This window comes from Plecotus auritus (assembly GCF_963455305.1).
Source record: "Plecotus auritus genome assembly, chromosome: X".
Lineage (NCBI taxonomy): Eukaryota > Metazoa > Chordata > Mammalia > Chiroptera > Vespertilionidae > Plecotus > Plecotus auritus.
This window is the reverse complement of record NC_137784.1, coordinates 97,105,502-97,380,807: the sequence shown is the minus strand read 5'-3', so window position 1 is coordinate 97,380,807 and position 275,306 is coordinate 97,105,502. Positions and strand designations below refer to the sequence as shown.

At 41.0% G+C, this 275,306-nt stretch overlaps 1 protein-coding gene, 1 long non-coding RNA gene and 3 pseudogenes across 5 annotated transcripts; 1 reads left to right on the top strand and 4 right to left on the bottom strand.

Moving 5' to 3' along the window:
• Positions 1-9,322: 9,322 nt before the first annotated feature.
• LOC308239983 (large ribosomal subunit protein uL5-like) lies at positions 9,323-9,858 on the bottom strand (annotated as a pseudogene). Its single transcript has one exon. The product of its transcript is annotated as a large ribosomal subunit protein uL5-like (transcript).
• A 23,970-nt stretch (positions 9,859-33,828) lies between these two features.
• Positions 33,829-137,986, bottom strand: WDR44 (WD repeat domain 44). The gene is made up of 20 exons (XM_080651920.1): positions 137,493-137,986; positions 103,923-103,956; positions 93,652-93,717; positions 79,856-80,489; positions 79,163-79,290; positions 77,990-78,085; positions 76,356-76,492; positions 75,282-75,365; positions 69,818-69,924; positions 69,135-69,286; positions 65,249-65,387; positions 63,911-63,975; positions 51,883-51,996; positions 48,393-48,515; positions 42,342-42,533; positions 41,672-41,773; positions 41,351-41,466; positions 38,944-39,071; positions 38,419-38,541; positions 33,829-34,880 (listed from the first exon to the last, which is right to left on the bottom strand). The coding sequence occupies exons 1-20, from the start codon at positions 137,567-137,569 to the stop codon at positions 34,786-34,788; spliced, it is 2,712 nt and encodes a 903-aa protein (XP_080508046.1). The 5' UTR covers positions 137,570-137,986; the 3' UTR covers positions 33,829-34,785.
• LOC308239227 (large ribosomal subunit protein uL30-like) lies at positions 111,757-112,507 on the bottom strand (annotated as a pseudogene). Its single transcript has one exon. The product of its transcript is annotated as a large ribosomal subunit protein uL30-like (transcript).
• Positions 137,987-138,138: 152 nt separating the features above from the next.
• Positions 138,139-204,457, top strand: LOC308240473. Its single transcript, XR_013959803.1, has 4 exons — positions 138,139-138,235; positions 139,613-139,753; positions 201,627-201,858; positions 203,833-204,457. It is a non-coding gene; the product is annotated as an uncharacterized lncRNA (long non-coding RNA).
• Positions 204,458-245,357: 40,900 nt separating this feature from the next.
• LOC308239304 (pre-B-cell leukemia transcription factor 2-like) lies at positions 245,358-246,620 on the bottom strand (annotated as a pseudogene). The gene has a single exon. The product of its transcript is annotated as a pre-B-cell leukemia transcription factor 2-like (transcript).
• Between the last annotated feature and the right edge of the window lie 28,686 nt (positions 246,621-275,306).

Below are 275,306 nucleotides of genomic sequence, written 5' to 3'. Positions count from 1 at the left end.
TAATGTTTTGAATTTATGAAATATTTCAAACACATAGGAAGCAGCAGAGAATAAATTCCTGCTTAACTACCATTTAGACATGACAAATCTTAGTATGTTGTCATATAGGCTTCAGAGTTGTTTTTTTAATGTCCTACTTTTATTGAGATATAATTAACATAAATCAATTATAAGTTTAAGGTATACCGCATAATGACTTCACATACACATATTGCAAAATGATTACTATAATACGTTTATTAACATCCATCTCCTGTGTAGTTACAAAAGATTTTCAGGAGCCCTAGCTGGTTTGGTTCAGTGGACAGAGCATAGGCCTGAGGATTTAAGGGTCCAGGTTAGATTCTGGTCAAGGGCACATGCAGGCTCCATCCCCAGTAGGGGGCGTGTAGGAGGCAGCTGATCAATGATTCTCATCATTGATGTTTCTCTCTCACCCTCACCCTTCCTCTCTGAAATATTTTTTTAAATAAGGAAAGGATGAATAAAATTACGTTAAAAAAGATTTTAATACATTTGAAATCTCTACCCCTCAATCCCATTCCCTACTCCCTTAGAGGTAAACCACTATCTAAATTCTGTGTATAACTTCCCATGCAAGGTTTTATATTTTTTCTACAAATCCAATTATCCATAAACAATATACTGTATAGTATTGTTTTGTGTATTTTAAATTTTTACATAAATGGTATATTGTACAATCCTCCTACAACTCGTTTTTGTAATTCAATGTAATGATTTTGAGTCTTATCTATATTAATACATTCTGGTTCATTCCTTTGAATTGCTATATACTATTCCATTATATGAATATACTACAGTTTATTTCCCCATTCTCTTATTCACTTGTAGGTTATTTCCCATTTCTCACCATCACAAATGATATTGTAATGAATATTCTTTTTGTTGTTGTTAATACTCACCCGAGGATATTTTTCCATTGATTTTTAGAGAGAGTGGAAGGGAGGGGAGAGACACAGAGAGAGAAACATTGATGTGAGAGATACACATTGATTGGTTGCCTCCTACACGAGTCTCAAACAGGGCCAGGAATTGAGCCCTCAACAAAGTACATGTCCTTGACCAGAATCAAACCCGGGACCCTTCGGTCCATGGGCCAACGCTCTGTCCACTGAGCCAAGCCGGCTAGGGCAGAAAGAATATTCTTGTGTATGCTTCCTTGTGCACCTATGTAAGAGTTTTGCTGGAGTTTGTATAGGCAAGCCTACCCTCACCTTTCCCATAAACTAGCAAATTGTTCTTCAAAGTGGTGGGACAGTGTTGAACAACAATTTATGAAAATTCCCTTTTCTCCTCATCCTCATGATTGTTTGCTGTTATCAAACTTTCTTCTAAAACCATTGACATTGTTTTCATATTTAAGTATTTAATGTTGGATTCGTTTTTGTGCATGGTGTGTGGTAGTGATCTAATATTATCAATCTCTTTCAATTTGAACAACCTGTTTTCTAACACCATTTATAAATAGCCCATCCTCTCTCCTCTTATTTGTAAAGTCATCTCTATCATATTCCATGTTTCCATATGTGGATGAGTCTGTTCTGGCTTCTCTGTTGCATTCCACTGAACCTCTTTTCTATCCCTGTGCCACAGGGTCTGCATTGCTAAGATATTTCTAATGAGTCATCATATTTGGTAAGGAAAATCCTTTCGTATTGTTCTTCATCAAAATGTGTCTGTTATTGATACGTTTCCACACGAATTGAAGAATCATCTTATCAAATTTGACCAAAAAAACTATAGAGATTTTTATTGGAATTGTATTGAATTTATGAATCAACTGGGGGAGAATTGATCTCTTTATGATATTAAGTTTTGCCATTACTGAACATGGTGTACCCTCTCTTTAGTAATGTCATATTATAATTTTCACCAGAAATGTTTTACATACCTTCTGTTAAATTTACTTAACAGAAAGCTGATTGTTTAATAGCTTCAGTCCTGTTTCGAGTATGATCTTTTTTTCTCTTATTTTTTGATTAGTCATTCTTATTATATAGAACCTATTTTAACATTGCTCTTGTATCAGCAATCTTGCTGAATTCTCTTATGTGTTCTCATAGTTTGTGGATTATCTTGGATTTTCTAAATAGACAATCATATAATCTACAAGTAACAACAACGTTGTTTCTTCCTTTCCAATTCTTACACTTTTATTTCTCTCTTATTGCATTGGCTAGACACACAAGTGCAATGTTGAATAGAAGGCACAATTTCTATATTAATGAGAATGCTTTTAAAGTACTGGTAACATCGAGGATGATTCTGCTATAAGGTTTTTGGTAGATGACTCTTTATCAACCCAAGGATGTTCCCTTCTATTCCAAACTTGCCACAGTTTTATCATGAATGAGTGGTGAATTTTATCACACACTTTCCCCCCGGGATATATTGATATGATCACATATTTTTCACCTTAATTAATTAGGTGGTGATTTACATTGAATGATTGTCTGATGTTGAACTATTCTTGTACCCCTGGAATAATTTGTTTCCTCTTATACAATATACGGTATCCATTCCTTTTTTCTCATTTCCATTGTCATCTTTCTGTTTTTTAGTCCTTGCTGACAATAAACTGCATATTGCCTTCAGTTAAATCTTCCAAAGGTTTTTATTTATCAGGTCCTTCTGCTTTAAAACCTCATAGGCTCCCCAGTATCTAGACAATAAAGTAAAAATGCCTTTATGTGACTCCCAAATAGCTTTCAAACCATTCACATTATTTTTTTTTAAATCCTCACCCATGGATATCTTTCCATTGATTTTTTTTTAGAGAGAGGGGAAGAGATAGGGAGAGACACAGAGAAACATCTCTGTAAGAAAGACACATCGATTGGTTGCCTCCCACAACTCCGGGGATCAAGCCTGCAACCAAGGTACATGCCCTTGATAGGAACTGAACCTGAGACCCTTCAGTCCACAGGCCGACTCTTTAACCACTGAGAAAACCTGGTCATGGTCATTCACATAATTTTCAAACTCCTTTCTAGCTGGGCTAATTTTACCCATTATTCCCCAAACATGCCTTTCCTATTTCCATATTCATGCCTTTCCTCACAGGAAGCATAACATTTTTTATCTAGAGGAAACATTGTAGATTTTTAAGTTCAACCCCTTCATTTTTCTAAAAACAATGAGAAACCATTGAAGAGTTTTAAGCCAAAGAGTAATATCATCCAACTTAATGTTTTTCTAAGTTTATTATCACTGCTTTGTGAAGAATAGATTGCAGGGGCCACAAATGGAAGCAAGAAGGCCAGTTAGAAGGGAATTATAGAAGCTCAGACTAGAGTGGTAGCAGTAAGGATGAAAATATACAGACAGTATATATATATACACTGAGTGGCCACATTATTATGACTACCTGACATTTGCAGGCAAATTAGCCGTACACTGCATCGTATGGGATATGGAAGCCGAAGGCCTGTTCAAACACCTTTGCTGTCTGCAGTTACCAAGATAAAACGTCTCCAATTCGCACAGGAACACAAGGATTGGACAGTCGAACATTGGAAAAAAGTCATGTGGTCCGATGAATCATGTTTCCAGTTGCATCATGCAGATGGCAGAGTGAGAATTTGGCAGAAACAGCATGAAACATGCACCCCACATGCATGAGTACAACCCTTCAAGCTGGTGTGGGCAGTGTTATGGTTTGGGGCAGCCGTGGGCAAACTACGGCCTGCGGGCCTGATCTGGCTGTTCTATCCGGTTCTCTTGCTCTCCCCTCTGCTCCTTTACTTTGAATTTATATTAGTTCACACAAACACTCCATCCATGCTTTTGTTCTGGCCCTCCGGTCCAGTTTAAGAACCCATTGTGGCCCTTGAGTCAAAAAGTTTGCCCACCCCTGGTTTGGGGCATGCTTTCCTGGCATGATTTGGGCGCTTTAATTCGTGTGGAAACAACGTCTGAACAGCACAACATACCTAAGTGTCGTTGCTGATCAAGTTCATCCTATCATGTGATGGCGTATCCCAATGGAGATGGCTTCTTCCAACAAGACAGTGCGCCATGCCACGGTGCTCATATTGTGCAGGAGTGGTTTCAAGAACATGAGAGAGACTATTTTGCTTAGGTGGCCCCCACAATCACCAGATCTCAATCCAATTGAGCATTTGTGGGACGAAGTTAAAAGAGCCATCAGGCATCTGGTTCCACAACCATCAAATCTCACAGAACTGGACAGTGTTATTCATCAGGCATGGTGTCAGGTTCCTTGCATCACCTTTCAACATCTTGTGGAGTCAATGCCAAGAAGAATCGCTGCAGTATTGAAGGCAAAAGGTGGCCCAATGAAGTACTGATGGGATGGTCATAATAATCTGGCCACTCAGAGTGTGTGTATATATATACACATAATAATCTGGCCACTCAGTGTGTGTGTATATATACACACACACACCTATACACTGAGTGGCCAGATTATTATGATCTCTGAACACATAATAATCTGGCCACGCAGTATATATATATTAGAGGCCCGGTGCATGAATTCGTGCATGGGCATTTGGCTGGCCTGCCTGCTGGTTGAACTCCTGGTCAAGGGGACAATTTGCATATTAGCCTTTTATTATATAGGATATACACTGAATGGCCATATTATTATGCATTCAGAGATCATAATAATCTGGCCACTCAGTATATATATAAATTTTTAGATATAGCACTTTACAGGACCTATTGAAGAATGGATGTCAGGACTAGATAGGAAGGAAGAACCAAGGATGACTCCCAGATTTGGGGCTTTACAAATTGGGTGGATGGTTGTGCCATTTATTTATATGGGAAAGCTTAGTGGGGATTGCAGAGGACTTTAGAGAAAGGATCAAGAGTTCAATTTTGGACATGTTGAGTTTGAGATGTTTGTGAGAAAGGCAAGTGAAATTCTCTAAGCCTGCCTGTGGAGTGTTTGTATTGGCCTTTCTCCATGGATGTACTGTAGAGTACCCAATGATGGAGAAAGGAAGCTTCTCTTCCCTTCTATTAGACATATAAATCTCAGTATTGGCCATGCCTATTATTCTCGTCTGTTTCCATAATTTCCTGCTGAAGCAAGTTGCCCTAGGCTGCTCCTTAACAGTTGCCAATGATTTGGACCACAGATGGACACTTATGATATCAATCCATAGACTGGCTGGCAACATCAGAGTTGGCCTGTTGCAATAGTCTATGTCCATTATGGGTATTTGTAATGAACTTGGTCAGAGTCTCTCCTTATGGAATCAAATACTTAGTGTCAGAAGAAAAAAGAAGACATAGAAAGAGGAGACACCCTCGGAGTCTTATTGACAGAGTGCTAAACTGCAGATCCATAATTCTTTTAGCTGAAAGAGTAACAACAGTCCCCAAATCTTCCATCAGGAAAGAAAAGAACATAGGACAGAAACTACCTTATGGTAAGAAAATATTTTTAAGGCTGCTATAAATATTTAAGCAGTAGCTACAAATGTGTTTGGAAAAAAATTATTTGATTTTTAAAAATCAAGATCACATATATTAATTTTGCAAAAAGCACCTTTGTTTAAGAATTTAAACATTGTTGCTTCACAAGAACTTGTATACAAACTAGAGGCCTGGTGCACAGATTTGTGCACCAGTGGAGTCCCTCAGGGATCGGGCCTAAACAGGCAGTTCGAGGGGTCCCGGAGTGTGAGAGGGCACTCTGCAAAGTTGCTGTCACTTGGCAGCTCCTGTGTTGAGCATCTGCTCCCTGGTGGCCAGTGCACATCATAGCTACCAGTTGGATGGTCAGATGGTTGGCTAGTTGCTTGGCTTTTAAATATATACTAGAGGCCTGGTGCATGAAATTTGTGCACGAAGGGGGGTTCCTCAGCCTGGCCTGCACCCTTTCCAATCTGGGGCCTAAACCAGCAGTCAGACATCCCTCTCACAATCTGGGACAACTGGCTCCTAACCACTCACCTGCCTGCCTGATCGCCCCTAACCCCTCTGCTTGCCTGCCTGATCTCCCCTAACCCCTCTGCCTGCCAGCCTGATCGCCCCTACCTTGGCCCCCTGCCGGCCTGATCGCCCCTATCTTGCCCCCCTGCTGGCCTGATCGCCACTAATCTCTCTGCCTGCCTGCCTGATCGCCCCTAACTGCCTCTGCCTGCCTGCCTGATTGCCCCTAACTGCCCTCCCCTGCTGGCCTGATCTTGCCCCTAACTGCTATCCCCTGCTGGCCTGATCACCCCTAACTGCCTCTGCCTGCCTGATCACCCCTAACTGCCCTCCCCTGCTGGCCTGGTCTTGCCCCCAACTGCCCTCCCCTGCTGGCCTGATCTCACCCCTAACTGCCCTCCCCTGCTGGCCTGGTCTTGCCCCCAACTGCCCTCCCCTGCTGGCCTGATCTCACCCCTAACTGCCCTCCCCTGCTGGCCTGATTGCCCCTAACTATCTCTGCATGCCTGATCGCCCCTAACTGCCCTCCCCTGCTGGCCTGATCTTGCCCCTAACTGCTATCCCCTGCTGGCCTGATCACCCCTAACTGCCTCTGCCTGCCTGATCACCCCTAACTTCCCTCCCCTGCTGGCCTGGTCTTGCCCCCAACTGCCCTCCCCTGCTGGCCTGATCTCACCCCTAACTGCCCTCCCCTGCTGGCCTGGTCTTGCCCCCAACTGCCCTCCCCTGCCGGCCTGATCTTGCCCCCAACTGCCCTCCCCTGCCAGCCTAATTGCCCCTAACTGCCTCTGCCTTGGCCTCCACCACCATGGCTTTGTCCGGAAGGAAGTTGGACATCTGGAAGATGGCTGGTCGACCCAGTCTAATTAGCATATTACTCTTTTATTAGTATAGATAGATTATATAGGATAGGATTCCTTAAATGTGTGTTGGGGGGAGCCTTTTTCAGCAGGAGGAGATGCTCTTGGCAGACTAAAACACATAATCCCTATATCTGGACTGATAGCCAGCCATATGCACTATATTGCCAAACTGGTCATTAAAAAATTGAATCACTTTCTTACACCTTACACCAAACAGCTGTTGCCCATAAAACCCCTCCTCAGCCCCCACCTTAGGTTCTGCCTTCACAGTTCACCCAGAATAGGTTCTGATTGGTCAGTTTCTATGCCAATCAGTGTCAAAAGCTCCGCCTCCTAGGCAGCCATTGGCTCCTCGCACTTCACCCAGAATAGGTTCTGATTGGTCGGTTTCTATGCCAGTCAGTATCTCCGAGCCTATCTCTGGGCCTGATCATAGAGGCAGGACTGATCAGCAGCCACCCCAGGCTGCTGATGAGTGGACTGAACTGCTGACCTCTGGGAGAGAGAGAGGCTTGGCTGCTGGCGAGGCCCAGAGAGAGAAGGAGGGTCTGATCAACCTGCTTCTCTCTCTGGGCCTCGCCAGTAGCCACTGTCACTGCTGATCAGCCCCACCTCTCTCTCTCTCTCTCTGAGAGGTCAGCATTTCAGCCCGCTCACCTACTGCACCCACAGCCTGGCATTCGGTCAAGCCTTCAGTCATTTTGGATGTTACTACCCTGGCTCTTTATATATATAGACTAGAGGCCCAGTGCATGAAAATTTGTGCACTCAGGGTGGGGGGGGGGGTCCCTCAGCCCGGCCTGCCCCATCTCACAGTCCAGGAGCCCTTGGGGGATGTCCGACTGATAGCTTAGGCCCACTCCCCAGAGGACATCCTTAGTGCTGCCTCGGAGGTGGGAGAGGCTCCTGCCACTGTGTTGAGCATCTGCCCCCTGGTGGTCAGTGAGTGTCATAGTGACCAGTGGTTCCACCGTTCAGTCAATTTGCATATTAGCCTTTTATTATATAGGATAGTTATCTCAATCACAACATTATTTTAAAAAATTGTAGAATAACATTATCCTGAAAAATTAGAAATAAACCTACATGTTCAATATAAGTATTAAATCCATTATAGTATATCCATTTAAAAATCATGTTTTCTTCAATTTTTTGAAAAATGCTAATATTAAATTTCTTAAAGTGAGATTTAAAAAAAAACTATATATACAGTATTACCCTAAGCTCTGCCCAGGTAACTCAATTGGTTAGAGCATTGTCCCATTATGCCAATGATGCGGGTTTGATCCCCAGTCAGGGCAGATGAAAGAATCAACCAATGAATATATAAATAAGTGGAGCAACCAACATATCGATGTTCTCTCTCTCTCTCTGTGTCTTTCTCTCTTCCCCTTCCTCTCTCTAAAATAATTCAATAAAAAATTATTATAGCCCTGGCTGGTTTGGCTTAGTTGGTTGGAGTATTGTCCAGTACACCAAAAAGTTGTGGGTCTGATTCCCAGTCAGGGCATGTACCCCGGTTGTTGGTTCAAAGCACTGTTCGGGGCACCTGTGGGAGGCAGCCAATTGATGTTTCTCACATCAATGTTCCCCTACTCTCTCTAAAAAATTTATATAAAAATATCACCCTAATTTTGTATGTGTGAGTATATACTTCCTTTGTCCACAGCCCCTAGAAGATGCTAGTAGAATATCAGGCTTTGTTGCTCTATCCTTCAGAGCATGTCTTCCCTGTTCTCTAAGCAAAAAGCTTTTTTTTTACTAGAACCTCTGAAAATGCAATACTTATTTCTACCTCATGGCTTTTCCACTGCTTCTTCTTGCTTCTGGGAGTGCTCTCTCATTTCTTTGACTTTTATTTTTAATTTACCTCTTTAAAAGTTAATTTATTTTTATTAATATGTAATTGACATTTTGTAAGGTTAAAGTGTATAATGCACTGATTTGATACATTGGCATATTGCAATATCATTACCACCTAGCAACACATCACATAATTATTATTTCTTTTTTGTGGTGAGAACAGTAAAGATCTAGTCTCTTAGCAACTTTTGAAGTTTATAATACAGTATTGTTGTCTATAATCACTAGGCTGCACATGAGATCTTCAGGGCTTATTTATCTAATAGTTGCAAGTTTGTACCCATAAACAACATCTTCTCAATTCCCCTAACCTCAGCCTCTGGTAACCACCATTCTACGCTCTGGTTTTACAAGTTAGGCTTTTAAATTTATTATTATTTTTCCTTTTTATTGAATTTACTGGGGATGACACTGGTTAACAAAATTACATACGGTTCAGGTGCACAATTTTACAACATATCATTTGTACACTGTATTGTGTGTTCACCACCCCAAGTCTCCATCCATCACCATTTATCCCCCTAAACCTTCCTTCATTTCCCTGCTCTCTGACCCACCACCCCAGCAATCACCACACTGTTGTCCGTGTCCATGAGTTCTTTCTTTCTTTTTTCTTTTCTTTTTTTCACTGAAAACATTTTATTGGCCTTTTGGATAGAAACAGGAATTTATTTGCCAGGAAGGATGATTCCATCATACTTCTGCTGGAACCAGCGCATGGCTTCCTCTTTGCTGATTCTGTGTTTGGCCCCAATTCAGCCTGTCCTGCGTTTCTTGTCTGCGATGCTGAAACCTGGCCTACCCAGCACCACATAGAAGTCCAGGCCGTAGATACCAATGCTTGGGTCATATTTGATCCCCAGATCAATGTGTTCCTGGATCCCAAAGCCAAAGTTTCCAGTATCTGAGAAGTTATTTTTCCGTAATTCGTACTCTTGCACTTTAGTCTTTTCTCCAAGATTTCTTCTGCTTTGGCCCCACGGACTATGCAGTGGACAGCAATCTTTTCATTTCTCCTGATGCCAAAGGATCTGACGGTGTATCTGGCTTTGGAGAAGACAGGGGTCTGGCCCGTGAGCTGCTCCAGGACCTTGGCTGCCCGCGTCAGTCTATCCCCGCTCTCCCCCACATAGATGTTGAGGCAGAGCTTGCGGATGCGCAGTTCCCTCATGGGGTTCTCCTTTTCCCCTTGATCCTGCACCATGATGAGAGACAGGAAGAGAACGAGTTCTTTCTTTTTTTAAAAGGGGGGGGGGTCAAGTTAGGCTTTTTTTGGTTCTACACCTATGTGATATCATAGTTTTTGTCTTTGACTCATCTCACTGAGCATAGTACGTACTATCCTCAAGGTCCATTTCGCAAGTAGCAGGAAGACCTTTTTTGTGGCTGAATAATATTACATTGTATATACATGTCACATGTTCTTTATTCATTTATCCATTGACAGACACTTAGGTTGTTTGCATATCTTGTTTATTGTGAATAATGCTAGAGTGAACATGGGGGTGCAATTACCTCTTCAATATCCTGTTTCCATTTTCTTTGGTTATATAACCAGAAGTAGGATTGCTGGATCATATGGCAGTTTTTTAATTTTTTGAGGAACCTCCATACTGTTTTCCATAGTGGCTGCACAGTTTGCATTCCTACCAACAGTGCACAAGAATTCCCTTTTCTTCACATCCTCCTAGCTTGCTATCTTTTACCTTTTTTATAATAGCTATTCTAACAGGTGTGAGATAATATCTCACTGTGGTTTTGATTTGCATTTCCCTGATGATTAGTGATGTTGAGCATCTTTTCATGTCTATTGGCCATCTGTATGTCTTCCATGGAGAAATGTCTATTTAGTTCCTCTACCTATTTTTTAATCAGATAATTTGTGGGTTTGTTTTTTTTTTGCTGTTGAGTTGTGTAAGTTCTTTATATATTTTAGTATTAATCCCTTATCAGATATGCGGTTTGCATATATTTTCTTCTATTCTGTAGGTTGCCTATGAATTTTGTTGGTTGTTCTTTTGCTGTGAAACAATAATTTAAGTATTTTCTGAGACTGGTAAAAAGTATTAGAGATGAGGTTCTTTGGTGAACAACACCCTAAGCATCGTGAGCAAAAAGAAGAGGAAAGATAAATGTTAATTTGTGCTTGATGATATTTAAGGTTTAATAAAGATGTTGAATTGTATTTGGTTGTTTTTTTTTTTTTAAATCTTGCTATAAATTGTATATTGCCTCTTTCTAAATAGAGATTAAATCAATATTAATTGTATTTATTGTAATAAAGAGATTATTTTAGAGAGAGATCAAAATTATGGCAGAAACCATTCATATTCTTTGACTCAGTTGTCTATATCAACATATAAACCAGCTATTTGTACCTCCAAGACATAACTCCATCATCATTTCAGAGAGAGAAAGGGAGAGGGAGAGAGAGAAATATCAATGTTGAGAGAGAATCATTGATTGGCAGCCTCCTGTATGATCCCACTGGGGATCAAGTCCAAAACTTGGGCTGTGACCTGACTGGGAATCTAACCCTGACCTCCTGGTTCATGAGTTGCTGCTCAACGACTGAGTCATACCAGCTGGGCAAAAATGTGCATATACTAGTACTTTAAGTCTCCATCCTGAGACACTTCCATAAGAATACAGACAAAAATTTGTGCACAAAGATATTCATCCAAGTGTTATTTAGAAAGCTGAAAAATTGGAAATAATCTAAACCTCTAACATTAAGAGAATAATTGAGTAAATTATGGCATACCTCGATACCAGGATAATGTACTATCGTTAGACAATATTATTAGAGGAATATTTAAGGACACGGGAAAATGTTAAAGAGATGAAGTCAAGATAAAAGTGTACCTATGTGGCATGATCTCTATTATGTTTTTTAAAAAGGCTGGAAGAGCCGAAACCGGTTTGGCTCAGTGGATAGAGCGTCAGCCCGCGGACTGAAGAGTCCCGGGTTCGATTCCGGTCAGGGGCATGTACCTTGGTTGCGGGCACATCCCCAGTGGGAGGTGTGCAGGAGGCAGCTGATTGATGTTTCTCTCTCATCGATGTTTCTAGCTCTCTATCCCTCTCCCTTCCTCTCTGTAAAAATATCAATAAAATATATTTAAAAAAAAAAGGCTGGAAGAAAAACTGAAAGAAAACATGCCAAAAGAGGCCTGGCCAGTGTGGCTCAGTAGTTGAGCGTCAACCCATGAACCAAGAGGTCACAGGTTTGATTCCAGGTTTCAGGTTTGATCCCCAGTAGGGGGCTTGCAGGAGGCAGCAGATCAATGTTTCTCTCTCTCCCTTTCTCTCTCTCTCAAATCAGTAAGAACATATTTTTTAAAAAATATGCTAAAATGGGGTTGCTCTGGGTCATCAGCTTATTTTTCCCCTGTTATTTTTTACCCTTTCTAGTTTGTTAAACAATGAATATGAATAACTCTTTTAATCACAAAAAGATACCTCTTCTCTAATATTGTGGATAGCCTATACCCCACCAGGCAGACACATTTCCATTGTGCAAACAGATTGGGTGATTTCTGTGGGGGTGGGGATTTGAGGCATGGAATTTTAGAGTGACATCCCAAATTAGGCCATGGGGGAAGAATAGCCAATCACTGCTTCATTTCATACCAGTCACAACAGAGATCCTGGAGAAATTCCCCCAAGACCCTTGAAGTAACATTTCCCTTTTGTTGATTCTGATGGTTTGGTTTTCACTTGCTTAGGAGACCCTCCACTTCCTTCTGGAATCCCTTTTAAGAATTCCCTCCTGTATGGGGTGGCAAAGTCTCATCAAGCAGATCTAAACATTATAATCTGGTTAACAGCTTTTAGCACAAGGATCAAAGGGCTTGTTTCTCAAAGATAAGTGAGCCTAGGGAAGAGTGGGGTAGGATGGATGGAGAAGGGGCCATATGTAAAGCAACATGAAGCATCTTCCTGGAGTGTCCATTTTACTAGATGATGTGCACTTTTAAATGGTATTTTTATATTACAACCATTTTGGACGTATTATGGAATAAAAAGCAACATTTGCATGGATTTTTAAAGTAAAATCTAAGGCTTCAGCCTCGCCGGTGTGGCTCAGGGCATGGCTCAGGGTTGGGCATAGACCTACAAACCTGAGGTCGAGATTTGATTCCCCATCAGGGCACATGGCCCCATTGCGGGCTCAATCCCCAGTGGGGGGCATTGATGTCTCTATCTCTCTCTCCCTCTCCCTTCATCTCTGAAATCAATAAAAATATATTTTTAAAAATCCAAGGCTTCAACTGAATGTTACGCTTATAGCATTCATTCGCCTCTGCTTTGGGATATTTCTGTGGGAAAATGTGCTAAGTATGGAAAGGTATATTTTTGCTCCTCTGTAAGGTAGGCAATTGATTTCTCCCTGTATCTGAACAATTAGGTTCTTCACAGAACATCTAAATCTGACTACACAGGAAGCCCTCAGGGGTCAAATGAGAATAAGAATAAAGCCCATTTTATTTAATAACTCAAGATTTATTGAACATGATTAAGTAAATGAGCAGTAATGATTTCTCTTTTCCCTTCAAATCTTGTGAAAAGAGTTTTTCTCATCTGCCTACTTGGTTTACACCCTGGAGATTTTGTTCAAGACTGGGTAATGTGTTATCTCTACACAGCTTTGCTAGATAAATGCCAGAAATCAAGTGTCATCAGAGAGCCCTCTCATCAAGGCTTTCCAGATGCATTCTGTAATTGCAGAGTCAGACTTAATTCCAGCTTGTAGATTCCTCTTCTAGAATCTCTTGAATAAACTTTGTCCTTTTGTAATATTTGTTTTTTACAAATACTAAAGTGACCTCTGTTCTCTGAAATGATTACAAGGCGACTTCTCTGACTTAACTGTGAAATACTCTGAGATTCTACAAAGAAAGGTGGGGCATGCACAAACTCTAAAGGAACATAGAGATTCTTATTTATTTATTTATTTATTTATTTATTTATTTATACATGGATTTTATTTGTTTTTTTAAAATCCTCACCCAAGGATATTTTTTCCATTGGTTTTTAGAGAGAGTGGAAGAGAGAGGGAAAGAGAGAGAGAAATATCGATGTGAGAGAAACACATCGATTAGTTGCTTCCTGCACGTGCCCCCACCAGGGCACAGGCCTGGGAAGAGCCTGCAACCGAAGTATGTGCCCTTGACTGGAATCGAACCCGGGACCCTTTGGTCCACAGGCCGACACTCTATCCACTGAGTCAAACCAGCTGGGGCCAGAGATGCTCATTTATTCATCCATTATTTCAGTGATATTTGTTAAGCAGCTACTACTGTTCTATACTCTGGGGGTTCAATGATGAGCCAAACCTGACACCATTCCAGTCCTCAAGGACTCTTACCCAGAGCAAGAGATATGTCTTAATTAAATAAGCCACAAATGCATGAATAATTATAATCAGAATAACATAAACAGGTCTTCTCAGCCACCTCTACTGTGCTCTGGTGTATGGACAAGAGTGTCTGTAATGTTGTATTATTATTCTCATCTCTACCTTCTCCGTACAATAGAATTATACATATGTATGCATGTGTTGCTGTGAAACTTTGTAGTTCATACATTTAGTAGAGGTGGAGTATATTTCCCGATTCTATCAACTTTGAGTTTGTTCATGTGAACTGTTTTGAGCAATGATTCCAGTTGGCTGATATTCATGAGCCCAAATGATAGTATATATTCTGAACAGAGGCTTTAAGAATTATCTTGTATTTTTTGCTTCCTTCTTATACTCATACCACCCACTAAAAGATGATATGGTACAAGTAGCTGCTTCTCTTTGGTGTGGTGCCTGAAGTGAGGAGCAGACCTGAACCCAAGCCTACTAGTAAGAAGCCGGGATCCCTGAGCCTTGTAGACCCAGAGCCAGCCCACAAAACCACAAGCAAGAGAGAAAGATTTGTTGTATCTGAGATTTGGGGGGTTGTTACTGCAACAAAAGTTGATAGTCCATCAGTTTATGAATACTTACTGAGTACCTACTATATGTTAGGCACTGGGTTAGGGGCTGGGATTAAGCAGTTAGCAAAAGCAGACACTGCTCTCATGAAAATCACAGACTACTGCTTACTTTTGTTTGGCTGGCATATGTTTTTCTCATTCTTTCTTTTTATTTCCTCCTTAAAGTGGGACCAGCATGATGTACTAAGAACATGCCTGAGATCTCAGTGTTGTTTGGTCTGGTCTTGAGTTTCCACCTCCCACCAATCCCTCAACATTTGTTAGACTCTTTGGGCCCCTAGAATGGAGAGATATTACTATCACATTTTCATTTTCTTTTTTTTTAATTTAATAAATCTTTACTGTTCAGATTATTACAATTGTTCCTCTTTTTCCCCCCCATAGCTCCCCTCCACCTGGTTCCCACCCCACCCTCGGCCCTTACCCCCCCACACTGTCCTCATCCATAGGTGTACGATTTTTGTCCAGTCTCTTCCCACACCCCCCACACACCTTTTCCCCTGAGAATTGTAAGTCCACTCCCTTTCTATGCCCCTGATTCTATTATATTCACCAGTTTATTCTGTTCATCAGATTTTTTATTCACTTGATTTTTAGATTCACTTGTTGATAGATATGTATTTGTTGTTCATAATTTTTATCTTTACCTTTTTATTCTTCTTCCTCTTCTTTAAGAATACCTTTCAGCATTTCATATAACACTGGTTTGGCGGTGATGAACTCCTTTAGCTTTTTTTTTTTTTAATCTGTGAAGCTCTTTATCTGCCCTTCAATTCTGAATGATAACTTTGCTGGGTAGAGTAATCTTGGTTGTAGGTTCTTGCCATTCATCACATTGAATATTTCTTGCCATTCCCATCTGGCCTGCATAGTTTCTGTTGAGAAATCAGCTGACAGTCGTATGGGTGCTCCCTTGTAGGTAACTAACTGTTTTTCTCTTGCTGCTTTTAATATTCTCTTTGTCTTTTGCTCTTGGCATTTTAATTATGATGTGTCTTGGTGTGGTCCTCTTTGGATTCCTTTTGTTTGGGGTTATCTGCGCTTCCTGGACTTGTAAGTCTATTTCTTTCATCAGGTGGGGGAAGTTTTCGGTCATTATTTCTTCAAATAGGTTTTCAGTATCTTGCTCTCTCTCTTCTTCTGGCATCATAATTCTGATGTTGGTACGCTTGAAGTTGTCCCAGAGGCTCCTTACACTATCTTCATATTTTTGGATTCTTTTTTTTTTTTTTTTCTTTTGGTTTTCCAGTTGAGTGTTTTTTACTTCTTTGTATTTCAAATCTTTGACTTGATTCTTGTGATCCTCTAGTCTGCTGTTGGATCTCTGCATAATATTTTTTTAATTTCAGTCAGTGTATGCTTAATTTCTAGTTGGTCCTTTTTCATATCCTCGAGGGTCTCGCTAAATTTATCGGCCTTTTCTAGAAAATTTTTGAAAAACCTTATAACCATGGTTTTGAACTCTATATCCAGTCATTTGCTTTCCTCCATTTCTTTCATTTGTGACCTGTTTCTTTGTCTCCGCATTTTGGCTGCTTCCCTGAGTTGATAGAGTGGCTTTGTGTGCTAGGTGTCCTCTAGGGCCCAGTGGCTCAGCCTCCCCAGTTACCTGAGGTGGACACTCTTAGTGCACCCCTTTGTGGGCTGTGTGCACAGTCTTGTTGTAGTTAAGCCTTGATTGTTGTTGGTATCCCTGGGATGAATTGACCTCCAGGCCAATTGGCTGCTGTGAGGATCAGCTGTGTCTACACTGGGAGAATTTCTGTGCTAGAGACACCCTTATGAGACAAGACTTACAAATGCCTCTGTGCTCAGCTTGGATGGGGTGGAGTCTCAGGGTGGAGCAGACAGCATTGGTTTCCCATCAGCCCTGCCCTAATAGGCCCCTGTGTCTCAATGTACCATGGTAATCACTGCAAGCACCTCTGAGAGTAAGCCGCCCTTGTTTTCCGCCCGCTGCCAGACAGTCCAGTTTCTCCCCGAATGAGTCTGGGTCCCCAGAGTCTAGCCTGGAACTGGAGTTCAGTGCAGTCAGGAGCTTTTGTCTTCCCCCCGCTGGAGAAAGCCAGCCGCACACTCAGTTGCCAGTCCTCTCCGCGCGTGCGTCTCAGTACCTCTGCCTCCTGCAGCTCCTCTGAGTCTCAGTGGGCTTTTCTCTTTCCTTCTAGTTGTAGAATTTCCACTCAGCCAGCCTCCCTGTGGTTCTGGATGATGTCCGTTTTGTCTTTTAGTTGTAGTTTTGAAATTATTGTGCGAGGCAGCAGTTTAGGTGTTTACCTATGCCGCCATCTTGGTTTCTCCCTCACATTTTCATTTTCAACGGCGTGGAAAATCTGTCTCCCTTGGGAAAAGAAGGGTTTCCTTGCCAGTGTCCAGAAGTTAAAAGAGGTTGGAAACTATCCATATTTTAAAATTGTATCTTGTTATGAAAATGTTCCCAGTAATTTTGTAGCTTTAAGGTATTTCATAGATGCAAGCAGAGTATGTCTTATGGCCTGGCTATCTTCTGATCACAAGCACACAAGGTAGAGGCCTCTCCACCTTTGTTATCTGAGGAGAAGAGATTCGTCACTCTCAAACCTTTGAGAGAATTGATAGGGACTCTGCTTAAAAGTTACAAAAAGGAGATATATTTACTACTATGTGTAATACTTTAAACAATAAAATAAAATAAAAGTTACAAACTTGTTCAAAATTCAAGGCAAAGGATATAAATGTGTTATTTATACATCATCTAGTTTAATCCTCCCAACATTTCTAAGGCGTTACTCTTCATTAAAAACATTATCCACCCTGGCCAGTGTGTGTCAGTAGTTAGAGCACTGGCCTGAGCACCGAAGGGTCTCAGGTTAAATTCCCAGTCAATGTCACCTACCTGGGTTGCAGGTTTGGTCCCTGGCCCAGGTCACGGCATGTGCAGGAGGCAATCAATTGATGTGTCTCTCTCACATCAAAGTCTCTCTCTTCCCCTCCCCCTCTATCCCTCCCTCCCTCTCTAAAAATCAATGGAAAAAAATATCCTCGGGTGAAGATTAACAAAAAAAACAAAGCAAAACAAAACACCCCCCCCAAACCCAACATTACTAAGTACCTACTAGGTGCCAGATATTATTCCAGATGCCTGGGAATCTATCATGAAACAAACTAGACAGCCCTAACCGGGTTGGATCAGTGGATAGAGCGTTGGCCTGCGGACTGAAGGGTCCCAGGTTCGATTCCAGTCAAGGGCATGTACCTTGGTTGCGGGCACATCCCCAATAGGAGGTGTTGCAGGAGGCAGCTGATCCATGTTTCCCTCTCATCGATGTTTCTAACTCTCTATCCCTCTTCCTTCCTCTCTGTAAAAAATCAATAAAATATATTTAAAAAAATAAACAAACTAGACAAAGACCTCTGCCCCTGTGGGCAGTGTGTGTGTGTGTGTGGGGGGAACAGAAATTATTAACAATATTAAATAAATTAGCTAAATAATATTTTAGAATATAATGATTGCTTTGTAAAAAGAGAAAAAGTATGATTATTATCTTCTTTGGAAACGGGGTATTAGTATCAGGCCTGGGTTCAAATTTCAACACTGCCACATAATAACTGGATGATCCTGGGCAAGTTACTGAACTTCTCTGAGCCTGTTTCATCTATACAACCAGGATAAAATCTCTCTTCAAGTATTGTATTGAAGACTGTGATAATGCAGTAAAATGCTTTCCACAGTGCCTGATCCATGGTAAGTGCTCAATGATTGGTAACTGCCTCTGTTGTGAAGTCATATATGGTGCCTGTGGTTGTAGAGATCTCAGGGGCCTGGTCAGGATTTGCAAGCACATATATTTTTAAAGCTTTTACATTTAGAAATAATTTTTAAAAAGTTGGAATAAGAATGGTAGAGACTACCTATTATTACCCTTATAACTCATTTGCCCATGTGTTCTCTCTCAGCATACAGATTCATATTTTTCTGAACCATTTGAGAATAAGTTACATAATTTATGACCCAATACTTCAGTGTATCTTACCTAATAAAAGAGAAACATGCAAATTAACCATCACTTCACTATGCCCACAGCCAATCAGAGTGAGTATGCAAATGAACCCAACAAAGATGGAGGTTAATTTGCATATGCAGGCGTGGAGTGGAGCAGAGTGAAGCCTGCTATGAGGGGAAGGGGGGCGGTGGAGGGAGCTACTGTAGTGGTACTTCAGACAGAAGCGAGGACTTGCGGCTCCAGGCAGCCCGGGAGCGAGGAGATGCCGGCTCCTGGGCGGCCACGGAGCCGGGACTTGCCAGCTGCTGGGCGAGCTGGGAGCGGGGACTTGCCGGCTCCCAGGCGGCTGGGAGTGAAGCCAGGGGAAGGAAGGCCTTTTCTTGCACGAATATCTGCAATGGGCCTCTAGTATTTCATAAGAATAGGGGTATTCCTTTACATGATTGCAGCACAGTTATCAACTTGAGTAAATTTAATGTTTACATAATTTTATGTAATCTACCATTGTATGCTAATTTTGTCAATAACCCAATGATGTCCTTTATCATATTATCCCCCTTCCTGTACAGGATCCAGTCTAGGATCAGGTATGCATTTAATTGTCATGTCTTTTTAATTTCCTTTAATCTGCAAACATTTCCACAGTTTTTCTTTGTCTTTTATGACACTGATATTTTTGAAGAATACAGTTCTCTCCCCCCTTTTTTTCCTTCAACAGATGGTGTCTTAGTTGGGGTTTGTTTGATGTTTCCTCATGATTAGATTCAAGTGATGCATTCTCAGCTGAAATATTACAAAGGTGATGCTGGGTTCTTAGGGTCTCACATTTAGAGATTCACTTTGTCTACCTGCATCTCACTGGTTATGTTAATTTGATCACTTCGTCAAGGTGTTGTCCAATTTTTTTTCACTGTACAGTTGTTTTACTATGCAATTAATAAGCAATACAAGACCATGCAAATACCTTACTCCTAATCAAAAGTCAATGATTCTTATCTGACCAATATTTAACATGACTGTTGCAAAATGCTGATTTTCCAACTCAAGCACTTCCTTCACCTTCAGCAGTTGCACTCTACTCTCTACTGTAAACAAGATCCCCTCCCGTCACGTCCTTTTTATTTAGTTAGTTATTTATCTGTTTATTATTGGTTTGGACTCATGGCTTTTGCTGTACTTCGGTTCTCAAATTGTCACTGATTTGGCCTACTGTCCTTTCAAGCTGGTTCCTGTCCTTGTGACATAACCCATCATCTACTTTGAGTACTGCCTTAATTTCTGGCATAATATGTTCTAGGCTCATGTTGTACCTACCTTGCCTAGCCCTGAAATCAGCCATTTCTCCAAAGAGTTCTGTGCAGTAGGATCTTTTGACTCCAGCTTGTGGCTCTTTCTAATAAACCACAGCTGGATCAGCCTGGCAAACACCAAGGCTATGTCTGTGGAATTTTTATGGAAAGGTGCATCTCTGGGGTACAGGATAATTCATGGGGAGTAATGGGAAACCAACTTGATTAGAAAGTTGTCCAGAGAGCGGGAATTTTTTCTAGTAAGTAAATGGAAATCAGTGAAGTCTCCTGATCAAAATTCTGGATACTATTAGAAATGCCAGTAAAAAGAATGGGAAAAGGGTGGGTTGAAGATTGATTTAGTAAAGATTAAATTTCTTAGCTGGGGATAGACAGTCTGTATATACTTGATCTCCTTATACTGAATAAAAAGAAAATTATGTAAAACACCCCATAATTTCTTTGTGTAATATAAAAGCACTATAGCTCAGACAAATTAAACTAACAGAAATCTAAATTTCATTTTTGCCATGTAATATCAATTCCTTCCACCAATTATTTTTTTGGCGGGGGGGGGGGGGGGGTCAGGACGGGCTACAAAGAATACAGCTACACAAGTAACTGTTTTGAGGCTCATCTCCTTTATCTGGCTACCCTCTAGTGGAGAGAACTGAAATTACTAGGTGTACCGGTTAATAATGCGTTTTTATTTCAATAGATGGAGTTACACATGTGTTGATATATATGAGATTTGATATGTGTGCTATTTTGTTGTATTGACAACAAGCTTCAAAACTTCATATGTCAAATTTGCTGAAGGTGTTAACATCATAGATATTTTTACGCTTAAAAATGTCGAATTTCGTGCCAAAAAAGGAGCATTTGCGGTAAGTTTTAATTCATTACTTTATTTTGAAGAAAAGTGTTGCTGAAAGTTATCGTATTATTCAGGAAGCTTATGGTGAATATGCTCCATCTCAAGATACTTGTGAACGCTGGTTTAAACACTTTAAAAGTGATGATTTCAATGTGGAAGACAAAGAACATACAGGTCAACCGAAAAAGTTTGAAGACTAAAAATTACAAGCATTATTGGATGAAGATGCGTGTCAAACTCAAAATCAACTTGCAGAAACATTAAACGTTACTCAGCAAACAATTTCTGATCATTTACAAGCAATGGGAAAGATTTTAAAGGAAGGAAAATGGGTGCCACATCAACTGAACAAAAGGCAAATGAAAAACCGAAAAGTCATCAGTAAAAGGTTGCTCCAAGGGCACGAAAGGAAGTCTTTTTTGAGTCAAATTGTGACAGGCGGTGAAAAGTGGATTTATTTTGAGAATCCCAAACGCACAAAATCATGGGTTGATCCAGGTCAACCATCAACATCAACTGCAAGGCAAAATCACTTTGGAAAGAAGACAATGCTCTGTGTTTGGTGGGATCAGGAAGGTGTGGTGTATTATGAGCTTCTAAAACCAGGTGAAACCATTAATACTGATCGCTACTGACAACGGATAATCAATTTGAACCACGCTTTGATTGTGAAATGACCAGAATGGGCCAGAAGACACGGCAAAGTAATTTTGATTCATGATAATGCACCATCACACACTTCAAAACCAGTTAAAGACACGTTAAAAGATCTTGCCTGGGAAGTATTAACCCAACCGCCATATTCACCAGATCTAGCTCCTTCAGATTACCACTTGTTCTGCACTTTCTGATCAGCATTTCAAAACGTACAAAGAAGTGGAAAATTGGGTCTCTGAATGGTTTGCCTCAAAACAAGAAAAGTTCTATTAGGACAGTATCCACAAATTACCTGAAAGATGGGGGAAATGTGTAGCTAGCGATGGACATTACTTTGAATAAAGCACTTTTGATGTTTCTCTTGAAATTATCGTGTTTTCTTTGGATTACAAAATCTGCATTATTAACCGGTTAATGATTAATCCACATTATTAACCAGTTAATAGGTAATCCGCATTGTTAACCAGGTAATAGTTAATCCACATTATTAACTGGCTAATTATTAATCTGCACTATTAACAGGTTAATGATTAACCTGCATTTTTAATGGGTTAATGATTAACCGTAATAATGCGGATTTTGTAATAAAAGAAAACATGGTAATTTCAAGAGAAACATCAAAAGTGCTTTATTCAGCCCTAACCAGTTTGGCTCAGCAGATAGAGCGTCGGCCTGCAGACTGAAGCGTCCCAGGTTCAATTCCGGTCAAGGGCATGTACCTTGGGTGCGGGCACATCCCCAACAGGGGGTGTGCAGGAAGCAGCTGATCAATGTTTCTCTCTCATTGATGTTTCTAACTCTCCATCCCTCTCCCTTCCTCTCTGTAAAAAAGTCAATAAAAAATATATTTTTAAAAAGTGCTTTATTCAAAGTAATGTCCATTGCTAGCTACACATTTCCCCCATCTTTCAGGTAATTTGTGGATACCGTCCCAATAGAACTTTTCTTGTTTTGAGGCAAACCATTCAGAGACCCAATTTTCCACTTCTTCGTACGTTTTGAAGTGCTGATGAGAAAGTGCTTGTGCCATCAATCGGAACAAGTGGTAATCTGAAGGAGCAATACAACAAAATAGCATACATGTCAAATCGCATATATATCAACATATGTGTAACTCCATCTATTGAAAAAAATCCGCATTATTAACCAGTACACCTAGTATACAATGGCCTAAAAACTGATTGCTGAAGGGAAAATAAAAACCAACTACGCTAATTAGGCAGTGAGATCACCAGTTAGAGCTGGAAGGACTTGAACTATTCTTGTGTCCAATCTCTTCTTTTGCGTATAGGGAAAAAGAAGTCTAGGAAGGGGAAAGCTACTTGCCCAAAGTTAGAAAGCTAATGGCAGAGCCAGAACACATGTTGTTCCCTGCATGCCCCATCATTTAAAAAAATTTTTTTTTATTGATTTCAGAGAGGAAGGGAGAGGGAGAGAGCAACAGAAACATCAATGATGAGAGAGAATCATTGATTGACTGCCTCCTGCACACCCCACACTGGGGATTGAGCCCGAAACCTGGGCATGTGCCCTGACTGGGAATCAAACCGTGATCTCCTGGTTCATAGGTCGATGCTCAACCACTGAGCCATGCTGGCAGGGCATGCCCCATCATTTTAAAGATATCCTTGAAAACTTGACTATTAAAAATAAATTTAGCCCATTTGCATGCAGAAGAATTGATTTAAATTTTGCAATACTTTGTTATCCAATATATATATATTTTCAGAACTTCACTTTTAGGAATGGGTGGGGGGCAGTCAGTAGTTATTCCAAAGACCATACATCCCACCCCATTCCCAATTTTATTTTTTAATAACAGCTTTATGAAGATATATTTCATATACCATAAGATTCATACCATAACTTGACAGCTACTATCATACCTTTTATTTATTTATTTTTAGTCTTCACCCAAGGACACATTTTTATTGATTTTACAGAGAGAGGAAGGGACAGGGAGAAAGAGAAACATTGATGTGAGAGAGAAATATCCATCAGTTGTCTCCTATATGTGCTCTGACGGGGAATCAAACCTGCAATCTTTTGGTGTATGGGATGATGCTGCAACCAACTGAGCCACCTAGCCAGGGAAAGTGTACTTATCTTTAACTACAGCTGCTCCAACCCAGGATTCTCAAATTTTAGTTCTTAGCAGAATTGCTTGATAAGTTTGTAAATATGCAAATTCCTGGGCCTGACTTCTGTGATTCTGATTCAGAAGGTCTGAGGTGAGGCCCAGGACTGCATTCTAAGCACACCTGCTTCCCTCATCCTACTTGATGCTAGAGTATAAGATGCAGAGGACAGTATAAGATGCAGAGGACACACATGCCCAACCACCTGTGGCCTTTTTTTCTTATGTCAGGGTGGAGGCAGGCCTCTAAATGAGGCTAAAGTAGCTGCCTAATAGGTTCTGGGTGGCCAAACAGATTGCTCATGTGTGAAGATTAGTCCACAGGCCAAAGGAGGGTTGTGTCTTTCAAGAATGGTTGCAGGCTGGGTGTGCCAGCTTATAACACCTGTGAGGGTCAATCATTAAATTAGCAAGCTATTTGTTAGTCATAATCCTATATAATAAAGAGATAATATGCAAATTGACCCTCACACCCTCGCACAAGATGGCCACCCCCATGTGGTCAAAGATGGCTGCCCCCATGTGGTCAAAGATGGCCGCCACAAGATGGCCGGAAGGGGAGGGTAGTTGTGGGTGATCAGGCCAGCAGGGGAGGGCAGTTGGGGGTGACCAGGCCAGCAGGGGAGGGCAGTTAGGGGTGACCAGGCCAGCAGGGGAGGGCAGTTAGGGGTGACCAGGCCAGCAGGGGAGGGCAGTTGGGGGCAACCAGGCCTACAGGGGAGGGCAGTTGGGGGTGACCAGGTCAGCAGGGGAGGGCAGTTGGGTGCCACTGGGCCTGCAGGAGAGGGAGGGCAGTTGGGGGCAACCAGGCCTACAGGGGAGGGCAGTTGGGGGCGACCAGGCCTGCAGGGGAGGGCACTTGGGGGCAACCAGGCCTGCAGGGGGGGCAGTTGGGGGTGACTGGGCCTGCAGGGGAGGAAAGCAGTTGGGGCGGTGACCAGGCCTGCACAGGGGGGCAATTGGGGGTGACCAGGTCTGCAGGGGAGGGCAGTTGCGGGGGACCAGGCCTTCAGGGGAGGGCAGTTGGAGGTGACCAGGCCTGCAGGGGAGGGCAGTTGGGGGTGACCAGGCCAGCAAGGGAGGGCATTTGGGGGCAACCAGGCCTACAGGGGAGGGCACTTGGGGGTGACCAGGCCGGCAGGGGAGGGCAGTTGGGGGGGGACCAGGCCTGCAGGGGAGGGCAGTTGAGGGTGACCAGGCCTGCAGGGGAGGGCAGTTGGGGGGTGACCAGGTCAGCAGGGGAGGGCAGTTGGGGGTGACCAGGCAAGCAAGGGAGGGCATTTGGGGGCAATCAGGCCTACAGGGGAGGGCAGTTGGGAGTGACCAGGCCAGCAGAGGAGGGCAGTTGGGGGGGACCAGGCCTGCAGGGGAGGGCATTTGGGTGTGACTGGGTCTGCAGGGGAGGGAGGGCAGTTGGGGGCGACCGGGCCAGCAGGGGAGGGCAGTTGGAAGCAACCAGGCCTGCAGGGGAGGGCAGTTGGGGGCAACCAGGCTGGCAGGGGAGGGCAGTTGGGGGGTGACCAGGTCAGCAGGGGAGGGCAGTTGGGTGCAACTGGCCCTGCAGGGGAGGGAGGGCAGTTGTGGGGGGGCAGGCCTGCAGGGGAGGGCAGTTGGGGGTGACCAGGCCTGCAGGGAGGGCAGTTGGGGGTGACCAGGCCTGCAGGGGAGGGCAGTTGGGGGAACCGGGCCTGCAGGGGAGGGCAGTTAGGGGGGACTGGGCCTTCAGGGGAGGGCATTTGGGGGTGGCTGGGCCGGCAGGGGAGGGCAGTTGGGGGCAATTGGGGTAGCAGGGGAGCAGTTAGGCATCAATCAGGGTGGCAGGGTAGTGGTTAGGGGGTGATCAGGTTGTCAGGCAGGCGAGCGGTTGGGAGCCAGCAGTCCCGAATTGTGAGAGGGATGTCTGACGTTGGCTTAGGCCTGATCCCTGTGGTATCGGGCCTAAATCAGCAGTTGGATATCCCCTGAGGGGTCCCAGATTGGAGAGGATGCAGGCTGGGCTGAGGGACACCCTCCCCCAGTGCACAAATTTTGTGCACCGGGCCTCTAGTTAAATTATAAATTATAATAAAGACAAAGATAAATTATAATAAGACAACACATCACTTCCTAATTATTTCTCTACATTTTACTATTATTTATGATCTTGAGATTATTTATGTCTGTTATGGTGGCAATGTTACATAACAGTGTACTACTATGCATCTCTTCTCAAGCCCATATAAGGTGATGTCATACTGGTAGTTTGAAATTGGCTATGGTGAGAGTATTTACAAGATGAAAATGGCAAATGCTAGAAACTGGGGCTCTCCCTTGGAGAGCTTACTGTTAAACATTTACCAGCACACCCATCTCTGGTTGCTGGGCTTCAGCAAATCCATGGCTTAACTTGTTTGCTTTTGCCCAAATGAGTTAGCTGCTTGAACTTCCATCCCTAGCTCAGGGATTTTAAAACTTTAGGATACTAAGCAATCTACTAGAAAGTTGTTAAAAATCTATTCTTGCCTCCCTCCCCCCTCCCAGAGATTCTTATTCAGTGGAACCCAGGCGTCTGCATGTTTAACAAGTTCCCAGGTGCTTCTGAGGAAGGTGGGACAATCAGACCACAAACAGAGAAGTGCTGTCCCATCAGACTGAAGGGAGAGGACCTTGAAAAGGGAGAAACAAAATGTCCTGTTCTTGATATTAATGCATGAGAGCAGAATGCTTTCATGTAATTGTTTACATTAATAAGCTTGAAATAAATATGTTCCCTAATGGAGATGCATGCAAACTTGGCTGACTGAACCCAGCCACTACATGGTTTATTCCTTTGATTTACTGAATGTCCATGTGAGAGTAAAAATTGAGCAAAGGAAGCCACACAATTTCCAATTTCTCTTCTATTGCTCTAGCCTTTTTTTTTCACATTGTACTGTACACTGCAGCAGACTCAATTCAGACTGAGCATTTGTTGAGCACCTCATACTAGTAATTGCAAGGCCCTGTGATCAGCTGTCATACACATTCTATGGGTCAATCCATAATAATCAACAATGAAGTGAAATGAATCTCTTCTGTCTTCTGTATCTATTTCACCTTCATTCTCTGGGCGGGGGGGGGGGGGGGGGTGGGTGGTGGTGTTTGAAGGCTTTCCACCACCTTCCACTCTTGCCACCTGTATCAATCCCAACTGCTACTGCCTCTGCAGTTTGTCAGTGCTCCTCCTTCCTTACACTTTAGGGTTTGCTCTTGCCACACACAGCTTCATTAAAAGCAAGTGTGCCTTTATTTTTTGCTTACCCCCAGACTCACCTTTTAGAAGACTCCTGATTATGGGCTCTGACTTACCAAAGCGAGATTCAATTTAAGTTCTCATTGGCAATTATTTTAATAGTTAAATTTTACTCATATTCAACATTTTTAGAAAATAATTTTGATTTGCACTGTTTTAGTAAACACTTGTTTTGTAAATAATTTAGGTTAGTTTCATGGCTCACTAAAATATGTGAAATTTGTTTGGGGGTTCAGCAGATTAATACAGTTCATTCTTGCTTTTTGGTTCCCTCTCTGGTGTGGTCCCAGGAGAAGCAAAGTACTACCATCTGCTGCAATATTCCTCCCTACTCCCCACAACTAGGGATGGTGAAAATCTAAGGTCTTTGTTCTCCTAGCAATTTTAAGTTAAGCTTTTTGTCTTCTTATCCAGGTAATGAATAATATGCACTGTAATGTTTTAAATGCTGAGTACCACCTAGAGGAGACAATATTTACTGATCCAGCTGATGAATGTATTTGGGGAAATGCTTCTCAATATTCTGATTTGGGGCAAGGTCAGTTGTAATTAGGAATTCTAAGGGTGGAACTCAGTCACTGAGTGTGCATTCTGATACCACAGGTCAGAAGTTATAATGTCAGCATGAACATAAAGATATTAACAGGACAGAGCCTGATCTGTCCTGGCAGTTGGGTGAGACAGGTGATAGGCCTGGCCCTATTGGGGTTTCTAGTTGCCATGGGCCCAATATAGTGTCAGGAGCAGGTGATGTTTCTGCAATGTAGTTTAGGGATGCTCTGACTTGGGACCACTAGTGCCTGCCTCTGGTAGTTTTGGTTATTGTTGGAGTTGGGCTGTGAGTTATCAGTTTATTATCATCAACCTTGAACATACTACAGGTAAGTAACCTTGGCATAGCCTTTAACAGTGATATAGCTAGGAATACCCTACACAAAAAAGTGAGGTCTGTGGAGATTGTTTGGGGTCTTCCTAGCTCCCATATCTGCTTCTCTTTCTTCCTTAATGGCACCTTCCAACATTTTCCATGCCCTATTTTTCTTTATACTCAACTATTAAAATACTAGAGGCCTGGTGTATGAATTAGTGCACGGGTGGGGTCTGGCCGGCCTGCCCTGATGGGGGCCGATTGGGGGCCGGGCTGGCTGGGGGAAGGGGCCATAGGAGGTTGGGGGGGCTGATCGGGGCCCTGATTGGGCCAGTTGGCCGCTGCAGTGCGTGTCATAGCAACTGGTCATTCCAGTCACTTGGCTTTTATATATATATAGATGCCAAGTGATAAAGAAAATGAACCAATACCAGTTAAACTAGTTATTTTTTCCCAAGGTGAAAAACTTTCAAGATTCAAACAAATGAAGCTATGAAAGTATAAAAAAGGAAGAGTTGATACATCTGGGTGTGGTGGTTAGCCTTATAGACATGTGGGGAAAGGTGAGTGAGCCAACTCTGTTACTCAAACCCTTTCTCCTGGGAGTCAATTCTATTGCCAGGAATCTCATCTCTGGAAGTGAGCTCCCAGGGTTGACTTCAACAGAGTTCACATGACTATGACTTTGCAGGGCACATAAACTACAAGTGTTTTGCAGATCACAAGTCCTCTATAATATCTGTTGAGTGAATAAATGAATAAGAAATTGAGTAAATCCTTAGCTACAATGCCTCTGAAGAAATGCTGACAAGCATATGGACCATTAGAATTAGAAGGAATCTTAAATCTAAATTAAACACTTGATGTTTGCGAAGTGAGTGAAACCTCAGTGCAGCAACAGGACAGAACTGTAAAACTGCTTCAGGATAGTGCTAAGCATCTGAAAGCAAGCCAGAAAGCTGCCTAGTGAAGAATGTCATTGCTTATTTACTAAATAAGTATGGCTATGTACATTATCAAATCCCAATAGATTTTATTAAAAGGGTAATTTAAGTGAATATAATATTAAAAAGGTAATGTGAGTGGGGGGAAAGGTGCTGATTTAAGTAATTATGGAAAAGTATTTTGACTGGAAACTATGACACCAAAGACAAAGAACATAAACACTGTACTCTTTGGCAAAGTTGTTTCTCAGTTAGGTACCAGTTCAATTCTGAAACTGCCGAATATGTTATGCTGGGATTGAACAAATAAGTAAATGGATTATAAATGGTGGGAGTCAGTTTTCTACTATTGGAGGTTACTGATAAGCAAGAAGAGGAAGCTAGAATGAACCATGTGTTAATGGCTAGAGTTAGTGACATTAGTACCTCCAATTTAATATATAGTTACATAGAAATATTTACAGGTATGTATATACAGAGATTAACATACAGCCCTGGCTGGTGTTTCTAAGTGGTTAGAGTGTCAGCCTGTGAACCAAAGGGTAGAGGGTTCGATTTCTGGTCAAGAGCACGTACCTGGGTTTTGGGTTTGCTTCCAGGCCCTGGTCAGGGCATGTGCAGGAAGCAACCAATCGAAGGATCTCTTACATCAATGTTTTTCTCACTCTCCTCCTCCCTCCCTTCCACTTTCTCCCAATGGAAAAAATATCCTTGGTGAGGATTAACAAAAACAAAACAAAACAAAATAGAGATTAACAAATACACATGGATTTTCTTGCTCTATCAGCTAAGAGAGCCAAAGAGAAATGACACCTCAGTAGCAACAAGTACACCTGGTTTCTAGTACCATTCTCCAATAAAGGAACCAGGGCTAAATGGCAGATTCTAGGGCTGGGGCAGGAAATATATGACCTGGAGTATGTTGAAATAACAGAATAAGTAAGTAAGTGCTAAAAAAAATGAGGGCATGCCAAAGGGATATAAAAGAACTCCCAATGGCTATGGCTGGAACAAGTTGAATAACAAAATAAATGCAGTTTTGGATTTATAACTCCAAGTATAAAATAAATACCCCTAAGTCCATGCTGACATAAATGGTTGAATTTATAAATAAATGAGGGAGAAGAGACTTGTCTTCTGTATAAAACAATCCCAAATAAGTTATATAGATACTTGCCCCTCAAGGAGGTGGGCCTTAACTCTTCCCCACTGCTTGAGTTTTAGTTAGTGATTCACTTCCAAAGAGATTTATGTAAAAGGATAAAAAAGTTATTTTATAGTGGAGAAACCTGACAAACACTACCTCAGCCAGGTGATGTCAAGTTGATTATGTATCTTTGACGTGATGGAATGAAAAGTGCAATTTGCCTCTGTGATCTTCCCCTCCAAAGTCCAGAATCCTGGTCCAATCATGAGAAAAACATCAGACAAACTCAAATTGAGGGACATTCAACAAAATACCTGACCAGTAATCCTTGAAACTGTCTAGGTCAGTGGTCGGCAAACTCATTAGTCAAAAGAGCCAAATATCAACAATACAATGATTGAAATTTCTTTTGAGAGCCGAAAACCGACTTCTGCGCATGGGCCACGAAGTTTCAATCGCACTGTACGTGTGCGCCCGCACGTGGTATTTTGTGGAAGAGCCACACTCAAGGGGCCAAAGAGCCGCATATGGCTCACGAGCTGCAGTTTGCTGACCACTGGTCTAGGTCATCAAAAGCATGGAAAGTCCGAGAAACCGTCATAGCTAAGAGGAGCCTAAGGAGACCTGATGAGTGCATGTAATGTCATATCCTGGATGGGATCCCAGAACAGAAAAGACATTAGGTACAAACTAGTGAAATCTGAATAAAGTACGGTATTAGGTAATAGTAATATACCAATGTTTGTTTCTTGATGTGAAAAAGGTACAATAATGTTACAATAGGGGGAAGTGGTGCTGGTGATGTGAACTCTTTAAAGATACATTAATAAAAAAAGAAAGCATAATGTGCTTAACTGGTGCAATCTGAATAAAGTCTGGAGTTTACTTAGTAGTAATGTACTAGTGTTGGTTTCTTAGTAGTAATGTACTAGTGTTAGTAATGTACTAGTGTACTAGTTTGACAAATGTACCATGGTAATGTAAGATATTAACATTAGTGAAAACTGGGTAAGGAGTATGTGGTAATTCTGTATTGTCTTTGCAATTTTTTCTGTAAATCTAGTTATTTCAAAATTAAGAAAAAATTAAAAAATTTATCTTTATTGTTTAAAGTATTACAAAGGCCTCCCTTTCCCCCCACTAACCCCTTATATCCCACCCCCACCACCCACCTGCCTTCCCTCTGAGATTCCTCAGTCTGTTCCATGTTTCTATGGATCTATTTTGTTCATCAGTTTATTTTGTTCTTTAGATTCCACATGACTGAGATCATGTGATACTTGTTTTTCTCTGACTGGCTTATTTCACTTAGCATAATGCTCTCCAGGTTTATTTTTAAACATGTAATGGAAGGTAGCTGGATGTACAAGCTGCTTGGACCACCTTAGATAACCTACATGATGGCATTTGATTTGTTTGGGACTCTGCAGTGGCTCTCTCCCCTCATCTTAATACAACCCCCCCCCCAGATCTGCTGTATTGATCTGAATGTATTTCATGTTCATGAATCTACACCAGAACGGTGGCTGTAGTTAACAGGGTTGTCTGGGTTCCCCAGGAGACTAGATTACTTAAATTTAGAGAACAAAACAAAATGAAATTTGTCAAGCTTCAGAAATGAAGGCAACAGGAGTGCAGTTGGGGAGAAAGTCTGTTAAACAAGAGCTCAAAACAGAAAACAGTTAAGATTTTGGAGGAAATAAGACAATGGTTTTAGGCTGGGAGGAGGGCAGGCATCATGGGGAAATGTTGAAAGGGTGGGTGCTCCATTTTCTCTGCCTTACTTATGGCTTACTCATAAACTTTTACCCATATTACCCTTGCTACTTGCAATATTAGATAAACAAAGATTGGCTTTAGAATCAAGTGGCTGCCATGAGTTACTAGGAAGGGTAGAGCAGATAGGGATTAGGGCAAGAAGGGGCATTTCTAAGGCAAAAGCCATAAGACAGTTCCAAGCCTCTGATTTCTGTGGCCATCTTCTCCACCAGACTGTAAGCTGCTTCTGGGATAGGGATGTGGCCTTATTCTTCTCTAGTTCCAGCAGTGCTCTGTACATAGTAGGTGTTCAATAAACATCTGCTTAATAAATAAGGCAGGATGCTAGAAACCAGTGAAGTTGGAAATGTTTTTCTTTTGAAAACTTACAGGGAAATAGTACTAGTAAATCCCCAAAATGTCTTTAACTTGAATCCCAACTATAATGAAGGAACTTAAAAATGTTCTGATAATTTGATTTTTTCACATCAGTGGTAGAGATCTGGCCTCTGACTCTCAAATACGGAATTTTGGGGGTGGATATATTTATGTTTAACATATATTTCAAAGAATAAGAAAGTTACTGCCCAGCTGTATAATTTGAGGACCAGAGAAAATGGTATGCTAAATTATGCTGAGTCATTCATATTTCATTTCTAATTGAGGTAAATAAGACAAGAAAAAAAAAACACACACTATGATTCTTCAAAGAAATTTTAATGAAATGTGGTTTTAAACTTTTTCATTTAGCACAGTGGTTCTCAGCCTTCCACACCAAGTCAATGATAAAATTTTAACCAAAGGAGAAATTGGAAAATAAATATGGTTATTTTTTTCAAAACCTAGGTTTATTCACTTTAATAAACGATTTCTTGCTCTAAGATGGTAAAATTGTGCTTGACTTTCTTTTTAGTACTCAAATGTTCTCTCCTTTATGAAGAAGTGAAAGCAGATGGTGGCAGTTTAAAATTGTTGAGTTGGCAAAAAATTGTCAGTGCCCTGTGTCAATCCCTAAAATGCTATTTGTTCATGAAATCCCAATGTCTAGAAAGTGCTTAAACACACACACACACACACCATCTAGTAGGGCACTCAAGGATTCAGAAGAGGCAGTTAAAAATGTATGTTTGTTGAGTACAGCCATTGTATGGGCACTAAACTTTATACATATACAATTTCTCAGTACATCTTTACAATTTCAGTTAGGTATTTTCATATTACAGTTAATAAAAATTAATATAGGGTAAATAGCTTGCCCAAGGAATGTGCTAATAGAGGGAATCAAATCAAGTTTATCTGATTCTAGAATCTGTGCTCTTTTCTAGAATACCACATCATTTATTATAGTGAGCCTCTAATACTCATTTTTGGGAAGAATATTGTTCAGTTTTTCTTTGTATACAACTTGACGCTACCTTTCAACTTCACTGTCTGACTTGTAACTTTGTAGTGTATTTATACAGTGATGACAAATACTTTAAGACTCAACTTAAAAATGTCAGTATTATTCTCCTAAGCTGGCATCCTAATTATTTTTTGCCTTTTTGTTCAAGAAACCACATAAAACCTATCTGGAAATAGTCATCTGGCAACATCCCAGTTATCTGCAGTTGAAATGACCAGCACCACAGCAGACTACAAGTCCTCCTCAGGAAGAAGTCAGGGAAAACTGAGCTACCTCAAAGACCTATGAACATCAAGTTCTTTGAAACACTAGATCAATCCAGACCGTGAGACCAAAAAAAGAAAAGAAAAAAAGGACTAGTTAGAAAGCCAATGGCATAACTACTCCATCTGTTGGATAAAGTACAAAAGAGCGAGAAGACAGAGATGGGAACAGGGGAGTGAGGAGAGCGGAGAGGAGGGGAAAAAGAGAGTATAACTGACAAGAGGAAGAAATCAGCACAGGGGTAAAACCTAGGCAAACAATATTCAATTAGTAACTAGAAAATCCAGACCACTCCAAGACCATGCTGATTAACAAGGATATGATCATGGCTCCCCAGCTTCTTGCTTACATACTGAAAACAAATGTAGTAAAAACATTTAAGCATATAGATAAACTCAGCAATGTTAATTTTAGAACCAGAATTAAATTTCCTTTTTTTCTCAGAGGTATGTAGCTAATGCACTATAATTTAGGGGTTTAAAATCTGGCCTTCTGCTTGCTAAAAATCTAATTACAAAACAAGACTTTGTCTTGCATTTCTCAAATTATCAATGTCATCTGAAAATAAAGTCACATTTTTAGCAAGTGTTGGCAACCAACTTTTAATAAACTATTTAATTTTCAGAAACATATGCTAACCATCAATGACATGATCAGGGTACCACTGCCCCAGATGTTATTTCATTGGTACATTATATCAATATTTACAAAGGCTTTCAAGTTCAATAACACAAAACAAAACAGCTTAGTTTTTAAAACTACAATGTTTTAAAAAAATGTAAACAGTTCAATTTTACATTATTGTAAAAAAGAAGACTCACTCCTTAATGCGGCTTACTTTTTTTTAAGTGAGCAAAGCCTGGTGCTCATGGATAAAGAATGAAAAAAATTCTTTACATAGAAACATTGTGCTCCAGTGTGGCAAAAAAATTATATATATACATACAAAGAAAAGAATCGTTAAGTCCACAATTTAGACCACAAACAAAATCTTGTCTCCAAATTGAGAAATTTATAAAAACCATTTACACATGGTTGTTGACCTACTGAAAACCTATATAACATTTTTAAAATAATAACTCAGTCAAAAGATACCACTTTTCTTAAAAATGAAACTTTGTGCAAAAGAAATTGTTTAAGCTAGAAATAAGACTCCTTCCCCAGTAAGAGGCCAAAAAAGCCATTGAAATAATTTAACTTTGTTAAGATTTAGTGCATGTAACCAAAAGGCACACACATGGGATTAATATATTAATATATTTTCATGCAAAAACCTGTGCATGTTCACAATTATATAACAAAAACACAAATATAACAAATGTAAAGCCTAATATTTGGCAATGTTATTCTAGCCACATTCCTTTCTAGTCTATCAGTCCAGGGTTTACTAGATCATTAACACTGCCTCTCAAAAAATATATTATATTTGAACATCTTCCAACAAAAATTAAAAAAAAGGATGTTAGCCTAAAACACTATAATTTTTTTCAATTCTGATACATATAGAAAGTTACTGATGGCATTATTAAATGGCATTTTCAAATTAAGATACATTTTTCTTTTTGTTAATAAATACTTTGATTGCTCCAGTGAAGTCAGCAGAGAGAAGAACTTCTGTATTATCTGTCTTCATAATACCTTAAAAACATAAAAAAATATTTTAATTGACTTAAAGGGATTATTAAGTCTGCTGTTAACAATTGTCACATGCCCATGACCTTTGGGGTAGAAGATCCTCTGTCTGTCTCTTCCATTTCTCTTTCCTGGTTCAACCCTGTAATCCTTTCTTCCTCCTGTACCTCTCCTCTCTGAGGTTCACTTCCACTTACCTGGTCTTTCCCTGACTTAGGTAGATTACAGTCCTTTGGGGCCTGGAGGCCTGTATTTACTCCTAGGTAGCCTAGGCATCTAACTTATCTAATGCATCATTTTGTGGCAGGAGACTAAAGTGCTGGCTGGGCAAGTCTATTGCTAACAGGGTTCTCTAATGAGGTTGATGGCAAGGTTTATTACACAGCAGAACACACTGCCATGACATGAAGTACATATGATCGATTTGTGAATGCTGACAGTACCTTTTCCCTTTACAGTCCATAATGAAGAGCTATGTAACTAGCGATGGTGAATGGGAAAAATGCTTACCTCTATTACCTGCTATATTTAACAAACAAAATTCAGTGTAAACTAATTCTATTATGCATAGACAACATTTGTGGATTTAAGGACTGAATAGTAAGGAAGAAAATAATACAAACTTTAACTGGAAAGCTGTGTACAGGATGAGTTAGACAAAATGGTTTCACTTAGATTTGCTAAGAACATATCCTAAGCTTTGAACATTCCTTCCTATCCTCGAGGCATATCTCAAAGTAGTGCTATGCAGCAGGAACAGCTGCAAAGGACTTAGGGATATGAGAAAGGCTAGAGAGAAAAATAATTCATTATCCTATCTAATAAAAGAGTAATATGCAAATCGACCGTACCTCCGCTACACCAACAAGCCACACCCACCAGCCAATCAGGAGGGAATATGCAAATAAATGCAACCAAGATGGCTGCAGCCACAGAGAGCAGGAGGGAGGCTTGGGTTTCCCTGGCAATGGAGGAAGCCAAGCTTTCCGCCTGCCCTTGCCGGCTCAGGCCTCCACTCAATGCTACAGTTTCAATTATAGAAGATAAATAAAGCCCAACAGAAATGGTGGCAGCCACGGAGCCGGAGAGAGCAGGAGGCTAGTGTTGCCCGCTGTGATGGAGGAAGCCAAGCTTCTGCAGCCCTGGCCTGCTTTGGCCTCCGCTTAAGGCTACAAAGTTTCAAGTATAGAAGATACATAAATCCCAACAGAAATGGCTGCCACCACGGAGTGAGCAGAAGGCTTGGCTCCACTCCAGGCTACGAAGTTTCAATTGTAGAAGATAAAAGAATCCCAGATCCCAGGGCCTCTGCTTGGGTCGCCAGGGGGCGTGGCCAGCCTGCAAACCACCACAGGCCCCTCGCCCAGGCCGCCCCATACCCCAAGGGAACCCCCACTCTGATCCAGGACACCCTTCAGGGCAAACCAGCTGCCCCCCACCCATGCACCAGGCCTCTATCCTATCTAATAAAGGAGTAATATGCAGATTGACCATCACTTCAACACACAAGATGGCTGCTCCCATGTGGTCAAAGATCCTGCCCCCATGTGGACACAAGATGGCCACCACAAGATGGCCAGCAGGGGAGGGCAGTTGGGAGGAACCAGGCCTACAAGGGAGGGCAGTTGGGGGCGATCAAGCCTGCTGGAGAGGGCAGTTAGGGTGACCCAGCCAGCAGAGGAGGGAAGTTGGGGGTGACTGGGTCTGCAGGGAAGGGCAGTTGGGGGGGACCAGGTCTGCTGGGGAGGGCAGTTAGGGGTGACCAGGCCTGCAGGGGAAGGCAGTTAGGAGCAAATAGGCTGGCAGGGGAGCAGTTAGGCATCAATCAGGCTGGCAGGCGAGTGGTTGGGGGGTGATCAGGCTGGCAGGCAGAAGCGGTTAGGGGCAATCAGGACGGCAAGCAGGTGAGCAGTTGGGAGCCAGCAGTCCTGGATTGTGAGAGGGATGTTTAAACGGGCAGTTGGACATCCCTCAAGAGGTCCCAGATTGGAGAGGGTGCAGGCTGGGCTGAGGGACCACCCCCACTGCACGAATTTCATGCACCAGGCCTCTAATATACAATAATAATGAAGATGATAATGGTAATGTTGACATGCCAGGCTTTTACTAGGTACTTTATATATGTTATTTTCAACTGTTATCACAACTTTGTGAACTGAGTATTTTCACCATTTTACACATGAGGAAAACTGAAGCTTACATTGCCAAATATATCGGGAATAAAGAGAGAGCAATCAGATATAATTTATCATATCATACCCTGGGTTTAAAAGAATTTATTCTTAGAATATACCTAGATAGGTACAAAACAACAAACACAAACCTAACCATGACCCATTAAAAGTTGTGTCTCTTTACAAAGAAGTTCAAAGAACAGTACTTTTCATTTTTCCTCAAATTGTTTTAAAAGCTAGAATTTTCTGGGAAATATGTAGGGGAAATGTATAGATTGTCAAAATATAACTGGGGAAAAAGAAAAGGAAAAAAAACACCCAAATGACTTGTTAGATTTAGAAAAAATAAAAAGAAATATTTCCAAACAGGCACTTAGTAAAGGTTTAATAATTCTGTGTCATTTTATTTTTAGATCCTGTAATTTAAAAAAGTGCTAGACTGGAGTTCAGCTTTGACATCACATTTTTTCTTAACAGACAGAAAAAATAGTATATTTAGTATAGTGTACAGGGCAAATAACACCATAGGGGAAATAACTTTTAAGCATTCCAATACTTTTAGAAGCACCTTTTGTACACTGTATTGCTGTGGCTTTACAACTTTCTAAAAGGCCTGGTTGTAGTCTCTAAAGTGAGAAAACACATTTACTGACCTCTTCTGCAAGTGATTTTAATAATAAAAACTTCTTTTCATTAACAACTGGTCCAAATTTACATAGTTTTATACTCTTAAGGACCACTTTTTACATAATTGGCACTCAATATTACATGATGGCTTCTTTTCACTTCCTAATCTGAGCGTTTTATATAGCTAGAATTAGTACTTGTTCTGAAAGCATAATCTACAAATGGCAAGAAATTACAGGCTTGTAAATAGCTACCTAAGAGAAACTACAAATTTGTGGCAAGTAGAAAAAAAAACCACTGCTTTCATTTTGGTTTAATTCATTTATTCAGCAAATGTTTATTAAGCAGCTACTATATACAGGCAAGCACTGTGCTAGGCACTGGCACTACAACAAATAAAACGTATAAAGTCTCTGTCCTCACAGAAATTAGTCTAGTAGAAGAAAACATAATACATTTTATACTTATGTTTTTGTTTACGTTTCTCCAAGGAGAATAGCTGCCCATAAAAGAAATTAAGAACTTTCAATTTTTTCATTTTTAATTCCCGGGTGAATTTAAAAGGAAGTAAAACTTGCAAGAACTCTTACTGAAATGTTCAGAAATAGGTATCTTACAATCATTATGTTGTAAACAAAAAATCTTCACAGTTATGAAAACTCCACAATACCCAATATTAGGTCAATTAGGATACAAAATGCTAACTAGATAAAAAGTAGGACAAATACAATATGAGTACCTACCAGAAGGTATGGTATCTAAAACTTCAGCATCTTCACTTTCTGACTTTTCAGATTGCACATCCAAAGACAACATCAAACTTGGGTTAGGGGCAAAGATGGCCGATGTAACAACTGCATTATGTGCTGGGGGAAAAAAAATTACTTCAGGATAACTAATAAATCCAATTCTAAACATCAAGACAGAGAATAAAATATGCAAAAATACAATACTGTATGTTACATGAAAATATCTTTTAAAACTAACATATAAGTAACTAAGAACTATTTAAAACCCAAATATATTTTCTAAAAGAAAATACCATATACAAGTTCTGAGATCCCATGACTTCTCAAATTTTACACATGTATAAGTTCTTCCTTGGCATGGAAATATCCAACAAAGCCAAATACAAAGCAAAAGCATGTATATCAGCCTCTTTGAAATAATGTCTACACAAATTTGCTTCTAGTACATCTGCACTTTAAATTTATTCACTTTAACTTTATTCACTTATAAAAGACACATAAAAGTAGGCATTTACTTACCTTTAATACCTTCCCAAAAGTCATTACGATCTCTCCTGACTGAAGTAAACTTGCTTAGGTCGTGGTAAGTACTCCAGATATAAACATACTTATCTTCTGAGCCACTAACGAGGTAACTAAAATCATGGCTAAATTTGGAGAAGAAAGAAAAACAAACACCTCAGTAATTTTGTTAGGCTTCCCCCTATCAGAACTTCCTACTTTAAAACACCTAAGAAAACACCCAGAAGAATTTTGTTGAACTATAGACTCCTATTCTCACTCTAGAGCAGTGGTTCTCATCCTTTCTAATGCCGCGACCCTTTAATACAGTTCCTCATGTTGTGGTGACCCCCAACCATAAAATTATTTTCGTTGCTATTTCATAACTGTAATTTTGCTACTGTTAATGAATCGTAATGTAAATAGCTGTGTTTTCCCATGGTCTTAGGCGACCCTGCTAGTGGTTCTCAACCTGTGGGTCGCGACCCACAGGTTGAGAACTGGTGCTGTAGAGCCTAAGACCGTTGGGAACCAGAGTATTTTACCAATGAACTTACTGGGTAATTACAATATTCCCCCTTTTCCACAGAGGATACATTCCAAGACCTTCTGTGATTGCCTGAAACCACACATAATACCAAACCCTATATATCCTTTATTTTTCCTATACATATGGTCATGCACCAAATAACAATGCTTTGGTCAATGATGGGCCTCATATACCACAGTGGTCTCATAGGTTATAATGGAGTGGAAGATTTCCTATCACCTAGTGACATCATAGCTATTGCAGTGTCTTAGTGCAATACATTACTCACGTGTTTGTGATGTTAGTATAAAGAAACCAACTGTCCTGCCAGTCATATAAAAGTATAGCACATACAACTATATACAGTTCCTAATACTTGATAGTGATGATAAACAACAATGTTACTGAATTATTATTTGCTATACTATACATTATAACATAATTTTAGAGTGTACTCTTTCTACTTATAAAAAAAGTTTGCTGTGAAACAGTATGCCATGTTACACTGGTAGCAGCTTCTTATATCTTGAGTTTATGGAGTTTTTTGGTTGCATCATTTTCTTGTGGACTTGATTTAGTATCATGTTTTATAAATTTAGTGTAGCCTAAGTGTGCATTTGTAAAGTCTACGGTAATGTCCTAGGCCTTCACATTCACTTACCACTTACTCATTGACTTACCCAGAGCAACTTTCAGTCCTGCAAGCTCCACTCATGGTAAGTGCCTATACAGGTATAGCATTTTTAAATCTTTTACACCATATTTTTACTGTACCATTTCTATGTTTAGATACACAAATACTTACCACTGTGTTCTAATTGCTTACAGTATCCAGTACAGTAACATGCTGTACAGGTTTGTGGCCCAGGGGCGATAGGTTATACTATATGGCCTAGTTGTGTACTGGCTATATCATCTAGGTTTGTGTAAGTGAACTCAACGATGTTCCACAACAAGAAAATTGCCTAACAACACATTTCTGAGAATGTATCCCCATTGTTAAGCAGTGCATGACTACAGATACCTATGATAAAGTTTAATTGATAAATTAGGCATAGTAAAAGATAAACAACAATAGTAAAATAGAACAATTATAACAACATACTGTAATAAGTTATGTGAATGTGATCTCTCTTGAAATGTTATGTATACACACAGCATGGATATGCTGAGCAAAGAAATGATTCATGTTTTTGGTGGGAAGGCACAAGATTTTATCATGTTACCCTGAATGGTTCACAATTTAAAACTTGTGAATTGTTTATTTCTGTAATTTTCTTTTTAATATTTTTGGACCATGGTTTACCATGGGTACCTGAAACTGTGGAAAGCAAAACCGTGGCTAAAGGGGGGACTACTGTACCTGGTAATTACAGAAGAAGAACTTCTAAGGAAAGGACTAAAAGAAAGAGGCAGGTAATTCAAGGGAGTCTCCAGAGCCCTAAGAGTTCAAATGATAGTGATATGTAAAGCTGTTAATATAGGACACTGTATTTCAGGCTGTTAAAAGTTTTATTAGCTTCTGTACCTAAAAGGATCAAGATCATGAGTGGAGTGGGTGGTAAACTACCTCTAAAAAAAAACCTCACATAAAATTACAAAAGCACAAATTCTAGAGCTGGGAGTCGTTTAATCCTGGCTCTGCACCGACTAGTGCCAACTTTCGGCAAATTACTTAATTTACTGGGTTTTGGTTTCTTCATCTGCAGAATAGGGGCAATTCTAACTCTAAACACCATACAGGTGGATTGTATGATGATAACATGAGATATCAGTTGTAAAAGTGCAAAGAAACTAAAAACATAATATACACATAAGGCCTAGTAGATCAATGGAAAACAGGAATGCAGGAGAAATGTTCTGATCTCTTTTGGGAATTTCTCATTGCCAATTTACCTGAAACTTGCTTTGATCTGGCTGCTGCTGTTGACATAACCCTTATACTTCATGGAAAGTGACAAATCTCTAAGATCATATAGTCTGATTCTGGAGTCATTTGAGGTTACCAGTATCTAAAAATAAATCAAGGGAAAAGTTAAATATATAATCTTTTAATCTAAGGTAAGCTATAATTTATGAAAAGGGTGTCTATACATACACAACTAGAAAAAGCAGTATCCCGTAAGAAAGGGAATATATTCTTAGCCAAGATATTAAGAACTAACTTTCAGGAACCTATACATAGTATGGGGAGAGATGGTTTTGAATACTTAGTACCTTATTTTCTCCTGGTAAAGGCTCAATGCCAGTAATTTTTCTTCCAACCTTGTTGCGTCCTCTGGTAGATCGGACATGTATTTGTGTGTGGTATTTCAAATGCTAAAAAGAAATCACATATTTAAAAGATCAGAAATAGAAGGAACCTTAAAGGTCATCTGAAAACTCACAGACATGGTAATATTTGCCCCAATCCTATATAATAAAACCCTAATATGCAAATTGACCAAATGGCAGAACGACCAGTCACTATGACATGCACTGACCACCAAGGGGCAGATGGTCAATGCAGGAGCTACCTCCTGGTGGTCAGTGCGCTCCCACAAGGGGAGCGCTACTCAGCCAGAAGCCAGGCTCATGGCTGGCGAGTGCAGCGGCTGGCAAGTGAAGTGGCGGTGGTGGGAGCCTTTCCTGTCTCCACGTCAGCGCTAAGGACCCCTTGGGGGATGTCTGCCTGCTGGCTTAGGCCTGTGGAGAGGTCCCGGACTGAGAGAGGGCGCAGGCTGGGTTGAGGGATAATCCCCCCCCAGTGCACAAATGTTGTGCACCAGGCCTCTAGTTTACAGATAAGGCAGTTAAAGTGCAGAGGGGATACAATAACTTATTCAAAACCACAAAAGTATTTTACTAAGTATTCAATTACATAATTTACATAAGATAGTCATTTTACCTCTGTATCATAGAAAATGCACCTGCCATCATATGTCCCAATCACTGCATATTTGCCATTCTGACAGAAATTTGCAGCTGTGATCAATTTTGTTTGACCATCTACTTCATTCCACAAAGCCACTTTTTTGTCAGGTATGTTCCAAAGGCGGAGTTTTCCATCCAATGACCCACTCAGAAAATACCTGTCATCCTAAAAATGTGACAAAATTTTAGAAAGCTTTCATTCTACCACATCAAGAAAACTCATTAAATCAATACATTAGCTCTATTAGAAATGTTTAAAATATGTAGATCTCATTTAAAAAGTATTATTCAAGTACGCATTACTTTATTCATTAAAATCACAATAATTAGGCCCGGCCGGCACGGCTCAGTGGTTGAGCATCAACTTATGGACCAGGAGGTTGTGGTTCAATTCCCGGATGGGGCACATGCCCAGGTTGTGGGCTCGACCCCCAGTGTGGGACATGCAGGAGGCAGTTAATCAATGATTCTCTCTCATCATTGATGTTTCTCTCTCTCTTCCTCTCCCTTCCTCTCTGAAATCAATAAAAATATATTAAAAAGTAACAACAATGAGAAAACACAGTATTGCCCTGGACAGTGTGGCTCAGTTGGTTGGAGCATCGTCCTGTACACCAAAAGGTTGCAGGTTTGGTTCCTTGTCGAGGTGTGTAGGGGAGGCAACCGATCAATGTTTCCCTCTCACATTGATGTTTCTCTCTCTCTCTAAAGAAAAAAAAAAAAAGAAAGAAAAAAAGAAAACACAGTATTTCATTTTAGAGAAATGACATTGTGATCACTTTATCATATCCTTAAACTGCTTTTCTCAAAGTATGGGTATTAATAGATAATATGTTAAAATGTATATTGTGTAGGAGAAGGGTTCTGTGATCAAATTTGAAAAATTCTGGGTTATAGAAAATTAAATAAGATTCTCAGTTCCAAAAGGGGGTAAAGTAGGTAGCATTTTCCAGCTTATTTAACCATGGACTTTTTGTGGAGAGTTGGTATAGGTCCAGGAACATTTAGCAGGGCTAGTACCTTCAAAAAACATGCTTTAGGAAAAACCATCCTATAATGATACATTTTCCCATAGCCTTCTCTGGAACACATGTTAACAATTGGACAAAAGAGTAATGCCAGTTAGCCCACAGAACCAGCCAATTTTTGGTACTCTGACACCATATCACCAGAGAATCACTTCACTAATAAAATTTTCAAATTCTCAGTTTTGAACCAGGGGTTCTCAATTGGGGGTACTATGGCCCCATAGGGAACATATAGCAGTGTCTTCAAACATTTTTATTTATTTATTTTTAATTTTTTTTTGCCTTCTGATAAATCTTTATTGTTCAGATTATTACAATTGTTCCTTTTTTCCCCCCATAGCTCCCCTCCACCTGGTTCCCACCCCACCCTCTGCCCTTACTGCCCCCGTCCTCATCCATAGGTGTACGATTTTTGTCCAGTCTCTTCCCGCACCCCCCACACACCTTTCCCCCCAAGAATTGTCAGTCCACTCCCTTTCTATGCCCTGATTCTATTATATTCACCAGTTTATTCTGTTCATCAGATTTTTTATTCACTTGATTTTTAGATTCACTTGTTGATAGATATGTATTTGTTGTTCATAATTTTTATCTTTACCTTTTTATTCTTCTTCCCCTTCTTAAATGCTGAATACCTTTCAGCATTTCATATAATACTGGTTTGGCGGTGATGAACTCCTTTAGCTTTTTCTTATCTGTGAAGCTCTTTATCTGACCTTCAATTCTGAATGATAGCTTTGCTGGTTAGAGTAATCTTGGTTGTAGGTTCTTGCTATTCATCACTTTGAATATTTCTTGCCATTCCCATCTGGCCTGCATAGTTTCTGTTGAGAAATCAGCTGACAGTCGTATGGGTGCTCCCTTATAGGTAATTAACTGTTTTTCTCTTGCTTTTAATATTCTCTCTTTGTCTTTTGCTCTTGGCATTTTAATTATGATGTGTCTTGGTGTGGTCCTCTTTGGATTCCTTTTGTTTGGGGTTCTCTGCGCTTCCTGGACTTGTAAGTATATTTCTTTCACCAGGTGGGGGAAGTTTTTTTGTCATTATTTCTTCAAATAAGTTTTCAGTATCTTGCTCTCTCTCTTCTTCTGGCACCCCCATAATTCGGATGTTGGTATGCTTGAAGTTGTACCAGAGGCTCCTTACACTATCTTCATATTTTTGGATTCTTTTTTCTTCTTGGTTTTCCAGTTGAGTGTTTTTTACTTCTTTGTATTTCAAATCTTTGACTTGATTCTTGCGATCCTCTAGTCTGCTGTTGGATCTCTGTATATTATTTTTTATTTCAGTCAGTGCATGCTTAACTTCTAGTTGGTCCTTTTTCATATCCTTGAGGGTCTCACTAAATTTATTGGCAGTTTCTAGAAGATTCTTGAAAAACCTTATAACCGTGATTTTGAACTCTATATCCAGTCATTTGCTTTCCTCCATTTCTTTCATTTGTGACCTGTTTCTTTGTCTCCGCATTTTGGCTGCTTCCCTGAGTTGATAGAGTGGCTTTGTGTGCTAGGTGTCCTATAGGGCCCAGTGGCTCAGCCTCCCCAGTTACCTGAGGTGGACATTTTTGGTACACCCCTTTGTGGGCTGTGTGCACAGTCTTGTTGTAGTTAAGCCTTGCTTGTTGTTGGTATCACTAGGAGGAATTGACCTCCAGGCCAATTGGCTGCTGTGAGGATCAGCTGTGTCTACGCTGGGAGAACTTCTGTGCTGGAGACACACTTATGAGATAAGACTTGCAAAAGCCTCTGTGCTCAGCTTGGATGGGGCGGAGTCTCAGGGTGGAGCAGACAGCAATGGCTTCCCGTCAGCCCTGCCCTAAGAGGCCCCTGGGTCTCAATGTCCTGTGGTAATCACTGCAAGCACCTCTGAGAGAAAGCCACCCTCGAGTTTTGCCCGCTGCCAGACAATCCAGTTTCTCCCCGAATGAGATTGGGTCCCCAGAGTCTCACCCGGAACTGGAGTTCAGAGACATCGGGAGCTTTTGTCTGCCTCCCGCTTGAGAAAGCCAGCCACGTACTCAGTTGCCAGCCCTTTCTGTGCACGCGCACCTAGGTACCTCTGCCTTCCGCAGTTCCTCTGAGTCTCAGTGTGCTTTTCTCTTTCCTGACAGTCCAGTTTCTCCCCGTATGAGTCTGGGTCCCCAGAGTCTCGCCCTGAACTGGAGTTCAGAGCCATTGGGAGCTTTTGTCTGTCTCCGGGTTGAGAAAGCCAGCCACGTACTCAGTTACCAGCCCTCTCCGTGCTCACGCCTCGGTACCTCTGCCTTCTGCAGCTCTTCTGAGTCTCAGTGTGCTTTTCTCTTTCCTTCTAGTTGTAGAATTTCCACTCAGCCAGACTTCCTGTGGTTCTGGATGATGTCCATTTTGTCTTTTAGTTGTAGTTTTGAAATTGTTGTGCGAGGCAGCAGTTTAGGTGTTTACCTATGCCGCCATCTTGGTTCCTCCCAAACATTTTTAAAAATATGTTTTTATTGATTCCAGAGAGAGAGGAAGGGAGAGGAAGAGGGGGAGGGACAGAGAGAAACATCAATCAGCACCTCCTTCACGCACCCTGATAGGGGATTGAGTCCACAAACGGGGCACTAACTGGGAATTGAACCAGTGACCCTTCAATGCATGGAACAACACTCAACCCACTGAGCCATACCGAGCAGGGCTGAAGCCACTTTTGATGGTCACAACTTGGGGGTGGGTAGGTGGGGTGCTACTGACATGTAGTTGGTAGAGGCCAGGAATGCTGCTAAACATCCTAGAATGCAAAAATATCCTTCCCTCCATCTAAAACAAAGAACTATCCAGCCCAAAATGTCAACAGTGCCAAAGCTGAAAAATCCTGCTCTAAAATAAAACCAGGCTCATTAAGATGACCTAATTTTTGGTAACATAAGAATTAAAGATAGCCCTAGCCTGTGTGGTTCAGTTGGTTGGAGGGTCATCCTGTACACCAAAAGGTGGCAGGTTCAGGTCCTGGTCAGGGCACCAAGTGGGAGGCAACCAATCAATCTTTCTCTCTCACATCCATGTCTGTCTGTCTCTCTGTCTGTCTCTCTGTCTGTCTGTCTATCTCTCTCTCTCTCTCTCTCTCCCTCCCTCCCTCTCTCCCTCTCTCCCTCTAAAACAATTGGGATGCCAAAACAAGAAATAGATTCTCTTCTCCCCTCAAGATTATTTCTTCTTACTCACCTCTGAAGCCTGTCAAGGATAATCTACACAGATTGGTTATTTTATGGCTATGGTATAGTAGGCTTGACTCAATGTCTACCAGTAGAAAAGCTTGGCCTTACAATTCAGAATTTTTTTTACATACATACATACGTGTATATGTGCATATGTACCTCCATTTTGCTATTTCTTTTACAACTTCACTATCTTCCTTCCAGATAACATTTAATAGAGTTATACTTCCTAAGAAAATGTCACTATCACCCCATTCTTCTCTAGAGCCTCATAGAAACTCTCGAGGTCAGTAGACTTTTTAGAAATAGGGCTTCTCAGTTTCTAAAATAAAAGAAATAAAAGTATAGAAAAATTGCTGACTAAACAGAAACCTTAGTAATAATGTACTACATAGATAACCTCTCTCTTTCCACTGATACATTATAGTTAAAGTAGAGGTACCGGAAAGGATTTTGCTCACAGTTGCTGAGAGGGGTAAATCCATCCTTTTATTCCAATATTGGGTGACAGGTGGGGGTGTTATTCGAAAGAAGCCTCAACATGCTTGATGGTTATAACTGATAAGGTATTTACATATATTTAACATTTTTAATTTCCAAAGTTCTTAACTAAGTCTTTTAAGGGTTCAGAATTATTACTGCCTATGTTATAAGCTTGCCCAGGGAGGGAAACTATATTGAGGGAAACAAAAATAGTCACTCTTCTCTCTTAATCTGGGGAAAAGGAGGAAGAAATGTGAATATAATTGAAACATTTCATTAAAAAGACAACAGTATGATCCTGGAAGGTGTGGCTCAGTTGGTTAGAGCATCATCCTGAGCACCAAAGGGTTGTGGGTTCAATTCTCAGTCAGGGCACATAAACGGGTTGTAGGTTTGATCCATGGTGGGGTGTGTATGAAATGCAACAGATTGATGTTTCTTTCTCTCCCTCTCCCTCTCCCTTCCTCTCTCTCTAGAATAAATGAAAAACATATCCTTAGGTGAAGATTAAGAAAAAAAAAAAAAGACAACAGAGTGGTGATGGCCAGAGGGAGGGAGGGCTGCTTGGGCAAAAGGTGGGGAATGAGGGACATCTGTAATAGTGTCAACAATAAAAATACAGTAAAAAACAACAGATGCTTAACATCCTATATAATAAAAGTCTAATATGCTAAGTGTCTGGTTGTCCGTTCAACCAATCAAAGTGTAATATGCTAATGATATGCTAAGGCTGCTCAACCACTTGCTATGATGTGCACTGACCACCAGGGGTGAAGATCAGTCACTATGACGTACACTGACCATCAGGGGGCAGACAGCCGACCGGTCGACCAGTTGCTATGATGTGCACTGACCACTATGGGGCAGACACTCCAACTGGTAGGTTAGCTTGCTGCTGGGGTCCGGCCGATTGGGACTGAGCAAGATGGGCCGGACACGCCCTGGAGCCCTCCCGTGGTCTCTCCCTGGCTGGTCAACCTCCTGCGTCCCTCCCTGGCCCTGATCATGCACTGGTGGGGTCCCTCGGCCTCGCCGGTGCCCTCTCGCAATCTGAGACTCCTTGGGGGATGTCGGAGAGCCGGTTTCAGCCCAATCCCGCAGGCCAGGTCGAGGGACCTCATTGGTGCATGAATTCGTGCACAGGTCCTCTAGTATAGAGATAAGGATGTGATTGGAAATTTAATCATACTTCAACAAAGGAGAGGGAAAGTAATTATACATCAACTAGGGTCAGCTTAAGTCCTCCATTTAATTCACCTAGCTAGTGAAGTAGAATCAACATGTGACTTTCCTCACCTTCATTATAGTATAACAAAAAATGTATAAACAATTACTTACTCTTGGATGAAAAGCTATGGCAGTAACAAAATCTATATGCTGAAAACAGCAAAGGCATTCTCTTCTGGAAATATGCCATAACCTGACTGTTTTATCCATCGAAGAAGAGAGCAGAAAGTAGTTCTATGGAAAAATTGCCATTGATTATTTTATCGCCATGAGAAAAACTACATATACAATAAAAATGAACTTTTAGTTTTTATGTGTCACAATAGTTTTGTTATTAGTATTGTTATACACAGCATCAGAAATAACAAAAGATTATCTAATTCATTTGGAAGATCCCATTTTTTTGAAATAGTTAAATATCATATTTCATACAGTCTAAGACTTTTTCACATTACCTATTCTGGAATTATATTGGAACTTAGCTATGACTATAAGGCATCTACTCATTTAATTGTCACTTCAGTTCAGTTACCTTCACATTGACAACACAGATGATTTTTAACTCACATGGATTCCCTGTCATTTAAAATGCCTTAAAAAATATTACCCTATAATGCAGCATGGAAATGAAAAGTTATTGTGTACCTGTCACACTGTAGGCAAGAAAATTAGAGAATAGAAACTGTCAAATCTTTTAGAATAGATCACAGAATTTTTAAACCTAGAAGAGGTTAACATAATTGATTTAGGCATTGTGAAGGCCCATCATCCAGGAACCAAACATCTGTCTGTCAAAGACTTCCAGCTACCAGAGCTCTTTAATTTCTAAACACACAATCTATTTAAGAGGAGAACAAGTTACACTGAATGTGAAAACCGCATTGAGATCCTAATATTCTTTGGTATGCATAAAAGTGCTAAACAAATTGAAGTAATGATGACAGTTAATGAGTACTTACAATGTGCTGAACATTGTTCTTAGCACTATAATGCAACCCTACAAAGTAGTTATATGATTATCCTCTTTTACAAAGGAGAACACTGAGGCAAAGAGGTTAAATAATTTGTATATACAGCTTGTCAGTGGCAGAGTAGGTAGTCTGGTTCTAACCACTACACTATGCTGTAGAGTGCTTGAGTAGAACACATGTTATGGAAAACAACCAAATGCTTTGTCACTTTTTTGAAAGCTTTATAATAACTTTAAAAATCTAATAACAGCCCCAGCTGGTGTGGTTCAGTTGGCTGGGCATTGTCCCGTGCACTGAAAGGTTGCTGGTACCATTCCTAGTCACGGCACATGCCTGGATTGTGGGCTCCATCCTTGGTAGAGGGGGCATGCAGGAGGCAATGGAATGATGTTTCACTCTCACATCTGTTTCTATCCTTTCTCTCTCTCTCTCTCTCTCTTTCTCTCAAAAATCAACTTAAAAAGTCTTAAAAAATCTAATAACAATTATTTTTAATTTCAAGATCTACTTAGTTCCAGGAAAGTTTTAAAGAGTATGTGCAGTTTACATTATATTTCCTATTAATAACAACTATATAAAAACTGAACTTATAAGCCCTAGCTGGTTGCTCAGTGGTTAGAGTGTCAGCCCGAGGACTGAAGGGTCTTGGTTCGATTCCGGTCAAGGGCACATACCTAGATTGCAGGCTTGATCCCCGGCTCTGTTTGGGGTGTGTGCAGGAGGCAACCCAATTGATGTCTCTCTCTCACATCGATGTTTCTCTGTCTCTCTCCTCCCTTCTACTCTCTCTAAAAGTCAATGGAAAAAATATCCCTGGGCGAGGATCAACAACAACAAAACAATAAAAGCAAAAACAAAAACAAAACAACAACAAAAAACTATGGTCTGTTGTTCACTAAAACTAACTTTATTCAATGCTTGCAATAGTCCATTGCTTGAGGTATATGAAAATATGAAGACAACCCTAGAAGTGAAGATGCTAAAGACATGTTAAGATTAGCTATAATATGCCAAGAGATTTTTGTTCAATACATACTTATTGAATAAGTAAAGTTAAATAATTTTATTAAACTAAAGATTCAAATCTAAGTTCTAACCACAACTAATTTTGTGATCTTGGATAGGCCAGAGGCCAAGTCTTCTAATCTACAAAATGAACTATTATCTACCTCATAGAGTTATCATTATAAGAACTAATAAGGTAATTCTTGTTACCTGGTACAAAATAAGTCTTCAACAAAAAGAAAACCCACTGTAAACACCAATTATGCTAGATACTGAAGAAAAACCAATAGTAAAATAAGATCTGGTTCCTATTCTTGAGGGGCTTAGAATCTAGTTAAGTAAAAAAGAAAGTTTACTCACCTTCCCCCACAACTGTGTGAACCAATTCCTTAAAATAAACCTCCTTATGTATGCACATGCTCTTGGTTGTATTACTCTGGAGAACCCTGACTGATACAGCGGTCAGTGCAGAACTAATATCTTCCAGTTAGTGTGACATTTCAGAAAAAAAAAATATTTGTTTGCTTTAAAGAAGTAAAATGAGTGCAAGGTTCCCGATTATGTGCTTTGTATTTTTTGCTCCAGATGAATATGATTATCAGATTAAGGACATTTTAGATTTCCATCTTCTGACAACTCGGCCAGATTTCACACAGGGTAGGGAAGAGGTACAAAGACACAATTAGGGCCTAGTTTAAAACCAGACGACAAGGTGAGGCCCAAGCTTGTTCCAGGAGGTTAGAGAAAGACATTACAACTGATGGGTTATGAAAAGCATCCAGACATCTAAACAAGTATGACAGGGCAGCAATTCACAAATGGTGTGCTTCGAAGCTGGAGCTCAGAGAAAGCCTGACTAGCCAATATATAAGCAATATCTTTGTGGGACATGAGGTTCTCTTGACATATTTAAAATATATGGGCATCACTTGTATCCCTCATAGCATTTTGTTAACTCAGTTGACTTTTCTTAATTTAAGGCTTTTAAATATCACACCCTTCTGAATTCTTAATATATTTTTGATTCTGATTACTGACAAATTTCAATACAGATAAAATCAAAGGTATCATTCAAAATTCAAAGACTGTTTCCTGCTTCAAAGAACTTAAATCAAATTTAAAATCTCTCTTTAAATGTTCACAAAACAACAAAAATATTGGTAAGTGGCAAAACAGAAGCTCTACTTCTGGAATAATTTTGTTCTAAGGGGGAAAATCACATAATTAAGATTTATCATTGATTCATAGAATTGTTAAAACTAAATTAATAATTTCACAAATGTGGTAGATTAGCCCCAAAGCAGGCTTGATTAGATAGATCAGACTTCACCTTTATAGTTGAAGTCATATCCATTTTGCTGAGGATACTTTGCAAAATTATAAGAGGAAAAAGATACAGTATATAAACAGATCCAAGTAAAAGTGTCAAGTAATAGAAACACTTTCTTATGAGCCTAATGTGACATCTTTTTTTAATTTCAATTAATTTGTACATAGAGCCCACACAATATATATGAATATTTAAATACTTGACAGTGTGACAATCATAGAAATAAAGCATTTGTTTTTATCCTATAGTCATAGTTACACAGAATTAATATACAATCCAAATAAAAATTTCCTACTTTAGACCATGAAAGATCAAGGAGATCAGCAGTATGTCCTTTATATTTGCAAAATGGCCGTTGTCGAAATGGTGCATTTTTATCATCAGGGTCTTCATCAGTTCCACTGCATACCTATTTAGACAAAGACAAATGTTAAAACTAGCAAAAGAAAAGCTTCCCACTCTATCTGTTCTCTCATCATTTTGTATGATGCTTAATTGAAATCTTGATCCACCAAAAGCAAACCACCATTTATGCTGAATCTGTTACTTATCACCTCTTTACCTCCTTGACCTAACAAATAACAAAGCAGGATCATTAACTTAAGAACGTCGTGCTATCATAATCTTTTCCCTCCCTAACAGTCTGTACTTTGTCCTTTTCTGAGCAGCTGTTACTTCATGGGAGGTAGGAGCCAGCACCAAAGGGTGATCATGATCAGGGTAATCAAGACAAACTCATCCCTTCCCAGTGATGACTGTTTTAGGAATGGGCACATGCTACAATTTTTATCCTTAGACATAAGGGAAAGTTTGTTGTGGGAAGGAGTAGTAGGAGGCTCTAAAATGATTTCCTCATTCTTAAAAAGGACATATTAAAAGACACCTTCCTTTTCCCTGCCTCCAAACATTGTTATTTGCATAGGACACCTGAGAGTGTAGTAACCATTGGGAGGACTATGAGGGAAACCAACCCGAGAGAACAGATAAAGAATAGCAAAGCAGGAAGATGGTAGGACCCTGTGATCCTGATGATACTACTGAGCTGCTCAATTAGCCACCCCTGGTACCGCCTTACCTCCAGACTTGCTTCCTCATAGTTTAAGCCATTTTCAGTTGGATTTCTGTTATTTGAAGTCAAAAGCATCCTGACAGAGGTAGGTGAATAATGATGCTATTCTTTTGTGCAGTGAATTTAGTTTACAACATGTTTTTGTATTCATTATCTGAATGAATCCTAACAACTCTAAGAGTTGGGTATTAACATTATGAAGATAGAGAAATTGAGATAAAAATCAAGGCTCAAAGAGGTTAAAATAACATATTAAAGGTAACATGGCCACCTGCAAACAGCAGAACCATAGCAGAAATGTAAGTGATTTAACATCAATTCAGAGGTTGTTCCTTAAATGTTTTAAAGTAGCGGTCGCCAACCGGTGGTCTGTGGACCACTGGTGATCCGTGAGGTCCAAAAGGTTGGCGACCACTGGTTTAAGGAAACCTTTGAAGCAGTCGTCGCCAACTGGTGGTGCGCGGGCCACTGGTGGTCCGTGAGGTCCGAAAGGTTGGCGACCACTGTTTTAGAGGATGTTAGCATGAGCAAAAATATGGAATGTTAGCTAAGCCTTGAATATTTAGGAAAGGATAGGTAGGATGATGAGGATGGAGGAAAAAAATGGAGATATAGTAGGGGATTAGGGTAGAAAGGTACTTGGAGACCAGATCATAAAGAGCCTTAAATTTGTGGCTTAGAAGGTTAGGCATTCTTTTTTTAATTTTTAAAAATTAATTTCAGGGGGGGAGGGAGGGAGGGAGGAAAGAGAGAGGGAGGGAGGGAGAGAGGGAGAGGGAGAGGGAGAGGGAGAGGGAGAGGGAGAGAGAGAGAGAGAGAGAGAGAGAGAGAGAGAGAGAGAGAGAGAGAGAGATATCTATTTGTTATTCCACCCATTCATACATTCATTGGTTGATTCTTGCATGTGTTCTGACCGGGGATTGAACCTACAACCTTGGCATATCAGGATGATACTCTAACCAACTGAGCTACCTGGCTAGGGTAAAAGTTCAGACATTCTAATGCAGTGGAGAAAAAACACAAGGTTCTGGAAATAAAAACTAACATGATCTGACTGGTGCTTTAGAAGGAGAATGCTATTATGTAAAAGATCATTTGAAGAAAGAGAACGGAGGCAAGAAGAACAGTCAGTAAGTTTAAGTAATAATAATGAGGTCTTGAACTAGGACAGTGGGCATGGGGATAGATTAAAAACTACCAATATTATTTGTCTAGAACTTTACAGTTAATAAAAAATCTTCACGTCCACTGTGGAGATAAACCAGCAACACAAATGCCTGACCTTTTGCCAAATACTACTAATCCTAGATGACTATAGCTACTTCCCCTAATTTTGCTGCTAGCCCAGGGAACACTGCTGGAAGACATAAAACTAAACAGGCTTGCCTAATTACATCAAATTCAGCCTTAACATATTTCCTCTAGCAGTGATTCCTTTATTTCCCCTCCTTAAATATCCATTTTCTTCTCCCTATACTCTACCTTTTTTTCAAATACTTAATGTTTTTCAGATTATAAAGTAATACATGCTCAGTGTAGACCAGTGGTCGGCAAACTCATTAGTCAACAGAGCCGCAGTTTGCCAACCACTGGTGTAGACAATTCAGAAAAAAGCCAGAAAGTAGGAAAATTAAAACTAAAACCACCTATGATCTGCTAACATTTTGATAATTTTCAATCTTCCTTTTATTATACCACTAGAGGGCCGATGCATGAAATTCATGCAAGAGTAGGCCTTCCTTCCCCTGGCTGCCGGCCCAGGCTTCCCTCCGGCACCCGGGACCCAGCCTTCTCCCCAGCTGCTGGCACCCGAGACCTGGGCTTCCTTCGCAGAGGGAGGCCCCACCCATCCACCGCAGCTATGCGGGTCAGTGGCCTGGGCCTTCCTCTTTGGGGCAATCATGGAGCCCCCTGATTGAGCCAGTGGTCTGGGCCTCCCTCTGTGGGGTGATCATGGGGTGATGGCTGGGCTCCCAACCAATTGCATAGCACCCGCCTTAGCTGGCCTGGCACCAGTTGGTGTCATAGCACGGTCCCGGATGGTCATCCGGATGGTTTGGATGGTCATTTCACTGTTTGACCATTTGGTCAATTTGCATATTATGCTTTTATTATATAGGATGAGTGTTTTTTGTATTCCACTCTTAGAAAACATGTATTAGCTGCATATGAATGCACCATAACTTAATCGTTCTCCAATATGTTGGTCATTCAGACATTTCCATTTTTTTTTTACTAATATAAACAGCAATTCATTGAACAATCTGGAACATGAATCTTTATCCTTCTTTGATTAAAAAAACAAAACACCCTAATATACATATCAAAAGGTTTAAACTGGAGACTTTTATTTATAGTATATTCTGTTTTAATAAAAGCAGGTAAGCTTATTTAAATATTTTTTAGAAATACAGAAGTATAAAGTATCAAATAAAAATGACTGAAAACCCTACCACCTAGAGATAACTGCGAGTAATAATTTAGTGAGTTTCCTTTAAGCTTTTTAATATATATTCCTAGATATTTTACCCAAAATTTGGATAATATTGTATCCAATTTTTCATTCTGCTTTTTTTCATTTTACATTTTAATTAGAATAGTTTTAATGTCACTACATAGTCTTTGAAAACAATTTAAGGACAGAATAATATTCTACTTGTGGGCTATCACATAGCTTTTATTTTCCAACTGTTAAAAATTTAGCTTGTTCATATTTTAGCTATTGTGAGAACACTAAGATGAAAATCTTTTTACTTACATCTTTGGACATATTTGATTCTTTCTTTTTTTAAAAAAAATATTTTTATTTATTTCAGAGAGGAAGGGAGAGGGAGAGAGAGATAGAAACATCAATGATCAGAGAGAATCATCGATCAGCTGCCTCCTGCATGCCCCACACTGGAGATCAAGCCTGCATCCCGGGCATGTGCCCTGACTGGGAATCGAACCGTGACCTCCTGGTTCATAGGTTGATGCTCAACCACTGAGCCATGCCTGCTGGGCTGATTATTTCTTTATAATAGATTTTTAAAGGTAAAATTATTAAAGATAGAATTACTAAATAAAATATATTTTATCTAATCTATATATCTCTCTAAATAGATATCTATATCTAGGAAGATATTTATATCTCTACATAAATATATATTTATGTATGTAAATGTCTGTAATAGACATTTCAAACTTACATAGAGTAGAGAGAGAATATAGTAAAAAGTATAATGAACCCCAAACATCTATGACCTACTTTAACAATTATCAACATTTTGTTTTTATCAATCTTCCCACCTTTATGTATTTGCTTACTTTTGCTGGAACATCTAAAGCAAGAGCTGAATACCATTTACCTGAATACAGTAATAAGTATCTCTAACTAATAATCCCTCTTTTATACATTAACTACAATGCTATTATCACATCTAAAAATACAATTTGTATCATCTAATATATTATCCATATTCAAATATACTGATTATCTAAAAATGTCATTTTAAAGTTGGACTGCTATGAAAACTTGTAAGCCTTTTGATATTTATTAGCGCCTACCAGATACTGTGTTACCTGAGATATCAAAATAAATGACATTTATCTTATAACCTATTTTCAGTATTTAAAATGTAGAATGAACCTTTTAACATGTCAGGTTATGTCATTCTCTGTTGAAAATCTCTCCATTAGCTTCTAACGTTCTCAACACAATAGCCAAAGTCCTTGCAATGGCCTGCATGCTATGATTGCCCCATCCACATCTCTGTGACTTCATTTTCTATGACTCTTCCCCTCACTCACTGACTCCAGCTATCTAAGCCTCAATACTGTTTCTTCAATACACCAGAACTCCTGCCTTATAGGAGTTTCACTTGCTGTTCACTACCTGGAATGCTCTTCTCCAATAGACAGCCATATGATTACTCCCTCACCTCCTTCAGATTTTGCTCAAATGACAACCTCTTGGTGAAACTTTGCTTGTCCACCTTCTTTACCCCCGTCTTCTGTACTTTATCTGCTTTATTTTCTCCATGAAACTTACCATCTCCAATATATTATAAAATTTGCTTATTTCTCTATCTGCCACCACTAGAATTTAAACTTCATATGAACAGCTATTTGTGTCATTTTTGTTCACTACTATATCCCTAATTCTGAGAGTAGTGATTAATAGATAGTATACATTCAATAAATATTTGTGGACTAAATGAAGACACAGTGTCAGACCTTAAAATGCCAATTAGTGCACCAGAATGGTTAAAAGCATACTAGTAAGCTCTAGAGACTGATCAGAGCTGGGTTCTAATTCCGATGCTATATCTATCAACTGTGTGAAATTGATGAGTTACTTAAAATCTCCTCAGCCTTCTTTTCTTCATCTACAAAACAAAGTTCTTAATATTATCTCACAACAGTATCAGGACTGTTGTGAGGTTACAAAAGATAAGACACAAAATGCACTTAGCAAAGTACATGGCACATAGTAAGGACACATAAAATGTTAGCTGTTGTTATATAAATTGATATAGTATTATAAGTGCCTTTACCAGAAATATGGGCAAAATATAATGGGAACAATGAGGGAGAATATGAGTAATTATGCATTAAGTGAAGAAAGGAACACTTCAGCAAGGAGACCTGAGTCTGAAATGAATTTACCAGGCAAAGGGGAATAGCATATGTAAATACATGGAATCCACAAAGGGTCTAACATTTTTGTTGGGGCAACAATGAACAACTGAGTAGCTCAGAACATAAGGTTTGTGAGAGGGAAGGATGGAAAATAACAATGAGAGCTGAAGTCAGGCTGATCTCTGAAAGGCTGAGTCAAGCTAAGGAATTTGGCCTTGATTCTGAATCTAGACAGAAAAAAAGAGCCAAAAAGAGTGCTCAAACAGGACAGTAACATGGTCAGATTTGTTTTACAGGAAAGTAATTTTGCTGGCATTATGGATGAAAGACTGGAATATGGGAAAAAGCTCTAATGGTCCAGGTAAGAGATAAAGCCTGGATTATAGCAGTGGAAATGAAAGCAATGGCCAGATTCCAAAGACATTTCTGAGATCAAGCAGGCAGGATGTTGTAAATGAGCAGACATTGAAGGGAGGGAAAAAGAGTAAAAAGTGATCACAGAGTCTAACTCAGGAGATGGTATGGGTATTAAACAATGAACTGGCATCAAGTACACTGTCAAAGGAGTGGTTTTCTTGGGAAAATGATACATAACTTAATTCTGATTTGGACTATTGTTAATGTCTGTCTTCCCCCATGTATATACACTGAGTGGCCAGATTATTATGATCTCTGAATGCATAATAATCTGGCCACTCAGTGTATATCCTATATAATAAAAGGCTAATATGCAAATTGTCCCCTCAACCAGGAGTTCGACCAGCAGGCAGTCCGGCCAACCGCCCATGTCCCCTCCCCCTGGCCAGGTTGGCCCGACCCCACCCATGCACGAATTCATGCACCAGGACTCATACACACACACACACACACACACACACACACACACACACACACACACACACAGTGTGGCCAGATTATTATGTTATGCGTTCAGAGATCATAATAATCTGGCCACTCAGTGTAGGTCCTTGGCATGGACTGTCCACTGCATCTTTATATTTTCAGTGCCTAACACATTGTCAACTAAACCAATGCATGTTTTAAATAAAATGCTGCATATGTAGAATTTCACAAAAATTATCTCTCATCCCTTTAAAGCTAACTCCGTTCTTCAAGTTTTTGATTCCATTGATGTTGAAGGGGATCAGAATATGTCACCCCTCAAAATACCCCTCTTTGCATAAGAATTACTTTGAGCAGAAGGCAACAAGACAGTCTCTACCCTTCCCTTTTCTACCTGAAAGCAGAGCATAAAATTCCCTTTATGAAGGTGTCTTGTTCTCACCTCTCATTTACCAGGAAGGGGAGAATGAATCTTATCTCTGGAAATAGCTTGAGTCTTCATAAACAGGACTTTACTAAATAACTCTTATCTTCAATTAGTTTCCTCTAATATATTAGCCTCCCACAATTTACCACCCCTAAAAGCCTAAACCCCTCTTTTCTTTGTCTATTCCTTCTTCACAGACTTTTATTGCCCTTTTAAAAATGAATGATATATAAGCCACTGGGTTTAACTGTTTTGGGGGGTCTGTCCTATTTTTCTATGAAGGCCACTATATGCATACCATTTATCCTGTTAATCTGTCCTTTGTCAGGATATTTTGTAGATCTCAGCTGCAGACCTAAGAGGGTAGAGGAATTTTTTTTCCTTCCCTACTACCTACTTTCAAAAATTCTAAGCAGAAGTTAAATGCTGTAACACCCACACTGATGTTCCACTAATCAAACCCATCAAACATAGATTTACCCAAGAAAAAGCATTAATTTTAGGTAAACAGCATACTTAACACTTCTATTGTCACGAAGAAATTTTAAGTCACTAGCATAATGGAGCAAATTTTGCATGCTACTCTTCCTTTCTGTCTTACTGATTTACTTTTGGAAATCAACTAAAATAGAGTGCCCTAGCCTGTTTGGCTCAGTGGATAGAGCAGCAGCCTGAGGACCAAAGGGTCCTGGGTTTGATTCTGGTCAAGGACACATACCTTGGTTGCAGGCTCCTTTCCAGCCTGGGCCCTGGTCATGGCTTGTGCAGGAGGCAACCAATCGATGTGTTTCTCTCACATTGATGTTTCTCTCTGTCTTTCCCTCTCTCTTCTACTCTCCTTAAAAATCAATTTAAAAATCCTTGGGTGAGGAGTAACCTAAAACAACAACAACAAAAAACAAAACAGAGAGCATAACAGCCAGAATCCTAGCCTTGACACGACCAATGAGGAGGTGAGTGATTTTGCGTGTCACTGTCACTGTTGGCTTAACTATACAATAGGTACTTTCAGGTATTCTATTTTACAGGGATTCTAAGAAGACAAAAGTGAGAATGTAGTTCAAAAGAGATATAACATATCACTATCACAAGAAAAGAGAAAAAAGAACACACACACATCAGGAAAATAAACTCAACTGTGCTTACTGTGCCTCACTGAAGCTAGCACTAGGTCAAAGATAACAAGTGATACCAAACTCCAAAGGTATATGAACTAGAATAGGTGCTTTTTAAAACTGTCCCGATAGAATGACAGAAGTGAAGAAACCCCAAACAATCTTTTCCTGAAAACAACAGACAGAAATGATACTCAACTATGCCAGGAAAAAATACCTTAGTACTCCAGGGGGTCATTATATTTTGTGTTAAAGAACTACTATGCTCCTCATTTAAAAGGCCTTATGTTTAAACAAAGTTGGGAGTTACATAGGATTTTGAGGGGGGAGGGCTGGATGGAAGAAGTTAAAAATCTGTAAGTAGGATTTTTGAAATAAGCCTAACACAAGATAGTACAAATAGTCCCTGTTTTTTAATAGTAACCAATGACTGGAAACTTTATGGCGAATTAAACTAATAAAAGCAAACCCTAGTTAAAAATTTCTCTACTACATTAGTCAGTAAAGGTTTTCTTGAGGAAGTAGGCCTTGAAGAATGAGCAAGCTTGGAATAGAAAGAAAAGAGATTGCAGGCATTCAAATAAGGGGAATAGGAATAAAGGCACAGAAGCAGGAATTCAATACTGATTCAGGCCTACCACAGGTAGGCATGGGGTTAGGGTCCAAGGATACTAAGATCTGTGAAGTACAGTTCTTTGCCTTAAATCAGCCCAGAGCCTAGCCAGTGATACAAATTGCCAAGAAAGACATGATGATATCAATGTCAAAGTACATATGATGTACTGTTAGAACACAAATGAGAAATGATTCTGCCTGCTTGATTCAGGGAAAACAAAAAGAGGTAATATATTTGAGCTGAATCTTGAAGGATGAGTAGAGCTTTGCCCTATGACTAAAGGGGACAGGAAGGGCATTCCCGGCAAATCAAACAACATGGACAAAGATATAAAAGTGAGTAGTTAAGGGACAGACTTAGATCCAGCAAGGCAAATAGGATACATAGGCACTAGGGAATTAGAACTGAGTTAAAAAGGTAAGATGAGGCAAAATCAGGAAGGACCTTACTCTGTAGGTTACAAGGAGCCATCAGAAGATTTTACACCACACAATAGCATAGTTAGATCTGTATTTTGAAAAAAACAAAAAACTCATGGCAGTGTAGAAAATGAATTGGGTAGAGACCAGAGGCTACACAACAAACATTTAAATGAGTATCATGAGTGTCAAGGGCCTTGATGATGTGAATGGCAATGGGAGATGAGGGGGCAGATTCCATGGGCATACGTAGATGGAGGGAGAGTGGATGGGAATTTGTAGCTACTTTGATATGTGTATATAGAGTGTTTCTGACTGAGTTAAAAAGATAACTTATGAATGTTGATGCCATTAAAGAAGGTTCAAAAGAGAGAAGCAGAGTTGTGTGTAGATAATCTCTCTACATAAAAGGCCAATATGCAAAGTGTCCCCTCGGGAGTTTGACCAGGAGTTCGATGGCTCACTATGACGTGCGCTGACCACTAGGGGGGCGGCATGGAATGAAGGAAGGCCCCGGCCAGCAGCTGGCAGCCGGGGAAGGAAGGCCCTGGCTGGCAGCTAGAAGGCCCCGATTGGCCCTGATCGCTGGCCAGGCCTAAAGGACCCTACCCACGCGCGAATTTTGTGCACCAGGCCTCTAGTTAAAATATATTGGCAAATGACCATTAACATCTATCCAGTTACACAAGCCTCACACCTAGGAATCATCCCAGGCTACTCACTTACTAGGTAGTTGTCACCACGTCCTAGAGATCCCACTTCTTTCACATCTCTTGAATTCAGCTCATCTTTATGGTTTCTAGGTCCACTGCTATCATAATCTATCATAATTGAAGTTCCCATTTCTCTCCTGGGTTAATAGGCTCTTAAATGGTGTCCCTGTCTCTATATTGCAGCTCCCATCTAATCTATCCTTTATAGTGCTACCACAATTTTCTTTCTAAAACAAAAATCTGAACATTTTAATTAAACTCCTAATTGAAACCCCTCAAAGTGTCTTTCTCCCCCAGTAGCTTGCAGGATACAGTTGAAATGTCTTGGTTTAACATAAAAGGCCATTTAAAATTGCAATTCTGCCTACTTCTCCTACAACTCTCAACATGTACCCTTTGCTTCTGCCACATGGAATTTCTTGAAGTATTTTTAACATGCCATGCTGTTTCAGCCTCCATGCCTTCGCACTTGCTATCTGCTCTGAAATGCTCCTTCCTTCCTTCACTCATATAGTTAACACCTAGTTCAAACATCAAAGCCTCCAGGAAGTTTGTCCTGACACCCTGATTCACAGGCTAAACTCCTATACTTGTGTGGTATCTTCTATAGCACATTACCATCCAATACTGTAACTGTGGATATATCTACTTCACTGATCAGCAAGGTCCCTGCGGCCACTGAATATGTCTCATTTGATTTTGCAGAATCTTTTTTCCACCGTTTGTTAATTCTCACCTGAGGATATTTTTTCATTGATTTCTAGAAAGAGTGTGAGGGAGGGGGAGAGACAGAGATAGAGAAACGCTGATGGGAGAGACACATCGATTGGTTGCCTCTCAGCATGTGCCCGACCAGGGCTGGGGATTGAGCTTGCAACCCAGTTATGTGCCCTTGACTGGAATCAACCCTGGGACTCTTCAGTCCACAGGATGACGTTCTATCCACTGAGCAAAACCTGCTGGGGTGATTTTTCAGAATCTACACTGAGTGGCCAGATTATTATGATCTCTGAACACATAATAATCTGGCCACTCAGTGTATATCCTATATAATAAAAGGCTAATATGCAAATTGTCCCCTCAACCAGGAATTCGGCCAGCAGGCAGGCAGGCCGGCCAATCGCCCATGTCCCCTCCCCCTGGTCAGGCTGGCTGGACCACACCCATGCACTCTCTAATATATATATACTGAGTGGCCAGATTATTATGTGTTCAGAGATCATAATAATCTGGCCACTCAGTGTATTAGTAGTGTCTGGCACAGGGACCAAGCACTCAGAAAACATCTGTTGAGGGAGTTGTTTTAGACCTATTAATTGATGTGCTTGAAGAACATATATATATATGTATATTGTTACGTGAAAAGGGTGGCATGCACAATAAGATCTAATTCTTTTTTTTGTTGCTGTTAATCCTCACCTGAGGATACTTTTCCATTGATTTTTAGAGAGAGTAGAAGGGAGGGGGAGAGACAGAGAGAGAGAGAGAAACATCGATGTGAGAGAGATACATTGATTGCCTCCCCAATGTGTCCCAATCAGGGCTGGGGACTAAGCCTGCAACCAAGGTATGTGCCCTTGACTGGAATCGAACCCAGGACCCTTAAGTCTGTAGGCTGACACTCTATCCAGTGAGCCAAACCTGCTAGGGCAAGATCTAATTCTTGTTTTAAAAACATAAAGCTATTGAAAGGAAATGAGAATTATGGAGCTAAAGCCAGTTCAGGATTGGAGGCAGTGAGTGAATAAGTCAATTGAGAATGGCCAAGGACAGAACCCTGAGAAACAGCAACATTTAAGGGGTTGAAGAGGAAGAGACAGCAGGGATATAGGAAGAGAACAAGGAAAAACAGAACCATTGAAAGCTGAGAACTGTATGCTTAAAGTAGGAAAAAATTCACGTCAAATACTACAGAGCCAGTGAAACCCCAGGAGAATATTGTTGAGCAGGTGAACATTTTAGGTTCTCTTTGTTTATATTACACTTGACTAGATCAATACACAAAAAGCACAGGGAACAGCTTAGAATAATATGTTATGTTTTAGGTTTAAAATTGGTTATATTTAATCTTCCAACTGAGACCAATAAAAATCTTTTAGATATTTGAAACTACCTAAAACTATGATAAAGCATTTATTAAACCAAGAGGAAAAATTAATTACCTCTTATTCAAGTATCCATTATTATTTCTTAAAACATCTAACATGGATTAGAGGGGATGGGATTTTGTTTTATTCAAGTTTACATTAGTAGTTTGGTAGCTTGAGTTAATATTCACTGTCTGACAATCTTTGAACATCACACTTTTTTATTTACCAATTCTAATAGAAGAAACTCTTCTAACATATCTTAATTTTAATTAAGTGCTTTCATGCAATTGTAATTTCTGATAAATAAGGTACTAAAAAACAAAAAAGGTGAAAGAAAACAATAAGGTACTTTATGGAAAACAAATCAAATAATAGTATTTAACAATAGGAACTATAAAATAACAAGCATACCCCTGTATCTGTATCAGATTTTGATGAATTTAGACTTTCCTGAGAAGGTGATGGGGACACACGTCCTGAAAAACAACATAATTGTAAAAAGGCATGTACATACAGACATACACATGCATGCGTGCGTGCGCGCGCACACACACACACACACACAATCAGAAATAATGACACAGGAACACCTAATTAATAGTCATAGAATGTAACATTCTAGAAAACTACATGCGAAGCATTAACTCTTTGGGCACCAAAATATTTGTTTTGATTATTTTTACATAAAATCTTTATGAAATAGTCAGCCAATTTAATAAAGTACTGTTAAATTCTCATTATTCATAATGAATACATTCTTGTCAATCATAACAAGCAATAAGATGAACAATTAAGGGGCAGAAAGGGTCTAGGCTGGGGTAAGTTTGAAGGGCCACTGAAAATAGTCATTTTGTTCCAGACAGGGCAATAAAAGAAATAAATAGTAAACATTATTTACTATATTGTCAACTCATTATCATCTTCAATTATATATTATGTATTATAACATAAATGCATAATTGAGAGAATAGAAAGGAGGGCATATACACAGGGCTCCTAAAGTATACAGGGCCTTGCTTGCCAGTTTAGTGGATCTTCCTAGATTTCTATGTTCTTCAAATTGCTGCTTCCACTATATTCTCCTTTCTCCCATCCCTTAACTTCTTGTTTTCCAGCTTTGGGATGGGAAGGTGGTGTAGGGAGGAAGGGGTTTGTGGAGAAAATTTATTGCAGTTAAATAATTATAAGAAAAGAAACCCCAAAACTCAAAGTTCCTATTTACATCAACTTCACATACTTTTCCTAATAACTTACCATGATACATAAATATTGTAATCATTGTGTACGTACCTCATGTTTTGAGGTTTCTTTTCCATTTTACTTTTTTTCACATACCCTTTGATGAACTGACAAATCACATTTACTTTCTATGATATGTTTCCTTAATAATTCTTTATTTACTGGTTGTATATATTATTCTAATTCTTCTAGATAACTCAGAATTTCACTTTAACCTTGGATAAAAATGAAAATTGCCAAGGGAAACCAAATGACTCAAAAGACTTTGTTCTCATTAGTTGATGAAGTTACACCTGAAAGTAAAAAGCTTCATGGTAGCTTTTTTCACTGAGTTTAGATTTTTTTTTTTTTTTTTTTTTTTGCTGTTGACTTCTGTTTTACTCTTAGGTTTGTGGCTGAAAGTAGTGGTTGCTGCAAATGATCGCCAGATAAAAAGGCATTATTAGGCTTAAAATGTGAAAATGCCAGGTGTCTTTGGATTTTTTAAAGCCCACAAAAAGTGAAAAATACCTTCAGTATTGTATTTCATTCGCATATTGTTGAAATAATCAAAAGCATTTTTTAAAGCCCATATTCTCACTACATTGTCTTGTCCAGCTGAGGCAAGTAATCGGCCACAGTGAGAGAATTTCATGGTCCAAACAGCTCCCTATGGAAACAATGGAAGGTTCAAAGTTATTTTAAAAATTGAAACGTTAAGAAATCATGCCAAGTTATATATAACTAGAGGCCCAGTGCACGAAATTTGTGCACGGGGGGCGGGTACCTCAGCCCAGCCTGCACCCTCTCCAATCTGGGACCCCTCGAGGGATGTCCGACTGCCCATTTAGGCGACCGGTGGGATCGGGCCTAAATGGGCAGTCGGACATCCCTCTCACAATCCAGGACTGCTGGCTCCCAACTACTCGCCTGCCTGCCTTCCTGATTGCCCCTAACCGCTTCTGCCTGCCAGCCTGATCACCCCCTAACCACTCCCCTGCCAGCCTGATTGATGCCTAACTGCTCTCCTGCCAGCCTGTTTTCCCCTAACTGCCCTCCCCTGCAGGCCTGGTCACCCCTAACTGCCCTCCCCTGCAGGCCTGGTCCCCCCCAACTGCCCTCCCCTGCAGGCCTGGTCGCCCCAACTTCCCTCCTCTGCCGGCTTGGTCACCCCTAACTGCCCTCCCCTGCTGGCCTAATCGCCCACAACTGCCCTCCCTTGGAGACCTGGTCCCTCCCAACTTCCCTCCCCTGCTGGCCATCTTGTGGTGGCCATCTTATGTCCAAATGGGGGCAGGTTCTTTGACCACATGGGGGCAGCCATCTTGTGTGTTGGAGTGATGGTCAATCTGCATATTACTCTTTTATTAGATAGGATAGAGGCCTGGTGCATGGGTTGGGGCCAGCTGGTTTGCCCTGAAGGGTGTCCCGGATCAGGGTGGGGGTTCCCTTGGGGCATGGGGCGGCCTGGGCGAGGGGCCTGTGGTGGTTTGCAGGCTGGCCACGCCCCCCGGTGACCCAAGCGGAGGCCCTGGTATCTGGGGTTTATTTATCTTCCACAATTGAAACTTTGTAGCCTGGAGGGGAGCCAAGCCTTCTGCTTGCTCTGTGGCGGCAGCCATTTCTGTTGGGATTTATGTATCTTCTATAATTGAAACTTTGTAGCCTTAAGGGAGGCCTGGGCCGGCCAGGGCTGCAGAAGCTTGGCTTCCTCCATCGCCGCGGGCAACCCTAGACTCCTGCTCTTTCCAGCTCCGTGGCTGTTGCAATTTCTGTTTGGTTTTATGTATCTTCTATCATTGAAACTTTGTAGCCTTGAGTGGAGGCCTAGGCCGGCAAGGGCAGGCGGAAAGCTTGGCTTCCTCCATTGCCGGGGAAACCCATGCCTCCCTCCTGCTCTCTGTGGCGGTAGCCATCTTGGTTAGGTTTATTTGCATATTCGCTCCTGATTGGCTTGTGGGCGTGGCTTGTGGGTGTAGCGGAGTGATGGTTAATTTGCATATTACTCTCTTATTAGATAGGATACTCACATTACTAACACCACTTAAAGCCAAGAGTCCAATGGTGCTATAATACCACAAAGAGGGACTTTTCGAAGAAAGGCAAGATAATATAGTTGTAGTTTGCCATAATGTAAACTAACAATTTCAAAATCCCAAACCATGTCTATATATTAATGGAAATGGGAGTTCTGAGGTGGCTGGAAATCTTCAATGTAAAGCATGAATCTTAGTTTTGGATCTCAGTTTCCTAGCTGACCATAAGGGGGAATAGGTTAGGAGGAGGCAGGGCCTTCAGCATAGCACTAACAACTAACTAGGGCTGAGGGAAGAATATGCCCACCTTAGCAGTGACCCTCATTTTATTGGGCATTTGAAGAAATGTTGGAATGGTGTGGTTTCCTCCTGTTTTTCTCCCAAGAAATAAGGTTTTGCAGTATATGGCTAGAATTCCCCGATAGTGAAAACAGTGGGGAAGTGAGTGTGTGTGTGTGTGTGTGTGTGTGCGCGCGCGTGTGTGTGCTGGGGGAGGTTAAAGAATGTAAGCCCTTAAATTGGAAAGGCTAAAACCTACTACAACAAATACTGTTATAACTACTATTACAACACACATATATATGCAGATCTAAAAGATTATCCAAGTTAGAGGCAACAGCTCATTTACTGGAATAGCATTCATTTCCACAAAATTCAAGTATGTTAATAAATTTGTTACTTGGAGCTTACACCTATGAGTTTTTACTTAAAACTATAAATAATGAGTCAATACAGTAGAAGGAAATTCATCAAATGCCTTAAGGAAGTTTCTATAATCAACTCAAATATTTTATATCTAGATTATAAACATCAAAGTTTAAATTCCAATTTGGCTGCCATCTGATATATGTTTGTGGTTGCTTCCTTCCAGTTAGGCCAAACTTTATATTTAAAATCTAAATAGATCTGGAGATTATTATGCTAAGTAAAATGAGCCAGTTGGTGAAAGACAAATATATGATCTCACTTATACGTGGAATCTAATGAACCAAATAAACTGATGAACAAAACAGAAACAGAGGGAGGCATGCATACATGGAATAGACTGATAGCTGTCAGAGGGGAGGGGGGAGGGGGCCTTGATGAAAGAAGGTGAAGGGATTAGTCAAAGAACATAAATGCATAACCCATTGACACAGACAACACTGTGGTGATAGTCAGAGGGAAGGGGGGCGTTAAAATGGGCAAAGGGGGGGGGAGAAATGGAGACATCTGTAATGGTATAAACAATAAAAATGAAGTAAAAAATCAAAATAGATATATGCATTCCCTGATCAAGGACCCACAGTATCATTTACCTAGTTTTGAGCTCATTACTTCCTTCTCCATATTCCTAGCATTTTCAGAGGCAATATAATTTGTGTACTTTATATCTACTTTGGTACATTTTAACTCTGATAGAGAACTTGTACCGCTACCTCTCTCTGGGTTTTAGCTGTCGCGCTACAAAATATATTGACATTTAGAAACAGTTGTGTAAATTATCTATATATATAAAAGGCTAAGCGACCATCACATCCAAAACAACTGAACGGGCGACCGAACAGGCTGTGTGGGGCGACCAGGCCAGCAGGGGGGTTAGTGAGGGATGACCAAATGACTGAGCAGCAGGCTGTGTGGGGCGACCAGGTCGGCAGGGGGGCAGTTGGGGGTGACCAGGCCAGCAGGGGGGGCAGTTAGGGGCAATCAGGCGGGCAGGCAGGTGAGCAGTTAGGAGCCAGTGATCCTGGATTGTGAGAGGAATGTCCGACTGCCGGTTTAGGCCCAATCCATAGGACATCCCCCGAGGGGTCCCGGATTGGGGAGGGTGCAGGCTGGGCTGAGGGGAAGTTTGGTACTTTTATATAGCTTTCTTAATAATATAGGACTTGTGTTTATTTAATTCAATAACGTACTTCTTGAAAAATAATTCAGAGATAGACTCTGTATTAAATTGTATTAATATCAATTCATTCTTCTTGAGTAAAGATAGCAAAATTACATACATAAGAATAGATCTGCTTTTTTTTTTTTTTGACTCCAGAGTGGACTTTTTATTTCAAGTTGACCATGTGTAAAGGATGAGGGAAAGAGACCCAAGTCTGTCTGTCTCCTTGGCTGAGGCCCACTTGGATTTCCATACATGTTTCACATAACCATAAGCCCCCACTGGCTATTGTCACAAGAGTTCTGAGTGTTGGGATATAAAGAAAGAATAACAGTGAAAAGGTCGTGGGGTCTGTTTTATAAGGAAGGAGAATAATATTTCCCTCTCCCAAGAACCCTGGGGGTAGCTGGGCTGGTCATCTGACATTTATTGGTATTATTTCAGATCTGCTTTATAAAAGCTAAAGTATTTCCATGAAAACAGATCAATAATGAAAAATAAAAAAGTTGCTTACCATATGTTCACCACTAAGATCTTGTACCACTTTTATCTGATCAAAATCATAAGGTCCTTTGAAACCATGCGCTGCTTTGAATTTGACTGGTCTTGTGTATGGCATTCCTTCATCATCACTTGATGAAGGATCATCTTGATCAGTATGAAACACTAAATAGAAAAGCAACAGAAACCATCACTAGCTATGTAGATATAACTATTATTATATTTCATATCCACTGCTTACCAAGAAAATTCATTAAATGGAGAAGCAAAATCTGTCTATTACTAAATAGCATATTGCCTAAGAGCATATATGGAGTCTAGTGCCAGATTGCCTGGGTCTAAATCCAACTCTGTAACTTATTATCTGTGTGACCTTAGGCAAGGTACACAACTTTTCTGTGCTTCAGTATTCTCATCTATAAAATGGGGATACTAGTGGTACTTACCTCAAAGGGTTTTGATGAGGATTAAATGTGCTAATACAGGTGAAAGTGCTTAGAACAGTGTCTGGCACAGAATAAGAGTGTTTATTATATAAAACAAATGAGTACAATTATGAGAAGGGCATAGGAAGTTAAGATCTGCACAAAATTAGAAAATTTACGTAAATTTGAAAATGTTTATAAAAACTAAATATCCTTACATAACAAATTTACATCGGATTCTTGAAATGTTGAAATGTTCTATTTCACTTACCTTCATCTCTAACACTTTTAACTTTATTTACAGCACGTTCACCATATTCCTCAGCAAGGTGCTTTGCTCTCTTCACTGATTTTCCTAGGAACTTCTTTAGTTGAGTCCTTACAAAACAAACAAACAAACAAAAAAACCTCACCAAAATTATATCTTATTAATTCAGCCAATTATAAAAGTTCAATAATCCAACTGATAATCTCATTAGCTATGACTAGTAAAGCATATTATTTTGAAGAAACTCTATTTTTTTTTACATAAATAGGTCTTTGAGTTCCTAAATCCCTTGTATAGAATACTGTGGAGAGTGGCTACAGTGTTTGGACAGGTTCAAGCCTTGGACTAATGAGGGCACAGTCCTCTCATGGCCACATGCAAGTCCCAGCTTGGAGGGCAGAGCCCTCCCAGCACAATTACAGCCAACAGCTATAGTTGTAAGCTTGAACCTATGGTCTGAACATGTGGCCCCACGTGCCTGAGTGATGTGGGCTTGATAGAGTTCAGGTGCATGTAATTGAGTAGGATCAAAACTCACGAGAATGTTGTAAACATCTTGACCACGCCCTTACTTTGCCTCGTGGCATCTGGCTATAAAATAAAGACACGGCTTGTAGTCCGTGGTGCTGTCGCTAGCTCTCCATCAGAGAGGCTCTCCATCAGAGAGGGAAGCATCCCACCGAGACCCAGCTTTCGTTCTCTTGTCCGTCTTGTCTCAATCCTTCACCGCCCCCACTCAGGTTCACCCTTGGCCATGCTGGCGTGGCACAGAATACAGGGTGGGGCAAAAGTAGGTTTAAAGTTGTTCTTATGGAAAACAATATAATAATAAATAAATAATAATACAAGAATAAACTTTGTGTTTCCTGTACTCACAAGTGTAAAACTACTTTTGGCCCACCCTGTTTATTCAAGTCAATATAGCTATAAAAGAAATATGGGTACTTCCTCCCAATATACAATAGTAGAGGCCCGGTGCACAAAATTTGTGCACAAGGTGGGGGTGCTCAGCCTGGCCTGCAACGATGCCAGCATCCCGCACCCCGGCCAGCCTCTGGCCAGAAGCCCGCCCTCCCTCCCTCCCTCTACAGGCCGGGGTGCACAGGATGCTGGGGCTTGTCACCGGGGCGATGCCACCAGCGTCCAGCACCCAGGCTGCTATGGGCGTCGCCATCTTTGTGACGGAGTGATGGTTAATTTGCATATTACCATTTTATTAGATAGGATTGTATACTCTAGACCGGGGGCAGGGGGGACTTTTTTTCTGCCAAGGGCCATTTGGATATTTATAACATCATTCAAGGGCCATACAAAATTATCAACTTAAAAATTAGCCTGCTATATTTAATCAAACATTTAATTAACTCACCCTTAATGCCTCAGCAGGGCCAGACCAAATGATTTTGTGGGCCTTGTATGGACCTTGGGCTGGGGTTCCCCACCCCTGCTCTAAAGCATAGGTCTTCAATGGTGAATTATAATAAGTTGGTGAATATGGGGGTGTTTAAAGCACAGACACTTGTTCCCCATCTCCAGATAATCTGATTTGGAGGGTACAGGATGAGGCCATAAATCTGCAGTGAGAATTGCTCTGAGAAGATTGCCTTAGAGAGCCATCCTGAAAAACACACTTTACCAGAAAAAGAAATTAAATATGTATTTACTTACAAAATAGAATGCTTTGGTAGTTTAAGATGGCCTCTTGTCCCTTCTCTTTCAGTTTGGGTATTTGCATACAATACAGTTAGACAGAGCTTTCCCAGTAAGGTATTCCCAAACAATGTAATGTAAGTATGTATTTCAAGCTTCCATAAATAGGACTTATTTTTTAATTAGCTACATCTCAAATTTCATATATCCTATCTAATAAAGAGGGAATATGCTAATTGACCATCATGCCCTCACAAGATGGTGGCACCCACAGCCAATAAAAAGGGAATATGCTAATTGACTGTCATGCCCTCACAAGATGGCGGCATCCACAGCCATAAGATGGCGGCGCCCAGTCCCTTCAGCCCTGCCTCATCCAGCTGGAGTCCCCCAGTCCCCGCAGCATCCAGCCTCAGTCCCCCAGTCCCCTCAGCCCTGCAGGGGAAGGCAGTTGGGGGAAGATCGGGCCAGCAGGGGAGGGCAGTTGGGGTCAATCAGGCCGGCAAGGGAGCAGTTAGGCATCAATCAGGCCGCCAGGGGAGCAGTTAGGGGGCTATCAGGCTGACAGGCAGGCGAGTGGTTAGGAGCCAGCAGTCCCGGATTGTGAGAGGGATGTCCGACTGCCAGTTTAGGAGAGGGTGCAGGCTGTCCTGAGGGACACCCCCCCATGCACGAATTTCATGCACCAGGCCTCTAGTTAAGATTATACAAAAACAAAGTAAATCATATATTTACAAACAAAACACAATTTATAAATTTGAGGTTAATTTTTACCAATTCATGGGAGCTCATGATATTAAGGATAGAATTTTAAAAACTTGCTAAGCTATATATATAAAGATGTTCACTGCAGCATTGTTTAGAATAGGTTAAAAAGTAGAGTTAAACTGAATTCTCAAACAGAGGAATGATTAAATAAGTGATTGTATATCCTTACAATGGAATGCAGTAAAATAAATGAGGCAATCCTCAGTTCTTTAAATGTACTGAGCTCTTGGTCACCTCAGAGCCTTTGCATGTGTGGTTATTTCTGCCCAGAACACTCCTCCCCTAGCTAATTTCTACTCTTCTTTAGGTCTCAGACTAAACAGATCTCTCTCAAAAAAGCTCTCTTTGACACTTTAGAACAGGCTTTCCTATTATATAGTCCCATAGTACCCCTTACATTTCTTTTATAGCAATTATTATAGATTTATCTGTGTAATTACATGTTCATTGTCTGTTTCTCCTATTGAACTGGTAGCCCTATGAGGGCAGAGATTAAGATTGTCTTCTTAACTATAGTATCTGTAGCACCAAACCCCCATATCTGGCTGATAGAAAGATTATAATATATGTACTATTGGTATTGATATGAAAAGATGTCCATTATATACTAGATTTTTAAAAAACAAAAAGCAAGTTCTTTTGACCCAGCAATCCCACTTCTGGGAATATATCCTAAGAATCCTGAAACACCAATAAAAAAGAGTATATGTGCCCCTATGTTCACAGCAGCATTATTTATAATAGCCAAGATGTGGAAATAGCCCAAGTGCCCATCAGTAGATGAGTGGATTAAAAAAGCTATGGTACATTTACACAATGGAATACTACCCAGCTGTAAAAAAAAAAAAAAAGGAACTTTTAACCTTTACAACATCATGAATGGACCTGGAGAGTATTATGCTAAGTGAAATAAACCAGTCAGAAAAAGACAAATACCATATGATCTCATTAATATGTAGAATTTAATGAACAAAATGGAAAAAAAGCAGGTTGACAAATAATAGGGACAGTATAATCCCACTTTTGTGAGAAAAATAATTCCATGGAGAATACACCTAATTATTAATATTGAGAATTTCTGGGGTGAGCATGAGATACTTTAATATTCTATATTACAGATTTTTATATTACTTTTGATAATCAGAAAACACGCATAATAAATATTTTTGTTGTTTTTAATCCTCATCCAAGGATATATTTCCTTTGACTTTTTTAGAGAAAGTAGAAGGAAGGGAGGGAAGGAGGGAGGGAGGAAGGGAAGAAGGGAGGGAAGGAAGGGGAGGGAGAGAGAAAGACACACACACACACACACACACACACACACACACACACACACACACACATCAATTGGTTGCCTCCTGTACATGCCTCAACTGGGGCAGGGATCAAACCTGCAACCCACGTATGTGCCCTGACAGGGAATTGAATCCAAGACCCTTTGGTGCCCAGACTGATGCTCTAACCACTGAGCAACACCGACCAAGATGATGATAAATCATTTTTAAAATCATTATAAGGTCTATGGTCCTATAATTCTGAAGTCATATTTTCTGCATAACTATAGGTTTATTACTACTTTAAGCAAGAAAACAGATAACTTAAACACTGTGGTGAGAACATCTCTAAAATATATATTTTTGAACCTTCTTCAATGGAATTTAATGTTCCATACGTTTCTTTCCTTAATAAATAGAGTCAGTTACCATCATTACTGTTCTTTAATATATTTAGGGCCTTTTAAATGGTTTGCAAGTGGGTCATAATATTAGTTTCAAACCTTGAAGACAACAGCGCAGAGCACAAGGAAGCCAGACTCTGGACCAATCTCTTCTGAACATCAGTTTACTCTAGCATTCAGTGCAAATATTCCATGTTGTATGAGTATCATAACATGAGAAAAAGTTGAAACACTGTCATACAAAATGTTTGTGCTATGTAAGAGTCCTTTTATTATTTTTCTGATTCCTCTCTTGTAATCAGAATATTATCAGACATTCTTATGTACTGAATTACAGGTTGTCCTAATTTGGTGCTTCTATTCTGTTGTAAACTCAGATACCAGATGACCAGATTTTTAGAAATTATGTAAGAAGTATAATGGCTTTAAAAAATGAGAGATTTTTCTTTTAGAAAAATGATGAGCTTTAATGCATGGAATAAAAAATACCTTTCCTAGATATTTATTTATCTCCTGAATAATTCCTAATTCTCTGGTTCCTGATAGTTGTCATTGCTAGATAGCCAAGGTCCAGATATCTGAAGGTGTTTTCATAGACCTGCGTTGTGGGTACAAACCTTTCCCAAAAATTCTCAAAGCTTTATTTGCTACACTTTCCACATTAAGAAAAGATGAGATTCGAGTGGAAAATTTGCTTTGGGACTGAATTATTTTATATTTACATTTATTTTATATTTTAGACTGAATTACTGCCAATTATGTGATTTGTGTATAATCAAGCACAATCTATATGCCCACCATTGTGTTAGGTTTCTGTAGGGCAAACATAAGAATGGCATGATCACAATCCTTTTGTAACATATGGTTTAGTTTTTAAATATCTATTTACCTTGTTGTTGTTTTTTAAATCAGAAAACAGTTTAAGGTAATATAAAATAAAGGGCAAACATAAGTTATAGAGACTAGAGTATCACTGAAATTGAGAAAAGGAAGGAATTTTCTACAAACTGAAGGAAGCTGGGAAGAATCTCATGTAGTTGGGTTTAGAAAGACAAAGGATTTGCACAGATAAAGAGAAAGGGAAAAGAAAACTTCAAGGACAATCAAGTTCTATTAACACTTCTGGTATCTACTGTGTGAAAAATTAATATAGGCATGATGCAAAATTTATTGATCATTTACTACATATTGGATACTCTATGACCAACACAGCCTCAAATACCTCATAATCCATTGGCTGGCATCAGGGAGTGGTGGTGGTAGATGGACTTATAAATTGGATAGAGCACAGATTTAAACTAGTATAATAGTTCTCATATTTTTTAAAAAACAAAAGCTTGAAATGAAGAAAAGGGATGTATTATAACTCACGTTTTCTGCTTTAACCTTCCACCATCAGTATCTGTTGGATGAGATTGTAATTTATCTTCATCGTCTGACTGTGCGGCATCATTACTACAAGAGGAAGAAGTAATTTTAAAAGAAGCCATTTCCCTAACATGTCTCAAAAATTTCTCTATATATACTTACTGTAGAATTAGCTAATCAGAGTAAAAAAAACTTTGTTAAAATGCTTTATATAAACTTAATTTAAATGATGACTGTGAGAATTTAAAGACTTGAAAGATCAAAGAAGACAATCTTTAAGCAAGGTGCAATGTACAAAATGCAAATGAATGCAATTTAGGAACTTAAGAAAAACCCAGGGCAAATAAGGCTTTCTGCTGGGCAAAACATGCTACCCAGAAATGACAAATTAACTTGTAAATATCTTCCTCCTCACTCACGAGGCACATCATGTATTGTACTTTAAAAGGCTTTGCTTTCACAGAAATGATTCTTCAGATCAGGAGTGGGGAACCTTTTTTTCTGCCAAGGGCCATTTGGATATTTATAACATCACTAGCGGGCCATATAAAATAATCCATTTAAAAATTAGCCTGCTATATTTGGTCAAACATTTAATTAACTCACCCTTCGCAGGCCAGATCAAATGATTTTGCAGGCCTTATATGGCCAGTGAACCGTAAGTTCCCAACCCCCACCTTAGATCTACATATAACCCACAGTAAAGTCAATTACCATACTCTAAAGCCATTTTCTGACCCTCTAAATTATATATAAAATCTCTGATCCTTAAGCAAGGTTTCAGAAGAACAGCATGACTGTTTAGCCTCAATATGTCTTAATACTATCTTTAGTATAATATAAATAATTTTAAAAGAAGAGAAACCAAATATTATGGGATTGAAGATATATATTCATTTCTCCTAATAATTGTGCAGTCCTAAGAGAGAACAAAATTTAAGAATATATACATTAACTATTTAATTCCAAATTAAAAAAAGGCTGAATAAAACCAAATTAGGGACTACCATAGTTCATAAACAGAGAAATCTTCACCGCTCTGAATGAAATACTACAAATAATAACATTAGATCATACCTTACATATTCCTTAGTCCTTCTCATGATGTGCAGAGTGAGAGGATTAATACCTGTTGGCAGTTTCTCTTCTGCAAGACTCAAAGGTATTTCTTCTCCAGTATCCAGGTTCTTAATCATTACACTGGCTAAAATTTCCTGAAGTATAACACCAAGAGAACTTACAATTTATGTATCCTTTTGAGTCTACAAAATCCTCAAAATTTTAAGCTAAGGACTTTCTAGATACATTCAGTACTGTGTACAATAATTTTTAACATTTTTAGTGAGATACAATTCATACACTGCAAAATGCACTCATTTAAAGCATACATAGTTAAATGATTTTGAGTATATTCACAGAGTTGTGCAACCATCACCATTATCTAAGTTCAGAACATTTCTACTACCCCCAAAAGAAATCCCATACCCATTTGCTTTCATATCTTATTCCCCCTCTCTTTCCAGTCCCTGGCAATCACTAATCTACTTTTTGTGTCTATGAATTTGTTTATGCTGGACTTTTCAAATAAATGTAATCATATAGTATGTGGTCTGTTGTGACTGGCTTCTTTCACTTAGCACTATGGTTTCAAGGTTCATCCATGTTGTAACCACGTATCAGAACATAATTCCTTTTAATTGCTGAAAAATAGTCCATGTGAATGGATATATCACATTTTATTTACCCATTTATCAGTGATGGGCGTTTGTGTTGTTTCCACACTTTGGCTATTATGAACACTTGTGTATTTACGCAGACATGTGTTTTCATTTCTCTTTGGTATATATATTGGAGTAGAATTTCTACATCATGGTAACTCGATGTTTAATTTTTTGAAAAACTGCCAAACTATTTTCCAAAGTACAATAATTTTTTTAAATGTTGTTTACAAGAAACAAAAAACTAAGATTTTGCTTTAAAACTTCATTCTGAATAAATTGGCCAATAGATATATACTAAATTTTAGTGGTAAGAAGTATTGACTACACTACATCATCTAACAAGCATGAAAACATATACATATCTATAATGTCAAGTTCTTTTTAAGCCCACTTTCTATAAAATATAGGCCTTGCTTTCAATATATTTATTCCACCATATAATTGTGTGAAAGGGCAAGTTTAAGTCAGAGTTGCAAACTTCAACATATTAAAAAAACAAAACCTAAGATGATCTTCACTTTCATTTTTTCTTCTACATTATGATTTTTTTGGCCTAATAACAATAAATAAAAAATTTTAATCATAGAAAATATACATGATATACAATTTATCATTTTAACAATTTTTAAAAAATATATTTTATTGATTTTTTACAGAGAGGAAGGGAGAGGGATAGAGAGTTAGAAACATCGATGAGAGAGAAACATCGATCAGCCGCCTCCTGCACACCCCCTACTGGGGATGTGCCTGCAACCAAGGTACATGCCCTTGACCGGAATCGAACCTGGGACCTTTCAGTCCGCAGGCTGACGCTCTATCCACTGAGCCAAACCGGTTTCGGCAACAATTTTTAATGGTATAGTTCAGCGGCATTAAGTATGTTCACATTGCTATGCAACTATCATCACCATCCATCTCCAGAACTTTTTCACCTTCCCATTATGGTTTTTGTATTTTATGTTTTTAAGAACAAAAAATATATAATTATACCTCATCAGTAAGCTCTCTTCCAGAGTTGGATCTAGGTCTCTGAGGGCCCATCACTTCACCTGCTATTGTCTGCCCATCAGGTGCTTTTCCATTTTCCTGAAATTATAATTTCATAAACAGAAAGTAGACTGAATCGATTTTTATAAATATTCAATTACTCATTACTACACACATTTCTAAAAAAATTCCATAATTCAGATAATGGAGCCTACTGAAAATGTAAATGGAATACTCCATTTCAGCCCTTTATTACTCTCAGAATTCTGAAAAACATTAGGTACCCAAACTATTGCCGTCCATGCAATGTCTTAGTCTTGAAGCAAAGAAATGTTCTATTTGAACCTGATCCCAAAGCAGTTCTTTACTAGTAGAGTGCTAGCACAAAGACTGCCATTGTTCAGGGCTAGATTTATAGATAACTCTTTCTGTAAAGAGCCAGTTAATAAATATTTTAGGTTTTTTGCTTCACACATAGTACCTGTCACATATTTTTTTTATAAACATCCTTGAAAAAGTAAAGACGATTCTTAACTTGGGGACCCTACAAAACAGGCTACTGCCAACCATTGCTCTACAGCTATGAAAGGCTATATATTGTCTTATCTCCCAGTTTGCTAACCTTCCCCAATCACAGCTACTACATAAGCAAGCCTTGAGTCCAAGAATTTGGCTGTGGTAAAATTCATGTTATCAAGTCCTTTCCATTGCTTCCTATGTAGATATATATAGCATAGTGTATGAAGTTTGTTTTCATTAGGAAGAAATTATAAAAAATAAAAGTCCTCAATTTTATCCACTACAGTTCAGGTAAATGAAGATTGTAGTTGGTGTTTATTAATATCAATATTACACACAGCAGCATCTGTCATTTTTTGAATGCCTGCTACATGGCCAGGTACTTGGTATACTTTATTCATTTCATCCTTGCAAGAAACCTTCAAGGAAGGTTTCCCTTCATTTTATCAATGGGGCATCTGAGACTCAGGTGTTAAATAGCTTCCTGGAGTTACCCAACTACTTAGTAGCAGAGTTGGACAAAGGATGTAAGGAGTCCAGGTTTTGGGGATAAGAAAATATCTGGCCTGGAGAAGAAAGAAAGTTTGATAATCAACAAACCAGCAAGTTGAGGAAATTTGACAAAGCCTATATAAAATATAACATGAATTCACCAACCTGGGCAGTAACTATTTTATCTCCACTGGTAGCACTTGCCAAATCAAGAGAAGGCTGAGAATCCTTGACTGTACTCTCTGAAGCCATGCTTGTAGTCAGAGTATCAGATGTAATATTGTCTCTGGGAACTGTAATAATAATAATAATAATAATAATAATAATAATAATAAAATATTTATATAGGACTTTATACATTACTTGAAAAGTGCTTTAACCTTTATTTGTCTGATTCTTATAACAATCCTGTGACAAAAGTGGTTTTATTACTCTCATTTTATATATGGGGAGACTAGGATTCAAACAAGTTATTTGAATTCCTCAAGGCTATACAACTTATACATTAAGAGATCCAGTGCTCAATAAATTTAATTTAGAAATTAAAAAGTAAAAAAAAAGAGCGATCTAGGACTTGAATTAAAATCTTAACTCTCAAATACCATATTCTTTTCACCACACCACACTGGCTCTCCAATGATAACAGATTTGAAAGTTTGAAGTCTGCTGAAATGTTCAATTATAATAATGTAACTAATCACCAATATAAATATTTTCACTTTTTATTACTAAAATAATTTTTACTACTTGGTCATCAATGTAGTTTACATAACATAAACTAAAACAAAGTAACAAATTTAAACAAGTTCAACTCAAAAATATCCTCACAAAAGTACTTATTTCTCAATTAATACTTGCCATCCAGATCGGGTGTTTTAAGAGCCTCAAACTCCAATTCACTTTTCTTTTTTCTTGGTGGTGGAGCAGGTCGAGATGGAGGTGGTGGTCTAGGGGGTGGGAAATTAGTTGGAGGGGGTGGGCGTGCTGGAACAGGCTTTTTTGTACTAGCCACTATATCAGGTTCTGGAGTAAGCTGTCTTGGGGGTTTGGCAGGAGCCAATTCTTCCACAGTAGCAAAATCTTTAGCAGATGAGGAGCTTGAAGATTCAGATTCTAGAACATCACTTCCTTTGATTTCCACGGCTTCCTTGTTCAGTACTTCTGTTTCAGTTTCAGGCACATTAAGCTGCTCAGTTGAACTTATTTCAGTTAACTTAGTGGTTTCATCTACTGGCTTCTCACAGGTGTCATTGGAAGGAAAACATTTTTTTGGTTCTAATTCAGTTTCTTCAGATGTATTCTGACTCTCTGCCCTTTTGGAATATTCCTGTAGGACTAGACCTGTGGCTAACAGTCCAGGTATATTAAGATCTGTTCCAGCCACGAGAGGACTGGCAGTAGCCTGATCAGACTGTCCTTTTCCTTTGGAATCCAAAGAGTCATCGTCAAGCTGAAGTACTTTCTGAGTCTCCTCAATAATACTTTCAATAATCTGATGAAAAGTTAAAAAGCAATTTTTAAAAATGAAGCCATTTACAAGAACATAGTAACAGCTACTCATTTATATAGTACTTACTATGTGTCAGATAATGCTATCATCATATACAAATGAGGGAGCTAAGGTAGAGAGGAACCAAATGTTTTGTACTAGGTCACAAAGCTTGTAAGTGACAAAGCTGGCACAAAACTAGGGAGTTTGGTTCAAGAATCTGCACTCTTAACCATTATAATAGGGCTAGTACATGTAATCACAAAAGCTTAGTCAACACTGTATAATAAAGTTCAAACATAAATTTACATTTAGACTCTTCATGTCATAGTTCATTTACATATTTATTCCAAGATAGTTGTAGTAACAGCCTGCTAATTTGAGCCTAGTTAACAAAATCATGAGAAGCAAAACCACCTAGTACAAGAATTCAAATTGTTTATCTCAAGCCTATGACAGGAAAAACCAGCAGATACAAGGATATTAATGTTCTTAAACAGAATATACATAATACCCAATATTCAGAGGGATGCCAGGACCATGAAATAAGTTCAAACAGCCTTGGCTGATATGGTTCAGTTGGCTTAGAGTCATCCCATGCATTGAGAGGTCACCGGTTCAATTCCCAGTCAAGTCACATAACCGGTAAGGGTGCATACAGGAGGCAACCAATTGATATTTTTCCCTCACATTGATGTCTCACTCTCTCCCTCTATCCCTCCCTCCTTCTCTCTAAAATCAATAAAAATATTTTAAAAAGAGTTCAAACAGCCAACTCACTATGTGTTTTCCCCACTTTATTTCTTTTTTTTAAAATATATTTTTATTGATTTCAGAGAGGAAGGGAGAGATGGAAACATCAATGACAAGAGAAAATCATTGATTGGTTGCTTACTGCATACCCCCTACTGGGGATTGAGCCCTGGCATGTGCCCTGACCAGGAATCAAACCATGACCTCCTGGTTCATAGGTCGACTCTCAACCACTGAGCAACACCAGCTGGGCATCCCCCTTTATTTCTTTTCTATATCTAAAAAGTACAGATAGTCTTTCTATGTATTCTATCAACATTTAGAAGAAAATATATTTTCTACCCAGTCCTGTCATTATTGACAATAAATCTCCCAGCCCACTTATCTTTCCACCATGCCCAATCATGGATGACTTCTGCTTTCTCAATTCCTCGGCTCCAGAAAGCTAAGAGAACATGGCACATGCTAACTTGAACTGCATGTTATTGCTAATGAATAAGAAGTGAAGACATAGAGACAGGCCAGCATAGTCTACAGTTTCAAAAACTTGTCTATAAATGGGAGAGGATGCAAGAAAGTGACCCAGCATTTTTATAAACTGAGGGGAAGGATCCAAGGGAAAGGATGGAAACAAAGTTCTGGAGAAGAAAAGAAAGAAGGTCTACTGTGCATTAGATCTAGCACACACATTCTCTATTTAATCATCAAATAAGCTTTGTGAGGTAGTTAGAGTAACTCCTTTCTACAAAACAGGTATCTGAGGTAAAGGCATTAAGAATTTTGCCCAAGGTTCTATAGCTAGTAAGCTACAAAGTCAAAACTGAAATCCAGGTTTTTCTCAAAAAGCCACACTACTATGGACAGGAAAATAAATTCTCAACAATGATATGAAAAAGAGATTAAAGATGAAAACAAGCTGACAGGTAAGGGAAGTATGAGATGATGAAAAGGAGTGAATTCAGGTTTCTTAGTCTCTAAAGTCTAGATGCAGTAAGAAACAAGGTCATCTGCTGAAAGTGAGTGGGATACTAGTGGGCACAGTAAGAATGAGGTGAATGTAAATGTTTGAAATAATCACTATGCATAATGGAAAGATCCATGCCATTAGAGGGGTCAAAATGAGGTTGAAAATCATAAGACATTCCTAATCCGTTATCTGAGAACAATCTCTCCCTTCTCTGAACCCCCAACATTTTTACTGTTTATTACAGTATGAGCTATAATATAAATACAAGGTAGTATATGGGCTAGCTCTGTACAAATACTTACTCCACACAGGATAATTAGTTTTTGGGAAGCAAGGCCCATGCTTTCTAACTCTTCATATGCTACCATAATACCTATTTACAGTGTCAACCCTTGTATTTTTCCTCTGTGTTTTAGGAGATAGCAAACAGGAAAAGAGCAAGAGAACAGTGAGAATAAAAACCAAGATGGAGATGATCATGCTAAAGCAACTGTTTGCTTCACATTACCTTTCTGCTTCAAAGAACTCATTGCTTTCCCAGTAATTATAAAATAAAACCCAGATGTTTCAGTATGACATAAGGCATTCCCATAATCTGGCCTTAACTGTGGTCTCTAGACTTGCCCTCAAACATTTTGCACATTAATCATCTTCGTGCCTTTCTTTGGTTGTTCCTTTCCTCTCCTATCTCTGCCTGCCCAAATCTTACCCATTCATCAACATATTTGCTAGTGTTATCTCCAATAAGGGTTTAATCTCCAACACTTACAGGGAACTCATACAACTTAACAAAAGGAAGATAAACAACCCAATAAAAAAATGGACAACTGACCTAAATAGATACTTTTTGAAAGAGGACATAAGGAAGGCCAAGAGACATAAGAAAACATGCTCAAAGTCACTAATCATCAGAGAGAAGCTAATCAAAACAACACCTGTCAGAATGGCTATCATCAACAAATCAACAAACGACAAGTGTTGGCGAGGATGCTGAGAAAAAGGAACCCTCTTGCACTGCTGGTGGGAATGCAGACTGGTGCAGCCACTGTGGAGAACCATATGGAATTTCCTCAAAAAAACTAAAAATGGAACTCCCATTTGACCCAGTAATCCCACTTCTAAGAATATATCACAAGAAACTAGAAACACCAATCAGAAAGGAAATATGCACTCCTATGTTCATAGCAGCACCATTTACAATAGCTAAGATTTGGAAACAGCCTAAGTGCCCATCAGCAGATGAGTGGATTAAAAAACTGTGGTACATCTACACAATGGAATACTATGCTGCAGTAAAAAAGGAGTTCCTACCATATGCAACAGCATGGATGGAGCTGGAGGAGCATTATGTTAAGTGAAATAAGTCAGTCAGAGAAAGATAAATATCACATGATCTCACTCATTTGTAGAATATAATGAACAACATAAACTGATTAAAAAAACAGATCCAGAGACAGAGAAGCATCAATCAGACCATCAAACCTCAGAGGGAAGGTAGGGGAGGGTGAGGGTAAGAAGGAGAGATCAACCAAAGGACTTGTATGCATGCATATAAGCATAACCCATGGACAGACACCAGGGGGGTGAGGGCATGAGTGGGGTGGGGCGGTATTACATATGTAATACCTTAATCAATAAAAAAAAGAAACCCAGCTCAGATGCTACTTCCTCCCTGAAGTCTTCCTCATTCCTAGCCCCAAGCGGTCTCCTTTTGTGTTCTTATAATAGTTTCTAAGTTTACTTGAACACTTATTATATTACATCCAGTTTCCTCCTCTACTAAAATGTATGCTACTGAGAGCATGGATTGTGTTCTGGTGCAGGGTATATCCCACAGCCTTTATTATTAATGTACGATACTTAATTCAATTGAAAACGCTGCAACTTAAAAGGTGATACCTAGAGTCTTAAGCCTCACTCTCTGTCCCATGGTGTTTACTCACTTTTTCCAGCTCCTAAAATCTACTTAAAAATCACTATTTTTCTTCTACTAACTATAGTTACCAATCTGTAATTTACCCTAAGAAAAAAGTCTCTTTTAAAGGTGATCTCCTGGCTTGTGCAGCGACAATCAACCACTGTGCAACACTGGCCAGGAAAGAAAAAAATTATTACAAGGGGGAAAAAAAGCTCTAGTGGAAAAAGTAGAAACATTTCAAGCTTTCAACAATAAAAACAGCTAGACACATGTGAGAGACATTTGCTTGATGGAAACTGATATGTCAAATGAAAACAGTATTGAAATATGATGAAAATCTAAAAATGGTAAAAGACAAAGGTAGAACACAAAATTCTATCTACACTACAATTAGGAAAAAGAATATGCAAATAGGTGAGAACCAGAAGGAAATGCTGAAAAATCAAGATTGCTGTTTGATTTTAATTGCAGGCAATTTCTGATTAAAAAAAAAAAAAAAAGGTACCACTCGAGGATATGTTATTATTGATTTGAGAGAGAGAGAGGAATGGAGAGAGAAACAACAACGTGAGAGAGAAACATCAACTGGTTGCCTCCTGTGTGTGCCCCAACTGGGAAGCGAACCCACAACCTAGGTACGTGTCCAAATTGAACCCGCAAACTTTTGGTGTACGGGTCGATGCTCTAACCAACTGAGCCACCTGGCCAGAGTGGCACCATTCATTTTTTTATGTTGATACATAGTACCACAATTTCTCCCCAAAAGAAAAAATGTCCTTTTAAAAGAAAAAGTATGATCAATATTGAAATATGCAGTCCATTAGATTTTTAAATTCCATAAAGGTAGAACAATGGATCTCCATTGGGGGTGAGTTGGCTCGACACTCTCCCTAGACATTTGGTGATGTCTGGAGATATTTTTGGTTGTCATGATGGGGTGGGGGAATCTATTGGTATCTAGTGGTGGGAGCCGGGGAGGCTGCTAAATATCCTACAATGCACAGAACAGTCTCCCCTTCCTTCCAAAAAAGAATTAGCCAGCCCCAAATGTCAATAATGTTATCGCTGAAAAACTCTAGGGTAGAGAATGTGTCATCTTGTTGATTTCTGGAAACCTAATGGCTAGAAAAGTGCCTAGGGCGCAGAAAACACTCAACATGAATGAACACACACCATCCTTTCTCCTTGGGGTTTATCCTGATACTGTGAACTAACCCATTGTCAAACTTTTTATCTTGTGCTCAGTCTCATCTAATAAACCAAATTCTAAAGCTTCATAGGATCAATTCTTTATAATGTATCAAAGGCACTATGAGTAATGACTTCTTATAACTTCCAACTTCTAAAGACATCAAAATTTGCTACACGGAGTTTCTAATACCTTTAACACTTGGTAGTAACCTGAAGAGTAGTTATAACTTATTTTAATACAAATACAAGCATAAAACTAAAGACACATTATAAAATATTTTTTCTAAGTACTGTTTCAAAACAGAGGGGAAGGAGGCTGGGGGGAGGTTGAAGAAGGTAAAGGGACTCAAATATATGGTGATGGAAGGAGACTAAACTTAGGGTGATGAACACATAAAGCAATATACAGATGATGTATTATAGAATTATACAATGGAAATTTATATATTTTATTAACAAATGTCATTCCAATAAATTTAATAATACAAATATGGTTTCAAGAATAAATTACCAATTATAAAATGACTTCTAAAAAGCCTGATGATCTTCAATGACAAATTCAACAGATTCAAGGAACATTTCTGAACATCCACCATGTACAGACCATTATACTATACTTAATATAGAAAATTTTCTACTTTAAATATACCATGTAAAAAATAAAAATAAAATAAATAGTATGGCTGGTGTGGCCCAGTGGTTGAGCATCGACCTATGAATCAGGAGGTTATGGTTGGATTCGTGGTCAGGGCAATGCCTGAGTTGTGGGCTCCATCCCCAGTAGGGGGTGTACAGGAGGCAGCAGATCAATTAGTCTCATCATTGATGCTTCTATCTCTCTTTCCCTCTCCCTTTATCTCTGAAATAAACAAAATGTTTTTAAAAAATAAAATCAATACGAACTGAGGGAAAAATGGCGGTGGAATAGACAGACGTGTTCCGAGCCTTGTCCCGGAGCAGAAAGAAAGAACAGCGGAGGGCTGCACGAGGAGTGTTTGTTGGCAAGTTGGGGGACAGCTGAACTCCAGAAGAAGGTGGGGGACTGCTAGACGGGGTTCCCCTGACCGGACAGCCCCCAGTAAGGCTGGGTCCCCTCCCGGAGCTGTGGGCTTGGATGCGGAGTCTGCGCCATCTTGAACTGGAAAGTGGAGCTTATCGGAAGCCTGAGAATCCACAACTGCGGCACCCAAGGAACAGCTGTGAGCCCCAGAACAACGCTCCCCAATTGGCGCAAACACACGGGTTCAGAGGAGCTCTACACTCCACCACGGAAAGGTCAGATTTCGCCTGGGATAAGGTGAGGTCTCTGGTCCCAGCGCGAGAGAGGAACGCGCGTTTTGCGGGAGCTGGAGGACCAGGGAAGTCTGTGCCTAGAAAAATCCGTGGCTGTTGGGGCTGGCGTGATCTGTGAATGTGGAAGGGGGTCCTCAGAGCTGATAACAGAAGGGCTGTATAAAAAGCAACCCATTTTGATCTGAAGTGCAGGGACACCCTAAGAATTTCAGGGGTGTGCCGGCTGCCTAGACTTACGCGCAGCCCCGGAGTTCGCACACTTGGGCTTTTTCCTCTTCAAATCCTTGCTGCTGATTACTAAGCCCAATACATAGGATCACCCAGTTGGGGACACCCTGAGAGACTGCAGGGGAAAGTTGTTTTTCTGGAACCTGGGGATCGGAGCGGGGAGTAACCATCGGAGAGCCAGCTCTGAGGCAGCCCACTCCCACAAACTGGTAGTGAGTGCCACAGGGAAAGAAGGCTTTAACACTGCCTAGAGAGGCCATAGATAGACCCGGAAGTCAATCCAGAAACACTGCCACCCAGGGGTTGAATCACAAATTGACTCTTGTGTAATCAAAAATAAAGGAATACGAGAAATTAAGACACACTGCCTGCTTAAAATCAGGACTGGCTTACAACACTGAAGAGCAGTGGAACGCAGGGAACTGCAATACTGTCCGGACTGAGAAACAGGCATGCCAAACAGAACAACAGAGGAAGTGAATGACCTTCACTACTCCACATTATATTTTTATTTTTTTTATTTTCATTTTTTGCATCTTTTACTCAAGAAACTAATTTTTTTTCTTTTTTCCTCACTTGATTTTACCTTTTTAATTATTACATTTTTATTTTCAAGCCGTATTATTACTACTGCTATTTTATCTTTTTTTTTTAAGTGTCATTTTATTTTCTCTTCATTTTATTTTGGGATTAGTGTTCTACATTCTATTTTTATCTTTCCTTTAGCATCGTTTTACTCTATTTCAACTCTACCTTTATGCCATCACTCTCTTCCTATCCTTCCCCTTTTCGGTGTCCTGTTTATCTTACCCCTTTCCTGCTTTAGATTTTCCCTATTCTTCCTGTTTACCCCTGGTTAAAATTCCACCCTACTTTCATATCTAATCTCCAATCCCCTGCTCCAAGTCCATACACACCTCTCTCTTCGCTGTCTTAACTATCCAAAAAATTGTTTTTCTCTCTGTCCTTTTGTTGTTGTTCGCTTGAATGTAGATTATATCAAATTTTTATGCTTTTTTGTGAGATTGTTTTTTTTTTAAAATATATTTTATTGATTTTTTACAGAGAGGAAGGAAGAGGGATAGAGAGTTAGAAACATCGATGAGAGAGAAACATCGATCAGCTGCCTCCTGCACACCTCCCACTGGGGATGTGCCCGCAACCAAGTTACGTGCCCTTGACCGGAATCGAACCTGGGACCTTTCAGTCCGCAGGCTGACGCTCTATCCACTGAGCCAAACCGGTTTTGGCATTTTGTGAGATTGTTTTGCTTATTCTTCTTTTGTTTATTTTTTTTTGTTTGTTTTGTGCTTCTGCTTTCCCTTGCCTCACTCAATATTAGTTGGTGTTATAGTTTGTATTAATACCCAGGTACTTGTTGCTGGCATTTGCTGGGATTAGTGATTGTTCTACTGGAGTTTTATCCCCAATATATATAGTCTGTTCCCCTTTCTCTCTGAGTCTCTTTCTTGTATCTCTTACTTTTTTTTTCTTTCCCTTTTCCCAATTTTATTTTGACGCTCCTTTTTTTTTTTCTTTTCTTCTTCCTTTCTTTTTCCTCTTCTTCTTTCTCTCCTATCCCCTAATTTGCCTTTCTCTGGTGGTCACCTTTATTGGAGGTTATTAATATCGTGAATACATTTCTGTTCAGTGCCTTGTGTGTTGTACCTGGTAGTGCTGTATTTTGTGCCTTTAAATCAACGCAGGAGAGACAGAACTACATAACCAGACACCCAGAGAAGAGAGACCATGGGGAGACAAAGAAACAGCCTGCATATGAAAGAAAAGCAGGCATCACCAGAAAAGGAAGTAAACGAAATGAGGGCAAGCAACCTTCCAGAAAAAGAATTCAGAGAAATGGTCATAAGGTGGCTGAAAAGAATGGAAGACCAATTCGACAATATGAGCAATAACCAAGAGGAAATGAAGAACCAAGAAGAAATGAAAAATGACATCGCTGCTGTAAAGAACTCAATAGAAAGCATCAAGAGTAGACTAGAAGAAGCAGAGGACCGCATCAGTGAGCTAGAAGACAAGATGGGAAAAAATACCCAAGTAGAGCAACTTCTAGAAAAAAAAATTAAAAGGCAGGAGGAGAGCCTAAGGGAACTTTGGGACAACAAGAAACAAAACAACATCCACATAATAGGGGTTCCAGAAGGAAAGGAAGCTGAGCAAGGAATAGAAAGCCTCTTTGAAGAAATAATGACAGAAAATTTCCCTGATATAGGGAAGAAAAAACCCACACAAATCCAAGAAGCTCACAGAGTCCCAAGCAAAATGAACCCCAAAAGACTGACACCAAGGCACATTATAATTAAACTGGCAAACACCAACGACAAAGTAAGAATCTTAAAAGCGGCAAGAGAGAGACAGAAAGTTACATACAAAAGAACCCCCATCAGACTAGCAACTGATTTCTCAACAGAAACTCATCAGGCCAGAAGGGAATGGAATGAAATATACAAAGTCATGCAAAGGAAGGGTCTGAATCCAAGAATACTGTACCCAGCAAGGCTGTCAATCAAAACTGAAGGTGAAAGGAGGAGCTTCACAGACAAAAAAGGACTAAGGGAATTTATTACCACCAAACCAGCAATGCAAGAAATGCTAAATGGTCTGATGTAAAAAAAAAAAAAAAAAAGAAAAGAAATAGGAAGCGAAGAAGGAACACAGGGGTAAAGAATAGGAATGGCGACAAATAAGTACCTATCAATAATAACTTTAAATGTAAATGGATTAAATGCCCCAATCAAAAGACATAGGGTAACAGATTGGATAAGAGAACACGACCCATATATCTGCTGTCTACAAGAAACCCACCTCAGAAAAAAAGACGCACACAGACAAAGGGTGAAGGGATGGAAAAAGGTTTTCCAGGCAAACGGAACTGAAAAAAAAGCTGGGGTAGCAATACTTATATCTGAAAAATTAGATCTCAAAGTGAAGGACATAACAAGAGATAAGGAAGGCCACTTCATAATACTAAAGGGAGCAATCCAACAAGAAGAAATAACTCTGGTAAACATATATGCACCCAATACAGGAGCACCCAAATACATAAAAAAACTCCTGGAGGATATCAAGGGAGAGATTGACAGCAATACAATCATAGTAGGAGACTTTAATACCACACTATCACCATTGGACAAATCCTCTAAACAAAAAATCAGCAAAGAAACATCAATCCTAAATGACTCACTAGACCAGATGGAATTAATTGACATCTTCAGAACATTTCACCCCAATGCCAAAGAATATACATTCTTCTCAAGTGCACATGGGTCATTTTCAAAGATAGACCATATGTTGGGACATAGGCAAAGTCTCTTCAAATTCAAGAAGATAGAACTCATATCAAGCATCTTCTCAGATCACAGTGGCATAAAACTGGAAATCAACTACAATAAAAAGAACCCAAAGAAATCAAACACATGCAGACTAAACACCATGCTATTAAACGATGACTGGGTTACCAGAGAGATCAAAGAAGAAAGAAAAAACATCATGGCAACAAACAACAATGAAAACACAACAATCCAAAATCTATGGGACACAGCGAAAGCAGTCTTGGGAGGGAAGTTCATAGCTCTACAAGCCTACTGCAAAAAACAAGAAACAGGGGTAATAAATTACCTAACCCAACAACTCAAAGAGTTAGAAAAAGAGCAACAAGAAAAGCCCAGTGTAAGCAGAAGGAAGGAAATCATAAAGAACAGAGCAGAGATAAACGACATAGAGACCAAAGAAACAATACAAAAGATCAACAAAACCAAGCACTGGTTCTTTGAAAGGATAAACAAGATTGATGAACCTCTAGCCAGGCTCACCAAGAAGCAAAGAGAGAGGACCCAAATAAACAAAATCAGAAATGAAAGAGGTGAAATAACAACAGATCCCGCCGAGATACAAAGGATTGTTAAAAAATACTACGAACAACTCTATTCCAACAAACTGGAGGAAATGGACATATTCCTAGAAAAATATAACCTTCCAAAACTCAATCAGGAAGAATCTAAACAGCTCAACATGCCAGTAACTATGGAAGAAATTGAAGCAGTCATCAAAGAGCTTCCGGCAAACAAAAGCCCGGGGCCAGACGGCTTCACAGGAGAGTTTTACCAAACATTCAAGGAAGAACTAAAACCTATCCTCCTCAGACTATTCCAAAAAATTCAAGAGGAAGGAACACTTCCAAGCTCCTTCTATGAAGCCAGCATCACCCTAATACCAAAACCAGATAAAGACAACACAAAGAAGTAGAATTATAGGCCAATATCCCTCATGAATGTAGATGCCAAAATCCTCAACAAAATTCTAGCAAATCGGATCCAGCAGTATATCAGAAAGATCATACACCATGACCAAGTAGGGTTTATCCCAGGAATGCAAGGATGGTACAATATCCGCAAATCAATAAATGTGATACATCACATAAACAAATTGAGAGATAAAAATCACATAGTCATATTAATTGATGCAGAAAAAGCATTTGACAAAATCCAACACCCTTTCTTGATAAAAACTCTCAACAAGGTGGGAATAGAAGGATCATACCTCAACATAATAAAAGCTATATATGATAAACCCACAGCTAACATCATACTCAATGGGCAAAAACTAAAACCATTTCCCCTAAGAACAGGAACAAGACAGGGATGCCCACTCTCACCACTCCTGTTTGACATAGTACTGGAAGTATTAGCCACTGCAATTAGACAAGAAGCAGAAATAAAAGGCATCCAAATTGGAAAAGAAGAAGTAAAGCTGTCCTTATTTGCAGATGACATTATATTGTACATAAAAAACCCGAAAGACTCCCATCAAAAAACTAACAAACTTAATAAATGAATTCGGCAATGTAGCAGGATACAAAATTAACACCAAGGAATCTATGGCATTTCTATACACCAACAGTGAACTTACAGAAAGAGAGACTAAAAAAGCAATCCCATTTTCCATCGCACCAAAAAAATTAAGATACTTAGGAATAAACATAACCAAGGAGGTAAAAGACCTATACGCGGATAACTACAGGACACTGAAAAAAGAGATAGAGGAAGATGTAAACAGTTGGAAGAACATACCATGTTCATGTTTTGGTAGAATCAACATCATTAAAATGTCCATACTACCCCAAGCAATCTATAGATTCAATGCACTCCCCATTAAAATACCAACGGCATATTTCACAGATCTAGAAAGAACTCTCCAAAAATTCATCTGGAATAAAAAAAGACCCCAAATAGCCACAGCAATCCTGAGAAAGAAGAATAAAGTAGGAGGGATCTCAATACCAGATTTCAAGCTGTATTACAAAGCCACTGTCCTCAAAACAGCCTGGTACTGGCACAAGAACAGACATATAGATCAATGGAATAGAATAGAGAATCCAGTTATTGACCCAAACCAATATGCGCAATTAATATTTGACAAAGGAGGCATGAGCATACAATGGAGTCAAGACAGTCTCTTCAATAAATGGTGTTGGGAAAATTGGACAGATACATGCAAAAAAATGAAACTAGATCACCAACTTACACCATACAGAAAAATAAACTCAAAATGGATACAGGACTTAAATATAAGACAGGAAACCATAAACATACTAGAGGAATCCACAGGCAGCAAAATCTCAGACATATGCCAAAAGAACTTTTTCACTGATACTGCCCCTAGGGTAATGGAAGCCAAAGAGAAAATAAACAAATGGGACTACATCAAAATAAAAAGCTTTTGCACAGCAAAAGAAACCATCAACAAAACAAGAAACCCCACTGTATGGGAGAACATATTTGCAAATGTTATCACTGATAAAGGTTTAATCTCCAACATCTACAGGCAGCTTATACAACTTAATAAAAGGAAGATAAATGATCCAATAAAAAAATGGGCAACGGACCTAAATAGAATCTTTTCGAAAGAAGACAGAAGGCCAAGAGACACATGAAAACATGCTCAAAGTCACTAATTATCCGAGAGATGCAAATCAGAACAATGGGATACCATCTCACACCTGTCAGAATGGCTATCATCAACAAATCAACAAACAACCAGTGTTGGCGAGGATGCGGAGAAAAAGGAACCCTCGTGCACTGCTGGTGGGAATTCAGACTGGTGCAGCCACTGTGGAGAACAGTATGGAGTTTCCTCAAAAAACTGAAAATGGAACTCCCATTTGACCCAGTAATCCCACTCGTAGGAATATATCCTAAGAAACTAGAAACACCAATCAGAAAGGATATATGCACCCCTATGTTCATAGCAGCACAATTTACAATAGCTAAGATTTGGAAACAGCCTAAGTGCCCGTCAGCAGATGACTGGATCAGAAAACTATGGTACATCTACACAATGGAATACTATGCTGCCATAAAAAAGAAGGAATTACTACCATTTGTAGACACCTGGATGGAATTAGAGAACATTATACTAAGTGAAATAAGCCAGTCATTGAAAGAAAAATACCACATGATCTCACTCATTTGGGGATAATGAAAAACAGTATAAACGGATGAACAAAAAGATAGATACAGAGGCAGTAAAGCATCAAACAGACTGTCAAATTACAGTGGTAAGGTTAGCGAAAGGTGGGGGAAATAAGAGATCAACTGAAGGACTTATATGCATGCATATAAGAGTAACCAACGGATGCAAAACATTGGGGGGTGAGGGTATGTATAGGAGTGGGGTAGGGGGGGGCAATGGTAAGATATGTACACATATAATACCTTAATAAAATAAATAAAATAAAATAAAATCAATAAATACACCATGTAAACAACTACTACACTTAAATTGACATAATATCTTACCACATCTTGTTTCAATTCTTGTACAGGGGACTCATTTCCAACTTTGTGTGCAGTGTTCTCTGTTTCCTATTTTAAAACAAGAGAAACAGAGACCAAATGATAACATCCTTTCTTTAAAACTGTTTAAAATGGGTACAAATTAGAATATACAGCATTAATAAATCAAACACCCAGCCCAGCTGGTGTGGCTTAGGGGATGAGCATCGACCTATGAATCAGGAGTTCAGGGTTCGATTCCTGGTCAGGGCACATGCCTGGGTTACGGACTGGATTCCCCAGTAGGAGGCATGCAGGAGGCAGCCGATCATTGATGTTTCTATCTCTTTCCTGCTCCCTCTCCCTTCTTCTCTAACATCAATAAAAGCATATTTAAAAAATAAATAAATCAAAGGCCCATAAAGGGCTCAAATATTTATATAATGATAGATGCCCAGAGGTTTTATGCCAACTGGGACAATTTGGTTTGTATAAGAAGGTTATCAGTCAGCAATTTTTAATTTTTCGACTGCAACAGAATATTTTCCTTTAAAAGTGACTTTTTAATCTTAATAAACTGTGCAGCAGGGATGGGAAACGTCTGGCCCGCAGGCCATATAAGGCCAGCAAAATCATTTGGTCTGGCCCTGCCAAGCCATTCGGGGTGAGTTAATTAAATGTCTGATCAAATATAGTAGGCTAACTTTTAAGGTGATGATTTTGTATGGCCTGCGAATGATGTTATAAATATCCAAATGGCCCTTGGCAGAAAATAGGTTCCCCATCCCTGCTATACAGGAAGATAAGAACTAATAAGTACCTTCATAGCCTAAAAAGATTAAGGATTTAAGCAAGAATAACAGAGTATTGCTGCATAAATATAAAAGTATATAATGCAGAAAACCACATTCAGACAATTGTTTTCTTAAAAACTCTATATTCTTTAGATAAAAGGAAGCAAGACTTAGCCAGAAATTAAATGAAGTCCCCAGAACAATGGATGAACAAAATTAAACCCACCGAAAATACATATATATCTACGTATACATTCATATACACATACGTACATATATATATATTTGGAAGGTTAGAGAAGGTAGAAGTGGATACTTTATTTTTGCTAGGAAAAATTTTGGGTGAAATAAGATAATCATACATTTGTAAATCATAACACCATATTTTTCTCCATCTTAAGTTGTCTTTACATTTATAGAATACAGCAATGTGAACACTACTCCTAATACCGAGAAATAAAACCCCTCTTCATAATTCTTGGTGTACACCACAGACTTGTTAAAGAAGGCCACTATAAGCATTTTTTTAAATTTTATTTCACTATAAGCATTTTTTGTCAGATAAGTGACCTAAGACACATAAGGATGTATGTAAGTATTAAGGTAGCACTTCTACAAAGTATCCAGATGTTATCACAATAGGCTCCATGATATAGTTACTCCAGAGATTATTATAATGCTAAAGATACAATGTGCTAGAGAAATTTCTGTATGACTTCTAATATCTTAAAACTGAAAAGCTGTTTCATTGAATTCCTTCTAGTATTTGGGGAACACTACCAATCTTATATAGATTCTACTAGAGAAAAACTGTTTCATGGAATTTTAAGTGTTAGATAAAATTCAAAGTCTACCACAGCCCAAGAGGGCCTAACATGATATTGCCCCTGCCTCCATCTTTGACATCTTCTACCTTTTAACTCTCCCTCTCCCACCAATACCCCACAATTACACTTGATGGCTCTCTACCATCCTTAGGGTCATAGCTCCAGTGTTATTACATCAGAACAGCCTTCCCTTACCACCCTAAAACAGCCTCACCCCCTCAACTTTCAATCACATTATCGTATTTTCTTTTTCTTCTTTGTACTATCATCATCTGAAACTACCTTGTTTACTTATTTTTTTCTCTTCCCTACCCCACTAGAATGTCAGCTCCTTGTTTGTTCTGTCTACCACTACTTATCCATCACCTAAAACAATGCCTGGCAAAAGTAATCTTACTTGTTGAATGAATGTTGAATAATGCATGTTCTGACTTTTCTTCAATTAATACACATATCTTAAGTTTATATATCCTTTAATCAAATACTGGCATTAAACTTATTATAAACACCTATAATCAAAAGCAATTAAAGGTGTGGAAAGAGTTAACTGGAAAAAGGTGGTCAAAAGGTATAAACTTCTAGTTAGAAGATAAATAGGTACTAGGAATGTAATGTACAACACAATGACTATAGCTAACACTACAGTTTAATACACAGAAAAGTTGTTGAGAGTAAAAAGAGTTCTCATTACAAGGAAAAATTTTTCCATTTTTTCTTTCTTTTTATTGTATCTATGTGAGAAGGTAGATGTTAGCTAAACCTATTGTAATAATCATTTCCTAATATATGTAAATCAAACCATCATGCTGTACTATTTAAACTTATACAGTGATGTATGTCAGTTATATCACAATAAAACTGGGAGAAAAGAAACAAAAGAACAGTTAATGTATGTTAGAGAAACACCTTCAACTGTATTACAAATTAAGTATAAGTATCTAATTATCCTCCAATAACTGTTCATTGGTCGGAAAATCAGAGGCATTGTACAACCTACTTACATGGATCTTTTCCCTAAATTAACCTAAGCAAAATTACACACTAAAAATTCTTGTACCTCATTTTAATTTGTTTGAATTAATTATAAAGATCACAGATTACTATTGTTACACTGACCAAAACTGCCAAGCAGTGATTAGACTTCTATTTTATTTGGCTTTAATAAAACTCTCTTAGACTTTGAACTTTTGAAAGCAATCAACTCATATAAGTTAAACTGATATTAAGTCATAAGTTTAAAGGAGTGATATGGCACCTACCAGAAGATACAATCTCTAGAGAAGTAAAATGGAAAGATTTCTTAGTAAAATCTCATTTAGTATATCTACATTTGGTATAGCTATCCTATATAATAAAAGGCTAATATGCAAATAGACTGAACAGCAGAATGACTGGTTGCTATGTGCACTGACCACCAGGGGGCAGACACTCAAGGCAGGAGCTGCCCCATGGTGGTCAGTGCACTCCTACAAGGGGAGCGCCGCTCAGCCAGAAGCAGGGCTCATGGCTGGTGAGCGCAGCAGTGGTGGTGGGAACCTCTCCCACCTCTGAGGCAGTGCTAAGGAGCAGGGAGCCTGGCTTCTGGCTGGTGAGCTCAGTGGCAGTGGCAGGAGCCTCTCCTGCCTCTGCAGCAGGGCTAAGGACCCCTTGGGGGATGTCCGACTGCCAGCTTAGGGGAGCAGGCCTAAGCCGGCAGTCGGACATCCCCCAAGGGGTTCCCCCAGACTGAGAGAGGGTTCAGGCCAGGCTGAGGGACACCCCCCCCCCCCAGTACATGAATGTCGTGCACCGGGCCTCTAGTATCTATATAGATATGCATAGATACATATATATCTACCTATATATATCTACCTATATATGTCATATATAATTCTCTACCAGTGCTAAGATCCAGGTCCTTTCCCTAGCACCTCAATCAGGCTTTGGGGATAAAGCAATAGAAGCCAACTATGTGCTTGCAGACAACTAATACCAACTTAGCTAGACTTGAGACAGTATTCATTTATTATCCCTTCTGGATTTGGACTGCCCCATTACTAAAGCACAGTACCTACTAAATCCCAGCTTCCCACCATCAAGCCATTTCTCTAACCTCTATCTATCACAACCTCAGAAACACACTTCCTTTAAAAAAGTGTGGCGGATCATTCAATTGCTAGCAATTCACACCACATCTACTTGTGTTGGATATCAGAGTGCTGCTTGTACGCTCCTTACATTATTGAGTTATAACGTTAGAGCTTTTAAATTTTAACAAGCATATCCAATAAAAGACTAACTCAGTTTCACAAATCATTTGTACAAAAGTGATCTACACTAAAAAACAAACAAACAAACAACAGGAAACAATTCTTAAATAGCTGTCATAGTCATCCATCCAATCCTATCAACACTATCTCTTTGTAGCTCTTATGTCTTGACATTCTAACTGCCTCTTAACAACTATCTCTCTGCACTTAGTCTCTTTTCTCCAAACATTCTCCCACCCTTCTACCATGTATCTTTTGTTAATTCCTCAGCAAAAAACCTTGGAGAGCCCTGGCTGGTGTGTTCAGTGGTTAGAGCATCTGCCCATGCACCGCAGGGTTGTGGGTTCGATTGTGAGTCAAAGGGACCTACCTGAGTTGCGGGTTCAACCCCCAGCCCTGGTCAGGGTGGGTGCAAGAGGCAACCAATCGATGGATCTCTCTCTCCTCCCTCCTTTGCTTCTAATCTCTAAAAATCAATAGAAAAATATCCTCCAGTGAGGATTAACAACAACAAAACAAACAAAATAATAAACAAGAAAACCTTGGAGAGCACAACTGTAAGACATGTAAAAATTGATGTTTTAAATGTCTTTTTTTAAATTTTAAAGCTCAGAATTTTAAGCTGACATTTAAGGCTCATTAAGTCTGGCCCCAATTTTCTTTTCCAGCATTCTATAACTGAAATATTTACATGGTCACACCAGTCTTTTAATGCTCCCAGCAAATTCTATCTTTGCATATTAATTAGTTCATACTATTGCCTAACATACAATGCTTTCTCAATTTTTCTCTATGACCTATGCAAATCTCTCTCAATTTTTAAAGCCTAGCCTACCTCCTTCCTAAAACTTTTCTCTGCTATTCCAGGTAACAGTGCTGTCACAGTCACTCTGTCTCTCCCTTCCTCCTCCAAACTCCATGTAGCACTTTGGGTCTATTCTATTCTACAAACATCAATACCTCACATGTCATCTCTTCACATACATGTTCTTCTGTAAGGTTATAAAATAATAAAATATTGATACTACATCAAATTTTTCTTGGTTTGCTTAAGCTATCAATCAATATGCTGTGTGTACATAATATGTACTCAATAGTCTTGAGTACATCCATGCCATAGAATACTACTTTACAGTGAAAAAGAACAAACCATTGATACATGCAACACCTTGGATGGATCTCAATCCTTTCAGCTAATCTCAAAAGGTCACACATGCCCTGCCGGTGTGGATCAGTCAGTGGTTGAGCATCAACCCAGGAATCAGGAGGTCACTGGTTTGATTCCCAGTCATGGTACATGTCTGGGTTGCAGGCTTAATCCTGTTTGGGGGTCAGGCAGGAGGCAGGTGATGTTTCTCTCTCATCAATGTTTCTCTCTATCCCCTCTTCCTTCCTCTCTCAAAAAAATCAATAAAAACATAGATATATATTTTAAAAGGTCACACACTACATGATTCCATTTACAGGACATTCTCAAATGACAAAATAATAGAGATGGAAAACAGATTAGTGGCTGCCTAGGGTCATGGATGATGTGGGGAAGGTGACAGGTGTGACTTTATAAAGGGATAGCACAGGGAGAGCTTTGTGGTGATGAAGCAGATCTACATCTGAAGTATGGTAGTGGTTACACAAATATACACATGTAATAAACTGACACAGAACTATATACTCACACTGTCAAATTCCTGGCTTTGATATTGAGCTATAAATAAAATATAAGCACTGGGGAAATGGGTTAAGGATACACAGGATTTTCTCTGTACTGTCTTTGCAACTTCCTGTGACTACAATTATTTCAAAATGAAAAGTAAAAAATAACAATATCCAACTTCATATTTAGCTACTAAATATGTTGTCTATCTAATTTTATTTAAGGACAATCCATAATTACTGAGATAAAGTAAATTCCCAAAACCTATTTCACCTAAAAATATCTCAGAGCTAAGTGAACCCTCACCCCATCTGAGGGAGGTCTCCTGCCCCCATGGCTGCTTTGCTTCCCATGCCCAGCTCAGATCAGGACACAGGTGACAGACAGTGACTTGGCCCAGCTCAGATTGGGACCCAGGTAACAGATAGAGACTTGGCCAACAGCAGCTGCCCTATATCTAGATCCAGCCTAGCACCAGGAATGCTCAGGGCCTACTCAAGAATGCAAATAATCCTTCCCACTAATATTTACAGGGTAAACTTGGTAGAGTATTAAATTGGACAGTAAAATAATAATCAAGTTTTCAGATTAATTTAAATAGGCTAATTGAAATAAGTGAATATTCAAGAAAATTTAATTGTACTGGACAAAAAGCTGTTCCTAAAGTGGTAACTAAAATTTCTAATGGTAGTTCATCTCATGGTAAAATTTCTGAACATGCAATGAAACTAAAGCAGTCATATTTTTGTGCAAAAAATTAAAATTTAAAGTTATCAAGACTGCATTATAAAATTTACAAAAGCCTCCATTAATAAAAAAAAAAAGGCGGGATAGTAGGGTAATATCATGTAAGGAAAAATGTCCTATAAGTAAATTACATCTAGAAAATTTTTACTTTAGAAAATTTTCATTTGTAATGCTAACAGCAAGACACCCATGAAAAACACACATGATGTCTAAATAAGACAAAGGAAAATCGTTTGGGCAAAAATAAAAAGGATCCCAAATCAATTATATAGAAAAGATTCCTTTATTAACTTTTGGTCGAGAATATGTTTGTATATTTTCAGAAAACATCTCCAAGACCATGTGGATTCCTGCAACAGAGAGGAATTGACAGGTCTGCTCCAACCTCGAAGACAAGAGGAGAAACAGTCCAGAGAGGGAAGACGCTGACGATGCCTTGCCACGCTAGCAGTCAGCAGCTGTGCGTCGCAGCAGGTTGCCTAGGACCAAACCAGAGAGGGTCGGACCTGCATTGCCACCATGTGCCCACCATCCAGATATCATTGCTGACATCTACACATAAGGAACTGTTTGACATTGAAACGGGGACTCAGAACTGTTGGACATTGAAATTGGGACTCAAACATTTTTTGTTACTATATGTTTATTTCTAGTCTGCAGAGGCAAGATTTTTTAAAGGAAAGAAATGGGGGAAAAATAGATACAGAGGCAAAGAAGCATTGAACAGACTGTCAAACTACAGTGGGAAGGCAGGGGAGGTTGCAGGGGTGGGGGGCTGTAAGAGATCAACCGAAGGACTTGTACGCATGCATATAAGCATAACCAATGGATACAAGACACTGGGGGAGGGGGCAGGTAAAGGCATGTACTGGGGGGTAGGGGAGGCCGGGGGGGAGGTCAATGGGGGAAAAAAAACAAAGGAGACATATGTACTACTATTTGTAATACTTCAAACAATAAAAAAAATAAAAACCATTGGCCTGCCGAGTAAAATCTAAATAAATAAGTAAATAAATAAATAAAACCTATCTACACTAATAAAAGAGAAACATGCAAATTGACCATACCTCCGCTACCCCTACCAGCCACGCCCACCAGCTAATCAGGAGCGAGTATGCAAATTAACCCCCCAAAAGATGGCCACAGCCATGGAGCTGGAGCGAGCAGGAGGCTTGGGTTACCCCGGCGGTGGAGGAAGCCAAGTTTCCCGCCTGCCCTGGCTGGCCCTGGCCTCCGCTCAAGGCTACAAAGTTTCAATTATAGAAGATAAATAAATCCCAGACACCTGCTTCCAGCTGGCCCTGGTGCTGAAAAAAGAAAAAAAAGAAAAAAAGGAGGGGCTGGGAGCCTGGATCACTGGGGGCGGGGGGGCTTGGCCAGCCTGAAAACAGCCCTCAGCTCCTCACCCAGGCTGACCACACTCCCATAGGGTGAGGGTCCCTGATAGGGGGCTTGGCCAGCCTGAAAACAGCCATTAGCCCTCACCCAGGCTGGCCAGGCACCCCAGTGGGGACCCCCACCCTGAAAGGGGCTTGGCCAGCCTGCAAACAGCCATCAGCCCTCACCCAGGCTGGCCAGGCACCCCAGTGGGGATCCCCACCCGGAAGGGAGCTTGGCCAGCCTGCAAACAGCCATCAGCCCCTCACCCAGGCTGGCCAGGCACCCCAGGGGGACCCCCACCCTGAAGGGGATGTGGCCATCTTGAAAAAAGCCCTTAGCCCCTCACCCAGGCTGGCTACACCCCCATGGGGTGAGGGTCCCCACTGGGGGGCTTGACCAGCCTGAAAATGGCCCTAAGCCCCTCACCCAGGCCGCCCCACGCCCCAAGGGAACCCCCACCCTGATCCAGGACACCCTTCAGGGCAAACCAGCCGGCCCCCACCCATGCACCAGACCTCTGTCTATACTAATAAAAGGGAAATATGCTAATTAGGCTGGGAGACCTTCCAGGAGACCTTCCAGACATTCTTCTGGACAAAGCCATGGTGGCGGGGCCGAGGTAGAGGCGGTTAGAGGCCAAGAGGGAAGGGCAGTTGTGGGTGATCAGGCTAGGATGGGACGGCAGTTGTGAGTGATCAGGCTGGTGGGGGATGGGGCCGTTGGGGGTAAGCAGACCAGCAGGGGGGCCAGTTGGGGACGAGCAGGACGTCAGTGGGGGTCAGGTGGAGGTGATCAGGATAGCGGGGGGCCAGTTTGGAGTGAGCAGGCCAGCAGGGGGGCAGTTCGGGGCGAGCAGGCCAGTGGGGAGGAAAGGTGGGGGTGAGCAGGCCAGCAGGGGGGGCAGTTGGGGGTGAGCAGGCTGGCAGAGGGGCAGTTGGGGGTGAGCACACTGGCACGGGGGGAAGTTGGGGGTGATCAGGCTGGTGAGGGGGCATTTGGGGGCGAGCAGGCTGGTGGTGGGGGGCAGTTGGGGGTGAGCAGGCCAGTATGCAGAGTGGTTAGGGGCAATCAGACAGGCAGGTGAGCGGTTAGGAGCCAGCAGTCCCAGATTGAGAGAGGGATGTCTGACTGCCGGTTGAGGCCCGATCCCTGTAAACCGGCAATAGGACATCCTTCGAGTGGTCCCAGATTGGGGAGGGTGCAGGCCGGGCTGAGGGAAACCCCCCCGCCCCGTGCACGAATTTCGTGCACCGGGCCACTAGCCTATAATAATAAAAGTGTAATGTGCTAATTAGACTGGACAGCCAAACGACCTTCCGGACGTCCTTCTGGACAAAGCTGGGGATGTGAGGGCCAAGCCCTTTGCATGAATTTTGTGCATCAGACCTCTAGTAAGCATAATAAAGAGCAATGATCTCTGGATATGGGGATTGAGAACATGAGGAATGGGAGGGGAGTTACATTTTTATTTATCTACTTTTGCACTGAGCAAATTTTAACCATGTCTGTATACTAAAAAAAAAAAAAAAGAATATAAAAGGATTTTTATAAAATATAAGGAATAAAGAATTATGATGTAACCTTTCTTAAGCACTCAATTTAAGAAAAAGAACATTGTTACTATTAGTTTTCAAGTCTCTTGCATATCCTTTTCCATTTCCATTACATTTGTTGCCTCTTAGAGATGACCGATATCCTAAACTTTGTGTTTATCATTCTCCTGCTATTCTTTATAGTTAGACTATGCTTGTAATTCTAAACAATATATTATTTAATTTTGCATCCTTTTGAACTGAATATAAATGGACTCTTACTGCATATATTTTTCTGTGAATTGTTTCCACCCCCACCCCCCATTTCACACTATGGTGCTGAAATTCGTCCATGTTATTGTATATAACTAATTCATTCATATCTATTGTTGTAGAATGTTCTATATAAATATACCACAATTTATCAAAGAGACCAATATCCAATGTGTATAAAAAGAAGAAAAGAAGGTAGGGACACTGGAAGTGGAAAAAATAAAGCATGTTTGAGATTATAGATACATATGTCTAGACATACACAACACACACAAACATATACAAACACACACATACAGTACATATCCCATTTGATATAAAATATCAAAATCAAAGACTATCTATTTGGTGATATTCCTGTACTTAAAAATGGCTCTCAGTGATATAATGTCTTTATACCAAACTTTTTGCTTAGATATAAGGCTGGGATTGATTTTTATGTATGGTAATGATGATAATATAGGTGCCCATAAGAAGTATACAAGTGTTTTGGTTACTCCCCATTTTTGCCATGCAAGTATTACTTTTGCAGTTAAAACACACACACACACACACACACACACACACACACACACACACACACACAAGTATTTTATAGTGTTTTATTCTAAAAAGTATAAACCAAATAAAATTAGAAATCTAAAAAATACTTATAGTCCTTCCATATAGCACAATATATAATTAGTTATTTTACTATCTAATCACAAAGACAATATTACTTAGCAAAAACTAATAAACAGAAAGCAAAAGCAAGAAAATGAAGAATTACATAAAGGAGAAAAATGAATGGAGAGTGTACATTATTTGTAGAAACATAACTTTCAGAAAGTACAACTTACCTCTAATGTTGAAATTCCAACCTTTTCTGAAGACCTGTTCAGAAATAAAAGCAAGGTGGCATTGAATAGTGCAGGTGAGAAAGAAAATACTTCTATATACTTATTAAAGACAAGTCCACATTTTTAAAAACATGTATATATTTTGTGATTGAAACAAGTCCCTGTGCATATAGAAAAATGTAGAAAACTCACAAAAAAAGAAGAAAATTAAACTGACCCATAATCTTACTGCATAGAGATTTTAGTATTTTTTGTCTTCCCAGATATATACAATTTATATATCTGGGTGGGAGCAAATGTAGGTTTACAGTTGTTCATATGAAAAATAATACAATAATTAATAAAATACTAATGCAAGAATAAACTTTCATGTACTCACAACTGTAAACCTACTTTTGCTCCACCATGTATCTATAATAATAAAAGGGTAATATGCTAATTAGACTGGACGTCATTCCGGAAGTCCTTCTGGACTAAGCCAGGGCTGGAGGGAAGCCCGAGTCCCGGATGCCAGAGGGAAGCTGGTGCCAGCAGCCGGGGGAAGGAAGGCCTACTCTTGCATGATTTTCGTGCATCGGGCCTCTAGTATGACAATAATAAGCATTTCTGTAAACAAAATTTTGTACTCTTCCATGATAAATTTCTTTAAGATAAATTTCACTCGAAGTAGAAATGCAGGCCAAATGTTCAGCATTTTGAGACTTTCAGATTGCCCTCCAGAACAGTTGTACCAATTTACACTCCTACTTTTCTGAGTGCATGTTTCTTAGTATCCCTGCTAAAAATGAGTTTTTTAAAATTTCACAAATTTGATAGACAAAAGTATATCTCATTGTTGTCTTAATTTGATTTGTAGTGTGTATGAAGTTTTTTAGGCATTAGACCTGTACAGTGCTTTTGAAGAGAGTAAACCAGTTTTGTTCCCAGCTCATTTTTCTACTGTAGCAATATTCTATTCTTAAACAGACTATTCCAGAAATAATAATTTTTAAAAGTAAATTTTCACCAATTATTTTCATACACCCCTGCCACATTTTCTTCAAATAGAAACAGTTTGATATCCACTACAAAGCATACCATTATAGCTGCTTAGTATATTTTAGGGTTATGCAGTAAGAAACACTTTTAAATGAGTAATATTACTATGCCATTCTTAATTTTTTAATTAAGGTATTATATGTGTACATATCTTACCATTGCCCCTCCCCACCCCACTCCCATACATGCCCTCACCGCCCCCCCCCCCAATGTTTTACATCCACTGGTTATTCTTATATGCATGCATATAAGTCCTTTGGTTGATCTCTTATTTCCCCCACCTCTCCCTAACCTTCCCACTGTAATTTGACAGTCTGTTTGGTGCTTTACTGCCTCTGTATCTATCTTTTTGTTCATCCGTTTATAATGTTTTTTATTATCCACAAATGAGATCATGTGGTATTTTTCTTTCATTGACTGGCTTATTTCACTTAGCATAATGTTCTCCAATTCCATCCAGGTTGCTACAAAGGGTAAGAATTCCTTCTTTTTTATGGCAGCATAGTATTCCATTGTGTAGATGTACCATAGTTTTCTGATCCAGTCATCTGCTGACGGGAACCTAGGCTGTTTCCAAATCTTAGCTATGGTGAATTGTGCTGCTATGAACATAGGGGTACATATATCCTTTCTGATTGGTGTTTCTAGTTTCTAGGAATATATTCCTAGAAGTGGGATTACTGGGTCAAATGGGAGTTTCATTTTCAGTTTTTTTGAGGAAACTCCATACTGTTCTCCACAGTTGCTAAAATGCAATGATCACAGATGATACAACTTTGTGTTGAATGGCACCTTCAAGATAATCTTACCATACAGCTTTTGTTTACAGTTAAAAACTAAGGTGCCAAGAGATTAAGTGACTATCCCCAAAGTCACATATTTAGGGGCAAAACAAAGAAAAGCATTGAGTCCTACTACCATGTTCTTCATATGCCACACTGAGTAATCTATGTTTAGCAGAGGAATCCTTGACCTTTAATCAAAACATAAGTGTGATAAAAATTACTTTTGCCATTTAACAGAAAATAAACCCCTATATTCAACAAACATTTATGGAATATCTACTATGTACCAGGGACTAGAGATATGAAAGTGAATAAAACATAATTCTAGTTTAGGGGGATTTAAGGCATGTTTTACAAAGGTAACTGTATAAAATGGTGCCTGCCCATTTATTTATTTATTTATTATTTTTTTTAAATATATTTTATTGATTTTTATACAGAGAGGAAGGGAGAGGGATAGAGAGTTAGAAACATCGATGAGAGAGAAACATCGATCAGCTGCCTCCTGCACGCCCCCTACTGGGGATGTGCCCGCAACCAAGGTACATGCCCTTGACCGGAATCGAACCCGGGACCCTTGAGTCCGCAGGCCGACGCTCTATCCACTGAGCCAAACCGGTTTCGGCGGTGCCTGCCCATTTAATTGTTGTGCCTACACAATAAAATTTCATATTAACAAAAAACAATTTCCAGAAATGATAATTTTTATATTCCTAATTATTTGGCTTCTCTGGAAAACCTATACTACTATGTAACAAAATCATGTTTATCCAGATGATTAGGACCAAGTACTCAGATTTTTAAAAAAGAAATTCCACACAAAGGATAGCTACAATAATATAAGTACAATGAAAACAACAACAAAAATAAGAAAAAAAAATCTTAAAGGGGGCTCAAATTTCCATGTGGCACATATTCTAAATGCCAATCAGGGGGAAAAATCACCTGCTATAGAGGCACAGAGGTAAGAGGAAATAAGATTTTAAAAAACTTAAGCCCCGTGTGAAGTAGAAACGGGAAGAAAAAAATTCTGCCTTCTCCATATCCCTTATTTTGAGAAATCTGACCAGATTTTTAGATGCCTATCTAAACAAACAAAAACAAACAGAATAGGGAGCCACATTTATCTTCTGTATGTAACTGGTTCCATAAAGAGCACTTTTTGGCTGTTGATTCATAGGATCTAAGTTATGGGCCAATTGTTGACACACACAGAAATATTCTAGATTGCTTCTGGTGGGGCTTTACATATGGCTGTGTACAAACTACAAAGAGTAATTACAGTCAAACCTCAGTTCTCAAACATCTCCCATCTCGAACAATTCGCCTCTCAACCTGACAACCCTTTTATGCTGATACTTGTATGATCAGTCCCATGTCTCTCAGGCAACAAAGGAGAGTCTGAGTCAGTTTACCACTAAATCTCGCGCTGTTAACATCCCAGGAAAAGTGTGCTGTGAATATTTTCGTGTTTTTATGCTTCTGCTGCTGATTATTATTAAATTTTAATTTTTTACTGTATTTTTTTCTTTTATTGAATTTTCATTTACATTTCATGTCCTTTTTGTTTTTAAAGTGTTTATTTATAGATTAAACAGTACATTAGACATGTACTGTATATAAGAAAGGCTAGCCCTAGCTAGATTGGCTCAGTGGATAGAGTGTCAGCCTGTGGACTGAAGGGTCCTGGGTTCGATTCTGGTCAAGGGCACATGCCCAGGTTGTGGGCTTGAGCCCCAGGAGGGGGTGTGCAGGAGGCAGCTGATCAATGATTCTCTCTCATCATTGATGTTTCTATCTCTTTCTCCCTCTCACCTCTCTGAAATAAATTAAAAATTTTTTAAAAAGAAAGGCTAAAACAAGGAATCATTTGGGGGTCTAGAACGAATTAATTCAATTCACATTACTTCTAATGGGAAACAATGATTTGGTTCTTGAACAGCCTTCCAGAATGAATTAAGTTTGAGAACTGAGGTTCCACTGTACTTCCATATACATATATAGTATTGATTTTTTACAGAGAGGAAGGGAGAGGGATAGAGAGTTTAGAAACATCGATGAGAGAGAAACATTGATCAGCTGCCTCCTGCACACCCCCTACTGGGGATGTGTCCGCAACCAAGGTACATGCCCTTGACCGGAATCAAACCTGGGACCCTTCAGTCCACAGGCCGACACTCTATCCACTGAGCCAAACCGGTTGGGGCCCACTGTACTTCCTTTTGAGAGACAAGGGGACATAGTGAAAAGAGCATGGGTTTTTGAGCAGATTAACTTATTGAATATTGTTTCTACCATTTACCCTATGTGAGATCTTGACCAAATTAATTTCTCCAGGCCTCAGTCTTCTCCTCTGTAAAAGGGAGTAAAACCACCTACTTCACAGGAATACTACAAAGATTGAGAGAATACATGGGGCACACATAATAGTAGTTTCTTCAGCAGCTTTGAATTGCTCCATTGAAACTCAAATGATGAACTTCACTAAGTTTCTCCAAGTCACTTTGGCAGTCTGTCAGTAGTGGGGAGCCTGAGGTCAATTTCTGGAACACAGAAAAGATACCCGAAAGCCTGTCAAGCACCAGCCCACTTAACAGAGAAAACGAAAAACAACAACAAACAAACAAAACAGATTATACTGAGCTGATGATTAATATGGGATCCTGCTTGCATTTGTTGAGGTCATTAACAAAAAACTAATTACAAAGACACTCATGTTCGAAATATATTTTAAATGTTACTGAATGGTTAAGCACTTGTTAGGTAGGTAAAAGACTTCAGGCTACTATACTTCTTCCAGTCTAAATAAGCCTAAAATTGTCTCTAACAGTGTAGTCTGTAAGAGCAGAATTCTGTTATGAGATATTTTTGATCCATTTATAGAGCATTAGCATCAAGTAAAAAGTAAAAGCATGTTTATAACATTAAAAGTTGGCTAAAATGATTTGTATCATGTGCAAAGATGAGAAAAGAACAATTCACTTCACAGTAAGAAACAGTAAATCATTATTTAGTATTCCCACAGGAAGCATTCCTAATAGGGCCCTTTTTGAAAGCAAGGTTTCAAAAACTGTGCTAAGACTTGACTTGCTTTAGCTTTAGTCCTCACAACTTTCCTGAGATAGTTATATTACCTTCACTATTTTACACAATGAAAAACCGAGGGATGGGTCAGATTAAGTAATTTAAATTGTACTGCTAGTAAATATTAGGGCCAGAATTTGACCCTAGACAGTCTGATTCTAGCGCCCACTCTCTCAAATACCTTGCAATATTGCTTCCTTTCTAGGTATTAAAAGATGATGGTTATAAAAATACTAGAGGCCCGGTGCATGAAATTCGTGCACGGGGGGGGGGGGGGGGGGTTGTCCCTCAGCCCAGCCCGCACCCTCTCCAATCTGGGACCCCTGTGGGATTGGGCCTAAACCAGCAGTCAGACATCCCTCTCACAATCCGGGACTGCTGGCTCCTAACCGCTCACCTACCTGACTGCCTAATTGCCCCTAACCACTTCTGCCTGCCAGCCTGATCACCCCTAACTGCTCCCCTGCTGGCCTGATTAACACCTAACTGCTCCCCTATTGGCCTGTTCGCCCCCAAGTGCCCTCCCCTGCTGGCCTGACTTCACCCCCAAGTTCCCTCCCCTGCCGGCCTGACCTCGCCCCCAACTGCCCTCCCCTGCAGGCCTGATGGCCCCCAACTACCCTCTCCTGCTAGTCTGGTCACCCCCAACTTCCCTCCCCTGTTGGCCTGGTCACCCTCAACTGCCCTCCCCTGCAAGCCTGGTCCCCCCAACTGCCCTCCCCTGCCGGCCTGATGCTCCCCAACTGCCATCCCCTGCAGGCTTGGTCCCCACCAACTGCCCTCCCTTGCGGGCCTGGTTGCTCCCAACTGCCCTTCCCTGCCAGCCTGATCTTGCCCCCAATAGCCCTCCCCTGCTGGCCTGATCTCGCCCCCAGCTACTCTCCACTGCCGGCCTGATTGCCCCCAACTGCCCTCCTCTGCCGGCCGGATCTCGCCCCCAACTGCCCTTCCCTGCAGGCCTGATTGCCCCTAACTGTCTCTGCCTACCTGATCACCCCTATCTGCCCTCCCTGCCAGCCTGATCTCGCCCCCACTGCCCTCCTCTACCAGACAGTTTGGTTCTGATTGGTCGGTTTCTATGCCAGTCAGCATCAAAAGCTCCGCCTCCTAGGCAGCCATTGGCTCCTCATGGTTGACCCAGATTTGGTTCTGATTGGTCAGTTTCTATGCCAGTCAGCATCTCCGGGCCAGATCACAGAGGCGGGGCTGATCAGCAGCCGCCCCAGGCTGCTGGCGAGCGGCTGAACTGCTGACCTCTGGGAGATAGAGAGAGGCTTGGCTGCTGGTGAGAGAGAGAGAGGAGGAGGGTCAGATCACCCTGCATCTCTCTCTGTGCCTCACCAGCAGCCTCTGCCGCTGCTGATCAGCTCCGCCTCTATTTCTCTCCGAGAGGTCAGCAGTTCAGCCTGCTTGCCTGCTGCACACGCAGCCTGGTGTTTGGTCCAGGCTGCTGGCAAGCGGGCTGAACTGCTGACCTCTGGAAGAGAGAAAGAGGCTTGGCTGCTGTTGAGGCAGAGAGGAGCAGGGTCTGATCACCCTGCTTCTCTCTCCCGGCCTCACCAGCAGCCACTGCCACTGCTGATCAGCCCCGCCTCCCTCTCTCTCCGAGACATCAGCAGTTCAGCCCGTTCGCCTGCTACATGCACAGCCTGGTGAACGGTTGAGCCTCCCGGTCATTGCAGATGTGACAGACCCAGGGTTTTTATATATTAGGATTCTAAGTGCTGCTATGAATGAGCACAAAAGTAAAGGCAATTAGTGCTGCTTCAGTTGGACTAAACCCGTGGTCGGCAAACTGCGGCTTGCGAGCCACATGCGGCTCTTTGGGCCCTTGAGTGTGGCTCTTCCACAAAATACCACGGCCTGGGCGAATCTATTTTGAAGAAGTGGTGTTAGAAGAAGTTTAAGTTTAAAAAATTTGGCTCTCAAAAGAAATTTCAATCGTTGTACTGTTGATAATTAGCCGACCACTGGACTAAACTAATTAAGTCAAAGGCTCTGAATCCTGATCTGCCTTTAACAACTACAATTAATGCCTAATTGATTTGGCACTACTAGGGAATAGAATAATAAAATATTCCATAAATAAAATTTCCAGAAATGAAACTTCTCTTTGAGTGCCAAACTTCTTAAAGTATTTTAAATTCCAAATTTCAAAAGCAGGTTGTAAATAAGTACATTATAGGCTAACCCTTGCTGTTCAGTAATTTTTTTCCTTTGAAAATACTTTCTTAAACAGAGGATATACAATGGCCTCTTTCTTATTGACCCAGAATAATTATCATGCTCAAATACTACACTATATTTTAATATTCTAATGACCTCCAGGGACCCTAAGGTGCAGGGGACTTATTTGTCTGTCTTCACACTATAGGACCCTAGGCTACTAAGTTTGGAGTGTCTGTGTTTTGCATCTTCTTCCTCTATTTGTGGTCACTTCTTACAACTGGCTATGAGCCCACTTTTAAGCTTTGCACCCCCCCTCCATTTCTAATTTTTGCTTCTGATCTGCACTGAGCTAGGAAACCAGGTTTTTAAAAATGGAATTGCGAAGAGACTAGACTGTGGGTGGTGAACACACAATACAACATATAGATAATGTATTATAGAATTGTATACCTGAAACCTATTTAATTAACCAGTGTAACTCCAATAAATTCAATAAAATATTTTAAAATAAATATATTTCCTTTTTAAGAAAACAAAACAAAAAAAAAATAAAAATGGAATTGCATGGTAAAGAATCCAGAGATTCTGAGTGAGGGTTTCCCCATGAGAAATTTTGTACATTATTTTATTGTGGACTTTATGGCACTTTATTTTTTTTTTTCCCAGAGGATGGTTTAAGTGATTACTTATTTTTTTTCAATTTTAAAGGACTCAGTTTATTAACTGACCAGATTAGAAAAATAATCATGGTAGATACCTTAGTTCATTCTTCTAATAAGCCTATTGTTCTGGTCTTCCCTGTTACCAGCATCTCCGCCTTCTACAAAATGGGTGTGGTCTTTTTCTTCATCCTACCTCATGGAGAAGACAACTTGAAGGGCCACAGGAAGTTGTTTACTTCTTTGAAGCGCTTTCCAACAGTGTAGATCTCATGAATCAATCTTCCATGTAGATGATGCCATATTTACCAAGAGATCGAGCAATCAGAGTTATCTGTCAGGGCAATTGTTTTTTGTTGACTTTGCCATAACCAAGCTTGTAGATCAATTCATTTACTGACTTCAGGTTTGTGTAACCCCATGCAATGTATGGCTCCACAACCCTCAGCTTGTTAATTGAAGCCTTGTTGAGCTTAACAAAGGTGCCGCTGAAGATCTGGCGAAGGCAAAGAAGCTGCAGCACCTTCCGGACCTTTGGGCTCACACCATTGATACCTCTAATCCTGATGACAAATACTAATTTGGGTTCAGCAGGTACATAGAAGTTGCCAGCTTCTCTTGCCATCCTAGCCATTTGAATCTCCTTTCTGTATATCTGCCTGTATTCCTTGTGATAGTGCTTAGCTTTTTCATAGATGAGCTTCCTTCTTGCCTTTCGAAGCATCTTTTGGGCAAACTTCTTTCTCAGGTGCTTGATCTTCAGCTCTGTGAAATTCATTCGCTTTTTCTTGAGGGTTTCCGGCACAGCAGGAACCTTCTTCTTCTCTTCTGCACTCTCCATGGTTCCAGCCGGAAAACAGCTTAAGTGATTACTTATTTCCAGTTGTATCAGAGGATCATTATTACCAAAGAAGTAGCAGCCAAATAATAGAGCTGTCAAAAATTCTAGGTATCCCTACACAATCACTCAACTCCTCTTTGTAACTCAGTCTCTAACTTCAAAGTAGAGATAATAACATTATATTATTCAGAGTGTTGCCTAAAGAAAACTACATTTATGCACTGCATAACTATGTTTCCACCAATGTTCCTAATATATAATAAAGAGGTAATAGGCAAATTAACCCTCATAAGATGGCTGCCTATGATCAGGCTGGCAGGGGGGTTAGTGAGGGATGACCAAACGACTGAACAAGCAGGCTGCGTCGGGCGACCAGGCCGGCGGGGGAGGCAGTTGGGGGTGACCAGGCCAGTGGGGGGGGCAGTTGGGCGCGACCTGGCCAGCAGCGGGGTCAGTTAGGGGCGACCAGGCCGGGGGGGGGGCAGTTAGGGGCGATCAGGCCGGCACACAGAGGCAGTGAGGGGCAATCAGGCTGGCGGGCGGGTGCGGGGGGGCAGTTAGAAGCAACCAGGCAGGTGAGCAATTAGGAGCCAGCGGTCCAGGATTGTGCCTAAACCGGCAGTTGGACATCCCCCAAGGGGTCCCAGATTGGAGAGGGTGCAAGCTGAGCTGAGAGGACCCACCCCCTGTGCATGAATTTCGTGCAACTGGGCCTCTAGTAAGATTATAACAGAGCTGAAAATTTCCTATCATAAAGTCCTACCTAGCACAGTGCATTACTCACATTTGTGGTGATGCTGGTGTAAACAAACCTACTACACTGCCAGTCATATAAAAGCAGAGCACATACAATTATGTACAGTACATATTCCTTGATAATGAGAATAAATGACTATATTACTGGTATATGTTACTATACTATAATTTTATCATTGTTTTAGAGTGTACTCTTTCTACTTGTAAAAAATAGTTTGCTGCAAAACAGTATGCCTTATTATGCTGGCATCAATCTCTTACATGTGTTTATTACCGCATCTCTTGATTGCATCATTTTCTCTTGTTTGATTTAGTCTCACGTTGTTTTGTACAATGACGTGCTGTATAGGCTTGTAGCCTAGGAGCAATAGGCTATACCATATAGCCAAGATCTGTAATAGGCTATACCAGTGGTCGGCAAACTGCGGCTCGCGAGCCACATGCGGCTCACGAGCCACATGCGGCTCGTGAGCCGCGGTTTGCCACTCTGTTGACTAATGAGTTTGCCGACGACTGGGCTATACCACCTAGATTTGTGTAAGTGTATTCTATGATGTTCCCACAATGATACAGTTGCCTGACAATGCATTTCTCAGAACATATCCTGTAGGTAAGTGGTACATGACTTTATTCATGTTCATGTTTGGGGACAGAAGATACAGGAGACCAGAGGTCCAGAAAATTAAGTTCTATTCTTGGCTTTCCCAACCAACTAGCTGCAAAACCCATAGGCAAGGCTTTTTACAGTTCCTGTAATTTTAGAAAATTTAAAGACCCTTGATTAGTTTGGAATGAAGATGTAATTTATACCATAATTAATGACCTAAATTTTATACCCTCTGATTTCCCCTAAAAAAAAATATGGACATAATGTAACACACACTCCCTCTCTCTCTCTCTCTCTCTCTCTCTCTCTCTCTCTCTCTCTCTCTCTCACTCACTCATAAATGTCCAGTAATGCTTTGATACATCTAGTTAACTAGAAGAATATTCCTTCAAAATCTTCTGTAGATACTAAATTGAGCAATAAAATTCTTCCTTTTTACATGTTAAAGTGAGTAATTTTCCCATGAAAAAGTCCAAATGCCTACTTAAAACAACTTTTAGTACATCCTACACAAGTGAGAAATAAAGCTTTAAGTACTGGTGGTATTCCTTACTATAAATCAGGGGTGGGGAACCTTTTTTCTGCCAAGGGCCATTTGGGTATTTAGAACCTCATTCGCAGGCCATACAAAGTTGTCAACTTAAAAATTAGCCTGCTATATATTTGGTCAAACATTTAATTAACTCTCCCCTCAGGGCCAGACCAAATGATTTCATGGGTCTTTTATGGTCCATGGGCCAGACTTACTTCATCGTGCTTTAAATAAAACCTAACAAACCAAAATAAGAACTTCAAACGTTCATTTTTCCATTTCAAAATTTTATCATATAGAATATTTTAAGAACTAATATTTTGACACATTTAAATATCTGAAAAACAAAAAAATTAAACAATAAATGTGCTTCTTACAAAGTTTAACATTAATTAATTTATTTAAATCTTTATTGTTGAAAGTATTACAGAGGTTCCCCCCCCCCAGTCCCTCACCACCCCATTGTTTGTGTCCATGGGTTATGCATATATGCATACAAGTTCATTGGTTGATCTCTTCCTACCAACTTTCCCCTGCCTTACCTCTGAGGTTCAACAGTCTGTTCATGCTTCTGTGATTCTGGGTCTATTTTTGATCATCAGTTTATTTGGTTCACTAGATTCCACATATGAGTGAGATCATGTAATACTTATCTTTCTCTGACTGGCTTATTTTGCTCAGCATAATACTCTCCAGGTCCATCCATGCTGTTGCAAAAGGTAAGAGTTCTTTTTTTTTTTTTTTAATATATTTTACTGATTTTTTACAGATAGGAAGAGAGAGGGATAGAGAGTTAGAAACATCGATGAGAGAGAAACATTGATCAGCTGCCTCCTGCACACCTCCCACTGGGGATGTGCCTGCAACCAAAGTACATGCCCTTGACTGGAATCGAACCTGGGACCCTTCAGTCCACAGGCCGAAGCTCTATCCACTGAGCCAACCGGTTAGGGCAGGTAAGAGTTCTTTAAAGGGCTAATCCTCTGCCCTGGCAGGTGTGGCTCAGTTGGTTGGAGCATCATCCAGTACACTGGTCATGGCTTCTATTCCCAGTCAGGGCACGTGCTCAGGTTGGGGTGTGATCCCCGGTTTGGGCCATATTGGAGGCAATCAATTGATGTCTCTCTCTCTCTCTCATTTTTCTTTTTAAAAAATTTTGTATTGTTGAGATTATTACAGATGTCCCTCTTTTTTCCTCCCATAGCTCCCCTCCACCCAGTTCCCACCCCACCCCAGGCCCTTGCCACCCAACTGTCTGTGTCCATAGGTACTGCATACATACATATAAGATCTTTGTCTAATCTCTTCCCACACTCCCCCCACCCCCTCCCTCTGAGAATTGTCAGTCTGTTCCATTTCCTTGCCCCTGATTCTATTATATTCACCAGTTTATTCTGTTCATCAGATTTTTTATTCATTTGATTTTTAGATTCACTTGATAGATATGTATTTGTTGTCACTTTGTTGTTCATAATTTTTATCTTTACCTTTTTCTTCTTCTTCCTCTTCTTAAAGAATACCTTTCAGCATTTCATAATACTGGTTTGGTGGTGATGATCTCCTTTAGCTTTTTCTTGTCTGTAAAGCTCTTTATCTGACCTTCAATTCTAAATGATAGCTTTGCTGGGTAGAGTATTCTTGGTTGTAGGTCCTTGCTATTCATCACTTTGAATATTTCTTGCCACTCCCTTCTGGCCTGCATAGTTTCTGTTGAGAAATCAGCTGAGAGTTGTATGGGTACTCCTTTGTAGGTAACTTTTTTTTCTTGGCTCTTTGTAAGATTCTTTGTCTTTTGCTCTTGGCATTTTAATTATGATGTATCTTGGTGTGGTCCTCTTTGGATTCCTCTTGTTTGGGGTTCTCTGTGCTTCCTGGACTTGTAAGTCTATTTCTTTCACCAGGTAGGGGAAGTCTTGTCATTTTTTCTTCAAATAGGTTTTCAATATCTTGCTCTCTCTCTTCTTCTGGCACCCCCATAATTCAGATGTTGGTATGCTTGAAGTTGTTCCAGAGGCTCCTTACACTATCTTCATATTTTTGGATTCTTTTTGCTCTTCTGGTTGGCTGTTTTTTGCTTCCTCATATTTCAAATCATTGACTTGATTCTTGGGATCCTCTAGTGTACTGTTGAATCCCTGTATATTATTCTTTATTTCAGTCAGTGTATGCTTAATTTCTGACTGGTCCTTTTCCATTTTTTTTTGGCATTCTCACTAAGATCCTTGAAGGTCTCACTAAGTTCCTCAGAAGTTTCTAGAAGATTCTTGAGTAACCTTATAACTGTGGTTTTGAACTCTATATTCAGTAGTTTGCTTTCTTCCACTTCTTTCATTTGTGACATGTTTCTTTGTCTCCGCATTTTGGTTGCTTCCCTGTGTTTGTTTCTATGTATTGGGGAGCTGCTAAGTTTCCCTGAGTTGATAGAGTGGCCTTGTGTAGTAGATGTCCAATAGGGCCCAGTGGCTCAGCTTCCCCAATCACCTGAGGTGGACACTCTTGTTGCACATCTTTGTGGGCTGTGTGCACAGTCTTGTTGTAGTTGAGCCTTGATTGCTGTTGGTATCACTGGGAGGAATTGATCTCCAGGCCAATTGGCTGTAGGGAACAGCTGCAACTACAGTGGGAGAGTTGCTGTACAGGAGACACCCTTATGGGGCAGGACTTGCTTCAGTGGGGCTTTGGTGCTCACTGAGTCTGCCCCTTGAGTGTGTTACTTATGAATGTGAAGAGTTGTAATCTGGTATGGTCTCACACTGACCACTGGGTATACTGGCTCTTGGATCTCTAAGGAGGTGCAAGGTCAGCCACTGCCTGGGGCCACCCAGCAGGAGCTACAGAGAGATCTGCAGATTCCTCCTCTTTGTATCGGGTTTGGAAGTGCCCAGACAAGGCCCAGCTGTGAATCAAGGCAGGCTGAGGCTGGTGCTGGTGCCGGCCTTGGGCCTTTTATTGATAGTTTTGGGGTTCCCTGACCCAGCTACAGCTTGTTTGACCAGTTTCAGGCTGAGAAAGAACAGGCCATTCATATGCAAAAGTCACTGTGCACAGCTTGGGTATGGTTGTAAATTGGGTGGGGCGGGGTCTCAGGGAATCTCCAGGGCCCAGTGAACAGAAATGTCTGCTAGTCAGCCCTGCACCGGGGAGGTCCCAGCACAGAAACAATGACTGCTGTGAGCACCTCAGTCTGGAAGAAAGCTGCCCCTATGTTCCTGCCCAGATGCCAGACAGTCCAGTTCCTCCCCGTATCTGTCTGGGTCCCCCAGAGCCTCGCTTGGCACTGGAGCTCAGAGCAAGCAGAAGCTTGTAAATTCAGTTCGCCGTGCCGGCCTTTTAAAGGAGCAGCTGGGTCTCTAGCAGCCTGTGTGTCCACTTAGCCCCAATCCGCACTTGTTTTTACAGTCTGTAGTTCTTAATGTCAGTAGGGACTTCTTTCCCCAGCTCTGGAATCCTGGGCTGGGGGTCTGGTGTGGGGCTGGGACTCCTTGCTCCTCCAGGTGGCCTCCACAGAGGCTATCTCCCTCCTGATTAAAAAAGCGGCACACTGGGTGCCGGACCAGCCTGTTCAGTGCCTCTGCACCTCCTACCAGTCTCAAAGTGCTTTCTTCTTTACCTCTCTAGTTGTAGCACTTCCACTCAGCCAGCTTTCCTGCGGTTCTGGATGACAGTTGTTCTGTATTTTAGTTGTAATTTTGATGTGGTTGTGGGAGGCAGCAAGTACAGGTGTTTACCTATGTCGCCATCTTGGTTCCTCTTGTTCCCTTCTTCTCTCTCAAATCAATGAAAGTATGTCCTCAGGTAAGGATTTAAAAAATGGCAAGGCTTCCTTGATTCCCTAATAGTATATAAATTTTTTTCTTCATATTAATACTAATTAAAAACACAGTAAATCTTTGATTTTCCAGCATAGTTTAGGAAATTGAAGAAAATGTTTATCAATGTTACTATTAAATTTAAACATGAAAAACAAGCGATTTCTGAAACAGTTTCAAAATAGTCTGCTTTAAGCCCTGGCCAGGTAGTTCAGCTGGTTAGAGAGTAGTCCTGATATGCCAAGGTTGTGGATTCCATCTCTGGTCAGGGCACATACAAAAATCAATCAATGAATGCATAAATAAATGTAATAACAAACCAATGCTTCTCTCTCTCTCTCTCAAATCAATAATAAAAATTTATAAAGTCTGTTTTAAACAAATATTGTTTTTTTTTTAAAAAACAACCACTATATGGCTTATAAATACTAAAATAATTTTTAGTGTGGTTTCCACACAGGTTTGAAAATAAAAGCTATTTTTGGATTTGTACTTCAGTAGCTTTCAATACAGATTGAATATTTCAATTCATTATATCCTATTTTTATAAGAAAATTATTTTCACACAGTCACTATTTGAGTTTATACTAAGAAAACTCATGTTTCAATATAAAATAATGTGACAGATGCTTTCTCCAGTCCCTATTTATTTAGCAGTTTAAATTATAGTTTTCCTTCTGCGGCTAGGGTATTTGTGTTCAATAGCAAGGCATTTTAATATTTGCATAATATTCATTATTTTAAAATTCTACAAAGCTTCAAAACATTGCTTTGGTGATTTTGAAGGATGGTATAGAAATTATTTTTCTTCTATAAACTCTGACCTGATCCAGTGATGACCTTTAGATACCTGAGGCAAAATTACATCAGAATAATAAGGGCATTACACACAAAGGCAGGTGCTTAGTCACTGGGATTTGGATCTGATGACAATAACTGCAATTTACCCACAAGTTGCCCACCAAGGTTCCATAGGAAGCAAAATATCAAATCTTTTTTTATATATACTTAATTTGTTTGCTTTAATTGGGTTTGTAAAAAGTTTCCAAATATTTAGAAATAGTTTGAAAATCAGTGCATTAGTTAATTCTAAATTTTCTGCTCCTTTAAGTCCTCATAAGTCCACTTAAGTAGTTCACAAACCTTAATGCCATATTTCATCCCCACATATTCTGATTCATTGCATTTTTCTGGGGACCCTGACATTTAAAAATATTCCCCAGAGGATTTATTTATTTATTTATTTATTTATTTATTTATTTATTATTTATTGGAGTTCAGAACTGTTTATTTTGTATTTTTAAAAAATTTCTTTATTGATTACGACACAAAATGTCAAATCTTTTATAAACTGACATAGTACTACAATCAATACAGTTTCAGTGAAAAGTACAAATATACCAGGTACACAACATTTTATTAACCCTCTTAGTTTGACTTTGGAATTTCCTAAACTTGACACTCTAATAAGGTAATATTGAGAAGAGTATTCATTTACTTTTTGGAAACAAAACCAATCCAACAGAAATTGCAAAGAGCAGGCTATTTTTAAGAGATTTGGATGCAGCATAACTGTGGGTTTTTTGTCAAACAGGTGTTAGAAGTGAGCATGCTACCTATTGATGTTATCTAGCATTAAAGATATCCACTAATTCTTTTCAAAATCCTAAAAGGATTAAAGAAATCAGTCAGCAGGAAAGAGTATTTTTTAGTGTTGAAGAAAACATAAGAATCATAGACCAACTATCTCATTTCACATGTGAAGAAAATGAGGCCAAGAAAGGCTAAATGAATCCATTCATTTAACATTTACCTATTGCTTACCATGTACCAGCACAGTGGTAGGTAGGTACTGGGTGTAAAGTAGTGAACAAAGCAGACATGATCCCTGACCTCCTAGATCTTATGTTAAAATCAAAGGCAGAGTTAGGACTAGGAGTAGCCTGTTGATTTACCCTAGTAATTCTAATATCTCTTTATGGTTTCACATGAGTAGGTAACCAGTTAAGTGAAACTGGCCATTTATTAAAGCCCTGAATATCTAAGAGTACCACCACAAATTTCCCAGGGAAGGCTTTGGGGTTCCAGAGACTGAAAGGTCAACTTGACATCATCTGGAAGCAGAAGGGTTGTAAATTTAGCTACACAGTAAAAGAACATGAACTAGAATCAGGAGATTGGATTTTTAGTCTTGAATCTGTCCATAACAATATATGTGACCAAAAAAATATTTTGGGGTGGTTTTTCCAACTTTTAATTATGGCTATTCCAAACATATACAAAATTAGTAGAATAATATTATGAACCCACATGTACAACATACTGACCATGCTCATAATGGTCAATATCAATACCTCTCCACTTCTCTGCCAGATTATTTTGAAGCAAATCCCAGAAATTATTTTATTTTTACCCATAAAATTTCAGTATGTATCTAAAAATATTTCCCTTTAAGATTTAATCACAGCACTATTATCAAATTTAACACTTCCTTATTATACACAGTCAACATTTTCCCGATTGTTTAACTTTTTTGTTTACAGTTGGTTCATCTCAATCAATATCCAAGTAAGGTCCACACCAGTTGATATGTCTCTTTCAGTTCACAGGTTCCCCTTGATCTTTTATTTCTTATAGTTCATGTGTTGAGGAACTAGGATATTTATTCTGAAGATTTTTAGGGTAGTGAAACTATTCTGTATGATACTATAATGATGGATACATGTCATTATATATTTGTCTGAACCCATGGAATGTACACCACCAAGAGTGAACCCTAAGGTAAACTATGGACTTTGGGTGACTCTGATATATCAGTGTAGGTTCATCAAATGTAACAAATGTACCATTCTGGTGGGGGATGTCAATAATGGGGGAGGCTATACATGTGTGGGGGGGAGGGGTGTACAAGAAATCTCTGTACCTTCCTTTCAATTTTTTTGTGAACCTAAAACAGCTCTAAAAATAGTCTTAAACAAACAAACAAATAAACACATTAGGTTGTTCATCCTGTAGAATTTCTCATGGTCTGAATTTTGTTGACTGCATCTCCATGGTGACATGCCATAAGAAATATTTTAAATGAAAACACAGAAGGAATGAGAGGGATGAAATGGACACATATCCAAGGAAAACAGCAAAAACCTATCAGAACAGCATCAGGAAGACTGGTCTCAGAATGTGCTAGGATTTTTTTAAAAATATATTTTATTGATTTTTTACAGAGAGGAAGAGAGAGGGATAGAGAGTTAGAAACATCGATGAGAGAGAGACATCGATCAGCTGCCTCCTGCACGCCCCCAACTGGGGATGTGCCCGCAACCCAGGTACATGCCCTTGGCCGGAATCGAACCCGGGACCCTTTAGTCCGCAGGCCGACGCTCTATCCACTGAGCCAAACCGGTTAGGGCTGTGCTAGGATTTTAAAAAATTACTAGAGAAAATCTTTAATTTATATTCAGAACAAGAACAAGAAAAAGAAAGTGTAGATCTGCTTATATGTGAATAAATAGTATAATGTAAAATGTTGCTTCACTTAATTTTCTTCCAATTAAAGATTACTGATAGTCAAACCATACAGGGAAAACCAAAGTGTAAGAATGAGGAAACTGAATCCCAAAGCATTCAAGGAGATAAAAGTACCTTGCTAATCTACATGAGTTCAGTTCTCCTGTGCCAGATAAATTATATCCCAGCATACTCTGGGAATTTACAGAGCTCAATCCCTATGTAAAACCTTTGAAGAATCATAGAGAATGGAAGAGGACGATAAGTAAAACACTCTAATAATCAACACTGGAAAGCAGGTAGATACTACAAACTATAAACAGATTTGCTTGATGTCAATTCTAAGCAAAATTCTTTTTTTTAAAAAAAAAAAAAAAAACACGTTTTGATTGATTTTCTTAGAGAGAGAGAGAGGAAGGCAGAGAGAGAGAAACATGGATGTGAGAAACATTGATCAGCTACCTCCTGTATGCACCCCAACTGGTTCATAGGTTGACACTCAACCACTGAACCACACTGGCCAGGCAGCCCTTTCCAATTTTAAACTCAAAGCTTCATCACTCAGGTGCTATAGCTTTAGGGTAATCAGGACTAAAAATTATGGTGCTTTTATAAAGACCACTGAATTTCTGTGGTTTTAAAGAGCCAGATCCTATCTCTAGTTTGTCACCTTTAAGCTATGGACAGATACTCTGACCTTTTGGGCTTGGTGTTTCTTTATCTCTTACCTAAGGTTATCTGAAAAAACAAACAAACAAACAAACACACTCTGTAAGCCTTCTGAGAATAGGGAGGAAGGAGTGGGAGACTAAACCTAGCATTTGACATCTGGTTCATAGTCAACAACTAGGAACTCAAAGATCTACCTCCTAAAGTATACAAATAAAATTGAGTGATCTCACACTTAACATTTCCATCTCCCAACTTCTCATTATACTGGTTGAAAAGAATATACCAAAACAATTGGACAACACACAGAAAAATGAACTAACAAGGTCTTCTTTATTTTTCTGTTAGTAAGAGGAGTAATTTTTTTAAGGCTGTGAGGAAGAAAGGTGGCTGGCTCTGAAGAAGCTTCTTGTCAGGTTGCAAAATTTTTGAAAGACTCCAAAAGAGGTAAAAAGGAGGGAATATGGAAGGAGGGAATACAGAATGAGTCAGCTAGAATAAATCTGGTGACTCGGGAAACATTTTTCTTATAGGAAGGTGACTACAAAGAGCTTAACAGAGAATTACCCTGTGGCCTGATTTTTTTTTATAACTCCTTCTTTTTACCTTTGCCATCAGGAAAATATAAAAATAACATGAGCTTAAGCAGCACCTCAAGGAACTGAATTAAGCATAGCAAAGAACATCTTGCCTGTACAAAGAAGGTGCTGAGATTCTAAGGCCCTTGAGGTGAACAGGATATGAGCAGATAACTTAGCCTTAGCCAGTCATCAAAGTAAGCAGGTAATTAAAGGGTTTTGCTTTCTAAAGGCCAGCAAGCTGAAATAGAAAGATCTAGTGTCAAACTAAGGCCAACACAAAAATGCTAAATCTAAATTAGGAATCAGAAGGGTTCTGGTGCTCAGAAAACACTGACATGAAGATTTTCCCCCTACTTAGGCCAGGCAGATAAACAAAAAAACCAAAACCAAACCAAACCCCACAAAAAATAAAAACAGTTCAAATTTGGAGAACAAAATACTATTTTATTTTATTTTTTCCCATTGATTTTTTAGAGAAAGTAAAATGGAGAGGGAGAGACAGAGAAATATCGATGCGAGAGACACATCGATTGGTTGCCTCCTGCACGCCGGGAACCTGCAACCAAGGTATGGCGTGCCCTTGACCAGAATCGAACCTGGGACCCTTCAGTCTGCGGGCCGACACTCTATCCAAACTGCCTAGGGTGATACTATTTTATTTTTAAAATCTTGCTCTAAGTACATAGTTCTTAAAATTTGGTATGCAGTATTATTCATTGGAACGGAAATGCATATACTAATTTTATTAATTAGTTAGAATCGCAAGTTTTCTAGACTATATGCTAAGGGAAGAAACCACCCATAGAAGGTGGGGCGTCAAGCAGCACCTACAATCTAATAACAGTATTCAAAACAATTAGATCTGAGAGAAAATCATCTGCTGGCCTTTCAAACTCAAATCATTTGTGACAGTACAACACCCATTCTCATAGCCCTATTTAAGCTGGGATTCTACCAACAGTGACAATCCCAACTGAACCTGAAAAGTCTAGGAAGAGCAGGAAAAATAAGTGCTAGGCAATCATAAATGAGTCTTATTTTCCTAGAACAACCTAAAATGGCATGTTTTAACTGGGCAATCAAAAAAATAGGAATCATGCCCTGGCTAGGTAGCTCAGTTGGTTGGAGTGTCGTCCCAATGTGTCAGGGTTGTGGGTTTGATTCTGGGTCAGGGCACATACAGGAATCAACCAATGAATGCATAGATAGGTGAAACAATAAATTGATGTTTCTTGGGTGGTGGGGGAGAGGTCAATGGGGGAAACAGGAGACTCATGTAATACTTTAAACAGTAAAGAATTTAAATTAAAAAAAAAAACTGATGTTTCTCTCTCTCCCTTAAAAAAAATCGTTAAAAAAAAAGGAATCTGCCTGGCTGGTGAGCTCAGTAGTGAAGCATTTACCTATGAACCAGGGCACATGCCCGGGTTTCGGTCTCAGTCCCCAGTGGGTGTACAGGAGGCAGCCAATCAATGATTCTCTCTCATCATTGATGTTTCTATCTCTCTCTCCCTCTCCCTTCCTCGCTGGGGCCAGTAAAAATATATCCTATATAATAAAGAGGGAATATGCAAATTGACCATCACTCCGCCACAAAGATGGTGGCGCCCACAGTGGAGGGGGGGGGTGTGTGTGTGTCCGTAACACAAGATAGCTGCACCCACAGGGGAGGCCAAGTTCCCCTAACGAGCCTTAACGAGAAATCAGCAGGGACCTGAGGCTGTGCCCCCCACCCCTGGCCCATAGGGCTTGACAGGGGACCTCAGGCCATGCCCCCCACCCTGGTGCCAGGCTGGGGGACCTCAGGCTGTGCCCTCCACCCGGCAGGGCTTGATGGGGGACCTCAGGGCATGCCCCTGCCCCAGCGCTAGGCCGGGGGACCTGAGGCCGTGCCCCCCGCCCAGCGGGGCTTGGCGGGGGACCTCAAGGTGCACCCCTGCCCCAGTGCTGGGCCGAGGGACCTCAGGCTGCCCCCCCGCCCCAACGCCAGGCCAGGAGACCTCAGGCGGCCCCCCTCCCAGCGGGGCTTGACGGGGGACCTCAAGGTGTGCCCCTCGCCCCAATGCTGGGCCGGGGGACCTCAGGCTGCTCCCCTCGCCCTGGGCCAGGGGACCTGAAGCTGCAGCCCCCTCCTGGTGGGGCTTGACGGGGGACCTGAGGCTGTGCCACCCTCCTGGCGGCAGCTGGGGGACCTCAAGGCACGCCCCCCACCCCAGCCCGGGCAGGGGGACCTCAGGCCATGCCCACCACCCTGGCGCCAGGCCAGGGGGCCTAAGGCTGCGCCCCCCCGCCCGGCGGGGCTTGACAAGGGTGGGACTGGCCGGGTCTGGATCTAGCCAAATGGGGGGGGGGGCTGGCCAGGTCTGGCTCTCGTGCGATTTTGAGGCGCACGTGGGTGGGCGGGGACTTGACTCTGGGTCCCGTAGTGCATCCCAGACTCTGACAGAAGGAAGATTTTCATATACATTTTACTAATTTTCTTTCATCTCTGACCCTTCTATTTTAGAGAAAGGGCAAATAGCAATATTAAAATATTTCCTCTAATTAATCCCCTTTTAATGTGCACGAATTTCGTACACTGGGCCACTAGTTTAAAAAAACAACAATAAATAAAATAAAAAAATTCTAGTAAAAATTGCAACAGAAACAGACAACTCAATATATGACTGTCTTTAGAAGTCAGTACTAATGCAATCATACTAAATCACATTGTAATTTACTTTTAAAAGTAAACAATCAAGTTGTTGAGTTAAAAGCCAATATTACAAAAGCTAATGTGCTAATATGACTTTGTAAGTTATGTAAAACATTCAATGCTGCACTAATTTTTAAAAGTAAATGCTAATAACTTTATATAGGCTACCCAATGTAAAATTTAGAGCTCTAAAGAACCTGTCACACCCATTTCTTAAAGCATTTAAATAAACCAATTCTATTATTCTTTACTTTTCTTATTCTGAGTTTACTGCTCAGCACAAAAGATGGGCAGAGAAATAAAAATCAAACCAAATCATTTATTTTGTTTTTTAAATTAAAAATTTTTTACTGTTATCTGGTGCAAGGTTTGATGGGAAAGGTAGTTTTAAACTAATGACTGAAGTGAATAATAGAAAATTGGAATGTTTCAGTAAGATTTAATATTAAGCACTTTACTGTATAAATTCTATTTATGTGCTTTATGTATTTGAATTTCTACTTCTGCATTCTATAATAAAATATGTATTAAAGATTTGATGATAAATATATTTTTAAATGTTTTTATTTCAGAGAGAGAAACATTGATGAGAGAGAAGCATTGATCAGCTGCGTCCTGCACACACACACCCCCCCCCCCCCCCACTGAGGATTGAGCCTGCAACCTGGGCATGGGGCTTGATGAGTAATCGAACCAGAGACCTCCGGGTATGTGGGAAGACACTCAACTGAGCCACACTGGCCAGGCATATTTGATAAACAGTTTAGAAAAATCTCAAATTACCTAGAATGCCTACATACATAAAACATTCTGTAGGCCAAATTTATTGTTTATTATAAAAAAGATTATTCAATCTTATTTACATGTTAAAGAGTAATTACTGATGTAATTTTTCTATTGCCTAGCTAGTAAAAATGCATTTTCCCTATTAATCTGACAGCCAATAGAGGTTTGATTAGGTGGAAAATATTAATAACTACCACATGCATTCATTGTGGCTGCTAGAAAATACTATTGAGGGGAAGAAAAAAGAGAAACATTGTGTTTCTAATTAGTGGCTTGTAGCCAAAATATGATTCAGAGTTATACCAAAAAACTCCCCCCAAAAACTGAAACACCAAATACTGTGGCCTAAGTAAACAACTGACAACAATCTATAAAACAAGTACAGAAAAAAATCTGTGATCAAGACTTTTTGATGAGGCACAGAAGCCCAAATCATCAGTGGCTTACCTCTTGAGGGATTTTCCTTTAGGGAAAATCAGTTAGCAGTGTCTGGGATTTCAGCTCTTTCAGTAGCAAGGTTATTTTCTGACCTAGCTACCATAACATAATGAATTCTGTCAAAGCTTAGAAAGAAGAGCGTAAGAATATTACTTTCATTATTTTAAACAGTAAATTATATATTCCTAAATGGCAGAAGAGTTAGCCTCATTATTCCAATAATTCACACGTAAAATACAGCATCATAAATGTTTATAGTTTACAAAAGGAAAGTAGGAAAGAACCTAATGTTTTTACATCTCCATTTAAAACCATAATTAGTGAAGTTCTACTTTTGCTGGCTGTTCCTTATCCATCTTGAGCTAACTTTTCTTATTTGTAAAATTAGGAAAATTGTTCTACCTATGTCACAAAAATTGTCCTTCAGAACAGAACTACAGGATGATCAGAAGAGGTAATGTGAGTAAAAGTACTTTGGAAACTAAAGCCCAACTTTATTTGACAGTATGGCATTATCATTCTTTACATGTAACAACATGTAGGACTATAATATCTTTCTTACTGTGAACACATTTATCACTGGGAAAAAAAAGTTGGTAACAAGGAATTGATATGACTGCAGGATAACTGGCAACAGGTTTCACTGTTGTTTTTTTAAAAAATTAAATTTATTGGGGGTGAAATTGATTAATGCAAGGCTTAATTGTTAACATTTAATATTTGCTGAGTACAGGATGTCCCAAAGTTACAAAGGTCCCATAAATATAAATCCAAACTATTGTCCTTGCCTCAGCCCTTATTTCCTCCCTCTTCACTTTTGATAGGAACTGGTGGTGCCATAGAGCAGGGATGGGGAATGTTTGGCCTAAGGGCTGTATAAGACCCATGAAATCATTTGCCCCTGCCAAGGCATTAGGGGAGAGTTAATTAAATGCTTGACCAAATATAGCAGGCTAATTTTAAGTTGACAATTTTGTATGGCCTGAGAATGATGTTATAAATATTCAAATGGATCTTGTCAGAACAAGGGTTCCCCACCCCTGCCATAGAGCCTGCTTTCCTACGCACCATTTCTATCGCCACTTAAATATTTTTTCTGCCACTTAAACCCTTTGTCACTATTATACATCAACTGTGGACATCTCTATGCTGGGAAATAAGGCAAAGGTTAAAAGTCAATAGTCAAGAGCTATGTCCTGAGACAAACAGGAATAGCAAAGTTCACTTATAGGAAAAAAAGACTGATCTCAGTCATTAGCCTTAATCTCTAAAGCCAATCCAATAAAGATAAAACACCAATTCCAAATATTGACAAACCTACTCACTTTCACTCACAAAGGTACTAGTTTTATCAAGCTACCTATTCATTCTGCTTACCTATCTTCCACTAACCCAATAACCTACCCCTACCTGTGATGCTAACCAATCCCACTTACTAATGCATGCACTATATCCAATTTAATGGATCTTTCCCTTACTCTCCCCAAGACCCACACATTATATTTATTTATTGATTGATTGGTTGATTTAAAAACATATGTTTTTATTGATTTCAGAGAGAGGAAGGGCGAGAGATAGAAACATCAATGATGAGAATCATCGATAAGCTGCCTACTACACGCCCCCTACTGGAGATGGAGCTTGCAACCTGGCATGTGTCCTGACCAGGAATCGAACCATGACCTCTGGGTTCATAGGTTGATGCTCAACCATTGGGCAACACTGGCTGGGCCTATCCATTATATTCAATCTAGGGGTGGGGAATATCCAGACCACAGGCAGTATAAGGCCTGTGAAGTCATTTAGTCTGGCCCTCCCAAGGCATTAGGAGTTAATTAAATGTTTGATCAAATATAGCAGGCTAATTTTTAAGTTGATCATTTTGTATGGCCTGTGAAGTTATAAATATCCAAATGGCCCTTGGCAGAAAAAAGGCTCCCCGCTCCTGATTTAAACCATCACTGTTACTTCTCAGATGTAAGGGACAATAAGTTATGTTAGAAAATCTCTGTACTAATGACATTGATTAGATAGGAAGGAGAAAGCTGGAGGTGAATGGGGTGGAAATGGGGCTGGGGAAAACATTCAAACCATCTGCTATATTAATTTGACATGGGTAGATAAGCATATTTTAAAATAGAGCTTTTAAAAACACATCCAAATCGTTAATTCTACTGCTAATAACCAGAAAGATGATTCCCTCAGTCTTTCAATTTAAATAAAAACTTTCATGAACAAATTTAAAAGAGGACTATGGATATTAAGTCATCCATCCCTAGTGTTTCCAATTCAAAAGCAAAGACAGAAAGAGCACTCCCACCCCTTCTCTTTGCTTACTTAGTAACCAGGATGTCTGCTTCTGAGAAAGTGAGTTTGAATAAAGCTCTACATTCTATTTATTGGTTCTCTAGAAAGCTTGACCTGTTTCATAAGAATGTCTGTGGTTCAATGTGTTGGTACTAGAATAATCTATTACAATTAGTAGTGGTCAAGTAGGTCTTATACAGGTATGGCTTGCACTGTTACAGGCTGCCTACTGGAAAATATTGTTAAAGTTTTTTGTTAGACGTTACCAAAAATTTTATGCTTCACTCTTGGCATTTCTTTTCTTAAAACATTTTATCGCCCCCAACCCCAAACCCCGCTTCCTCTTAAAAATTTTAAGGATTAGGGCCCTGTGGAAAAAGCAAATTTTTTTCTGCTTTTAAGACTATTTGTGCAATTAAAATAAAGTTCTCATTGGGGCATTATCAGAATTTAACCACTGTCTTGAATAGGATACACTAGTCTTACAATGAAACCATTCAAATCACAATTTCAATACAAATTCAAGGCAGGAATTTAATTTAATCATTTATGAAGTTACAAGCTTACCACATAATCTTCTAATTCAGAAATATAAACACTTTTTGAAAAGCACACACAATGTCTTAAGACTAAATTTCTGATTTAAAAAACATTACTTATTGTTATGTAAGAATATGGGTAATGAAATCTACTAAATTATTAACAGATTAACCACCTCCAGTTCAGTTAAGCCAAGAGATTAATTATGCATATTTACAAGTTATTACTACAATATATAATATTAACAAGCATGAGCACCCCAAACAAACACTAACACAAACACTGATATATAAACTAATATATCTTATTTCTTCAATAGCCTTAGTTTTAGGAAGACAACTAAACACTTATAATTTAAAACTAATTTAATTATATGAATTCTGAAGTTTTGATAAAAATATGTATTTGTTAATTAAATAGAAAGACTTATAATAAAGACCTATATAACTAGTAAGTCTTTATTTTTCTTTTCCTGTTTATTCAAAGGCTGCAAAAGAAAGATAACCTTTCCTATTAAATTTCTGAACAGTTTTCCCAAATTCGAATGAATAAATCTAAAGGCCAAACATTCTTTCTATAACCTACAGAAATAATTTTTGTTAGAAGCCATATTATTTATTAGGTGGTTGCTGATGAATCAAGGTGCTTTTAAGTCACTTCAGGTAGTTAGTGATGATCTGGAGTCTAAATCACATCTGCACATATATTTCTTAAATGGTCTCTCTTTGATCTTTAAATTTATCCTCCTTGATATTGCAAAGGGGCAGCCATTGAATCTGAGACAATGACTAAGAATGGAACTGGGCAAATTAGTATGAGGAAATTGTTGCCTAAATGTGTCCTTGTTAAATTCTGTATATTTAAAATATTTGGAGACAAAAAGGGTTTGTGGACCTAAAACCAACTGACCCTGATGGAATGCCAAACTATAAATTGCCAGACAGCTGCAGCTGGTAATAAAATGCTAAGACCTGAAGAGCTGTAGCAGAACCTGATTATATGGTAATCCTAATATCTGAGAGAAGGCAAAAGAGCTAGAAGAAAAACTGATAGGCTGGTAGCTATAGTAACCAAGATAAATTTGTATACTGACTGGGGAAAAACATTAGGGTTGCCATCAGGTATGAGGCCCACATTATGTCTTATGTGCTTTTTCCTCAATTTTGAATCATGAAATGACAGACTAACACAAAGACTGTTCAATTTGAAATAAGAAAGTGAATAGGGCTCTGCTTTGAAGAGTAAGGAAAGCACCCAATTAAAGGTTTAGCTGGTTAGCAGAATAACATCCAACATCTAGAGGGGAACAGACCTTATGAAAGTTGGTAGAAATTAGCTTAGCTCTGGGTAGAAAATAGAAATGTAAGTTAATTATCAATTCCAGTTAAACGTCAGAAAGACATCATAAAGCACCTGCAGTTTTTATTACTTTAAATTTTGTTTGAAGTATTTCTTTGGGCTATTAATTATTAATCTCTTACAGAAAGGTTTATTTAATTCACTGTGTAGCTACATATCTAAAATAGTACTAAATGGTGTGATTTGCCATATCCCAGTTATCCATGCCCCAGGGAGCAGCCTTATAACCTGCTCTCTAAAGTCTGTAGGGCTACCTTCACCACCTTCACCTCTATCCATCACCACCACCCTCATGATCACACACTTCATACACCTATGCTACCCCAGGAAGTAATTACTAGAATTGCAGGCAGAGAATGAGAAAAAAAAAAGCCTCATCAAGGGGATTCCCTGGCAAATTCACCTGACTTTGTCCAAGTTAAAACAATGAACTGAAGAAAATACACAGAGTTCTGTGTAATGTATATGTTACAAAATAAGTCTCAAATACCAACAACTGGAAATTATTTTCTGTTCTGTATGATCACCAGTGTACTGTCGATATCCTAAATCTATCTAGGTTTTTAACATTTTAAAAATCAAATTTTATCTACCCTACTTTATGCAGTAGATTATCACAAGAACAGAATAAAGTTTTCAGTTTATAGAAGTTTATACAGATTCAAAGTGAGCCCACAAACTACAGAGATACTACCATTGTCCTATCTCTATCAGTGACCATTTGACAACTGGAGGCCACTAAATTTAGAACTTGAATTTACTAATTAATATGTAGGTTTTCTCTCACTTCAATATGATGTTACCTGGGTGTAATAAAACAGCATTTACAAATATATTCCTTTCAATCCACATAGCCAACAGCAATAAAATATAATCTATGATTAAATATCAACTCATGAACAGCCATTTAAAAAAATATATATTTTTTATTGATTTCAGAGAGGAAGGGAGAGGGAGAGAGATAGAAACACCAGTGATGAGAATCATCGATGGGCTGCCTCCTGCACACCCCCTACTAGGGATCGAGCCCGCAAACCAGGCATATGCCCTTGACTGGAATGGAACCTGCGACCCCTTCAGTCTGCAGTTCAACACTGAGCCAAGCAGGCTAGGGCTGAACAGCTATTTTTTTTTTTAAGGAATCTTTCCACAAATAACCCTTATCCACAAATAATTTTTATTAAAACTTGTATCAATTTTCAATTCAGAGAGAAATATTTATGATGCCCAAGTAAAGTGAGAAGCTGTTTTCACCAAAGGAAGCTCTGCAACTTTTTGGTGTGTTTTTTTAGGGTAAATTCTTCAGGACAGTTTGATCTCAGTTCTTACCGTTTGAAAATCAAGATTTCACTAATACTCCAATCTACAAAGATAGACTGCAGATGACACTAACTAGATTGCTAAAAATAAAATGAAATAAATAACCACCACTGTTCCTAGATCAGCTATTCTGTAATCTTTGTTCATCCTGACCTGGAGAAAATTAGTGGGCAAAATTCAAGATCCTAGGACCTAGAACAATGTCTTCTGACAGCAAGGTATGAAAAAACAGAATCTCAGTAGATGAGAGTAAACAATCTTAAGAGCCCTGCTAATAGGGTAAATTCCAAAAACCAACAGCAGGAATACCCAGGGAGCAATACTTTCCCTCCTTCCACAGACAAGGCAACATGGAATAAATGAGCAACCAGGAGACTGGAGTTCTAGTTCCCAGTCTGCCACTAATTAGCAATGTGTCACTTCCCTTCTCTGAGCCTAGATTTCTTTCAGTTAAATGGGAGGCCTGGATTAAATGATCTACCAGTCTCCCTACTCTAAAAATGTTACCATTCTATCCTTCCTTCCAACACCTCAAAATATTTTGGTTGCCATGAAAAAAGAATTTTAAATAAATGATCTCACTCATTTGTGCAAAATAAAGAACATTATAACCTGATGAACAAAAAGATAGACACAGAGGCAGTAAAGCACCGAACAGGCTGTCAAATTACAGCGGGAAGGCTGGGGAATGTTGGGGAGGGGGGGGAAAGAGATCAACCAAAGGATTTGTATGCATGCATATAAGCACACCAATGGTCACAAGACACTGGGGGGGGGGGGTGGGATGAAGGCATGTGACAGGGGTTAGGGGAGGCTGGGGGAAGGTCTATGGGGAAAAAAAGGAGATATATGTACTACTATATGTAATACTTTAAACAATAAAATAAAATTAAAAAATAAGAATGCTCAAAATGTCACATTTATTTTTATAACATGATGTTCTCAGTGCCAGCCTTTAGTATGCATATATATAATCCACAAATTAGCAGGAACATTCATCTCATATAGAATTACCCAGTAAATCTTTAATTTGAAATCTACAGGTTTTGCATCATGTTCCAATACCATCAAGTTTGTTAAATTAAAAACTAAAATAAAATCATAGAAAGATTTCCTAAGAACAAAAGTTTATCAATAAAAGCACATTATTAAACCTCAATATGACAGACTTTTACAATTGTAAGGGTTCTCAGAATCTCCTCAATTTAAAGATGAGGAAATGAAATGACTCACAGTCCAGGGCTTTTTTTCTACTATACCACACTTCCTCCTCCCCTTCCTGCTTTATCAAAAGACAGCATGGTAGCAGAAAAAAACAACACTAGACTGAAACTAATCTGATCGTAGTCCTAACTCTGTTACTGATTTGCCGTGGCACCTTGGATAAGTCACTTTCCCTTAACAAAAATAGATCCAGAGACAGAGAAACATCCATCAGACCATTAAACCTCAGTGGGCTTTGGTTTTCATAACATTTTATATGGGGTTTAACTAGATGTCCCTTCTAGCTGTACCACACCATGATCTTATAAAATTCCTATCTGACAAAACAAAATACACATTCCTGAAAGAGAAAGTGGAAACTTCTAGCCAAGAGAACTGCAAAGTTTGGGTTGTTGATGCATCAGTTCAATTCAGCAAGTTGGTCCTAAAGCATTTTACTTCAGAATTCTATCAAACACACACACACACACACACACACACACACACACACACAGTGTGAGGCTGCTATGATGCATTAGAAAAAAATACTAAAGTAGGAGTCTAGAGAATTGGTTTCAAACCCCAGCTCTGTCACAAGTGTTGCCTCCTAGGCCAATTCATTAACCTTTTTGAGCCTAAGGTTCCTCATATATAAAAATGGAGATAAGAATAAGAAAACATGACCTAAAGTATCAACCAAAATAAAGCATTATAAATGTGGTATATATTGCAAAGCTGATCAAGTGGAGATGATCTGCCACTGTGGAAAAGTAGGCTGCATTGGAATAAAAAGTCTCCCTATAAAAAAATGGGCTGTCAAACCTCAGAGGGAAGGTAGGGGAGGATGGGGGTAAGGGGGAGAGATCAACCAAAGGACTTGTATGCATGCATATAAGCCTAACCAGTGGTCACGGACAACAGGGGGGTTGGGGCATGCGTGGGGAGGGGTTTGGGATGGGAATGGGGGGATGAGGACAAATATGTGATACCTTAATCAATAAAGAAAGTAATAAAAAAATGGGCTGATTTTTAACTTATTAAATTTGCTTTCAAAGAGTAGAATAAAGCTGAAAATACCATTGGAGGAGAATAGAAAAAAACCAATATTAGGAAATGGATTATGTATTTGGATTCCACTAATTAACAAAAATGAAGTAACTCTCAACTGCCCACTCAGTTTACTATAAATTTGGTGAAATGGTCTGTGTACTCTAGAACATACAATAGCAAGAAGTATTTATTTTTTTAAAATCCTCGCCTGAGGATATGTTTTTCTTGATTTAGAGAGAGAGGAAGGTAGAGGAAGAAACATCAATGTGAGAGAGATGTTTGCCTCGCATATGCACACCAGGACAGAGGATTGAATCCCCAACCTGCGTATATGCCCTGAACAGGAATCAAACCCCTGACCTTTCAGTGTATAGGGCAATGCTCAAACAACAAGCCACACTGGCCAGGGTGCAAGAAACATTTTTTAAGTGCCCAAACTCAGTCTGTTAGCCTCTTGCAGTTTGTATGGTGTGCTACTTTGGTTCACATTAAAGGACAGAAGATATTCTGATGACCAGGTATCTAGTGACCCCATCTGTTTTCACAGATCAAGATTTCTCACTGCATTTCTAGGTCTCCTCACAGTACCTTATGCAAATGACAAAACTTGTCACAAAGGATAGAGGATATGTTAATTATGCCAACCTTTTGCTATCCTGGCAGTACTGTTAGTTCTTGTCAGATGCAGTTCTCCAGGTGAGTCTAATTCTCTTCCAAATCCCCGGACTATTACAGGATGAAGCCATGAAATTGAGACTGACAGAGTAGTTTTATCCATAGGGCTCAACAGGCTATGGGCAGGTTAGAGTTAAAATTAGAACACTGGGTCCCAAGAGAGACGTTTTTACTTTTCACCTAGTATCAAAGGATCAAAGAGCTTGAGAAGCTATATTGTCCCATGAGGGAAGAAATGACTCTATCAATTCTATCAAAATGACTCATCGGTTTAGACAAGTTAAATAGCTCCAAGTTCTGCATACTTCCTCCCAAAGTAAGCACTGTATGAAGTTAATTTTGCTATTTTCAAGAAAGGAAGGAGAAGGGAATAAACATTTGAGTTCTTTCTCTGTGCTAGGTGCTGGACTTGGCAGTTTACACAGGTGCCGATATGACTGTCCTTCGAAATTAAATGTTTTGTTCATTAGAAAAGAACCACTACTCACACAGTTCTAAATTGATTACAATCCTATACATCAATTGTTATTTCCTCCCCATTCCACACACACATAAGTACTAAAGAATTAGGTTTCATTTAAACTGAACTGAAAGTTCATTACTTTGAGGAGGAAACCACAAAAATAAAATTTAATTTCAAGGGGATCCAATGTATTTGGAAATACAAATGTATTTTCTATCCTCTACCATTTAGCTATTAACTTGTTTCAGATACTGAATTTAAAGGAGATTCAGTGAAATCTCAAGATTGGCCATTCCCACCCCCAAGTCCCCTCGTAGTGACATGAAGAAGGTTGGTGGAAACACACACACATATCAGGATTTACCTATGTACATTCTTTGACTTTATTGCTGTATTTTTTTTTTGGTAATATATTATATATTAGGTTTTAAAATGACTTCTAGAATGTAAGGATAACTTTGCTTGCATCAAACAAGATCTTTCTTCCAAGGAGTAAGCTTGAAAATTGACGGCAGTTGACCATATTAGTGCCTTACAATTATATACAAATTTTACCATTTCTCAAGTTCTTACACCATGAACATATATATTTTACTGCCTCTAGTCCCACACAAGTCCGTAGAAGAGTTTGGCAAAATCTCTATAAATATTATTCCAACTTTGAATAGTGGAGGAGTGGGTAAATAAAAGTCCTAGTCAAGGGAAGCATTCCAACTACTGTACTTCCTACTCAGAATCTCCCATATTAATCACCACCAAAACATCTTGCAGAATTAGATAAAAAGCACAAAGCTGTGGCTCTCCTTCCAACCACCAGATTACTCAGCACTTGTATCTCTGTAGTCTGTTGTATACATTTATGTGCGGCTACCTTTTAAGACTGTATTCTCCCTAATGGTAAAGGACATTCAATTTCCTTTGCCTCACGGTAAGGTGGCATTTTAATAAAACACTGTTGATCTAGAGTACATCAGCTAAAGCAGTGGTCGGCAAACTGCGGCTCGCGAGCCACATGCGGCTCTTTGGCCCCTTGAGTGTGGCTCTTCCACAAAATACCACGGCCTGGGGGAGTCTATTTTGAAGAAGTGGCGTTAGAAGTTTAAGTTTAAAAAATTTGGCTCTCAAAAGAAATTTCAATCGTTGTACTGTTGATATTTGGCTGTTGACTAATGAGTTTGCCGACCACTGAGCTTAGAGGACTTTCTTAAGTAAACACCCAACCCTTTTCGCCACTCCTTTTCTTTCTGTGCAAGGAAAAGAGGATGGTATCAGGAGAGTTACAGCTACCTCTAAAATAAGTTAGCGGCAAAAGAAAGGGAAAAAAAGGGAAATGTAATTTCTCCTGTTACTGCTCCTTTAATCTATGGAAATCCAAGGCCAAACGGATGTTTCAAAGGTAAGCTCTGAACCCCACAAACACAAATCACCGGCTCTCCGGCTTTCAGGTATGTCAGCTGTCCCACCTCGCAGAAAGCTGGGCAAGACGAGAAAGGGGTTCTCTTGGAGCCCCAGAGGTCTCTCACCAGGGAAAGGAAGGGGTTTGCCCGAGGTGGGCGATCCCCCATCCCAGACTCACTGAAGTGCTGGAGACAGGAGCAGCGGTGGTGGACACAGCGGGACCAGCGAGGGGTGAAGGGGGACGGCACAGGGGAAGCCGGGGGACCATGACGCCCGGCTTCTGGGCCATAGCTACTTACCCTACAGGGTAGCCACCCCCTTGGTGCACATCTTCTGGGGCATCAAAGAATTCTTCGGTGTCGCTTTCCGACGCCATTTATAGGACACACCCGCGGGTGAGGGGGCCGACGCCGCCTAGGAGGGTGACTCTCGTCTCCTCCTGGTCGTCCTCCACCCCGGCAAGACCGTGGGAGGTGAGTCCCGCGCGATGAGGAGTGAACAGACGTTCTGAAGTGAGGAACCGGTTAGGAGCAGGGGGGCGCCGTCAGCTGCGGGGCTGCGGGAATGACCGGCAAAGCGGCCGTCTGAAGAGATGAGACGGCGCTGGGTCCAGGGACTGTTGCAGCCGCCGCTCCCCGCAATAGGTAAATAACTAGAGCGAGAGAAGAGGCGGTGGCTCTCGTCAAAGGGGGAGGGCGGGCGCCCGGACCACAGCAGCTCCAGTTTCTTCCGCAGCAGCAATTACAGCAGCTGTGAGAGCTAGTTGTCCGCAAAATACGGACGCGCACCTACCCTCGCGAGATTTCGGGCGGGGGCCGGTAAAGCGTGGGCGGGGCGAAGAGGGGCGGGGGCGGTTCCAGAGGGGCAGTGCTTGGATTTCTTGGGCTCCAGAAGCCTATCAAAACGGCGCAAGCGCGTTGAGGGTGTTCAGTGAGGGCCGGAAGTAGCCTAGAAGGGTGGGGCAGAGCTCCAAAAGGAGGAGTCTAGAACCTGCGCAGGAGCGGCGTGGTACCCCGGCTCTGAGGGAGGGCACCCCGACGACGTAGGTTGTGTTCCGGCGAACCTTTTACCCACTAACTCTACAGTTCCAGAATGAGGCATTTTTGGAGGGGTGATTTTGAGTCTGCTTTTTTTTTTTTTTCTTAAGAGGAAAGGGAAACGTTGACATTGTGGTTTGCATTTACATCGTCTTAATTTATTCAAACCCTGAATAGCTCACCCTAGGGCATAGGCAGGTCCACCACCTCTAGCGTTGCTAGAATAGCGTGCCCTATTTACTACAAGATCTCTAATTGAGATCCCTAGATATGGTCCTGTGGGCCACAGGGTGGGGTACATGAGAAATGTGGGGAGTGTACCAGTTCCATGGATTTGTTGTTGGAACTGAGCCAGTTAAGGCCTCCGGTTATTTTTTTCTCTATAAATGTCCGTTGCTGCCCACACCTAATGTAAGGGAAATTCTTATATACTGTCCAAAATGTGCATCAGTCAAATGGTAAATGCTATATACTGAGCAGGTACCCTTGCAAGGCTAAGAGCAAGTAACTACATTCTGATTCTCGACTGCCCAATGTCAAGTGATGAAAATAAGTACTTTATAAAAGACTAATATGTTCTTTCTTAAACAACAGATCATTGACAGTCGAAGTGATTACATTAACTTTCTATATGATTGTAAAGTACATTTATTTTTATTTTTCCCACTGACATGGCAGGAGAGCTCTCTGAGCTGTTTGGGCAGCCTCAAGTATTGCTAAGGATGGCTGCAGAAAAGAATGGCTTGGGATAGGGGCATGGCCACAGAAAGGCTGAAATAGGACTGTAGATTCCTCCTTGTAAAGCAACCAGGAAAAGATCTGGCATTGTCTGGCAGACTTGTGTAAACCAAATGCCAGGTACTGTATACTGTAACACCCCAGGGAGTTCAGAGAAAACACTGCATATTTAAATATGGTAATATTTCTTGCATCAAACCATGCAATTATTCATACTGGGTAAATAAATACCAGTAAATAGCCTCATTCAGTTTAGGTCAGATACTGCCAAATAAGTGTAGGTTAGATGAATTTGACTATCAAGTTATTAAAAAATACAAAATAAAAATTTTTGGTTTCCAGAGCTTTTTGTATTTCAGAATTGTAGGAATGGGAGTTATAAACCATTGTAAGGATATGACTTTGGTCACAATTCAGTAATTGTTAGTTTTTATGTGTTTTAAACATGTTAATTTCCCAGGTACAAGAATGTATCTCAAAGTACTAACTTATTTGTTGCTCACTAGAAAAGATGATTTTTTTCTTATGCATTATGGAGAGATATAAGTAAATAACCTACCTGAATTTATTATCTTCCTAGCTATCTAATTAAGTAAATTTATATTTGCTTTAAAATTAAAGTTTGTTATCATGTACTGTTCTAGGTGCTGAGGACAGTTCAACAATGAAGAAGACAACTTAATTCTTGTCTCCAGGAGCTCACAATCTAGGAATGAAAACAAATATGGAGTACTAATTTGGTGCTTTTTTCACTATACCATAACACCTCTCTTGGACCTCTTAAGGTACCTTAAGCATTATACTTAGAAAAAAGTCAAAAAAGAATAGGAATAATAAGCTGATAATATTTTTAGAGCTATTAAAGTTGTTTATTAAATGTTTTTTTCAGTGGTATGAGACAGTGAATTTTTCTGGGAACATTAAAAGCTATACGTACCACCTATCATCCTTTTTTTAAAAAATTAAATTTATTAGGGTAACAGTGGTTAATAACATATGATTATCATCTTTTTTAAAGGTGTGAAAAGATGTGTTTGTTTTGCCTGTGAAATCTGTTCTTCAGTTTTAAAGCAGCAGGTTTTAGGTTTAGTCCAAGGCAGTGGTTTTGAAGCTTTTCTCCCCTTTAGAAATGAAACCCTTTAATCAAACTTATTTCATGCAAAAGTCCATATGTCATAAAAATAAAACCTTCTCTAGTTGAAGCAGCGATAGTTCAGATCACTACCTGCTTGGCCATCTCTAAGCCTCTATAGACTACTCCCAAGGCTTCATTAATAAAAAAGAAAGTGAAAACTATTGGTCCAAAGCAGAGGTTGGCAAATTATGGTACACTGGACAAATCTTTCGTGCTGTCTGTTTTTGTAAATAAAGTTTTATTGGAACACAGCAAGGCCTATATGTTTATGTGTGCCCCACGAAACCTAAAATAATTTCTCTCTAGCTCTTTACAGAAAAATTTTGCCAACCCTTGATCCATAGGATAGTATTTTCCAGGGTACCCCAGAACTGAAAGTACTCATTATTTGAATCAATTGCAAAACAATCATACTTACAGATAAAAATGAGAATAAAGTCTTTTTCTACCTGGCTTGTTCACAATGATTTTAAAAACTACACAGGTCTAAGACTAAGGTGGGTTTAAGGAAACTTTTTATACTTCCTTATCTGCATAGCATAAACTCTCCTTAGGAGTTCCAAAAGCTGGAGTATGAAACAACTTTGTGGTGTGTTTGCTCTCTCCTATTGGCAAGAATACAAACTGGCAGTATCCTTGCAGCCAGTTTTGCTCCAGCACATGGGTAATCACTCAGAACATCACTGACAACACTGTAATGCATGTGGGCTTTTAATGTATGGGGTTAGGTGACCTGAGATACAGTATTTTTTTTTTTTTACCGTCATTTTATTTTATTTTATTTTATTAATAAATCTTTATTGTTCAGATTATTAGAGTTGTTACTCTTTTTAACCCCCATAGCTCCCCTCCACCCGGTTCCCACCCCACCCTCTGCCCTTACCCCGCCCCCCACTGTCCTCATCCATAGGTGTATGATTTTTGTCCAGTCTCTTCCTGCACCCCCCACAGCCCTTTCCCCCCAAGAATTGTCAGTCCACTCCCTTTCTATGCCCTTGATTCTATTATATTCACCAGTTTATTCTGTTCATCAGATTTTTTATTCACTTGATTTTTAGATTGACTTGTTGATAGATATGTATTTGTTGTTCACAGTTTTTATCTTTACCTTTTTCTTCTTCTCCTCCTCCTCCTCCTCCTCCTCCTCCACCTTTCAGCATTTCATATAATACTGGTTTGGTGGTGATGAACTCCTTTAGCTTTTTCTTATCTGTAAAGCTCTTTATCTGACCTTCAATTCTGAATGATAGCTTTGCTGGGTAGAGTAATCTTGGTTGTAGGTTCTTGCTATTCATCACTTTGAAAATTTCTTGCCACTCCTGTCTGGCCTGCATAGTTTCTGTTGAGAAATCAGCTGACAATCGTATGGGTGCTCCCTTGTAGGTAACTAACTGTTTTTCCCTTGCTGCTTTTAATATTCTCTCTTTGTCTTTTGCTCTTGGTATTTTAATTATGATGTGTCTTGGTGTGGTCCTCTTTGGATTCCTTTTGTTTGGGGTTCTGTGCACTTCTTGGACTTGTAAGTCTATTTCTTTCACCAGGTGGGGAAAATTTTCTGTCATTATTTCTTCAAATAGGTTTTCAATGTCTTGCTCTCTCTCTCTTCTGGCACCCCCATAATTCGGATGTTGGTATGCTTGAAGTTGTCCCAGATGCTCCTTACACTATCTTCATATTTTTGGATTCTTTTTGCTTTTTGCTTTTCTGGTTGGGTGTTTTTTGCTTCTTTGTATTTCAAATCTTTGACTTGATTCTTGCAATCCTCTAGTCTGCTGTTGGATCTCTGTATATTATTCTTTATTTCAGTCAGTGTATGCTTAATTTCTAGTTGGTCCTTTTTCATATCCTTGGGGATCTCACTAAATGTATTGGCCTTTTCTAGAAAATTCTTGAAAAACCTTATAACCGTGGTTTTGAACTCTATATCGAGTCATTTGCTTTCCTCCATTTCTTTCATTTGTGATCTCTTTCTTTGTCTCCACATTTTGGCTGCTTCCCTGTGTTGATAGAGTGGCTTTGAGTGCTAGGTGTCCTATAGGGCCCAGTGGCTCAGCCTCCCCAATTACCAAGGTGGACACTCTTGGTGCACCCCTTTGTGAGCTGTGTGAACAGTCTTGTTGTAGTTAAGCCTTGATTGTTGTTGGTATCACTGGGCAGAATTGACCTCCAGGCCAATTGGCTGTGAGGATCAGCTGTGTCTACACTGGGAGAACTTCTGTGCTGGAGACACCCTTATGGGGCAAGACTTGCTTCCGTGGGGTTTTGGTGCTCACTGAGTCTGCCCCTTGAATGTGTCCCTATGGATCTGAGGAGTTGTAATCTGGATGGTCCCACTCTGACCACTGGGTACACTGGCTCTTGGATCTCTAAGGAGGTGCAAATTTAGCCTCTGCCTGAGGCCACCCAGCAGGAGTTATGGAGAGATCTGCAGATTCCTCTTCTTTGTTTGGGGTTTGGATGTGCCAGATGAGGCCTGGCTGTGAAGCAATGCAAGCTGCTGTGGGGACTTGGGCCTTCTTTTGGAAGTTCTGGTGCTCTCTGACCCAGCTGCAGTTTGTTAGGTAATTTTAGATTGCAAAGGGCCAGGCCATTCATATGCAAAAGCCTCTGCACACAACTTGGGTGGGGTGGGGTCTCAGGGAATCAACAGGATGGAGCAAACAGGAATGGTTGATCCTCAGCCCTGCCCTAAGAGGCCCCCAGGTCTCAGTGTCCCTCGGTAATTGCTGCAAGCACCTCTGAGAGAAAGCCGCCCTCCAGTTCCGCCCGAAGCCAGACAGTCCAGTTTTTCCCTGTGTTAGTCTGGGTCACCAGAGTCTCGCCGGGAACTGGAGTTCAGAGCAGTTGGGAGCTTGTGTCTCCCTCCCAATTGAAAAAGACAGCCACGTCCTCAGTTGCCAGCCCTTTCTGTGTGTGCACCTCCGTACCTCTGCACTTTATTTCCGCACCTCCGCTGAGTCTCAGTGTGCTTTTCTTTTTCCTTCTAGTTGTAGAATTTCCACTCAGCCAGCCTTCCCGTGGTTCTGGATGATGTCTGTCTTGTCTTTTAGTTGTAGTTTTGAAGAGGTTGTGTGAGGCAGCAATTTCAGGTGTTTACCTATGTCGCCATCTTGGTTTATCATCCTGAGATACAATATTGACATGAAAATATTTAATATTGAAATCTCTGTGAGAGTTTTTATGGATTTTGAAGTATCAAAATTCATGAAAAAATCATTTTGAAACTGGCCAAAATTTGCCATGGCCCAGAAAAATGTCTATAATCATCAACCATCAATTATCTGTTTGAAAGGTCATCTGTGTTACAGATTATAATAGTAAATCATTTCTGTTTGGCTTTGGAATCTTCATATCTTTTTCAAATCCACCTCTCCTTTTTAATGATGGTTTGTTTATGTTAATATTAAAATGAAATTTTAATTTCTGAGCATGCAAGAACTAAAAGTTAGAGAAAGATAGTCTACAAACGTGTTAAGAGACACAGAAAGGCCACCCTAGGATTTAAAATGTGTTACTGTTGTGTGATGGAATATTAAGTAGCCATGTATTACTGTTTAGGACTCTGGAAGAAAGCCAGCTGGAATTATCTTAAATAATCAAAAATGGAAATTTTTTCACTTGCATAATCAAATACACACTGATATAACATTTGCCTGTTCCTTTTGTGATTAATATATTACAGAACAATTAGAGAATGAGGTAAATTTTACATTTGTTTATATGCAATTTTTTTAGAAAGGAACACTAGGTAAAAGCAGAAAATTACACCCAGCTGAATTAAGTCATTTAGGAATACACAAAATATACATGCCCCTCCCCACGTCTATACCTCAAACATCTAGCTACCTCAGTTCTTTCCCTCTGATTTCAGATAACCTTTCTTCCATCACTTTGCAATAACTCACAAGCATAACTTACTCTGATACCCATTTCCACAAGCAACTTTCAGGAGTGCTGTATCTACTGTAGTCTTTATGTATTTCTTAACTATTTAACATGTGTAAGACTCTGCTACCATTTTTATTAGGTTTGTTTCTTTGTGTGTGTGTCACAAAGTTTTTAGATGTACTATTAGTCCCATTTCCCCCATAAACCAAGTGAGTTTTATTAAATTTTTTAATACTGACCTGAGGATATTTTTCCATTGGTTTTTAGAGAGATTGGAAGAGAAAGGGAAAGACAGAGAGAAACATTGATGTGAGAGAAACACATCCATTGGTTGCCTCCTGTATGAGCCCCGATGAGGGCCCAGGCTAGAGAGGAGCCTGCAACTGAGGTATGTGCCCTTGACTGGAATAAAACCTGGGATGCTTTGGTCCAGAGGCTGATGCTCTATCTACTGAGCCAAACTGGCTGGGGCCCAGTGGGTTTTATTGAACAACTTTCCATAGTGCAGTGATTTTTAAGACAGCGTATTTTGCCTTATAGTAGCACTGACTGTATAGTCTAATGCTGAATCTAGGATACAAGATATATCAATACTCTCTCCTCTTTTTTTATTGATTGATTTATTTTAGATAGAGAGGAAGGAAAAGAGAAACATTGATTTGTTGTTCCACTTTATGTATTCATTGGTTGATTCTTGTATTTTCCCTGAACTGGGATTGAACCTGCAACCTTAGCATATCAGGACAACACTATAACCAACACAAAGCTACCTGGCCAGTGCCAATACTCTCTCCTGTTGTCCACCTCTCATTTTTGCTTATCTCTGCTTCTTTTTGTACTTTGGCTTCAATTTTCCTATTCCAGACAGCTTCTTGTAGTCAGCAAAGATGGCTATAAGCAACTTCATTTTATAATATCTTAATAAATCTCAGTCCCAAAGAATGTGAGACTTTCTCTCAGTGTTCATATATTAAGTCTCAGGGACAATCAATGTTGGTTGGTTTTAAGCAATCCCTCTAGCTGAGAGCATAGGGAACTCTTATTTGTCAGGCCTGGATCAGCTGATTTCCTGCCACACACCATTTGGGGAGATACTACTGTGATTGTCCTCCTCACTAGCACCACATGGAGTATGTAATGAATGGGTTTTTTTTTTTCCTAGAAAGAGTTACTAGCAGATAAGAATAATGTGCTAACCACAAGTTATTAAGGGTTCAGTTTCTATATTCATTGACATGACAAGAATTAATGATTTGTTAAATGAGAAGTTATAAAATACTACATATAGAGTAATCCCACTAATGTAAAATTATTTATCTGCATGTGTATATAAACATAGAGAATTCTGGATGAATGTTCACAAATCATTGATGGTGATTGTCTTTAGTTGCTGATTAAAATAACAGTAAGAGATTTGTACCTTTATATAATGGTTGAATTTTCTACAGGGAATATGTATTACTTTGCAAGGAAGGGGAAAATAGTAAAAGGAAATGTCTAACCAATCACATATAAGGTAGACTTACATAAAATTAAGACCTGAGATTGGTTCCCAATATAGTGCATGACTATGAATCCTGGTCCTATTGCTTAGCTTCTGGAATTTAACTTAGCTTCTTAGCTTCTAGAACACAGTTTAGCTTCTGGAACAGTTTAGTAAGTGCCACTAAGAAGCTAAACTTGGAAAAAATACTCACAAAGCAAATATTGCAATGTAATTAGTCTACCAAATAAGAAGTCATATTTTCTGCACTGTAGGCCTAATGCACAAATAGAATCTATACTAATAAAGGGTAATAAACTAATTAGACTGGGAGACCTTCCAAGAAACCTTCCCGGACGTCCTTCCGGACAAAGCCATGGTGGCGGGGCCGAGGCAGAGGTGGTTAGGGGCAATCAGGCCAGGAGGGGAGGGCAGTTGGGGGTGATCAGGCTGGTGAGGGGGGGGGCAGTTGGGGGCGAGCAGGCCAGCATGGGGGGGCAGTTGGGGGCAATCAGGCCAGTGGGGGGGGCAGTTGCGGGCAAGCAGGCTGGCAGGGAGGGCAGTTGGGGGTGATCAGGCCAGCGGGGGTGGGGGGCAGTTGGGGGCAAGCAGGCCAGCAGGGGGGGCAATCAGGCCGGCAAGGGAGGGGTCAGTTGGGGGCGAGAAGGCTGGCGGGGGGGCCGTTGGGGGTAAGCAGGCAGGCAGGCAGGCAAGCGGTTAGGAGCCAGCAGTCCTGGATTGCGAGAGGGATGTCCCCCCCTCCCGTGCACAAATTTCGTGCACCGGGCCACTAGTCTATATATAAAAGCCGAAGTGACCATCGACTGGCTGGTAGCTATGATGCACACTGACCACCAGGGGGCAGATGCTCAATGCAGGAGTGGAAACCACAGGCATAGAAACATGGAACAGACTGATGAATCTTAGAGAGAAGGGGGAGGGGTGGAGGGCGGGAAGAGATTAACTAAAGATCTTATATGCATACTAGAGTCCCGGCGCACAGATTCGGCCTGGGCTGTGGGGATAGGGCAGAAACCTGCTCTCCGACATCCCTGAGGGGTCCCAGATTGCAAGAAGGCGCAGGCCAGGCTGAGGGAACCCACCGGTGCACGGGGGCCTCTAGTGGTAATGATAATTTCCAAAGCATCTGTGAAATGATGGACTGGTGTGGAACTTCTAGAAACAACATATAATATTAGAGGTTCACTTCTAACAATATGGATTAAGCATAATTTTGTTTTTCAAAACAATAAGCAGTAATATATATGGCCTGATCTAAAGAGAGAGAAACTAAAATATATGAACTTTATGCTTCAAAAAATCACTCCAGGTCAAAAACTGGAGAAGAGATTGCTGAAACTTAATCTAATGGCAAACATTTATATAGAAATGTCAATCATCAGACTAAAGTGCATGTGCACACACACTCATCAGCAACAACTAGAATTTCATAGACTCTTACAATTGAAAGGGACGTTAAACTGTTTGAAGCTTTGGATACCTAAGGCTTTAGAGGGAGAACTCATTTTTCAATTAGGTTAGCTTTTTATAAAGCCCGAGTTATATAAGAGTTCAATAAAAGTTTGCTGCCAAGATGATTGCTTTATTGAATGTATCACTAGTAATTCCTTTAAATATTTATATCTGCTGTTTGTGGAAACAGTGTAAATTATACTTACGTGTAAAAGAAGGCAAGCCTCAGCTCAGCAGTAAATTATTCAATGTGGATAACATTATTTTGTTCTAGTAATCAAATTTGCCAAAGTTATTGTATCTACCCATTTAACAAATTAAATTAAAAAGAAAAGATATTTTTTAAAAAATATATTTTATTGATTTGTTACAGAGAGGAAGGAAGAGGAATAGAGAGTTAGAAACATCGATGGGAGAGAAACATCGATCAGCTGCCTCTTGCACACCTCCTACTGGGGATGTGCCTGCAACCAAGGTACATGCCCTTGACCAGAATTGAACCTGGGACCCTTCAGTCCGCAGGCCGATGCTCTATCCACTGAGCCAAACCGGTTAGGGCAAGAAAAGATATTTTGTAGTAAAAAAAAAATGGTCACTAGTCCCAGCCTCTATCTGATGTGTGAATTTCTTTTACAAACTTTCCTAAGTGGTCACTCAGAGACATGGAGCTTACTATTTACCCAGTACATTTTTTTAAATAAATGTTAAATTTATTCATTGTATTTAGCCCAAATCTGAATTTCTATCCACTGGTTATAATTCTGGCTACTAAGACCATACAAACAAAACCTTTAATCTATTTCAAGGGTTTTATCAGTCCTCTTTTTATTATTATTATTTTTATTTTGGGAATATACACTAATGTGCTTATATTGAATGTGTTCAGAGACAAAGATAAATGATAATTTCAAGTGCACAATTAAGGTGGTACATTAAATACATAAGTGGCAAGAACCAAGATGGTGGCATAGGTAAACACCTATACCAGCCGTGGGCAAACTACGGCCCGCGGGCCGGATCCGGCTGTTCTATCCGGTTCTCTTGCTCTCCCCTCCGCTCCTTTACTTTGGATTTATATTAGTTCACACAAACACTCCATCCATGCTTTTGTTCCGGCCCTCTGGTCCAGTTTAAGAACACATTGTGGCCCTCGAGTCAAAAAGTTTGCCCACCCCTGACCTATACTCACCTCCAACAACCACATCAAAATTACATCTAAAATACAGAACAGCCATCATTCAGAACTGCATGAAAGCTGGCTGAATGGAAGGCCTACAACTAGAAAAGTAAAGAAGAAAGCACAATGAGACTGGTAGGAGGGGATCCCAAGCTGAGTGGTCTGGTACAACACCCACATGTCCCAGTTTTTTAATGGGGAGGGAGATCATCTTTGCGGAGGCCACCGGAGTAGAGAAAGGGGTCTCAGCCCCACCAGACTCCCATCCCAGGGTCCCAGAGCTGGGAAGAGAAGTCCCTATAACTATGTGGGCTGTAAAAACCAGCAGGGATTGTGCTGAGACACAGAGGCTGCTGGAGACCCAGCTATTCCTTTTAAAGGGCTGGTGCATGAACTTACTGGGACTTGATATCTCTGAGCTCTAGCACCAGGCGGCTCTGGGGGACCCAGACACATATGGGGAGGAACTGGACTGTCTGGCATTGGGGCAGGAACCGAGGGGTGGCTTTCTCCCAAACTGTAGTGCTCACAAGGGGCATTGTTCCTGTGCTGGGACCTCCTCTGTTGCAGGGCTGACTGGTAGCCATATCAGAGTGGCCCACACAGTTTGTTCTGTCCTGGTGATTCCATGAGACCCTGCCCCATCCAGTTTGCAGCTCCACCCAAGTGGAATGCAGCAGCTTTTCCAAATGAAGTCCTGGCTCAGGCTTCGCTAAAATCTCTCAAACAAGCTGTAACTGGTGACAGTATGCTCCAAACCTAGTAACAAAAGGTCCAAGACATGGCACTAGCACCAGTCTGCCTTGCTTCACAATTGGGCCTCAAATCCAGCACAACAGCTCTCCCACTGTAGTCACAGCTGGTCCTCCTAGCCAATTGACCTGGAGGTCAACTCCTCCAAGAGACACCAACAGCATTCAAGGCTCAATTACAAAACTGTGCACAACCCACACAGAGGTACAGCTCAGGTGACTGGGTATGCTGAGCCACTGGGCCCTACAGGATGCTTACTACACAAGGCCACTCTTCTAATTCCAGGAGACATAGTAGCTCTACCTAATACATAGAACCAAACACAGGGAAGCAGCCAAAAGGAGGAGACAAAGAAACATCACAAAGGAAAGAAATGGAAGCAAGCGAACTATTGGTTACAAAGTTCATAACCATGGTTATAAGGTTACTCAGGGATCTTCATGAGACTTTCAAGGATCTTAGTGAGAAAGTCAAGGACACGAAAAAGGACCAGTTAGAAATGAAGGATACACTAACTGAAATAAAGAAAATTTACAAGGATTCGACAGTAGAGTAGAGGATTCCAAGAATCAAATCAACGATTTGGAATATGAGGAAGCAAAAAACACCCAATCAGAAGAGAAAAAAAAAAAAGAATAAAAAAAGATGAAGAAAGTAGAAGGAGCATCTGGGACAACTTCAAGTGTATCAACATTTGCCTTATTGGATGCCAGAAGGAGAAGAGAGTGAGCAAGATATTGAATACCTATTCGAAGAAATAATGACAGAAAACTTCCCCTACCTGGTGAAAGAAATAAACTGACAAATCCAGGAAGCTCAGAGAGTCCCAAATAAGAGGAACCCAAAGAGGCCCAAACCAACACACATCATAATTAAAATGCCAAAGGTTAAAGACAAAGAGATAATCTTAAAAGCAGCAAGAGAAAAGCAGTTAGTTACCTACAAGGGAGTGCCCATGGGACTGTCAGCTAATTTTTAAACAGGAACTTTACAGGCCAGAAGGGAGTGGCGAGAAATATTCAAAGTGATGACTAGTAAGGACCTACAACCAAGATTACTCTACCCAGCAAAGGTCTCATTTAGAATTGAGTGTCAGATAAAGAGCTTCACAAATAAGAAAAAGCTAAAGGATTTCATCACCAACAAATCAATATTATATGAAATGTTGGAGGGTATTTAAGAAGAAGAGGAAGAGAAAGAAGAAGAAGAAGAAGAAGAAGAAGAAGAAGAAGAAGAAGAAGAAGAAGAAGAAGAAGAAGAAGAAGAAGAAGAAGAAAATGGCAACAAATACATATCAACAATTGAATCTAAAAATCAAAATAAATGAATAAGAAGTCTAATGAACAAAATAAACTAAATGGATGAATAAAATGGAATCGGAGGTATGGAAGCATGGAACAGACTGATGAATCTCAGAGGGAATTGGGGGAGGGTGGGGTGGGAAGAGATTAACCAAAGATCTTACCTATGGATACAGACAGTAGGGTGGTGAAGGCCTGGGGTGGGGTAGGAACTGGGTAAAGGGGGGTAATGGGGGAAAAAAAGGGCAACATCTGTAATATTCTCAACCATAAAGATTAAAAGAAATTATATATATGTATGTATATGACATGTGTACATACTAAACATGTACCTATGTATAGGTAATCTGTCTAATGGTATGTTCTCTATGTGTACCTAGTGACATGTTACATTATAATAACTATACTTTCTGAGATAGTTTCACATTTCTTATGTCACTTAATGAAATAATTGCTATCATTAAATTAGAGCTAGGCACTGTATTAAGTACTTTTCATATATTATTTCACTTACTCCATACACTATATGAGGAAAATAATACTATTATCCCCATTTTATAGGTAGAAAAACTGAGGTTTAGAAGAGTTAGGTTACTTGCTCAAAGTTTCACAGGTGGCATTTATTGGTCAGTATTTGAGCCTGTGGGGGCAAAAAAAAAAAAAGAATACTCTTCCTCTCACCTTCTAAGTTCTTCAAGCTGGGCTAATAATCAAATTAACAGAGACAGATTAACAGGAGAAAATAAAATTTTAATACCTCAGCATGGGAATTCACATATGCATGAAAATTCCAAAGGCAGTAAGGCAACACTGGGTATATATGACATTTTGGACGAAGAAGAAAAGGGGAGAGGATGGGTTCTGAGATTTCAAAAGTGAGAATGGGTGATTTACAGGTAGTTGAGGAAGAACTAAACAAACAAAGCAGGCAAATTCTTGCTTGGCAACTCTGAAACAAAGGGACACAGGGGCTATCTAGCTAACAGGGCCCTGCCTGGAGCCTTCCTATAATACCATACTTAATTCAAATTAGGCTAAGGCAGCATCCTAAAATTCCCTTCCTGAAGCAGATTTTGCTATCTGAACCTCTTGGGCAGGAAAAGGAGGGAGGGCCAAAGTTTCATTCTGAGTCTTTTGTTTCTCAGGAACAGGCTTAAAATCAATATCCCAAAAGGCAGCTTCAGGGTGGCAAACTTTGGTTCCCTTCAAGCCTAAGGTCACAGTTTATTTTATTTTTCTGTTACCTCCCTAGAGTTTGCTCTAGTTTTTCTAGCTTGTAGCAAACGAGCCGTGTGAATGGGTGAAGTGTCTGAATATTGCAACAAAAAAGCTAAGGCAATTGGTTATTTCTCTTTTTTTCTTCACTTTTTATAGTATTTTTTAAATGGGTATATCTCAACATTGGGGGTTGTAGGAGGCAGAATTTTCAGATAGACCCCAATATATCCTAGCTCACTTTCTCCTACTTATTCAACAGCTAATCTAGGTGCTGCTGTGAAGGGATTTTGCAGTTGTAATTAAAGTCCCAACTCAGTTGACTTTAAGATAGGGAGATTATCTGGTGGATCTGACCTAATCACCTGGGCCCTTTAAAAGCATGGTTTTCTCTGGGTGCTGGGGAAGAAGAATGTACTCTGGCTTGCCTAAAAGAAAGCTAACATCTATGAGGTGTGGAATATAGCCTCTAGGAACTGAGAATGGCTCCTTGCTGATAGTAAGGAAATAGAAGCCTCTGTCTTATCCCTGCAGGGAACTGAATTCTGCCAAAAACACGAATGAACTGGAAAAAGGACCCTTAGCTCCACATGAGAATGCAGCCTGGCCAGCACCTTTATTTCAGCCTTGTGAAACCCTGAGCAGAGCCCAGCTCTGTATTCAGAGTTCTAATGTACAGAACTGTGAGCTAAGAAATCAGTGTTTTTTAAAGCCACTAACTTTGTGGCGATATGTTATAAAGCAATAAAAACTACTACAGGGGTAAATATCCCTATCCTCCCTCTGCCAGTTAAGAACCATGGATCTAGGTAGGTCATGGTCAAACAAATGTACATATATCAACAGGTGATGTTTGCTTTCTGAAATCCTTGAATACACTTGGGAATAAATGTAGCACTGGAGTGAACATTAAGGTATAATGTAAAAGAAAAAAAAAACCCAGTGAATTCAGAAAAAATAACCTAACATGCATTTAAAATATGAAAGAAGTATCTCGCTTCACATACACTATACATACACTACACTCAAAATTCAACCCCATTTGCAAAATAATCCAGAATCATGTGATGTTGGGGATTGTCTGATCCTCCGCTTCTGTGGTCTTTTACCATTGAGTGAACCTGTTTGGCTTTAGAATTAGGAATTAGTTTCAATGTTAATCTTGCTACTGACCTTCCAATATTGTTATCTGGCTTCACTGTGATTGCTCTATCTATCTATCTATCTATCTATCTATCATCTATCTATCTATCTATCTATCTATCATCTATCTATCATCTATCTATCTATCTATCTATCTATCTATCTATCTATCTATCTATCATTCATTCAATAGATGTTTATTAAGGACTTACTATGTTCCAGGCATTGTGCTATGTAATGGGTTAACAGTGATATGGCTTATTACTTCTGGGTTGAGCTTTTCATCCCTGTCATCTAGACTCTGGATTTGAGCTCTGACTTGTAACTCTAGTATTCTACACCTGACACGAGTGACCAGATCATTTGGGGATTGGGCCCCCAATAGTCATTGCCCAGCTTCTCAATAACTAAATCACTAGTTTCTTGTTTATGACTTTTGCCTATGTATCTCATCTTTGAAGCCTACACTTCTGAAAACCAGCTTTCTTCAGCCTGCCTTGACCACAGTCTTCCTATATTCCCTGGCTAGTGCTGAATTACAGACTTGAAACCTAGCTAGCCATGTCTTATCTTTTTACCTACTTCAGTTGCTCTGTCCACCTTGGCTGGCTGTTCTGGTTGATCAATATCCAAATCTTAAATCTGGTTTGACCATATACATCTTGAAGTTGAGAAATAGTAGACATAATTTTAATTTTTCAAATTTTCTAACGAAGTTTGACAACCAAAATGACCATTTTGTCAAGAGTAGACAACTTATTTAAAAACAAGTTGGCTCTGGTCTCAGTGTTGGGCAAAAGTCTAAAAGTCATGCCCTAAAAAGAGGGATGGGGAATGAAACGGGAATAATTATTTTATTCTATACGATAATCTGGCTGGCATTTTATGTTATTTCAATCATTCAATTCTCAGACCTTCCCCCACTATTTTATAGGCAGGTGCTGAATGAAGACAATAGCAGGGTCAGAATTTGAACTTAGGTGAACCTGGCCCTTAAATGCATGCTGCACCAAAATGCATATTTTTATCTCTGGTTTTGCTTTTGGAGTTTGCAGAATGTCCAAACCAAGAGTCAAAATGAACAAAACTCACCTACCAGACTGAAGTAACGGTCTAGGTCCATGGTCAGCAAACTGCGGCTCGCGAGCCACATGCGGCTCTTTGGCCCCTTGAGTGTGGCTCTTCTACAAAATACCACGGCCTGGGTAAGTCTATTTTGAAGAAGTGGCGTTAGAAGAAGTTTAAGTTTAAAAAATTTGGCTCTCAAAAGAAATGTCAATCATTGTAATGTTGATATTTGGCTCTGTTGACTAATGAGTTTGCTGACCACTGGTCTAGGTCAGTGGTCGGCAAACTGCAGGTCAGCCACATGCGGCTCGTGAGCCGCGGTTTGCTGCTCTGTTGACTAATGAGTTTGCCGACCACTGGTCTAGGTTGACTATACATAATTTCAGATCCAGTATTCTGAAAACAAACCCTGAGGTGTATTCAAGCAATTGCACCCATCATTTTTTTCTTCCTCTTGAGGATTACATGACTTAGTACCCCAATTGTGGTCAATCCAGGATTCTGATGAGGGGAAATGAAGGGTTGGCATTAGCCTACTAATTTTAGTAGATGCTAACTAAATGTGGCCTGAATGTGAGGATTTATGTATTTCACTAATTTTGGAAGATTCACCATTATCTATTAGATATTGTTTTTCTCTTATTCCCATTAGATGCACGTTGGTCTTTCTCATTATATCCTCCAAATGTCTTAACCTGTCTTTCATATTTTCCCTTGTGTGTGTTAGGAGATTTACTTGTGAGCACACATTCATAGAAACTTTCTCTCTGGAGATTGTTCGAGACCTGGGTTTAAAGTGAATTCTTCCAGAGGACAGTTGCACTTCTACTAATCATCAGGGCTATTGTCAAGCCAAAACTATTTTAAGCTACATTTATGGTATGAGGTGTTTTGGTTATACAGATAACATGAATTGTGACCCCAGACCTGATTGAGTAGAGATTTAGCATTGCGATATTTAAAACGGAATTTCCCCCCTCTTTTTTTCCCCTTTTCTACCCAGAGGCAAACTCAGCAAGCCCATATCTCTACCATCTGCTTCTGGATGGTGGATCTCCCCCCCTCCCCCCGCCCCGTTTATCCATTAAGAGCATCAGCCTTTGAGGGACTGACTTTCAGCAGAGGAGAGGGATGGTGTGTATCTGATACAACTTCTAACCTTGCCCCAGGATTTGTCTCTTTTGTCTCTTGTATTTGATTGATTAATTAAAACTACTTTATAGGCTTACCATAAAACAGCAGCTATCCCAAGGTAAATACCACTTTCATAGCTTCCCTTTTTTCCTGGATTAGTGCTGATATTTTGCCATAATCTCACCATCAGCCTTACATTTAAAATTATATATTCTATCCATCATATTTAACTATCATTTTAAGATGTGCTATACTGAAGTTATTTCTTCAGCTATCTCTTCTGCCATATTACCTCAATTAAATTCTATTATACAGAAATATAGGGATTTGGATAGGTGGATTAAGTTATGGTTGAATTGTCACAGAAGCAGTCTTTCAGGCAAAATGTAAAACTGACTGTACAGAAGCTCTGCCTTTGGGTTTATATTGATTAAGGCATTACATAGTTGTAGCAGTGGATATGTTGTTACCAGATTTATAGTATCTTTGAAAAAATAAGGATGTTTGAGGTCCCGGATTAGGTAGTATGCCATAACTATGTCCTGGAGAGGATTATTTTCTGGACTAGATATTTGCAGAAAGTGGATCAAGCATTGTTTAAATGGAAGGTGAGAATCTTTTCTTTTCAGAAGTGTGGACGAAAGGGGCCACATGCTGACCTGACAAGCTTGGGGGAGGCCTGCATGGCAGTCTTGCAAACGCAGAGACCTAAAGTAATGAAAGGATGGTCTGAAATTAAACTTTAACTAAATGCAGTTATGGTGAGCAGTTACATCCTAGGCCGGTATCTTCACTGACAAGGTCAACCTTTACCTTAACTGAGCCTATCTGTCTTTTTGCATCTATGATAACATACCCTTTGAAATGTCTGGGTAACTTGTAACTTCCCTTTTTCTGGAGCCCCTGGGGAACAACCAAATGTGGTGGGCGCCAGGATAGATACCACAGATTCCTTCATTATCATGTTAATTGTTCCTGCACCCACCTAAGTATGTGTCCATCATTTTACTTTTTATCCAATCCCAGGGGTTTCCCACCCCTTTGCTTTATCCCACCTCCTTGATCTATCACCAATGAATTTCATGTAACCCACCTATGTCCCTCCTTTGATTGCAATGTATGATACAAATGTAACCCTCCATTCTCTGGAGCTTTATCTCAATTCATTGAGGTTCTGCTTCCCGGCATATGTCGACAGTTTGGCTCAAATAAACTCACAAAAATTCTTTACAGGTTTCAATGTTTTTTTTTTTTTTTTTACGTTAACAGAAGTGTACAAGGGTATCTAGTCCACCTAAGAAGTATGGAGATTCAATCTGTTTGGAACGGAACTACTTTATTACTGAGGAGCCATAACCTTTGTTTAAAGAAGGAGTCATTGATTTCTTTGAGTGGAACCTGAGTCTTCCTCCTTTGGGTATAGTGGACAGCTATTCAACATCCATCAATTTGGTTGAGGAATGAAAATCAATGAAGCTAGTGACAGAAACCCATTTCTCCTGGTCATATACAATATGTGGGAAATTCAAAATTCAAGCCATATTTCATACCAGCCATGGGAAAGACTATGAACACTATCAATCTCTGAGAATGCCCATTGTAAATCCAAAAGTCATTCTGTAGATCAAAGGTTATAAAGTAAGAAGTGATTAAGTAGTAACACTCTGAGTTGATGCTTCCCCAGTGGTGAGGAATGGGATGGTAGTGGAGGATGTTTATGATGTTAGAGAGGAAGAGTTGTGTTATGGACCTGTGTACGGAGAGAAATAGGATAATTTGTTTTCAGCTTAGACTCAAAACCTCAAACCATGAGTGGCTTTTCCCAACAAAATGTATTTAAAATGCACCTCCCATGGTCTCACCTTGAAGAATGCTGATTTAAAAAATAAGAGAATCCAACTGTTCCAGAGAACACAGATGCAGCATGCTGGTTAGGCCAGTATTTCTCATCCTGAATTCCCCATCACATCCACAACTGGGGTCTTACCAAAATCTCAAGTATTCTGGGCCCATATCAATTGAAAAAAGCTCCCCAGTTAATCTTCGTATATCTACCTCCCTCCCTACTGGCTCCCCTTTGAAACCACCAGATTAGACATTTACTGACAGTATTGCCAATTCCAATTAACCAGTACAGTAGGCAGTCTGCTCTTTGCAGAACATATTGGAAGGAAATACAGCTTAACATAGAAATCAATCAATTCTTGACACTTAGAGCAAGTGCATTGGGTTCCTAATAAGCACTCTGAATTAAGAATTGGATCTCCCAGCTTAAGGTAATAACAATTTGGGAGACAGAGAATAATACCCAGAACCTGGAAGGAAAATGTACACAGGGCTAGTTCCTTAGAAAGGAGGATATGAATATTGATATTAAAATTCACTGTAGATGCTTATAAATTTATCTAAATATATGCAGTAAGTAAATAAACAGGGTGTGCGTGTAGAAATACAATTCTTGTTATTAGAGTTCAGATTCAGTTATTCCCAACAGATATTTTTGCTGTCTTCATGAAGTCCCAAGTTAAAGAACTTCACATACTGCTATGGGTACATTACCTGCTGAACATGGTCTAGAATAGATCCTGACACTGACATCTAAAGTAAAAAAAGCTATGTAAGCGGCATGTCTTACTGCAATGGTTTTTCAAACTATATACTCACTTAGGGAGTCTGCTAAAATATAGATTCTGAGACTTCACCCTAGACCTATTGAATTCTGATCTCTGGAGAGGCTCTGAAATCCACATTTTAACAAGCTTCCCCAAGTAACTGTGATGCAAGTAATCCTTAGATAACACTTCAAACAAGGTTTATTTGAAGGAGCTTTACATTCTAGTTTCATACCATAAGAATTGTCATTTGGCTATTAGACTGAGGATTCCAGCCATAAATACTCAGAGACATCTATAGAAAAATGCCTTCCTCTGTCAAAGTGACTGTGAAATTAGGGTGGGAAGATCTAAAAGCAGGACTATTCAAATATAAATATAAGGATCTTAAGTATTTGTAAGTGCCTGATGGAAATTACTGGTAGTGTGTGCCTGGCACTTTTGAAGATATGTATTAAACTAGAAGGAGGTAAGAAATGCAGCCCTATGAGAGAGAGAGAGAGAGAGAGAGAGAGAGAGAGAGCGAGAGCGCCCTGGCCAGTGTGGCTCAGTTGGTTGAGTATCATCCCTTGCACTGAAAAGTTGCTGGGTTCGGTCCCCGGTCTGGGGTCTGGGTGTGGGGTGCATATGGGAGGCAACCCATAGATATTTCTCTCTCATATTGATGCTTCTCTCTCCTTCTCTCTCTCCCTCTCTCTCTGAAATCAATAAAATATACACTGAGGGGCCAGATTATTATGATCTCTGAATGCATAATAATCTGGCCACTCAGTATGTGTGTGTGTGTGTGTGTATAGTATATATATATATATATATTAGAGGATTAGAGGCCTGGTGCATGAATTCGTGCATGGGTGGGGTTCGGCCAGCTGGGCCAGGGGGAGGGGACATGGGCAGTTGGCTGGCCTGCCTGCTGGTCGAACTCCAGGGGTGACCAGGCCTGCAGGGGAGGGGACAATTGGAATATTAGCCTTTTATTATATAGGATATACACTGAGTGGCCAGATTATTATGCATTCAAGAGATCATAATAATCTGGCCACTCAGTGTATTTTAAAAAGAGAGAGAGAAGAGAAGAGACAGAAAGCATATGGGATGACCAGAGTCAGGGATAGAAAGAAGCTTAATAGAGCTGGTACAGGAAGACCTTATTTAAGGTCATTAATAACTTCTGTGACTTTAAGCAAAACAGCCTTAAAAAATATTTTTTATTGTTAAAATTATTATATATGTCCCCTTTTATCCCCCATTGACCTCCTCTAGACCCCCTCCTTCCCCCCAGGCCTTCAGCACCCTATTGTTTGTGTCCATGGGTTATGCTTATCCTATCTAATAAAGAGGTAATATGTAAATTGACCGTCACTCCAACACACAAGATGGCTGCCCCCATGTGGACACAAGATGGCCGCCACAAGATGGCCGGCAGGGGAGGGCAGTTGTGGGTGACTGGGCTGGCAGAGGAGGGCAGTTGGGGGCGACCGGGCCTGGAGGAGAGTATAGTTAGGGGGGACCCAGGCCTGCAGGGGAGGACAGTTGAGGGGGACCAGGCCTGAAAAGGAGGGCAGTTGGGGGGGCCCCAGGCCTGCAGGGAAGGGCAGTTGGGGGGGGACCAGGCCTGCAGGGGAAGGCAGTTGGGGGCAACCAGGCTTGCAGGGGAGGGCAGTTGGGGGCAACCAGGCCTGCTGGGGAGGACAGTTGGGGGGGACCAGGCCTGCAGGGGAGGGCAGTTGTGGGGACCAGGCCTGCAGGGGAGGGCACTTGGGAGGGACCAGGCCTGCAGGGGAGGGCAGTTAGGGGTGACCAGGCTGGCAAGGGAGGGCAGTTAAGGGTGACCAGGCTGGCAGGGCAGGGCAGTTGGGGGTGACCAGGCCTGCAGGGCAGGGCAGTTGGGGGTGACCAGTCCTACAGGGGAAGGCAGTTGGGGGGGACCCAGCCTGCAGGGGAGGGCAGTTAAGGGCAACCAGGCTGGCAAAGGGAGGGCAGTTAGTGGTGACCAGGCCCACAGGGGAGGGTAGTTGGGGGCAACCAGGCCAGCAGGGGAGGGCAATTAGGGGCGACCAGGCTGGCAAGGGAGGGCAGTTAAGGGTGACCAGGCCAGCAGGGCAGGGCAGTTGGGTGTGACCAGGCCTGCAGGGGAGGATAGTTAGGGGCGACCAGGCCGGCAGGGGAGGGCAGTTAGGGGTGACCAGGCCTGCAGGGGAGGGCAGTTAGGGGCAATCGGGCTGACAGGGGAGCAGTTAGGTGTTGATCAGGCTGGCAGGGTAGTGGTTAGGGCAGCCGTGGGCAAACTACGGCCCGTGGGCTGGATCTGGCCCATTCGGCTGTTCTCCGGCCCGCGGAGCCGAAAGAGTGGAGGGTTCTCTTGCTCTCCCCTCCGCTCCTTTACTTTGGATTTATATTAGTTCACACAAACACTCCATCCATGCTTTTGTTCCGGCCCTCCGGTCCAGTTTAAGAACCCTCAAGTCAAAAAGTTTGCCCACCCCTGGGTTAGGGGGTAATCAGTGTGGCAGGCAGAAGCAGTTGGGGCAATTAGGCAGGCTGGCAGGAGAGCGGTTGGGAGCCAGCAGTCCTGGATTGTGAGAGGGATGTCCAACTGCCCGTTTAGGCCTGATCGCACCAGGATCAGGCCGAAACGGGCAGTTGAACATTCCTCCAGGCATCTCAGATTGGAGAGGGTGCAGGCTGGGCTGAGGGACACTCCCCCCATGCACGAATTTCATGCACCGGGCCTCTAGTCTATACTAATAAAAGGGTATTATGCTAATTAGACTGGAGACCTTCTGGGAGGCCTTCCAGACCTCCTTTCGGACAAAGCCATGGTGGCGGGGCCGAGGCAGAGGCAGTTAGGGGCTATCAGGCCAGGAGGGGATGGCAGTTGGGGGTGATCAGGCTGGCAGGGGGTCCAGTTGGGGGTGAGCAGGCCAGCGGGGGGAGGCAGTTGGGGGTGATCAGGCCAGCAAGGGGGGGCATTTGGGGGCAAGCAGTCCGGCAGGCAGAATGGTTAGGGGCAATTAGGCAGGCAGGCAGGTGAGCAGTCAGGAGCCAGCAGTCCCGGATTGTGAGAGGGATGTCTGAGGAGTCCCAATTTGAAGAGGATGCAGGCCAGGCTGAGGGACACCCCCTTCATGCACGAATTTCATGCACCAGGCCACTAGTATGCATACAAGATCTTTGGTTGATTACCTCCCACCCACCCACCCTTCCCTCTGAGATTCTGCGCTATGTTCCATGCTTCTGTGTCTCTGGATCCACTCCGTTCATCAGTTTATTTTGTTACTTAGATTTCATATATGAGTGCTTGTCTTTCTCTGACTGACTTATTTCACTTAGCATGATACTCTCCAGGTCCCTCCATGCTGTCTCAAAGAGTAAGATATTCTTCTTTTTGCTGCTGCATAGTATTCCATGGTATAAATGTACCACAGCTTTTTTATCCACTCATCTACTGATGAGCACTTGGGTTGTTTCCAGATCTTAGCTATTACTAAATTGTGCTGCTATGAACATATGGGTGCATACATTTTTTAAAATATATTTTTATTGATTTTTTACAGGGAAGAAGGGAGAGGGATAGAGAGTCAGAAACATCGATGAGAAGGAAACATTGATCTGCTGCCTCCTGCACACTCCCCACTGGGTATGTGCCCGCAACCAAGGTACATGCCCTTGACCGGAATCGAACCTGGGACCCTTGAGTCCGTAGGCCAATGCTCTATCCACTGAGCCAAACCGGTTAGGGCGCATACATTCTTTTTGATTGGTACTTCGAGTTTCTTAGGATATATTCCTAGAATTGGGATCACTGGGTCAAATGGCACTTCCATATTTAATTTTTTGAGGAAACTCCATACTGTTTTCTTAATGGTTGCACCAGTCTGCATTCCCACCAGCAGTGTACTAGGGTTCCCTTTTCTCGACATCCCCACCATCACTTGTCATTTGTTGATTAAGCAAAATAGCTTTTAATGAAACCAGTTTTTCCATAGGCTAATTGATGTAAAAAAGAGTTAAGTTTTTAAGGCATCTCATCAGCGTTATAACGAAATTACTTTGAACTACATGGCATTATTTAATGACCTCCTGCAGATGATAAAAGCTTGAAAGTACTGCAGCCAGGGAAAGTCTGGAAAGAGGCAATAGAGACAAACTGCAGATCATTCAGGATGCTATAATCCTGGAGGCAGGGACCAGGAACAATGTAGAAGCAGGGCCTCTGTCGCAAGCTAGGAGGAGATAGAAACAGGACATCCTGGGAGCAGCCAGAGGAAGCCAGCCAAATGGGTGATGAGAGGTGGTCAGGAAGTTAGTGCTGTTTCAATCTGCAGCCAAACACCATGTTTGTTGAAGGCCAGATAACAAAGGACTTTGCCCCTTGAAAGACCAAAAATAAGTTAAAGCTTATATTGTAATCTAGGGCTAGAAGGTGGAAGTAGGGAAATTAATTAGAAAAACTAGACTTCAAGGTCAGGGTCTAGTGACTATTGTTGCTCCTCTGTATTATGGGGAGTGTTAGCAGTGAATACTGGAAGGATCTAGTTAGTAGTTTAATCTGTGCAAAATTGAACAATACTTTGCCATCACTACAAATGTAAATAGTTGTTTCTCAAATTCCTCTCAGTGTTTTAAGTTTATTTGTGTCTGGAATAGACTAGGGAAGCTGGTCAGTACAGAAAAAATGAGAAGCCCAGCTATGGGGTATTCAGGTCCTGTTCATCCCATCTACAATCCCAATAGAGCTTTAAGTTAAAGAACAAGATGCTCACCCTTTAAGTCCTGAAAATATAAAGAATGTTAGAAAGAACTTCCTTCCAGTTCTAGTTGTCAGTGAGAACTCCTATCTCCAACAGCCCTTCTTAGACTAGGGCTGAGGCAACAACTAGCCTCATGGCTGTCATAGCTTTACCAGCCGTGGGCAAACTACGGCCCGCGGGCCGGATCCGGCCCGTTCGGCTGTTCTATCCGGCCCGCGGAGCCGAAAGAGTGGAGGGTTCTCTTGCTCTCCCCTCCGCTCCTTTACTTTGAATTTATATTAGTTCACACAAACACTCCATCCATGCTTTTGTTCCGGCCCTCTGGTCCAGTTTAAGAACCCATTGTGGCCTTCGAGTCAAAAAGTTTGCCCACCCCTGCTTTAGACTATGCTCCTACATAAGAATTTGTTTATATATATTTGAACTGCTTTTGAACCCTGACTTTCTTGATCTGATTACACTTGCACCAAGGCACTTTCTAACTGCCAGTCCATGGTTTATCAAATATTCAGGTCCCTGCTCCTTTAGAAGGGAGTAATGGTTCTGGCCCATAAATACCCTATGTGCATCCAGATAAATGAGGTGAAAGGAGTTGAGAGGGCCTTTTAGAAGCACACACTTGCCTGGCTAGCATGGCTTAGTGGTTAAGCACTGACCTATGAACCTGGAGGTCACGGTTTGATTCCCGGATAGGGCACATGCCAGATTTGCAGGCTTGATCCCCAGTATGGGGCATCAGGGGGCAGCTGATCAATGATTCTCTTTCATCATTGATGTTTCTATTTCTCTATCTCTCTTTCTCTCTGAAATCAATGTGTGTGTGTGTGTGTGTGTGTGTGTGTGTGTGTGTGTGTGTGTGTGTGTATTTAAGCACACTCTTGACAAAGCAGGGTTCAAGTTAGGAGAATGCATGTCCCAGACTCCACCCAGGTTAGGCCTTCACATTTCTCTATGACCAGAGACTTCCAAACTGTAGCTAGGCATTCCTACCTAGGATAAAGGTCCAAGTTTTCAGGCCAACAAGTGTCTTCTTTGTTGTAGAATGACAACAACATATGTTCTCTATTTTTAGGTTACTCAACTATCTCTCTTCTAATCCCAGGAATATCTTCAAGTTTTTTTGGTCTGGGCTGGCTGAACTGTCCTCAGGATGTTTTAGTTAAGCAGCTGTTAATAAGAATGTGATGGTGTAATGGAGGCATCTAGGAAAGCTGCTCTGGGGATAAATTGTCCTTGGTCCCAGGATCAAGTCCTATCTAAAAAAGAAAATTTTAGGTGGTTCATTGAACTTTGTGTCTACTACCAGGCTCTGAAATGTTGCTGCATGTCAATAGTAAATTTATCACCACAAAATAGGACTAGCTGAAGTTTTAAATAACTTCTGAAGAGATTTATTAATTCACCTATAACGGTTTTATAAAAATTACTAAGGAAGTATATCTTTGAGCAGAGTGAGGTAATTTTCAGTGAGTACAATAATTTTTTTATACGATTGGTGACAATATCAGTCTAAATCACGAAGAAACGTCTTATGTCTTAAAAGGTAATGCTACATCATATTTTTATAAAAGAACTATATATGATTATGCTATGATGAAAATGTTAATGGAAACTTGTATTTTTATATTACTGGTAGGGTTTATTGACTAATTCATTCATGTTTTCTCCACAGATACTAGGATTACAAAATTGAATAAAACGTGGCTTATTCCCTCAATGACCTTACAGTTTACAAAGGAGGACAGATATGCTACAAACTGGTTGAAATACAGTATAGTGTTAGAGATATATGGTAGCAGTGGTTCTCAATCTTGGCTACACATCAGAATTACCTGGAGAGCTTTGAAAAAATCCGGATGCTCACGTGGCACCTGAGTGACTACTTTGGCCTGGAAAGAGAAGGAAACCCCAATAACTGAATTTTGAAGAATGAGCTGCTCAACAGGATAAAAAGAGGAGGAAGAGAATTATAGGCAGAAGAAATAGCACTTACAAAGGCACAGATGGGGGAACTGAAAGTTTGGAGACATTATATCTTAAAATGCAAGAGAAGGAGGCTGTGAAAGATGTGTTTGGGGAAGTAGGCAAGAGCCAGAGCTTAAAGGTCCTAAAGAGATATTTGTACTTTATTGTGTATGGAGCCACAGAAGGGTTTTAAGCAGGGAATTGGAATGATCATGATCAGCTTTTTGGTTTTAAAAGCTCATTCTTGTGGCAGTGTTAAGGAAAGAGTAGAAGACTCCAAGCTGAGTTAGAGAGATCCCTTAGGAGGTTATTACAGAAATCAAGGTGCGTAGTCCTTTGTCTAATCCCGTGGTCGGCAAACAGCGGCTCGCGACCCACATGCGGCTCTTTGGCCCCTTGAGTGTGGCTCTTCCACAAAATACCACAGCCTGGGCGAGTCTATTTTGAAGAAGTGGCATTAGAAGAAGTTTAAGTTTAAAAAATTTGGCTCTCCAAAGAAATTTCAATCTTTGTACTGTTGATATTTGGCTCTGTTGACTAATGAGTTTGCCGACCACTGGTCTAAACCAAGGCTATGGCAATGGGGATAAAGGAATAGAAATGGATGTAAGAAATATTCAGGAGGTAAGATTAGCTTGGAGCATGGAGGGAGGGGACACATGGGAAAAAGACTGTGGAGTTTTTTGTTTGAGTGACTAGGTCCTAGTCCAGGGGTGGGCAAACTTTTTGACTCGAGGGCCACAATGGGTTCTTAAATTGGACCGGAGGGCCGGAACAAAAGCATGGATGGAGTGTTTGTGTGAACTAATATAAATTCAAAGTAAAGGAGCGGAGGGGAGAGCAAGAGAACCGGATAGAACAGCCGGATCCGGCCCGCGGGCCGTAGTTTGCTCACGGCTGCCTAGTCACTAGGAGCATAAAATCATTGACAGAAACAGAAGTCAGAAAGGGAACTCAGTTTTGGGAGGCATATGTTTGATTTTAGTGTATGGTTAAATGTGAGGGGGTGGAAAATCAGGAAGAAATCACTAGGATGCACTTGAATATACAGAACTAGACATTTGAAAAGTAATTAGGGCAAGTGATCGAAAGTTTAGATTTGTACTCATCACAATGATAGGAACTATGGGAGTAAGTGGAATTTCTGAAGTTTGAAATTTTGTTTCTTCCTTTTTTACTTACCTGACAGCCCTCTAGTGACAATAAGCACATACTACAATTCTTAAAAGTGCCTCAACTCAGTTCATAGGATCATGAACTGTATCTTCAGAATCCTGATCTGGTCAAAATATTATTGTATTAATATTTCAGCATTACTATGTAGTGGCACATCTATGCAGCAGGGGTCCCAACTTGAGCCTAAATTTTTTATTCATTGTATTCAGGGAGACTCAAGAGGACTTGAAATTGACCTATTTTATTCTAAAAACAGTGGTTGTCAACCTTGGCTACACATCAGAATTACTTAGAAAGTTTTTTTAAAATCCCACACCCACAATGTATCCCAGACCAAGTAATCAGAACCTCTGAGGGTGGGACCTGGCCAGACATTAATATTTATTAAGTTTCTTCAGGTAATTCTTTGTGCAGCTGAGTTTGAGAACTGCTACTATAAAGAACTAGAGGACCGGTGCACGAAAATCATGCATGGGTAGGGTCCCTAGGCCTGGCCAGCGATCAGGGCTGATCTGTGGGGCGACCGGCAGGGTGATTGGGGCCCCCGCTTGCACCCGCCTTGGCTGGCCTGGCGCCACCCACTCACGCGCCCCACCCCCGACCAGGGCAGCTCCTGCGTTGAGCGTCTGCCCCCTGGTGGTCAGTGTGCGTCATAGTGACTGGTTGTTCCACCGGTCGTTCTGCTGTTCAGTCGATTTGCATATTAAAGTTTTATATAGATAGATGAGAGCCTAGAGATACACAGGGGTGAGTCAAGGCCTGTGTGGCAGGGGACAAATGTTTCTGGGTGCACTATGTGTCTATCAATCAAATCACCCTTGGGTTTAGCCCCCAGGGAGTCATACTTGAGGCCAAACCTGAATTGCCTTACCTGACTTAAGCTTAAGGAGTTATAAGATAGTAAAAATTAAAGTAATGTTTTTTTCTAAAACTCAGTAAGATAGCTACTGAGTTGAATAAAGAAATTTATATCCATAACTAGAGGCCCGGTGCACAAAATTAGTGCATGGGGGGGGTCCCCTCAGCCCAGCCTGCACCCTCTCCAAACCAGGACCCCTCGGGGGATGTCTGACTGCCAGTTTAGGCCCAATCCCTGTGGCAGTCGGACTTCCCTCTCACAATCTGGGACCACTGGCTCCTAACTGCTCACCTGCCTGCCTGCCTGATCACCCCTAACTCCCCCCCCCCCCCCGCTGGCCTGGTCACCCTGAACTGCCCCCCCTGCCAGTCTGGTTGCCCCCAACTGCCCCACCCCCCTACCGGCCTGGTCACCCCATGCAGCCTGCTGCTCAGTCGTTTGGTCATCCCTCACTAAGCCCCCTGCCGGCCTGATCACCCCATACAGCTTGCTGCTCAGTCATTTGGTCGTCCCTTACTAACCCCCCTGCCGGCCTGGTTGCCCCATGCAGCCCTCTGCTCAGTCGTTTGGTCGTCCCTCACTAAGCCCCCTGCCTGCCTGGTCACCCCATGCAGCCTGTTGCTCAGTCATTTGGTCGTCCCTTACTAACCCCCCTGCTGGCCTGGTCGCCCCATGCAGCCCGCTGCTCAGTCGTTTGGTCATCCCTCACTAACCCCCCTGCTGGCCTGGTCGCCCCATGCAGCCTGCTGCTCAGTCATTTCGCCATCCCTCACTAAGCCCCCTGCTGGCCTGGTCACCCCACGCAGCCTGCTCCTCAGTCGTTTGGTCATCCCTCACTAACCCCACTACCGGCCTGGTCACCCCACGCAGCCTGTTCAGTTGTCTGTTCAGTTGTTTTGGTTGCGACGGTCGCTTAGGCTTTTATATATAGAGATAATAACAGCATAATATGCTAATTAGACTGGACGTCCTCCCTTCCAGACAAAGCCACAGTAGCCTGGGGCCGAGGCAGAGGCGGCAGAGGCCCCGGCTGTGGTGGTGGGCAGGGGCTGGGGCCAAGGCCCTTGCATGAATTTAGTGCATCGGGCCTCTAGTATATATATAAGGCTGAGTTCAGCACAAAGAGAACAGCTTTGACACTGTCAACAACATTGGTTGTACTGGTGATGATGATTCCTTCATTCAGCAAAATTTTATTGAGGACCTGTATACTATGTGCTCGGCACTAGTCTAGGTGCTAAGGATACAGTGGCAAACAGGATTTACAAGGTTCTTTCTCTTTGGATCGTGGAGTCTAGTGGTTTTGTTGGTAGAGATGGACAAATTAAACGATGTGAGGTAGTGAGAAGTGCTGTGCAGAGTATTTTTTTCTCAGTGACTTAGAACAACAAAGATTTATTTCTTATTTATGTTACATGTTCCATTACATGTGAGTCAGCTGGAGGACTCTGTTCATATTACCACTCAGAGACTCAAGTTGATAGAGCTGCTACTGTCAAAAATTAGAATACATACATCAGAGCTTTTGTGCAGAGTATTAAATAGAGAGATGTGATAGAGAATGAGTAGATACCTATTTGGATGGGTAAGTCAGGGTAGGTTGCTCTCTGCAGAGGGGACATTTAAGGTGAGGTATGAATGACAAAAAGCAGGTACCCATATGAAATGCAGGAAGAAGAACATTCTAGGCAAAGGAAACAGTAAATATAATGACCCAAAGGAAAGCTTGACATGTTTGAGGAGAAGAAAGGAGGCCTGTATTGCTAGATCCAATTTTTTTTTTACCTGATTGATTGAGGAGAGAGTAACACTAGATGAGGTTCTAGAGGTAGACAGAGGCTAGGCTATGTACAATCTAGTATGTCATTGTGAAGAGTCTGAATTTTAATGCAAGTATAATCTAAGTAACTAATTGGTTTTAAGCAGGGAAATGATGAAGCCCAATATATTTTTAAAGGACCATTTTTACTACTACTGTAAAAATAGAAACAGGAAAACCAATCTGTAGGGTATATACCAGGGGTGGGCAAACTTTTTGACTCGAGGGCCACAATGGGTTCTTAAACTGGACCGGAGGGCCGGAACAAAAGCATGGATGGAGTGTTTGTGTGAACTAATATAAATTCAAAGTAAAGGAGCGGAGGGGAGAGCAAGAGAACCCTCCGCTCTTTCAGCTCCGCGGGCCGGATAGAACAGCCGAACGGGCCGGATCCGGCCCGCGGGCCGTAGTTTGCCCACAGCTGGTATATACAGTAGTCCAAGTAAGATAGGGTGGTTGGTAGTTTGGGCCATGGTGATAATAATGGACTTGGAAAGAAGTTGGCATATTTGAGATACGTTTTGGAGGTTGAATCCATAAGACATAGATAAATTGGACAGATGATAGTGGTACCAAGATGATGGTGATAGTGGCAGCAACATTGGCAGTGGAATTGTTGAGGGCAATAGCTCTGTTGGCAATGGTACCTTCAGTATCTTTGACAACCAGCATTGGTGCCTTTAGCTCATATATCAGCTCATGTTGCCTTAATGGGCATTGTTGGCATGCTAGCCACTCTTGGTGATAACAGGAAGGGGAGACATTATTACTGGAGGAAAATTGGCAGGCACCACATGGCATTAAAGCAGAATCATTTACAGAGCATATGTGAGAAAGCTCTGGAGATTTATAGCCAGAAATATTTGGGGAAAACTTAGGAAAGATTATTTATAACTTCTGCAGAACAGATGGGAGTGGAGTCAGAGCTATACCATTTTGTGATTGTGCTTGTGATCCTATATTATCCATAAGTTACTTTGACAAAAGTAATGTGAATTACTCTTAAAAGAGGTCCCAATTAAAGCTATGTTAAATTAAATGTTATCAAATATATATTTTTAAAAATTTCCTTACTAGCTATGCAAACATTAACATTTTTATATTAGAAATATATAAATACATAAGAAAACATGCTTATAAGCATTCAAACAATATAGAAGTTAAATTTAATAATTGTTAGTTTCCTCCAGCTGCTCTTCAGTCATATTCCCCCACAAGAGGTAAACATAATGAACAGTGCAGTGAGTTTTCTTCAAAATACCTTTTTAAAAAATATGTTTTTATTGATATCAGAGAGGAAGGGAGAGGGAGAGAGAGATAGAAACATCAGTGATGAGAGAGAATCATTGATTGGCTGCCTCCTGCACACCCCCTACTGGGGATCGAGCCCGCAACCTGGGCATGTGCCCTTGACTGGAATTGAACCCGGTACCCTTCAGTCCGCAGGGCAATATACTGTCCACTGAGCCAAACTGGCTAGGGCCAAAATACTTTTGAATGCTTTTATATATACAGGCTTTCCCTACCATCTGAAAGTAGTGTTCCTATGAAATATTTCCTAAGCCAAAATGGGATAAAGTGAAGACCTACTACATCAGTATGGTGATAGCTTAACTTTTTTTTTTAAATTGATGAGAGAGAGAGAGAGAGAGAGAGAGAGAGAGAGAAGAGAAAACCATCCATCAGTTGCCTCCTGCACGTGCCCTGACCAGGGATTGACCCTGAAACCTGGGTATATGCCCTGACCCTGAATCGAACCCGAGACCTTTTGGTGTACAGAATGAAGCTTCAACCAACTGAATCACACTGGCCAGGGCTGGTAATAGCTTTTTTCGTAAAAGTGAAAATCCTATTTGGATTTCTTTTGGTTAGTGAAAACAGGTAGTAATATAGGTTGTTTTTGTTGTTTTTTTTTTTGTGGAAAATGAGGGATATATATGCTTTTTCCCCCCTATATACATACGTATGTATATACATACACACACATAGTTTTTTCACAAATAAAATCATGCCATAAATATTGATGTACATGTTGCTTTTTTAAAAAAATATTGTTTTTATTGGTTTTAGAGAGAGAGCAAGGGAGAGGGAGAGAGAGAAATATTGATGTGAGAAACGTCAATAGGTTGCCTCCTTATAGACCCTAACAAGGGACTGAATCCACAACCTGGGCATGTGCCCTGACTAATAATCAAACCAGTGATCTTTTGGTGCATGGGATGATGCTGAACCAACTGAGCCACACTGGCCAGTCGTATTACTTCTTTAATGTTACAAGTCAGAAGCATTTCCCATGTCACTGTTTCTTTTTTTATTTTTAGCAGATGCACACATTCCATTGTATGAATATCTTGTAATATATTTAATCAGTACCCTATTGATGGGCATTTTCTTTTATTCTTGTAGCTATAATTTGAACACTTATGCAAATGTATCTGAAGGCTAGCACTCCAGAAGAGGAATTGTAGGGTTGAAAAATGTATTTAATATTTTGTTAGAAATACAACCAGATTTTCCTTTAAGAAGAATGTGTCCAATTACATTCTCACCAGTAGTGTTTGAGAGACTTCGTTTCTGTACACCCTCACCAATAATTTTTATCTTTGCTAACAAGATGGGTTAATGTTGCCATTTTATTATTGTTTAATTTGGTTTTCCAAAAATGTTAGTGGGATTATTTTTCATATGTTTCCTATTTGCATTTTGTATGAATTATCTGTTGATATTCTTTACTCATTTTTCTGATGAGTTGTCTTTTTCTCATTGAATTGTAGGTAGTCTTCATGTATTTTAAGTATTAATTCTTTTCTCACATAATAAAAAAATTTCTTCCAACCCTATTACTTATCTTTTTAAAAATTTTCACTAAATTTATTGGGGTGACATTGGTTAATAAAATTATATATGTTTCAAGGGCATACTTCTATAATACATCACCTGTATGTTACTTGTCTTTTGACTTTATTTTATCCTTTCTTACATAGAAGTTTTAAATTTTGATGTAATAAAATTTGTCAATCTTCTGAATTTGGGGTTGGTAGTCTTGCTAAATTGAAGATCACATGAAATATTCTACTTTATTTTACTTTAATACATAATTTTTCTTTTAAGTGTTTTATTTTTGTATTTTATTATTACTTACACATTTTAAACTATTTAATATATTACATAAAAATAGCATAGCAATAGTAATAAAATAAACACGTCTACCCACTATCCAGCTTAAGAAACAGAACATTATCAATACCGTAGAAGGCTTCTGTGTGCTTCTCTTTAGTTGTGTCTCCTTCCCTCACCACCAGAGGTAATCACTATCATGTTTTTCCCCTTGGTTTTCTTTCTTTATATATTAAGCACCTATGTACAATGTATTTGTTTAAGGAAAATTGAGTAGCAAGCACTAGTCTTGCTGTATTAGGAAAGAGCAATATTGCCATTATTAAATAAAGGCTCTTGGAGGAAGAGTCTCAGGGGCAGAGCCTGTGCCTTAAGTTTATAAGAATGCCTTCTGAGAAAGTTTATGTGTAAACTCAAAAGTGGGTGTTTTTGTGTCACACAGCTGTGTGCTGGACCAGGCTTGTATTCGCTAATAATTACATTTTTAGGAAATTGATGGTTTCCTGCCAGCTTGAAATTCATCATAATAGGAATATTTACATCATGAAAATTGGCTAACTCTAAAATCAGGGCTTTTTCTTTCGATAAAAAATATTTTGGAGAGCAAGCTAACCAGCAAGTCACTTGTCCTGAGAAACAGTGCTCACAATTGTCAGGGTATTTGTCAAAGCTGTAGAAGTGTGGACTTGGTTTTGAACATTCTATAGAAATATGACCAGAGGAAATGGGCTGCCCTCTATTTTTTTTAAGCTCACCATGGTCAACCTTCAGCTCTCAAGAATGGTCATAACACTTTTGTGTCTTTGTGTTGGAGGGAGAGGGGGATGAGAATCCTCAGCTGATCTAGGCATCAGGGGTTATTGCCTGTTTAAAATGTCTTTAATCTATTCATTCACTTAATGAATAGTTTGCCTGAATATAGAATTTAGTTTGGAAATAATTTTTCTTCAGAATTTTAAAGGCATTGCTGTATTATCTTTGAGTTTTCAGTGTGACATTGATATGTGGCTCAGGTATGGTAACTAAAAAGTTTAAGTTATGCTGTAAAAGTAGGCAGCTAAAGTAGCCTGGAGAAAAACATCCTTGGATGATTGACTAGAGGAGTTCAATGATCATCCATGTGAATATCAAAGTCATCAAGAATGACAGCAATAGTTTTGGAGAGCAGAATGTAAGAATGATGGCAAAGTGTTAACTGACTGAGGGCTAGATGACAGCAGCAAGGTATGTAGCTGGTGACTTTTAAGGAGGAATGAGTTAGAAATTGGCTGATAGGACAATGGGCAACAAGGACAGCACTTTACTTCCAAGTCTAATGGTGTGCCTTATGTGGAAGAGACACAGCCTTCATTTGTGAGGGCTTCAGGGAAAACTGTGTGTTTAGGGAAGTGTGAGGTTTTGATGAGAGCAAGAAGGTGAAGGGAACATTTAGGGAAGAGGCTAAGGATATAGCAAAGTTTAATGCTGATAAAAATGGGAGTTCCAGAGGACACAGTAGGAGAATTTAGGAGGGTAAGGTGAGAGAGAGATTTGGTTATTTTATAAGAGTAAGAGGTATAATTATAATAAATGAGAGGTTTGTATGGCTGGTGTGAATGAAATAAGTATGATATGTAAGGTACACTATGCAGTTGCTAGATGATTGGGTATACACATGTAAAATCCTATCTAATAAAGAGGTAATATGCAAATTGACCATCACTCCAACACACAAGATGGCTGCCCCCATATGGTCAAAGATGGCCACCCCCATGTGGACACAAGATGGCCACCACAAGATGGCCAGCAGGGGAGGGCAGTTGTGGGTGATGAGGCCAGCAGTGGAGGGCAGTTGGGAGGGACCTGGACAGCAGGGGAGGGCATTTTAGGGCGATCAGGCCTGTAGGGGAGGGCAGTTAGGGGTGACCAGGCCGGTAGAGGGCGATCAGGCTGGGGGCGACCAGGCTGGCAAGGGAGGGCAGTTAGGGGTGACAGCGCCAGCAGGGCAGGGCATTTGGGGGCGACCAGGCCTGCAGGGGAGGGCAGTTAGGGGCAATTGGGCCGGCAGGGGAGCAGTTAGGCATCGTTCAGGTTGGCAGGGGAGTGGTTAGGGGGTGATCAGGCTGACAGGCAGAAGCGGTTAGGGGCAATCAGGCAGGCAGGCAGGCAAGTGGTTGGGAGCCAGCAGTCCTGGATTGTGAGAGGGATGTCCCAGGTTGGAGAGGGTGCAGGCTGGGCTGAGGGACACATACCCCCCGTGCACGAATTTCGTGTAGTGGGCCTGTAGTCTAGATATATAAAAGCCTAAACGACCTCTAGTTGTAACGTAATATATAATTAATATTTTTATAAAATTTATTACAGAGCTTTAATAGTAATTTGCCTTCTGAAAAGTTTGAAGCAATTTATAATCATTCTTACCATAGCATTTAAGAGAGCCCATTTTTCTATACTCTCATCAGTAGTGTTGGGTATTAACAAGTACTTGATCGTTTTCATTTTTGCCAACCTGATAGTAAAAAGAAAAGATTTCATTGTTTATATTTGCATGTTTTGATTATTAGTAGGCTGAACATTTCAAATGTCTTATTGGAAATGTGTCCTTATCTTTGAATTGCCTGTTTGCCTATTTTCTCTTTGGATTCTCTTTTCTTATTAATTTGAAGGAACTCTATTCTTTAAGTATATTAATCCTTTAATTTATTGATATATCTTATCCTAGTTGTATTTATTAGTTTTTAGAAAAATATTTGTCATAATACATATCTGTCTCCTTTCTATTCATACTGATACCCCTCCTTCTATCTAATTTAACAAACAATTGTTTAGGGCCTGAAATTTTTAGGTAGAGTACATGAAGATACAAATGTAAATAAGATAAAGTTCCTGCTCTTGAGGATTTCACAAGTAGTGGGTGATGGTGTTTAAATTTAACTAACTACATTCAGTAACAGTATACATAATAGAGGCTACAAGAACAATATGTATAATGAACTACTGTAGCCCAAAGGAGGAAGTGACTATTTCTGCTTTATGCTGAGTCAGAAAGGGCTGACATTTGAATTGAACTCTGAAGGACAAGTATAATTTTTTTAGATGGAAAAAGAGAGGAAGAAGAGGAATTTCTGATAGAGGAAACAGCATGAATGTTTGTCTTATACAGGGCAAAAGTAGGTTTATAGTTGTGAGTACGTGAAACAGAGTTTATTCTTGTATTATTATTTATTAATTATTGTATTATTTTCCATGTGAACAATTGTAAACCTACTTTTGCCCCACCCTGTATATTCATTCAAGAAGCTTTTGTTGAGTGCTTACTATGTGTCAGGCATTGTAATGGGTGTGGAGCTTTAAGAAGCTCTTAGTCTCATGGGATACACAGATACATAAGCAGATAATCACAACAAGAAATTAACAAAATATAAGTTCTTTAAAAAATTTTTAAAATTTATTTCAGAGAGAGGAAGGGAGAGAGAGATAGAGACATCAATAATGAGAATCATTGATTGATTGCTTCCTGCACACACCCTACTGGGGATCCATCCCGCAACTCGGGCATGTGCAACCAGGAATCGAACTGTGACCTCTTGGTTCATAGGTTGACACTGAACCACTGAGCCACATCAGTGGGCAAGTTATTCTTTATTAGAACAGTCAGTTCACTCAATGATGATGTCTATTTGGCAAATATTTTTGTATAGAAGTCATACATATATGCCCAATGCTAAACTGTCTAAGTCAAATTTAAGAAATTTCTCAAAATGTGTTTATGACTGGGTTTGTAGCAGATTTTCTTCGTACTCCAAGGCACTTCTTCATTATTGGACTGGGGTGGGGGGATTGATTTAGCAATCAAATGATAGGACACAGTTCATTTACTTTCTAATTTATTCAGCAAGTATTTATTATTGTGTGCCACTTATGGTTAGACCTTGAAGATACACAGTGAGATAAGACAGAGCCTCCCCCTTTAAGAGGGAGCTATGATCAAGTGAGTTCACCAGTACACAAAAATACAATTATAATGCAGTGAACTAAAAACTGGTAGAACTTTGCATTATATATACTGTAGGAGGATGTATGAAAGATTCTTAACCCAGTCTTTGGGGAGATGGTACAAGGGAGAATTTTCTGGAGGTGATAATACCTGAGGTGAGGATCTGGAGAGCATTATGCTAAGTGAAATAAGCCAGTCAGAGAAAGACAAGTACCATTTGATGTCACTTATATGTGGAATCTAATGGACAAAAGAAACTAACATGCAAAATAGAGACAGAGTCATAGATAGAGAGCAGGCTGACAGCTGACTGGGAGGGTGGTGGTGCTGGATGGGGGGTGTGGAGATATCTAGCAAAAAGAAAAAAATGAGGGAAAACAAAAAATAAAGAATTACGTGGGATTTAGGTAGATGAAGGTAGTGGGGGTGGCTGAGGCATTCTTAGGTAGAGAGTGTTGAAGAATTAGATTATAGAGAAGGTTGGATCATGGATGGCCTTGCATGCCATGTTAAAAAGTTGTGATTTCGGGTGGTTGGATGGAGGTGGAAGAGGGCATAGAGGGAATAACTGGTGATGGAAAAATAAAAATTGGCTCTCTCCATAGAATTGGAGTTTATTTTTAATAACTTAGGAGTTTGTTGGGGTAATGTAGACAAAGATAAAGAGAGAGGTAAACATTATTTCAGTTGCTGACATGTTGTGGCTGTAGCCAGGGACTAAGTGAAAACCTTCCAGCTTCTTGAGAAGGTCTGTTAGTAAGGTTGCTAGGGTGGAGGTGGAAAACTGGGGGAAATCCAGTAATTGCTTGATGTTCCTAACAGTTTAGGGGGTTTTTCACTCCAAGATAATTCATACTTCGTCTAGCATCCTGAAGATATCTCAGACAAGAGAACTTGTCCTTTGTACTTCTAAGCTTTCTAATTAAACATCTGTGGATTAGCTCAAGAATGATACTGTGACAGCTGAGATGCAGGGATTTCTTCAAGACTAGTGAAAGTCTGGCCAGGAAAGTATGAGAAATCCCAGTGATTGGTCTTTGGAAAATGGTCAGGGTGTGTGATACAGGGCAGAGGGCATTATCAGATATTCTACCTCTCCAAGATAACATGTGGAAGGTGTCTTTCTATTTATCACTCACCCAAGTCCAGATGAATGTGTGTCTAGGAGACTGAACTTTGATTAGACATAGGTTCCTCAGAGGTGGTATGTAAAAAAAAAAAAAAAGGAAGTTTATGGTGGATACTTATAATAATTACTACATTGAAGCCACAATATTCTGGAAAATCAAGAGCACTATATTTTCATGCTTTTTTTTAAATCCTCACCTGAGGATATTTTTTTTCCATTGATGTTTACAGAGAGAGGAAAGGAGGGAGAGAAGACAGAGAGAGAAAGAGTGAGTGAGAGAGAGAGAGAGAGAAGTGAGAGACACATCAATTGGTTGCCTCTCGCATGTGCCTTGACCAGGGCCGAGGATCAACCTGCAACCCAGGGACATGTCATTGACAAGGAATCCTAAACTCTTTGGTATGTAGTCTGGCACTCTAGCCACTGTGCAACACCACCTGACCCTATTTTTATTCTTTTTTTAAAATATATTTGTATTGATTTCAGAGAGGAAGGAAGAGGGAGAGGGAGTTAGAAACATCAATGTTGAGAGAGAATCATTGATCAGCTGCCTCCTGCATGCCCCACACTGGGGATCAAGCCCTCAACCCAGACATGTGCCCTGACTGAGAATAAAACCCTGACCTCCTGGTTCATAGGTCGACGCTCAACAACTTAGCCATGCCAGCTGGGCTATTTTTATTCTTTACAAAGAGCAACAGGACATTAATACAACTTGCTAATCATTTGGGAAATAAAGAGCCTTACCTTACATGTTGCACCAAAATAAATTTCAAATATATTACATACTTAAATTAAAACATTAAAACATGAAGTACAAAATAAAATGTAGATACAGATTCATATAATCAGTGTGTAGAAGGTTCTTGTAAGCATGAAGACAAAAACAAAACATAAAAGGAAAAAATAAGATAGATTTGATTTTGTAAGAATTTTAAAAAATTCTGAAAAGCAAAAATGAATAAATAAAATTAAAAGACAATGGCAAACTTGGGTTAATATTCTTATTATGTAACAAACTCTCGTAATTCAAGAAAAATATAAAAAGATGAGCAGAATAATGGATCATGAACAGAAAATTCACCAAAGAACATGTAAACATACATTAAAAAAAAACTGTCAACCTCATTAGTATTCAAATGCATGCCAAATGATTGAGATAACAAGATTTTGCACAACAGGTTGGCCAATTTCAGTGGCCATTGTTGAAAGACTGTGGGGAAAGATATCTCAAAACTGCAACTGGAAGTTTAAATTGGAACTGTATATATTTTGTAGGGTAATTCCATAATAGTATTAAGGTTTTAAAATGAATGTGACATAGGTATTTTTTTTTTGTTTTTATATACTACTGATAGCTTTTCATTTATTTTATTTATTTTTTATTGTTTAAAATTTTACATATATTACTACATATATCTCCTTTTTTTCCCCATTGACCTTCCCCCAGCCTCCCCTACCCCCTGTCGCATGCCCTCATCCCACCCCCCCCAGTGTCTTCTGTCCATTGGTGTGCTTATATGCATGCATACAAATCCTTTGGTTGATCTATTTCCCTCCCTCCCCAACAATCACCAGCCTTCCCGCTGTAATTTGACAGTCTGTTTGGTGCTTTACTGCCTCTGTATCTATCTTTTTATTCATCAGGTTATAATGTTTTTTATTTTCCATAAATGAGTGAGATCATGTGATATTTTTCTTTCATTGCCTGGCTTATTTCACTTAACATAATGCTCTCCAGGTCCATCCATGCTGCTGCAAATGGTAACAATTCCTTCTTTTTTATAGCAGCGTACTATTCCATTGTGTAGATGTACCATAGTTTTCTAATCCACTCATCTGCTGATGGGCATTTAGGCTGTTTCCAAATCTTAGCTATGGTGAATTGTGCTGCTATGAACATAGGGGTGCATATATCCTTTCTGATTGGTATTTCTAGTTTCTTGGGATATAATCCTAGAAGTGGGATTACTGGGTCAAATGGGAGCTCCATTTTTAGGTTTTTGAGGAAACTCCATACTCTTCTCCAAACTGGCTGCACCAGTCTGCATTCCCACCAGCAGTGCACGAGGGTTCCTTTTTCTCCGCATCCTCGCCAGCGCTTGTCCTTTGTTGATTTGTTGATGGTTGCCATTCTGAAAGGTGTGAGATGGTACCACATTGTCGTTTTGATTTGCATCTCTCTGATGATTAGTGACTTTGAGCATGTTTTCATATGTCTCTTGGCCTTCCTTCTGTCTACTTTCGAAAAGATTCTTTTTAGGTCCATTGCCCATTTTTTTATTGGATCATTTATCTTTCTTTTATTAAGTTGTATAAGTTGCCTGTAGTTGTTGGAGATTAAACCTTTATCGGTGATAACGTTTGCAAATATGTTCTCCCATACAGTGGGGTTTCTTGTTGTTTTTTTGATGGTTTCTTTTGCTGTGCAAAAGCTTTTTATTTTGATGTAGTCCCATTTGTTTATTTTCTCTTTAGCTTCCATTGCCCTAGGAGCGGTATCGGCGAAGAAATTGCTTTGGCATATGTCTGAGATTTCCCTACCTGTGGATTCATCTAGTATTTTTATGGTTTCCTGTCTTATGCTTATGTCCTTTATCCATTTTGAGTTTATTTTTGTGTATGGTGTAAGTTGGTGGTCTAGTTTCATTTTTTTGCATGTATCTGTCCAATTTTCCCAACACCATTTATTGAAGAGACTGTCTTGACTCCACTGTATGTTCATGCCTCCTTTGTCAAATATTAATTGAGCATAGTGGTTTGGGTTGATATCTGGATTCTCTATTCTATTCCATTGGTCTTTTTGTCTGTTCTTGTGCCAGTACCAGGCTGTTTTGAGAACAGTGGCTTTGTAATACAGCTTGAAATCCAGTATTGAGATCCCACCTACTTTGTTTTTCTATCTCAGGATTGCTGTGGCTTTTCGGGGTCTTTTTTTATTCCAGATGAATTTTTGGAGAGTTCTTTCTACGTCTGTGAAATATGCCGTTGGTATTTTAATGGGGAGTGCATTGAATCTATAGATTGCTTTGGGTAGTATGGACATTTTAATGATGTTGATTCTACCAATCCATGAACATGGTATGTTCTTCCATCTGTTTACGTCTTCCTCTCTTTTTTCAGTGTCCTGTAGTTTTCCGTATATAGGTCTTTTACCTCCTTAGTTAAGTTTATTCCTAGGTATCTTAATTTTTTTGGTGTGATGGTAAATGGGATTGCTTTTTTAGTCTCTCTTTCTGTAAGTTCACTATTGGTGTATAGAAATGCCATAGATTTCTAGGCATTAATTTTGTATCCTGCTACATTGCCAAATTCATTTATTAAGTCTATTAGTTTTTTGATGGAGTCTTTCAGGTTTTTTATGTATGATATCATGTCATCTACAAATAAGAACAACTTTACTTTTTTTCCAATTTGAATGCCATTTATTTCTTCTTCTTGTCTAATTGCAATGGCTAATACTTCCAGTACTATGTCGAACAGGAGTGGTGAGAGTGGGCATCCCTGTCTTGTTCCTGTTCTTACGGGAAATGTGTTTAGGTTTTGCCCATTGAGTATGATGTTAACTGTGGGTTTATCACATACTAGTGGCCCGGTGCACGAAATTCGTGCACATTAGAAGGGGATTAATTAGAGGAAATGATGTAATATTGCTATTTGCCCTTTCTCTATAATAGAAGTGTCAGAGATGTAAGAAAATTAGTAAAATGTTTATGAAAACCTTTCTCCTGTCAGAGTCTGGGGCTGACCACGGGACCCAGAGTCAAGTCCCCGCCCACCCACATGCGCCTCAAAATCACGTGAGACCCAGACCCCCCCCCCTCATTGGGCTAGATCTAGGCCCGGCCAGTCCCACTCTTGTCAATCCCCACTGGGCAGGGTGCATAGCCTCAGGTCCCCGGGCCAAGCACCGGGAGGGGTGCGCAGCCTCAGGTCTGTCACCCAGATTCCTATCAAGCCCCACTGGCAGGGGGGCACAGCCTCAGGTCTCCCGTCAAGCCCCACTGGGCAGGTGCACGGCCTGATTTCCCCAGACCCAGCACTGGGGGTGCACCTTGAGGTCCCCTGTCAAGCCCTGCTGGGTGGGAGGCATGGCCTGAGGTCCCCTGTCAAGCCCAGCCAGGCAGGGGGCGCAGCCTCAGGTCCCCTGGCCTAGTGCTGGGGCAGGGGGCATGGCCTGAAGTCCCCTGTCAAGCCCCACCAGGCGGAGGGTGTGGTCTGAGGTCCCCTGGCCTAGTGCTGGGATGGGGAGTGCAGCATGAAGTCCCCTGTCAAGCCCCACCAAGTGGGGGGCACGGCCTGAGATCCCCTGGCCTGGCACTGGGAAGGGGGGAGCAGCCTGAGGTCCCCTAGCCCAGCACAAGGATGGGAAGTGCACCTTGAGGTACCCCGTCAAGCCCTGCCAGGTGGGGGACGCAGCCTGAGGTCTTCCGGCCTGGCGCTGGGGCAGGGGGGCAGCCTTAGGTCCCCTAGCCCAGCACCAGGACAGGAAGTGCACCTTGAGGTCCCCTGTCAAGCCCCACCAATGGGGGGGCACGGCCTGAAGTCCCCTGTCAAACCCCACCAGGTGGGGGGCATGGCCTGAGGTCCCCCGGCCTGGCTCTGGGGCAGGGGGAGCAGCCTGAGGTCCCCTAGCCAACACCAGGACAGGAAGCGCACCTTGAGGTCCCCTGTCAAGCTCTGCCAGGTGGGGCACGGCCTGAGGGCAGAGTGAGGGGCGAGGGGCATGGGGCGAGGCCTGAGGTCCCCATCAAGCCCTGCCATGTGGGGGGCTCGGCCTGAGGTCTCCTGTCAAGCCCTGCCGGGTGGGGGGTGAGGATTGAGGTCCACTGTCAAGCCCCATGGGGGTGGGGGAGGGTGTAGCCTCAGGTCCCTGCTGATTGCTCATTAAGGCTCCTTAAGGGAAATTGGCCTCAGCTGTGGGTGCAGCCATCTTTGTGATGGAGTGATGGTCAATTAGCATATTCCCTCTTTATTAGATCAGATGGCTTTGATTATGTTGAGGTGTGATCCTTCTATTCCCACCTTGTTGAGAGTTTTTATGAAGAAAGGGTGTTGCATTTTGTCAAATGCTTTTTCTGCATCAATTGATATGACTGTGATTTTTATCTCTCAATTTGTTTATGTGATGTATCACGTTTATTGATTTGCAGATATTGTACCATCCTTGCATTCCTGGGATAAATCCTACTTGGTCATGGTGTATGATCTTTCTGATGTAGTGCTGGATCCGATTTGCTAGAATTTTGTTGAGGATTTTGGCATCTATGTTCATGAGGGTTATTGGCCTGTAATTCTCTTTCATTGTGTTGTCTGTATCTGGTTTTGGTATTAGGGTGATGCTGGCTTCATAGAATGAGCTTGAAAGTGTTCCTTCCTCTTGAATTTTTAGAATAGTCTGAGGAGGATAGGTTTTATTTCTTCCTTCAATGTTTGGTAAAACTACCCTGTGAAGCCATCTTGCCCCGGTCTTTTGTTTGCTCGAAGGTTTTTAGAGACTGCTTCAATTTCTTCCATAGTTATTGGCCTATTGAGATGTTTAGATTCTTCCTGATTGAGTTTTGGAAGGTTATATTTTTCTAGGAATATGTCCATTTCCTCCAGGTTGTCCAGTTTGTTGGAATAGAGATTCATAGTATTTTTTAACAATCCTTTGTATTTCGGTGGGATCTGTTGTTATTTCACCTCTTTCATTTCTGATTTTGTTTGTGTCCTCTCTCTTTGCTTCTTGGTGAGCCTGGCTAGAGGTTCATCAATCTTGTTTATCCTTTCTCTCTTTTTTTTAATCTTTATTCAGATTATTACAATTGTTTCTCCTTTTTCCCCCCATAGCTCCCCTCCACCCGGTTCCCACCCCACCTTCTGCCCTTACCTCCCCCCACTGTCCTCATCCATAGGTGTATGATTTTTGTCCAGTCTCTTCATGAGCCCTCATACCCCTTTCCCCCTGAGAATTATCAGTCCACTCCCTTTCTATGCCCCTGATTCTATTATATTCACCAGATTATTCTGTTCCTCAGGTTTTTAATTCACTTGATTTTTAGGTTCACTTGTTGATAGATATGTATCTGTTGTTCATAATTTTTATCTTTACTTTTTTCTTCTTCCTCTTCTTTAAGAATACCTTTCAGCATTTCATATAATACTGGTTTGGTGGTGATGAACTCCTTTAGCTTTTTCTTATCTGTGAAGCTATTTATCTGCCCTTCAATTCTGAATGATAGCTTTGCTGGGTAGAGTAATCTTGGTTGTAGGTTCTTGCTATTCATCACATTGAAAATTTCTTGCCACTCCCATCTGGCCTGCATAGTTTCTGTTGAGAAATCAGCTGAAAGTCGTATGGGTGCTCCCTTGTAGGTAACTAACTGTTTTTCTCTTGCTGCTTTTAATATTCTCTCGTTGTCTTTTGCTCTTGGCATTTTAATTATGATGTGTCTTGGTGTGGTCCTCTTTGGATTCCTTTTGTTTGGGGTTCTGTGTGCTTCCTGGACTTGTAAGTCTATTTCTTTCACCAGGTGGGGGAAGTTTTCGGTCATTATTTCGTCAAATACGTTTTCAGTATCTTGCTCTCTCTCTTCTTCTGGCACCCCCATAATTCTGATGTTGGTACGCTTGAAGTTGTCCCAGAGTCTTCTTACACTATCTTCAACTTATTGGGTTTTTTTTTTTTTTTTTGCTTTTTGCTTTTTCGGTTGAGTGTTTTTTGCTTCTTTGTATTTCAATTCTTTGACTTGATTCTTGTGTTCCTCTAGTCTGTTTTTGGGTCTCTGTATAATATTTTTTATTTCAGTCAGTGTATGTTTAATTTATAGTTGGTCCTTTTTCATATCTTCGAGGGTCTCGTTATATTTATCGGCCTTTTCTAGGATATTCTTGAAAAGCCTTATAACCGTGGTTTTGAATTCTATATCCAGTCGTTTGTTTTCCTCCATTTCTTTCGTTTGTGATCTATTTCTTTGACGCCGCATTTTCACTGCTTCCCTGAGTTGGTAGGGTAAATTTGTGTGCTAGGTTTCCTATATGGCCCAGTGGGTCAGCCTCCCCAGTTAACCTGAGGTGGACACTCTTGGTGCACCCCTTTGTGGACTGTGTGTACAGCCTGTTGTAGTTAAGTCTTGATTGTTGTTGGTATCACTGGGAGGAATTGACCTCCAGGCCAGTTGGCTGTAAGGATCAGCTGTGTCTATGCTGGGAGGAGTTCGGTGCTGGAGAGAGCCTTATAGGATTAGACTTGCCAAATTGCAATAGCCTCTGTGCTCAGCTTGGATGGGGTGGAGTCTCAGGGCGGAGCAGACAGTCTTGGCTTCCAGTCAGCCTTGCCCTTGCGCGCACGTGCAGACCTCTGCCTTCCCCGGCTCCCGAGTCTCCGCCCGAGAGTCCAGACTCCCCACACAAGAGCGTGGGTCCCCAGGGGCTCGCCTGGAACTGGGGTCCAGTGCAGTCAGAACTGGGGCTCAGTGTGGTCAGGAGCCTCCGACTCCCTTCCACTAGGGAAAGCCTATGGCAACCTCCGCAACCTTTGTGCGCACTGGCACACCGCACCTTCAGACTTCTGCCTTCCCGGCTCCCGAGTCTCCGCCCGAGAGTCCAGACTCCCCCCGTAAGAGCATGGGTCCCCAGGGGCTCGCCCGGAACTGGGGTTCAGTGCAGTCAGAACTGGGGTTCAGTGCGGTCGGGGGCTTCCTTCCCCCTTCCGCCAGAGAAAGTCAGCCAGGCTCTCAGCCGCCCTTCCTTTCTGCGCGCACAAAGACCCTTTGCCGTACCTCCAATTCTCCGTGAGCTTTTGTCTTTCCTTCTAGTTGTAGAATTTTCACTCAGCCAGCTTTGCTGTGGTTCTGGATGGTGTCCGTTCTGTCTTTTAGTTGTAGTTTTGAAATTGTTGTGCGAGGCAGCAGTTTAGGTGTTTACCTATGCCGCCATCTTGGTTTCTCTTGTTTATCCTTTCAAAGAACCAGCTCTTGGTTTTGTTGCTCTTTTGTATTGTTTTTTCGTCTCAATGTCATTTATCTCCACTCTGATCTTTATGATTTCCTTCCTTCTGCTTACACTGGGCTTTTCTTGTTGCTCTCTTTCTAACTCTTTGAGTTGTAGGGTTAGGTAATTTATTACCATTGTTTCTTTTTTTTTTTGCAGTAGGCTTGTAGAGCTATGAACTTGCCTCTCAAGACTGCTTTCGCTGTGTCCCATAGATTTTGGATTGTTGTGTTTTCATTGTCATTTGTTGCCATGATGCTTTTTATTTCTTTGATCTCTCTGGTATTCCAGTTATTGTTTAATAGCATGCTGTTTAGTTTCCATGTGTTTGATGTTTTTTGGATTGTTTTTATTGTAGTTGATTTCCAGTTTTATGCCACTGTGATCTGAGAAGATGCTTGATATGATTTCCATCTTCTTGAATTTGAAGAGACTTTGCCTATGACCCAACATGGTCTATCATTGAAAATGACCCATGTGCACTTGAGAGGGATGTATATTCTGTGGCTTTGGGGTGAAATGTTCTGAAGATGTCAATTAATTCCATCTGCTCTAGTGAGTCATTTAGGATTGATATTTCTTTTTTTTAATTTAATAAATCTTTATTGTTCAGATTATTACAATTGTTCCTCTTCCCCCCCTCCCTATACCTCCCATCCACCCGCTTCCCACCCCACTCTCTGCCCTTACTCCCCTGGCACTGTCCTCATCCATAGGTGTACGATTTTTGTCCAGTCTCTTCCCGCACCCCCCACACCCCTTTCCCCCTTAGAATTGTCAGTCCACTCCCTTTCTATGCCCTTGATTCTATTATATTCACCAGTTTATTCTGTTCATCAGATTTTTTTAATCACTTGATTTTTAGATTCACTTGTTGATAGACATGTATTTGTTGTTCATAATTTTTAACTTTACCTTTTTCTTCTTCTTAAAGAATACCTTTCAGCATTTCATATAATACTGGTTTGGCGGTGATGAACTCCTTTAGCTTTTTCTTATCTGTGAATCTCTTTATCTGACCTTCAATTCTGAATGATAGCTTTGCTGGGTAGAGTAATCTTGGTTGTAGGTTCTTGCTATTCATCACTTTGAATATTTCTTGCCAACCTCAGCTGGCCTGCATAGTTTCTGTTGAGAAATCAGCTGACAATTGTATGTGTGCTCCCTTGCAGATAATTAATTGTTTTTCTCTTGCTGCTTTTAATATTCACTCTTTGTCTTTTGCTCTTGGCATTTTAATTATGATGTGTCTTGGTGTGGTCTGCTTTAGGTTCCTTTTGTTTGGGGTTCTGTGTGCTTCCTAGACTTGTAAGTCTATTTCTTTCACCAGGTTGGGGAAGGTCATTATTTCTTCAAATAGGTTTTCAGTATCTTGCTCACTCTCTTCTTCTGGCACCCCATTAATTCGGATGTTGGTATGCTTGGGGTTGTCCCAGAGGCTCCTTACACTACCTTCAATTTTTGGGTTCTTTTTTCTTTTTGCTCCAGTTGAGTGTTTTTTGCTTCTTAGTATTTCAATCTTTACTTGATTCTTGAGGTTCTCTAGTCTGCTGTTAGGTCTCTGTATAATATTTTTTACTTTAGCCAGTGTATGTTTAATTTCTAGTTGGTCCTTTTTCATATCCTGGAGGGTCTCACTAAATTTATCGGCCTTTTCTAGGAAATTCTTTAAAAACTATGTAACCATGGTTTTGAATTCTATATCCAGTCATTTGCTTTCATCCATTTCTTTCATTTGTGATCTGTTTCTTTGTCTCCGCATTTTTGATGCTTCCCTGAGTTGGTAAAGTATCTTTGTGTTCCAGGTGTCCTATAGGGCCCAGTGGCTCAGCCTTCCCAATTACCTGGGTTGGACACTCTTGCTGCACCCCTTTGTGGACTGTGTGCACAGCCTTGTTGTAGTTAAGTCTTGATTGTTGTTGGTATCACTGGGAGGAATTGACCTCCAGGCCAATTGACTGTGAGGATCAGCTGTGTCTACGATGGGAGAACTTCTGTGCTGGAGACACCCTTATGAGACAAGACTTGTAAAATTGCAAAAGCCTCTGTGCTCAGCTTGGATGGGGAAGAGTCTCAGGGTGTAACAGACATCCTTTGCTTCCCGTCAGCCCTGCCCTATGAGGCCCCTGGGTCTCAGTGTCCCTCGGTAATCACTGGAAGCACCTCTGGAAGAAAACCACCCTCGAGTTTCACCTGCTTCCAGACAGTCCAGTTTCTCCACGAATGTGTCTGGGTTCCCAAAATCTCGCTTGGAACTCGAGTTCAGTGCAGTCGGGGGCTTCCATCTCCCTCCCGCTTGAGATAGCCAGCTGCGCACTCAGCAGTTAGTCCTCTCCCCGCGCATGCCTCTGGACCTCTGCCTTCCACAGCTCCCCTGAGACTCAGTGTGCTTTTCTCTTTTCCTGACAGTTCAGATTCCCCCCAAATGAGTCTGGGTTCCCAGAGTCTCACCCAGAACTGGAGTTCAGCACAGTTGGGGGCTTCCTTCTCCCTCCCGCTTGAGAAATCCAGCCACGCATTCAGCCGCCCGTCCTCTTGGCGCTCGCGTCTCCCTACCTCAGCTTTTTGCAGCTCCTCTGAGTCTCAATGTGCTTTTCTCTTTCATTCTAGTTGTAGAATTTCCACTCAGCCAGCTTTCCTGTGGTTCTGGATGATGTCCGTTTTGTCTTTTAGTTGTAGTTTTGAAATCGTTGTGCAAGGCAGCAGTGTTTACCTATGGCGCCATCTTGGTTTCTCCTAGGATTGATGTTTCTTTGCTGATTTTTTATTTAGAGAATTTGTTTAATGGTCATAGTGGGGTTTTAAAATCTCCTACTATGATTGTATTGCTGTCAATATCTCCCTTGATATCCTCCAGGATTTTTCTTATGTATTTGGTTGTGTATATGTTTACCAGAGTTATTTCTTCTTGTTGGATTGCTCCCTTTAGTATTATGAAGTGGCCTTCCTTATCTCTTGTTATATTCTTCACTTTGACATCTAATTTGTCAGGTAGAAGTATTGCTACCTCAGCTTCTTTTTCATTTCCATTCACCTGAAAAACCTTTTTCCATCCCTTCACCCTCAGTGTGTGTGCGTCTTTTTTTCTGAGGTGGGTTTCTTGTAGAGAGCAGATATATGGGTCGTGTTTTCTTATCCAATCCATTACCCTTTGTCTTTTGATTGTGGCATTTAATCCATTTCCATTTAAAGTTATTATTGATAGGTGCTTATTTGTCGCCATTGCTATTCTTTACCCCTGTGTTCCTTTTTCACTTCCTATTTCTTTTTTTTTTTTTTTTTTTACAGCAGACCCTTTAGCATTTCTTGCATTGCTGGTTTGGTGGTATTAAATTCCCTTAGTCCTTTTTTGTCTGTGAAGCTCCTGATTTCACCTTCAATTTTGATTGATAGCCTTGCTGGGTACAGTATTCTTGGATTCAGACCCTTCTTTTACATGAATTTATATATTTCATTCCATTCCCTTTTGGCCTGATGAGTTTCTGTTGAGAAATCTGTCACTAGTCTGATGGGGGTTCCTTTGTATGTAACTTTCTGTCTCTCTCTGGCTGCTTTTAAGATTCTTACTTCGTCGTTGGTGTTTGCCAATTTAATTATAATGTGCCTTGGCGTCGGTCTTTTGTGGTTCATTTTGCTTGGGACTCTGTGAGCTTCTTTGATTTGTGTGGGTTTTTTCTTCCCTATATCAGGGAAGTTTTCTGTTATTATTTTTTCAAACAGGTTTTCTATTCCTTGCTCAGTTTCCTCTCTTTCTGGCATCCCTATTATGCAGATGTTGTTTTGTTTTGTGTTGTCCCAAATTTCCCTTAGGCTCTCCTCCTGCTTTTTAATTTTCTTTTCTAGAAGCTGCTCTACTTGGGTATTTTTTCCCATCTTGTCTTCTAGCTCACTGATGCGGTTCTCTGCATCTTCTAGTCTATTCTTTATGCTTTCTATTGAGTTCTTTACAGCGCAATGTCATTTTTAATTTCTTCTTGGTTTTTCTTCATTTCCTCTTGGTTCTTACTCATATTGTCGTATTTGTCTTCCATTCTTTTCAGCCACCTTATGACCATTTCTCTGAATTCTTTCGCTGACAGGTTGCTTGCCTTCATTTTGTTTCTTCCTTTTCTGGTGATGCTTGCTTTTCTTTCATATGCGGGCTGTTACTTTGTCTCCCTATGGTCTCTCTTCTCCGGATGTCTGGTTATATAGTTCTCTCTCTCCTGCGTTGATTTAAAGGTACAAAATATAACTCAACCGGGTACAACACACAAGGCACTGAACAAAAATGTATTCACGATATCAATAACCCCAAATAAAGGTGACCACCAGAGAACGGCAAATTAGGGGATAGGAAAGAAAGAAGAAGAGAAAAGAAAAAAGAAAAAGAAAAGAGTGCCAAAATCAAATTTGGAAAAGGAAAAAAAAGTAAGAGAGAAAAGAAAGAGAATAAGAAAGAAAAGGGGAACAAACTATATATATGGGGAGAAACTCCAATAGAACAGCCACTAATCCCAAAAATGCCAGCAACAAGTACCTGGAGGTGAATACAAACTACAAACAACAACTAATATCAAGCAACACGAGGGAAAACAGAAGTAAGAAACAAACAAAAACAAAACAAATAAAACAAAACAAAAAGAGTAAGCAAAACAATCTCACAGACAAGCATAAAAATCAATATAATCAACATTCAAGCAAAGAACAACAAAAGGACAGAGTGAAAAACAATTTTTTGGATAGTGAAGACAGAGAAGAGAGAGGTGTGTATGGCCTTAGAGCAGGGGATTGGAAATTAGATATATAAGTGGGGTGATATTTTATTAGGGGGTAAAAAGAAAGAATAGGGAAAATCTAAAGCAGGAAAAGGGTAAGAGAAACAGGACAACAAAAGGGGAAAAGTTAAGAAGAGAGTGATGGCATAAAGATATAGTTAAGATAGAGTAAAATAATCCTAAAGGGAAGATGAAAATAGAATGTAGAACACTAACCCAAAGTAATATAAAGGGAAAATAAAATGACACTTTTTTTTTTAAAGAAAGGTAAAATAGTAGTAGTAATAATACTGATTGAAAATAAAAATGTGATAATTAAAAAGTAAAATAAAGAGAGGAAAGAAGAAAAAATTAGTTTCTTAAGTAAAAGATGAAAATTTATTAAAAAAATTTTAAAAAAGTGCAGTAGTGAAGGTCATTCACTTCCTCTATTGTTCTGTTTGGCATGCCTGTTTCCCAGTCAGGACAGTATTGCAGTTCCCTGCGTTCCACTGCTTCTCAGTGTTGTAAGCCAGTCCTGATTTTTAAGCAGGCAGTGTGTCTTAATTTCTTGTCTTCCTTTATTTGTGATTACACAAGAGTCAATTTGTGACTCAGCCTCTGGGTGGCAGTGTTTCTGCATTGACCTCCGTGTCTACAGGTCCTCTCAAGCCTGTGCTTAGATCCTGCTTTCCCTGTGGCACTCAGTACCGGTTTGTGGGAGTGGGCTGCCCCAGAGCTGGTTCTCCGACGGTCACTCCCCGCTCTGATCCCCAGGTTCCAAAAAAACAACTTTCCCCTGCATTCTCCTAGGGTGTCCCCAACTAGGTGATCTTATGTATTGGGCTTAGTAATCAGAAGCAAGGATTTAAAGAGGAAAAAGCACAAGTGTGCGAACTCTGGGGCTGCGCGCAAGTCTGCGCAGTCCTTTTTCCCCCTTGTGTCCAAGTAGCCGACACACTTTTAAAATTTTTAGGCTGGCGAGGGAATAATGGCGGCGGAATAGACAGACGTGTTCCGAGCCTTGTCCCGGAGCAGAAAGAAAGAACAGCTGAGGGTCACACGAGGAGTGTTTGTTGGCAAGTTGGGAGACAGCTGAACTCCAGAAGAAGGTGGGGGACTGCTAGACGGGTTCCCCTGACCGGGCAGCACCAACTGTGGCTGGGTCCCCTCCTAGAGCTGCGGGCTTGGATGCGGAGTCTGCGCCATCTTGAACTGGAAAGTGGAGCTTATCGGAAGCCTAAGTATCTACAACTGCGGCACCCGCAGAACAGCTGCGAGCCCCAGAACAACGCTCCCCAATTGGTGCAAACACACGGGTTCAGAGGAGCTCTACACTCCACCACGGAAAGGTCAGATTTTGCCTGGGATAAGGTGAGGTCTCTGGTCCCGGCGGGAGAGAGGAACGCGCGTTTTGCGGGAGGTGGAGGACCAGGAAAGTCTGTGCCTAGAAAAATCCGTGGCTGTTGGGGCTAGCGTGATCTGTGAATGTGGAAAGGGGTCCTCAGAGCTGCTAACAGAAGTGCTCTCTAAAATGCAACCCATTTTGATCTGAAGTGCAGGGACAACCTAAGAATTTAAGGCTGCCTAGACTTACGCGCAGCCCCGGAGTTCGCCGGATGCCTAGACTTACGCGCAGTCCCGGAGTTCGCACACTTGGGCTTTTTGCTCTTGAAATTCTTGCTTCTGGTTACTAAGCCCAATACATAGGATCACCCAGTTGGGGACACCCTGGGAGACTTCAGGGGAAAGTTGTTTTTCTGGAACCTGGGGATCGGAGCGGGGAGTGACCATCGGAGAGCCAGCTCTGAGGCAGCCCACTCCCACAAACCGGTAGTGAGTGCCACAGGGAAAGAAGGCTCTAACACTGCCTAGAGAGGCCATAGATAGACCCGGAAGTCAATCCAGAAACACTGCCACCCAGGGGCTGAATCACAAATTGACTCTTGTGTAATCAAAAATAAAGGAAGACAAGGAGAGAAACCAAGATGGCGGCATAGGTAAACACCTAAACTGCTGCCTCGCACAACAATTTCAAAACTACAACTAAAAGACAGAACGGACACCATCCAGAACCGCAGGAAAGCTGACTGAGTGAAAATTCTACAACTAGAAGGAAGGAGAAAAGCTCACAGAGAATTGGAGGTACGGCAAAGGGTCTTTGTGCGCGCAGAGAGGAAGGGCGGCGGAGTGCCTGGCTGGCTTTCTCTGGCGGAAGGGGGAAGGGAGCCCCCGACCGCATTGAACCCCAGTTCTGACTGCACTGAACACCTATTCCGGGCGAGCCCCTGGGGACCCACGCTCTTGTGGGGGGAGTCTGGACTCTCGGGCGGAGACTCGGGAGCCGGGGAAGGCGGAAGACTGAAAGTCCGCTCGCGCCAGTGCGCACAAAGGCTGCGGGAGGCTGCCACAGGCTTTCCCTAGCGGAAGGGAGTGAGAGGCTCCTGACGGCACAAAACCCCAGTTCTGACTGAAGTGAGCCCCAGTTCTGACTGCAGCGAACCCCAGTTCCAGGCGAACCCCCGGGGACCCACGCTCTTGTGGGGGGAGTCTGGACTCTCGGGCGGAGACTCGGGAGCCGGGGAAGGCGGAAGACTGAAAGTCCGCTCGCGCCAGTGCGCACAAAGGCTGCGGGAGGCTGCCACAGGCTTTCCCTAGCGGAAGGGAGTGAGAGGCTCCTGACGGGAGTGAGAGGCTCCTGACGGCACAAAACCCCAGTTCTGACTGAAGTGAGCCCCAGTTCTGACTGCAGCGAACCCCAGTTCCAGGCGAGCCCCCGGGGACCCACGCTCTTGTGGGGGGAGTCTGGACTCTCGGGCGGAGACTCGGGAGCCGGGGAAGGCGGAAGACTGAAAGTCCGCTCGCGCCACTGCGCACAAAGGCTGCGGGAGGCTGCCACAGGCTTTCCCTAGCGGAAGGGAGTGAGAGGCTCCTGACGGCACCGAACACCAGTTCTGACTGAAGTGAGCCCCAGTTCTGACTGCAGCGAACCCCAGTTCCAGGCGAGCCCCCGGAGACCCACGCTCTTGTGGGGGGAGTCTGGACTCTCGGGCAGAGAATCGGGAGCCGGGAAGGCAGAGGACTGAAGGCACACACGTGCTAGCAAGGGCAAGGCTGATGGGAAGCCAAGACTGAGACTCCACCCCATCCAAGCAGAGCACAGAGGCTATTGCAATTTGGCAAGTCTAATCCTATAAGGCTGTCTCCAGCACCGGACTTCTCCCAGCATAGACACAGCTGATCCTTACAGCCAACTGGCCTGGAGGTCAATTCTTCCCAGTGATACCAACAACAATAAAGACTTAATTACAACAAGGCTGTACACACAGTCCACAAAGGGGTACACCAAGAGTGTCCACCCCAGGTTAACTGGGGAGGCAGACCCACTGGGCCAAATTGGAAACCTAGCACACAAATCTACCAACTCAGGGAAGCAGTGAAAATGCGGCGTCTAAGAATCAGATCACAAACGAAAGAAATGGAGGAAAACAAACGACTGGATATAGAATTCAAAACCACGGTTATAAGGCTTTTTAAGAATATCCTAGAAAAGGCCGATAAATATAACGAGACCCTCGAAGAGATGAAAAAGGACCAACTAGAAATTAAACATACACTGACTGAAATAAAAAATATTATACAGAGACCCAAAAACAGACAAGAGGAACACAAAAATCAAGTCAAAGAATTGAAATACAAAGAAGCAAAAAACACTCAACCGAAAAAGCAAAAAGCAAAAAAAAAAATCCAAAAAGTTGAAGATAATGTAAGAAGACTCTGGGACAACTTCAAGCGTACCAACATCAGAATTATGGGGGTGCCAGAAGAAGAGAGAGAGCAAAATACTGAAAACCTATTTGAAGAAATAATGACCGAAAACTTCCCCCACCTGGTGAAAGAAATAGACTTACAAGTCCAGGAAGCCCACAGAACCCCAAACAAAAGGAATCCAAAGAGGACTACACCAAGACACATCATAATTAAAATGCCAAGAGCAAAAGACAAAGAGAGAATATTAAAAGCAGCAAGAGAAAAACAGTTAGTTACCTACAGGGGAGCACCCATACGACTGTCAGCTGACTTTTCAACGGAAACTATGCAGGCCAGACGGGAGTGGCAAGAAATTTTCAATGTGATGAATAGCAAGAACCTACAACCAAGATTACTCTACCCAGCAAAGCTATCGTTCAGAATTGAAGGGCAGATAAAGAGTTTCACAGACAAGAAAAAGCTAAAGGAGTTCATCACCACCAAACCAGTATTATATGAAATGCTGAAAGGTATTCTTAAAGAAGAGGAAGAAGAAAAAAGGAAAGATAAAAATTATGAACAACAAATACATATCTATCAACAAGTGAACCTAAAAATCAAGTGAATTAAAAACCTGAGGAACAGAATAATCTGGTGAATACAATAGAATCAGGGGCATAGAAAGGGAGTGGACTGATAATTCTCAGGGGGAAAGGGGTATGGGGGGGTTCATAAAGAGACTGGACAAAAATCATACACCTATGGATGAGGACAGTGGGGGGTAGGTAAGGGCAGAAGGTGGGGTGGGAAATGGCTGGAGGGGAAATATGGGGGAAAAAAGGAGAAATAATTGTAATAATCTGAATAAAGATTTATTTAAAAAAAAAAAAAAAAAAAAAAAAAAAAAATAAAGGAAGACAAGAAATTAAGACACACCGCCTGCTTAAAATCAGGACTGGCTTACAACACTGAAGAGCAGTGGAACGCAGGGAACTGCAATACTGTCTGAACTGAGAAACAGGCGTGCCAAACAGAACAACAGAGGAAGTGAATGACCTTCACTACTCCACATTTTATTTTTATTTTTAATTTTTTAATTTTTTAATTTTCATTTTTTGCATCTTTTACTCAAGAAACTAACTTATTTTTTCTTTTTTCATCACTTTATTTTACCTTTTTAATTATTAGATTTTTATTTTCAATCCGTATTATTACTACTGCTATTTTATCTTTTTTTTTTTTTTAAAGTCTCCTTTTATTTTCTCTTCATTTTATTTTGGGATTAGTGTTCTACATTCTATTTTCATCTTCCCTTTAGGATTATTTTACTCTACCTCAACTGTATCTTTATGCCATCACTCTCTTCCTAACCTTCCCCTTTTCGGTGTCCTGTTTATCTTACCCCTTTCCTGCTTTAGATTTTCCCTATTCTTTCTGTTTACCCCTTGTTAAAATCTCACCCTACTTACATATCTAATCTCCAATCCCCTGCTCCAAATCCATACACACCTCTCTCTTCGCTGTCTTAAGTATCTAAAAAATTGTTTTTCTCTCTGTCCTTTTGTTGTTGTTCGCTTGAATGTAGATTATATCGAATTTTTATGCGTGTTTGTGAGATTGTTTTGCTTATTCTTCTTTTGTTTATTTTTTTGTTTGTTTTGTGCTTCAGCTTTCCCTTGCCTCACTAAATATTAGTTGGTGTTGTTGTTTGTATTAATCCCCAGGCACTCGTTGCTGGCATTTGCTGGGATTAGTGATTGTTCTATTGGAGTTTTATCCCCAATATATATAGTCTGTTCCCCTTTCTCTCTTAGTCTCTTTCTTGTCTCTCTTACTTTTTTCTCTTTTTTTTCTTTCCCTTTTCCTAATTTCATTTTGACACTCCTTTTTTTTCTTTCTTTTTCCTCTTCTTCTTTCTCTCCTATCACCTAATTTGCCTTTCTCTGGTGGTCACCTTTATTGGAGGTTATTAATATCGTGAATACATTTCTGTTCAGTGCCTTGTGAGTTTTACCTTGTAGTGCTATATTTTGTGCCTTTAAATCAACGCAGGCGAGAGAAAATTACATAACCAGACACCCAGAGAAGAGAGACCATGGGGAGACAAAAAACAGCCCGCATATGAAAGAAAAGCAGGCATCACCAGAAAAGGAAGTAAATGAAATGGAGGCAAGCAACCTTCCAGAAAAAGAATTCAGAGAAATGGTCATAAGGTGGCTGAAAAGAATGGAAGACAAATTCGACAATATGAGCAAGAACCAAGAGAAAATGAAGAACCAAGAAGAAATGAAAAATGACATCGCTGCTGTAAAGAACTCAATAGAAAGCATCAAGAGTAGACTAGAAGAAGCAGAGGACCGCATCAGTGAGCTAGAAGACAAGATGGGAAAAAATATCCAAGTAGAGCAACTTCTAGAAAAAAAAATTAAAAGGCAGGAGGATAGCCTAGGTGAACTTTGGGACAACACGAAACAAAACAACATCTGCATAATAGGCTTCCACGAGGAAAGGAAGCTGAGCAAGGAATAGAAAACCTCTTTGAAGAAATAATGACAGCAAATTTCCCTGATATAGGGAAGAAAAAACCCACACAAATCCAAGAAGCTCACAGAGTCCCAAGCAAAATGAACACCAAAAGACCGACGCTAAGGCACATTATAATTAAATTGGCAAACACTAACGACAAAGCAAGAATATTAAAAGCGGCAAGAGAGAGACAGAAAGTTACATACAAAGGAACCCCCATCAGACTAGTGACTGATTTCTCAACAGAAACTCATCAGGCCAGAAGGGAATGAAATGAAATATACAAAGTCATGCAAAGGAAGGGTCTGAATCCAAGAATACTGTACCCAGCAAGGCTGTCAATCAAAATTGAAGGTGAAATCAGGAGCTTCACAGACAAAAAAGGACTAAGGGAATTTATTACCACCTAACCAGCAATGCAAGAAATGCTAAAGGGTCTGCTGTAAAAAAAAAAAAAAAAAAAGAAATAGGAAGCGAAGAAGGAACACAGGGGTTAAGAATAGGAATGGCGACAAATAAGTACCTATCAATAATAACTTTAAATGTAAATGGATTAAATGCCCCAATCAAAAGACATAGTGTAACGGATTGGATAAGAAAACACGACCCATATATCTGCTGTTTACAAGAAACCCACCTCAGAAAAAAAGACTCATACAGACTGAGGGTGAAGGGATGGAAAAAGGTTTTCCAGGCAAATGGAACTGAAAAAAAAGCTGGGTTAGCAATACTTATATCAGAAAAATTAGATCTCAAAGTGAAGGACATAAGAAGAAATAAGGAAGGCCACTTCATAATACTAAAGGGAGCAATCCAACAAGAAGAAATAACTCTGGTAAACATATATGCACCCAATACAGGAGCACCCAAATACATAAAAAAACTCCTGGAGGATATCAAGGGAGAGATTGACAGCAATACAATCATAGTAGGAGACTTTAATACCACACTATCACCATTGGACAAATCCTCTAAACAAAAAATCAGCAAAGAAACATCAATCCTAAATGACTCACTAGACTAGTTGGAGTTAATTGACATCTTCAGAACATTTCACCCGGAGCCACAGAATATACATTCTTCTCAAGTGCACATGGATCATTTTCAAAGATAGACCATATGTTGGGACATAGGCAAAGTCTCTTCAAATTCAAGAAGATAGAACTCATATCAAGCATCTTCTCAGACCACAGTGGCATAAAACTGGAAATCAACTACAATAAAAACAACCCAAAGAAATCAAATACATGGAGACTAAACAGCATGCTATTAAACCATGACTGGGTTGCCAGAGAAATCAAGGAAGAAATAAAAAACATCATGGCAACAAATGACAATGAAAACACTACAATCCAAAATCTATGGGACACAGCGAAAGCAGTCTTGAGAGTGAAGTTCATAGCTCTACAAGCCTACTGCAAAAAACAAGAAACAATGGTAATAAATTACCTAACCCAACAACTCAAAGAGTTAGAAAAAGAGCAACAAGAAAAGCCCAGTGGAAGCAGAAGGAAGGAAATAATAAAGATCAGAGCAGAGATAAACGACATAGAGACCAAAGAAACAATAAAAAAGATCAATAAAACCAAGAGCTGGTTCTTTGAAAGGATAAACAAGATTGATGAACCTCTAGCCAGGCTCACCAAGAAGCAAAGAGAGAGGACACAAACAAAATCAGAAATGAAAGAGGTGAAATAACAACAGATCCCGCCGAAATACAAAGGATTGTTAAAAAATACTACGAACAACTCTATTCCAACAAACTGGACAACCTGGAGGAAATGGACATATTCCTGGAAAAATATAACCTTCAAAAACTCAGTCAGGAAGAATTTAAACAGCTTACCATGCCAGTAACTATGGAAGAAATTGAAGCAGTCATCAAAGAGCTTCCGGCAAACAAAAGCCTGGGGCCAGATGGCTTCACAAAAGAGTTTTACCAAACATTCAAGGAAGAACTAAAACCTATCCTCCTCAGACTATTCCAAAAAATTCAAGAGGAAGGAACACTTCCAAGCTCCTTCTATGAAGCCAGCATCACCCTAATACCAAAACCAGATAAAGACAACACAATGAAGGAGAATTACAGGCCAATATCCCTCATGAATGTAGATGCCAAAATCCTCAATAAAATTCTAGCAAATAGGATCCAGCAGTACATCAGAAAGATCATACACCATGACCAAGTAGGATTTATCCCAGGAATGCAAGGATGGTACAATATCTGCAAATCAATAAATGTGATACTTCACATAAACAAATTGAGATATAAAAATCACATAGTCATATAAATTGATGCAGAAAAAGCATTTGACAAAATCCAATACCCTTTGTTGATAAAAACTCTTAACAAGGTGGGAATAGAAGGATCATACCTCAACATAATAAAAGCTATATATGATAAAACCACAGCTAACATCATACTCAATGGGCAAAAACTAAAACCATTTCCCCTAAGAACAGGAACAAGACAGGGATGCCCACTTTCACCACTCATGTTTGACATAGTACTGGAAGTATTAGCCACTGCAATTAGACAAGAAGAAGAAATAAAAGGCATCCAAATTGGAAAAAAGAATTAAAGCTGTCCTTATTTGCAGATGACATGATATTGTACATAAAAACCCGAAAGACTCCATAAAAAAACTAACAGACTTAATAAATGAATTCGGCAATGTAGCAGGATACAAAATTAACGCCAAGAAATCTATGGCATTTCTATACACCAACAGTGAACTTGCAGAAAGAGAGACTAAAAAAGCAATCCCATTTTCCATCGCACCAAAAAAATTAAGATACTTAGGAATAAACCTAACCAAGGAGGTAAATACCACATGATCTCACTCATTTGGGGATAATGAAAAACAGTATAAACTGATGAACAAAAAGATAGATACAGAGGCAGTAAAGCATCAAACAGACTGTCAAATTACAACGGGAAGGTTAGGGAGAGGTGGGGGAAATAAGAGATCAACTGAAGGACTTAAATGCATGCATATAAGAGCAACCAACGGATGCAAAACATTGGGGGGTGAGGGCATGTATGGGAGTGCGGTGAAGGGGGCAATGTTAAGATATGTACACATATAATACCTTAATAAAAAAAATAAAAAAAAATTTTTTAGGCTGACCTTCTGCATCAGATCAAAATGGGTTGCTTTTTAGAGAGCCTCTCTGTTAGTAGCTCTGAAGACCCCCTTCCACATTTATGGATCATACCAGCCCCAACAGCCACAGATTTTTCTAGGTTCAGACTTCCCCTGGTCCTCCAGCTATGGCAGTACGCATGTTTCTCTGTCATGCCGGGACCAGAGACCTCACCTTATCCCAGGCGAAGTCTGTCTTTTCCGTGGTGGAGTTTAGAGCTCCTCTGAATCCGCGTGTTTGTACAAATTGGGGACCAGTGTTCTGGGGTTTGCAGCTGTTTGGTGGGTGCCATAGTTGTAGATAACATCCACTTTCCCCTTCAAGGCTTCTGATAACATCCACTTTCCCCTTCAAGATGGCTCGGTCTCCGCGTCCGAGCCAGGTGCTCCATGAGGGAACCCAGCAGCAGTGGGGGTTGCCCAGTCAGGGGGGCCCCATCCAGCAGTCCCCCACTGTCTCCTAGAGTATAGCTGTCCCTCAACTCACCTACAAACACTCCCCATGCGACCCTCAGCTGTTCTTGCTATCTGCTCTGGGACAAGGCTCGGGACACGTCTGTCTATTCCATGGCCATTTTTTCCTTCTCCATAGATATTTTTTGAAATACCTCAATGTGTTTCCTTTTTTGGTAATCTGATAGCTTCTCATTATTAAGTCCCCAGGGAGTAGAGAGAGAGTGAATGCCACCTTAAGAAGGAATATTTTATCTTGTCCAGATAGGAAGAAGATTTAAAATGTAGCCATTTCTAGTTCCTAGAAGGACTACCTAAGGAGAAGAAGTGGGTAGTTTCAAATAAGTTTGGGAGATTCTTAGAGCAGCAGAGACAATTTTTTGCATCCCCAAGTACAAACTGGGAAAATGGTAACCTCCCCTAGAGAAGTATGTTATCCAACACGATGCCACCCAGATAAGAGTTTAAAAATAGCATGATGGCATAATGAGTTAGATGAAGGAAAAATCATCCCCTAGTTTATCATGGAACTAAGAATGGTATAGCTGGGACCTAGATAATGTTCTGGAAAGTTAATGGGGCATGGGCCAGCTTACTCCCCAAATTATACTGACATGAGATGACCCTAAGCAGAGACTTTGGATGACTAATCTCTAGAGATGAATCATAGGGACAGTAGTTATGCTTGTGTAGGATCTCCCATACCAATAAGCTGTGGTGGGGGTGCCACATGATAGAACCAAGAAGGTAGACATCATTAGTCTCAAATATCAGACTAAAGATACCAGCACCAATCCCATTGGCTTCTGATGGTACCCAGAGACAATATGGAATGAAAGACCAGCAGAGACCCAAAGAAAAATCAACAGCTAAGATAATGCCATAAGGACATCTTGCGGGGGAGGAAGAGGGAGAGAAACCTTGAAAGTCTCAACATTTATTCAAAGGAGAGTATTTGAAGTTTTTTAAACTTTAGGAGTTAAAGATATCTTACATAGAGAGCTGACTGGTGGTTGCCAGAGGGAAGTGGGGGTTGAACTGGGGGAAAGAGGTGAAGACATTGAGAAGTACAAATTGACATTTACAAAATAGTTACGGGGATGTAAAGTATAGCATAGGGAGTATAGTTAATAATATGTAGGGTGCCAACTGGGGACTGGAAATATTGAGGGGAACACTTTGTAGCTGAACACCTGAAACCAATACAAAATAATATTGAAATTAAACTATAATAGAAAAATAAATAAAGTTACAGGTATTTTTAATTTGCAAGTTTATGTCTGCATGTCTCCTATATCATTCAGAGGGATAAGGGTTTTTGGGAAACTTTAGATAGAAAAAGTAAAGTAGCTACACATATTTGCTCAATATGAACTGAAAGAGTATGTTCATATTCTTTAATCCTACACATCTAGTATTTTATTCTGAAGAAATAATTGGACAAGAGTCCAATAAACACACACACACACACACACACACACACACACACACACACACACGTTCATCATAATATTGTTTTAAAATTTGAAAAACTGGAAATGGCCTAAATGTTTATAATCTGAGTAATGGTTACATTATAATATATCTATATAATGAGTATTAATAACTTTTATTTTAATAAGTCTTCAGTCATTACAAAGAATAAAAGAAATCTCTATATATTGGAATGGAAAACACATCTGAGTCATATTGTTAGGAGATAAAATCAGGGTGAAGAATATTATGTATAGGATAATCTAATTTAGGTAAAAATCTATAGTGATCTGTGTGCACATGGATATATATCCATATTCTATAGGAAAATATAAAAGATTATATGACTGTACATAGTATGATCACATTTTGTTTAAATATGTATATACTAGAGGCCCAGTGCATGAAATTCATGCACTCGCGGGAGTGGGGGGAGGTGAATCCCTCTGCCCGGACTGTACACTCTCGTAGTCCGGGAGCCCTCAGGGGATGTCCCATAGAGAGTGGGCCTAAGCCATCAGTCGGACATCCTTAGTGCTGCCAAGGAGGCAGGAGAGGCTCCCACCAATGCTGCTGCTCTAGCCAGCCATGAGCCTGGCTTCTGGCTGACTGGCACTCCCCCTGTGGGAGCACACTGACCACCAGGGGACAGCTCCTGCATTGAGCATCTGCCCCCTGTGATCAGTGCGTGTCATAGCAACCGGTCAGTCTGCTGTTTGGTTGATTTGCATATTAGCCTTTGATTATATAGGATAGTGTCTTATTATGGGCAAGGCCTCTAATTCTATTTTTTTTAGGTAGTTAAAGGGAGGGGCAGAATTTTCACTTGAGCCTGAAGCTAAAATTGCCCTTAGCTCAAAAATCTGCATACCACTGAGACACATCTTTATGAGGCTCATTCTGAACCCCCACACTGTTCTATTATGTGTATAAGTATTTGGAACCATCTTATCTTTTCAGTGAAAGGAACCTTTTGTTATGTTACAATGACTAACTTTATCTCATGAGTTGTGTTTTGGCTTCAAGCCTGTATCCAGTATTCATGCAGCAACTTCAGCTCTTCTGTTCAATATTTACCTAGCCTATCTTTTATTTTTGTTTCTCTAAATCTTTCTAGATTTTTAAGTATTAGATAGGAATAGCCCATGGACACAGACAATAGTCTGGCGAAGGCCTGGAAGGGGCGGTTGCAGGGTGGAGGAAATCAATGGGGAAAAATACCACTAAAACAAAGGGACATCTGTAATACTTTCAACAATAAAGATACATTTTAAATAAAGGAAAATATCTTAGGTGAAAAGAGTTTTATGTGAAATAATATAAGTAATTACACTGTACTTTATATTCTCAACTTCTCTCAAAGAGATATTAATTGACCCTATGTTCACTTAATATTAATTGACCCTATGTTCACTGACTGCAGGACTGACATCCTCCACGCCAACCCAGCACTGACTGGCACAGGGGCTGTGATCAGACCCTGCTTTTCTCTCCAGGCCTCTGTCTGGGCCTGATTGCAGCCCCCTTGGCAGTCAATGATGGGTCGCTGAGGCACCCACAGTGTGGCAGTCAGTCCTGACTGCCAGCTGCAGGACTGACTTCTGGTGTTCGGTCGAGCCTTCAGTTGTTTTGGACGTTACGGACCCAGGCTCTTGGTATGTATAGATGATACATAACATATATGTATGTATGTATATATATGTATATATGTATATATGAAACTCTCAAAGTATCTGTATTATATTATTAGCCGTGATTTTTGGTGGATGGTGGTATTAAGTACAATTTTCACTTTTTATTTATATACTAGAGGCCCGGTGCACGAAATTCCTGCATGGGGGAACGTGGGTGTCCCTCAGCCTAGCCTGAATCCTCTCTAATCTGGGACACTCAAGGGATGTCCGCTGCCCGTTTAGGCCCGCTCCCACCGGATCGTGCCTAAACAGGCAGTCGGACATCCTTTTCACAATCTAGGACTGCTGGCTCCCAACCACTCACCTGCCTGCCTGCCTGATTGCCCCTAACCGCTTCTGCCTGCCAGCCTGATCACCCCCTAACCACTTCCCTGCCAGCCTGATCAATGCCTAACTGCTCCCCTGCCAGCCTGATTGCCCCTAACTGCCCTCCCCTACCGGCCTGGTCACCCCTAACTGCCCTCCCCTGCCAGCCTGGTCACCCGTAACTTCCCTCCTTTGCCAGCTTGGTTGCCCCTAACTGTCCTCCCCTGAAGGCCTGGTTGCCCCCAACTGCCCTCCCCTGCAGTCCTGGTCGCCCTCAACTGCCCTCCCTTGCTGACCCAGTCACCCCTAACTTCCCTCCCTTGCCAGCCTGGTTGCCCCTAACTGCCCTTCCCTGCTGGCCTGATTGCCCCTAACTGCCCTCCCCTGCAGGCCTGGTCACCCCCAACTGCCCTCCCCTGCCAGCCAGGTCAACCCTAACTGCCCCCCCCGCCAGCCTTGTTGCCCCCAACTGCCCTCTCCTGTAGGCCTGGTCTTCCCCCAACTGCCTTTCCCTGCCAGCCAGTTACCCCCCAACTACCCTGCCCTGCAGGCCTGGTTGCCCCCAACTGCCCTCCCCTGCAGGCCTGGTCACCCCCAACTGTCCTCCCCTACAGCCCCGGTCGCCCCTAACTGCCCTCCCTTGCAGGCCTGGTCCCTACCAACTACCCTCCCCTGCTGGCCTGATTGCCCAAAACTGCCCTCCTTTTCAGGCCTGGTCCCTCCCAACTCCCCTCCCCTGCTGGCCATCTTGTGGCGGCCGTCTTGTGTCCACATGGGGGTGGCCATCTTTGACCACATGGGGGCGGCCATCTTGTGTGTTGGAGTGATAGTCAATTTGCATATTACTCTTTTATTAGATAGGATTTCTCTATTGTTTGATGCTTTCCCCTAATGAATTAATATTTTATAATTAGGAAAATCAATAAATTTATTTCCTTTTGAAAATAAAAATAATGCATATATTTATTGACATGAAAATTTAAAAAATATATTGATATAGTAAAAGAGCAGGTTATGAAAAATGTGATTTTTACAAAAATGAGTAAATGTGCATATAAAGAGGACATATGCCAAAATATTAAGAGTGATTATTTCTGGGTCTTGGGATTAGCAAGGATTTTTATATATTGTTCATTTTGATTAAGTATATTTTCTAATTTCCCTTTGATAAATGTATTTTGTGAAATTGAGGGGGGAAGCACAAAAGTTATAAAATTCTAGGTTTCTTAAAGCAGAGCTAGAGTATCTGATTGGCAGAGTTGAGCCAGTTGCTGATGTGTCTTTCATGGAAAATAGTGGTCATGCAGGACTGGCTATCTAATTGGCCAGGCCCAGTACAAAATGATGATGCTTTTTTCAAAAGCAAGAAACATTTGTTGTTAAAAGTACCAAAATGTAAATCTAAAGCTTTTGTTTTCTTCCACATGTCTTTTCTGCTCACACAGCATAATGCATTGTCCCATTGAACTTCACTTATAAAACATAAATTCAAAGGTAAAATTATTAAGACTTTTAAGATGGCAATAGCAGAGCAGTAAATTAAGCAGGGATCCTTCTGAATGGAGGATCTGTGTAACTGCACAGGGTGTACGTCCTTTTTTTAAAAAAATATTTTTTTATTGATTTCAGAGAGGAAGGAAGAGGGAGAAAGAAATAGAAACAGCAATGATGAGAGAATCATTGATGGGCTGCTTCCTGCACAACCCCAACTGGGAATTGAGCCTGCAACCTGGGCATGTGCCCTGACCAAGAATTGAACTGTGGCCTTCTGGTTCATAGGTGGACACTCAACTGCCGATCCACAGCAACGGGCCAAGTTGTACGTCTTTACAGCTGGCTTTGTGGTCACAAAGAGGGAGGAAGCCTGGTTCTGGATACCATTGTCAGAGACACTCTTGAAACTAGTGGCAGTGTCTCTCTCCTTCTACCAGTTGCAAAACAACTTGGAATGACATCCTTATAGTTTTCTCTTTTTGTACTATAATTTTTATATCATGGCAGTACGATGATTTGAGATTTTATAGAATTTGTGTTAATTCTTCTTTAAATGTTTGGTACAATAGTCCAGTGATCATTTGGATCTGGAAATTTCTGTTTTAAATTGAAGTCTTTTAAATTGCTAATTAAATTTCCCTATACCAGTGCTATTCAAATGATCTATTTCATATTGGGTTAATTGTGTTAAATTGTTGTGTTTTTTTTGAGGGATTGGTTTATTTAATCTAAATTAATAAATTTATGTGTAGAGTTGTTCATGCATTGTTATTTTTTTTGATGTCTGCAGAGTATGTCATGAAATATGTGTCTTCTCTCTTTTTCCATTGTCAGTCTTACTAAACATTTGTCAAAATTTGTTTTTAAAGAATTTTATTGATTTTTAGAGAGAGGAACATCAATGTGTGAGTGCAACACCTATCAACTGCCTCCTGCACATCCCCTACCGAGGATTGCACTGGCAATCCAGCATGTACCCTGACTGGGAATCGAACCAGTAACCTTTCAGTATCAGTGTACAGGATGATGCCCAATCAAGCGTCCCACACTGGCCAGGGCAAGGTTTGTCAAATTTTTTATCTTTCTAGAGAAAACCAGCTTTGTTTCATTTTTTTTCCAATTTTTTTTAAATTGATTAAGGTATTATATGTGTCCATACCCCCCCCACCCCCCTCCCATACATGCCCTTACCCCCCAGTGTCTTGCATCCATTGGTTATGCTTATATGCATGCATATAAGTTCTTCGGTTGATCTCTTACCTCCCTCCCCCGTCCCCAGCCTTCCTGCTGTAATTTGTTCGATACTTCTCTGTCTCTGTATCAATCTTTTAGTTCATCAGGTTATAATGTTCTTTATTATCCATAAATGAATGAGATCATGTGGTATATCTCTTTCACTGACTGGGTTATTTCGCTTCACATAATGCTCTCCAGTTCCATCCATGCTGCTGCAAATGGTAAGAATTCCTTCTTTTTCATATCAGCGTAGTATTCCATTGTGTAGATGTACCATAGATTTCTAATCCACGTATCCGCTGATGGGCACTTAGACTGTTTACAAATCTTAGCTACTGTAAATGTGCTGCTATGAACATAGGGGTGCATATATCCTTTCTGATTGGTGTTTCTAGTTTCTTGGGATATATTCCTAGAAGTGGAATCACTGGGTCAAATGAAAATTCCATTTTTAGTTTTTTGAGGAAACTTTACTGTTCTCCACAGTGGCTGCACCAGTCTGCATTCCCACCAACAGTGCACAAGGGTTCCTTTTTCTCCACATCCTCACCAGCATTTGTCCTTTGTTGATTTGTTGATGGTTGCCATTCTGACAGTTGTGAGATGGTACCTCATTGTTGTTTTGATTTGCATTTCTCGGATGATTAGTGACTTCAAGCATGTTTTCATATGTCTCTTGCCCTTCCTTCTGTCCTCTAGAAAAGTATCTATTTAGATCTGTTGCCCATTTTTTTGTTGTGTTAGTTATCTTCCTTTTGTTAAGTTGTATGAGTTTCCTGTAAATGTTGGAGATTAAACCCTTATCTGAGATAACATTGGCAAATATGTTCTCCCATGCAGTGGGCTTTCTTGTTGTTTTATGGATGGTTTCTTTCGCTGTACAGAAGCTTTTTATTTTGATGTAGTCCCATTTGTTTATTTTCTCTTTAGTTTCCATTGCCCTAGGAGCAGTATCAGTAAAGAAATTGCTTCGGCATATGTCCGAGATTTTTCTGGCTGTGGATTCCTCTAATATTTTTATGGTTTCCCATCTTACATTTAAGTCCTTGATCCATTTTGAGTTTATTTTTGTGTATGGTATAAGTTGGTGATCTAGTTTCATCTTTTTGCATGTATCTGTCCAAATTTCCCAACACCATTTATTGAAGAGACTGTCTTGACTCCATTGTATGTTCATGCCTCCTTTGTCGAATATTAATTGGGCATAGTGGTTTGGGTCGATATCTGGATTCTCTATTCTATTCCATTGGTCTATATGTCTGTTCTTGTGCCAGTACCAGGCTGTTTTGAGAACAGTGGCTTTGTAATTCAGCTTGAAATCTGGTAATGAGATCCCTCCTACATTGCTCTTCTTTTGCAGGATTGCTGTGGCTATTTGGGGTCTTTTTTTATTCCAGATGAATTTTTGGAGAGTTCTTTCTAGGTCTGTGAAATATGCCATTGGTATTTTAATGGGGAGTGTATTGAATCTATAGATTGCTTTGGGTAGTATGGACATTTTAATGATGTTGTTTCCACCAATCCATGAACTTGGTATGCTCTTCCATCTATTTATGTCTTCCTCTGTCTCTTTTTTCAATGTCCTGTAGTTTTCCGCGTATAGGTCTTTTACCTACTTAGTTAAGTTTATTCCTAGGTATCTTAATTTTTTTGGTGCGATGGTAATTGGGATTGTTTTCTTAGTCTCTCTTTCTGTAAGTTCACTGTTGGTGTATAGAAATGCCATAGACTTCTTGGCGTTAATTTTGTATCCTGCTACATTGCCAAATTCATTTATTAAGTCTAATAATTTTTTGAATGAGTCTTTAGGGTTTTCTATGTACAGTATCATGTCATTTGCGAATCATGACAATTTTACTCTTCTTTTCCAATTTGGATGCCCTTTATTTCTTCTTCTTGTCTGATTGCTGTGGCTAGTACTTCCAGCACTATGTTGAACAGGAGTGGTGAAAGCGGGCATCCCTGTCTTGTTCCTGTTCTTACTGGAAATGGTTTTATTTTTTGTCCATTGAGTATGATGTTGGCTGTAGGTTTGTCATATAAGGCTTTTATGATGTTGAGGTATGATCCCTCTATTCCGACTTTGCTGTGTGTTTTTATCAGAAAAGTGTGTTGGAATTTGTCAAATGCCTTTTCTGCATCAGTTGATATGATTATGTGATTTTTCTCTCACTTTGTTTATGTGATGTATCACATTTATTTATTTGCTAATATTGTACCAGCCTTGCATTCCTGGAATAAATCCCACTTGGTCATGGTGTATGATCTTTCTAATGTAATACTGGATCTGCTTTGCTAGAATTTTGTTGAGGATTTTAGAATCTATGTTCATCAGGGATATTGTCCTGTAATAGTCTTTCTTTGTGGTATCTTTATCTGGTTTTGGGATTAGGGTAATGCTGGCTTCATAGAAAGAGTTTGGAAGTGTACCTTCCTCTTGAATTTTTTGAAATAGTCTGAGAAAGATTGGTTTTAGCTCTTCTTTGAATGTTCGGGTAAAACTCCCCTGTGAAGCCATCTGGTCGAGGGCTTTTGTTTGCTGGAAGCTTTTTGATTATTGTTTCAATTTTATCAGTAGTTATCGGCCTATTCAGGTGTTTTGAATCTTCCTGGTTGAGTTTTGGAAGCTTTTATTTTTCTAGGAATATGTCCACTTCCTCCAGGTTGTCCAGTTTGTTTGAGTAGAGTTGTTCATAGTATTTTCTTACAATCCTTTGTATATCTGTGGGGTCAGTTGTTACATCACCTCTTTCATTTCTGATTTTGTTTATTTGGGCCCTCTCTCTTTGTTTCTTGGTGAGAATGGCTAGAGCTTAATCAATCTTGTTTATCCTCTCAAAGAACCAGATCTTGGTTTCATTGATCTTATGTATTTTTTTTTGGTCTCTATGTCTTTTATCTCTACTCTGATCTTTATTATCTCCTTCCTTCTGGTTACTGTTGGCTTTTCTTGTTGCTCTCGTTCTAGTTCTTTAAGTTGCAAGGTTAGATAATTTATTACAATTTTTTCTTGTTTTTTTTACGTAGGCCTGTAGAGCTATGAACTTCCCTCTCAGGACTGCTTTATTGTGTCCCATAGATTTTGGATTGTTGTGTTTTCATTGTCATTTGTTTCCAGGATGCTTTTAATTTCTTCTTTGATCTCTTTGGTAACCCAATCATTGTTTAATAGCATGCTGTTTAGCCTCTAAGTGTTTGATTTTTTTTTCATTGTTTTTATTGTAGTTGACTTCTCGTTTTATGCCATTATGGTCTGAGAAGATGCTTGTTATGATTTCTATCTTCTTGAATTTGAAGAGACTTTGCCTGTGTCCTAATATGTGGTCTATCTTTGAAAATGTTCCGTGTGAACTTGAGAATAATGTATATTCTATAGCTTTGGGGTGAAATGTTCTGAAGATGTCAATTAATTCCATCTGATCTAGTGCATCATTTAGGATTGCTGTTTCTTTGCTGATTTTTTGTTTAGGGGATTTATCCAGTGGTTTCAGTGAGGTATTAAAGTCCCCTACTATGACTGTATTGCTATTGATCTCTCCCTTGATATATTCCAGAAGTTGTTTTATGTGTTTGGGTGCTCCTGTATTGGGTGCATATATTTTTACCAGAGTTATATCTTCTTGTTGAATTGCTCCCTTTAGTATTATGTAGTGGCCTTCATTATCTCTTGTTATGGCCTTTACTTTGAGGTCTACTTTATCAGATATAAGTATCGCAACCCCATCTTTTTTCTCATTTCCATTTGCCTGAAAAATTTTTTTCCATCCTTTAACTCTCAGTCTGTATTAATCCTTTGTTCTGAGGTGGGTCTCTTGCAGACAGCAAATATATGGGTCATGTTTTCTTATCCATTCAGCTATCCTGTATCTTTTGATTTGTGCATTTAAGCCATTTATGTTTAATGTTATTATTGATAAGTATTTGTTTATTGTCATTTTTGTTCTAACGGTTTGTCTTTCTTCTTGCCTTTCTCTTACTTCCATTTACAGCAGTCCCTTTAGCATTTCTTGCATTGCTGCCTTGGCAGTAATGAACTCTCTTAGCCCTTTTTTTTTTTTTTTTCTGTGAAGCTCCTGATTCTACCTTAAATTTTGAATGATAGCCTTGCTGGGTATAGTATTCTTGGATATAGTTCCTTGCTTTGCATCACTTTGTATATTTCATTCCATTCCCTTCTGGCCTGGTATGTTTCTGTTGAGAAATCAGTTGATATTCTAATAGGAGATCCCTTGTAGGTAACTTTCCGTCTCCCTCTGGCAGCCTTTAAGTTTCTTACTTTGTCGTTGGTGTTTGCCAATTTAATTATGATGTGTCTTGGTGTCAGTCTTTTGGGGTTCATCTTGTTTGGACTCTATGTACTTCTTGGACTTGCATAGTTTTTTTTCTTGGCAATATCAGGGAAGTTTTCTGTCATTATTTCTTCAAACAGGTTTTCTATTTCTTGCTTCTCTTCCTCTCATTCTTGTACCCCTATTATGTGAATGTCGTTTCATTTTGTGTTGTCCCAACGCTCCCTTAGGCTCTCCTCTTGCTTTTTATGTCTTCTGTCCAGTTGCTGCTGTGTTTGTGGTTTGTGTGTTTTTTCCTAATTTGTCTTCTGATTCGCTGATGTGGTCCTCAGTCTCTTCTAGTCTACTATTTAAGCCTTCCATTGTGTTCTTTATTGCATCTTTGTCGTTCTTCATCTCCTCTTGGTTCCTTTTCATGTTCATGACATTCTCATTCAGCTCCTTATAATGCTCATTGAGTTGTATGTATTTGTCATTGAGTTGTGTGTATTTGTCATCCAGCCATTTGAGTATCCTTATAACCATTACTCTGAATTCTTTCTCTGATATGTTGCTATCCTCAATTTCATTTAACTCCCTTTCTGGTAATTCCTCTTTTTCTTTCCTTTGGGAAATGCTTTTTTGTCTTCCCATGTTTTGCTGTAACGTTTTAGTTGTAGGTCCGATTGCTTTGCTACCCAGGTTCTTTTGGGGATGGTGCTACTGATGTGATCTCTCAGGTCTCCTAGGCTTGGCAATCTAGTATAGCTCCCTACTTGAGCTATTTGGTTTCTCTTGATGTAGGCCTATGAGCTGGACAGGTACAACTGTGGTGTCTAGAAGTCAGCAGCCGTGGAGGGGGGTGTCCCAATTTTTGCTGTCTTGTGCCCTTGATTGAAATTGCATGTGCCCAGTGGGGACTCACAGTGGCGTCCAGGAACTGTCTTTTGGGGTGATGGGGCTCAGGAGGCCTGCACTCTGGAAAGGTGTGACTGTGATTTCCAGAGTTCTGTAGTTGTGGGGTGGGCAGACTCAGCTTTTGCTGCTGCACCTGTGGTGGATAGGTGCATGCTCCCAGTGTCGGCTCACAGGGGTACCCACAGTGCGTTTGCCAGTGAGGGGCTCTGAAGCACTCTGAAGGGCCCTGGCACTGAAGCTGCGTAATTGAGGTGTCTGTGGGCAGGTATCTAGGATGATTGAATTCAGAATTTCTACTGCCAGGGGCGGAGTGCATCCCTGTTTTTCCAAGATCACACCCAGCAAGGACTCACAGCAGCTCCCACGAGCACCCTGTGGATAGATGGGCTCAGGGTGCCTGCCCATCGGAAATGCACGACTGTGGCAGTGCGTTTGCTGGTACAGAGCTCTGATGCACTCCGGGGGGCCCTGGCACTGAAGTTTTGCAGCTGGGGTGTCTGTGGGAAGTTATTCAGGAAGAGGGAATTTAGAATTCCTACTGTGGGGCAGCGCGCCCTTGTCTATACAGAATCATACCCAGCAGGGGTTCACAGCAACTCCCCAGAGCACCATGTGGATAGATGGGCTCAGGGTCCTGCTCCTTGGAATGCACGACTGTGGCGGTGCGTTTGCCAGCACAGAGTTCTGACGCACTCTGAGGGCCTTGGCACTGAAGTTAAGCAGCTGGTGTGTCTGTCGGCAGTTATTCAGGAAGAGGGAATTCAGAATTTTTACTGCAGGGCAGCCCGCCCTTGTGTTTACAAAATCACACCCAGCATTCCTCCCAGTGGCTTCCAGGTGCTGCCTACAGAGTGTGTGCCCTGGATGCCTGTGCACTGAAATGCGTGAATGTGGTGTCCGGAGTTCTGCCGCTGGGGAGGCGGGTAGTTGCACTTACTGCTGCTGGAGCGGTGCCCCACTGGAGGTGGAGTAATTGACAGAACTATACCTGGGTCTGCAGGTGGGACAGCAGGATTTTGGCTGTAGTGGCTGCTGGGTCACAGGCAGTGTCAAAGGCCTGTCTGGGTGGTGGTGCTATTGAGTTCCTAGAAAAGGCTACTCTCCCCTTCAAGATGGTGTGGGCTCTGTGCCCAAGTGCCGCAGTCTGGGGAGTGCCCACAGCAGTGGTAGTCTCTCCTTGTCCAAGAGAGCCTGGTCTGCCAGCCCCTGCTGCTCCTGCCAGATTTAACTGTCCCTCACTCACTCACGCACACACCACACACATCCACACACTCTACTTTCATCCCCTCACTCACTCATTTCCTCTCCCTCACCTCCGTCCCGCCAGCCGCCATCTTCAGCACCCCTCAGGCTCCTCATTTTTTTTTTCTGTTTCTAATTTCATTGACTTATTCTATCTTTATTATATCTTTCCTTCTACTTGCTTTGGCTTTGTTTTGTTCTTTTACTAGGTCCTTAAAGTGGGAACTTGGATTATTTATTTTAGACTTTTCATTTTTTCTTTTGTATGCAATTAGTGCTATAAATTTTCTGCTCATCACTGTTTTAGCTTTGTCCCACAGATTTTGATATGTCATGTTTTCATTTCATTCATTTCAACATCAATATATTTTTATTTCCTCCAAAACTTCCATTTTGATCCATGAATTTTTTAGATGTGTGTTGCTTAGTTTCCAACTATTTGGAAATTTTCCTATCTTTCTGTAATTGAGTTCTAGTTTGATTCCACTGTGGTCAGAGAACATCTCTATATTATTTCAATCCTTATATTTGTTAAGGTTTGTTTTATGGCCTGGGATAGGGCCTATTTTGAGATGTTTTCCATGGGTAAGTGAAAAGAATGTGTATATTTCACTGTTGGGTGGAGTGTTCTATAATGTTAATTAGATACCATTGGTTGATGGTGTAGTTGAGTTCTCTCTATCCTTGCTGCTTTTCTGTATAGTTCTGTCAATTACTAGAAGAGGGGTGTTGAAGACTCCAGTTATAATTGTGGATTTGTCTGTTTGCTCTTTTAGTTCAGTTTTTTGCTTTACACATTTTATAGCTCTATTTTAGTGCATACACATTTAGGATTGCTGTGTCTTAATGGATTGGCCCTTTTATCATTATACCAGTGGCCCGGTGCATGAAATTCGTGCACATTACAAGGGAATTAATTAGAGGAAATATTTTAATATTGCTATTTGCCCTTTCTCTATAATAGAAGTGTCAGAGATGAAAGAAAGTTAGTAAAATGTATATGAAAATCTCCCTCGTGTCAGAGTCTGGGGTGTGCCTTGGGACCCAGAGTCAAGTCCTTGCCCACCTGTGCATGCCTCAAAATCATGCCAGATCAAGACCTAGCCGTTCTCACCCCGGTCTGTCCCCACCCCTGTCAAGCCCCGCTGGGCAGGGGGCATGGCTTCAGGTCCCCTGTCAAGCCCTGTGGGGCGGGGGGGCACAGCCTCAGGTCCCCCTTCAAGCCCCGCCAGGTGGGGGATGCTGCTCAGGTCCCCTGTCAAGCCCCGCAGGGTGGGAGGCACGGCCTCAGGTCTCCTGTCAAGCCCCATGGGGTGGGGGCACAGCCTCAGGTCCCCCGTCTGTGGCCCAGCACCACCCAGCCTCAGGTCCCCGCTGACCGGTCCTTAAGGCATCTTGGTGTTACAGCATTATGGCATCATGGTGTGACAACCATTTGCATATTAGCCTTTTATTATGATAACATCCTGTTTCTCAGTTCAGTCTTTTGGCTCTGAAATACACTGAGTGGCCAGATTATTATGATCTCTGAACGCATAATAATCTGGCTACTCAGTGTATATCCTATATAATAAAAGGCTAATATGCAAATTGTCCCCTCGACCAGGAGTTGACCAGCAGGCAGGCCAGCCAATCGCCCATGTCCCCTCCCACTGGCCAGGCTGGCCGGACCCCACCCATGCATGAATTCATGCACTGGGCCTCTAATATACACACAGACACACACACACACACACACACACACACACACACACTGAGTGGCCAGATTGTTATGCATTCAGAGATCATAATAATCTGGCCACTCAGTGTATATTTTATACTATACTTTGTCTTTATTTGTATTATTATTTATATATTAATATGTATTTAATATAATAATATGTAAATAATAAAATGACCTATCTACACTAATAAAAGAGAAAGATGCAAATTGACCATACTTTTGCGACACACTAGCCAATCATGAGTGAGTATGCAAATTAACCCAACAAAGATGGTGGGTTAATTTGCATACACAGGCATTCCACACCATCCCAGCCGCTCTGGGCCTCTGGGCAGCGTGGAAAGGCGGAAGGCGGCTCTAGGCTGGAGCAAAGGCAGAAAGGCCACTCCGGGCTGGAGCGAAGGTGGTGCCGGCATCCAGGGGAAGGAAGGCCCATTCTTGCACATATCTTCATGCATTGGGATTCGTGCACTGGTAGGGTCCCTAGCGGCTGGCAGCAGCCGGCCAGGTACTTCTGCCCTTCCCCCGGCCGGCCCAACCCCCTGGTTGAACTCACAGAAGAACTCCCGGTCAAGGGGACAATTTGCATGCTATGCTTTTATTATATAGGGTACGTATATATTGCTAATGTATATTAGCATACATATTTTCTCTGTATATATTCTGGCATTATTATAGCCACTCTTGTTTGTTTCTTATAACATTTTCCATCTTCTACTTTCAACCTAACTATCCTATCTAATAAAGAGGGAATATGCTAATTGACTGTCACGCCCTCACAAATATGGCGGCACCCACAGCCACATGATGGCAGTGCCCAATCCCCTCAGCCCCACCGGGGCAGCAGGCACACAGCATGGCCTGGGTGACCTGCCTCCGGAGTTCCCCAGTCCCCTCAGCTCCCCAGCTGCCCATGGCCAGGCCAAGGCACAGGCAAGCCTTGGATGTCGGCTGCCCAGCCGCCCAGGGCCAGCCCGAGAGACAACCAAACGACTGAACAAGCAGGCTGCATGGGGCAACCAGGCTGGCAGGGGGGTTAGTGAGGGACGACTAAATGACTGAACAAGCAGGCTGTGTGGGGTGACCAGGCCGGCAGGAGGGTTAGTGAGGGATGACTAAATGACTGAATAAGCAGGCTGTGTGGGGCAACCAGGCTGGTGGGGGGGCCATGAGGGGTGACCAGGCTCCGGGGGGGGGGCAGATAGGAGTGAGCAGACTTGCAGGGAGTGGGCAGTTGGGGTCAACCTGGCCAGCTGGGGGGGTGCAGTTAGGGGCGATCAGGCCTGCATGCAGAGGCAGTGAGGGGCGACCAGGCTGGCAGGGGGTCAGTTAGGGGCAACCAGGCAGGCAGTCAGGTGAGCGATAGGAGCCAGTGGTCCAGGATTGTGAGAGGGATGTCTGACTACCGGTCTAGACTGGCATTCGGACATACCCTGAGGGGTCCCGGATTGGCGAGGGTGCAGGCTGGGCTGAGGGGACCCCCCCGCCATGCACGAATTTCATGCACCGGGTCTCTAGTAGTATTATATTTAAAGTGAATTTCTTAAAAAGAAAAACCCCTGATATGGTGGTTACTAGAGAGGGAAGGGGTTAGGGAGAGAATTAAGTGGGTAAAGTGGGGTAAAATATATGGTGATTAAAAGAGACTAGATTTCGGATGGTGGGCACACAATACAACATACAGATGATATATTTTAGAATTGTACGTTTGAAACTTATATAATCTTATTAATGAATATCACTCCAATAAATTTAATGTAAAAATAAAATAGTTTCTTATAGACAGCATATAGTTGAATCATGTTTTTTCATCCATTCTGCCAGTCTGATTTTTAATTGGTATATTTATACCATATAACTTAAATGTAATTATTGCTATTTTATAATTAAATCTGCCACTGTAATTTTTGTCCTTTTGTATTTCTCTTATTTTTTTCCCTGCCTTCCTGTGGGTTACTTGAACATTTTTAGAATTACATTTTAATGTATGTACTAGTATAGTGATTGTGAGTGTATCTCTTTGTATATTCTTTTTCATCATTGCTCTAGGTATTATATACCAGAGGCCTAGTCCACGAAATTCGTGCACTGGGGGGTGGGGGGTGTCCCTCAACCCAGCCTGCACCCTGTCCAATCTGGGACCCCTCAGGGGATGTCCGACTGCCGGTTTAGAGATTGGGCCTAAACTGGCAGTCGGACATTCTTCTCACAATCTGGGACTGCTGGCTCCTAAGCACTCACCTGCCTGGCTGCCTGATTGCTCCTAATCACTCTGCCTGCCAGCCTGATAGCCCCCTAACTGCTCCCCTGCTGGCATGATTGACATCTAACTGCTCCCCTGCTAGTCTGATCACGCTTAACTGCCCTCCCCTGCAGGCCTGGTCGCCACCAACTGCCCATCCCTGCCGGCCATCTTGTGATGACGTGGATGTGGCCATCTTGTGACGGCGTGGGGGCGGCCATATTGTGGCAGCTATCTTGTGAGGACGTGGGGGCAGCCATCTTGTGGTGGCCATCTTATGATGACGGGGCGGCCATTTGTGGCAGCCATCTTGTGAGGACGTGGGCGGTGGCCATCTTATGATGACGTGGGTTGGCCATCTTGTGGCATCCATCTTGTGATGAAATGGAACGGCCATCTTGTGATGACATGGGGGCGGCCATCTTGTGACAATGTGGAGGTGGCCATCTTGTGACACAAGGATGTGAGGTTCAATTGCATATTACCTCTTTATTATATAGGATACATAACTTATCACGGACTATCAGTGTCTTCTTTTTTTAAAAAAAATAAATCTTTATTCAGATTATTACAATTGTTTCTCCTTTTTCCCCCCATAGCTCCCCTCCACCCGGTTCCCACTCCACCTTCTGCCCTTACCTCCCCCCCACTGTCCTCATCCATAGGTGTATGATTTTTGTCCAGTCTCTTCCTGAACCCCCCATACCCCTTTCCCCCTTTCTATGCCCCTGATTCTATTATATTCACCAGATTATTCTGTTCCTCAGGTTTTTAATTCACTTGATTTTTAGGTTCACTTGTTGATAGATATGTATTTGTCGTTCATAATTTTTATCTTTACTTTTTTCTTCTTCCTCCTCTTCTTAAAGAATACCCTTCAGCATTTCATATAATCCTGGTTTGGTGGTGATGAACTCCTTTAGCTTTTCCTTATCTGTTAAGCTCTTTATCTGCTCTTCAATTCTGAATTATAGCTTTGCTGGGTAGAGTAATCTTGGTTGTAGGTTCTTGCTATTCATCACTTTGAAAATTTCTTGCCACTCCTGTCTGGCCTGCATAGTTTCTGTTGAGAAATCAGCTGACAATCGTATGGGTGCTCCCTTGTAGGTAATTAACTGTTTTTCTCTTGCTGCTTTTAATATTCTCTCTTTGTCTTTTGCTCTTGGCATTTTAATTATGATGTGTCTTGGTGTGGTCCTCTTTGGATTCCTTTTTTTTGGGGTTCTGTGTGCTTCCTGGACTTGTAAGTCTATTTCTTTCACCAGGTGGGGGAAGTTTTCGGTCATTATTTTTTCAAATAGGTTTTCAGTATCTTGCTCTCTCTCTTCTTCTGGCACCCCCATAATTCTGATGTTGGTTCGCTTGAAGTTGTCCCAGAGTCTTCTTACACTATCTTCAACTTTTTGGATTTTTTTTTTCTTTTTGCTTTTTCGGTTGAGTGTTTTTTGCTTCTTTGTATTTCAATTCTTTGACTTGATTCTTGTGTTCCTCTAGTCTGTTGTTGGGTCTCTGTATAATATTTTTTATTTCAGTCAGTGTATGTTTAATTTCTAGTTGTTCCTTTTTCATATCTTCGAGGGTCTCGTTATATTTATCAGCCTTTTCTAGGATATTCTTGAAAAGCCTTATAACCATGGTTTTGAATTCTATATCCAGTCGTTTGTTTTCCTCCATTTCTTTCATTTGTGACCTGTTTCTTTGACACCGCATTTTCACTGCTTCCCTGAGTTGGTAGGATAGATTTGTGTGCTAGGTTTCCTATATGGCCCAGTGGGTCGGCCTCCCCAGTTAACCTGAGGTGGACACTCTTGGTGCACCCCTTTGTGGACTGTGTGTACAGCCTTGTTGTAGTTAAGTCTTGATTGTTGTTGGTATCACTGGGAGGAATTGACCTCCAGGCGAGTTGGCTGTAAGGATCAGCTGTGTCTACGCTGGGAGAAGTTCGGTGCTGGAGTCAGCCTTATAGGATTAGACTTGCCAAATTACAATAGCCTCTGTGCTCAGCTTGGATGGGGTGGAGTCTCAGGGCGGAGCAGACAGTCTTGGCTTCCAGTCAGCCTTGCCCTTGCACGTGCGCGAGCACCTTCAGACCTCTGCCTTTCCCGCTCCCAAGTCTCCGCCCGAGAGTCCAGATTCCCCCCACAAGAGCGTGGGTCCCCAGGGGCTTGCCTGGAAATGGGGTTCAGTGCAGTCAGAACTGGGGCTCAGTGCAGTCAGGAGCTTCTGACTCCCTTCCACTAGGGAAAGCATGTGGCAACCTCCGCAGCCTTTGTGCGCACTGGCATGTGCGCGCCTCCAGACCTTTGCCGTCCCCGGCTCCCGAGTCTCCGCCCGAGAGTCCAGATTCCCCTCGTAAGAGCATGGGTCCCTAGGGGCTCGCCTGGAACTGGGGTTCAGTGCAGTCAGAACTGGGGTTCAGTGCAGTCAGGAGCTTCTGACTCCCTTCTGCTAGGGAAAGCCTGTGGCAACCTCTGCAGCCTTTGTGCACACTGGCATGCTGGGGCTTCCCCGGATCTCCCCTGGGTCTCCGAGTCTCCAGGTGCCTTTCTCTCTACCTGACAGACCAGACTCCCCCTGTATGAGCCTGGGTCCACGGTGTTTCGCCTGGGACTGGAGTTCAGTGCAGTCAGAACTGGGGTTCAGTGCAGTCGGGGGCTTCCTTCCCCCTTCCGCCAGAGAAAGTCAGCCAGGCTCTCAGCCACCCTTTCTCTCTGCGCGCACAAAGACCCTTTGCCGTACCTCCATTTCTCTGTGAGCTTTTCTCTTTCCTTCTAGTTGTAGAATTTTCACTCAGCCAGCTTTCCTGTGGTTCTGGATGGTGTCCGTTCTGTCTTTTAGTTGTAGTTTTGAAATTGTTGTGCGAGGCAGCAGTTTAGGTGCTTACCTATGCCGCCATCTTGGTTTCTCTCAACTATTTTTCTATCAGTGTCTTCTCACTTCACGTGAAGTATAGAAACTTTACATCCTTTTATACTTCTCCATTTATAATATGTTTGTCCTAGACATTTCCTCTACATACATTTAGAACTACATTAGATAGCCTTATGATTTTTGCTTCCATTGTCCAACATAATTTGGAAGATTCAAGAGGAGACATTCTATTTATCAGTATTTCTGATTACCATATTCTTTCTTCCTTTCTGATGTTCAAGATTCCTTTTTAAAATGATCCCTTTTTTCATTTAGAGAGCTTCCTTAACCCATTCGTTTAGGGAAGGTTTTTATTTTATTTTTTATTTTTTAAAACATATTTTATTGATTTTTTACAGAGAGGAAGGGAGAGGGATAGAGAGTTAGAAACATCGATGAGAGAGAACCATCGATTAGCTGCCTCCTGCACATCCCCCACTGGGGATGTGCCCACAACCAAGGTACATGCCCTTGACCGGAATTGAACTCAGTCCGCAGGGTGATGCTCCATCCACTGAGCCAAACCAGTCAGGCGGGAAGGTTTTTATTAAAAACCATTCTTTTAATGCAGCTGGTGACAAGTTCTCTTAGTTTGCTTTTATCTGAGAATGTCTTGATTCCCCCTTTATTCCTGAAGGATATTTTCACTGCATATAGGATTCAGGTTGACAGTTCTTTACTTTCAGCATGTGAAATACATCATGACACTTCTCTCTGGCCTGCATAGTTTCAGATGAGAAATCCAATGTCATTCAAATTGTGTTACCCCTATAGGCAAGGTTTCATTTCTCTCTTGCTGCTTTCAAGATTTTTTTGTCATTTGTTTTCAGAAATTTGGCTATGATGTATCTTGGTGTAGAATTTTGAATTTATCTTCTTTTTGGTTCCCTCACTTCTTAAATTGTATGTCTTGTGCCAACTTTGAGAAATTTTCAGCCGTTATTTTTCCTGTTCATCAGTCTTGTTTGTATGTGAGTGTGTGTGTGTGTTTAATCCTCACCCAAGGATATTTTCCCATTGATGATTGATTTTTAGAGAGAGTGAAAGTGAGAGGGAAAGACAGAGAGAAACTTCGATGTGAGAGAGACACGTCGATTGGTTGCCTCCTTCATGCACTCTGACCAGGGCCAGGAACCTGCAACCAAGGCACGTGCCCTTGACCGGAATCAAACCTTCAGTCCATGGGCTGACACTCTATCCACTGAGCCAAACCGGCTAGGGCTCATCAGTATTCTTTATCATATCCTTTAAAAAACTGGTAAACGTGCTTCCTAAGTTGTGTGAGCCACTCTTGCAAATTAATCTAATTTGAGGAGAGGGTCATGGGAACTTCTGATTTGTAGCCTAATCAGACAGAAGTTTTGGGCTAGGAATTTACTACTTATGATTGGCATCTGAAGTGTAGGGGTTGTAGTCTTGTGGGACTGAGCCTTATCCTGTGGGATCTGACACTATTGCCTGGTAGATAGCATTAGAAGTGGATTAAAATATAGGACACCTAGCTTGTGTCGAGAATTGCTCAGTATGATGCAAAACCTCTACATATTTGGTGAACAGAGGTGTCAGATGTGAAGGGTTCTATGAGTATGGTGTCTATGTAAAAGTAAAGGGGAAACACAGGAGGGAAGAACTGGATTTTTCCCAACATAGAAAGTAGACTGAATTGAGGTTTTTCCTACATAGGAAGGAAAAATCTGAGTTGTTTTTTTAAATTGGGAATTTCTCTTTTTAATCCTGCTTATGCTTTGTGCTATCTGAATTTGAGGATTTATAAGTTTCATAAATTCTGAAAATTTCTCTGCTATATCTCTTTGAATATTGATTACTGACAAGTGCAAAAACCCCCAGGGCTGTTGAAGTATTAATATCTGCTTACTGTTCTGTCAGTTTCTTTTTTTTGTTTTTGACCTCTGAAGATTTCCTCGTCTCTCTTGCTGGCTGAGTTATCTTATACATAAAAAAAAGTAAAAACAGACCCACAGAACTTCTATTTATTTTGGAGCAAGAGTTTTAGAAACAAATCCATAGAACTTCTATTTATTTGGTAGCAAGAGATTTTCTAGGAGATCTAGTCCTCCATATTTGTAGAAATGGAAGTCCAAAAAATTTTCCATCCCTTCATTTGTGTTTGAGACTGTATGTATGATTTTATTGTAGGTACCATTGAAGAGTTAAATCTAAGATAACGTTAAGAGTTACAGTTGACGACTTTGAAAATATTAGGCTGGAGGCAACTGGTCTCATAAAGATGAGTCCTGGGGTTGAGGGTTGCAGAAAGGTGGTAGGGAGTAGGTTGAGCAGGGTTAACCTTCCTTTCAGTTTTTAAAAATTTTCCCTTGTTTCCTTTCTGACCTTTGCTAGCTGTCCAAGTGTTTGGCACATTTTTAAAAGGTATTTTAGCTTTAGTTTCATTATCTGTCTAATGAGGATAATAGCTTCAGTTTTGTAGGGCTATTATAGAATTAAGTGAGATGACATGTAAAATACTTGGCCCAGTGCCTGGTATAAAAAAAATGTTCAAGGAATGTCAGTTCCCCCATATCTCTTAAGTAGCATCCCTTTCCTTTTCCTGTCTCCATTTGCCAGTCAGCATTTAACGAAGATGGGACTGGACTGGATGAAAGAGATACTAGGTAGGAACTAGAAGAGGAGGACCCCAGTGAAAGGATTTAGAATGAAAGGATTTAGAAATGTTGATTTTAACTCTCATGGGACAGCCTTCATATGTAATTTGGAGACATATAATCAAAGACTACTTATCTCAGCAACATCTGAAATAGTCTGGTAATTCTTCTGTTTATAAGCAATATTTTAGTATGCAATTTTAATTTACCCATGTTTTTTAGAAAACAGGCATCAAAAGGGGAAAGGAGAGGATGGGAAACCAAAGAATCTAGACTTCAATCACAACAAAGAGAAAATAGGATAAAATTCCTATTACTACTATACTTAGAATAAATGGAATATATATTTGATGACATAAAATGCTTCCTGGCATTTTATTAATTGAAAAAATACATGTTTTCAGAGGAATAATTTGTCACCTGCAAATTATTGCCTTTTACTTTAGATCAAAAGGCCTTACTTCATGTAACAGGCAATGTAAATGAAAACAAAATATACACTTATTTAGCATGGTATGTACTGTAGTATTTGGGTACAACACTAAGGGTTAAGAGTAGAGTTTTAGTCTCATTTCTTAATTTATGAGTTTCTGGGCATTAGATTTATAGTAATTTATATAGACTTGCTTCCTGGTTTCATTGTAACCATATATTACTGATCCCAATTTAAATGTCAGAGACTCAGATTAAGAACCCAAAGAGAATTTAAATTATGGGCTTCTGCTGTTTTTCACTTGCCTGATTTACCAATTTCAGTAAAGCATCTGGAAGACCATGACCAATACTAGAAATAATAATAATTTTTACCACTCCTAAATCAAGACAAAGATTGTAAAATCAGTAACTGATTTGGGATGTGAAGAGGGGTGGGAATTTATTTCTTTTGAAGTGAGAGTGAAAAATAGGTAATTTGCATATAGTTTAAGGGAAAATATGTAGGACTGACTTTGTGATAATCAGTCAATTGTCATTCAAGAGGAACTTTGAGAACCTTCTAGAGATGATTTTGAAAAAGGGAAGGAGTAGGGAAGAACTTGTGTGTAATTCAGAGATGGGAAGCAGCCAAATTGGCTATTTTAGCACATCACTCAAAAAAGAGTCAGGATAATTGTTTTAAAATCCCTATTTTGCTCAGCTGGTGTGGCTTGGTGATTGAGCATTGACCCATGAACCAAGAATTCTGGGTTCAATTCCAAGTCAGGGCACATTCCCAGGTTGCAGGCTTGATCCCCAGTGGGGGGTATGCTGGAGGCAGCTGACAGATGATTCTCTCTCATCACTGATGTTTCTATCTCTCTCCCTCCCCTTTCCTCTCTGAAATCAATAAAAACATATATAATACACACAAGAAATCCCTATTTTCCAATATGACAACTAAAAAGCAATAATCTGAAATATCAGTATTAGGTGTATTAACATTTAGTTAGAACTGTGTTTATTGAATATGGTATAGAATGAGGATTGTTATTGTTAGCTCTGTGAGAATTTTTAATAATTTATATGCAAAAAAGAGTTGCACCAGACTAATGTGCTTCAAGTAAGTGTACCTCCAGGCCTTTCCTGGCAAAACTCTCAGTTCAGTTTAAGGAAAACAATCTTTCCAATTTTTCTTCCTAGTCCTTGTCTATAGGAATGTACTCTTATCACTTATTTTAAAGGAATCATTAAAGCTACAGTACTGGGGTGATGGTGATGGAGTTCAATTGTAATCTAATTAAAAGCCATTTACAGTTACATTGAATACTGACAGAGTCACAGCCATGGGCAAACTACGGCCCGCGGGCCAGATCCGGCTGTTCTATCCAGTTCTCTTGCTCTCCCCTCCGCTCCTTTACTTTGAATTTATATTAGTTCACACAAACACTCCATCCATGCTTTTGTTCCGGCCCTCTGGTCCAGTTTAAGAACCCATTGTGGCCCTCGAGTCAAAAAGTTTGCCCACCCCTGGGACTCTAGCCTAAGTGGGTAGTAGTGTTACTGGAGAAACAGACTTCTCTGTTGCTTGTGGGAGCGGGGCTCTTAATGATATCTTTAGAAAATGAATTTTCTAATATTTGTACAGAAGTATGATATGTGGTAAAAGGCTTTATTTGCCTGGAGTTACATTCCTTAGGTTGTAGAGTCCCATGTCCCTTAAACCAGTCCTAAAGAAGGTGCAGCTGGAGGTCCAGCAGAGCCAAAAGGAGGGCTAGTGTCCAGAGCTTCTGTTCCATGTTGCAGCTGACCCAGTTCAGCGTCAGGCTAAAGTCCATTAGTCCAGCATTTGCCAATCAGTGGTCCACGGACCACTGGTGCTCCATGAGATCGGAAAGGTTGGCGACCGCTGATGTAGTCCATTGTGTGGAACCCACATGGCCATGGGCCTCATGGGTGAATGCAGGGGAAGGCGGTCCCTGCAACAGGACTTTGGCACAAACAACAAGTGAGTCAGGGAACCAAGAGCCAAGAGAGGGAGCTCCCTTTGTCTAGGAATTTAAATATTCAGGTTTCACGCCCTTGCAGTGGCCATGCCTATTCTGGCCCTGACGTGCTTCCAGGTTTGAGTGACAGGTAAGCATCACTGGGCATGCATTGAAACTGTTTTTGTCCAGTCCCCATCCCCACCCCCATTGATCAGCTGGGAAAAGACTTGGAGAGTGTTAACTTAGCAAAGCTGTATAAATGGCATGCCTGTATTATCTAGTCTTCCCTTTATTCCTTTCCTGCTAAATAATAACCAGATTATTACATTAGGTAACATTAGGTGTCTCTCATTCATTACTGATTGGTTTAGAGAAACTCCCTAAACAAGAAATTTATTTAGTAAGATACAAACAGAAACCCCACTTTAAAAAAGTGTAGTTGCCGCTGTTATATCTACTTTCCCCATCTGTCATCAACAGAAATGCCAAATTCTTTTCCCAATCTAGTGATCGAGTTCAGGCTCTGGGATTAGTCTGGCTTCATATTAGATTCTACCACTATTGGCTATGTGATCTTTGTTAAATTACTTAGCTCCTCTGTGCCTCAGTTTCTTCTATAAAATGGGAATAATAAGGCTTTATTTCTCATAGAGTTGTTGTCAGCCTTAAGTGTGGTAATACCTATAAAACACTTCCTACAGTATCTGGTGTATAGTGGATGCTCAGTAAAAGTTAGCTATTATTACTTTGTCCTTGAATTATAAATGACAACAAAGGCTTAAATATTTAACTATGATCATCATTTTGTCGATTTCATGAAACACTCTTGATATAATAACATACCTTAATTAGAGCAGCACCATCATTTTAACCATTAGGTTGGGAATAGTATAGTCACAATTTACTAATAATTTTTTGGACTTTGCTGCCAGTCCCAACTGCATATCTAAACAGACTTACTTTATGCATTGTTATTGTGGGGGTGGAAAAATTATTTTCCTCCTACCTTACTAAATTCTTCTTGGTTGGACTAATAATCAAATTTGCATGAGACAGATTAGCAGGAAAAAATGATGAGATTTATTATATGCCTATACACTGGGGTGCCGCAAGAATATAAGACCTGGGGATACATTTGGCTGTTGAGGCTTATATGCCATTCTGGACTTAAGCAGAGGGAGGCAGGGATCATGGACTTCAAAGGGAAAGTAGGCAATTCACAGGTAGATGAGAAAGAGCAAAGATGTGGTAAACAAATTCTTGCTGGGCCATTATGGAACAGTGCGATAGAGGAGAGTCTAACGGACATTGCTTGGCTTCTCCCTGTCTGCCACACTTAGTTCATATATGCTAAGGTGAATTTGCAAAGGTTACCTTCTTGGAGCAGGTTTTTCCATCTGAATTCCTTTAAGCAGGTAAGTGGCAGGTAAAAACAGCTGCAAACTCTTACTGAGTTGGTTGGATTTTAATTGTTTTCAGCTCAAAATAATCTGCATGCCAGGGTGGCACATTCTGGGGAGACTCATTCTGGACCCCTACATTATCTTCTATCAAAAAAAATTCTTTAACAGACCATACAGACTCCATCTAATAAAGAGGTCTGAAAAGAGGATGGTAAATCTAAAATGGAAAAATATTAGAAATGATGCAAAACTGAGCTTTCATAGTAGAATAATATGAGGCAATGTAACCTGGGTAATCTTACTAATTACCAGAATCTCTAACTTCTGCTGTTTTTGCTTTTAGTCATTCTATTCTGTGACATTTTGAGTAAAACATGTTATTTATTATTATTTTAGTGTTAATCACATTTTCCCCTCTAAAATATGGAATTGAAAATTTTTCTGCATTTGTAAGTATAATTTTTTTAATAACCAGGAGACAAAATTCGTTGCAGGGCAATGTGGCTCCAATTTGGTAGGACAAATCAATGAAAAAAAAAAGAATTATTTGTTCACTAAATTCTGCCCTACAGTAAACTTTTCAGAAACTTAGCAATTGTGTTGTTAGGGTTTCCTATGTAAACATTCAATAACATAGTGTGTAATTACAGGGAAACCAGGAAATATGTTCTTTTCCCAACACTTTGACTGTAGTGTGTGTGATGTAGTTAGAAATAGAGCAAGGGATTGACAAAGATTGATGCTTCTTCCACAATTCCCTGTGGCATGCATTTGGCTCCCTTCCCCCAAAGGCTAGCGGCAGCTATCCTTTGCCAGCTGTTGTGTTCAGTTGTCTGGGTTATTTTGGGTGGCAGTGGGTTCATTCCTGTGGGGAAACGGCTGTATATGTCTGCTTTTTAAAATGTCTTCTTCAAATGTGTTATGAAAAATTGAAGAGTGGAAATCATAGTCTTTCTGACACAGTTTATGTTTGAGTTCTGTGGAATTGGCCAGGTTGTAAACTTCAGAAGCCTGTGGAACATAGTACAGAAACCAATTGTATGTTAATTTTAAATATCTACTGTAAAGGCTGTTCCAGAGCAGCTTAGTGAGCAAGGGAATGCTGTGGACACTGCATTACAAAATTCTGTGACATTTGGATCTTCAGATATCCTATGTGCAAGGGGAAATTGGGGGGTGCAAGTGAAATAATAGATGGTACAATCAATTGGATTGGTAGCTTATTTTTATCAATAGGTTGGATGGAAATATGAAAGCCTGCTTGCCAGATTTAAGTGGGTCATAAAGATGAAGGCAATGGATCCAGAATCAAGACACAAAAAGAGCCTGGCCGACTGGTCCTATGGGTTAAAATGATGGAATTTAATAAGGATACATTGGAAAGTCTATACTTAGGAAAGGCAATTTATTACTGATTGGCTGAATAGTCATTCATACTTTTATGCGGTTGGTTCATCTGGCAAGTTACTTAACCCTGTTTGAGTCTCAGTTTCCTCATCTGTTAATATATTCTCATGGTAAAAAACAAATCCAATAATGCAAAGGAATATAAAATGAAAAGTAATCTCCCAGGCCCCCAGTATCTTAAGCCCTTTCTCCTGACATTAAAAAACCCACATTCTTCGAGAGATAGCGTGTGTGTGTGTGTACAAACATTTTTAAAAAACACATAATATGTTCACTATTTTCCCTGCTGATTTTTTTCACTTAATTTATCTTATAGGTAATTACATGTTAGCACATATATAACCACGTTATTTCCTCTGTGATTTGCTTTATATATCTCGTTTACTGATTCAAAGCACAGATTCTGAAATCACACTACCTGGGTTAAATTCTCAGCTGTGTGACCTTGGACAAGTTACTTAACCTCTCTGTGCCTACATGTTGACTTATCCATTAGTCACAGTAGGCACAGTGCCTAGGACCTGTTATACTTTTAGGAGCACATGAAAATGTTTTAAGTTTAATTTCTTTTAAAATCAGAAGAAAACATGACTATAAATCTAATTAATATGTAAAAATGAATTCATCTTGGAGTGTATTTATCTTCATGTGCCAAAGCAGTTATAAAATATCACTTTCAATATTTTTTATTGTGGAAGGGTCCCACAATGACCAAAGTGCCCAGGGCCCACATAAGTCATAAGGTGCCAGGTGTGCCAGGGGTTCATTTGTGAAATGGATATAACAATAGTGCCTACATCATAGGGTGTGAAAAATACCTGAGTTGATATTTGGAAAGCTGATAGAGTTTGGAAATACTAATTTCAACATGTTTGTTAAGTAAACAAATTTTTAAAAATAGGTAAATCATGCCCAGCCATCGTGGCTCAGTGATTGAGCGTTGACCTATGAACCAGGAGGCCACAGTTTGATTACCAGTCAGGGTACATGCCTGGGTGGCGGGCTTGATCCCCAGTGTGTGGGGCATGCAGGAGACAGCCAATCAATGATTTTATCTCATCATTATTGTTTCTCTCCCTTCCTCTCTGAAATAAATAAAAATATATTTTAAAAAATAATAAAAATAGGTAAATCACTTATGTAGTAAAAAAAAAAAAAAACACAAAACACTTGAGTACCTAAAAGGTATACAATGAAAGGTAAATCTTTCTTTTTTTAAAAAAATATATTTTATTGATTTTTTACAGAGAGGAAGGGAGAGGGATAGAGAGTTAGAAACATCGATGAGAAACATCAATCAGCTGCCTCCTGCACACTCCCTACTGGGTATGTGCCCACAACCAAGGTACATGCTCTTGTGGGTATGTGCCCGCAACCAAGGTACTGGAATCAAACCTGGGACCCTTGAGTCCGCAGGTCGACGCTCTATCCACTGAGCTAAACCGATTAGGGCGAAAGGTAAATCTTTCTAATCACTGATCACCAGTCCCAGTTTTCTTCCTTAGAAATAGCCCGTTACCATTTTTCATATAAGTACCATAGACCACTTGTATAATCACATAGATCTTTTATTTATTTAAACTGTCCCCTATATGATGGGCATTCAGTTGTTTCCAACCCTTGCTATTACAAACAATTCTGTAATAGATACTCTTACACATGTGTCATTTTGCAAATGTGGGAGTTTAACAGTAGGATAAATTATCTACACTAATAAGTGAGTAACATGCTAATTGACTGTACCTTCACGATACCCACCAGCCAATCATGAGTGAGTATGCAAATTAGCCAACCAAAGATGGTGGGTTAATTTGCATATGCAGGCACTGAGCGGTCGGGGGCAGAGCAGCCCTGGTCACCCGCACCACCCCAGCCGCTCCGGGCCACTGGGCAGCGTGGGAAGGTGGAAAGGCGGCTCTGGGCCGGAGTGGAAAGGCAGCTCTGGGCCGGAGCAAAAAGGCAGCTCCAGCTAGAGTGAAGGCGGTGCCGGCAGCCAGGGGAAGGAAGGCCCATTCTTGCACAAATCTTCATGAATCGGGCCTCTAGTCTGAAATATAATTGCTGGGTTGATTATTTTAAATCTTGATATATATTGCTAAATTACCTCCATACTAGTTGTACCAGTTTATATTCCTATCAGAAATGTAAGAGGGTGCCTGTTTTCCCAAACCCTCATCAAACATAGTGTTACCAAACTTTTAGACCTTTGAAAATTTGATAGGTGAAAATGGTATCTCATTGTAAATGAGCATCTCTTTCATTAGGAGTGAGTTTCAGTAACTTTGACATGCTAAAAGCAGTTTCTTTTTGTGTGAATTGTTTGTTCCTATCCTTTACCTATTTTTCTGTTGGTCATTTTCTTTTTCAATTTGTAGGAGTTTTATTATATGTTAAGGAAACTAGTGCTGTGCCTTTTGACTTGTCTTTTAAAATATACAGTATATATATATATATATATAAAATAATTATTATTATTATTATTGACTAGAGGCCCGGTGCATGAAATTCGTGCATGGGGGTGAGTCCCCTCAGCCAAGCCTGCACCCTCAACAATCTGGGATCCCTTAGGGGATGTCCGACTGCCGGTTTAGGCCCGATCCCGGGGACCCCTGTGGGATCGGGCCTAAACCGGCAGTCGGACATCCCTCTCACAATCCTGGACCATTGGCTCCTAATCGTTCACCTGCCTGCCTGCCTGGTCATCCCTAACTGCCCCCCCTGCGAGCCTGATCGCCCCTCACTGCCTCTGCGTACCGGCCTGATTGCCCCTAACTTTCCCCCCTGCCGGCCTGGTCGCCCCTAACTGACCCCTGCTTCTGGCCAGGTCACCCCCAATTGCCCCCCTCTGCCAGCCTGGTCACCCCTAACTGCCTCCTCTGCTGGCCTGGTCACCCCCAACTGCCCCCCCACCGGCCTAGTCACCCCTCACTGCCCCTTTGCCAGGCTAATCGCCCTCAACTACCCCCCCTGCCGGCCTGGTCACCCCCAACTGTACCCCCTGTTGGCCTGGTCACTCGTAACTGCCCCCCCCTGCTGGCCTGGTCACCCCCAACTAAGGTCCCGCTGGCCTAGTCACCTCTCACTGCCCCCCTGCCAGCCTAATCGCCCCCAACTGCCCCCCCTGCCAGCCTGTCACCCCCAACTGCCCCCTTCTGCCAGCCTGGTTGCCCCTAATGGCCCCCCTGCTGGCCTGGTCCCCCTAACTGCCCCTCCTGCTGGCCTGGTCTCCCCTCATGACCCCCCCCCCACCAATCTGGTTGCCCCACGCAGCCTGCTGTTCAGTCGTTTAGTCATCCCTCACTAACCCCCCTGCTGGCCTGGTCATAGGCAGCTATCTTCTGAGGGCATGAGGGTTAATTTGCATATTACCTCTTTATTATATAGGATAGTATTACAGATGTCTTGTCTTTTGACATTGCTTACAGTGTTTTTTCCTTGCAGATTTAAAAAAATTTTATGCATTAAAGTTTGTCAGTATTTTCTTCATGGCTTCTGGATTTTATGCCCTGTTTAGAAATTCTTTCCTCACATAGGGAATATATATTTAAAATTCCCACATATTTGTTTTTTAAAATATATTTTTATTGATTTTAGAGAGGAAGGGTGATGGAGAGAGATGGAAACATCAATGATGAGAGAGAATCATTGATTGGCTGCCTCCTGCACACCCCACACTGGAGATCGAGCCTGAAACCTGGGCATGTGCCCTTGACCGGAATCAAACCCAGGACCCTTCAGTCTGCAGGCCAACACTCTATCCACTGAGCCAAACCAGCTAAGGCTTAACACGTTATATTTTTGATTAGAAAAAGTTTAAACTGTGATCTGTACAGAATTATTGAGGTAAGGAGCATTATTCATTGTAGAAATTTTAATTGTAAAAAAACATATTATTATTGATTTCAGAGAGGAAGGGAGAGGGAGAGAAAGATAGAAACATCAATGATCAGGACTCAAAAAAATGGCGGCGGAATAGACAGACGTGTTCCGAGCCTGGTCCCGGAGCAGATAGAAAGAACAGCTGAGGGTCACACGGGGAGTGTTTGCTGGTGAGTTGAGGGACAGCTATACTCCAGGAGACAGTGGGGGACTGCTGGACGGGGCTCCCCTGACCGGGCAACCCCCACTGCTGCTGGGTTCCCTCCCAGAGTGACCGGCGCAGACGCGGAGACAGCGTCATCTTGAAAGAGAAAATGGATGTTATTGGAAGCCTGAAAATCTACAACTATGGCACCCACCAAACAGCTGCGAACCCCAGAACACTGGTCCCCAATTTGCACAATCACGCGGATTCAGAGGAACTCTACACTTCACCACGGAAAGGTCAGATTTTGCCTGGGATAAGGTGAGGTCTCTGGTCCCGGCAGGACAGAGAAACACATGTACTGCGATAGCTGGAGGACCGGGGGAAGTCTGCACCTAGAAAAATCCGTGGCTGTTAGGGCTGGCGTGATCCATGAATGTGGAAGGGGGTCCTCAGAGATACTAACAGAGGGGATCTCTAAAAAGCAACCCATTTTGATCTGACGCAGAAGGACAGCCTAAAAATTTTAAAAGTGTGTCAGCTGCTTGGACACAAGGGGGAAAAAGGACTGCGCAGACTTGTGCGCAGCCCCGGAGTTCGCACACTTGTGCTTTTTCCTCTTTAAATCCTTGCTTCTGATTACTAAGCCCAATACATAGGATCACCCAGTTGGGGACACCCTAGGAGACTGCAGGGGAAAGTTGTTTTTCTGGAACCTGGGGATCAGAGCGGGGAGTGACCATCGGAGAACCAGCTCTGGGGCAGCCCACTCCCACAAGCCGGTACTGAGTGCCACAGGGAAAGAAGGCTCTAACACTGCCTAGAGAGGCCATAGATAGACCCGGAAGTCAATCCAGAAACACTGCCACCCAGGGGCTGAATCACAAATTGACTCTTGTGTAATCAAAAATAAAGGAATGCGAGAAATTAAGACACACCGCCTGCTTAAAAATCAGGACTGGCTTACAACACTGAGGAGCAGTGGAACGCGGGGAACTGCAATACTGTCCTGACTGGGAAACAGGCGTGCCAAACAGAACAATAGAGGAAGTGAATGACCTTAACTACTGCACATTTTATTTTTTTCATCTTTTAGTTAAGAAACTATTTTTTCTTTTTTCCTCACTTGATTTTACCTTTTTAATTATTACATTTTTTATTTTCAATTAGTATTATTACTACTACTATTTTACCTTTCTTTTTAAAAAAGTGTCATTTTATTTTCCCTTTATTTTACTTTGGGATTAGTGTTCTGCATTCTATTTTCATCTTCCCTTTAGGATTATTTTACTCTATCTCAACTGTACATTTATGCCATCACTCTCTTCCTAACATTTCCCCTTTTGTTGTCCTGTTTCTCTTACCCTTTTCCTGCTTTAGATTTTCCCTATTCTTTCTTGTTACCCCCTGTTAAAATTTCACCCTACTTATATATCTAATTTCCAATCCCCTGCTCTAAGTCCATACACACCTCTCTCTTCTCTGTCTTCACTATCCAAAAAATTGTTTTTCTCTCTGTCCTTTTATTGTTGTTTGCTTGAATGTTGATTATATTGATTTTTATGCGTGTTTGTGAGATTGTTTTGCTTATTCTTTTTGTTTTGTTTATTTATTTGCTTTGTTTTTTGCTTCTGTTACCTCTCGCCTTGCTTGATATTAGTTGTTGTTTGTAGTTTGTATTCATCTCCAGGTACTTGTTGCTGGCATTTGTTGGGATTAGTGGCTGTTGTATTGGAGTTTTCTCCCCATATATATAGTTTGTTCCTCTTTTCTTTTCTTTCTTATTCTCTTTCTTTTCTCTCTTTATTTTTTTCCCTTTTCCAAATTTCATTTTGGCACTCCTTTCTCTTTTTTTTCTTTTCTCTTCTTCTTTCTCTCCTATCCCCTAATTTGCCATTCTCTGGTGGTCACCTTTATTTGGGGTTATTGATATCATGAATACATTTTTGTTCAGAGCCTTGTGCATTGTACCTGGTTGTGTTGTATTTTATACCTTTAAATCAACGCAGGAGAGAGAGAACTACATAACCAGACACCCTGAGAAGAGAGACCATGGGGAGACAAAGAAACAGCCCACATATGAAAAAAAAAAAGGAGGCATCACCAGAAAAGGAATTAACAAAATGGAGGCAAGCATCCTGTCAGAGAAAGAATTCAGAGAAATGGTCATAAGGTGGCTGAAAAGAATGGAAGACAAATTCGACAATATGAGTAAGAACCAAGAGGAAATGAAGAAGAACCAAGAAGAAATGAAAAATGACATCGCTGCTGTAAAGAACTCAATAGAAAGCATCAAGAGTAGACTAGAAGAAGCAGAGGACCGCATCAGTAAGATAGAAGGCAAGGTAGAAAAAAATACCCAACTAGAGCAGCTTCTAGAAACAAAAATTACAAAGCAGGAGGAGAGCCTAAGGGAACTTTGGGACAACATGAAACAAAACAACATCTGCATAATAGGGGTTCCAGAAGGAGAGGAAACTGAGCAAGGAATAGAAAACCTGTTTGAAGAAATAATGACAGAAAACTTCCCTGATATAGGGAAGAAAGAACACACAAATCCAAGAAGCTCACAGAGTCCCAAGCAAAATGAAACACAAAAGACCGACGCCAAGGCACATTATAATTAAATTGGCAAACACCAACGACAAAGTAAGAATCTTAAAAGCAGCCAGAGAGAGACAGAAAGTTACCTACAAAGGAACCCCCATCAGACTAGCGACTGATTTCTCAACAGAAACTCATCAGGCCAGAAGGGAATGGAATGAAATATACAAATTCATGTAAAAGAAGGGTCTGAATCCAAGAATACTGTACCCAGCAAGGCTGTCAATCAAAATTGAAGGTGAAATCAGGAGCTTCACAGACAAAAAAGGACTAAGGGAATTTATTACCACCAAACCAGCAATACAAGAAATGCTAAAGAGTCTGCTATAAATAAAAGAAATAGGAAGCGAAGAAGGAACACAGGGGTAAAGAATAGCAATGGCGACAAATAAGCACCTATCAATAATAACTTTAAATGGAAATGGATTAAATGCCACAATCAAAAGACACAGGGTAACGGATTGGATAAGAAAACACGACCCATATATCTGCTGTCTACAAGAAACACACCTCAGAACAAAAGATGCACACACACTGAGGGTGAAGGGATGTAAAAAGGTTTTTCAGGCGAATGGAAATTAAAAAAAGCTGGGGTAGCAATACTTATATCTGACAAATTAGATCTCAAAGTGAAAGACATAACAAGAGATAAGGAAGGCCACTTCATAATACTAAAGGGAGCAATCCAACAAGAAGAAATAACTCTGGTAAACATATACACACCCAATACAGGAGCACCCAAATACATACAAAAAAAAACAAAAACAACAAAAAACAAACAAAACTCCTGGAGGATATCAAGGGAGAGATTGACAGCAATACAATCATAGTAGGAGACTTTAATGCCCCACTATCACCATTGGACAAATCCTCTAAACAAAAAATCAGCAAAGAAACATCAATCCCAAATGACTCACTGGACCAGATGGAATTAATTGACATCTTCATAACATTTCACCCCAAAGCTACAGAATATAAATTCTTCTCAAGTGCACATGGGTCATTTTCAAATATAGAACATATGTTGGGTCATAGGCAAAGTCTCTTCAAATTCAAGAAGATAGAAATCATATCAAGCATCTTCTCAGATCACAGTGGCATAAAACTGGAAATCAACTACAATAAAAACAATCCAAAAAAATCAAACACATGGAGACTAAACAGCATGCTATTACACAATGACTGGGTTACCATAGAGATCAAGGAAGAAATAAAAAGCAGCATGGAAACAAAGGACAATGAAAACACAACAATCCAAAATCTATAGGACACAGCGAAAGCAGTCCTGAGAGGGAAGTTCATAGCTCTACAAGCATACTGCAAAAAACAAGAAACAATGGTAATAAATTACCTAACCCTACAACTCAAAGAGTTATAAAGAGAGCAACAAGAAAAGCCCAGTGTAAGCAGAAGGAAGGAAATCATAAAGATCAGAGTTGAGATAAACGATATTGAGACCAAAAAACAACACAAAAGATCAACAAAATCAAGAGCTGGTTCTTTGAAAGGATAAACAAGATTGATGAACCTCTAGCCAGGCTCACCAAGAAGCAAAGAGAGAGGACCCAAATAAACAAAATCAGAAATAAAAGAGGTGAAATAACAACAGACCCCACAGAAATACAAAGGATTGTTAAAAAATACTATGAACAACTCTATTCCAACAAACTGGACAACCTGGAGGAAATGGACATATTCCTAGAAAAATATAACCTTCCAAAACTCAATCAGGAAGAATCTAAACAGCTCAATATGCCAGTAACTATGAAAGAAATTGAAGCAGTCACCAAAAAGCTTCCAGCAAACAAAAGCCCGGGCCAGATGGCTTCACAGGGGGTTTTACCAAACATTGAAGGAAGAACTAAAACCTATCCTCCTCACACTATTCCAAAAAATTCAAGAGGAAGGAGCACTTCCAAGCTCCTTCTATGAAGCCAGCATCACCCTAATACCAAAACCAGATAAAGACAACACATTGAAAGAGAATTGTAGGCCAATATCCCTCATGAACATAGATGCCAATATCCTCAACAAAATTCCAGCAAATCAGATCCAGCAGTACGTCAGAAAGATCATACACCATGACCAAGTAGGGTTTATCCCAGGAATGTAAGGATGGTACAATACCCACAAATCAATAAATGTGATACATCACATAAATTGAGAGATAAAAATCACATAGTCATATAAATTGATGCACAAAAAGCATTTGACAAAATCCAACACCCTTTCTTGATAAAAACTCTCAACAAGGTGGGAATAGAAGGATCATACTTCAACATAATAAAAGCTATATATGATAAACCCACAGCTAACATCATACACAATGCACAAAAACTAAAACCATTTCCCCTAAGAACAGGAACAAGACAGGGATGCCCACTCTCACCACTCCTGTTCGACATAGGACTGGAAATATTAGCCATTGCAATTAGACATGAAGAAGAAATAAAAGGCATCGAAATTGGAAAAGGAAAGTAAAGCTGTCCTTATTTGCAGATGATGTGATATTGTACATAAAAGACCCGAAAGACTCCATCAAAAAATTATTAGACTTAATAAATGAATTCGGCAATGTAGCAGGATACAAAATTAATGCCAAGAAGTCTATGGCATTTCTATACACCAATAGTGAACTTACAGAAAGAGAGACTAAAAAAGCAATCCCATTTACCATCGCACCAAAAAAATTAAGATACCTAGGAATAAACTTTACTAAGGAGGTAAAATACCTATACACGGAAAACTACAGGACACTGAAAAAAGAGATAGAGGAAGACATAAACAGATGGAAGAACATACCATGTTCATGGAGTAGTAGAATCAACATCATTAAAATGTCCATACTACCCAAAGCAATCTATAGATTCAATGCACTCCCCATTAAAATACCAACGGCATATTTCACAGACCTAGAAAGAACTCTCCAAAAATTCATCCGGAATAAAAAATGACCCTGAATAGCCACAGCAATCCTGAGATAGAAAAACAAAGTAGGTGGGCTCTCAATACCAGATTTCAAGCTATATTACAAAGCCACTGTTCTCAAAACAGCCTGGTACTTGCACAAGTACAGACATATAGACCTATGGAATAGAATAGAGAATCCAGATATCAACCCAAACCACTATGCTCAATTAATATTTGACAAATGAGGCATGAACATACAATGGAGTCAAGACAGTCTCTTCAATAAATGGTGTTGGGAAAATTGGACAGATACATGCAAAAAAATGAAACTAGACCACCAACTTACACCATACACAAGAATAAACTCAAAATGGATACAGGACTTAAACATAAGATGGGAAACCATAAAACTAGTAGAGGAATCCACACGTAGAGAAATCTCAGACATATGTCGAAGCAATTTCTTCACCAATACCGCTCCTAGGGCAATGGAAGCTAAAGAGAAAATAAACAAATGGGACTACATCAAAATAAAAAGCTTTTGCACAGCAAAAGAAACCATCAACAAAACATCAAGAAAGCCCACTGTATTGGAAAACATATTTGCAAATGTTATCACTGATAAAGCTTTAATCTCCAACATCTACATGCAACTTATACAACTTAATAAAAGGAAGATAAAGGATCCAATAAAAAAATGGCCAACGGACCTAAATAGAATCTTTTTGAATGAAGACTGAAGAAAGGCCAAGAGACACATGAGAACATGCTCAAAGTCACTAATTATCCGAGAGATGCAAATCAAAACGACAATGCGGTACCATCTCACATCTGTCAGAATGGCAATCATCAACAAATCAACAAATGACAAGTGCTGGCAAGGATGCGGAGAAAAAGGAACCCTCGTGCACTGCTGGTGGGAATGCAGACTGGTGCAGCCACTGTGGAGAAGAGTATGGAGTTTCCTCAAAAAACTAAAAATGGAGCTCCCATTTGACCCAGTCATCCCACTTCTAGGAATATATCCTAAGAAACTAGAAACACCAATCAGAAAGGATATATGCACCCCTATGTTCATAGCAGCACAATTTACAATCGCTAAGATTTGGAAACAGCCTAAGTGCCCATCAGCAGATGAGTGGCTTAGAAAACTGTGGTACATCTACACAATGGAATACTATGCTGCTATAAAAAAGAAGGAATTCTTACCATTTGCAGCAGCATGGATGGACCTGGAGAGCATTATGTTAAGTTAAATAAGCTAGGCAATGAAAGAAAAATACTACATGCTCTCACTCATTTATGGGAAATAAAGAACATTATAACCTGATGAATAAAAAGATAGATACATAGGTAGTGAAGCACCGAAGACTGTCAAAGTACAGCGGGAAGGCTGGTGATTGTTGGGGAGGGAGGGAAATAGATCAACCAAAGGACTTGTATGCATGCATATAAGCACACCAATGGACACAAGACACTGGGGGGTGGTACGAGGGCATGCGACAGGAGATATGAGAGGCTGAGGGAAGGTCAATGGGGGGAAAAAAAGGAGATATGTATACTACTATATGTAATACTTTAAACAATAAAAAAATTAAAAAAGAAACATCAATGGTCAGAATCATTGATCAGTTGCCTCCTGCACACCCCCTATGGGGAACAGAGAACACAGCCCGGGCATGTGCCCTTGACTGGAATCGAACCCGGGACCCTTCAGTCTGCAGGCCGACACTCTATCCACTGTGCCAAACCAGCTGGGGCAGAACATTTTAATTTTTAATGTAGTCAAATATAACAAATTTTTCCTTATTTTTTTTTATATTGTCTTTTTTAAATGGACCTTTCTTATCCCAAGGTCATAAACATATCCAGCTGATTTTTTGTAGTATGTTTTAGTTTCTTAAAACTAATTCCATCTGGAATTTATTTTGGTGAAAGGAATGTGGTAGGGATCTAGTGTATGTTCAGCCAGATGTTGCTACACCATCTGTTGAATACAACCATTTCCTCCACTGATTTGAAATGTGGCTTTTATTCCTACACAAAAGTCCTATATATATTTAGCTCTATTTCTGGACTGTATTCTGTTCCATTGCTATGTTGGTCTGTCTGTTTATGCATCAGTATTAAGCTGTTTTAAATACCATAATGTGAAGCAAGTATATATCTTATCCCTAATTTATTTAAGGGTATTTTAAATCAGCAATGGATATTGAATTTTGTCAAATAACTTTTCAGCATCTGTGGAAACCATATTCTTTTTCCTTGATCTGTTAATATAATGAATTATTTTAATGGATTTCTAATGTTAAAAAATTTTACCTTCTAGAAATAAACCCACTTGGTTATTGGTGTGTTATAATCTTCCAATGCGCTTTCTAATTGTATTTGTTTATAGTTTGTATAGGATTTTTGCATTGATATTCATAAGTGAGATTGAGCTACAGCTTTGAAATTTGAAGGAGATGATTTGAATTTTTCTCTGTTATGAAATAGGTGAAGTACATTGGAGTTATTCAGTACTTTAAGATTTGATTACATTTATCTGTAGTTTCTGGCTCATACATTGTGTGAGGCACTCTTTGACATTTTCAATTTCTATAATAGTAATTGTTTATTTTCATCTTCTTGGGTTCATTTTGTTGATCACATTTTCCTAGGAAATAACCAGGTTTTCAAATTTATTTGTATAGAGTTGAGTAAATTATTGTACAATAATTCTTTTGATTTCTTCTGTTTGTTTACTTCTCTATTTTCAATTTTGTGATTTTCTTTATTTCTACAAAATGAGTTTAAACAAAACAGCTTTCATGCAATGTAATTAACAAATATACAATTTCCCATATAAAGTGAACACTTTAATGGTTTTAGTATGTTTACAGAGATGTACAGTCAGCACCACACTTTTTAGGACACATTCTACACCATTAGAATAAAACTTATAGCCATTAGAAGTTATTCCTAATTTTCCTTCAAGGCACCCAGGCCTAGCCAACCACTAATCTCTTTCTGTCTGTATAGACTTGCCTATTTTGGACATTTCATATAAATGGAATTATACAATATGTGGTCTTCTGTGACTAGCTTCATTCACTTAGCATACATTTTCAAGGGTCATCCATGTTGTTATAATTTTTTTCTTTTCTTTATTAAAAAATATTTCTATTGCTCTTTAGAGAGAAAGGAAGGGAGAGAGAGAGAGAGAGAGAGAGAGAGAGGGGGAGAGAGAGAGAGAGAGAGAGAGAGAGATAGGAGAGAGAGAGAGAGAGAGAAAGAAACACCAATGTAAGAGCAGAACATGGATCGCATGCCTCCTACCCAGGATCGAGCCTGCAACAACTGCATGTGCCCCAACCGGGAATCGAATCAGCAACCTTCTGGTGCATGGGATGACATCCAAACAGCTGAACCCCACCGGCCAGGGCAAAGTTAGTTTTTTTTTAAGAACATTTATTCTTTATTTTTGTTGTTAATCCTCACCCGAGGATATTTTTTCCTTTGATTTTTTAGAAAGAGTGGAAGGGAGGGGGTGAGACAGAGAGTGAGAAACACTGATGTGAGAGAGACACATCGACTGGCTGCCTCCTTCATGTGCCCAGACCAGGGCCCGGGATTGAGCCTGTAACCAAGGTATTTGTCCTTGACCAAAATTGAACCCAGGACCCTTCAGTCTGAGGGCTGACACTCTATCCACTGATCCAAATCGGCTAGGATGTAAGTTTTAGAATGTAGATCTAAAGTTGTTTTTATACTGTCCCTTATCGATATACCAACTGCATTGGTCAGCTAGGGCTACCATAACAAAATACCATGACTGGGTGGCATTTTAAACAACAGAAATTTATTTTCTCACAAATCTGAATTAGAAGTCCAAGATCAAGATGTAAGTAGAGTTGTTTTTTTTTCCTCAGGCATCATTTTAGCTTGTAGATGGCCATCTTACTGTGTCCTGTCATATGGTTGGTGCTGTCTACATGTCTGTGTGTCTGTATCTTAATATCCTCTTATTATGAAACCAGTCACATTGGATTATGGTCTACCCTAATGACCTCATTTTAATTTAAATTGCTCTTTAATGGCCCTGTCTTCAAATACAGTCACATACTGAAGTATTGGGGATTAGGGCTTCAAAATAGAATTTTAATAGGATACAATTTAGTCCATAACACCATGTTAAAGAAAAAAAAATCAAACTTGTATAGCCTAGTTTGTTTCTATACATATTTTTGTTCATTTACACTAACTCAATCAAAATACTCAAAGGAGTTTGTGTGTGTGTGTGTGTGTATGCAAAATCTAAGTCTGATCACTCAATCAGGTTTAAATTTTAAATGATTTTTTTCTGATTACAAAATTAACATATATACACTATACAAGATTCAAATGCTACAGAAATACATGAACGAACTGAAAAGTGAAGTCTTCCATAATTGCCGCAGTCAACAGGTCAACAGTGTATTTACAGCTTACTCCTCGAATTTTTCTTCCTTATATAGTGATATTAACAATGGAAAAGGAATCATATTCAACATTAACATTTTACAGCATATTCTTTTCTGTTAATATGCCATGCACATCTTTCTATGGTGCATGGATTTGTGTACAGGTGGGGTCCCTTGGCCTGGCCTGAGCCCTCTTGCAATCTGGGACCCCTCGGGGGATGTTGGACTGCCAGTTTCAGCCCAATCCCCACAGACCAGGCCAAGGGACCCCACCGGTGCATGTGCACCGGGCCTCTAGTATGCATATGAGATCATTGGTTAATCTCCTTCTGCCCCCCCCCCCTGCCCCGCCTTCCCTCTGAGATTCATCAGTCTGTTCCATGTTTCCATGCCTATGCATTGAACATCTGCCCCCTGGTGGTCAGTGTGCATCATAGCTACCAGTCGAATGGTCACTTAGGCTTTTATATATGTACTAGAGGCCTGGTGCATGAAATTCGTGCATGGGGGTGTGTGTCCCTCAGCCCAGCCTGCACCCTCTCCAATCTGGGAGCCCTCGAGGGATGTCCGACTGCCCATTTAGGCCCTACCCCTCTCACAATCCAGGACTGCTGGCTCCCAACTGCTCGCCTGCCTGCCTTCCTGATTGCCCCTAACCACTTCTGCCTGCCAGCCTGATCACCCCTAACTGCCCTCCCCTGCAGGCCTGGTTCCCCCCAACGGCTCTCCCCTGCAGGCCTGGGTCTCCCCCAACTGCCCTTCCCTGCAGGCCTGGTCGCCCCCAACTTCCCTCCTCTGCCAGACTTGTCCCCCCCAACTGCCCTCCCCTGCTGGCCTGATTGCCCACAACTGCCCACCCTTGCAAGCCTGGTCCCTCCCAACTGCCCTCTCCTGCTGGCCATCTTGTGGCAGCCATCTTGTGTCCACATGGGGGCAGCCATCTTTGACCACATGGGGGCAGCAATCTTGTGTGTTGGAGTGATGGTCAATTTGCATATTACTCTTTTATTACATAGGCTAGAGGCCTGGTACATGGGTGGGGGTGGGGCCAGATGGTTTGCCCTGAAGGGTGTCCCAGATCAGGGTGGGGGTTCCCTTGGGGCATGGGGCAGCCTGGGCGAGGGGCCAGTGGTGGTTTGCAGGCCAGCCACGCCCCCCGGCCACCCAAGCGGAGACCCTGGTATCTGGGATTTATTTATCTTCTATAATTAAAACTTTGTAGCCTTGAGTGGAGCCAAGCCTCCTGCTTGCTCCGTGGCCACAGCCATTTTTGTTGGGATTTATTTATCTTCTATAATGGAAACTTTGTAGCGGAGGCCAAGGCAGGCTAGGGCTGCGGGAGCTTGGCTTCCTCCATCACCGGGGGCAACCCAAGCCTTCTGCTCTCTCCAGCTCCATGGCTGCTGCCATTTTTTTGGGGATTTATTTATCTTCTATAATTGAAACTTTGTAGCCTTGAGTGGAGGCCTGGGCCTGCCAGAGTGTGCGGAAAGCTTGGCTTCCCCATTGCCGGGGGCAACTCAAGCCTCCTGCTCCCTCCGTGGCCGCAGCCATCTTGGTTGGGTTAATTTGCATACTCGCTCCTGATTGGCTGGTGGGCGTGGCTTGTGGGTGTTGCAGAGTGATGTTTAATTTGCATATTACTCTTTTATTAGATAGGACTAGTGGCCTGGTGCATGGAATTTGTGCACGGGGGGGTTGTCCCTCAGCCCGGCCTGCACCCTCTCCAATCTGGGACCCCTCGGGGGATGTCCGACTGCCGGTTTAGGCCCAATACCACACACAGACCGGCAGTTGGACAACCCTCTTACAATCTGGAACCGCTGGCTCCTAACTCCTAACTGCTCACTTGCCTGCCTGCCTGATCACCCTAACCACTCTGCCTGCTGGCCTGCTCACCCCCAACTGCCCTCCCCTGCTGACCTTCTTGTCCCCAACTGCCCCCCCTTGCTGGCCTGATCACCCCTAACCACCTCTGCCTCAGTCCCGCCACCATTGCTTTGTCCGGAAGGTCTCCTGGTCTAATTAGCATATTACCATTTTATTAGTATAGATCAGGGGTGGGCAAACTTTTTGACTCGAGGGCCACAATGGGTTTTAAACTGGACCGGAGGGCCGGAACAAAAGCATGGATGGAGTGTTTGTGTGAACTAATATAAATTCAAAGTAAAGGAGCAGAGGGGAGAGCAAGAGAACGGGATAGAACAGCTGGATCTGGCCTGGGGGCTGTAGTTTGCCCACGGCTGGTATAGATAGATGTATAGCAACCATTTTGTTGTGTGCATATACCATGATTTATTTAAATTCCTCCCTATTGATGAACATTTAAATTGTTACCAACTTTTAGCTGCTGCAAAAACACTACAAACAATACTACAATAAATATCTATTTCATTCATCTTTGTGCTCATGGGATTCTGTAGAATGATTTCCTAGAATTTGAAAAGCTATATTTAGGGGTTATAAACATTTATAATTTTAACAAATGCTGCCAAATTTCACAGTAGTTTTTTCTTGTTGTTGTTAATTCTCACCCAAGAATAATTTTCCCATTGATTTTTTGAGAGAGTGGAAGGGAGGCTGGAAGGGGAAAAGAGAGAGAGAGAAATATAGATGAAAGAGAGACATTTTCATTGGTTGCCTCCCACACACACCCCAACCTGGGCCTTGAATTGAGCCTGCAACCTAGGCATGTGCGCTTGACCGGGAATCAAACCTGAGACCTTTCTTCAGTGCATGGGCTGATGCTCCATCCACTGAGATACACTGGCCAGGACTACAATAGGGTTTTTTTATAATTAATTTTTAGAGAGAGAGGAAGGGAGAGAGTTAGAAACATTAATGACAGAGACGCATCAACATTGATAGCTGCCTTCTGCCTCCCCCTATTGGAGATTGATCTGGAAACCTGGGCATGTGCCCTGACCAGGAATCCAACAAGTGACCTCGAGGTGCATGGGTCGATACTCAACCACTGAGCAACACTGGCCTGGCACACAATTTTTAACTTGGAGGCAGTTCCTGCAGAGGTGGTTCATGTTGGCAGAGAATACTTTTACTCCAGGTGAATCAAGAAGTTGTTTAGAGGTCCATGGTAGATCCTATTCTGTCCTATCTGTTGTAGGGGTACATTTTAGGAAATTTTTATATACATTTTTTGGAAATACTAATCTAAAATTATCTTTTAGACGTTGGCCATTAGACTTTAAAGGAAATTTAATGAGAAATGCACTACCCATGCTGGAAAAATCTATGTATTTGACATGCATTGTTGGATGCAAGTCCTTTTTTCTTTTCGTTTTTGATCTTTTTTTTTTTTATAATATATTTTATTGATTTTTTACAGAGAGGAAGGGAGAGGGATGGAGAGTCAGAAACATCGATGAGAGAGAAACACTGATCAGCTGCCTCCTGCACACTCCCCACTGGGTATGTGCCCGCAACCAAGGTACATGCCCTTGACCAGAATCGAACCTGGGACCCTTGAGTCTGCAGGCCTACGCTCTATCCACTGAGCCAAACCAGTCAGGGCTCTTTTTTGATCTTCTAAGAGGTACCATATGACTTATTTCTATCTCAACAATAGGATTATGAATTATGATTATGGTAGTTCTCCTTTTCCATTAATGATAATGAACTCACTCATGGGTACATTTTATAAAGTATGCTCACAATGATGTGGCCACATAATACTGAAAGTGTAATTATCCTATGTTTCTGTTATTTACAATACTAGAGGTCCGGTGCATGAAATCCGTGCACAGGGCGGGGGTCCCTCAGCCCGACCTGCACCCTCTCCAATCCAGGAGCCCTCAGGGGATGTCCAACTGCTAGTTTAGGCGTGATCGGGCCTAAACTGGTAGTTGGACATCCCTCTCGCAATCCGGGACCTCTGGCTCCTAACCGCTCACCTGCCTGCCTGCCCTAACCACTCTGCCTGCCTGCCTGATCCCCCTAACTGCCCTCCCCTGCCAGCCTGATCCCCCTAACTTCCCTCCCCTGCTGGCCTGGTCACCCCTATTAACTTTCTTTTTAAATCTTATCCCCTTCACACACAATTGTATTTGACTTCCTTATTGGCTTCTCCCCCTCACACAATTTTTCTCTCCTTTATGTAACACTCTTTCTTACTGACTCATCATTTATAAACTTTTCTTTCCACCTTATTTCCTACTTCTGTTCCATCATCCTTATTCCCATCTTTCTCCTACCCTCCCTCCCTCCCCACATTCCTTCTTTCCTTTATCTTTATCCCTCCCCTCCCTCCCCTTTTCTTTCCTTCCCACCTTAATTTTTTCTTCACTTCCTCCCTCAGACCTGCTTTGCTCCCTCCCCCATTTCTTCCTTCTTCCCATTCTCCTTTTAAGCTCTACCAGCTCCCCTTTGAAGCTTTTCTTCCCTCTCTCTTTCTCTCTCATCCTACCTTTTCCATACATTCTTCTCTACTTACTTCCACTTTTTAAATATCTATCCACCTGCTTAATTATTCACTATCATTTTTTTTCTTTTCTGACTCCTACTTTTAAAATCTGTTCCCAGTACACAGCTTTACTTGATTTTCATTATAGCTCCTACAGTTCACTCATACATCCTCTTTCCTTCTTTAACTCTGCTCTCTAGTGACTCCTTTATAAAGTTCTTTCCTCCCTCCTCCCCTTTCTTTTTTCACTGAGCAATTCTATTGGTTTAAGCTGGAGGGGGAAGGGTGGGAGGCCCGGGGGTGTGGCCAGGTCATCTGTCCAGTTGTGTCCCCATTTTTGGCATCTCTGGTAGGTAGGGCAGGGCTGGCGTCTCCACAGATCCCAGAGCAGATAGGGGGTGGTGGGGGGGGAGAACGGGTGAAACGAGAGAGAGAGAGAGAGAGAGAGAGAGAGAGAGAGAGAGAGAGAGAAACAGAATAGTCATATATGTGTCTGAGAGAGAACGTATATGTGTCTATAGAGAAACAATAGTTGTGTATGTATCTATGAGAGAGAGAAACAGAATAGTTGTGTATGTGTCTATGAGAGAGAGAGAGGATCTGAAAGATAGGGTTCTGGGTGTGTTTCTGTGTAAGAAATGGGGAGAGAAAAAGATTGAAAAGAAGGGAAAAAGGGGAGAAGACCCCTCCTTCCCCTTAAAGGACCCCCTTCTCCTTGCCATGTAGTCAGCAACCCCAGCACTGAGTTGGCTGGGGTAGGGCGACCCCATTTGCCCTTCTCCATCTTGTGCTTCTCCTGTGTCTGGGGCTTGTCCTCTAGATGCCTTTGTCCTCTTGTCAAGAGTCACCTCATGAGTCCCCACCCTGTGGCCCTGAGGGGTGAGATCAGTTGGAAGTGTCAGAATGAACATCCATTCCCTGGTCCTTCTGTTGGGGACATCACTGAGGACGGGGTCACAGCCTCCTGCCAGCTGCCGTTTGCCCTCATTTCCCGAGGGCTGTACATCTGGCCTCCCCCAAGGTTATCTCCATAGCCCCCTGGGCCCATCGAGTGTCAGAGTGATTCCATCTGGGAAGCAGGGTAGAAATCTCCGTTGAGCCCGGGCATCCCCAGAAACATGTCTCTGGATCCTGAAAGATTGAAAGAGCCTCCAGAGCCTGCGAAGGAAGTGGGTGTTGGGGAGCTGGTGTGGCTGTGGCCCCCCTGGGTGACAGACATGGTGGTCATGACGGCATAGATGTTTGCCTCCTCTTGAAAATTTCCTATATTTTTCTTATAGCGAATCCGCTTGTTGCCAAACCAGTTGGAGACCTGAGAGATGGTGATGCCACACTTCTTGGCAAGCTCCTCCTTAGCCTCCTCATTGGGATATGGGTTACTCAGGTGGGAATAGAAATACTTATTTAGGACCTCGATGGCCTGTTTGCTGAAGTTCCAGTGTTTCTGTCTTGGCGTCCAGGAACCGGGAGCGCAGGATCACGATGGCCTCGTAGGTTCTCTGCTTGAGCTGCATCTGGATGGCGCTGAACTTGCAGTGGATGATGCTCACCATCCGCTCCAGCTCCTTGGGTGCCATGGGCCTCGTGCAGCTCTGCTCCCTCAGCAGGTTCATGATGTGGGTCATGAACTCGTTACATGCTTGCTCATACTTCTCCAGCTCCAAGTGGTAGAGATGATGGATCTGGGCAAGTTTGCTGCGATAGTCCGAGTGTTGGATGGAGTTGTCAGGGGACACGCCGCCCCTGGAAGCTGCTGTGGCTGAGCACCCTCCCCCCTTTCTCAGGCCCAGCCACACCTTCTGCCAGGCGCATGTTGTCCAAGCACATAAGCTGGGAGTCCACTGGCTCCTCCTCCTGGGAGCTTCGGATGCTCAGGCCAGTCTTCTCCTTGATTTCACACAGGACACTAAAGAGAGCTGGCTTCATTCAGTGGCAGTTTAGGTGTGTTTCGTGGCCTGGGTCTCATCCAGGCTCTGGTCAGTGATGGTCATTATCTGCTGCAGAATGTCCCCGATGTCTTGCTTCCCTTGGCCTCCTGGGATCCCCCACCACCACTCCCACCGGAGGTTTGCCAGGGCCCCCAGGCTCCCCACCCACCAGCTCCAAGCCCCGCCAGCCCCTGCCTGGAGGGGGCGGCTTCAGCAGCTGCTCATCCTTAGTGGTGGGGGACCCTGAGGCCCCCTTCCTGTTCCACTCCTCCCCCACCTGGTTACTTCCCCCCAAACTCGCTGGGGCCTCTGCTTCCTCCGCCCCGACCCCTGCCTGTCTCTCCATCTCCTGGCTCCCCCGGGGGTTCACCCTGGCTCTGAAGGGAGACCTGGGGTACTGGCTGGGCCCCCCACAGGAGACCCCAGCCCCCGGCGGCGGAAAAAATGGAGCCAAAGAGAGAGGAGGCCCAGGCGGGGGTGTGTGTGAGCGAGAGGCAGGAGCCCTTCTTCCCTCCTTAAAGCTTCCGTTGCGGTGGCGGGGGGAATTAACCCCCAGCCCAGGGCTCAGCCCTGGACAGGTGTTTGCCGCGCCCCCTTCCCCAGCCTCCCTGCCACCATCCTGCTCCCATTCCCTGCCTGGGACACCCGGCCCAGTGAGGGTGGCCGAGGCCAGTGTGGCCTGGGCGCTGCTGCCACAAAGCAGGAGCACCTCCACCCAAAAGTCCTTGGACCTTCCACCCCTCTGTCCAGGGACCCGCCAGTGGCCCCCACTGGGGCCACCGCCCTCCTCCCGCTTCTGGACAGGGCTCCCCGCTCCATGCCGCCTGTGTCCTGCCCCTCACCAGCTTGTTCCCTTTCTGTATTTCTGTTTCTACTCTAGGCCTGTCTGCATAGAGGCCTGCCTTCCTCTCCCTCTCCTTTCTTATCCCCTCCTATTGTATCCTATCCTACCCTGGGCCTTGCAGCTGCCTTAGCAGAGGGCAGGGACACAGCCTGCTGGTCTGGTTGTGACTGTTACGGTGTAATGGATAATTAGCATATTCCTCTCTTATTATATAGGACTAGTGACCCGGTGCACAAAATTCGTGCACATTAAAAGGGAATTAATTAGAGAAAATAATTTAATATTGCTATTTGCCCTTTCTCTATAATAGAAGTGTCAGAGATGAAAGAAAATTAGTAAAATGTACATGAAAACCTTTCTCCTGTCAGAGTTTGGGGTGCACTACGGGACCCAGAGTCAAGTCCCCGCCCAGACCCAGACCCGGCCAGGTCCCCCCACATTGGGCTAGATCTAGACCCGGCCAGTCCCACCCTTGTCAAGCCATGCTGGGCAGGGGGCGTAGCCTCAGGTCCCCTGGCCCAGCACCAGGAGGGGGGTGCAGCCTCAGGTCTGTCACCCAGACTCCCATCAAGCCCCACTGGCAGGGGTCACAGCCTCAGGTCCCCTGTCAAGCTCCACTGGGTGGGGGCGTGGCCTGAGTTCCCCCGACCCAGCACTGGAGGTGCACCTTGAAGTCCCCCGTCAAGCCCCGCTGGGTGGGGGGCACAGCCTGAGGTCCCCTGTCAAGCCCAGCCAGGCAGGGGGGTGCTGCCTCAGGTCCCTTGGCCCAGTTCTGGGGCGGGGGGCATGGCCTGAGGTCCCCTGTCAAGCCCCACCGGGCAGTGGGTGCGGTCTGAGGTCCCCCGGCCTAGTGCCGGGATGGCGAGTGCGGCCTGAAGTCCCCTGTCAAGCCCCACCAGGTCGGGGGCATGGCCTGAGATCCCCTGGCCTGGCACTCGGGCAGGGGGAGCAGCCTGAGGTCTCCTAGCCCAGCACCAGGATGGGAAGTGCACCTTGAGATCCCCCATCAAGCCCCGCCATGTGGGGGGCGCAGCCTGAGGTCCCCTGTCAAGCCCTGCCAGATGGGGGCTGCGGCCTGAGGTCTCCCGGCCTGGCGCTGGGGTGGGGGGAGCAGCCTGAGGTCCCCTAGCCCAGCACCAGGATGAGAAGTGCACCTTGAGGTCACCCGTCAAGCCCTGCCGGGTGGGGGCTGCGGCCTGAGATCCCCCGGCCTGGCGCTGGGGCAGGGGGAGCAGCCTGAGGTCTCCTAGCCCAGCACCAGGATGGGAAGTGCACCTTGAGATCCCCCATCAAGCCCCGCCATGTGGGGGGCGCAGCCTGAGGTCCCCTGTCAAGCCCTGCCAGATGGGGGCTGCGGCCTGAGGTCTCCCGGCCTGGCACTGGGGTGGGGGGAGCAGCCTGAGGTCCCCTAGCCCAGCACCAGGATGAGAAGTGCACCTTGAGGTCCCCCGTCAAGCCCTGCCGGGTGGGGGCTGCGGCCTGAGATCCCCCGGCCTGGCACTGGGGCAGGGGGAGCAGCCTGAGATCTCCTAGCCCAGCACCAAGATGGGAAGTGCACCTTGAGGTCCCCCGTCAAGCCCCGCCATGTGGGGGGCGCAGCCTGAGGTACCGCGTCAAGCCCCGCCGGGTGGGGGCTGCGGCCTGAAGTCCCCTGTTAAGCCCCACCAGGTGGGGGGTGCGGCCTGAGGTCCCCCGGCCTGGTGCCGTGATGGGGGGCACGGCCTGAAGTCCGTTGTCAAACCCGACCTGATGTGGGGCGTGGCCTGAGGTCCCCTGTCAAACCCCACCAGGTGGGGGGCGTGGCCTGAGGTCCCCCGGCCTGGCGCTGGGACAGGGGGAGCAGCCTGAGGTCCCCTAGCCCAGCACCAGGATGGGAAGCACACTTTGAGGTCCCCTGTCAAGCCCTGCTGGGTGGGGGGCATGGCCTGAGGTCCCCTGCCAAGCCCTTCCAGGCAGGGGGTGCAGCCTTAGGTCCCCTGGCCCGGTGCTGGGGCGGGGGGTGCGGCCTGAGGTCCCCTGGTCTGGTGGTGGGGCAGGGGGCGAGGCCTGAGGTCCCCATCAAGCCCCATGGGGGTGGGGGAGGGTGTAGCCTCAGGTCTCTGCTGATTGCTCGTTAAGGCTCCATAAGAAAACTTGGCCTCAGCTGTGGGTGCAGCGCCATCTTTGTGATGGAGTGATGGTCAATTAGCATATTCCCTCTTTATTAGATAGGATATTTCTATTAAAAATATGTTCTCATAGAACAATGATTACATCTCAGAACTATGATTTCTGTTTGAAATTAGCCTTCGCACAGAACATGCATGCTGTCCTAAATTCATTCATGATCTGAAGTTTTTATACTTGCAAATATATAATGTTTATATTAAAATAAATGTAAACATACTTGCAACCCAATGTGCAATACATGATATCTGCCACTGGCGTTAGACACAGGCAAGAGGACTGTTCCAGTCTCTCAGCACATTTTGTTTTTTTTTTCTTTTCCAGTTACCATGCCAGCAATCTTACAATTTTGTTGTCACTGTAAACTACCTAGATTAGCCTTCTACTTCAAATAAAGGAAGCCAGCATTATCCAATTACGGCCTAAGACTGGCCTAATCTTTAAGACCAGCTGCCATAGGATAGCATAGGCATCCCTTTAATCAAAATGATAATATCTTATTCTTTCAGCTTGCCTGTTGCAATAATGGAAATGCTGAGCGAGAATACAAGAAAATAACTACATTTTGCATTGAATTGTTAGAAGCTCCGCCCAGCATTTGGACATAATGTACTCTAACACTAAATTTCAGTGTGTTCTTTTCCTTTTGTTTTAACTATTGTTGGATTGAGATTTTCTTTTTAAAAAGTATATGTTTATTGATTTCAGAGAGGAAGGGAGAGTGGTAGAGAGACAGAAACATCAATGATGAGAGAGAATCATTGATTGGCTGCCTCCTGCATGCCCTACACTGGGGACTGAGCCTGCCATTCAGGCATGTGCCCTGACCTGGAATCGAACCGTGACCTCCTGGTTCATAGGTTGATGCTCAACCACTGAGCCACACCAGCTGGGAGCATTGATGTTTTCTAATAAAAACTAAAGTTGTGTTCAGACTCCCTTGATTTCTTTTTTATTGTCCCTATTTAAAAAAATATTTTTGTTGCCTACCACAGTAATGCATGTTTATTGTGAAACAAAACAAAATAAAAAATAGCACTATATAACAGACAGTGAAAATAGGTTATAAACCTATATTTCAGAGACAATCACTCTTTGTTTTGTTTTATTTGTTTCTGTCTTTATTGTTGAGAGTATTACATATGTCCTCCTCTTTTTCCCCTCCTTGCCCTCCACCACCCAATTCCCATCCCATCCCAGGCCTTCACCACACTGTCTGTGTTCATGGGCAATGTGTATATGCATATACGTTCTTTGGTTAATCTCTTCCCAGCCCTGCCTTCCTGCTAAGATTTGTTAGTTTGCTTCATGTTTCCATGCCTCTGGTTCTATTTTATTCATCAGTTTATTGTGTTCATTGTGTTCACAATCCACATGTAAGTGAGATTATGTGATATTTGTCTTTCTCTGATTGGCTTATTTCACTTAGCATAATAATCTCCAGGTCCTTCCATGCTGTCTCAAAGGGTAATAAATAGATCCTTCTTCTTTGCAGGTGCATAGTATTCCATGGTGTAAATGTACCACAGATTTTTTATTCATTTATCTATTGATGGATACTTGGGCTGTTTCCAGATCTTAGCTGTTGTAAATAATGCTGCTTTGACCATAGAGGTACATATATTTTTTCTGATTGCTGTTTCAGGATTCTTAGGATATGTACTTAGAAGTGGGATCACTATGTCAAATGGCAGTTCCATTTTTAATTTTTTAAGGAAACTCCACACTTTTCCATAGTGGCTGTACTAGTCTGCATTCCCACTAGCAGTGTCCTAGGGTTCCTTTTACTCCACATCTTCGCCAGCGCTTGTTGTTTGCTTATTTGTTGATGGTAGCCATTCTGGCAGGTGTGAGGTAGTACCTTTCCCCTCATTGCCCCCCCTCCTCTCCATCCCTGCCCTCACCCCAGGCATTCACCCCACTATTGTCTGTGTCCATGGGTTATGCATATATGCATATATAAGTTCTTTGGTTAATCTCTTCCTAACCCCATCTTTCCTCTGAGAATCGTCAGTCTGCTGCATGCTTCCTTGTCTCTGGATCTAATTGTCAGTTTATTTTGTTCATTAGATTCTACATATAAGTGAGATTAGGTGATATTTGTCTTTTTCTTACAGGCTTATTTCATTTAGCATGATAATCTCCAGGTCCCTCCATATTGTCTCAAAGGGTAAGAGATCCTTCTTTTTCACAGCTGCATAGCATTCCATTGTGTAAATGTACCACAGCTTTTTTATCCACTTATCTACTGATGGGCACTTGCACTGTTTCCAGACCATCACTCAAGCTTTAGGTGTAGTCCTGGCCAGTGTGGCTCTGTTGGTTGGGCATTGTCTCGTGCATTGAAAGGTATTGGGTTCAATTCCCAGTTAGGGCACATGCCCTGGATGCAGGCTCAATCCTCAGTAGGGTGTGTGCAGGAGGCAGCCAATTGATGTTTCTCTCTCTCATTGTGAAATTAATAAAAACATGTCCTCAGGTGAGGATTTAAAAAAAAAAGATTTAGGTTTACAATTTCCAGAATTTTTTTGCATGCTTATTCTAACATTTATATTATTTTAATTATTCATGTAATTTCTTGCATGCTTATTCTAACATTTATATTATTTTAATTATTCATATAAAGTATATATATATATATATATATATATACACACATATATATATAATATGTTATGCCTTGCTCATCTCTCTTTTTAAACTCATTTTTTAAAGTATGGATTATTTCAAACACAGGCAAGAACTGCTATCACCAATTTTGTGTTTACCATTTAGACATCTGCAATATTGTGATTTATAAGAAATACATGTAGACAAAAAAGGGGGGGCTCTATGGAAAATAACCTCACAGGATGATCTGATTATAAATTACTAACAGAGCAGGTCATAGTGGGTAGTCAGGCCCCAGGCTTATAACTCCTTTAGTGAAAGGTTTTAAGTTAGCCCTGTCTCGTCCTTGTGCATTTAGTTTAACACACCTTCGAAATACCAGAAGTAATACCCCTGGGTTGGAGTATTAACCCTCAAGAGCATATATAATCTTGTTAACTGTCCTGTTATCCACTCCTCACCTTGCTTTCTCCAATCCTTCTTACATCCCCTCCTTAATTTTAAATGCATAAAAAATGCTGCAAAACTGTGATTCTCCAGAGCATTTGAAATCTTGCTCCTTGGCATATGTTGTCAATTGGGCTCAAATAAACTCGTATAAAAAATCTCAACAAGTTTGGACATTTCATTTTTAAAAATATATATTTTTATTGATTTCAGAGAGGAAGAGAGAGAGAGAAATATCATTGATGAGAGAGAATCATTGATTGGCTGCCTCCTGCATGCCCCACACTGAGGATCAAACCTGCAACCTGGGCATGTGCCCTGACCAGGAATCGAACTGTGACCTCTTGGTTCATAGGTCCACACTCAACCACTGAGTTACGCTAGCCGGGCTGGACATTTCTTAAGTAGACATATATATTTAGTTATTCAGATAGTCTTCATCCAGAATTCTTCATTCACGGATCCCCAAAATCTTGGAATTTCCCTTTGGAATTTCTTTAGTGTTGAGAGTGATAAACATGGGTTTTGTCATATGAATTAGGGGGGCATCTAAGGATGGGGGCTTTTTTGTTAAAACTAATGAGCCTACAATGACACATCATAATTACCCAAAGTCCATAGTTTACATTAGGATTCATTCTTGGTGGTGTACATTCTATGGGTTTGAGCAAATGTATAATGACATGTATCCACCACTATAGTATCTTACAGAGTAGTTTCATTACCCTAAAAATCATTTGTGCTCTGCCTACTTATCTCTCCCTTCCCATAACCCCTGGCAATCACTGATATTTTTACTGTCTCCATAGTTTTGCCTTTCCAAGATGTCACATAGTTGGAAACATAAAGTATGTCTGTACCGTATTCACATTAGTTTTTTCACTTAGTAATATCCATTTAAGATTTCTCAATGTATTTTTATTGCTTGATAGCTTTTTTTCAGTAGCAGTGAAAAATATTCCATAGTCTGGATGTACCAGTTTATTTAGCCATTCACATACCAAAGGATATCTTGGTTGCTTACAACTTTTGGTATATATGATACTATTATAAACATCCGTGTGCAAATGTTTGTGTGGATATACGGTTTCACCTTATTTGGGTAAATGCTGAAGAGCACAACTGCTGGATCATATGGGTTTGTAAGAAACTGCCAAAATGTTTTCCAAAGTGCCTGTAGCATTTTGCATTCCCATCAGCATTTAATGAGAATTTCTGTTGCTCCACACCCTTTTCAGCATGTGGTATTGTTAGCATTTTGGATTTTGGCCATTCCAATAGGTGTGTAGTGGAATATCATTGTTGTTTTAATTTGTGTATGATGTATGATGTTGAGCATCTTTTCATGTGCTTATTTGCCATCTGTGTATCTTTTTTGGTTAGGTTTCTGTTCAGGACTTTTGCTCATTTTTTAATAAAGTTGTTCATTTTCTTATTGTTGACTTTTGAGAATTCTTTGTATATGGGGTGGGCAAAAATAGGTTTATAGTTTGTATTGAAAAAAATCCAATAATTAATAATAAATAATTGTACAAGAAAAATTGTTTCATGTACCCACAGTTGTGAACCTACTTCTGCTCACCCCTGTATTTTGAATAATAGTATTTTATCACATATGTCTTTATGCAACTATTTTCTCCCAGTCTGTGACTTATCTTCTACTCTTGACAATGTTTTTTGCAGAGTAGAAGTTTTTAATTTTAATGAAGTCCAGCTTGTCATTTATATTCTTCATGGATCATGCCTTTGGTATGTATCTAAAAAGTCATACTTGAGCCTCCAGCAAGTAGTTACAGTACAGGTTTTTCCTATCTTGGTACTGGTTCCCACAGGGGTTTCTGCTTATGGATTTCTGCTCTAATAAGTTGTGATCTCTGTATTTGCCTGTCAGTCTCTCCAATTTTGGGGCAGAGGTTTGCCCCTTTAGATCTCTGATGGATCTAAGAAGAGTTTATTTTTTCAATTGTTTAGCTTTTTACATGTTGTTAGGAAGGAGGAATAGCTTCCAAGTTCCTTATATGCCAGATTGGAAACAAGAAGTCTCTCAACCCATTTTAAAATTCGGTTATTTATCTTGTTAGTATTGAGTTGTAAGAGTTATTCATTTATATATTTTGGATATAAGTCCCAGTTTATTTTTGACTTTGTGGTTCTTTAAGACTGACATGTTTGTTTGTTTATTTATTTTGAGGTAGTTAAATCTATCAGTCTTTTATGTTACAGCTTCATGTTTTGTGCCATGTTTAGAAAGACCTTTCTCACTCAAAAATATAAAAATATTCGCTCACATTTTCTCCTAGTACTTATATGATTTCTCTCTGTGTGTGTCTCCCCCTCTCCCCTTTCCCATCTCCCTTCCTTTTTACATATTAATCTTGCTCATTCTTACTGAGCCTAAAGATAATTATTCCAATACCAATAACATCTTTAGGAAAAGTGTGTAGAATTGTTATAATGAGTCAATGCTGTTATTCTGTCATCTAGATATTTTAAGAGCTCTGCATGATTCAAAACTCTCTTTGATTCCCTTTAGTAAGTCATATCTGTGTCGTGTATTCATTCTCACCCAATTTTATAATATTTCAAAATAAGCTAATTTCTATTGTTAACAGCTAATCTATTACTCCTCCAAGAGATATTTGCCTTTTACTTCCTAGAAATGCAATGCCTTAAACCAGTGGTCGGCAAACTCATTAGTCACCAGAGCCAAATATCAACAGTACAATGATTGAAATTTCTTTTGAGAGCCAAATTTTTTAAACTTAAACTTCTTCTAATGCTACTTCTTCAAAATAGACTCGCCCAGGCCGTGGTATTTTGTGGAAGAGCCACACTCAAGGGGCCAAAGAGCCGCATGTGGCTCGCGAGCCGCAGTTTGCTGACCACTGTGGCTTAAACCAATGTAAGGAATTCCTAAAGAGTCTTGGAGGTTGGTCTCCAGGGAGAATTTTTTAAAAGTGAGGAACTTTTCTGGTGACTCTGAATACTCCATTTGAAGTGATAACCTGCTCTCCAGGATGGCCCAGTCTGGAAGATTTTGTTCCTAATGAGGGACTGATGTTGAAGTTATGCTCATCCTCTGCCCAGTGACTAATTTCTCATCGTCCCTTATAGACCCTTAATGTCCTTGGTTTGTTCCTTTAATAAAGGATATTGATATGCTAGAGTGTTTTTGTATTTTCAAGGGTATGCTATGTTATTCTTTTTATAACAGTCATTTGTTTCTACCCTGAAATCTAATGAGACTTTGTATTTCTTATGGCACTCATTTTGTATTATAGTCATGTCTTACTGCTAAATGGGAGAAGGGACTATGTCTTATTCATCTAAAATTCCTTCCAGCACTGAGCACAGTCTGCCCCTCAATATATATATTTTTCTTTTACTTTAGAAACATCGATGTGAGAGATACACATCGATTGGTTGCCTCCCATATGAGCCCTGTCTGGGGCCAGGGATAGAACCTAAAACCCAGCTACATGCCCTTGACCAGGAATTTAAACCACAACTCTTTGGTATGTGAGCCAACACTCTATCCACTGAGAAACACCGGCCAGGGCATTTAAAAATTATTGCATAATTGACATAAATATCCTATTATTTTCAGGAATACATCATAGTGTTTCGATATTTATATACATTACAAAATGATCCTCATGATAAGTCATTACCATCTGTCACTATAGAAAGTTATTACAATATTATTGACTATACTAGAGGCCCGTTGCATGATATTCGTGCAAGAATAGGCCTTCCTTCCCCTGGCTTCACTCCCAGCCGCCCGGGAGCCAGCAAGTCCCCGCTCCCTGGCTGCCAGGGAGCCAGCACCTCCTGGCTCCCGGGCCACCTGGAGCCGCAAGTCCTCGCTTCTGTCTGAAGTACCACTACAGTAGCTCCCTCTGCTGCCCCCCTTCCCCTCATAGCAGGTTTCACTCCGCTCCGATCCACGCCTGCATATGCAAATTAACCTCCATCTTTGTTGGGTTAATTTGCATACTCACTCTGATTGGCTGTGGGCGTAGCGGAGTGATGGTTAATTTGCATGTTTCTCTTTTATTAGGTAAGATTCCCTATGTTGTACATTAAATTCCCATGACATATATTTTATAGCTGGAAGTTTATATTTCTTAATCCCCTTCACATATTTAACTGACCACCCGAACTCTCCCCCTCTCTGGTAACCACCTGTATCTGTACGTTAGTTCCTGCTTTGTTTTGTTTTTTAGATTCCACATACAAATGACATCATATAGTATTTGTTTTTTTCTGTGTAGCTTATTTTACTTAGCATAATACCCTCTAGGTCCATCCATGTTGCTCAATACATTTTTGATTGATGAAAAATGAAGATCAAATAATCATTAAGAAACCTCTTTATCTCACTCTGTCTCTCTGTCCATGCTGACATCACCTATTATTTTGATTTTGTTTTATTCTTTGCAAAATGAAAGTCAAAGAAATAAGAGTTTCTTTTCTACAGGCATGGACACAAGCAACAGAAAAAGAAGGTTGCCTTCTGCAAGACATAGATATAAGTTTTATCCATCACTCATGTAATTTGTTATATATGTTGGTTGACCTAAAAATTTCATGACCTCGTAGAGGCAAGATAAATTTATTTGTGGCTAATTGTAAAGACATCTCAGAAAACGAATAGAAAACAGGTATATTAGGGCTCTATCTTCAGAGCTGTGTCTTTCTTTATATTTAAGGTGAATAAAGTGAAAAATAGTTAATAGTATGCATTAACATGGACAGAAAAATCACAAATCATGCTTTGAATTTTGATTTGCTCTTCAATTTTCTAATGATTTAAATGATTTTCTGACCAAGACAGGATTAAACAGTAAAAATACTTTATCTTCATAAATTTATTTTAAATGGCATTTGATTACAATACTTTCTAATTGGATAGGACTTTTCTTTATTTTTCAGCATAGTGATCAAGGGAAATGTGCTAGCTGATCATATATTTTAAAATTTAGACGGAAATTATTTATAGTCATATCCAGATGGTGTTATTAAGCTGAATCTCATATTAATTCATTATAGAGTATGTAAAATATTTCTGAGGCTTTTAGTGATCAAGTATAATATATACATTACAACAGAGATAAAAAAATATGTTCCCATACCTTTATTAAATTTTGTCTCAAGTACAAGACACTTTGTTTTGGTGAACTATGGTTATTTCTTTCTTAATCCTGATTATCGTTTTAGTCTTAGTTTATCAAATTGGTTTCTTATTAACATGAAAGCTATGGTCTTTGGCTATGAAATTATGTACCATTCTTTCCATCTCTACATTAAAAAAAAACATTTTTATTGGTTTTAAGAGAAAGAAGAAGGGAGAGTTAGAGTGAAATAGAAACATTGATGTTAGAGAAACATTGATCGGTTGCCTCCTGCATGTCCCCTACTGTGGATTGGCCCGCAACCTGGGCATGTGCTCTGGGAATCAAACTGTGCCCTCCTAGTTCATGGGTCAGTGCTCAAGTATTGAACCACACCAGCTGGGCCATCTCTACATTATATATATTTAAATTCTTTATTATGTAAGTCTCCTTTCCCCCCTACCATTGACCTCTCCCCAGCCACTCCCACCCCCCAGCACATGCCCTCACCCCTCTACACTCTGTGTCCATTGGTTATGCTCATATGCATGCATACAAGTCCTTTGGTTGATCTCTTACCCCAACTTGCCTGCCTTCCCTCATAGGTTGGACAGTCTGTTCGATGCTTCTGTGACTCTGGCTCTATTTTTGTTCATCAGTTTATGTTGTTTATTATATCCCACAAATGAGTGAGATCATGTGATATTTATCTTTCTCTGACTGGCTTATTTTGCTTAGCATAATGCTCTCCAGTCCATCGATGCTGTTGTAAATGGTAACAGTTCCTTCTTTTTTAACAGCAGCATAGTATTCCATTATTTAGATTTACCACCCTTTTTAAATCCACTCATCTGCTGATGGACACTTAGGCTTGTTTCCAAATATTAGCTGTTATAGATTGTGCTGCTATGAACATAGAGGTGCATATATCCTTTCTGATTGGTATTTCTGATTTCTTGGGATATATTCCTAGAAGTAGGATTACTGTGTCAAATGGGAGTTCCATTTTTAATTTTTGAGGAAACTCCATACTGTTTTCCACAGTAACTGCACCAGTCTGCATTCCCACCAGCAGTGCAGGAGGGTCCCTTTTTATCTGCATCCTCCCCAGCACTTGTCGTTTGTTGATTTGTTAATGATAGCCATTCTGACAGGTGTGAGATGGTACCTCATTGTCGTTTTTATTTGCATCTCTCAGATGATTAGTGACTTTGAGCATGTTTTCATATGTCCCTTGGCCTTCTGTATGTCCTCTTTCAAAAAGTGTCTATTTAGGTCCTTTGCCCATTTTTTGATTGGATTATCTTCCTTTTCTTAAGTTGTATGAGTTCCCTGTAAATTTTGGAGATTAAACCTTTATCTGAAATAGCATTGGCAAATACGTTCTCCCATCCAGTGGATTTCTTGTGTTTCTCTGTTGTTATTGTTGTTATGGTTTCTTTTGCTGTGCAGAAGCTTTTTATTTTGATGTAGTACCATTTATTTATTTTCTCCTTAGGTTCCATTGTCCTGGAGGTGTATCGGGAAAGATATTGCTACAACATATATCTGATATTTTGCTGCTTATGGATTCTTCTAAAATTATTATGGTTTTCCGTCTTACGTTTAAGGCCTTTATTCATTTTGAGTTTGTTTTTGTGTATGGTATAAGTTGGTGGTCTAGTTTCATTTTTTTGCACGTCTGTCCAATTTTCCCAACACCATTTATTGAAGAGACTGTCTTGACTCCATTGTATGCTCTTGCCTCCTCTGTCAAATATTAATTGAGAATAATGGCTTGGGTTGATTTCTGGATTCTCTGTTCTGTTCCATCGGTCCTTATGTCTGTTCCTGTGCCAGTACCAGGCAGTTTTGAGAACAGTGGCTTTGTAATACATCTTGATATCTGGTATTGAGATCTCTCCTACTTTGTTCTTCTTTCTCAGGATTGCTGTGGCTATTCTGGGTCTTTTTTTTATTCCATAATAATTTTGGGGGAGTTTGTTCTAGGTCTGTGAAATGTGCTGTTGGTATTTTAATGGGGATTGCATTGAATCTATATATTGCTTTGGGTAGTTTGGACATTTTAATGAAGTTGAGTCTACCAATCCATGAACATGGTAGATTCTTCCATTTGTTTATGTCTTCTTATATCTTTTTTTTTCAACATCCTGTAGTTTTTCAGAAAACTACAGGTCTTTTACCTATATAGTTAAGTTTATTCCTGGGTATCTTAATTTTTTTGTTACAATGATAATGGGATAGTTTTTTTGTTGTTGTTGTTGTTTTTTTTTTTTTTAGTTTCTCTTTCTGTGAGTTCATTTTTGGAGTATAAAAAAGCCATATATTTTTGGGTGTTAATTTTGTATCCTTTTACATTGCCGAATTCATTTATTAGTTCTAGTAGTTTTGTTGATGGAGTCTTAAGGGTTTTCTATGTACAATATCATCTCATCTGCGAACAAGGAGAGTTTTACTTCTTTTCCAATTTGGATGCCTTTTATTTCTTCTTCTTGTCTGATCACTATGGCTAGCACTTCCAATACTATGTCGAACAGGAGTGGTGATAGTGGACATCCCTGTCTTCTTTCTGTTTTTAGGGGAAATGGTTTTAGTTTTTATCCATTGAGAATGATGTTGGCTGTAGGTTTATCATATAAGGCTTTTATTATGTTGAGGTATGATCCCTCTATTCCCACTTTGCTGAGGGTTTTTATCAAGAAAGGGTGTTGGATTTTGTCAAATGCCTTTTCTGCAACAATTGATATGACTATATGATTTTTATCTCTCAATTTGTTTATGTGATGTATCACGTTTATTGATTTGTGGATATTGTAGCAGCCTTGCATCCCTGGAATAAATCCCACTTGGTAATGGTGTATGATCTTTCTAATGTAATGCTGGATCTGATTTGCTAGAATTTTGTTGAGGATTTTAACATCTATGTTGATCAGGGATATTGGCCTGTAATTTTCTTTCTTTGTAGTGTCTTTTTAAAATATGTTTTTATTGATTTCAGAGAGGAAGGGAGAGGGAGAGATAGAAACATCAATGATGAGAGAGAATTATTGATCAGCTGCCTCCTGAAAGCCCTGCACTGGAGATTCAGCTCACAACCCAGGTATGTGCCCTTGACTGGAATCAAACCCGGGACCCTTTAGTCCACAGGCCAATGTTCTATCCACTGAGCAAAACTGGCTAGGGCTCTTTGTAGTGTCTTTATCTGGTTTTGGGATTAGGGTAATGCTGGCTTCCTAGAAAGAGCTTGGAAGTGTGCCTTCCTATTGAATTTTTTGGAATAGTCTGAGAAGGATAGGTTTTAGTTCTTCTTTGAATATTTGATAAAACTCCCCTGTGAAGCCATCTGGTCCAGGGCTTTTGTTTGCTGGAAGCTTCTTGAATCCTATTTCAATTTCATCAGTAGTTATCGGCCTATTCAGGTGTTTTTATTCTTCCTGATGGAGTTTTGGAAGCTTGTATTTTTCTTGGAATATGTCCATTTCGTCGAGGTTGTCCAGTTTGTTGGAATAGAGTTGTTTGTAGTATTTTTTTTTTTTTATAATTCTTTGTATGTCTGTGGGGTCAGTTGTTACTTCACCTCTTTCATTTCTGATTTTGTTTATTTGGGTCCTCTCTCTCTCTTGGTTTCTTTGTGAGCCTGGTTAGAGGTTCATCAATCTTGTTTATCCTTTCAAAGAACCAGCTTTTGGTTTGATTTTTTGTATTTTTTTTTTTTGTCTCTATGTCACTTATTTCTGCTCTGATCTTTATAATTTCCTTCCTTCTGCTTACTTTGGGCTTTTCCTGTTGCATTCTTTCTAATTCTTTTAGTTACAAGGTTAGATAATTTATTACCATTTTTTGTTGTTTTTTGAGATGGGCCTGTAGAGCTATGAACTTGCCTTTCAGGACTGCTTTCACTGTGTCCCATAGGTTTTGGATTGTTGTGTTTTCATTGTCATTTGTTTCCAGGATGCTTTTTACTTATTTTTTATCTCTTTGGTAACCCAGTCATTGTTTCATAGCATGCTATTTAGCCTCCAATTGTTTTATTTTTTTTCATTGTTTTCATTGTAGTAGATTTCTAATTTTATGCCATTGTGATCTGAGAAGATGCTTGATATAATTTAGTCTTCTTGAATTTGGAGAGACTTTGTCTGTGTCCTAATATGTGGTCTGTCTTTGAAAATGACCCATGTGCACTTGAGAAGAATATATATTCTGTAGCTTTGGGGTGAACTGTTCTGAAGATGTCAATTAGGTCCATCTGATCTAATGAGTCATTTAGGATTGCTGTTTCTTTGCTGATTTTTTGTTTAGAGGATTTATTCAGTGGTGTCAATGGGGTATTAAGGTCCCCTACTATGATTTTATTGCTGTCTATCTCCCCCTTAATATCTTCAAGAAGTTTTTTTTTTAATCTATTTGGGTGCTTTTGTATTGGGTGCATATATGTTTACCAGAATTATATCTTCTTATTGAATTGCTCCCTTTAGTATTATGAAGTGGCCCTCCTTATCTCTTGTTATGGCCTTCACTTTGAGGTCTATTTTGTCAGATATAAGTATTGCTACCCCAGCTTTTTTTCTAATTTCTAATTGCCTGAAAAATTTTTTCCATCCCTTCACTATCAGTCTGTTTGAGTTCTTTGTTCTGAGGTGGGTCTTTTGTAGACAGCATATATATGGGTCATGTTTTCTTATCCATTCAGTTTCCCTATGTCTCTTGATAGGAGCATTTATTCCATTTACGTTTAAGTTTATTGTTGATAAGTATTTGTTTGTAGCCATTTTTATTCTTTATGCCTGTATTACTTCTTCCCTTTCTATTTTTTCTTTTTACAGCAGTCCCTTTAGCATTTCTTGCATTGCTGGCTTGGTGGTAATAAATTCCCTTAGCCCTTTTTTATCTGTGAAGCTCCTGATTTCCCCTTCAATTTTGAATGATAGCCTTGCTGGGTTTAATATTCTTGAATTCATTCCCTTGCTTTGCATCACTTTGTATATTTCTTTCCATTACCTTCTGGCCTGTTGATGTATTTCTGTTGAGAAATCAGTTGATAGGTAACTTATCCCTTGTTGGTAACTGTCTGTCTCTCTGGCAGACTTTAAAATTCTTACTTTGTTGTTGATGTTTGCCAGTTTAATTATGATGTGTCTTGGTGTTGGTCTTTTTTGGTTCATCTTGTTTGGGACTCCATGTGCTTCTTGGACTTGTGTGGCTTTTTTCTTCCCAACATCAGGGCAGTTTTCTGTCATTATTTCTTCAAACCGGTTTTCTATCTTTTGCTCCACTTCCTATCCTTCTGGAACTCCTATTATGCGAATGTTGTTTTGTTTCGTGTTGTCCTAAAGCTCATTAGGCTCTCCTCCTGCTTTTTACGTTTTCTTTCCAGTTGCTGCTGTGCTTGAGTGTTTTTTTTCTACCTTATCTTCTAACTCACTTATGCGGTCCTCAGCTTCTTCTAGTCTACTGTTGAAACCTTCCATTGTGTTCTTTATTGCAGTGATGTCATTATTTAATTCCTCCTGATTCTTCTTCATTTCCTCGTGAACATCTTACAGATGTTGTTAAATTTGTCTTCCATCCTTTTCAGTGTTCTTATAACCATTGCTCTGAATTCTTTCTCTGACAAATTGCCTCCATTTCATTTATTTCCTTTTCTGGTGATTCCTTTTTTTCTTTTGCATGGTGTTTGTTTCTTTGTCTCCCCATTTTTGCTGTTCCGTTGTGATTGTTCCTAAGTATTAGATCAAAGTGCTATACCACCCAGCTTTTTTGTTTGTCATATATACTAGATGTTTTGTGGGACCCAGTGGTGCAATCTGTCTGGTCTTCTGCACTAGGCAATCAAGGGTCGCCTCCTACTTGGGATATTTGGATTCTCTTTGTGTAGTTGGATCTTGAGTGTTATTGTCCCATTTGTGGCTGGAGTCTCCTCTCAAGGTGTCTGGTTATATAGTTTCCTCTCTACTACATTGACCAAACAGCAGAAAATACAACTTGATAAGACTTGACACAAAGGGAACAAAACACAAATCTACTCACGGCACTAATAACCCCAATATAAGTGACCACCATAGAAAAGAAAATTAGGAGAGATTGAAGAGAGCAAAAATGATATCAAAAGAAGAAAAAAAGGTAAGAGAGGGAAAAAAAAGAATAAAGAGGAGAGAAAAAATGTATACGGGGAGAAAACACCACATAACAAACAGATAAACCAAAAAATGCAAAACCCAAACACATATAAAAAAGGGGGGCAGACTTTGTAGAGGCAGAGCTTATATACAGAAAGTAAGGTTAAGGAATTGAATGAATAGGGAGAGGACCTTGGTTCAGTATGGAAGAGGTAGAAAGAGAATGAGTGGATAGGAAGAAAAGAAAGGAAAAAAAATTGCCCTAGCTGGTTTGGCTCAGTGGATAGAGTGTTGGCCTGTGGACTGAAGGGTCCCAGGTTCAATTCCAGTCAAAGGCACATGCCCAGGTTGCAGACTCGATCCCCAGTGGGGGGCGTGCAGGAGGCAGAGATCAGTGATTCTCTTTCATCAATGATGTTTCTATCTCTTTCCCTCTCCCTTCCTCTCTGGAATCAATAATAAATATATTTTAAAAAATAAAAAAATTAAGATAAAATAACAATAAAAAAGAAAAATAGGATGAAGAAAAATAATGCGAAAAAAACACAAAGAAAATATTTTTTTTAAATGAAAGATTAAAGAAAATAAAATAAAAAAGTGAAGTGTCATTTGTTTTAGCCAAGTTTAAATGTCCCATGGGGGCTGGTTTAAGATCCAACTCTTTGGTTCTCTCTGTCACTTCTCAGTTTCCTGTTAGATAGTCAGCACTGTGTTGAAGTCCAAGTTATCTACCGCTCCTCTCTTTGTCTCTATCTCCATACCCTTGACTGCAAGTAGGCAGGACCAATCTGCTCACTTAGCCTGTCTGCCTCCTGTCAATCTTAATCTCTCAAGTGGCTGTTTCTGACAGGGCTATAGGTAGGGAGAGTGCTGTATTGCTTTCCGGGACTGAACGGCCTCTCTTAAACCCAGTCCCTGAGGGCTCTTTGTGGCTATTCAGATTTTGTGTGTCCTTTGTACTGCTCAGGGTATAGTCTAAGGGTGGCTGTATTAGCTTCCTTGAGGCTGCTGTTAAGGGCTGGCTATTCAGTAGAAAAATGGCTGCTTAGGTCCGGAGGGTCAGGAATGTCCCAGTGCCAGACTGCTAGTCATCTATTTTTGACCTGCTCTCCTCTACAGCCTCTCTCCAGACTCCACAAGTCTGCACCTCCACCCATACCTCAGCCACGGGTGTATTTGAAAGGTCCTATGAATTGGGTTTAGTGAATAACAGCAAAGACCAAACAGAGGCAAAACAACCATACGACTGCTAGTTTCTCTTCCCCTGGCACTGCACAGCTCAGGCTCAGCCTCTCGGGGCTTTGGACATAGATTTAGAATCCCCTGCCACCAGCAGCCCTGTGGACCTCCCTTCCACTGTTGGATGTTATGCCTTTCTCCAAGGGTCACGGACTTGGTGCCATGCAGCTTCCTTCTGACCCTCTTGTCTCAGTGGTCTCACGACAATCTCCAGCCCAGATCCCTGATCCTATCATTCTCTAGGCATCCTCTGTCCTTCCTGGCTGTGAATTGTCTCACCAGCTGTGTCTACTTCACCAATTCTGGGTGGATGTTATTTAATTAATTTATTTTTTGTTTGTTTTTAAATAAATCTTTATTCAGATTATTACAATTGTTTCTCCTTTTCCCCCCATAGCTCCCCTCCACCCGGTTCCCACCCCACCTTCTGCCCTTACCTCCCCCCCACTGTCCTCATCCATGGGTGTATGATTTTTGTCCAGTCTCTTCCTGAACGCCCCCCATACCCATTTCCCCCTGAGAATTATCAGTCCACTCCCTTTCTATGCCCCTGATTCTATTATATTCACCAGATTATTCTGTTCCTCAGGTTTTTAATTCACTTGATTTTTAGGTTCACTTGTTGATAGATATGTATTTGTTGTTCATAATTTTTATCTTTACTTTTTTCTTCTTCCTCTTCTTTAAGAATACCTTTCAGCATTTCATATAATACTGGTTTGGTGGTGATGAACTCCTTTAGCTTTTTCTTATCTGTGAAGCTCTTTATCTGATTTTCAATTCTGAATGATAGCTTTGCTGGGTAGAGTAATCTTGGTTGTAGGTTCTTGCTATTCATCACTTTGAATATTTCTTGCCACTCCCGTCTGGCCTGCATAGTTTCTGTTGAGAAATCAGCTGACAATCGTATGGGTGCTCCCTTGTAGGTAATTAACTGTTTTTCTCTTGCTGCTTTTAATATTCTCTCTTTGTCTTTTGCTCTTGGCATTTTAATTATGATGTGTCTTGGTGTGGTCCTCTTTGGATTCCTTTTTTTTGGGGTTCTGTGTGCTTCCTGGACTTGTAAGTCTATTTCTTTCACCAGGTGGGGGAAGTTTTCAGTCATTATTTCTTCAAATAGGTTTTCAGTATCTTGCTCTCTCTCTTCTTCTGGCACCCCCATAATTCTGATGTTGGTTCGCTTGAAGTTGTCCCAGAGTCTTCTTACACTATCTTCAACTTTTTGGGGTTTTTTTTTTGCTTTTTGCTTTTTCGGTTGAGTGTTTTTTGCTTCTTTGTATTTCAATTCTTTGACTTGATTCTTGTGTTCCTCTAGTCTGTTGTTGGGTCTCTGTATAATATTTTTTATTTCAGTCAGTGTATGTTTAATTTCTAGTTGGTCCTTTTTCATATCTTCGAGGGTCTGGTTATATTTATCAGCCTTTTCTAGGATATTCTTGAAAAGCCTTATAACCGTGGTTTTGAATTCTATATCCAGTCGTTTGTTTTCCTCCATTTTTTTTGTTTGTGATCTGTTTCTTTGATGCCGCATTTTCATTGCTTCCCTGAGTTGGTAGGGTAGATTTGTGTGCTAGGTTTCCAATATGGCCCAGTGGGTCTGCTTCCCCAGTTAACCTGAGGTGGACACTCTTGGTGCACCCCTTTGTGGACTGTGTGTACAGCCTTGTTGTAGTTAAGTCTTGATTGTTGTTGGTATCACTGGGAGGAATTGACCTCCAGGCCAGTTGGCTGTAAGGATCAGGTGTGTCTACGCTGGGAGAAGTTCGGTGCTGGAGACAGCATTATAGGATTAGACTTGCCAAATTGCAATAGCCTCTGTGCTCAGCTTGGATGGGGTGGAGTCTCAGGGCGGAGCAGACAGTCTTGGCTTCCAGTCAGGCTTGCCCTTGCGCACATGCGCGCCTGCAGACCTCTGCCTTCCCCGGCTCCCAAGTCTCCGCCCGAGAGTCCAGATTCCCCCCACAAGAGCATGGGTCCCCAGGGGCTCGCATGGAACTGGGGTTCAGTGCAGTCAGAACTGGGGTTCAGTGCAGTCAGGAGCTTCTGACTCCCTTCCACTAGGGAAAGCCTGTGGCAACCTCCGCAGCCTTTGTGCACACTGGCGCACGTGCCTCCAGAACCCTGCCTCCCGGGGCTCCCCCGGGTCGGGTCTCCCCTGGGTCTCCGAGTCTCCGGGTGCCTTTCTCTCTACCTGACAGTCCAGACTCCCCCTGTATGAGCCTGGGTCCACGGGGTTTCGCCCGGGACTGGGGTTCAGTGCAGTCAGAACTGGGGTTCAGTGCGGTCGGGGGCTTCCTTCCCCCTTCCGCCAGAGAAAGTCAGCCAGGCTCTCAGCCACCCTTCCTCTCTGCGCACACAAAGACCCTTTGCCGTACCTCCATTTCTCTGTGAGCTTTTCTCTTTCCTTCTAGTTGTAGAATTTTCACTCAGCCAGCTTTTCTGTGGTTCTGGATGGTGTCCGTTCTGTCTTTTAGTTGTAGTTTTGCAATTGTTGTGCGAGGCAGCAGTTTAGATGCTTACCTATGCCGCCATCTTGGTTTCTCCCTCTGGATGTTATTTGATTTAGATGCTCCTTCTATCTGCTCTGGGGTAAGTCTCAGGACACATGTGCCTATTCGGCCTCCATTTTTCTCCCTACATTTTATATTTTTATTACAATAGCTATGAACCATTTATAGTAGGATCAAATGAGAAGTCAGTTACATATAAGGACAAATGAGTAAAAATTTTTTCCTCACATGTCTAAATAAAGCTGGAGTTGATTGGCCAAAGATCACCCTATGTAATAAAAGCCTAATATGCAAATTGGCCAAATGGTGGAATGACCGGCAGAATGACCAGTCGCTATGACATTCTCTGACCACCAGGGGGCAGATGCTCATTGCAGGAGCTGCCCCCAGCCCACAGGCCCCAGGCCAACCAAGGCAGATGTGAGCAGGGGCCCCCCAATCGCCCCACCTATCACCCCACAGAGGGAGGCGACTGGCGGTGGAGGCATGATGTGGGGCCGGCGAGCGGGTGGCGCCAGGCTGGCCAAGGCGGGTTCCCCCCAACTACCCCGCCGGTTGCCTCACCAATCGATCCTGATTGCTGGCCAGGACTAGGGATCTACGCGTGCACAAATTTCGTGCACCGGGCTTCTAGTTAGTTATGTTTTCATATTAGTTTTTGTTAGATTTAGAGGTATAATTTATTAACACCCTATGATATTGTGATTTATCCTAAGAAACATATATTCAGTCTTAGTCCCAGTTTCTGATACATAGCTCCTAAGATTCTTGAAATTTCCTAAGTGATGAGAGTGATAATGTGTCTTCGTTATGTTAATGAGGTGAAATTTAGAAAGCACCTAAGGATGTTCTTTGCCAGAGGAACCAACCATGTGATAAGATGTTTGGAATTTTCAGTCCCATCCTGACCTCTGGGGAAGGGAGAGCGACAGGAGGTTGACTCAGTTACAGATGGCCAATGTTTTATTTAATCAATTACTTAAGTGCTGATACCTCCATAAAAAAACAAAAAGACAGGGTTCGTGGACCTTCTGGGCTGGTAAACATGTGGAGATACAGGGGAGAGTGGCATGCCTGGGGAGAGCATGGAAGCTCTGTGCCCTTTCCCATTTCTTGTCTTATGCATCTATGTAGAACAAGAGCAGAACAGACTTTTTGGATACCTTTGATAATACAATATAGAGTAACTGTCAGCCATGACAATTATGTCAAGTGCTATGTCAAGACTGAGGTAATGGGAATGCATTTAGGAGTGGCCCAGAATGCCCCAAACCACAAGCCTGGACCCTTGGATAAGGATTCTATAGGGACATCAATGAGTGGGACCTCCACCCCTTGTGGATTATAAGAACTCAGAGCTCTGACTACCCAATTCTCGAGCATGGCTGTACCATGGGTCATACTTGGAGCCCTGCTGGACTTGCACTCCACTGGATCCATACCACCACTGCAGCCACTGGCTTGAGAGCAATTCTTGCTTCTCCAACTGTGGACACTGCCAGTGACTGGGACTTTGCACTGGATGCTCACTCTGCTCACTTCTTTTTTTAATTTAATTTTTTATTTATTATGAGAGAGAGGAAGAGAGAGAGAGAGAGAGAGAGAGAGAGAGAGAGAGAGAGAGAGAGAAGAGAAGAGAAGAGAAGAGAAGAGAAGAGAAGAGAAGAGAAGAGAAGAGAGATATCTGTTGTTCCACTTATTTATATGTTTGTTGATTGATCTTTTTATGTGCCCTGACCAGGGATCAAACCCGCAACCTTGGCATGTTGGGACAATGTCGCTCTGCTCACTTCTAAGCTCCCCCTCTCTGTGTGTTAAGCTGCATGTGACTCTATTTGCTTATTGGGGAGATCTTTCCTAATAAAACCTAGCATTGTGGAAAGACACAAACATGTATGAGTGACTCATTTCACATATGTTTCTGCGCTCATGACAGCATCTCTTCCATCTGGCTTTTCCTGAGTTATCCTATATAATAAAGAGGCAATATGCAAATTGACCCTCACACTCTCGCACAAAATGGCCGCTCCCATGTGGTCAAAGATGGCTGCCACAAGATGGCCAGCAAAGGGAGGGTAGTTGTGGGCGATCAGGTCAGCAGGGGAGGGCAGTTAGGGGCAACCAGGCTGGCAGGGGAGGACAGTTGGGGGGGGGACCAGGCCTGCAGGAGAGGGCAGTTGGGGGTGACCACGCCTGCAGGAGAGGGCAGTTAGGGGCGACCAGGCTGACAGGGGAGGGCAGTTGGGGGTGACCAGGCCTGCAGGGGAGGGCAGTTAGGGGCAACCGGGCCAGCAGGGGAGGGCAGTTGGGGGGACCGGCCTGAAGAGGAGTGAAGTTGGAGGTGACCAGGCCTGCAGGGGAGGGCAGTTAGGGGCGACTGGGCTGGCAGGGAAGGGCAGTTGGGGCAACCGGGCTGGCAGGGGAGGGCAGTTGGGGGCAACCGGGCCAGCAGAGGAAGGCAGTTGGGGGCAATTGGGCTGGCAGGGGAGGGCAGTTGGGGGCAACCGGGCCAGCAGGGGAAGGCAGTTGGGGGCAATTGGGCTGGCAGGGGAGGGCAGTTGGGGGCAACTGCAGGGGAGGGCAGTTTGGGGCAATCTGGCAGGCAGGGGAGCAGTTAGGCGTCGATCTGGGAGGTAGGTGAGTGGTTTGGAGCCAGCAGTCCTGGATTGTGCGAGGATGTCCGAAACTGGCAGTCGGACATCCCCCGAGGGGTCCCAGATTGGAGAGGGTGCAGGCTGGGCTTAGGGACACCCCCCCCCCAGTGCACGAATTTCGTGCACCGGACCTCTAGTACCTTTTATAATAAATCAGTAATATAATATGTAAAATGTTTCTCTGAGTTCTGTTAGCTGATATAGCAAATTAAGCAAATCCAAGGAGGGGGCTGTTGGAATCCCTAATTTATAGCCACTTGGGAAGAAGCACTGTTAACCTGCTGGACTTGCAACTGGCACTGAAGTCCAAGGAGACCTCAATCTATAGACTGTTGGTCAGAAACATAGGTAACAATCTGGACTTCTGATTGGCATCTGAAGTGGAGGGTAGACAGCCTTGTGAGACGAATGCTTAAACTGTGGGATCTGATGCTGTCTCTAAGTAGATAGTGTCAGAACTGAGTTAAATTTTAGGACACTCAGCTGATGTCAGAGAATTGCTTGGTGCTGTGGAAACCCCTCCCCTCCCCCTTTGGATGGGTGCTAAGAATTTTGTACACCCTCTTTCACAGCTGCTTGTGAAAACTGTGAGAGCATTTAGAAACTTATATTTTTAAATCTTGTGCATTAATTTTATTCTAAAATGAGAACCTAATGGAAGGCAATTTGCAAAGGAAGACAGGGAGATCTAGGAAATAGTAATCCTCTATTATTGGCAGTCTCTTAGTAAGTAGCTCCAAATTTCATTGCTTCAAAGCAAAGGAGACACTTTAGACATTTATGCTGAAGTGGCAAAGGACCTCCCTTTAAAAATTTAAACCACCAAAGTGATCTGCAGTGATACCAATTTTATTACTGGTCGTTGTGATGTTCAGAACTTGTTCCAAATATGGCCATCTGTCTTGTTTCAAATATGGCCATCTGTCCTCTAATGCTGGCTGCGGGTTCTCCATTTAGGTGATGTTTGACAAAGGATTAAGCATGAAGATATGAGGCAGGTGTGGTTGACTGGGCTGTGCTTATTTTTGGATTCCTGAAATAGACTTCAAACAGATTTCCTTGCTTCCAATCTTCTTCCTCTGTAAATTGTCACTACTACTACTGTTATTACTCTTCCAGATTCTAAAACATGGATTTTTTTTTCATCCTCTTGCTTAGAAACTTTTGACTTCATTCTCTGCTTAGAACTTCACAATTTTTTCTCAAAACTCCACTTCCTAAAAGTTTAAGACCGTGACTCACAGTCTGATATTCAATGGACTTCATAATCTTGCCTAGGCACCCATTTCATTTACCTGTTCTTGAGTGTCAAATACTGGGTCCAGGGCAGCTAGGCCAGAACATTGCTGAGACCAGTAGTAGAATTTTAACTGAAAGACCCAAAACCATGGGATCCAACAACAGGTATCCCCTGCTTTCTTAAAGTTTGTATTATGCCACTTTGCTTTTAGTACAATAATGGAATTTTTTGTGAAAGTGAAAATTCTCATTGGATTTCTTTCAGTGTACAAAACAGGTACTCATGTATCCAGTTCCAGGATGTAAAAGGGAGAGACTATTTAAAGTTTCTATATGAAAGACTTAAGAGAGAGAGGGGCAGAAGGTGTGTGTCAGTCTAGGAAGTTCAGGCCTTAGTCTTTGAACTAAGAGTAAGATTAAAGTTGCTGGCTGCACATTTTATGTGGTGCCTACTACTGATTGTCAATACTAGGTATAGTTTGTGAAAGGAGCCACACTGAACAGGTCACTACTCCCTCGCATCATCTCATGCCCCACTGCACATCCCCTTATGCCCTGTGCTGTGAAGTGTGGAGGGTGTGTTCCTTTGCACCATAGCCCTACTATGGCCCAGATACTAGGTATACCAGTTAATAATGCGGATTTTTTCCAATAGATGGAGTTACACATATGTTGATATATATATGTGATTTGATATGTATACTATTTTGTTGTATTGACAACAAGCTTCAAAACTTCATACGTCAAATTTGCTGAAGGTGTTAACATCATAGATATTTTTACACTTAAAAATGTTGAATTTCGTGCCCCCCCAAAAAAAGAGCATTTGCGGGAAGTTATAATTCATTACTTTATTTTGAAGAAAAGTGCTGCTGAATACTTCAGGAAGGTTATGGTGAATATGCTCCATCTCAAGATACTTGTGAACGCTGGTTTAAATGCTTTAAAGGTGATGATTTTGATGTGAAAGACGAAGAATGTTCAGGTCAACCAAAAAAGTTTGAAGACCAACAATTACAAGCATTATTGGATGAAGATGCGTGTCAAACTCAAAAACAACTTTCAGAAAGATTAAACGTTGCTCAGCAAACAATTTCCGATCATTTACAAGCAATGGGAACGATTTGAAAGAAAGGAAAATGGGTGCAATATCAACTGAATGAAACATGAATGGAAAACCGAAAAGTCATCAGTAAAATGTTGCTTCAAGGGCATGAAAGAAAGTCTTTTTTTGCATTGAATTGTGACTGGTGATGAAAAGTGGATTTATTTTTTTTTAATTTTTTATTTTTTTATTGTCTAAAGTTTTACATATGTCTCCTTTTTCCCCAATTGACCCCCCCCCCAGCCATTCTTACCCTGGGCAAGCCCCCACCGCCCCAGGTTCTGAGTCCATTGGTTATGCTAATATGCATGCATACAAGTCCTTTGGTTGCTCTCCAACCCCCCCTCCCCTACTATTTGTCTCTAGATTGATCTATTCTTGTTCATCAAATTATGTTGATCATTATATACCACATATGAGTGAGATCATGTGATATTTATCTTTCTCCGACTGGATTATTTCACTTAGCATAATGTTCTCCCATTCCATCCATGTTGTTGCAAATGGTAAAAGTTCCTTCTTTTTTATAGCGGCATAGTATTCCATTGTGTAGATGTACCACAGTTTTTTTTTAATCCACTCATCTGCTGATGGACACTTAGGCTGTTTCCAATTCTTAGCTATTGCAAATTGTGCTGCTATGAACATAAGGGTGCATATATCCTTTCTGATTGGTGTTTCTGGTTTCTTGGGATATAGTTCTAGGAGTGGGATCACTGGGTCAAATGGGAGTTCCATTTTTAACTTTCTGAGGAAGTGCCATACTGTTTTCCACAGTGGCTGCACCAGTCTGCATTCCCACCAGCAGTGCAGGAGGGTTCCTTTTTCTCCACATCCTCTCCAGCACTTGTCCTTTGTTGATTTGTTGATGATTGTTGTTTTGATTTACATCTCTTGGATGATTAGTGACTTTGAGCATGTTTTCATATGTCTCTTGGCCTTCTGTATGTCCTCTTTCGAAAAGTGTCTATTTACATCCTTTGACCATTTTTTGATCGGGTTGTTTATCTTCCTTTTGTTAAGTTGTATGAGTTCCCTGTAAATTTTGAACATTAAACCCTTATCGGAGATAACATTGGCAAATATGTTCTTCCATGCAGTGGGATTTCTTGTTGTTTTGTTGATGGTTTCTTTTGCTGTGCAAAAGCTTTTTATTTTGATGTAGTCCCATTTGTTTATTTTCTCTTTAGCTTCCATTGACCTAGGAGCTGTGTCTGTAAAGATATTGCTGCGACATATGTCTGCTATTTTGCTGCCTATGGAGTCTTGTAGGATTTTTATGGTTTCCCATCTTACATTCAAGTCCTTTTGCCATTTTGAGTTTGTTTTTTTGTGTATGGTGTAAGTTGGTTGTCTAGTTTCATTTTTTTCATGTATCTGTCCAAATTTCCCAGCACCATTTATTAAAGAAACAGTTTGGACTCCATTGTATTCCTTCTTTGTCATATATTAATTGAGCATAATGGCTTGGGTTGATTTCTGGGTTCTCTGTTCTGTTCCATTGGTCTATGTGTCTGTTCTTGTGCCAGTACCAGGCAGTTTTGAGAACTGTGGCTTGGTAATATAGCTTGATATCTGGTATTGTGAACCCTCCAACTTTGTTCTTCTTTCTCAGGATTGCTGTGGCTATTCGGGGTCTTTGTAAAAAATCCAGGAGAGTTTTCCCTCACCGCGGCGCCTGGGCCTTGGTGCGCCGCTGCGGCCCACGGGGAGGGTCGGCCTGGCTGGCCGGAAATCAATGAAAAAATATCCTCAGGAGATGCTACTCAAGACTCATTCTCGAGAGAGAAGGAATAATGGCGGCGGAATAGACAGATGTGTTCCGAGCCTTGTCCCGGAGCAGAAAGAAAGAACAGCTGAGGGTCGCACAAGGAGTGTTTGTTGGCTGCTTGGGAGACAGCTGAATTCCAGAAGGAGGTGGGGGACTGCTAAACGGGGTTCCCCTGACCTGGCAGCACCAACTGCGGCTGGGTCCCCTCCCGGAGCTGCGGGCTAAGACGCGGAGTCTGCGCCATCTTGATCCGGAAAGTGGAGCTTATCGGAAGCCTGAGAATCCACAACTGCGGCACCCACGGAACAGCTGCGAGCCCCAGAACAACGCTCCCCAACTGGCGCAAACACACGGGTTCAGAGGAGCTCTACACTCCACCACGGAAAGGTCAGATTTCGCCTGGGATAAGGTGAGGTCTCTGGTCCCGGCGGGAGAGAGGAATGTGCGTTTTGCGGGAGCTGGAGGACCAGGGAAGTCTGTGCCTAGAAAAATCCGTGGCTGTAGGGGCTGGCGTGATCTGTGATTGTGGAAAGGGGTCCTTAGAGCTGCTAAGAGAAGGGCACTCTAAAAAGCAACCCATTTTGATCTGAAGTGCAGGGACACCCTAAGAATTTCAGGCAGTCCAGACTTACGCGCAGCCCCTGCGTTCCCTGGGTGCCTGGGCTTATGCGCAGTCCCGGAGTTCGCACAACTGGGCTTTTTCCTCTTGAAATTCTTGCTTCTGATTACTAAGCCCAATACATAGGATCACCCAGTTGGGGACACCCTGGGAGACTGCAGGGGAAAGTTGTTTTTCTGGAACCTGGGGATCGGAGCAGGGACTGACCATCCAAGAGTCAGCTCTGAGGGAGCCCACTCCCACAAACCAGTAGCGAGTGCCACAGGGAAAGAAAGCTCTAACACTGCCTAGAGAGGCCATAGATAGACCCGGAAGTCAATCCAGAAACACTGCCACCCAGGGGCTGAATCACAAATTGACTCTTGTGTAATCAAAAATAAAGGAATACTAGAAATTAAGACACACCACCTGCTTAAAATCAGGACTGGCTTACAACACCGAAGAGCAGTGGATCGCAGGGAACTACAATACT

What these genes read in the sequence shown, in the direction of transcription:
- WDR44 (XM_080651920.1), bottom strand. Translation starts at nt 137,569, where the DNA reads ATGGCGTCGGAAAGCGACACCGAAGAATTCTTTGATGCCCCAGAAGAT. An exon ending in GGGGGTGGCTACCCTGTAGG is followed by an intron (nt 103,957 to 137,492) that starts GTAAGTAGCTAT and finishes ATTTCTGAACAG; the next exon opens with GTCTTCAGAAAAGGTTGGAA. An exon ending in CAGATCAAAGCAAGTTTCAG is followed by an intron (nt 39,072 to 41,350) that starts GTAAATTGGCAA and finishes CTCCAAATTTAG; the next exon opens with CCATGATTTTAGTTACCTCG.